Source organism: Giraffa tippelskirchi, chromosome 1 (genome assembly GCF_054371585.1).
Source record: "Giraffa tippelskirchi isolate mGirTip1 chromosome 1, T2T-mGirTip1v1.2.pri, whole genome shotgun sequence".
Lineage (NCBI taxonomy): Eukaryota > Metazoa > Chordata > Mammalia > Artiodactyla > Giraffidae > Giraffa > Giraffa tippelskirchi.
The window spans coordinates 144,835,688-145,092,072 of record NC_137275.1 but is presented as its reverse complement, the minus strand read 5'-3'; the positions used below and the strand labels follow the sequence as shown (position 1 = coordinate 145,092,072).

The 256,385-nt window shown below is 39.7% G+C and overlaps 4 protein-coding genes, 1 long non-coding RNA gene and 1 pseudogene across 43 annotated transcripts; 2 read left to right on the top strand and 4 right to left on the bottom strand.

Annotated features, from left to right (window-relative positions):
* Nucleotides 1–32,742: 32,742 nt before the first annotated feature.
* Nucleotides 32,743–60,932, bottom strand: LOC145509687 (uncharacterized). 4 transcript variants are annotated; one of them, XM_081498948.1, is made up of 3 exons: nucleotides 55,485–60,932; nucleotides 43,915–45,001; nucleotides 32,743–34,285 (listed from the first exon to the last, which is right to left on the bottom strand). In XM_081498948.1, exon 1 carries the CDS (start codon nucleotides 57,045–57,047, stop codon nucleotides 56,238–56,240), a length of 810 nt encoding a protein of 269 aa, XP_081355074.1. In that variant the 5' UTR covers nucleotides 57,048–60,932; the 3' UTR covers nucleotides 32,743–34,285; nucleotides 43,915–45,001; nucleotides 55,485–56,237. The 4 variants fall into 4 exon arrangements, with proteins under 4 accessions (XP_081355074.1, XP_081355093.1, XP_081355067.1 ...); XM_081498967.1 differs by having other exon boundaries at nucleotides 43,915–44,352; XM_081498941.1 differs by lacking the exon at nucleotides 43,915–45,001.
* DENND4C (DENN domain containing 4C) lies at nucleotides 56,134–166,683 on the top strand. 12 transcript variants are annotated; one of them, XM_081498712.1, is made up of 34 exons: nucleotides 56,134–56,535; nucleotides 85,119–85,440; nucleotides 86,581–86,833; nucleotides 87,766–87,835; nucleotides 89,753–89,922; nucleotides 92,762–93,000; nucleotides 93,904–93,970; nucleotides 95,031–95,089; nucleotides 95,979–96,123; nucleotides 98,972–99,147; nucleotides 106,447–106,547; nucleotides 107,127–107,345; nucleotides 112,446–112,591; nucleotides 114,314–114,349; nucleotides 114,439–114,569; nucleotides 116,454–116,586; nucleotides 118,906–119,112; nucleotides 123,115–123,243; nucleotides 123,424–123,568; nucleotides 123,845–123,991; nucleotides 128,325–128,435; nucleotides 129,524–129,670; nucleotides 134,083–135,236; nucleotides 140,562–140,739; nucleotides 141,570–141,679; nucleotides 142,003–142,178; nucleotides 148,187–148,369; nucleotides 149,457–149,652; nucleotides 151,926–152,171; nucleotides 153,599–153,716; nucleotides 160,244–160,394; nucleotides 161,843–161,907; nucleotides 163,404–163,500; nucleotides 166,398–166,683. In XM_081498712.1, exons 2-33 carry the CDS (start codon nucleotides 85,136–85,138, stop codon nucleotides 163,457–163,459), a joined length of 5,769 nt encoding a protein of 1,922 aa, XP_081354838.1. In that variant the 5' UTR covers nucleotides 56,134–56,535; nucleotides 85,119–85,135; the 3' UTR covers nucleotides 163,460–163,500; nucleotides 166,398–166,683. The 12 variants fall into 12 exon arrangements, 11 of the variants coding, with proteins under 11 accessions (XP_081354838.1, XP_081354849.1, XP_081354821.1 ...); XR_014056239.1 differs by lacking the exon at nucleotides 166,398–166,683 and having other exon boundaries at nucleotides 149,457–151,184; nucleotides 162,131–163,740; XM_081498723.1 differs by lacking the exon at nucleotides 166,398–166,683 and having other exon boundaries at nucleotides 160,274–160,394; nucleotides 163,404–165,339.
* LOC145509735 (cytochrome c oxidase subunit 6B1 pseudogene) lies at nucleotides 75,754–77,784 on the bottom strand (annotated as a pseudogene). Its single transcript, XR_014056352.1, has one exon. The product of XR_014056352.1 is annotated as a cytochrome c oxidase subunit 6B1 pseudogene (transcript).
* RPS6 (ribosomal protein S6) lies at nucleotides 160,199–182,474 on the bottom strand. Of its 7 annotated transcripts, none has more exons than XM_081499014.1 (8): nucleotides 182,061–182,474; nucleotides 181,518–181,674; nucleotides 180,786–181,067; nucleotides 169,248–169,379; nucleotides 168,494–168,704; nucleotides 168,191–168,337; nucleotides 165,843–166,000; nucleotides 160,199–165,754 (listed from the first exon to the last, which is right to left on the bottom strand). In XM_081499014.1, exons 4-8 carry the CDS (start codon nucleotides 169,290–169,292, stop codon nucleotides 165,659–165,661), a joined length of 657 nt encoding a protein of 218 aa, XP_081355140.1. In that variant the 5' UTR covers nucleotides 169,293–169,379; nucleotides 180,786–181,067; nucleotides 181,518–181,674; nucleotides 182,061–182,474; the 3' UTR covers nucleotides 160,199–165,658. The 7 variants fall into 7 exon arrangements, with proteins under 7 accessions (XP_081355140.1, XP_081355122.1, XP_081355149.1 ...); XM_081498996.1 differs by having other exon boundaries at nucleotides 180,786–180,923; XM_081499023.1 differs by having other exon boundaries at nucleotides 182,381–182,474.
* ACER2 (alkaline ceramidase 2) lies at nucleotides 182,468–254,000 on the top strand. Of its 18 annotated transcripts, none has more exons than XM_081498869.1 (11): nucleotides 182,563–182,689; nucleotides 182,931–183,185; nucleotides 188,694–188,803; nucleotides 202,353–202,467; nucleotides 203,196–203,337; nucleotides 211,074–211,211; nucleotides 215,173–215,310; nucleotides 220,194–220,365; nucleotides 234,102–234,188; nucleotides 239,753–239,822; nucleotides 241,293–241,543. In XM_081498869.1, the coding sequence occupies exons 4-10, from the start codon at nucleotides 202,392–202,394 to the stop codon at nucleotides 239,819–239,821; spliced, it is 822 nt and encodes a 273-aa protein (XP_081354995.1). In that variant the 5' UTR covers nucleotides 182,563–182,689; nucleotides 182,931–183,185; nucleotides 188,694–188,803; nucleotides 202,353–202,391; the 3' UTR covers nucleotide 239,822; nucleotides 241,293–241,543. The 18 variants fall into 18 exon arrangements, 11 of the variants coding, with proteins under 11 accessions (XP_081355051.1, XP_081354995.1, XP_081354973.1 ...); XR_014056262.1 differs by lacking the exons at nucleotides 182,563–182,689; nucleotides 182,931–183,185; nucleotides 188,694–188,803; nucleotides 241,293–241,543 and adding exons at nucleotides 191,927–192,209; nucleotides 223,927–224,085; nucleotides 233,223–233,891; nucleotides 240,655–241,229; XM_081498925.1 differs by lacking the exon at nucleotides 211,074–211,211 and having other exon boundaries at nucleotides 182,468–182,570.
* Nucleotides 190,557–192,546, bottom strand: LOC145509737 (uncharacterized). The gene is made up of 3 exons (XR_014056377.1): nucleotides 192,282–192,546; nucleotides 191,286–191,330; nucleotides 190,557–190,791 (listed from the first exon to the last, which is right to left on the bottom strand). It is a non-coding gene; the product is annotated as an uncharacterized LOC145509737 (long non-coding RNA).
* Nucleotides 254,001–256,385: the final 2,385 nt, after the last annotated feature.

The window sequence follows — 256,385 nt, the reverse complement described above, 5'->3', positions numbered from 1 at the left end:
GCCTGGAGAATCCCAGGGACGGCGGAGCCTGGTGGGCTGCCGTCTATGGGGTCATGCAGAGTCGGACACGACTGAAGCGACTTAGCAGCAGTAGCAGCAGCAGAGGCTTAAAAGGTTAGAAATCTACCCAAAGTTAAATGGTTGTACATTTGAAACATAAATGTATTCCTTTCCAAGGCCCGCTGCCCTCTTCCCACTTCATGACACTGTCTCTCAAAACCCCAGCAGATGTCTCAGCCCAGACCTTGCCCACCTGGGCCAGAGGTCTTAGGTTTGCCTGTCATCTGGGCTTCTGGACTTGTTTCCTTCTCTCAATCTGATTTTATGTCCTTTCACTGATAGTTTTTCTGGATCTTGTTCTCTCAGCTCCCAAGGATCAGTCAGGTCCTCTTATCTAAGAATGATGGGAGTGACCTGTGCGTTGTTAACTGTGGTCTTCCACAGACAATGGGGAAGGGAGAAGTGAGAGGATGGGAGGCCAGTGAAGAAGTGTTTGGGCAAGTAGAATGCACTCTGCCAGGGCATGCCCTATTTTAATCCAAATAAAGAGATCAAAAGGTTCCTACAGATGGCTGTGCCTGTGTGGGCTAGAAAGATCCCTAAAATGTGATTCCTGCCCTTAAGGAACATTCCAGCAGGGGAGCTGGGACCGGAACACAAAAGCCCCATGAAAAACATACATCAGGACATAGACAAGACTGCTTCTGGGTGTTGAAGTTACAGGTGGTTCCTCAGAGCAAGTAGCATTTGCAGATAACCCAGTGGGAGGGTGAGAGGGAGAGGGCATCCAGGCAAGGGGAGAACATGCAGAAGGACAGAAGGAAAAGCATCTTTGGGGAATGTCATACATAGAGTCCTGTGTGGCTAATCTAGAAGGTATATTTGAAGCTGGTAGTGGAGAGATTAAGGAGGTAGGTTGGGAACAGGAATCACTGAATTCTGAGAAGTGATTAGGTCTGAAGTGGGCACTTGTATTACTACTTTGCAAAGAAGATGGATCAGAGGAGACAGTGACTAGAGTGAGCGAGGTGACAGATTGATACTGAGAATGAACCTCAGAGAACATGGAGATGTGTGTGTGCTAAGTCGCTTCAGTCATACCTGACTCTGCAACTCTAAGGACTGTAGCCTGCCTGGCTCCTCTGTCCATCGGATTCTCCAGGCAAGAATACTGGAGTGGGTTGCTATGCCCTCCTCCAGGGGATCTTCCCAACCCAGGTCTCCCACACTGCAGGTGGATTCTTTACCAGCGAGCCACAAGGGAAGCCCCACATGTAGATAAGTGGCTTTCAAACATCTGACCATGAAACCCTTTGTGCAAATGAGATCTTACTCAACAATGTAAACAAAATGGATGAGAGTTAAACCTCTTCTGACTGGAGCAACTGGGAGGAGGGTACTCAGTTCCTCCCTCCCTCTCATCCCCTTCTTTCTCTCCAAGTGGACTGTGAAGGGGCTTCTTGCTTGAAAATCTGTAATTAACAAGGATCGGCAAACAATAACCAAATCCTGCCTGCCTCTTGTTTTTGAAAATAAAGCCCTGCCGGAACACAGCCATGCCTGTTCAGTTATGTGTTGTCCGTGGCTGCTTCCATGATGCGGTGACAGAGTTGAGTAACTGGGACAGAGACTATCTGGCACTTCACAGAAAAGGTTTGCCAGCCACTCGTCTAGAGCCTTGATACCACCTATGTTCCTTAGACCAGCTGCTTAGGCCTGCACACACTGTCCCATGTATGCAGGGAGCTCGGGTGGGGGAGGCTGACTCAGAAGTCATTCCTGTGGAGGGAATAATTGGAGTTTGTGTGATATGGCTGGGGGCTAAGGGAGAAAGACCATATGGAAAAGAAAGGAGGGTCTGAGAAAACTTTTGAGGAATACCAAGATTTAGGGAGCAGGCCAAGTCAAGAGAAATCACTGGGAAAAGTATCAGCTCTCGAGTTTGTGATGAAAAGCCTGAAATATTTTGTGCTGTGCTTAGTCACTCAGTCATGTCCAACTCTTTGTGACCCCATGGACTGTATCCCAGCTAGCTCCTCTGTCCATGGGGATTCTCCAGGCAAGAATACTGGAGTGGGTTGCCATGCCCTCCTCCAGGGGAATCTTCCCAACCCAGGGATCAAACCCAGCTCTCCAGCATTGCAGGCGGATTCTTCACCATCTGAGCCACCAGGGAAGCCCCTGAAGTATTCTACTCTCCTTCAAATGCTTTGAAAAGTTCACATCTTAGCAATCCAGGATGTATATTGTTTTGCTTCTCACTGTACACAGTGTCCCTGTAGAAACCCCTCTTTGCCTTCTTGCAAGCAGTTTTGAAGCCATTACTATTTATTCTTAAAATGCAGACTCCTCTCTAAGAAGAAATGTATGTGATGATGTGTTTATCAGATGTCTGGGAGCATATGGTCAATTCCTTCTCTCATTTAAAGGCATATCCTACTTTTCTGAGGGGGAGGGTAGGCATGCTGCATATTTTACAGGGTTGCAGGATCCCAGTTTCCCAACCAGGAATTGAACCTGGGCCCCCAGCAGTGGAAGCACAGAGTTCTAATCACTGGACCACCAGGAAGTCTCCATATCCTACTTTTTAACTTGACATACATGACAGGAAAATTTCCATCCAACTCAAGGAATAAGCACCCTTTTACGATCCTAGTTTTTATATGCCTATCTGCAGACAATCTCTTTCTTTTCTCCTTTAGACAGAAAGAGCTCAGAGTGAACTGGAAATCCAGAGGTGCCTGTGTTACTGGTTTATAAGAAATAATTTTGTCCAAGTGCACCTCTGGAATTGCTTTTTTGACTCATTTTACCTCTTGATTGAGAGATTTTTTTTTTTTGAAGATTCAAGATGATGAATTGAAATAAGAGCTGGCCTTTTGGTGGGACCAATTTTCTAAGATTAAAAATAAATAAATATGTATTTTATTTTGTATATCTTCATTTTTTTTTTTACCCTATATATTTTGGAAAAGGCCTAGGGAGATCTACTTTTAACAATTGTTGCTTTAAGATACAGCATTCTGATTCCTAAGGTCTTCCTCAAAGCAATTTTCTAACATGTTTTACTAAATGGTTCTTTCTTCTTTCTCTACTATCACTGAGTCACTGTCCAAATGTTAAACATTCCAAAGGTAAAGCATTAACAAATAGTCTTCAAGATGATATTATCAGTGTTATTCTAACATCTCACAAGAATAGCTTTTTTAACATATATATACATATATAAATATATACTATCTCCTGGAGTTTACTCAGACTCATGTCCATTGAGTCGGTGATGCCATCCAACTATCTTACCCTCTGCTGCCCTCTTCTCCTCCTGCCCTCAATGTTTCCCAATATCAGGGTCTTTTCCAGTGAGTCAGCTCTTCGCCAAAGTATTGGAGCCTCAGCTTCAGCATCAGTCCTTCTAATGAATATTCAGGGTTGATTTCCTTTAGGATTGACTGGTTTGATCTCCATGCTGTCCAAGGAACTCTCAAGAGTCTTCTTCAGCACAATAATTTGGCCACATGATTGGAAGAGCCAACTCACTGGAAAAGACCCTGATGCTGAGAAAGATTGAAGACAGGAGAAGGGGATGACAGAGGATGAGATGGTTGGATGGCATAACCAACTCAATTGAAATGAGTTTGAGTAAACTCCAGGAGATGGTGATGGACAGGGAAGCCTGGTGTGCTGCAGTCCATGGAGTCACAAAGAGTCAGACACAACTGAGCAACAACAACAAATTGAGAAAAAAGAACTTTTAGGTAAGCTCTTTCTTACAGAAATAAATTAGTTTCTCCAGATTTTGGTAATTGAAATTAAATGAAGTCAAATGAAGAGAATTCATTGACTATCTGGGTCATTTGAAGTAGGATAAAATAGTGGAACTTTAATTGCTAGATGGGTTTAAGTTAACCTACCCTTGTCTTCTTAGGAGAGGAAGGCTAAATCATAAGTTTCCAATCAGGAAATGCACAATTACTTGCTTCTTGGTTTTACCAGAGATTAAGGTTTTTAAGGATTAAAGTTATAATCAGTCATAACTCTAGTTATTGTAACCAAGTTTCTTTATCGACTGCATTGTAATCAGGTGCTTAACCGTGACTTTTAAAGTCTTTTGTCATTTATAGGCAATTTTTGTTGTCCTCTGATGCTTTTGCAAAAGTGCTTCATCTTCAAATTATCAGGGATAACATTTGGACAGTGACAGGTCCCTGATACATTTCAGATTATACTGCTGAACAGGGTAAAAAATAAAGGAATCCTAATGGAAAACCGTTGGGGATAGGGATGGGGAAACAATGGAAACAGTGAGAGACTTTATTTTTTAGGGTTCCAAAATCACTGCAGATGGTGACGGCAGCTATGAAATTAAAAGACGCTTGCTTCTTGAAAGAAAAGCTATGACCAACCTGGACAGCCTATTAGAAAGCAGAGACATTACTTTGCCAACAAAGGTCCATCTAGTCAAGGCTATGGTTTTTCCAGTAATCATGTATGGATGTGAGAGTTGGACTAAAAAGAAAGCTGAGCACCGAAGAATTGATGCTTTTGAACTGTGGTGTTGGAGAAGACTCTTGAGAGTCCCTCGGACTGCAAGGAGATCAAACCAGTCAATCCTAAAGGAAATCAGTACTGAATATTCATTGGAAGGACTGATGCTGAAGCTGAAACTCCAATCCTTTGGCCACCTGATGCAAAGAACTGACTCACTGGAAAAGACTCTTATGCTGAGAAAGATTGAAGGAGGGAGGAGAAGGGGATGGCAGAGGATGAGATGGTTGGATGGCATCACTGACTCAATGGACATGAGTCTGAGCAAGCTCTGGGAGTTGTTGATGGACAGGGAAGCCTGGTGTGCTGGAGTCCATGGGGTCACAAAGAGTCGGACACAACTGAGCAACTGAACTGAACTGAACGGAAAACCTGATAGTTTCATAAAAGGATAACAAAAGGATGGCTACTGAGTGAACTGGTGAATATAGCTATAATTTGCATGGTTTTTGTCTGGAATATTACTGGTTTTTATCTCTATTTTCCAGATAGAGGGAAGCCCTTCCCCTTAAGTTGGTTATGATTTTTTTTAAGTTGATATTGATTTATAACAATTTGGTAGTAAACTACACCTGTAGAACTAAAACATTTTTCTTTTCTTACTGACTGGTCCTTCCAGAAATTGAGGTCTCTTAGGTTCTGAGCATACTTTCAGATGAATGGGAAAGACTGTTTTCTGGCATGGGCCAGGATTTCAGTATCTAGGGGACTGAGAAATCCACTCAGGCAAAGCCTGATAGCAGGCCTTGGGCATGACTTTCCTGGCCCTGAGGAACCTGTTGGGAAATCAGTCTGGACTCCTGCAGAGTTTCCCCTCAGCCAGTTTGGAGGAACCTATACAGTCAACGGACAGAATTGTTTTGCAAACAAATGAGTCTTGATTTGGCTGTGTTTGAATCTAGTGAAATTGCCACAGAGTATACTCATGACGTGGGACTCTGCTTGCTTTAAGTCTGCTGTTAAAAACACATGTACAATGCTTGTGTGACAATTGGGTATAAGTGATAAAATGTATAATCTATAAAGTATTTTTCCATTGACATACCTCTGAGTCTGTTCATGAAATCTGGGTAATCTTTCCTCAACATGAATGACTAGGTGAATATAAAGGAGGCCTAGCATCAAGGGACATGATTTGAACCTGGGGTAGGAGTCAACACCCCAGCATGGATGCTTTGATCATCAGTGAAAAAGGAAATGGCAACCCACTCCACTGTTCTTGCCTGGGAAATCCCATGGACAGAGGAGCCTGGCAGGCTACAGTCCAGAGAGTTGCAAGAGTTGGATATGACTTAGCGACTAAACCATCAAAGGGCTGATAATAATACCTAGCATGTAGTAAGGGTTCAATAAGTATTATCATTATTACCACAGGATGAAAAAAATTGGCAAGGACCATTTTCTAAGGCTGAGATGGAAGAATGGTTTTAACCTTAAATGTATGTGTTACTATTTATGATGTATTTAGAGATCTCAAATATCAATATATTAAAAAGAATTATTAGGCTCACTGCAATACTAGTAATGATTTCAGGGAATCAGGTGTCTAGGTGAAAGTTCACAGAGGAATATGTTTTGTTGCAACACAAACTAGGCCAAAGTTTAGAGCTACAGTTGCAAAGCTTTTCATTCATCTTATCATACTATCAGTAAAACTTTTAGCACCACAAAGTAGACATAAAGTTCAACAGAAAATGACTCAAATCTAGAACAAAGTTCATCCCATGAACAATGAAAAGTTGTGCAAGGCAAAAAGGATGTGTGTTGAGTGTCACACAGGATATGATGATATACTGCTCAAGATACTCGTGTGCAATCAGTCTTGGCAAGAGTCAGATCATCCTCTCACTTTAGAAAAGCTTTTCCATTTGCCCTAGATACTTTTACTCTCTGAGCTACTTCCCCAAGTATGTTTACCTTTAACCAACAAGGAAAGGAAAAATGTTTCAAGTGCTGAGTTTATTATTCCCTTTTTCTAGAATCTGTCATCAGTGTCTAGCCTACTGTGTTCCCTCCTTGCCTGGCAAAGAAATAAAGCCATTCTTTCTTTCTCTTCCATAACTCTGCCTCTGTATTTCTGTCCTGCATCAGTGCACAGAGAGCCAAGATTTTGGCATCAGTTGGTGGTAATTAGAACTTTAAAGTATTTAAGGAAACCTACTTGTTTGTTTCCTCTGGATGTTCTTCACATTGATCAACATATACGAAAGACCAGCAGAAAGGAAAATGATGGGGAAGCCACACAAAAAAAATAGCAGGTCTTCCAAGGATAGAGTGTGATAACACGGAGAAAAATAATGGCAGCAGAGTAAATAATAGAGAAAAGGGGTGGGAGTCAGGCAAAATGTGGGCTATAGGAAGGAAAAACGGAGAAGGCAATGGCACCCCACTCCAGTACTCTTGCCTGGAAAATCCCATGGACCGAGGAGCCTGGTAGGCTACAGTCTATGGGGTTGCTAAGAGTCGGACACGACTGAGCGACTTCACTTTCACTTTTCCCTTTCATGCACTGGAGAAGGAAATGGCAACCCACTCCAGTATTCTTGCCTGGAGAATCCTAGGGACGGCGGAGCCTGGTGAGCTGCCGTCTATGGGGTCGCACAGAGTCGGACACGACTGAAGCAACTTAGCATAGCATAGGAAGGAAAAAGGCAGGAGGAATGGGAAGCCACTTAAAATGAAAGCTTAATGAGGCGATGTAGACTGCCTACAATAGTGCCTGGCACAAAGGATGCATAGTATCCAGATATATTTATTAACTAGAAAGCATGAGGAAAATTAAATGAGGGAATTCCCTGGAGGTCTATGCTACCACTGGAAGGGGCACAGATTCGATCTCTGGTGGTCAGGGAATAAAATCCTGAAAGCTGCCCAGGGTGGCCAAAAAAGAAAAGGGAAATTAAAGGAAAGGCCAGATATACAATGTTTCCTTTTTTTTTTTTTTCCAGTAACTATTTCTTAAATAAATATCTAGCTGCTCTGATGACATATAAAAAAATTGGTTGCAGGTATTCTGAGCTAAATTCACATTGCATTTTTTTCATAACTCTATTTTATTTTAGCCCGCTATTGTTCTAGGTCTATTGTTCTATGTCTAGCAGCAAGGAATTTCAGGATGTAATTGAGTTTCTCATTTTCTGGCAATGATCATATGAGAGGCAAATGAGAACCTTTTACTGAAGGGCTTTTTTAATGTGCAAAAATGAGAACAAATATTAAGAGGATTAACTAGTCCATAGTGGTTAAATAAAAATTGCAGCGTGGAAATTCATTCTTTATCTGATGAAAGCAAATTTCACTGTGAAACCAGGATTATACACAAGATTCTATACTGAATTGTGGCATTAGGCCAGAACGCTTACTTCATGGTTAAGTCTCAGACTGTGCCTCAGTTCTCCTGTGCTGGTTGTGAAATACACAACCAGTGAAAAGTGATTTTAAAGCACTTCTTGGGAATTCCCTGGTTGTCCAGTGGTTAGGACTTGGTGCTTTCGCTGCCAGGGCTGGGTTCAATCCCTGGTGGGGAAATAAGATCTTGACAAGCTTCATGGCGAAGCCAAAAAAAAAACTAAAGCATTTCTCAAGAAAGGTAGGAACTGGGGGTGGTGAATGCCAGGACTTTTTTTTCCCAAGGGGAAAAAGAAATGTGACAGAGGATGCCAATATAATGCTCAAGAAGTCACCTGCTGTGGGGATGGGAGGAACCACCCACGGGTCTCAGGCATGTAAGTGGGCCTTTGATCACCCACCTGCCCGCTGTCATACTCAGCACCACTCATCCTCTAAGGCCAATGTTCCCCTTCCCCTATTCAAGTCAGCCAAAAATGCATTATGCCACCGTTACTCCTCCTCATTCCAAATCTTAACAGTTTGTTAACTTATGACCTCTTAATCATTGATCGGGCAAGAACTTTTCTTCCCTTGGGTGTCTGGGTATTTGTCCTACTCTATCCCTAGTAAAGCTTGCAGTGGAGTTTTCTGGAAAGCCCATCTTTAGCTGTTGTATGTCAATAAAACAGAATTGTTAGTGATGAAGGTAAATCATTTCTGAAAGTGCTTTGTGTATAAATTGCTAACTTCTCAGAGTTATCAGCTCTTTTGTACTATGACATCACAAAGATGTGAAGAAGAGATATGATGGAGGGAGGAATGAAAATGTCAGGAACATAAAAATAAAATATATTTAAATAATTTTGTTGGCCACTCTCTTAGCAAGAAACAGATATAGCTGACAAATCTACAGTGTATTAAGGTGCTATAAGGCCAGAAAACATTTTGTATCATTATAAGACCCCGATGCTGGCTAAGACAGAAGGCAGGAGGAGAAGCGGGGGGACAACAGAGGAAGAGATGGTTGGATGGCATCACTGACTCAATGGACATATGTTTGAGAAAGCTCTGGGAGATGGTGAAGGACAGGGAAGCCTGGCATGCTGCAGTCCACGGGGTCACAAAGAGTCAGACACAACTGAGCGACTAAACAACAACCAGAAAATAAACTCACATAAAGATTATATCAGGTCATAGCTAATTTGTCAAGTAACATATACATATTATAGGTTTTTGGTAAAAACTATATGGTTTTTATTTTGGTTATGTCACACAGCTTGTAGGATCTCAGTTTCCCGAACAGGGATTGAACCTGGGCCACAGCAGTGAAAGCCTGGAATCCTAACCACTAGGCAACCAGGGAACTCCCTGAAACTATATGTTTTGTTTTTGCTAAATTAACCAGTCTCATATATTTAGAGAAAGAATTTTTAACACAATAAAATAATGTGTCAACTAGGAAACTGTGTTTTCCTGAGACCTGTATCAGAAGACACAATGTCCCCTTGTGAAATTCTTTTTAAAGTAACACTTGCTATTGTTAAAAAAAAAAAAAGGGTTTTGAGAGTGGTCCTTAATGCCAACTTCTCATTTGAATCACCTAGGAAGTTTTGAACACAATGTCAGCGCCAGGGCCCTTCTCTCAGTTTCTCACCTACTTGACGTTAAAATGGGCACAGGGAACAGTATTTTTAAGAGTTCTCCAGGCGATTCTAATATTCAACCAAGGCTGAGAACCACTTGTGTAGAATGGGAAAAAAAACAAAACAAAACCTCTCACTTTTCAAACGGAGCAGGATCCTATGGTCTTTGCCCCCTCCCCACCCCCCTCCAGAGTCCTCTGCCTGCCTTTCGTCTGTGCAAAACTTTAGTCAAAGAATAAGTTTAATCAGAGAAATGAGAATATAAAAAAAACAAAGGAAAACAGTCAAAGGAGACCAAATAATACTAATGTAATCATTAAGCATGGTCAAGGACCTTTAGTTCTTTCTCAAGGGCTATAGATAATATTCTCAGCCATATCCTGTGAGCAGTCTTATAGTTACTAAAACACCAGGGTGAAGAAGTTAACTCCATGATGACCAGACTGTACCCACGACATAAGCTGCCACAATTCTAAGAACTGGCTTCAAAGAAATGGAAACAAAAGGATCCTAGAACTAAAGATTAACTATACCTAAAATAATCAAGATGATGCTGGTCAGACTACCGATGATCAATTTGAAGATGATTGTCAGAGCCAACTGTGCTGTTTCTGCATGTAGCCCCCTCCTTCTGTCTGTAAAAGTTCTTGCCCCACTGGTTGCTGGGCCAGGAGTCGGCCTTTGGACAGATGTCCACCCTTCCCCCAGTTGCCAGCATCTGAAATAAAGCAAACCTTCCTTTCCACCAACCTGGCCTGTATGTTGGCTTTTGGGCAGTGAGCAGCTGGACCTCACGAACTCTTTTCGTAACACTTTCATCCTTTAAACCACTGGCCCTCAATTCTCCTGCCAGAGGCAGCCACTGCTGCCAGGCTGTTATGAAATCCATGTGGTGCCTATACACACCCTACCTTTAAGAAATATGGCACCTACATGTATATCGCAATGGCAACTCCCTCCAGTATTCTTGCAGGAGAATCCCATGGACAGAGGAGCCTGGAGGGCTACAGTCCATGGGGTTGCAAAGATTTGGACATGACTGAGCAACTGAGCACATTGGCACATTGGCCCATAAGCGGGGTATGGTGATTAAAAGCAAAGGCCATGAAATCCAGACTACTGGATTTACATATCAATTTTTCCAAGCATTAGATAAAATTTGGACAAATGATTTAACTTCTCTCAGCCTGTTTGCTCATCTATACCTTGGTGATAAGTACCTACCTCTGAGGGTTTTTATGAAGATGAAATGAGAAACTCCATTTTAAAGTGCTCAACAAATGTTAACCACTACAACTTCCTTCACTTTTCTGCACCTAGCAGTTTTCTAATAATTTATCTTCCAGATAATTTTGTACCAGTTCCTATAAACATACTCCTTTCTTTTAATAGCTGCTGTAATTCACTGTAAGATGTGAAAATTTAACCAGTGCCTGTTGATTGGCCTTTAGGTCACTTCTAGTCTTTTGCTACCACCAACAATTGTGCAGTGAGTATCTCCTTACACAGATATTTGTCCATGTGTGCAAGTACCCTGCTAGTTCAGTAGCTAAGTTCCACGTTTCCAATGCAGGGAGCCTAGGTTCAAGCCCTGGGTCAGGAAGATCCCCTGGAGAAGGGAATGGCTACCCACTTCAGTATTCTTGCCTGGAGAATTCCAGGGACAGAGGAGCCTGGCAGGCTACAGTCCATGGGGTTACAAAGAGTCGGACATGACTGAGCAACTAATATGAAAGCTGCAAGTATTATACATCTTCAGGAAAAATGTCTAGAAGAATAACTGCTGTGTTTAAAATTTGACAGATTGCCACACTGTCTTTCCAGAAAGTATAAACAAGTGTACACTTCCAATAAGAATGTATAAGAATGCCTACTACCCTGAACCTATTATCAAATTTGTGAATATCTGCTAATCTCCTACACAAAAATAGCTTTCTTTGTAGCTTTAGTGTGCATTTCTTTTATTAAGAAGATTCTGAATCTTTTCTAGAATTTAGGGAGACATTTGTAAACAAACACGATACAAAAGTATCGTGACAGAGATTTGCCTACAATGTTCCGGGTTAAGAAAGAAGGTCAGATAAGGCTCCACAGAGCAGGTGGCATTTGAAGGAGGCCTTGAAGGGTGAATGGGAATTCTGCCATTTGAGTGCTTTGATCCTGGTACATCATAAACAAAAGGCTCAACTACTGCATGTTGACTTAATTGGCAAAATTAGGACATTCACAGAATACATGTTTTGGATAGCTGAGATTTCTGACGACATATGGCAAGAGAACTGGCACACAAATATCAATACATGACTAAGCAAACCACAGATTCAGTCAGACGTGGCAGGCCCTGGAGTTCCAAACAGGAGCTTTATAATTCACAGCTAGTTTCTTATACTTCCTGCATGTTGAGCGACACCTAATGGCCAAATAGAAAAAAGTCTATTTTCGGTATTTTGTTTTCAAGAAAAAATCCCTTTTAGTAACATGAGCATAATGAAAAAACAAACAAAACACTTTACTTCCAGATTTATGGAAAGACAAAGTCTTATTTTTCCCTTTGAACAGAGGGGGAAGAGGGACAAAAATTAATTTGTTTGATATGGTGCACCGAATGATACTGGGTGTGGAGGGGAAGACATTAGAATTAGAAGACATCTTAGACCTGAATTCAAGGTTTTCATTTTATAAATGAGGAAATTTACTTCCAGAAAGAAATTATTTGCCCAAATCTATGCAGCTAGTGAGTTATTGGTGCTCTAATATAGTTATGATTTGGGTACAACAAAGTGAATAATAGTGACTATCTACCAATCCATTTGCAAAGCATAAGATGAAAAAGACAAACACTGTTCATTACACTAACACCTACTAATCCATAGCATGGGCATGTGTGGGGTTCAATGCTATCTGTAACACTTGAGATAATGAAGCAGTCAGTTATTGGTCATTAGAATGAGGTATTTGATTTTTCAGACCATTTTTTTAGATCAAAAATAGGCAAGTTCCTATGGATGCCAGACTATATTTCAGAAAATCCAAGTAAAAATTTGACCTCTAGGGACTTTCCTGGCAGTCCAGTGGTTAGAATTCCATGCTTCCAATGTAGGAGGTAAGGGTTCAATCCCTGGTTGGGGATCTAGGATCCCCCCATGCTGTGGGATGTAGCCAAAAAGGAAAAACAAAGAAACAAAAAAAAAACAGCATGAAGACAGGCAAAGGTGAGTGAGGAAATGAGGATCAATCCACAACATAAAATCAGTCAATCTCTAAACATTTATTGACCCCTTGTGTGAGGCCACCATCACAGAGATTTTGAGGAACACAACACTCTAGAGAGCAAAGAACAAGTCACAGCAAACTCACTTCTCCAACCTGTTGATCTGAGTTAAGTAAAAGGCAGCTTAAAGATGGTAAAACTTACAACAATATAACCACAACCCTGGGAAATTGATTTATTATTTATTGAATGAGTATTTATTATGTATCCACTATGTACTAGTGCTAAGGATACTGCAGGATACCCAAACTCTCATGGAGCTTGTAACGTGGTAATTATATGCTAACAACTATGACAAGTTCTACTAAGATAAAGTACAAGCACCATAATTACAAAATATTGATAATTTATTGAGTGCTTGCTGTGTACCATGCACTGCTCTTGGTATTTTACACCTTAAGTCCTTTAATACTCACAAGCAATCCTATAACACAAGTTCTTTATCCTCATTTTATGGATGAGAAAATTGAGAAACAGAGAAGCTTTTTGAATTTGCTCAAGGATACACAGATGGGCAAGTGTATCCTTGACTGTGTATTCTTGGACAAAAAGATAACATCATGAAGATTTAACCTAGTCACGAGAATTCAGGTGTATGTAAAGAAGAAGCGTAATTACTATCCATTGCAGATACGTCCACTTCAGAACTCTCTTCTGAGCTCCAGATCTATAAATGCCTACAGACCAACTCCATCTGGATGTCTAATAAATAGGCACCTCAAATCAATATATCCAACATTAAAGTCTTCCCCTCCATGTAGGCTATTCTTCCTATGTTTTCTATTTCAATAAATTCACTTAGTTACCTGGGCCATCAATTTTACCCAACATTGATTTTGGACAAGGGGAGCAAAAGTCAACACACGAAAAAGACAAATAAAATCTTTGTATTATTATAAAAACATTTCCAATCTTGCAAACCTCCTGAAAATTCTCAGAGACCCCATGGGTTCAGAGACTACACTTTGAAAACTGCTGTTCTAGCTATAAAATCTCCTGTTAGTTGTGGACGTTGCAAATGTCTTTCTTTTCCAGTCTATCTTTGCTCCAGGAAATTAAACAAGTGATATCTTAATGTGTCCCATGATAAATTTGCTTTAGAATGACTTAAGGTGCTTTAGTAAATGCAGCTTCCCAAACCCCAAACCATATTTACTTAATTAGAATGGGGAGAAGGGGAGATTTGCATTTTTAACAACTTTTGAGGAGGATTTTTAAACATTCTGGTCCATTGTTTTCCAAAATCAATCCTTTTAGAAATGTTTATTTTTAAGGCATTGATGAAATCATTTTTTCTTCTTTGTTTGGGCTAAGTAGCTTATTAGAGAACACCAGGATTACAAAGAACTTGAATTTGGCATTGGAGCCCTGCTTCTAGCCAAAGTGAAAGTGAAGGTGAAGTCCCTCAGTCGTGTCCGACTCTTTGCGACCCCATGGATTGTAGCCTCCATCCATGGGATTTTTCAGGAAAGAATACTGGAGTGGGTTGCCATTTCCTTCTCCAGGAGATCTTCCCAACCCAGGGATTGAATCGCATTGTAGACAGACGCTTTACCATCTGAGCCACTAGGGAAGTCCAAAGGCAGGACAATGTTGAGAAAGCACTGGATGTACTGCACTGGCCATCTAGATGAGCCTGCCTCCTTTTTCTTCCATTTGGCAACATTGGGAGTCTGACCTCTCACAGTCCCAGCACAGGCCAGGGAATTGTGGACAGAGAATGTTGCCTGGCATTGCAATGAACAAAGAATGTTGCCTACCATCCAGTTCTACAAGGATCAAGCCATTGGCCACTGTAGCCACCCACCAAGGACAGTGCACCCTGTGCAGAATTCAAGATACAGAAAAACAGGAAGTATTCTGTGATTTGGATCCTGGCCCTAGATAGTTAAGATGCATACCTAAGAAATAATTTCAATGAACTCAGATCCTTGTATCTTCTCATACATGTATACATAGAAAAGCACTAAAATGATTAACTTGAGATGTCTGTTGTGATTAGCAGTAATCTTTTGAGGTTCAACCACAATTTTTTTCCCAGAAAAAAAAACAAAAACAAAACCTTCTAAATATCCTGGCTCCTCCTTTACCTCTTGGGAGCAGTTCCTCAGAGTTATCCAAGAAGCTGTCTCCCAGGCTACAGTCCTTGGTAAGATCCAGGAATAAAACTTAACTTGCAGCTTTTAGATTATGAGGTTTTTATTCAGTCAACAGAATCATTCCCACACTAGCACAATCAAGAGAGAACATGGCTATTTTCTTAGCTCTTCTTTCCTCTCTTTCCTTCTATAATGACCATGCAATATTTTCAGAAGTGGCATTTCGGCAGGGATAGAAGGAAAAAGAGAGGTAAAAACAGGGCAGCATTAGCAAAAACCCTCTTCCCCAGGACTGTCTCCTTTGACGTTACCAACAAAGGCTTGTGAACTCCGACTTAGCTGAGTTAATTTCATGCATAAAGATGAGTTATAGGAGAAAAGGGAACCCTCTGGCACTCTTTGTGGGAATGTAAACTGGTACAGTCATTATGGAGAACAGTATGGAGGTTCCTTAAAAAAGACCACTAAAAAAACTACCATATGACCCAGCAATCCCACTCTTGGGCAAATATCTGGAGAAAACCGTAGTTCAAAAAGACAATTGTACCCCAATGTTCACTGCAGCACTATTTACAATAGCCGGGACATGGAAGCAACCTAAATGTCCATCAACAGATGAACAGATGAAGATACGGTACATCTGTATATATGTGATACATATATACAAAGGAATATTACTTAGGCATAAAAAGGAATGAAATTGGGTCATTTGTAGTGATGGGGTTGGACCTAGAGTCTGTCATACAGAATGAAGTAAGTCAGAAAGAGAAAAACAAATATTGTATATTAACGCGTATGTATGGAATCTGGAAAGATGGTTCAGATGAGCCTGTTTGCAGGGAGGAATAGAGACGCAGCAGTAGAGAATGGTCATGTGGACATGGGAGGGAAGAGGAAGATGAGACGAATTGGGAGAGTAGAATTGACATATAAACACTACTGTGTATAAAACAGATAGCTAGTGACAAGCTTCTGTATGGCACAGGTAGCATAGCTTGGTGCTCTGTGATGACCTAGACAAGTGGGGGGGGCGGGCGGTGGAAGGGACGTTTGAGAGAGAAGGGATATGTGTATACATGTGTAGCTGATCCACTTCGTCGTATAGCAGAAACTAACATAACACTGTAAACCAATTATACTCCAATAAAAATAAAAACGAGTTGTATGTATTGAAATGCTTGTTAAAAATCACAGACTACTGGATCCTTCTCTAACAATAATGATTCCTTAACCGTCATGATTCTACTGTAGGTGGCCCTCAGGCCACACTTTGGGAAATAATGGCTTAAACCTGGCCAAGATAAACCGCATGAAACTGTGAGGACATGTGGTCTCTTTTGAAATCTAGTGGTTGGTGACTGAATATTGATAGCTTTGTTTTCCCAATTAGTGGAAATTTTCCCTGCTGGAAGGAACTGATTCATTTTGGAAAGAGTGTGTTCAGTAATCTTTGAAGCACAGAAACATTTTTTCCATTCTTTGTGTGCAAACAGATTGTTGGCCTTCTTCAGGGACGCAGGCCCAGACAACATCTCGGCAGGCCCTTTCGGATGGCATTTTTTCACAGATGAAACTAGGTCAAGGAGAAAATTCAGAGCGGTTTGAAGCAGGAGAGAAAAAAAAAATCCAGAGATGCAACATAAAGCTGAGGGCCACCAGAGACATCCACCTGCCTTGTTTGCCCTGGAGAAGGCCAATGGTTTGTCACATGAATCTCAGGCCTTCCTGTTCTCTGCAGCTGCCTTCTGAGTCACTGCGGGTGACCAGGGAGGGTGCTGTAACCGTCAGGGAACATAAGACCAACCGACTGACCGTATGACTTTTAGGTGAGGCCATTGTGCCAGGCCAATTTTGAAACTGAAGAGCAACTGCATCATTGCCTATTCTCACTCAAGAATTTCTTTAGTCTAGATTTGCGTATGACTGCAAATCAGCAGAAGGCACAAAAAACAAGCTGGTAAGTGGAATTTGCATCTGGTAAGTGAGAACTGGTTCCAGTCCTATTAGTCACTAAGATCATTTAAGGGTGGAGTTCACTAGCAGGATAAACATTAAACCAAAAGCAACACTTCCTTATAACAGTTGGTATTTCCTAAGAAGTCTGTAAAATGAAAACCCAGATGCCTAGGTAGGCAATACTATAGTTAGAAAAGCCAACCTTTACTTTTCTCTTTCCTCTGGCCTCAGCTCTCGCAGAATAGTGTTGAGTATACTATGCGTGCTCAGTCACTCAGTTGTGTTCGACTCTTTGTGAACCCATGGCTTGTAATCTGCCAGGCTCCTCTGTCCATGGCATTTTTCAGGCAGGAATACTGGAGTGGGTTGCCATTTCCTCCTCCGGGGGATCTTTCCGACCCAGGGATCGAATTGGCTACCCCTGTGGCTCCTCCATTGGCAGATGGATTCTTTACCACTTGAGCCACCTGAGAAGCCCTGGGTATATTATACTCAGGAATCAAGATTTCTCTATTAATCACATTTACATTGTATGAAAGTCTCCCCCAAACTAACCAAGATATAATACATTCGAGCATGGAGTCCTGTCTCTATCCCTCAACCCAATGCCTGGATATAAGAGGTGCTTAATAAATCCCTGTCTGTGTGATCAACTTATTAGTTGTACAACAGAGTCATAATAATTGATCCACGTCTCTGAGCCTCCATTTTCATTTCTGTGATCAGGAAGGAAACCTTCTGCATTAAATATCTCTGAAACGCTAGATAAGAAACTGTGACTAGTGGTTATCTCTGGGTGACGGAACACAGAAACAGGGGTCAAGGCTAGGCAAAAGATTTTACTGTATATATAGTACTTTCCATTGCATAAAAACAGTGCATATGTACGAATGATTAGTATGAAATTTAGGCTTTAATAAAATCTTCATGAAAATCCAGAAGCATGCTATTTCATTTACACTCAGACCCATTGTTTTGACTGAAATGCCTTGCAACAGAGTCTGAGAATTAAAATTGCACAGTAGAAAGTTGCATATCTTTTAGAGTTACATTTTTCTTTCTTTTGTTTTTCAATTAAAGCATAGTTGCTTTACAATACTGTGTTAGTTTCAGATATATAGCAAAGTGATTCAGTTATACATATACATACATTTTTTTTCAGATTCTTTTTCATTATAGGTTATTATAAGATATTGAATACACACTCCTCATTTATCCACCCTCCTTTCCCCTTTGGTAACCATAAGTTTGTTTTCTGCATTTGTGGGTCTATTTCTGTTTTATACATAAATTCATTTGTATTATTTTTAAGATTCTACATTTTAGTGATATCATGTAATTGTCTTTTTCTGTCTGACTTATTTCACTAAGCCTAATACTCTCTAGGGCCATGTTCCTATAAATGGCAATATTTTACTCTTTTATGGGTGAGTAATATTCTATTGGGATATATATATTAATATATATATACCACATCTTCTTAAGCCAATAAGCTGCTGATGGGCACTTAGGTTGATGGGCACTTGACTATTGTAAATAGTGTTGCTATGAACATTGGGGTGGAGTTACATTTCTTATCTGATGAAAATCAATGCCCTTTAACTTTTTTAAACAATAGAACATTAGTTCAAAGACTCTTGAAAAAGCAAAATTGAAAGAACAGCGTGGAATTTATATACTGGAATCTGATACAGTCAGTACATATAAATCATTGGACTATAAAGAAAGCTGAGCACTGAAGAATTGATGCTTTTGAACTGTGGTATTGGAGAAGACTCTTGAAAGTCCCTTGGACTGCAAGGAGATCCAACCAGTCCATCCTAAAGGAAATCAGTCCTGAATGTTCATTGGAAGGACTGATGTTGAAGCTGAAACTCCAATACTTTGGCCATCGGAAAGAGCTGACTCATTTGAAAAGACCTTGATGCTGGGAAAGATTGAAGGTGGGAAGAGAAGGGGACGACAGAGGATGAGACGGTTGGATGGCATCATTGACTCAACGGAGTTTGAGTAAACTCCAGGAGTTGGTGATGGATAGGAAGGCCAGGCATGCTGCAGTCCATGGGGTTACAAAGAGTCAGACACGACTGAGTGACTGAACTGAACTGAAGCACTTTTTATCCTGAGAAAGTCTGAACGAAAACAAGACTACTGTAGTAACTTAATCCAATAGAAAACATATCATAAGCTTATTGTGTACCAACAAAATTTGCCTATTTAATATTTTGATATACTTACAACCTCTTTTTTGATTAGACCATTGAAATTGAGGTGAGATCTCCGAAAATTAGAACTATATCAGAGAACTGCATCTGAAATATACAAATCCTCACCTGGATATTTCAATAGTATGGCAATAATTACTCTCAGTTCAGTTCAGTCACTCAGTCATGTCCGACTCTTTACGACCCCATGAACCGCAGCACACCAGGCCTCCCTGTCCATCACCAACTCCCGGAGTCCACCTAAACCCATGTCCATTGAGTCGCTGATGCCATGCAACCATCTCATCCTCTGTCGTCCCCTTGTCCTCCTGCCCTCAATCTTTCCCAGCATCAGGGTCTTTTCAAATGAATCAGCCTTCGCATCAGGTGGCCAAAGTATTGGAGTTTCAGCTTCAACATCAGTCCTTCCAATGAACACCCAGGACTGATCTCCTTTAGGGTGGACTGGTTGGATCTCCTTGCAGTCCAAGGGACTCTCAAGAGTCTTCTCCAACACCATAGTTCAAAAGCATCAATTCTTTGGCGCTCAGCTTTCTTTATAGTCCAACTCTCACATCCATGCATGACCACTGGAAAAACCATAGCCTTGACTAGACGGACCTTTGTTGGCAAAGTAATGTCTCTGCTTTTTAATAAGCTGTCTAGGTTGGTCATAACTTTCCTTCCAAGGAGTAAGCGTCTTTTAATTTCATGGCTGCAGTCACCATCTGCAGTGATTTTGGAGCCCAGAAAAATAAAGTCAGCCACTGTTTCCACTCTTTTCCCATATATTTGCCATGAAGTGATGGGACTGGATGCCATGATCTTAGTTTTCTGAATGTTGAGCTTTAAGCCAACTTTTTCACTCTCCTCTTTCACTTTCATCAAGAGGCTCTTTAGTTCTTCTTCACTTTCTGCCATAAGGGTGGTGTCATCCGCATATCTGAGGTTATTGATATTTCTCCCGGCAATCTTGATTCCAGCTTGTGCTTCCTCCAGCCCAGCGTTTCTCATGATGTACTCTGCATATAAGTTAAATAAGCAGGGTGACAATAGACAGCCTTGACATACTCCTTTTCCTATCTGGAACCAGTCTGTTGTTCCATGTCCAGTTTTAACTGTTGCTTCCTGACCTGCATACAGGTTTCTCAAGAGACAGGTCAGGTGGTCTGGTATTCCCATCTCTTTCAGAATTTTCCACAGTTTATTGTGATCCACACAGTCAAAGGCTTTGGCATAGTCAATAAAGCAGAGGTAGATGTTTTTCTGGAACTCTCTTGCTTTTTTGATGATCCAGTGGATGCTGACAATTTGATCTCTGGTTCCTCTGCCTTTTCGAAAACCAGTTTGAACATCTGGAAGTTCATGGTTCATGTATTGCTGAAGCCTGGCTTGGAGAATCTTAAGCATTACTTTACTAGCATGTGATATGAGTGCAACTGTGCAGTAGTTTGAGCATTCTTTGGCATTGCCTTTCTTTGGGATTGGAATGAAAACTGACATTTTCCAGTTCTGTGGCCACTGCTGAGTTTTCCAGATTTGCTGGCATATTGAGTGCAGCATATAACTACTCTATAATCTTTTATATCTGAATAAAAGTGATGGTCAATATACAGTACTATATATAAAATAGATAACTAATAAGGAAACTAATAAGGACCTACTGTATAGTACAGGGAACTCTACTCAATACTCTGTAATGGCCTACATGGGAAAAGAATCTAAAAAAGAGTGGACATATGTTTATGTATAAGTGATTCACTTTGCTGTAGACCTGAACCTAACACAACATTTTAAATCAACTATATCCCACTTAAAAAGTCTCAAAAAAGAAGTGATGGTAAAAATCTCTCCTTAAATTTCTCTTTTCCAGTAAACTTTAATTCAGCACTTTGAATCTTTAGTTACCCAGAAAAGGATTGGGTAATAAATGTACCAATCACAGACTAGTCATCAGCATTGGTAAGGAGAATATGCACTCCTTAAACAACTACAGAGGAAACTAAGAAGGAAAAAGGCAGAATCTGTTTCCTCATAAGGAAGATACAAAAACATCCATAACCATTACTGACCCTTTATTATTTGAGTATCTCCTTCCCATTAACCTCAAAAGATTATCATGTCTCTTCCTTAAGGTCAGGAAACCTTAGGGTTCTGTCCTGGTTCTGTGCCTAAAGCTACAAGTTGATCTTATCCTCAAAATTTAAAAATCCTTGTCTTTATTTTGAAATAATAATAACAATAGGGGAACACAGTGTGTTTGTTGAAAAATCATAGAATCTTGAACTGAAAGAAGCTTAAAGATGATCTCAATAAGTAGTTATTAAATTTTTTTGGCAGAACTCTTTTACTCAAACAAAAATATAAGTAAGATGAAAGCTAAACAGCTTTGGTAGAAGGGAAGTAAGTGTTTGAATGCCTGCCTACTGGTCTCCTATCCTCTCCCTTGCAGTCCTTCAGGGAAGCACTAGGACTCACAGTGCAACTGGAACACTGACTGAATCTAACCCAATTTCACACATGGGGAAAACTCAGGAACTTTCTGAGTTCATTGCAAATTAATAGCAGATTCAAGGGTTTCCCTTGTATGTCAGTGGTAAGGAATCTGCCTGCCAAGGCAGGGGACACAGGTTCGATCCCTGATCCTGGAAGATCCAACATGCCACAGAGCAACTAAGCCCACGCGCCTCAAGTATTGAGCCTGTGCTCTAGAGCCCTGGAACCTCAACTATGAGCCCACATGCCACTACTATAGAAGCTCATATGACCTAAAGCCTGTGCTCTGCCACAAGAGAAGTCACTGCAATGAGAAGCCCGAGCACTGCAACTAGAGAGAGTAGCCCTCACTCAGTACAACTAGAGAAAAGCCTGAGCAGCACTGAAGACCCAGCACAGCCAAAAATAAATTAAATAAAATTAAAAAACAGCAGACTCAGGACCCCTTATTCATTGTTATATCTTTGTAATCATAACAACATTTATTGAGTGATATATTTGAGCTTAATACAGCTTTAAATTTTTCACTTGCATTATTTCATTTATTCCTTACAATAACAATCTGAGGTACTGCTAAGATTTATCTATTTTAACAGTGGCTGACTTTATTTTTCTGGGCTCCAAAATCACTGCAGATGGTGACTGCAGCCATGAAATTAAAAGATGCTTACTCCTTGGAAGGAAAGTTATGACCAACCTAGACAGCTTATTAAAAAGCAGAGACACTACTTTGCCAACAAAGGTCCACCTAGTCAAGGCTATGGTTTTTCCAGTGGTCATGCATGGATGTGAGAGTTGGACTATAAAGAAAGATGAGCACTGAAGAATTGATGCTTTTGAACTATGGTGTTGGAGAAGACTCTTGAGAGTCCCTTGGACTGCAAGGAGATCCAACCAGTCCATCCTAAAGGAGATCAGTCCTGGGTGTTCATTGGAAGGACTGATGTTGAAGCTGAAACTCCAATACTTTGGCCCACCTGATGCGAAAAGCTGATGCATTTGAAAAGACCCTGATGCTGGGAAGGATTGGGGGCAGGAGGAGAAGGGGACGACAGAGGATGAGATGGCTGGATGGCATCATCAACTCGATGGACATGGGTTTAGGTGGACTCAGGGAGTTGGTGATGGACAGGGAGGCCTGGTGTGCTGTGGTTCATAGGGTCGTAAAGAGTCGGACACAACTGAGCGACTGAACTGAACTGAACTGAATTGAAGTACAGTTGATTTACCATTTTTTCAGGTATATATATATATACACACACACACAATCTTCTTCAGATTCTTTTCCATTATAGGTTATTATAAGATATTGAATATAATCTCCTGTGCCATACAGTAAACCCTTGTTGTTTATCTGTGTTATGGATAGTAGTATGTATCTGTTAATTCCATACTTTTAATTTACCCTCCCCCCTCCCCCTCTGGTAACCATAAGTTTGTTTTCTATGTCTGTGAGTCTATTTCTATTTTGCAAATAAGTTTGTATCATTTTTTTAGATTCCATATATAAGTGATATCATATATTTGCCTTTGTCTGATTCACTTCACAATGATAATGTCTAGGTTCATCCATAGTGATATAAATGACATTATTTCATTCTTTTTATGGCTGAGTAATATTCCATTATGTGTTCCCATCTTCTCTATCCATTCATCTGTTGATGGACATTTAGGTTGCTTCCATGTCTTGGCTATTGTAAATTGTGCTGATAAGAACACTGGCATGCATATATCTTTCCAAATTAGAGCTTTCATCTTTTCCAGACAGATACCCAAGAGTGGGATTGCTGGATCATACGGAAACTCTATTTTTAGTTTTTTAAGGAACCTCCATGCTGTTCTCCATAGTAGCTGCACTAATTTATTTATTTTTTGCTGCACCAATTTATAATCCCACCAACAGTATAAGAGGGTTCCCTTTTCTCCACATCCTAAGGTCAATTTAATAGATAAGAAAAGTGAAGCAAGAGAAAATAAGTAAATTGCCCAAGGTCTCACAGATACTATGCTGTCTTCCTAGACTTCAGTTACTTCATCTGTAAGGAGCTGGATAATTTCTGAAATGCAGGCTGGTGTGTACCTCTAACGTTCCATTGTCTTAGGATTCCAAGTTGTGAGACAGGTTCTTCCACCATAAATTGTTCCTTGAGAAGGAATTACATTCTTCTGAGACTTAAATGTTTGATGTGTACAGAGGGAAATTAAAAAAAAAATTTATTGATTGATTTATTTTTGGCTGTTATAGGTTTTTGTTTCTGTGCATGGGCTTTCTCTGCTTGTGGCAAGTGGGAGCTGCTCTCTAGTTTTAGTGCTCGGGCCTCTCATTGTGGTGGCTTCTCTTGTTGCAGGGTGTGGTCTCTAGAGCACCGGCTCAGTAGTTGTGGTGTATGGGCTTAGTTGCCCGGAGGAAAGTGGAATCTTCCTGGAACAGGGATTGGACCAACGTCCCCTGCATTGGCAGGCAGATTCTTAACCACAGGACTGCCAGGGACAGAGGAACAGCTTTAGATGCAATTGTTTCAGTTCATCAGTCTAATAACCTTTCACCTGTGATCAAGTATGGTCATTGACCCAGGGTCTGTTGATGCAGTAAATGATATAGTGGTGGGTGGGTGCTTTGTAGTTAGAGAACAATGAGCTGGTAGGAAGAGGTGAGACAAAAACCTTTCTTTCAGAAGATTATTTAGTAGTAGTAAAAAGATGCTGATTGTGCCTGTTAAACTTCTGTGAGTATGAAAACAGGCAAGTGTTGAGATGGATGAAACTGGAGCCCATTATACAGAGTGAAGTAAGCCAGAAAGAAAAACACCAATACAGTATACTAATGCATATATATGGAATTTGAAAGATGGTAACGATAACCCTATATGCGAGACAGAATAAGAGACACAGATGCATAGAACAGTCTTATGGACTCTGAGGGAGAAGGTGAGGGTGGGACGTTCTGGGACAATAGCATTGAAACATGTATATTATCATATGTGAAACAGAACACCATTCCAGGTTCGACGCATGAGACAAATGCTCAGGGCTGGGGCAATGGGATGACCCAGAGGGATGGGATGGGGAGGGAGGTGGAAGGGGGGTTCAGGATGGGGAACACATGTAAACCCATGGCTGATTCATGTCAATGTATGGCAAAAACCACCACAATATTGTAAAGTCATTAGCCCCCAACTAAAATAAATTAATTTATAAAAAAAAAACAAAACAGGCAAGTGGCAGCAACAGCATAATCTGATTGAGTCAATATGGTAATGGCAAATCTGCAGCAATTTTTGCTATGCAAATGGCATAAATCTATTAAGACTATGCAAGGTTTTATTTTATGATCAACTTGGTTAAAAGCATAACTTTTTGCATCAGAAACAGAACATTAGCCAAATAACTCTGGACCCGTTGAGAAGACCTTGTCAACAGAAAAGCAGTATTTTTATAAAGATAATAGGTTCTTGAACTTTGACCATACATACATAGACCAATCATACATACATAGACCAACTCTGACCAATCATACATAGAGATAATTATATCTGACATCAAAGTACCATGACTCATTAATCTTCCTTATTTTACTGTTTCAAATAACATTTAAACTCAAGAATAGTTCACTACTTCCCTTGGCTTGAATCTCCTACACACAGGGTTAGATTTCTTACTTCTCTATGTATACATGTCAGTCTAAAGAACATGTTTCTCAGTCAAGCAGTAAAATTACTGTGATTTGTTTAAAATATGAATTATAATTTTGTTCTGCCTCTGAACTTACCCTGCCTTCCAGCCTCATCTTCTCCCCCATTTACAGTGTATCCTTTGCTCCAGTAATTTCCAGTTTCTTACAGTTCTCCAATATAAAACTTTTCACATCTCTATACTTCGGTACTTGCTTTTTCCTCTAACTGGAAAACCTTCTCTTTCTATTCTTTGCCCAAAAGGCCTGGTTAATTCATATTCACCTTTTACTATTCAACTTACATATCTCTTCCTCTTGGAATCTTTTACTAGTATAAAACTTCAATGAATATCCTTGTATATATCTTTTTTTTTTCTTGTACATATCTTTGCACGCATTTGTCATTTTGTCCTTAGTGGAAATTATTAGAGGTAGAGTTACTGCGACAGATTATTCACTTGAGAGTTGCCTGGTAGTCTAGTGGTTAGGATTCTGGGCTTTCACTGCTGTAGCCAGGGTTCAATCCCTGGTCAGGGAACTGAGATCCCACAAGCCACGTGGTGTGGCAAAAAAAGAAGAAAGGAAGGAAGATTATTCGCTTGTACATCTTTATATACATCAAAGCTTTTTCTCTTAAAATAGTCAGGTATGACAAAATGTTTATGAAGTCAATCAGTTCCTGACTTGCAAATGATAGCACAAACAACTGGCCCTTCTGCTTCACCCTTCCTGCCCCTGAGCTCCCCTGGTGGTGATATTGCTTCCTTTACATAAATGGCCTGGTTTCTGTGTCAGGGGGAGCCTGTAAAGATCTGGGCCACCTTCTTTCCTTGTGCTGGACACCTTCCCTTCTACCACTCTGGAGCCCTGGAACTGTCCACTTGCCCTACCATCTCCTACCACTCGTGCTCCAGGCTGTAGAATATGTTTGTGTGCGTGCACGCTAACTCACTTCAGTCATGTTTTACTCTTTGCGACCCTATGGACTGTAGCCCACTAGACTCTTCTGTCTATAGGATTCTCCAGGCAAGAATATTGGAGTGGGTTGTCATGCCCTCCTCCAGGGGATCTTCCCAATCCAGGGATCAAAACCTCATCTCTTATGTATCCTACACTGGCAGGCGGGTTCTTTACCACTAGCACCATCTGGGAAGCCCAGAATATAAGTTTAAGAGGAGCCAAACGGTCAGATTTCAGAGGTTTCAAGAGGCCCTGGCGCTATGATTTACTATATCAGTGGCTTTCAAGGTAATGCCCTAGGGTTTTCAGAGATGCTCTGAGGGCCTCTAAAGGGAGAGAGGGAAGGAGGAAAAGGCCAAAACCAAAGCTCCAAGTGCCCTGTCCTGCACATCGACCAGAGTCCACTTTGTCTGTTTTATATGCACTGTGCTCGGGTAAGTCTTCATTTAAAGAAAAAAAAAAAAATCAAAAAATTCCAATGCTTAAAAACAGTTTTAACATGATTTATGATCTTGCCAAGCTTTGGTGGACTGGCCTAGTAACCTCACCTCACCGTCAAGTTTCAACTTTGGTCTCTTGAAAAATGCATTCATTCATTTATTCCTAACGTAACCATTTGCCCTGGTTTATCTGAGACTTTCTAGGTTTTAGCACTGAAATTTCTATGTCCTGGGAACCTCATGATCCCAGGCAATGTTACCTTATTCCATTTATTCTTTCCATCCATTTATTAAAAAAAACCACTGAGCAGTTACTATCTGCTGGGCACTGTACTAAGCACTGTTACAGTCCTCTTAGCCCAAGTGTGAGATGCAGGAGTGAAGAAACTTATAGAAAATTCCAAGTCACCATATAACAGATCCTGAATGAGAACCATCCAGGGAGCTTAGTCATCCCCTCAAACTTTGGATGATGACAGTGCAGAGTTGTTTTAAGTTATCAAGTCTTAAGGTGGTTGGTAACACAACCGTAAGTGATTGGAATGATATTCACTTCACAGATGAGAAATGGAGAATGCTTAAGTAACTTGTCCAAATCAAAAAGAGCTAGGGGCTTCCCTGGTGGTCTAGTGGTAAGGAATCCACCTGTCAAATGCAGCAAACATGGGTTCTATCTTTGGTCCAGGAAGATACCACATGCCGCAGAGCAACTAAAGCTCATGTGTTGCCAACTACTTTGCCAGTACTCTGGAGCCTGCAAGCCACAATTACTGAAGCCCATGCACCCTAGAGCCTCTGAGCCACAACAGAGAAGTCACCGCAATGAGAAGTCCAAGCACCGCAACAGGAGTAGCCCCGCATTGCTGCAACTAAAGAAAGCCGGCAGGCAGCAATGAAGACCCAGCATAGCCAAGAATAAATGAATAAATAAATCTTAATAAATCTTTAGAAAAAGAAAAAAAAAAAAAAACAGCTAGAAAAGTAGCAGTATCAGGATTTAAGCCCAAGCAGTTTAGCTCTAGGATCTGTGTTCGTAACCACTGAACTGCTCTGCCTTTGCATTAAATTTACACATACACACACAAATTTTAAAATTTCCATTTTTTTCTTCCTGTATCTATCAGGGTTCACACTGCTCATTCCCCAGGCACTGTTATAGTTACAAAGAAGTAAGTAAGTCAGTGTGGACCATCAAGGGCAACACCATAGAGTAGGACATTTAAGCTAGATCTTGAAGGATGCCAGAGATTATTATGTAGAAATAGGCAGTAGAAGGGAAATACTGTGGGGTATAAAGAGAAAGGTGTCAGGAACTAATGCTGGGAAAGTGTGCTAGAAAAAGGTGGTGAACAGTCTTTACATCAAACAAAGGAGCGTGAATTTCATCTTACAACTACAGGGAGCAATTAAAGGCTTTTCAACAAAGATATAATATAATAGATAAATATAATTTTGGAGGCAGCATGGAGGTAACTACAGAGAAAAAATAGAGACCAAATAGATAAGTTGATACAGACCAGGTGCAGGAGGATGAATAACTTAAGAAGCAGGAAACGGAGGAGGTGGGCTTGAGAGATAGTTCTGAAGTGTGACTGACAGGACTGGGCGACCAATTAGACTGCAGAGATATGAGAGAGGCCATCCCTTAGATGAATTCAGTGTTTTGATAGTTTGGTTGACCGGTTAAAACCTCACCTGCAACTCAATAATGCTTCAAGAGTCAGTGTATCATCATTCTCTGAAGACAAACAGGTGTTCAAAGCAAAACTAGTACTGAGAACAGAGGTACAGATCAAAGGAGTCAGAGAACCAAATTGCTACAGAGTTTCTAAAAACACAGATACCAAAGCCACACCCTCCTTAATCAGAATTCCTTGGGATAGCACTTGGGAATTTGTACTTTCATAAAGTTCCCCAGATAACTCTGCTTGGCCAAGCTGAAGAACTACCACTCTGAGGGTTCTTCTTTGCCTCTTTGTTCACTGAAGGTTGATATTTCCCAAAAGGCCTATCCCCAGTTGTCTTCTCATCCTATGCTCCCTGTCTGGACCATCTCATTAATTTCAGGAACTTCAGCTATCATCTGAACACTAAGGATTTCCACAGAAACCCACATCTTTCTTTTGAGTTTTATCCTATATTTCTACCGTTAGCCTGAACATCTCTGTGGGATATGCATTGGCATTACAGAAATAGCTAAAACCCCAAATAACATCATACTTAAGGGTAAAAGACTGCTTTTGCCCTAACACCAGGAGTAAGATAAGGATTTGCACTTTAGCTACTGCTATTCTTTCGTACCGCTCGTCTCACAGGCTCTTAGTTTCTCAACTAGGGATTGAACCTAGGCCCTCAGCAATGAAAGCACCATTGGACTGCCAGGGAATTTCTTTGCCACTGCTATTCAACATTGCATTGGAGGTTCCAGCAAGGGCAATTAGGTAATAAAAAGAAAAAAAGTAACACAATTTCTGTTTGCTGATGACCTAATCTTGCATACAGAAAATCCTAAGAAATCCACTGCAAAACTATTAATATTAGAACTAATAAGTTCATCAAAGTTGTAGGGCTCAAGATCAATTTTAAAAATAATATGTCTACACACTAGTAGAGAACAATCCAAAAATGAAATTAAGCAAAAAAACTGCATTTACAATAGCATCAAAAAATAAAATCCTTGGGAATATATTTAACAAAAGAAATGCAAATCATGTACTCTGAAAACTACAAACATTGTTGAAATAAATGTTAAAAGACCCAAATAAATGGAAAGACACCCATGTTCATAGATTGGAAGACTTAATATTGTCAAGATGGCAATACTCCCCAAGCTGATCTACACATTCAACACAACTCCTATCAAATCCCCAAGCATCTTCTTCATAGAAATCAAAAAGTTGATCCTAAAAAAAATATGGAAATGCAAGGGATCCAGAATAGCCAAAACAACTTGGAAAAAGAAGAACATAGTTGGATGACTCATACATCCTGATTTCAAAACTTAGTACAAAACTAGAATAATCCAGACAGTGGGATACTGGCATAGGGATAAGCACATAAATCAATGGAATAAAATTTAGAGTTTAGAAACCCTGACATTTACAGTGAACTGATTTTTAACAAAGATGCCAGACAATTCAATAGAGAAAGAAGTCTCTTCAACAAGTGATGTTGGAACAAATAGATGTCACATGCAAAAGAATAAAGTTGGACCTTTACCTAACAATATATACAATAATTAACTCCAAATGGATCACCTAATCATAAGGGCTGAATAAAACTCTTATAAGAAAATACAGGTGTAAATTTTCAGGACCTTGGATTAGGCTATGTTTTTTTTAGATATGACACCAAAAGCACAACAACTTAAGAAAAAATGTATTAGATATTACAAAATGTATAACTTTTTTGCTTTGAAAGACAAATTCAAGAAAGTGAAAAAACAAAGATAAGCAATAAGGATTATAGTGTATAGCACAGGGAAGTACAGCCATTATCTTGTAAATAACCTATAATATAACCTGCAAAAATACTGAATCACCATGCTGTACATCTGAAACTAATATAATATTGTAAATTGATTATACTTCAATTTAAAAAAGAAAGTGAAAAGATGAACCATAGAAAGAGAAAATACTTGCAAATCTTATTAACTAATAAGGGCATTCTTTATACATTCTAGATATATGACAAGAATGGAGAAAAATTGGAATTCTTATACACAACAATTAGGAATGTAAAATGATGGAGCCACTGTGGAAAACAGTTTGGTAGTTCCTCTAAAAGTTAAACAGAGACTTATCATATGACCTAGCAATTCTGAAAGTGACGTGAAACGGAAAGTCGCTCAGTCGTGTCCGACTCCTTGCAACACCAAGGACTATACAGTCCACGGAATTCTCCAGGCCAGAATACTGGAGTGGGTAGCCTTTCCCTTCTCCAGGGGATCTTCCCAACCCAGAGATCAAACCCAGGTCTTCTGCATTGCAGGAGGACTCTTTACCAGCTGAGCCACGAGGGAAGCCCAAGAATCCTGGATGGGTAGATTATCCCTTCTCCAGGGGATCTTCCTGACCCAGGAATTGAATCAGGGTCTCCTGAATTGCAGGCAGATTTTTTTACCAATTGAGCTATCAGGGAAGCCCTACTCCTAGGTATATACCCAAAGAACTGAAAACTAGTACTTACACAAATACTTATATGACATCGTTCATAGCAGTAGTATTCAGATTAGCCAAAAGGTGGAAACAAATGTCCACCAACAGATGAACAGATAAAAGAAATTAGGTATATCCACACAATAGAATACAATTCAGCCACCAAAAGGAATGAAATATGGATAAATGCTACAACATAGATGAACCTTGAAAATGTGCTAAGTGAAAGAAGCAAGACACAAATGTTGCATATTGCACTTATATGAAATACCCAAAGGAGGCAATCCACAGAGACAGGAAGTAGATTAGTAGTTTCCAAGGGTTGGGGGAAAGGGGAACAGGGAGTAATTGGAATACAGTGTTTCTTTTTGGGGTGATGAAAATGTTCTTAAATTAGATAGTGATGATGGTTACACAACTCTGTGAATAAACTAAAAGTCATGAGTTGTGTACTCTGAATTGGTGAATTACATGGTACATTAATCAGGATTCTCCAGAGAAAAAGAATAGGATATATTCATAGATATACAAAGGAGGAAACTTATTATAGGAATTGGCTTATGTAGTTACAGGTTACAAGGGCTGAGAAGTCCCATATCTGCTATCTGCAAGCTGGAGAACCAGGAAAGCCAGTGGTATAATTCAGTCTGTCTGAAGGCCTCAGAATCAGGGGAATCGGTGGTGTAGGTCCTAGCGTGGACATCCCAGCTCAAGAGAAAGGGAAATCACCCTTTCCTCCTCTGTTTATATATATATATATATATATTTTTTTTTTTTTTTTGGTTGCCCTGGGTCTTCATTGCCACACTCAAGCTTTCTCTAGTTGAGGCAACTAAGGGCTATGTTCTAGTTGTGATGCACAGGCTTCTCACTGCAGTGGCTTTCCTGTTGCCAAACACAGGCTTTAGGATGTGCAGGCTCAGTAGTTGTGGCACAGAAGATTAGTTGCCCCGCAGTATGTGCAACCTTCCCTGACCAGAGATCGAACCCGTGTCCCCTGCATTGGCAGGCGGACTCTTTACCACTGGACCACCAGGGAAGTCCCTTTCCTCCTCTTTGTGTTCTATTCTGGATCTCAACCCTTTGGATGATGCCCACCCACACTACTAAGGGCAGATCTTCTTTTCTTAGTCTACTGAATCAAATGCTAATCTCTTTCAGAAATACCCTACAGACACACCCAGAAATGTTTTGCCAGCTATCTAGGCATCCTTTAGCCCAGTTATTGGTGCATAAAATTAACCATACGGTGAGTGAAATTTGGGCTTCCCTTGTGGCTCAGTGGTAAAGAATCCTGCCAATGTGGGAGACACAGATTCGAGTGCTGATCTGGGAAGATCCCACGTGCCATAGAGCAACTAAGTCCAGGAGCCACAACCGCAGAACCCACGTGCTGCAATTACTGAAGCTTGCTTGCCCTAGAACCCAAGCACTACAACAAGAGAAGCCAGTGCAGTGAGAACCCCAGGCACTGCAACAAGAGAGCAGCGCCTGCTTGCCTCAACTAGAGAAAAGGCCAAGCAGCAACGAAGACCCAGCATACACAGACAGACAGACACATATACACACAGCAACAAAGACCCAGCACAGCTAAAAATAAATAAATTTAAAAAATAATAAAAGCTGTTAAATTTAACAAGATTTGAGTGAACATCAGTCATTAGCTTTTAAGGTGGCGCTAGTGGTAAAGAACCCACCTACCAATAAAGTAGACACAAAAGACATGGGTTCAGTCCATAGGTCAGGAAGATCCCCTGGAGAAGGGAATGGCAACCCATTCTCACCTGGAGAACGCCATGGACAGAAGAGCCTGGTGGGCTACTGTCCATGGGGTCAGAGTCAGACATGACTGAGCAACTGAGAACAGACTGTCACAGACCGTCAATGGCTACATACAATTTCCAAGGTAAGAGTTGGAAAAGTATCAAGAAAATATCACAGAGATTGGATGAGAAGATGCATGTTCTATCTTTCTAAGTGTAAATTTTATATTTTCATAACATGAGTTGATGACTAACATAAAATCCCACTATTAAGGAGTACTTATTATATTCAAATGTCCTAAGTGAAACAGGAGAGCAGGGAGCAGGGCTCAACCTTTGAAAGAATGACATAGTCCGAGGATATGACATAAATTGGTGTGAACCAAGTAGGTCCAAGATGGCAGATAAGTCAACTTCCACTAGACCTTGAGTTTCAGAACATGCTCATTGTAACACATCAGCAAGCTAAATGACATGCCCACAGGCACCATGACAGTTCTAAGATCAACCATAGAGGTAAAAAAGTAGGTGGTGGCCCAATTGCTAGAAGTCTCCACCCCTTCCCACAAATAGCTGGAATACTCCTCCCACTCATTCAGTTCAGTTCAGTTCAGTTGCTCAGTCATGTCCAACTCTTTGCGACCCGATGGACTGCAGCACGCCAGGCCTCCCTGTCCATCACCAACTCCCAGAGATCGCTCAAATTCATGTCCATTGGTGATGCCATCCAACCATCTCATCCTCTGTCATCCCCTTCTCCTCCTGCCTTCAATCTTTCCCAGAATCAGGGTCTTTTCAAATGAGTCAGCTCTTTGTATCAGGAGGCCAAACTATTGGAGTTTCAGCTTCAGCATCAGTCCTTCCAATGAACACCCAGGACTGATCTCCTTCAGGATGGACTGGTTGGATCTCCTTGCAGTCCAAAGGCCTCTCAAGACTCTTCTCCAACACTATAGTTCAAAAGCATCAATTCTTCAGTGCTCAGCTTTCTTTATAGTCCAACTCTCACATCCATACATGACTACTGGAAAAACTATAGCCTTGACTAGACGGACCTTTGTTGGCAAAGTAATGTCTCTGCTTCTAAATATGCTGTCTAGGTTGGTCATAGCTTATCTTCCAAGGAGCAAGCGTCTTTTAATTTCATGGCTGCAGTCACCATCTGCAGTATTTTGGAGCCTCCAAAAATAAAGTCTGTCACTGTTTCCATTGTTTTCCCATCTATTTGCCATGAAGTGATGGGACCGGATGCCATGATCTTAGTTTTTTGAATGTTAAGTTTTAAGCCAACTTTCTCACTCTCCTCTTTTACTTTCATCAAGAGGCTCTTTAGTTCTTCTTCACTTTCTGCCATAAGGGTGGTGTCATCTGCATATCTGAGGTTATTGATATTTCTCCCGCCAATCTTGATTTCAGCTTGTGCTTCATCCAGTCCAGCATTTCTCATGATGTACTCTGCATATAAGTTAAATAAGCATGGTGACAATATACATCCTTGACGTACTCCTTTCCCAATTTGGAACCAGTCTGTTGTTCCATGTTCAGTTCTAACTGTTGTTTCTTGGCCTGCATACAGATTTCTCAGGAGGCAGGTCAGGTGGTCTGGTATTCCCATCTCTTTCAGAATTTTCCACAGTTTGTTGTGATCCACAAGTCAAACACTTTGGCATAGTCAATAAAGCAGAAGTAGATGTTTTTCTGGAACTCTCTTGCTTTTTTGATGATCCAATGGATATTGGCAATTCGATCTGTATAAACATAAGGGATTTGATTTAGGTCATACCTGAATGGTCCAGTGGTTTTCCCTATTTTCTTCAATTTAAGTCTGAATTTTGCAATAAGGAGTTCACGATCTGAGCCACAGTCAGCTCCCAGTCTTGTTTTTGCTGACTATAGCCTATGAAATTACCCACCTCTATAAAAACTGATGAGTCCATACCCTAGAGCTGCTCTTACCTTCTGAGATGCTCACACTCTGTCTGTGGAGTGTGTTTCTCTTCATACCTATCACTTTGCCTCTCACTGAATTCTTTCTGTGATGAGACATCAAGAACCTGCATCTTAGACTTCCCTGTGGTATGGTGGATAAGAATCTGCCTGCCAATGCAGGGGACACAGGTTCAATCCCTGGTCCAGGAAGATTCCACATGCTGTGGGCAACTAAAGCCCATGGCCAGAACTACTGAGCCCATGTGCCTAGAGCATGTGCTTTGCAACAGAAGACACCACAGTGAGAAGCCTGTGCACTGCAATGAAGAGTAGCCCCTGCTCACTGCAAACTAAAGAAAGCCTATGCAAAGCAATGAAGGCCCAGCACAACCAAAAAAAAAAAAAAAAAAAGAACCTGAGCTTCGTTAAGTCCTGAGAATCAGGCACGATCTCAGTTAAAAGACTGTGGGTTCAGTCTGGGTTTCGGCTGTGTTTGAGTCCCAATCTGAGTTGCACGGTTTTGTAAATGTCTGACTTCCTTTCCTTAGCTTTTTCACAGATGTAGAATTTTAGCTCTGGCTCAATTAAATGAAAATTTTAACTCTGGCTTCAATTAAATGAAAACAAAAATATGACTGTGAATTAAGATTAATTTGCAGGCAGCATGGTGAAATAGAATGATTTAAAATTTTTTGTGCATAATACAACTCATTCTTCAAATAAGATAGAAATTGGAAGCCTAACATGTGGAACAAATGCAGGTATTATAAATAGAGCTCCTTTGATAGAGGTATGGCGGGAAGAAAGCCTTTGCTTCCTCTCCTCCAAATAAAAGCAACTCAGCACAGCTTAAATGGTGTGGGGACTCCACATCCCAGTCTTTAGCAAGGTACAGAAACTCCATGGGCTTCTATTTCCTATCTGTCAGACGAAGGGGTTGCCCTGAAACTTGAAAGCCTCTTACTATTCTCAAAGTCTACAATTATGTGACCCTAAAACAACTAACACCAAGTCTAGTAGCTCTTGGTTTCTAAGATGTTTACCAGTCACCCAAGAGCTTACGGAATGAGATCAAAACAGGACTTGAGCTAAACAGACTTTTCCCAAACCTGTAAAATAAATAGCAACTCTGGATGAAAATGCTATTTTCATGAAAGGCTTATAACAAATGAAAAGGCTTATATCAAAGCCAGTGAAAAAGTCTGAACAAAGGGCAGCTGGTTTCCACTGATCTTTCTTATCTTTTAGATAAAAGTAGTTAATGGGCCATAAATACAAAGGATCTGCCTCTCCCAAGGAGGAAGGCAGTACAGACCTCCCTTCCAGGTGGCAGCATCTCATGGAAAAGCAGAACAATGAGCCTTCTACAAGACAAGGAACAGGCGGCTAGTCAGAACCACCATGAGACAGGCTAAGTACACCCTATGCAAACTCTTAGTTGCAGCATAGGGGATCTAGGCTCCTAACCAGGGATCAAACTCAGGCCTCCTGCATTAGGAGCACAGTTTTAGTCACTGGACCATTAGGGAAGTTCCTCAGTTAAGCATAGGTTAATCTGAATTAATCCTGGCATGTGATAGGTAAAGATGATATATGATTAACCAATGCTAAGAGTTCTCATCAAGGAAAAAATTCTCTTTTTCTTTGCTTTCTTCTTTTCTTGTATCTATATGCAATAGTAGATACTAACTAAATTCACTGTGGTTATCTGCTGTACACCTTAAACTTATGCAGTGATATATGTCAGTATCTCAATAAAACTGGGAGAAAAAAAGATTCAGTGTAAACGAAGAAGTGGAATTCTAGCATTCTTCAGTTCAGTTCAACTGCCCAGTCATGTCAGAATCTTTGCGACCCCATGGATGGCAGCACACCAGACTTCCTTGTCCATCACCAACTCCTGGAGCTTGCTCAAACTCACGTCCATCAAGTCAGTGATGCCATCCAACCATCTCATCTTCTGTCATTCCCTTCTCCTCCTGCCTTCAATCCTTCAAGTCTTACTATCTGGTAAATCTTACTTATAAGACTCTTGAGGGTTTGGTCTATATCTATTTTACTTATCTAATACACTGCAAATACACTGCAATACAAAGCAAAATGGCTGTCTGAGGAGGCCTTACAGATAGCTTGGAAGAGAAGAGAAGAGAAGCGAAAAGCAAAGGAGCAAAGGAAAGATATTCCCATCTGAATGCAGAGTTCCAAAGAATAGCAAGGAGAGATAAGAAAGCCTTCCTCAGCGATCAGTGCAAAGAAATAGAGGAAAACAACAGATTGGGAAAGACTAGAGATCTCTTCAAGAAAATTAGAGATACCAAAGGAACATTTCATGCAAAGATGGGCTTGATAAAGGACAGAAATGGTATGGACCTAACAGAAGCAGAAGATATTAAGAAGAGGTGGCAAGAATACACAGAACTGTACAAAAAAGATCTTCACGACCCAGATAATCACAATGGTGTGATCACTCACCTAGAGCCAGACATCCTGGAATGTGAAGTCAAGTGGGCCTTAGAAAGCATCACTATGAACAAAGCTAGTGGAGGTGATAGAATTCCAGTTGAGCTATTTCAAATCCTCAAAGGTGATGCTGTGAAAGTGCTGCACTCGATATGCCAGCAAATCTGGAAAACTCAGCAGTGGCCACAGGACTGGAAGAGGTCAGTCTTCGTTCCAATCCCAAAGAAAGGCAATGCCAAAGAATGCTCAAACTACCGCACAATTGCACTCATCTCACACGCTAGTAAAGTAATGCTCAAAATTCTCCAGGCCAGGCTTCAGCAATACGTGAATCGTGAACTTCCAGATGTTCAAACTGGTTTTAGAAAAGGCAGAGGAACCAGAGATCAAATTGCCAATATCCGCTGGATCATCAAAAAAGCAAGAGAGTTCCAGAAAAACATCTATTTCTGCTTTATTGACTATGCCAAAGCCTTTGACTGTGTGGATCACAATAAACTGTGGAAAATTCTGAAAGAGATGAGAATACCAGACCATCTGACTTGTCTCTTGAGAAACCTGTATGCAGGTCAGGAAGCAACAGTTAGAACTGGACATGGAACAACAGACTGGTTCCAAATAGGAAAAGGAGTACGTCAAGGCTGTCTATTGTCACCCTGCTTATTTAACCTCTATGCAGAGTACATCATGAGAAACGCTGGGCTGGAAGAAACACAAGCTGGAATCAAGATTGCCAGGAGAAATATCAATAACCTCAGATATGCGGATGACACCACCCTTATGGCAGAAAGTGAAGAAGAACTAAAGAGCCTCTTGATGAAGGTGAAAGAGGAGAGTGAAAAAGTTGGCTTAAAGCTCAACGTTCAGAAAACTAAGATCATGGCATCTGGTCCCATCACTTCATGGGAAATAGATGGGGAAACAGTGAAAACAGTGTCAGACTTTATATTTTGGGCTCCAAAATCACTGCAGATGGTGATTGCAGCCATGAAATTAAAAGACGCTTACTCCTTGGAAGGAAGGTTATGGCCAACCTAGATAGCATATTTAAAAGCAGAGACATTACTTTGCCAACAAAAGTCCGTCTAGTCAAGGCTATGGTTTTTCCAGTGGTCATGTATGGATGTGAGAGTTGGATGGTGAAGAAAGCTGAGCGCCGAAGAATTGATGCTTTTGAACTGTGGTGTTGGAGAAGACTCTTGAGAGTCCCTTGGACTGCAAGGAGATCCAATCAATCCATCCTAAAAGAGATCAATCCTGGGTGTTCATTGGAAGGTCTGATGTTGAAGCTGAAACTCCAATACTTTGGGCACCTCATGCGAAGGGTTGACTCATTGGAAAAGACCCTAATGCTGGGTAGGATCGGGGGCAGGAGGAGAAGAGGATGACAGAGGATGAGATGGTTGGATGGCATCACCGACTTGATGGACATGGGTTTGGGTAGACTCTGGGAGTTGGTGATGGACAGAGAGGCCTGGCGTGCTGCAATTCATGGGGTCACAAAGAGTCGGACACGACTGAGCGACTGAACTGAACTGAATACACTGCCTTACTGTAACTAGCACTAAATAAATAGTTGCAAAAGTGAATGAAGACACAATTAGTACTTTAAAGATAAATTTTATGAAATGTGAATTATACTTCAAAAAACCCCACCAAAAAACCTACAATATAATTTCTAAGGGTGACATGCCAGAAACACCAGACTTAAGTTCCATGAGGGCAGAGCCCATGTCTGGTTTATTCATCACAATATCCCTAGTAGCATATGTCTAGCACATTCCTCAGAAATACAGGAATAAACGAATGGTTGAGTACATGACTGGAAGGCAAATTTTCCAGGAATATACCTGAAAATGAAATAGACAATTAGCTACTCTTGGAGGAAACTACACCTTCTTTAATCCTTGGATTCTCATGAAATCAAAGATGAATTCACCTGACATTGAAAAGGAGCATTAATCTGATGTGAGTTAGTATGATATGATGCTTATCCTCACAACTCTGAGTTGAATTTAAACTTTACCATAAAATGGGGTGAAGTTTAGCCTAAAATGAGTCTGTCTTACACATTCTAAAGTTTTTTTTTAGAATGCAACATATATAGCAGCATTATCTATAAAGAATTCCTTCTACATGAATCCTGTCATGGCAGTCCTGGGCAATACTAGGAAAGTAAGGAGTTTATATTTGACCCTTTCAGAATTTTTTAAACTTTAAAAAGTATTTTAGTGTGACATTTCATACATACAAAAAATATGTTATAAGAATTTGTGTTCTTCTTAAAAACAAGAACATTATCAATATCAAGATTTACTTCCTTTGGGATCATACACTAATTTCTGAAGGAGTCTGCCTTCTAACTACCTAATGTTAATGTATAAGGTTTGAGAAATACATATTTAACTAGGTGCTACCTGATGAAAATAGTTTTAAGTTTTTACCATCCTTGGGCGCATAAACATTTTTATAGCATTTTTTCTGATAATAAAAGTATATGTATTCAATATAGAAATTTTGGGAAATAGGGAAACATACAAGGAAATAAAAATAGCCAATAGTAATCTGACTGTCTCCAGGTAATTGTTAACATTTTAAAAATATACAGGCTTGCACACACAAATACACACATTTTTTATTAGGCATCTTGAATTTCTTTCAAAGATTTAAAGAAATGAGCCCCTAAGTTGAATTTCATGCTTTGTGGCAGTCTAGTGGGAAACTTAAGGTTTTAAGGTTTCCTCAAATTGTACCAAAGAAAACATTTGCATTTCTAAAATGATACCATTATAGTGATACTCTCAGATATTCAGTTATTAAGTAACCCAAATAGCTCTAGGCCCATGATATGAAAGAAGTGAAAGTTGCTCAGTCCTGTCTGACTCTTTGCAACCCCATGGACTGTAGCCTACCAGGCTCCTCTGGGAGGAGTCCATGGAATTCTCCAGGCAAGAATACTGGAGTAGGTTGCCATTACCTTCTCCAGGGGATCTTTCCGACCTAGAGATCGAACATGAAGGCAGATTCTCTACTTTCTGAGCCACCAGAGAAGCCCGGCCCATGATATGGGTATTAATAATTTAATATTATAATTCAAACAAACTGGCCTCAAATTCATATACTCACAATAAGCTAAGAGTATTCAGCCAAATTCATGCCAAGTAATCATGTACCTGATGCCATGTACACATTCACAGATACAAATTTATCTGGACCGATGGGCAGAAGACTTTTAACAGTGAAATGATATCAGAATAGAACTAAGGTACAAGGTAAACTTAGCTCCTTCTAGTAAACCATGTACCAGACAAGCTGTGTAGGCAAATGTGTCTACTGGGAGAGTAAATGAGCAGATGAGTATTGAATGTAAGACAGACAGATAGGCTTTGAGTGTGTATCATAAATGTCTTTTCTAACAGAATGATGGCAACTAGTACAACAGGTTGTTCTTGTCCCCTTGGGGGAAAAGCCTGTACAAACAGATAATTCTTGCACAATGCTTTTTGAATTAACAAATTTTGGTTTTTATGTGAGGACCCTCCACCTAAGAGGAGATCATATCTAGAGACTAAGAAAGACGCTTTTCAAGCTGAGTTAACATTTCCCCTGTGGTTTCAGTCTCAGTTTAAGAGATGTGTGGGTGGAACTTGTGGAGGGTGTCCAGCTCAGGAATTTGAATTACAGCTCAGGAAGAAACAAAAGTGAAAAAATATGACAAAGGTAGGATCCAAAATATGAGGAGCCAAAAGAAACTAAAATCAGAATCTGAGGCTAAGGTCATAAATCACAGTGCCAAGGCTAAAAACACCAACAGTAAGATTCAGACTACAAAGAAATCACAGGAAGACTGGTATCAAATAGTAAGGTTTGTGTATTTTTCTAAAGAGGGTTAAAAATGTAAACAACTGCCCATGTGAGTGGATCTGGCAAGCTTAGAGGGAGATGAGGTCACTTCATCTCTTATGAAGTCAAAGGTTCATATCTGATAGTCAACCTTGATAACTGACTATGTTATGGATGTTACAGATTAAATCAACCAGTATAGGTATCCAGCAAACAGTGTTAAGCAAATAAATAAGTAGGGCTTACATTTGTTTATATTATTATATTGAGGAGGAAATCTCAAGAATTAATTTTCAGTTGTGATGTCTATAGATAGAAAAGACTGTATGATTCACTTGAAAGAGGTCTTCACTTCTAGATTTATCAGAGAATTACCATTTGTGTGCTATAAGCTACTGCCAAAAATCTAAACATAACAGCTCAACCTTGCAAAAGCCACTTGCCCACTAATCATGTATGTGCTTACTAGTTTTGCTGGGTTTGATGTTCCCACTATAGCTTTAGGTTTCAAATTCAGCATTCTGGTCATAGTTTGTTCCTTTGCTTCATGGCTATAAACTGATGTTTCATGTTATGTTGATTACATCAACGTAGTCGAAAAACTGGACTTCAGGAGCAGGGATGGTTAACCAAGAGGTAGAGCAACACATTTTTTACATCCCTCTTCTCTCTCATATGAAAGTATTTAACATATAGAGGGCTCCTGTTAAACACTAAGCTTAGTCTAAACAATATCCCGTATCAGGCAAGATTTTACTGAAAGCATACACATAAGCTAAATGTAATACTTTTACCACATTTCAAAATATATCACATTTTGGTTTTATGCCCGGACCAAGTGGGAAGGCTTCTTTCTAACTGACCCTGAGTATAAGTCTTATAAAAGGTCTCCTCCTGACAAGATGGTTTCCACACTTCAGACCAAACTAGTCTCAAAATTCCTCTGGTAACAAGAGCTCAGTGGGTTTTTCTCCAGTTTAATGAAGTCCATACTATTTTCTTGCTACACAAAACTACTCCAAGAGTTAATTGAGGTTTAGTTTTCTTAGCACCCCTTACCCTCCAAATCAGTTAAAGGTCCTTATCAGTTTCTTCCTACTGCTTTGTTCTCTTTTCATTTGGTTTGAGAATTAAGAATAAAAGAGATGATAGTCTCAAAGAGAATAAAGAGATGATAGTCTCAAATATACAACCTTATATGGCAGGGAGTCATTCACTGTCCTCTTAAAAAGAGAGCACACTTCCCTTACCAATAGCAATCCAGATGTTCTCTGTTTGCTTTTGTTTCCTTTACAGTCTAATTCTGATAGACTGTTTTATTTTTTAACATGTGCTTCATTTAACCATTTTATAGCTTTTGTCAGATGATGGTAATATCTGTTCATTGAAAATACAGTTAAGCAAATTGAAGAAAATAAATTCTCCATGACCTCACTGATCTCAGTGGCAGTGTTTTTCTATATATATATGTGTATGCATATGTATATTGACACTAAATTAAAAAGCAATCCTCTGTGCATTCTATTTTTTTGGCCTGCACTTTTCCATATAAAAATATATTTTCAACATCATTTTTAGTGTGATGCATAGGAGTCCATCTCATTGATGTTGTTCAGTGGTTGAATATTTATTATTTTAAATTATTTTTAAGCTATTGGATTTAAACAATCTCATAATTACCTCAAGTAAAAGTAAGCTGTAGCCTTATTTTGTTCATTAAAATTTCTGCAAATAGATTCATTGGATAAAAGTTACACATGGTTTGAAGCTATTTAATAAACACTGACAAATTACCCTGCTAAAAATACTATGAACGAATACTTCTCTTTTAGTTTATAAAAGTGCCTTTTCCCCTGAAACCGCCGCTTCCTCCTTTTTAAATTCTTTTTACCCCCTATTCTTTGCTGATATACTGGATGAAAGGGAATAGGTCACTCTTTTAATTTGTGTTTTCCCCTTTTACTAGGAAACACAAATATTTATTTGCCATATATTTGTATATATTGATTTGTCTTTTGTATTCCATCTGAATTGTCTTGCATTGCTTTTGTCCATTTTTCTCTATATAAATATATTTTACGTTATTTCTTATGTAAATTTGATGCTTATATTTTTTATTATTGATTTGAAAAAACTGATTATATTAAAATAGTTTACTTTCATATATTTATTAGAACTTTCTCTATAAGAAAGTTTCCCAGGTTAGAAAAATCCAAAATATACATTAGTAAGTGACTGATTAAATACTTTATCATTCATTCATATAATGGAATATATAAGGCAGATGTTAAAAACAGTAAGTAGCTCTATATGTGCTGATGAGGAAAGATGCCCAGATATAGTGCTCAGAGAGAAAGACTGGATACAAAATATAACTAAGAATGATTCTTGTTTTGAAAAACTTACATATTTAGGTGCTCACACTATATGTGTATATATGTATTGATGAAAGTCTGGAAATATATAACACACATTATTAAAAGTAGTTACCCATGAAGTGAGGGATTGAAGAAAAGGAGATACTAATTATTTTATACAACTCTGTATTGTTTGATGTTTTTACATTTTACAGTGAATTCTACTTTCACAATTGAAAAATGCTAAAGAAAAATGAAACACATTTTAAGTTTTGTGTAACCATATCTTTTCCTGTATGTTTTTTACCTTTGGCATCAGGCCTAAAAAGATCTTTCTTGTGCCATGATTATAAAATTATTTTTCATTTTACCATTTTTATGGCTTTACTTTTTGACATTTACACCTTTAATCAATTACAATTTATTTTGCTGTGGTATGAGTCACAAAACAACACTAACAAAAAGTCATCGGTTTTCAACTTTATCTTAATGTAAATTACTTTGTATCCTTAACAAAATCTTGAGTTAAATATTCTGCTTCACTGATTCTTCTTCCTGGTTGAACACTGATATCACGCTTGTTTTAGTCTTCATAACTTTAAACAGATTTTAATGTCTGACAGGTAAACAAAAATAATCTATGGTCTAAAGTAAAACTATTTACAACATATATAATGAAAAGCGGTAAAAATCCCTAACATGTCAAGAATTTCTTTAAGATGCTTTAGCTGCAAGTATCAGAAACTTATCTTAAAAGGCTTTAAGAAGAAGGAATTTTACTGACTCACACAAATGGAAGTCCAGAGGTAGACAGGGCTCTAGGTTCAGCTCAGTCACATGCTGGCTCCATTTGCCTGTGAATTTCTCTGCTTTTCCCCACGTAAGTCGGCTTTGTCTTCAGAGGTTGGCTTCTCTTATTATCACAAGATGGCTTCCAGCAAACACTAGGGCATGTTTTGCCCAAACCCTTCCCTTCAGTCCAGTCCACTGTGCCAATTTTGGCAATTTGCCAGCCGTGAGCCAAACCGGTGTCCAGGGTTAATACTCTATGATGATGATTTGAGCAGGAATTACTCCCTGGCCCTTTATCACCATCCCTAGTTATTTCCCTATAGAATTCTCATATCTTGGACACTTCAGACACAGCTCTTCTTTCATGTAGTACTTTTGTGAGAATTCTTTTCTCTGCAGAAATTATCTCTTCATGGCTTACTTGATTTGGAACTCTATAGAAAAGAATACAGCTCGGTTTCAGAGCTGCTTTATTTTACTGTGGTATTTTTGTAACACTTTTGTTTTTATGGCTAAATTTTAGTAATGTGATCTACTGACATCAAGAAAGCAGATATATTTATCGACAGTTTCCCTTTGTATACTGTGTGTGTTAAGTCTCAGTCCTGTCTGACTCTTTGTGACTCTGGAGACTATAGTCCACCAGGCTCCTCTGTCCATGGGATTTCCCAGGCAGGAATACTGGAGTAGGTTGCCATTTCCTTCATCAGGGGATCTTCCCGACCCAGGGATTGAACCTGGGTCTCCTGCATTGCAGGTTGATTCTTTACCAGCTAAGCCACTAGGGAAGCCCTTGTATACTGTAGTCAATGTTTAAAAACATATTTTTATTTAAAGGTCCAAGTTGAGGGAACATCAATTAATACTGGCCAACATACTACAGTTCTGAGCCATGAATGACTATCAAATGAAATCTATTCAGCATATCACTTGAAATTTAATTGGGGATAAGAAAAAAAACACTTCTTGGACTAACTGAAAATAACAGTGAAAAATTTTAACTGTAGAATACTTCATGCAATTTTTTGAATTTTTGTCTGTGTTCGGTAACCTGGAATTAATAAACTGCTATTTAATAATTACCTGCAAGAGAAAAGATAAGTATCTTTATATACTAAAATACTAAGTGATACATAAATCCAAATGAAATAAATTAGAATAGTGTTATCAAAAGTACTTTAGGCATAATACTCTTGGACAATATCATGAAGGCAAAAGCTATGTTACAATGAAGTTGAATTTTAGGTTTTTTTGACAGCAGTTTGCATATACTATTCAAATAGGCCTATAACAAATGATCTTCTGAGATGAGAAGGACATATTGAGAACTCTCTTGTGAACAAAAATACAATTGTTCAGGAATAATGAATATTCACTTGTTACATAAATTACAACTAATAATACTTTTAATTTAAGTAAAGCATGGCAGCTCCAGGTGTACAAACCTTGAGCTAGATGGGAGTCATCTGAGATAATTTCCTCAAGATCCTTGCTTTCACACAAAACAAACTATCCCCAAATCTCTTGTCAGTTTCTTCTGTCAGTGTTTAGCCACCTCAAATGAAAATGTTCTTTCCTAAGAAAGCAATGATGATAATGTGCCAGGGAGAGTCAGATAGACTTGAAATCAAATTTAGGCTCAAGGGCCATGCTCTAGAACCTGTGAGCCAGAACTACTGAGCCCCTGTGCCACAACTACTGAAGTTCATGTGCTTAGGGCCTGTGCTCCGCAGCAAGAGAAGCCACGGCAATGAGAAGCCTGAGCATAGCAACTAGAGTAGCTCCCACTCGCCACAACTAGAGAAAGTCCATGAGCGGCAACGAAGATCCAGTGCAACCAAAATAAAATGAATAAAGACTGCATTAAAAGTAAAAAAAAAAACAAAAAAAAAAACTTAGGCTCAAGTTATTTAATCTCTCTGAATTCCAGATTGCTGGTGGTTTAGTCCACAAGTCACATCCAACTCTTGCGACCCCATGGACTGTTGACCATCAGGCTCCTCTGTCAATGGGATTTCCCAGGCAAGAATACTGGAGTGGGTTGCCATTTGCTTCTCCAAGGGAATCTTCCCCAACCTAGGAATCGGGTCTCCTGCATTACAGGGCTTCCTTTGTAGCTCAGTTGGTAAAGAATCTGCCTGCAATGTGGGAGACACTGGGTTCAATCCCTGGGTTGGGAAGATCCCCTTGAGAAGTGAAAGACTACCCACTGTAGCATTCTGGCCTGGAGAATTCCATGGACTACACAGTTCATGGGGTTGCAAAGAGTTGGACATGACTTTCACTTTTCACTTTCTTTCTCCTGCATTGCAGGTAGATTCTTTACTGACTGAGCCACCAGGGAAGCCTGAATTCCAGATTCTCTGTCTCTAAAATGGAAGAAATAACAGTACCTACTTCAGGGGGTACTTATAAGCCTTAACTGGGTTAATGCATATAAGGCATTTATCAAACCACCTGGCACCTATTATAATTAATTATCATTATTTACCAAGATTTTATTCATGTGTAATGCCATCATCAAAAAAAAAAGTTGCCCTAAATTGATCTTAAATAAATATTCTAGTTTTCTAAAGCTATTCCAATTTTAATCAAAATTGATATTAACTTATGCAAATTAATCTTTTCTACATTTAAAAATCCACTTTGATGTAAATTATATATATATGCAAAGAGTTTGACACATGCTCCTACTGAAAAACATTCCTGGAGACCAAAGAGCCATGTAACTCTGTCATAATATCCATATTCTATTTATCATACACAAAACCCAGTTTAATAGTCTTAGCCACGAATATTTACTTCCTGAAAAAAAAAGGGAAGCTATATTTCATCTAGGTTTATGTAATTAATGACTTGCATTGATTGAAAAGAATAAGAATCACAGCACTTTAGAGATTCTCAGCTGAAGACCTAATTCCAGTTGCCTAGGTAGGTAGTGGCATATATAGTACCCAAAACCCAAAACTCTTGACTCATTTCTTTCCAGGACACAGTGCTACACCTCAAATGGAAAGAAATTCTAGGGTGGATTCAATGGTCAGTTTAACTGCAAAAGCAAAAATTATGGGAATTTTGCTTTTATATGGCTTCCATTTCTGGATCTCATCAGAATTTATATTTAAAAAAAATTCATCAGGCTCAAAATGTAAGCAAAAACAGTTCTAACACTTTCCCCCCTCTTTTCACTTTAATTAGGTAAATTAAAAGTAACTGGCAAGGGAGACATGGTAGTGGAGGTTAAGAAGACAGGGAAGGCAAGGGATGAAATAATGTTCTCACTATGCATAAGGTCTTAAGTAATCAGATAATTGGGCAAGCTACCACCAGTCCCAATTCCTGTCTCTTGGAACCTTCTTCAAACTTCCAGCTAAATGTCCTGTAATCCCCAAAGCATTTTCGAGAATAATTAGGGTGTTCAAAGCTGACTGAGCCCTTGTTAAGAACAGTAAACACCCAGTCCCCAACAGTCCCCTTTTCCATTTCCAGCATAATTTTTCTTCTTACATTTACAACTTCTATCATATTATGTGTTTTCCTATTTATCTTGTTTATTGTCTGTCTTCCCCTACTTGAATATAAGCTCCTCATATGCAGGAATTTTTGTGAGCTTTGTCTTGCTGTATCCTCAGTGCCCAGTACAGTGCAGGCATATAGATAGATATTCAATAAATACTGAGTGAGTGAACAGTTACAGGCCCATTGCCTTTCTTTTACTTACTATGAATGCTAAGTTAGATGGGTTTTCTGGCTGACTTACACACACAACTGTGAGTCTTTCTCTAAAAGTAAAATCTTTTTCTAACATTTCAGCTCAAAAACCTTATTTTCAGCGCACCAGAACATCATTACTAATAGTGCTGTGATTTTTTTAGGTGCCTTCTGAGTAAACCAGTCTGTAAGTCCAGTTCTAAAATTACTTTCATATGTTTAAAAAATTAAAGAACTGAAGAAAATCAGGATCAAAGTGAAAAAGAAAATAAGAATTAATTGAACTTCATCTAAGTAGGTAAAGTTAAAAACGCTTCTTAGTTTTGTCCCCAAATAGGATGGAATTTCAGAAGAGTTACCCTAAGATATCGACTCTATCAATGTTAAACTAGTTTGAACTCTGCTTAAAAATTCTGGAGATGCTGTGACTGGCAAAATGCAGTTTTAAAAAAGACTTATAAACATTGAATGATGAAAAACTTAGTAGAGATGAGAGTATATATTAATGAGTCAGAACTCCCCTGAAACAACACTGCAGGGGGTTCTTTGTTTATTTCTTATACTTTCCAGAAATCTCAATCCTTTTACATCACTTTTCCGAAATGAAAAAAAATATTTTGAAAGATGATGCTATCTAAAGAAAAAGCAAGAGCATATCAAAAAACAAGATTAAGAACTTCCGACAGTATGGTTTCACTTTCTTTTTAACCACAGAAATATTTCAAATTACCTTTCTATAATCTGGCATTCTGACTGCTGTAATTCCAATAGGTTAAAGAATGAAAACAACTTGATTGATAAACATTGCTGACTACCTATAGTTAGAGGATTGATGTTGTAAGGCCTGCTCACTCCTGGCCTACAAAGCTTATAGCTCAGACCATCATCTTCATCAGGCCACTGACTCTCCTCGCACCTGAGCTTCTACTCAAGCTAGAGCAAGCGCACAGTAAGAATCTTTTTGAAATTGTGAAGCCAGATGATTATGCCATGCTTATCATTCCTGCCATCACCTTCAATCACTGTTCAAAATCTAAGTCCTTTTTGTCATGGCTTTTTGTGCTGCCCACATTTTTGCTTCCTTTTCCCACTCCCAACCTCCCAATGGCGGAGAGCACCTGTGGGCGTTAGGGAGTAGCTTCAGATCTCCTAGAAGCTCCTTCAGTTATGCCCATTCTTTGGTATGGGTAAGTGATAGTTTTCTCAACCAGTGATACTCCTAGGTTCCTTCTGTTATAAACATTCTAGGGCCACCACTGCTCTTGCTCTTCCCTTATCAATCTTTCCACTCTGCCTCCTGAGATTTTCAATGGTAAACAGATTTCTGCTCTGCATCCTAATCTATTCACTGAGGACTTTCTACCTGGCTCTCTGCTGAGGAGTCTAATTCTTCCCTGAGCATGTTGCTTGCTACTTTTTATATAGGAGGCTCCTCACTCCGAAGTAGGCAATGTATCTGGAAGTCACAAATTAGGATCTCTGTTCACATCCATTTCTGCTATTCTTCCTTCTTCTTCTTCTTCTTTTTGTTTGGTAAAAATCTTGGCATCTTTGAAAACTAGTCATTCATGACCCACTCTCTAGCCTGCTTGTCTGCTTTATTTTTCTGGCCTCCTGTTTAGATAAAAAGTGTATCAGGGACTTCCCTGGTGGTCTAGTGGTTAAGACTCTGTGCTTCCAACGCAGGGGGCATGGGTTTGATCCCAGGGGAGCTAAGATCCCATATGCTGCACAGCAAGATCAAAAGAAAAAAAAAAGTACATCAAACTAACTTTAGTTGGTCTTGTAGCACAGGAGTTGGTGAATTTTTCTTTTCTGTAAAGGATCAGATAGCAAATATTTTTGTCTTTGTGGGCGATATGGCCTCTGTCACAACTCTTCAATTCTGCCATTATAGTGCAAAAGCAGCCACAGACAGGAGTAAACAAATGGGCATGCCTGTTCCAGTAAAACTTAATTCACAAAAACAGGCATCAGGCTGGATTTGGCCCAAGGATTGTAGTATCAACCCTTGTCCAAGTATATGTTAGTTACTATGACAGAGGCTTTACATATATTATATCATGAGAAACCACAATGACAATTCCCCTGTAAGGTTAGGGTATAGACAAGGAAAGTTAAGTGCTTAGCATACTGACTGGCCTATGGTAGATAACTGATAAATAGTTGTTATAAATAATAATTAATCTTATAGGACTTTGCAAGATGGATATTTCATGCATGGGGAAATAGGGCCATTAAATAACTTGCCCAGGGAAAAAGTGAAAATACTAGGAACTTATTTACAAAACAGAAATAGACTCACAGAGGGCCCAGAGGCATGTGTGGAACCTTAGTTCTGCCCACCAAGAGGCTCAAGTAGCTTCTGGGCAGAAAAGAGAGAGTGCTGGCAGAGATGACAGGGTCCCACCTCAGCAGAGAGGACCTGGGCCTGCCTGGGCAGGGTTGCGGTGACCCAGCTTACCATCAAAGCCCAGCCCATTCTCTCTGACCAGTCCCTCAAATTTATTCTTTCCACTTCAGGCAAAAAGGTTTTGGTTCTGCCTAGCTCTACCCTCACAAAGAGTGTGCCTCCCTGAACTGCCCACAAATGGGCCAGGGCAGACAGAGGCAGTAGCAGTTCTGGACAGAATGACTGCCCTGGGGTGAGTGGCAATGGGTGGGCAAGAAACCTCAAATGCCAGCCTCCCCTTTGCCACTAAGACAGCCCCAGAGGGGGAGGGATCCAGGCTGCTGTCACTGGGGGCAGTAATGACCCTTGTTAGGAGTTATTAGCACATCAAAATAGTATTAAAATAGCAAAAACCCTTATGGTTAAAGTAAACACAAATATAATTTTTCTTTTGATGTGCTCAGAATGCTCTAAGTATTACTAGAGCACTGCGCAGCTTGTAGGATCTTAGTTCCCTGACCAGAGATTGAACCTGGGACCACGGCAGTGGAAGCGCAGAGTCCTAACCACTATACCACCACAGAATTCATTCTAATAACTCTTGAAGGTAGCAGTCATCAGTAAATAAGCCATTTAGTTGAGAATTAACATGGCATTCAAGTCAGTTAAGACAGAATTTACTAACTTGCTCTTCACTTTTAGGCGTAAGTCAGTTAATAGTTATTGCTGTTAGAGAATTGTTTACAATCATATTGAATGCTCTGGACCCAACTCAAAGAACCTTCGTACATAAATTGTGCACAGTCAAGAAATATGGATAGTAGGAGTCCCAGAGATTTCAGACATGCTCAGGCATATTTACAGGATTGGAAAGGGGAGGCCAGCTGGTGTTTACTTGTGCTAGGGTTCCAGCAATTTGAAGGACAGAAAGACAACCAGAAACACAAAGGCTGAAAATTGATGGAGAGAACAGACTCCAAAAAGGGTTGCTTAATTATGTGAATGATTCAGCATCAAATATTTAAGGAACATTACCACTGCTCTAGGTAAAAAGATAATAAAATAAAAGTTTAATGAAGGAAAATAAAGTTCCTATCCTTAAGGAGCTTACATACTGGTAGGGAAGGTAGTAAACACATAGATAGATAGATAGTAAATGTTATTGACCAGAGTATGAAGAATATTTAAAACAGGGCAGGATGGTATAACAAGATGGTATAACCCTGTTCTAAATAGGGTAGGCAGAGAATACTGAATTAACAAACACAACCATTGTTCCTAGCGGAAATAACTCTTAGGTTTCTGAGAGCCTCTATTTGCAACATTTGTGTCAAATACTTGTGTTAGGTGTGTTTCTGCTTAAAAACACCATATGTAATATCATTGATTCATTAACACTGAATTCATGGTCAACAACACTGTAACTCCTGCTTATCTAACACAGCTTCTCTAACAAACGTTTTCTCTATAAAGTGGTGGCTTTATCTTCGCCTAGTCCCTCCCAAGTATTAGTGGTAAGCTTTTTCCTTCTGTACTACCACTCCTGAGGGTGTCAAGTCACCCTGGGCTGTATCCTGAAAAACTAAAAAGGGGTAGTTGTTTACATGGACAATGTGGTAAGGGGTTCAAGTCTCAGGACACAGGCTTATACTCCCTAACTCAAGAACCACAGTTACCAGCAGGCTGCTGTCAATGGAAGGACCATACCCTTCAACCACCAGCCACACAGCTAAGGTGACTACTTTACATGACGGCATGTTATGTACCCCTGAATGGCAATCAATGATCTGTAGACACTGGTCCTTCTGTGGCTCCCTGGCACTGTCCCTGAAAGTGCTGGACAGTTTCATAGTGCTGACCCCTGCCCCATTTCTCTTCTAGTGTGCCAAATGATGTCCTCCTTAACCTCCAGTTCAGCTGATTCACCTTTGAATCTGGTGATTAAGGAAGATATCATTTGGTAAGAGATGAGATGGTGGTATCATATAGCGAAATGAGGTAGCTTAAAAAGGAATAGTTCTGGGGTGGGAGGTGATGTAAGACAAAAAGGGAAATAAGAACTGTATCTTGAACATGTACCGTGTGAGATGCCCTTTGGACACTGGAGGTACTTTGATGGTTAAATCTGCAGCTTAGGGAAAACTGGAGCTAGAGCAGTAAATTTGGGAGTGAACAACACACAGATAATGCCATTGAGATGAATGAGATCATTTAAGATGAAGAAGAGCTTAAACTTAGAACAACAGAAAGGGGTTGAAATAATTATTTTCTATTGATCCTTTAAAGAGACGGCTTCTAGAATTTAGTTCATTTTCTCCTTTTCTGTGTGAAAGGAACTATAAAACTACAGGGAAATCTGAATTGGTATTAAAGGGTATCAGCATCAGACCCCCAGTTATTTTTTTTTTTTTTTGGTTAGGGCATGTCAAGCCTTACTTATTCTATTGCACTCAGATTAAATGTAAATCAGAGATGATCATTTTTGAGGTTTTTAGGCAGTCTCTGATTCGTAAGTATTACAGAGTTTTTGAACGGAATAATGAACCACCTTTGAGGGGAAAATCTGAAAGGAAAGAATCCCTACCCTATATTCTCCGAAGCACGGAGGGAGCTGGAAAAAAGTTGGGACTGGGAAGTAACATTCTAGTGCACCAATCAGAAAGGAGTATGGCAAACTCAAACCCTCTGGGCAGGAGTTGTATCCAAGGGAATAGATCCACAAGTAGGAAGGGGTGAGAGAAGGTGCAATATCAATATGGTAAGGTTCTTGGTCATTAAAAACATTAACAAAATATTTACTAAAATAAAATACCAATTAAAAAATATTTTTAGGGCTTCCCTGGTGATCCAGTGGTAAAGAATCCACCTCCCAATGCAGGGGATACAGCTTTGATCCCTGGTTGGGGAACTAAGATTCCACATGCCACGGGGCAACTAAGCCCATATGCTGCAACTACTATGCCCACACTCTAGAGCCTGTGCTCTGCAACAAGAGAAGCCACCACAATGAGAAGGCCATGTACCACAACTAGAGAGAAGCCTCTGCTTCCTGCAACTAGAGAAAGCCCATATATAGCAATGAAAACCAAGCGCAATCAAAAACGAAAAAAGACAGAAAAAGTTAAAAAAATTTTTTTTAACGGCAAAAATGGCCTTGTGGGTATGGTTTTTAAAAAGTCCTTATCTTTATCTTATCCACAAAAATGGCACTGTGGGTATGGTTTTTAAAAAGTCATTACAGTTATGCTGAAATACTTACAGGTGAAACGCAATGTTGAGTATTTGCTTCAAGATGCTCAGAAGAAAGGAGTCAGAGGGCATACATGATGCAAGATTAATTATGAGTTGAACCTGGCTGATGGGTACAGAGGCTTCATTATACTCCTATTTTTGTTCATATTTTATCGTTTTGTTTTCTATAATAAAATGCTTTTTAAAATTAATCTTTGAAATAAAGAATACATCTATTTTTTTGATCATTGGTCAGTACAATTTGCTATGATGTTAGGAATATCAGTCATGTTCGGGGAGAGTTGGATAAAGAATGTGCTGAGTAACTCCAAAAGACTCTAGATGAGCCTTTACTGATAAAGTTGAGACAGAGTCTCCAGCCAGATAAGATACTGGAGTGGAGAACAAAGAGAAGAGTATGCTGGGGCTCCCTGTGGAGAGGGGGACACACTGAGTCACTTAGGTATCATATGAATAAAGCAGATCTGGTGTTTGTTGATGTCATTCTTACCAAAAACTCTTTCTAAAACAATAAACTAAGAGTGCCTACAGGCACCAGGCCTTCAAATGCTATGTTTTTGAGAATTCATTATGAGGGGCTGGAATGAAATAATTTGTCTACAAGGTATGGATTATAGGAAATCTGGAGAAAGTTATTCTGTTTGGGAAAATAAAGAGCCATGAAGTTAGTACTGTTGACCCCCGAACAACAGGTGGGTTAGTGGTGCCAATCCCCTTGTGTGGTCCAAAATCTGCATATAACTTTACAGTTAGCCCTTCATATCTGCAACTCCACAACGGAGGATTCAACCAACTGCAGATCTTACAGTACTGTAGCAAGCACTTATTGGAAAAAAATCCCCATATTAGTAAATCTGCACAGTTCAAACCCACAGTTCAAACTGCAGTTGTTTGTCAACTGCAGTTCCTACTCAACTATGAAATCACCAAAAAACTGAGCTTGGGATACTTCTATTAATAAGTAAGTTAAGAAACTTTGCTAGGCCTTACTTTCCCCATCTATTAAATGAGTTAATTAGACTAGACAATCTCTATAGGGATTCCCTTTAGCTCTTTTCAGCTCTGAAATTCCATGAAATAATTAAAACAACTTTTTTTTATATAAAATTTCAAAAAGACATAAAATGTAGAGAACAACATAAGGAAACTTCAAGCACCAATCACTGCACTTCAACATAATGTCCAATTTTATTTTACCTCAACCCCTACTCACTTTCCTGCTCCCACTATTATTCTGAAGCAAATTCTAGACATCATATGAAATACATTTTAATGATTCTCTTGAAGCAAAGATAGTTTATAAACAACATATCACACAAGTTAGTCTCTCCACTTTTCCAAGATACCTTCTCTTACTGCAACTGTAAACACCGTCATTTAACTTGGCATTGCAGAATGCTAAGGATCACACGCTGAACCCATATACACTCAGTAAAGGAGGAGTTACCTTTTTTTTTCTTTTGCCCTGCAGGTGTATCTTATGGGATTTTAGCTCCCCCACCAGGGATTGAAGCCAGGCCCTTGGCAGTGAAAGCATGGATTTCCTAACCACAGATCCACCAGGTAGTCCCTAGTATGGAAGGACAAGAAGTTCACAAACTAATTCTGAAGTATTAGTTCCTTCGTAAACTTTTGACCAGATAGTCACTGTCAATGACTGGTTACCACTAGGCTCAAAATGACTCCAACCCAGTATTAAATAAGACATTTTTATTGCTGTGCATTTCTACTGAATCAACTCTTACTGCTAACATGGTCAGGGAAATAGTTTCTGAATCCCATATATGCAATAAACGTTGGAAATAAATTGTCAACAGGGCCCTCATGACCAAAGTTTAATCTCATACTTTTCAGCAAAAAAAAAAAGTCAAAAAACAGATTTAATAAGGAGAAAGTAATTTTCAGGAAAATGATCATTGTGTGTGTGAATACTTATTAGATATGCACAAATCTTGTCAATTCTAATTCTGACCTGCCACGGAATCTAAGAAGTCACCGGCCAATGTGTTTTTTTCGTCCAGAAGGTAAAAATGTTCTCCTAATTTGTTTTAAACTATTTGCTTTTTCCTGAATAACTAGCTGCTATTTTTTCATGTATATATAATTACATATATATAGTTATTTCAGGACGTAGTCTACAACATCTCATATAATTTGCAGTAAGCGAACGGATCATGCAGGCAGCCGTATACATAAGGAGGCTACACTTACTTAGGAGGCAGGAGCGGGCTGATTATCTAAACGAGAGATTTCCATGTTCCGAGCTCCCATCCCCAAATCTCAGCCGAGGCAGCGACACCAAGCGCTGTCTAAGACTCTCCAGGGGCGCTGCAGCCGGGAAGGGCTTCGGGAAGCCACAGTCGGTGGGGCTCTCTCCTGTCCGGGAGGCCCCCAGTCATACGTGGGAATTCCAACTCCCACCCTGAGAAGGAAGCTTCTCGTCCAGAGACCCGTATCTCTCTCGATAGTGTTCTCAGTGACTTTGAGCGACTCGGCGTCACTTTCCCCGCCTATGAAAAGCCCGAAAGGAGCAGCCGCCACCTGCCCGAGGCCAAGGCAATAAAGCCACACCAAACTGCGAGTCTGAGCCCCGCAGGAAGGGGTGCAAAGCGGTGCCTTGAGCCTCTTCTCCCTGACTAGTTTCTGCTCGGGATCCGCAGGACGGACACGGAGGAGGTGCTCTCTCAGGGTGGCGGCACTGGGGCCGGGCACCCCGCGGGGATCGCGGATGGGTGAAGGGGGGGAGGCGAGCAGTGGCCCTGCGGCCTCGGCCCTATCCGGAGGCGGGGCTCGGGCGCTGCCCCGCCCCCCGCGCCCTCCTTTTCCCCACCCCTCCCCCACGCCCTTTTCTACCGCCCCCGCAGTAGGAAAGGGAGCGGGAGTGGGGGGAAGGAAAGTGCTGTTCTATGGAAAGGGGCGGAAGGAGGCGGAGGAAAAAAGAAAAAGGGAGCAGAAACATGGCCGTCAGCTGTCGGGGCAGCAGTGCAGCGCGCAGCTCCTAGGCAACCCGTCCCCGCACGGCCGGTCTCTGGTGAGCCGAGGCGCCGGCGCGAGCTCGCGCTCCCGGCCGTTACCCCTCGCTGCAGGAGGCGCCCCTGGAGACCCAGCCCGGGAGCCGGCGCAGGCGCAGACCAGGCGGCGGTGGCCGCCGGAGCCAGTCCCCCGCCCTGCTCTGCCGAGACAGACCAGGCCCGAAGCCGGCGCTTTCATGCCCCAGGAAGGGGCTGTGCCCGGGTGGCGCTGAAGGAAGATCGGGCCGCAGGTGAGTGTGCAGGCAGAGGCCCTTTGGCGGAGGAACCCCGCGTCGCGCCTCGGCCGGCCCGAGCTTCCGGGCCGGGAGGGCGCTGGGCAGGTAGAGACTCGGAGGGCTGAGTTCCGACGGCCGGCCTGCAGGGGGTCGCCCGGGAGGCGGAGAGTGGCGGGGGCTGGCATTCCCGGCCTAATTTCTCTGCGGTTTGCGGGGGCGGGGAGTCCCCAGGAGCCTGCGGGGTATGATGCGAGGAGAGGCCCCCCCGGGAAGGGCCTCCCTGCGCCGCCGCCCGGGCTTCGGAGAGCCACTGCTGTGGAAGGAAGAGCGAGGAGTCTGGGCCCTGGGGACCGCCAAGGGCACCCCGCCTGGGTGGGGATGGGGGGAAGGGGCGGGAGCGAGGGTTCTCGAGGGCTTTGGGGCGGAGTGGGTGAAGAGCCGAGATCGGGGGTCTGGAGAGGGGTCTGGGGCCAGGGCACGGGTAGAACTCGTGACCTGGGCAGGTGTCGCAGGTGAATTGAGGACATCTCCTTCGCCTTACCGTGGCGGATCCTCAGGGCTTCTTTGTTGGCGATGACTTTTAGGAAAGTGACTAAACACAAATATAACCAACTAATGAGCCCCTAATGCTGACTCCTGTAAAGAGCTGTAACTTTTCTACATTGAAGATGCTATCATCTATCTGCCCTCCCATTCCCCCGGTTTTCAGCTTCATAGACTTTTCTTTCTGAAAGATGATGCCTCGTCAGGATAAATAAATGACCCAATTTTTAAACAATGCGCCCCCCCATTACCTGTTTAACACTGGAAAATTTAGGTCAGTTACCGAAGTTACTTGTGCAAATGTGAGGAAAAGAGTCATCTCCAGTAATAAGCCCTCAGCTGTCGGTGTGTTTTTGCTTCTGAGAAATTGTCAAGCCTTGTAGTTGGGTAATTGATTTACTGAACCAGCTTAATTGTGTGCGAACTCGCGTTAAGAAGTTCTCGCTAGACCCTAATTTAAGGTAGGAGTAGGTTTTCCCTTCCGGTCTCTTGGTTTAGAAGATGAAGGGTGTGGTAAGGAGAGAATGTTAGTGCTAAGGCGCTAAGTTTTCAATAAATGTTACATTTGAGGTGATCGTGTGTATTAAGCTTTCCGAAATTAAGAGAATTGTAGGATTTTTATGTGTACAAGTGACACGAGCAAAACTGAAGGAAGGAAAACTTCACCTCAGCACTGAAGGATACCTATTCTTTATCAGTATTACCATGACAAAAAAAACCCCCGCTTTTATTTTTTGCCCTGTATTACTGTTAAAAATTTGATAAACTGCTTCTTGGTGTGAGACTGGAACTCAAAAATGAACTTAGATTTGTATTCATAAGGTTAATCTGCTTCTCATTTAAACTTGCTTTGACTCGTTTTTCTAGTAATGTCAAACTCGATCCACATTTTCCGCTCATTGGTATCTCCTGTGGCCATTTTGCCAAATAGTTGATTAGGATTATATTATTTGCCGATAATATGGCAGTTCACTTTGGCCGTTAGAACCTCACTTACTGTACTACTGTTTAGACTTGCATGATGGAAAAGCTATGATGTTAGAAATTTTCAAGTTGTAAGGTTGGAGTCATTTACTCTTGTGTAATTTGTAAATGAATGCATTATGTTGTTGAGAGTAAATATAGTATTTTGTAGTTTAAACTTTAGCTTTCAGCTGGGGAAATTGGCAGTAGAGTTGGTGTGTGGAGACTGATTTTAAAACGCAAATGTTTTAAATTACAAGGGACTGCAGTGGTGTGTGTAAGCTGTAACAATTCATAGTGCCAGATTTGGAAGGTTATTTGGTTGAGGCAGCTCTGTAAGGAAACATGTTAAGTATCTGCAATAAAAGCTAGTTGATTTTGCATGGTAAGTAATAACCCAAGGAGGCACCTTTCCTCTGCCAATTGAGACCAAAACATTTCATGTTTTCATTGGAGTTTCCTGCTAAGACAGACTGATTTTGCATTCAATTTGCTGCTCAGTTTGAAAGTTAAGTTTCAGTCTTATTCTTGCAACTTAAGTACAGGTTGTAAAGTAAAAAAGAAAGTTGCTGAGTTAGGGGCGGGTTGTCTCATTTCGTCTTTTTGATTTGCAGAAGGAATTTGTTTTAATTTGTATTTCCAATATAATCTATCTTCTGAAACTTAGATAGTAAGGGTAAATAAGCTTTTATAGTACCTGAATTAAAATTTTGTCTTCTGTATGCTGGTACCACAAGTTGTACCTCCTCTTTAAAATTGTCAGTTTGACATACTTGCAGTAATAGGACACCTTGTTGAAACTGGAGAATCCTTTGAAAGAATTAAAACTTGGGGAATGAGTTTGTATAGTATAGCTGGTATAAAATGGTAAGTCTTTAGCATCAGATTGTAGGAAATTCCAAAATCCAGTAACTTTATATTTGAAATTTAAAACTTAAATTTTAATTAATAGGTTTATTTATTTAGTGTTATTTGTGGGGGGAAATTGGGTAGTTTTTAAATTTAAAAATTTTTTCTAAATTTATGTCAGTATGTAATACATATGAATAAGTAAATGTAATAGAATTCTCTTTGTGTGGTATTTGAAAACTGACATGGTGCTACATATTGCTATATTTTATGGGTTTGTATAGTAGTAGTCCAAAGTTTACTATCACAGTTTATTTAACCAGTATTCTGTCTTTTTAATATTTTAGTAATTCCACTTTTTCAGTCTTAAGATAATGCTATAATGAAATCTTTTTGCTAGTATGATGGTGCAACCCACATTAAACTTTTGAAAATGTATCATTCTTTGTACTAGTTCCTTTGCAGTGGATCATGACGTCTCTTACAATACGGTATTTGATTGAGGAATGAAAGCAAGGTGAAAACTGTAGATGTGCATCTGTGACTTGAATTCATTGGGTAGAGATCAAAATATAAATTTATAAGTCTCTGTTACTGATTTGCTGCAAGTTTCTGTAATAATTTTTTTTTTCAATATAATAACATTCTTATAAAATTCTTAACTCTCATAGTAATATTGTGGAGCATAAATATTTCTAACTGGACCTCATTTCATCCAAATTTAATATTTGCAAATACAGATTTATAATCATTTGACTTACAGAATAATCATTTTATGGTTTTTTTTTTTTAAATCTTTGAAATATTTTAAAGGATTCTTTAACTCTCATTCGTCATTGTGTATGTGTAGTTCCTTCATCTGTTACTTTAAGGATGCGTAAATTCTGAAAGCATAAATGTTAGGAGTCTCTGTTGTTTAATTGTAGAAACAAGTCTCTATTAAATAGGTACTATGCTATCTTTTAGGGATAAAAACATGAATAACATACAGTCTGCCTATTGAAGTTTTAGCAGCATAAACATCCTAGTCTTGTAGACAAGCATCCACGTCATGACAAATCTAGAATAGAGCAAATGATGCTGTTGTAGCAGAGAGAAATACCTAGGTGTTTTTGGTGTGGATTAAATATAGTTTATATAGAAGACATTTGACTTAAAACTCAAAGATGTGAAAGGCACAAAGTAATGAAAGAATGTGATGCGCTTTATTAAAATGCAAGTAATTTAGTGTTGGGGCACAGGTTATTTTGAAGGGAAGTGGGGAGTAAGCTAGAGGGGTAAGAAGGGACTATGTCATGAAGAATATTAAAAGTCAGATAGGAAATTAAGAGCATAGACACGGTAGGGAACAGGGAGTCATTTAATGATTTTAAGGTGTTCAGTATCTGGCTCAATAGTAAAGGATGTATTTGGGAAAGCAGCGGAGTGAGGCTGCATGTTCATCAGGTAGATGATCTTGTAGGCATCTACATGAGAATTGAGAACAGCAATGTTAGGGAAGGAAGAATGTGGGGAGAACTGAAAACTATGCAGACATTTTCCTCTGCTTGAAAAGCCCTACCTCTGTACTTGCCTACTGGGCACCTGTCACCCCAGCCTACTTTTAGATTCTTTCCCTCAGAGCCTTTGTATGTAAGATTCCATTTACCTGTTACTTTTCTGAGAGGTCTTTTCCATTTCTTTTCTTTTCTTTCTTTTTGGCCATGCAGCACGGCATGTGGGATCTGAGTTCCCTGACCAGGCGTTGAATCCAGGCTCACGGCAGTGAAAGCGCTCAGTCTTAACCACTGGACTGCCGGGGGCATTCTCCTGAGAGGTCTTTTCTGATTACACTGTCTAGTTAGATCAAGAGAGATCAGTTATTATCTTAGCACCTTGTTATTTTATTCTGTAGAGTTTAATTTTTCTTCCTTCTTTCCCTCCCTCTCTTGCTTCATATTAGTCCCTCTTACTAGTTTGGAGGTTATGTGCAGTCTGATTCCTTTCTATTTTCTTTTTTTAAACTGTGGGTCTGTTTCTGGTCTTTTGTGTTCCTTTGGTCTAAATGTCTATCTTTATACCAATACTGTATTGTCTTCATTGCCATTTCTTTATAGCAAATCTTGCAATCAGTTAGTATTTGTTTTTTACCATTTTTTTTTTATCAAAATTGTTTGGTTACTTAATATCCTTTGCATTTTCTTATAAGTTGTAGAATAAGCTTGTCACTTTCTACAAAAGGCCCTGATGGGGAGAGTTGACATCTCAATAATAGTCTACTGGTACTTTAATATGGCATAATTCTTCTTTATTTAAATATCTTTAGTTGTTTTTTTTTTCAGTGTTTATGATTTTCATTTTATAGGTCATGCTCATATTTTGTTCAGTTTATCCCCAGGTATTTCTTGTTTTTTGATACTATTGTCGATGATACTGTATTTTAAAATTTCTTTTTCCAGTTGTTTGATAGTATATAAAAATGCAATACAAAGTTAGCTTTGTAGTCTGTCTTACTAAATTAACTTAAAACCTTTTAAAATTTATTTTTGGCTATGCTAGGTCTTTGTTGCTTTGCGGGGGCTTTTCTCTTAATTGCTGTGAGTGGGGGCTACTCTTCATTGTGTTGTGTGGGCTTCTCACTGTGGTGGCTTCTCTTGTTGCAGAGTGTAGCACAAAGACTCAGTAGTTGTAGTTTGATGACCCTAGAGTGCTTAGGCTTCGGTAGCTATCACGCATGGGCTTAGTTGCTCTGAGGCTGGTGGAATCTTCCTGGATGAGGGATTGAACCCATGTCCCCTGCATTGGCAGGTGGATTCTCATCCACTGCACTACCAGGGAAGTCCGTAAATTAACTTTTTAGTTCTAGTAGCTTTTGTGTATATTCCTTAGAATTTTCTTTTCTTAAAATGATGTTATTTATTTAATTTTTGGCTGTGCTGGGTCTTCGTTGTTGCACCAGCTTTTCTCTAGTTGCAGAGAGTGGGGGCTACTCTTTGTTGCAGTGCGTGGGCTTCTCATTGTGGTGGCTTCTCTTGTTGTGGAGCATGGGCTCTAGGGCATGCGGGTTTCAGTGGTTTCAGTTCCCAGGCTCTAGAGCACAGGCTCAATAGTTATGGTGCACAGGCTTAGTTGCTCCATGGCATGTGGGATCTTCCTGGATCAGGGATCGAACCTGTGTCTCTGGCATTGGCAGGCAGATTCTTTACCACTGAGCCACCAGGGAAGCCCCCTTAGGATTTTCTTAGTACATAATCATAATGTCTGCAGAGAAAACCAGTTTTGCTTCTTCATTTCCAATCAGTATTCCTTTAGTTTTTTCTTGCCTTATTGCACTAGCTAGGTTAGTGATGTTCACTAGAAATAATGTAAGCCATGAGTGTAATTTTAAGTTTTCTAGTAGCTCCACACTAAGAAGTAACAAAAACTGCCATTAAATTTAATAACATTTTTTATTCCACTGTGTCCAGAATGTTAACATGTGTAGTAGTTTCCGTAGAGTAGCCATAACAAATAACCACAAACCATGTGATTTAATTAGCAGGTTTATACTTTCACAGTTTTGGAAAATCTTAAGTCTAAAATCAAGGTGTTGGCAGGGACATGCTCCCTCTCAAGACTCAAGAAAGAATCCTTCGTTGCCTTTTACTACTTTGGTGGTTGTTGGCAAGTCATAGATATCGGACTGTTTGGATTTTCTGTTTCTTACGTCAGTTTTGGTAATTTGTGCCTTTAAAAAATTGTCCTTTTCATCTATGTTGTTGAATTTATTGGCGTGAAAGTGTTTATAACTTTCTCTTGTTATTTTTTAAATGTCTAATGATGTGCTTTCTTTCATTGTAATGATCATTTCTCATTGGTAATTTCTGCTTCCTGATTTTTTCCTGGTTTAGAGGCATTGATATCTATTGCTTGTCCATTTTCAATTTTATTGATTTCTCCTCTTTTTATTTTTCCTCTACATACTTTTGATTTGATTTGCTTTTCTTTTTCTAGCATCCTAAGGTGGACACTTAGACTACTGATTGAAAAACTTTCCTCTTTTCTAATAGAGTTAGTAAAATAGAAGAATTTTCTTTTTTATTTTTAATTGAAATTTTTATTCATTTATTTACTTATCTTTTGCTCTGCTGGGTCTTTGTTGCTGTGCGTGGGTTTTCTCCTGCTTCGACGAGTGGGGGCTGGCCTGTACTTCGGTGCACAGGCTTCTCGTTGCTGTGGCTTCTCTTGTGGAGCTTGAGCTCTGGGGTTTGGGAGATTCAGTAGTGGCAGCTCACAAGCTCTAGAGTGCAGGCTCAGTCGTTGTGGCACACGGGGCTTAGTTGCCCTGTGACTTGTGAAATCTTCCCAGATCAGGGATGGAACCCATGTCCCCTACGTTGGCAGGTGGATTTTTAACCACTGGACCACCAGAGAAGTTCAAGAATTTCCTTTTAAACACTGTTTTAGCTGCATCTCACAAATTGATTTCTGTTGTTTTCATTTGGGCTTCCCAGGTGGCGCTAGTGGTAAAGAATCTGCCTGCCAGTTTAGGAGACACAAGAGATGTGGGTTCAATCCCTGGAATTGGAAGAGCTCCTGGAGTAGGAAATGGTACCCCATTCCAGTATTCTTGCCTGGAAAATAGCATAGGCAGATAGCCTGGCAGGCTACAGTCTATGCAGCTGCAAAGAGTCGAATACAGCTAAGGGACTGAACACACACACATTTTCATTTAGTTCAAAATACTTTCTAATTTCTCTTACAGTTTCTTTTTTGATTCATCAATTTATTGATGACGTAGAAGAGTGTTGTTTAGTTTTGAAATTTAATTCCATATTCTGTGTGTTTTGTATGGGCTTCCCCGGTGGCTCAGCGGCAAAGAATCTGCCCGCAATGCAGGAGATTTGGGCTCAATTCCTGGGTCAGGAAGACCCCTGGAGGAGGAAATGGCAACCCACCTCAGTAGTCTCACCTGGAAGTTTCATGGACAGAGGAGCTACAGTCCATTAGGTCACAAAGAGTTGGACATGATTGAGCAATGTCAGTGACTCTGTATGTTTTATAATATTTTCAGATTTATCCAGGCTTGTTTTATGGGCCAGCATATGGTTTATCTTAGTGAATGTTGTATATGTACTTGAAGCGATTTTGGATTTTGCTGTTGTTGGAGTATTCTATAAATACTAATTGTGTGAAGTTAGTTGATGGTGTTCTTCAAATTTAAGTATCCTTCTGATTTCCTATATACCTGTTGTATGAATTACTGAATGAGGAATATTGAATCCTCTTTAATCATGAATCTGTTTATTTCTTCTTTAACTTCTGTCAGTTTTTGCTCCATGTACTTTAATGCTCTCTTGTGAGACATGTACATGTTTAGGATTGTTCAGTTCAGCTCAGTTGCTCAGTCGTGTCCGACTCTTTGCGACCCCATGAACCGCAGCACGCCAGGCCTCTCTGTCCATCACTAACTCCCTAAGTCCACCCAAACCCATGTCCATTGAGTTGGTGATGCCATCCAGCCATCTTATCCTCTGTCGTCCCCTTCTCCTCCTGACCTCAGTCTTTCCAGCATCAGGGTCTTTTCCAATGAGTCAGCTCTTCACATCAGGTGGCCAAAGTATTGGAGTTTCAGCTTCAACATCAGTCCTTCCAATGAACACCCAGGATTGATCTCCTTTAGGATGGACTGGTTGGATCTCCTTGCAGTCTGAGGGACTCTCAAAAGTCTTCTTCAACACCACAGTTCAAAAGCATCAATTCTTTGGTGCTCAGCTTCCTTTATAGTCCAACTCTCACATCCATACATGACCACTGGAAAAATCATTACTTTGTTGGCAAAGTAATGTCTCTGCTTTTCAATATGCTATCTACGTTGGTCATAACTTTCCTTCCAAGGAGTAAGCGTCTTTTAATTTCATGGCTGCAGTCACCATCTGCAGTGATTTTGGAGCCCAGAAAAATAAAGTCAGCCACTGTTTCCACTCTTTCCCCATCTATTTGCCATGAAGTGATGGGACTGGATGCCATGATCTTAGTTTTCTGAATGTTGAGCTTTAAGCCAACTTTTTCACTCCCCTCTTTCACTTTCATCAAGAGGCTCTTTAGTTCTTCTTCACTTTCTGCCATAAGAGTGGTGTCATCTGCATATCTGAGGTTACTGATATTTCTCCCGGCAATCTTGATTCCAGCTTGTGCTTCCTCCAGCCCAGCGTTTCTCATGATGTACTCTGCATATACGTTAAATAAGCAGGGTGACAATAGACAGCCTTGACGTACTCCTTTTCCTATTTGGAACCAGTCTGTTGTTCCATGTCCAGTTCTAACTGTTGCTTCCTGACCTGCATACAGGTTTCTCAAGAGGCAGGTCAGGTGGTCTGGTATTTCCATCTCTTTCAGAATTTTCCAGTTTATTGTGATAACTTTTAGTGTTATTTTGAAATGTTTCTTTTTATCTTTGCTCCCAAGTCTGCCTGTTGTTAGTATAGCCACTCTGGCTTTCTTGTGATTAAAATGTACATGATATATATTTTTGCATCCTTTAAAAAATACTTTCTTTTTAGGAACAGTTTTACATTTACAGAGAGTTCTCTGTATCCCAGACCCAGTTTTTTAAATCTTATACTAGTATATTGTATTTGTTGCAATTAAATGAACCAGTATTGACACATTATTATTAGCTAAAGTCTCTAGTTTATTCAGATTTCCCCAGGTTTTAGCTAATGTCCTTTTTTCTGCTCCAGAATCCCACCCCAGTACAACTTTATTACTTTTAGTTGTGTCTCCAGACTGCTTTTGAGTGTACCAGTTTCTTAGATTTTCCTTGTTGTTGATGACTATGACACATTTGCCAAGTACTGGTCAAGCATTTTGTAGGATGTCCCTCTGTTGGAATTGTTCTGGTTATTTTTTTTCAAGGTTAGATTGAGGTTATATGTTTTTGTGAGGAAGGTTGCAGAGATAAAGCCCCATTACAACATCTCAAGAGTACATATTATCAACATGATTTCTTTCATTTTTTAGAGAGTTAACTTTTTTCTTTTTAAAAATATTTTTATTTATTTGTTTATTTGGCTGTGCTGGTCTTAATTGTAGCACACGGGACTTTGGTCTTCACTGCAGCATGCATGATCTTTTAGTTGTGGCACGCGAACTCTTAGTTGCTGCATGAGGAATCTCGTTTCCTGACCAGCGACTGAACCCGGGCCCCCTGCACTGGGATCATGCAGTCTCTCTCTCAGCCACTGGACCATCCGGGAAGCACCTTGACATGTGATTTTGATGTTGGTCATGACTACTTGGCTGATGTAGTGTTTGTCATGTTCTCCACTGTAAAGTTACTCTCTTCCCCACTTTCATTCTATACTCTTTGAAAAAGTCACTAAGCTCCTCCCACACGTAAGGAGTAGGGGATTACACACTCTTTGAGGACAGAGTATCTGCTTGAGTTATTTAGAATTTTTTGCATTGAGAGAGTGGTCTCTTTTTCTTCATTTATTTATTCATATCAATTTGTATCAGGATGGACTTACAGATATTTATTTTATACTTTGGGTTATAATGCAGTCTTACCTTATTTGCTCAAATTGTTCCAACCTTGGCAATTGGGAGCTCTCTTGGTTGACTTTAGTTGACTCCTGTGCTCCTTTGACACACACCATTAAGTCTGGGTTTGCTGTTGCTCTTGTCTGTTTGCATGTTTGTTAATTCTGGCGCTAAAAAAGGGCTACAGGTTCATTTTTTTTTCCACTTTGTTTTTAAAATTTTTTTCTCAAAAACGTTCAACTGAAATATAATTGATTTCTAGTGTTGTATTAGTTTTTGGTGTAGAGCAAAATGATTCAGTTGTATATACTGTATACATACATATATATATATTCTTTTTCAGATTCTTTTCTCTTATATAGGTTTTTACAAAATACTGATTATAGTTCCCTGTGCTATACAGTAGATCCTTGTTGGTTATCTATTTTATATATTGTTGTATATAAAGTCCTTTATTTTATATTGAGTAATGTGTATATGTTGGGGCTTCCCTCTTAGCTCAGATGGTAAGGAATCTGCCTGCAATGTGGGAGACTCGTGTTTGATCCCTGGGTCAGGAATAGCCCCTGGAGAAGGGAATGGCTACCCACTCCAGTATTCTTACCTAAAGAATTCCATGGACAGAGGAGCCTTGGTGAGCTCCAGTCCACGGGGTCGCAAAGAATTGGACACAACTGAATGACTAACACTTCATTTCACTTGAATTCAGTGTGTATATGCTAATCCCAAACTTCTAATGTATCCCTCCACCCCCTCTGCCACCTTTCATAACCATAAGTTTATTTTCTGTGTCTGTGCAGGCTCATTTTGTGTAAAGGTTTCCTCTGCTTAATGAAAGTAGAGTGTTCCTATGAAACCTTTCATAAACCAGTACGGTGTAAAGCAAACAAACAGTTACTTTAGGACGCATCTTGCTAACAGTTGTGCAAAATAAATTTAGATGAAGCACAGATGCTTTTAGACACAGTTCAAAGCTCTGTCAGCCTGATGCTGATAATGCTCAGTGTAGTTACTGGGGAGGGAGTTTGGTTAGGCTTTTCTCCCTCTTCTACTTGGGGTGCCTGCTGCCTTTAAAACTGCTTGCTGGAAAACAAATGCCATCCTATTTTTGCTTTTCACCTCTTCCAATAAAAGTGGGTTTTGTTTTTTTGCCAGATTTCTTTTGGATTAGCAAAAACCAGGTGCTTATATAGGTCTTTTGTAAAAGTGAAGTGGCCTAAAGCAAACTTTTGAAAAGCAAGGGCTACCTGTATTTCCTGTTCCAATCCTATAATCAGTCATTTCTTTAAGAAGCCTTGGCTCCTTCTATTGGAAAATAGTGTTAGAAATCGAGATCTAGGTGCTAGGTGTGCTGATTGCTACTGGGGTGTCCTTACTTCTAGGTCTTAATTGATTGAGCAAGGAAATATACTTGTATATATTAACCTATTATATACCTATGTCTGTAACTCTACCTATATGTCACATTCTGTATTTATATTAAACTAAATGAGTTCATAGTGAGGTCCAACTTTAATCCATTATTACATGGATACTCCTCCTCTTTTCTCTCTGTAAATTCCTACTTAGTGAAAAAACGTGGCTCCCACAATCTGTCATCCATTTATGTAATTGTTCAGTACCAGTATACATGTATAACAGTGTCAGAACCATTAACTCATAGCCCTGTGTGAAACCGTTCTATCAGCTAGAGTGCCTGTTTGCAGTTCCTGTTGCTTTTAGTTTTAAAGACAGTACTCATTTCTAAAGTTACTTTGGCTAGCATCTTGCCCTCCACACCCCCCAACCCTAACCCCTTCAGTGAAATTGTTTCATACATTTGTAATGTTCTCATGACCTACTCCATATTCCTTCAGGGTATCCCATGACATCCTCACTGGATTTAATAATTTTGCATACATTAAAATTCACTCTCTGTGCTGTAAAGTTCTGTGAATTTTGACAAATGCTTAATGTCAGTATCTACTGTTACGGTATCACATTGAATAGTTTTACATCTGTAAGAATCCCACACTTCAACTCTTCAACCCTCTGCCAAAACCCCACAGCCCTGGAAACCGCTGATCTCTTTACTCTTTCTGTAGGTTTGCCTTTTCCAGAAAGTCATGTAAAAAGGATCATATAAAAAACAGCCTTTTCAGACTGGCTTCTTTCCCTTTGCAATATGTATTTAAGGTTCCTCCAAGTCTTTTTGTGGCTTGATAGCTCATTTATCACTGAATGTATCAGGTTTTTGTTTGTTTTGTTTTTTAATCTATTCACCTATTGAAGGACTTTTTCTTTGCTTCCAGGTTTTTGGTGATTATGACTAAAGCTGCTGTCAACATTGTATGTAGGTTTTATATGGATGTGTGTTTCCAAATCAGTTGCTTAAGTACCTAGGAGTGTGATTGCTGGATCATACAGTAAGCTTATGTCTAGCTTTGTAAGAAACTGTTAAACTGTCTTTCAGAGTGGCTGTTCCATTTTAGTGTCCCATGAGCAATGATTGGAAGTTTCTGTTTGACATCCTTTTCAGCATTCGGTATTGTCAATTTTAAAAAAATTGTTAGCCATTTTAATGAAATGAAAATGAAAGTGAAAGTCGCTCAGTCATGTCCGACTCTTTGCGACTCCATGGACTGTAGCCTGCCAGGCTCCTTTGTCCATGAAATTATTCAGGCAAGAATCCTTTAGTGGGTAGCCTTTCCCTTCTCCTAGGGATCTTCCCAACCCAAGTCTCTCTCATTGCAGGCGGTTTCTTTACTGTCTGAGCCACCAGGGAAGCCCATTTTAATAGGTCTGTATTATTGCATCTCATTATTTCAGCTTGCATTTCTCTAATGACTAAATATGTTGAGCATTTTTTCATATGTATATTTGCCATGTGTATGTATTCTCTGATAACGTGTATGTGCTGATCTTTCACCCATTTCCTAATTGGATTGTCTGTTTTCTTACTGTTTAGTTCTCTGTGTTTTTGCTGTATTTTGGATAGCAGCTCTTTATCAGATACGGCTTTTGCAAATATTTTATCTCACTCTGTGGCTTGTCTTTTTATTCTCTTGTCTTTAGCTGAGCACAGGTTTTTAGTAAAGTCTGCCTTGTCTGTTGTTTTTCTTGGATTGTGCTTTTGGTGTTGTATCTAAAATTTCATTGCCAAACCTGAGATCACATAGAGATTTTCACCTATATTTTCTTCTACAAGTTTTATAGTATTGCATTTTATATTTGGTCTGTGATTCATTTCGAATTATTCTTATAGAAAGTATAAGGTCTCAGTCTTGTTACATATGGAAATCTGACTTTTCCACGTGTACTTGTTGAGGCTGTCTTTTCTCTATTGAATTGTCTTTGCTCCTTTGTCCAGTCAGTCATTTTTTTAATGGTACTTTTAATGCATTTGTGTCTTTGTATTTAAAGCATATTTCCTGTAGATGGCTTAGAATTGAGTCTTACATTTTTATATCCAGTCTAATAATTTCTGCCTTTATTTAGGGGTGTTTAGACCACTTGATAATTTGCTTTTCAAAATAGGCTTTATTGAGATATAACTTATGCACCATAAAATTCACCTATTTAAAAGGTTCAATTCAGTTGTTCTTAGAATATTTAGAGTTTTACAGCCATCGGCATAATCTTATTTAGAGCATTTTTATCACGTTAGAAAGAAATCTTTGTCCATTCATGGTCACTATCCAGCCCTTCTCTCTCCCACCCCAGCCCTAGGCAACCATAATCTATTTTTTTGTCTCTGTAGATTTGCCTATTCTGAACATTTCATATAAATAAAGTCATATAGTATGTGATTTTTTATGACTGGCTTCATTACAAGATAATATTTTTGAGGTTCATGTCGTTATATATATCGGTATTTCCTTTAAAAAAAACTGTGGTGAGACTTCCCTGGTCATCCAGGGGCTGAGACTCCAAGCTCCCAGTACAGAAGGCTCAGGTTTGATCCCTGGTCAGGGAACTAGATCCCATATGCCACAACTGAAGAAAAAGATCCTGGTCCCCACAACTAAAGATTCTGCATGCCACAGGGAAGAGCAGAGATACTGAGTGCCACAACCAAGACTTGATGCAGCCAAATAAGTAAATAAATAAGTAAAAATATTTTCTTAGAAATTATTTAAAAATTGTGTCATAACTCCCATAATGTAAAATTCATCATATTAACAACTTAAAAATCTATTAATACGATGCAGTGGCATTTACTACATTCTCAATGATATGCAACTGTTATCACTATACAGTTCCAGAATTTTTTTTATCACTCTGAAAGGAAACCCTTTTCCCTTTAATCAGTCACTTCCCATTCCCTTTCCCCCTCCCTCCTCTTCCTGACAACCACTAGTCTTGCTTTCTCTGTAGATTTGCTTTTTCTGGATATTTATTGTAAATGGAATAGTACAATGCCTGACTTCTGTGTCTGGGCTTCTTTCACTTAGCATAATGCCTTCTAGATTAATCCATGTCACAGCATGAATCAGTAGTACTTCATTCCTTGTATGGCTGAATAGTACTCCATTGCATGGAAATTCCACATCATGGCTTGATGGACATTTGGGTTGTTTCTACATTTTGGCTATTTTGAGTAGTGTTGCTATGAATATTTGTATCCAAGTTTTTATATGGACTTTTTTTTCAGATTTATTTGTATATTTTGAAATTGAGGTATAGATGATGTCTGAGTTACAGGTGTACAACGTAGTGATTCACAATTTTTAAAAGTTATCCTCCATTTATAGTTATAAAATAATGGCTATGTTCCCTCGGCTGTGTAGTATATCCTTGTAGCGTATTTATTTTATACACAGTAGCTTGTACCATTTAATCACCAGCCGGTGTCTTGTCCCTCCCCTCTTCTCTCTTCCTGTTGGTCACCACTAGTTCTCTCCATCTGTGAGTCTGTTTCTTTTTTGTTATATTCACTAGTTTGTTTTATTTTTTAGATTTAACATGTAATACCATACAGATCTCTATCTAACTTGTTTCAATAAACCTAATATCCTCAAGTCTATCCACATTGTTGCAAATGGCAAAATTTCATTCTTCTTACATAGTTAAGTAGTATTCCATTTTGTGTATGTATACATGTATCATCCGTTGATGGACATTTAGGTTGCTTCCATATCTTGGCTATCAAAAATAATACTGCTGAAAACATTGGGGTGCATATATCTTTTCAAATTAGTGTTTTCCTTTCTTCCCCCCAAGTATTTGCCCGGCAGTGGAATTGCTGGGTTGTATGGTAGTTCTATTTTAGTTTTTTGAGGAACTGTCATACTGTTTTCCACAGTGGAGGCACCAATTTACACTGCCACCAACAGTGCAATTCCCTTTTTTCCGCATCCTTACCAGCACTTGTTATCTGTGTTCTTTTTGAAGCTAGCCATTCTGACAGGTGCGAGGTCATATCTTATTGTGGTTTTGATTTGCATTTCTCTGATGACGAGCAGTGTTGAGCATCCTTTCAAGTATGGACATACATTTTCATTTGTCTTGGTGTAGACTGCTTAGATTTAGTGAAATTATTGATATGGTTGGGTTTGCATGTATTATCTTGCTATCTGTTTTTAATGTCTTGTTATTTGTTATTTTGGATTGAGTATTTTAGTATTCCATTTAGCACCACATTGATTTATTAACTGTACATCTTTTTTTTTTAAGTAGTTGGCTTAGAATCTGTAACATGCATCTTTAGCTTTCAATAGTTTACCTTCAAATAGTATTATACTACTTCATAGTCGCTTACTCCTTGGAAGGAAGGTTATGGCCAACCTAGATAGCATGTTTAAAAGCAGAGACATTACTTTGCCAACAAAAGTCCGTCTAGTCAAGGCTATGGTTTTTCCAGTGGTCATGTATGGATGTGAGAGTTGGACGGTGAAGAAAGCTGAGCGAAGAATTAATGCTTTTGAACTGTGGTGTTGGAGAAGACTCTTGAGAATCCCTTGGACTGCAAGGAGATCCAATCAATCCATCCTAAAAGAGATCAATCCTGGGTGTTCATTGGAAGGTCTGATGTTGAAGCTGAAGCTCCAATACTTTGGCCACCTCATGCGAAGGGTTGACTCATTGGAAAAGACCCTAATGCTGGGTAGGATTGGGGGCAGGAGGAGAAGGGGACGACAGAGGATGAGATGGTTGGATGGCATCACCGACTCGATGAACATGGGTTTGGGTAGACTCCGGGAGTTGGTGATGGACAGAGGGGCCTGGCGTGCTGCAATTCATGGGGTCGCAGAGAGTCGGACACTTCTGAGCGACTGAACTGAACTGAACTTCATGTACAACCTAGGACTTTTAATTTTGTATATTTCATTCTGTTCCATTCTTCTTCATCAAAAGAGGATAATACTAGTTACACCTTGTTGGGTTTTAGGAGTATGAAATGAAATAATGCATGTAAAATATTTAGAGTATAGCTCATGCTTTTACTTACTTTGAGAACAACAGAAGATGACTGACTTCATTTGAAGTTCTTGAAGCTGCAGATTGCAAGTTTCTTTTCTGATTTGCCTCAACTACCCATTTCCATGATCACACCCAAGATTATTGCTTCTTGGTTCTGACTGTATATTACGGTTAACTGGGCATCTTAAAAATTTTTGATGGGCGTGTGCCACCCTCAGAAATTCTTATTTCCTTGGTCTGATTTTTTTTTTAAAGTATTCTAGCAGACTCCATTGTATAGTTAGCATAGAGAACAATTGCCCTAGACTTTATCATCATGATGTATAACTTAAAATATTTTCAGCATGTAATTCTGACTTCTGGCTCTCCTTTGCTAGCTTGTATACTTTAATACCCTGTTTTGATATTTCTTTGGAGAGGGAAATGGCAACCCACTCCAGTATTCTTGCCTGGAGAATCCCTTGGATGGAGGAGCCTAGCGGACTACAGTCCATGGGGTCGCAAAGAGTCGGACGTGACTAAGTGACTTCACTTTGATGTTTCTTGGATTCTATCCAGACCACCAGGCCATTGTTCACACCACTTTTTCACTGTCCCTCATCCCCCTAATACAGTAACTTCTTTCCTTACCCAATTACATTAATTCATTGAAAAAAAAAAGTTAATGCCTACTAATGTTCTGTACTATTTTGTGAGGTCAAGTTACCATCTCTTGTTTCTTGCTTCTTTCACTGTAATTAGGGTAAAACTTCAGCACCGATAAAACACAATTCTTTGTAAACTTTGTATTCCCTTAAACCTGAGCAGCAGAGTGTGACTAGAGAAAACCAACAGTGCTGACTGTCTCTCTTTAGATTTACGGCCACAAATGCCATCAGCGTTACGTAGTCATTTACGCTTCTGCTTTTATTACCAAACAGAGTACTTAATCTCTTTTCTTCCTTTACTTTTCTCTCTCTCTCTCTCTCTACTGCATCCTCCATCCATGCTGCATCTCTTCACCTATTTAAGGATTTAGCTTCTGCTGTTATCTTTTGTCTCCCCTGCATCATCCTTCTTTCCTTCTGAATCATATTTGCAAGCATATAAACCTGCTGTAACATCTCAAATCTCTCTCTGTCACATATACATACACCCCTTTTTGTTTCATTTATAGCAAAATTTGTTGAAAAGACTTGCTCGTATTGTCTCTTACTTTCTTTCTTTGCATTTTTCTCTGCAACTTGCTTGAGGCTAACTCTTCTCCATCTTTACCAACTAAACTCACTCGAGTCAGTGTTCTCAGTCTTAAAGCTACTCTACCTCTCATCAACATTTGACACAATTGATCAGTCCCTATTTTTGGAATAATCTCACTTGGTTTTCTGGATGCCATACCATCCTGATTCTCTTCTGATTTATGGTAGTTCCTTCTCAGTCAGTTGTGTTTTCTAGCTTCTCTTCCCTTACCTCAAAAGTTGGAATGCCCTAGGCTTAGGCCTTATACCTTTTCTACATCAGTATCTTAATATTGTGATTGTTAGTATCATCAGTTCGCTGCTGACTGTAGCCTTGATATTTTTATCAAACTCCACACTGTGTTGGACTGCCTTCTCTATTTGTATGTTTTAGTAGGCATCTGAAACTTAACTTGTCTGATACAGAATTTGGGTTTATTTACTCAAACTTACTCTTTTTTCAGACTCTCAGTTTATGGCATCAACCATTCAGGCACTCAGGCCACAAAGTGGTTGTCCTTAGTTTCTGTTTTGCCTCTTACTTCCAATTCATCAGTAGCAGTTTTACCTTTAAACTGTATCTCAAATCCTGCCATCTCTTATCCCTTCTTTGCATAATATAAGTCATTATTGTCTCTTTCTGGACTGCTGAAGTTACCTTCTAACTGCTTTCCCTGCTTCTGCTCTTTTCTCCCTCTGTGTACAGCAGCTGCTGTGATTTTTTAAAAAGACATAAATAATAGCACATCACCCTCATCTGGAGGCTGCTAGTCGCTTCCCAGCACACTTAGAGTTAAATCTAAAGACCTTACCTAACTTGAAAGGTGCTGTATGATTTCCCCCTTCACTGACCTCATCTTTCAGTATTCCCTAAGTTCCAGAGCCATCTCCTTCTTGCTGTTCCTCAAAGATCAAGGTATTGACCTGCCCTTGGGCTTTTATTTTTTGTTTATTTTTCCTTGCAGTGTTTTCTATCATCATATGATTTACTCTTAACTATTACTTCAACCTCTGCTTAAGTTTTACTTCCTTACTTCTTCAAAGAGATCTTCTTTGATTGTACTATAAAAAGCACTTCAATATAAGCACTTCATATAAGCACTTCAATATAATTTTCTTACTCTATTTTGCTTTATTTTTTATTCATAGCATGTTTGCTTTGAAATTATTTATAAGTCTATACTTGTTTACTGAATATTTCCCAACTGTAATGTAAGTGCCATAAAGATGTGGCCTTTTGTATTTTCATTGCTTTAATTCCCCTCATTTAGAACAAGGTCTGAAACTCAGTCATAGGTTGTTAATGTACCAGCAGTGATTGTTTGGCAAACATAAAAGCTCCTTCCCGTTAGCCACAAAACTAAAATAATTATGAATAATCTTAACAAACAATCTGGAGGACATGGATGGAGAAAATCATGAGACTTTACTTATAGGCTTAACAGCAACAAAAAAAGACCTGAATAAAAAGGAAAGCCATACCATACTCACTTGACTGGAGAACTTAATGTAGGATGCTTGTTTTCCTTAAATCTGAGTTTTAGGCCTGTTCCTAACAAAGATCTCAACTTTCTTCCTCCCAAAACTTGAGAAGCTTGGATGAATAAACCTGGATTTTTTTTTTTTTTTTCGCTTTTCCAACGAGCATTTATTCTTAGTTAAGTCATGATTCAGGATCCCAGGGTGGGGATCACCCTGGGTGCCCCTTCACTGCCCTGAGAAGGATGGAGGACAGAAGAGGTGAGGAGGAGCCAGTTCAGATCTTCCCAGGAAACATGCCTTCTGCCTGGCGATCGTCCCAGGCTGATAGCCAGGATATAGAGTGGAGGGACTTGTACACACGCTGGTATCATTCGCACATGGGGACATCACCCCCTTTAGCGGGCATTGCCTTCTCACAGCTGTGGAAGTCCAGTTCTGCCAGCAGTTCCTGGTCTGGTTCTGGTTGGAGAAGCAGCTGTTAAAAGGAGCAGGCTGGTAGTTTTTGATTTTGATTTTGATGTTTTCTGCCATAGTGCTGGCTCCTAAAGATACCCCTGAAGCCACTTTGTGATCCTCACCAAAGACGCTAGTCAAGTTTTTAAAATGGAAAAGTTTTTAAATAAAGGTGAAGAGGGAGTTTATCTACCAGATCAAAAAACATGCAGAACTGTTACAATTAACTGTGGGTGGTACTAGCTTGGAAGTTGGCTAATGAAACAAAAGTTAGATATTTTTTTTTTTGATTATATGGAATTTTAGTATATATGATTTTAGTATTTAGTATATAGATAAAAGTAAGAAAAGAATGTAAGTTAACCTTTCCATTATAAGTAGATTCCTACTAGCCTTGTAAGTGGTTGATTTACTACCTTTACTTTATATTTGCCTTTTATCAATGAGATTTTTCCTTTTGTAACATTTATTTTTCTAGTTGTAACCTTTTATTTTCCACATTAGAGAAGTCTCTTTTAACACTTCTTCTAAAAATACTGGGTCTTGAGCCCTTGGTGAAAGTAGCTGGGTCCTGAGCCCTTGGTGAAAGTAGCTGGGTCCTGAGGCAGATGGGGTGGGTGTCTTAAGCCGGCTGGGCTACAGATTGGTAGGGCCTGGGTAGCCGCACGGCTTGAGGTGTCCCAGTACTGGCGCTGACAGACTGGTGAGCTGGGACAGGTCCCAGTGCTAATAAGTTAGAAGATTCCAAAATGACATTTGCCAGCCCCAGTGTTCATGGTGTGTGAGCTCCCAAAATGGTTGCTGCCAGTATCTGTGTCCACAGGGTAAGCTCCAGTTGCCTCCTGCTATTCCAGAGATTCTCCAAGATTAGCAGGTGGGTCTAACCCAGGTTTCTTTCAAATTACTGCTTATGCTCTGGTTCTCAGTGTGTGAGATTTTGAGTGTGTCCTCTTAAGAGTTGAATCTTTATTTCCTAGAGTCCTCTGACTCTCCTGAAAGTAAGCCCCACTGTTCCTCACAGCCAAACATTGTAGGAGCTCATCTTCCTGGTTGCAGTCTCTGAGCTAGGGAGCCTGATGTGGGGCACCCTGGGGAGTTACTTGTGCATTTGTAGTTACCCTGTTTGTGGTTCCCACCTGGAGGTGTGGTTCTCTACCATATCCTGTCTCTACCCCTCTTATTTGTTTCATTGTTACTTTGTATTTTCATTTGTAGAACATCTCTTCCACTAGTTTTCAGGTCTTACCAGTGTTACTCTAAATAGTTGTAATTTTGGTGTGCCCTTGAGAGGAGGTGGGCTCCCCTGGTGGCTCAGCTGGTAAAGAATACGCCTGCAATGTGGGAGACCAGGGTTTGATCCCTGGGTTGGCAAGATCCCTTGGAGAAGGGAACCGCTACCCACTCCAGTATTCTGGCCTGGGAAATTCCATGTACTGTATATCCGTGGGGTCGTAAAGAGTCGGACATGACTCTGCAACTTTCACTTTAACTTCACTTGGGAGGAGGTAAGCTCAAGGTCTTTCTGTTCTGCCATCTTGACCACTTTTTTATCCAGTCGTTTTAGCATCCATTTGGTGATTCTTACTTGAATCTGAATACTGTGATGCTTGTAAAATGGCTTTTAATCATTTCTTATGTGTTTATTACTTTGTATTCTGTTTTGAAGAGTCTTCCTTTGCTTCTTTCAGTTTTATTCATTTATTTTATAATATCAGCAATGTGGACTCAAGGCCTAAAAAAAAAGTCAGTGTTTTATTAGTCCATCACTGTCACTCATTTTGATGCTAAATTTGTTCCCAGATTGGCCAATGGGAGACTCTTCAAGCAGTTTCAGTCTGCTTTTGATAGAACCCCCCCATTAGTCTTTGAGCAGTGCTTTTTTTCCCCCCTTGTATAAAATGTTCTGTGTTTTTGTTTTTTTTTTTTTTAAATAACAATTTTAAAAAATTGTTTTATTTTTAAAATAACAGTTCCTGCCTTGGAATTGGCCATTTCTCCAAGGAGCTCTAGTATCTCTTGACTGGAAATGTCTTAAAGAAACAAAAGATTTAGGTGCTGGGCTTGTTTGTTGCTGGTGGAGTGACACAGCTTATGGTTTTTTTTTTGTTTTTTTTTTTAATAGCAGAGAGTAGGAGATACACTGACTCACACATATGTATTTTACAGTTTTATTGAGCTGTAATTTATACACCACACAGTTCATCTGTTTAAAATATATAATTTACTGACTTTTAGTGTAGTCACAGATTGCTCAACTATCACCACAAACGATTTTAGAACATTCTTATTCCCTCAAAGAAACCCTTACCCCTTGTCAGTCATTCCCTATTTCCCCTCACCCTCAGGCCTAAGCAGCCAACCACTTTTTCTATGGATTTGCCTGTGCTGCACATTTCATATCAGTGGAATCATACTATCAGTCTTTTGTGACTGACTTCTCCCACTTAACGTGTTTTCAGGGATCATCCATGTTGTGGCATGTATTAGTGCTTAATTTCTTTTTATTGCTGAACAGTAGTTCATTGTATGAATATACTACATTTTATTTACCTCTTTTATTAGTTGATGGACGTTTGGACTGTTACCATTTTTTGTAATCAATAGTGTTCACACACATGTATAGAAACATTTTTATTTTTGAATTATTTTAGGTTTACAGAAAGGTTGAAAAAATAGCACAGAGAATTCCTGTATTTTTCTATGGCTGACATTTTATATTACCATGGTACCTTTTTCAAAACTAAGACATCAATATTGTTACATTGTTGTTAACTGAAATCCAAATTTTATTTTAATTTGACTCATTTTTACATTAATGAAACATTTCTGTGATCCAATTCAAGGTGCACATGCCTTCAGTGTATATATATTTTAAAATTGTGAGTTCATACTGATACCTCTTAATTCCATTCTCAAATAGAGATTCTTACTTGTCTTTTCCCATCGCTTAGTTATATCTCCCTTTTCTCATTGCAAAAACTCTGGGTTCCAACAATTATGCAATCGTAGAGTACATATTGAATAATTTCAGAATTGCTACAAACATACCAGTGTTAAAAAAATAAGCCTTCTAAGTAAAGGTTAAGATTTATTTTCAGTTTTTCATGTTAAAGTAAATTGTCCAATGTTTACTTGGATTAGTTTTCCTTTTTCATTCTCTTCTATGTGATTACATTATCAGTTTGATATACAGTTAGGTTCATTGGCTCACATAAATTTCATGATGAAGTTGGGTATTTAACCAGGTCAGTATTTTAAAATGAAATTTAGAAATTGTTCTTTTATAGATATTTAATCTTTAGAGTGAATATAGCCTGCTTATGTGTTTTATTTGAACTTACTGGTATTTAAGGATTTTTAATTAGTGGCTGATATGTTAAAACTTGGTGATTTAAATAAAAATTTGTATTATTCCAGTGCTCAACGCTGTGCAGTCAGGGTAAAGTTGGAAAGGAACTATCTGGGCTCTCTACAGCCCAGGCAGTCACACTTGGCCTGGGAGGTAGATTTGGTCACAAGAGCTCTGCCCTGGAATATTGGAGGTGTGTGGCCGGGGAAGAGGGGAAGAATCTGGATTATTTCTGCTTTCTCTTGAAAAGACAAGGAAGTTCTGGTTTTACCAAGTCCATTTGGCAGTAGTTGAGTGAATTTGACCAGTAGTGGCTGCCTGTGTTCTCTCTCTAGTTCTGACAGCTTATATGTTCTATGACTCCTTTAAAGCATTTGTGTTTTCAGCCTTTCTTTATATCCCTTCTTCCTTACAAAACTGTCAGTTGTAGGTGCAACAGTGGGGAATTACACTGCTTTGTTTTCTTAACAAGAAGCAGACTTTATCTGAAATGAGTTACTTTCTTGAGTTTGTAATTCCATGATTCAGCCAGCATAACTGATGTTGATAATACTTTTTATATGGAATCACTAAGGCCTTAATTGTAGCAGATAACTTTGATAATACTTTAGTTTCATTGTGGTTTAAACAATGTTTGTTTTTCATTCTCTATGATTTGGAATACCAGGGAACACAGATATTTTTGAACCTTTAAAAAATCTTATTTCAGTGACAGGAATTTTGTAAACTACATTTGCCTTTAAATTGAAGTTAATGATATTTTGTTGATATTAAGAGTATTTATTTATTAAAATGTATGCCATTCTAAATAGTAAGGTGAAATGAAATTGATTCTGAAAGGGTATCTTGGTGATAGTTGGAAAGTGAAGTCTAATTATTTAACTGTATATCTAAGTTTTAATAAATATTTTAATACTTTTCAAAAGTTTTTGTTAATACAGACTAATTTTTACCAGAGATAAAGTAGATCATTTCATAATGATAAAGAGGTCAGTTCATCAAAAGGACATAGTAATTCTAGATAGTTATTTCTGTAGAGTTTTAAATTACATGAAGCAAAAACTGATAGAACTAAAAGGAGAGACATCGACAAATGTATAATTATAGTCAGAAATTTCAATAACACTCTGTTAATAATTAAACAAGTGGGCAGAAAATTAGCAAGGATATATAGATGTTAGTAACACTAATAACCTTGGCCTCTCTCCAGCAAAAATAGAACATACATTCCACTAGAATGTACGTTATATGTTTATCAAAGAGACTATATTCTTAGCTGTAAAACTACTCTCAATGAAGGTAAAAGACTGCAAGTCATATGTAGTATTTCCTTCAAGCATAGTGTATTTAAGTTAAAAGTCAGTAACCAAAAGATTCTTGGAAAATTTCCAGGTACAAAATTTGGAAACTGAAAAACATACTGTATATAGCCCATTGGTCAAAGAAAATACTTTAAGAAAGAGAAATTTTAAAATATGTTGAACTGAATAAGAAGAAAACATAACTGAGTTCGTGAGATGCCACAAAAACAGTATTCAGTTCAGTTCAGTCGCTCAGTCATGTCTGACTCTTTGTGACCACATGAATCTCAGCATGCCAGGCCTCCCTGTCCATCACCAACTCCCGGAGTTTACCCAAACTCATGTCCATCAGTCGGTGATGCCATCCAGCCATCTCATCCTCTGTCGTCCCCTTCTCCTCCTGCCCCCAATCCTTCCCAGCAGGATTTTTCAGGGTCTTTTCCAATGAGTCAACTCTTTGCATGAGGTGGCCAAAGTACTGGAGTTTCAGCTTCAACATCAGTCTTTCCAAAGACAGTGTTGGAGAGGAACGTTTTAGCTCTGAATTCATACATTAGAAAAGAAAGATCTCAGTGACCTCAGCTCTGACCTTGCTGCTGCTAAGTCACTTCAGTCGTGTCCGACTCTGTGCGACCCCACAGACGGCAGCCCACCAGGCTCTGCCGTCCCTAGGATTCTCCAGGCAAGAACACTGGAGTGGGTTGCCATTTCCTTCTCCAGTGCATGAAAGGGAAAAGTGAAAGTGAAGTCGCTCAGTCGTGTCTGACTCCTAGCGACCTCATGGACTGTAGCCTACCAGGCTCCTCTGTCCATGGGATTTTCCAGGCAAGAGTACTGGCGTGGGGTGCCATTGCCTTCTCCGAGCTCTGACCTTAAGAAACTAGAAATAGAGCAAATTAAAGTCTACATAAACAGAAGAAAGAAAGTTGTAAAGTTCAAAATAGAAATCATTGAAATAGGCAAGGAAGAAAGGGAAAAACCAGTGAAACTGAAAGCCGGTTCTTAGAGAAGATCAATAAAATTGACAGTTTTCTAGCCAGGCTGATCAGGATAAAAAGAAGGCACAGACTTTATTGATATCATAAATGAGAAATGTGACTATCATAAATGAGAAATGTGACATCACTACATATTCTACAGATACTAAAAGAATAAGGGGATATTATGAAAAACTTTATACAAGTAAATTACACAACTTAGATGAAATGGACAAGTTCCTGGCCATATGCCGTCTCCTAATTCTTCATTTATTCATTTATTTATTTTAATTTTTGGCTGCATTGGGTCTTGCTTGCAGCCTGATGGTTTCGTTGCTCCGCTGTCCTGCGGCTTGTGGGATCTTAGTTCCCGGACCAGGAATTGAACCCAAGTCCCCTGCATTGGAAGGCAAATTCTTAACCACTGGACCGCTGGGAAGTCCCCCCAATTCTTATGTTAAAATGTAACCCCCAATGTGATGGTATATGGAAGTAGGGCTTTGGGAGGTGTTTTGGTCATGTGGATGCAACCCTCATCAGTGGTTTTAGTGTCTTTCTCAAAGAGACTCCAGGAAGACCCTTTGCTCCTTTCCATCCTGAGAGGTTACAGCAAAAAGACAGCCTTCTGTGACCTAGGAAGCCAGCCATTACTAGACACTGAATCTGCCAGTGCCTTGATCTTGAATTTCCCAGCTTCAAGAAATAAATTTTTTGTTGTTTATAAGTCACTCAACCTATGGTATTCTGGTGTAGCAGCCTGAATGGACTAAGACTGATACAAACTATGAAACTACAAACTATGAAAGTTTACTCAAGAAGAAATAGGTAACCTGAATTGCCCTACATGTTAAAAGAAATGAATTTATAGTTGACGATACACTCTCAAAGTAAACTCTAGACCTGGATGATGGAAAAAATGAACAATTCTATACAAATTCTTGAAAACTGAAGGAGAAAGTTTTCCCAAGTCATTCTGTGAGACTGTCACATTCAGTTCAGTTCAGTTCAATCGCTCAGTCATGTCCGGCTCTTTGTGACCCCATGGACTTCAGCACGCCAGGCCTCCCTGTCCATCACCAGCTCCGGGAGTTTACCCAGACTCATGTCCATTGAGTCGGTGATGCCATCCAACCATCTCATCCTCTGTCGTCCCCTTCTCCTCCTGCCTTCAGTCTTTCCCAGCATCAGGGTCTTTTCAAATGAGTCAGCTCTTTGCATCAGGTGGCCAAAGTATTGGAGTTTCAGCTTCAGCATCAGTACTGTCACATCACCTTGATATCAAAATCAGTTAAAGAGAGTATAAAGGGGGAAAAAAAAAAGAACTATAGACTGGCATCCCTTATTAACATATGTAAAATTTCAAACAAAATTTTAGTGAGTAGAATCCAATAATACATGAAAAGGATAATATATGGCTGGAGAATAAGCACATGAAAATGTGGTCAACATCACTAGTTATTAGAAAGATGCAAATTACATCTATAGGTAAGTATCACTATAGGCATAATAGAATGTAGTCTAAATTAAAAAGACTGACCTTCTAGAGTGTTGGAAAGGATGTGGAATGACTGGAACTCTCAAATACTGATGATAGGAATATAAAATGGTACAGTCATTCTAGAAGACTGTTTGGCACTTTTTTAGAATTGCATATACCTACCAGGTGATCCATTCATTCCATCTTAGAGTTTGACTAAGATAAATGAAAACTTATGTCCGTTAGGCTTGTAGATGGATATTCACATTAGCTTTCTTTATATAAATAATAGCTCCAAGCTGAAAATAGCCCATATGTTTATAAATGTAGGTGAATGGATAAATATCTTGTGGTATATTCAGACGTGGGATTGTTGTTAATTGTTTTAGTTGGTAAGTCATGTCCGACTCTTTTCGACCCCACAGACTGTAGCCTGCCAGGGGAATACTGCTCAGCAGTAAAAAGGAATGAACTATTGATGTAAACAGTAATGTGGATGAATCTCAGAATAATTACATAAATGAGTGAAACAAGCCAGACAAAAAAAGAATACACTGTGTGGTTTGATGTATATCAATTCTAGAAACTAATCTATAATGACACAAAGTAGGTTACTCATTGCCTGGGGAGGGAGGAATGATGAAGGGGTACAAGAGTATTTTGGATGTTGATGAATGTATTCTCTATCTTGATTGTGATATGGTTTCATGGGTGTATACATTTGTGGAAACTTACCAAATTGTACACTTTAACTATGTACCTTATATGTAAATTATACCTTAATAAAGTTTTTTTAAGCACATAAAATCCATAGAAATATTTAAGATCTCAGAAGCTTAACTTTATTTTTAGCGTTGCTGAGTTTAAAAATATTAGAAATCTTGACTCAGCATTCATATTCTCTAGATTTCTACCATGTATCAGGGTCTTTTAATATGTATTTTATATAATTTTGTCTTCTTTGGTTGTTTTTTTTATGCTGCATCTGGTATTTATATATGAAATAGTTAATGACCCCTAAACATGATGTGAAGAGCTGACTCATTTGAAAAGACCCTGATTCTGGGAAAGATTGAGGGCAGGAGGAGAAGGGGATGACAGAGGATGAGATGGTTGGATGGCATCACCAACTCAATGGACATGGGTTTGGGTGGACTCCAGGAATTGGTGATGGACAGGGAGGCCTGGCATGCTGTGGTTCATGGGGTTGCAAAGAGTCTGACATGACTGAGCAACTGAACTGAACTGAAACATACTTAGTTTTGACCCTTAAACACTCTTAGTTTACCCGATGTTTACTCAAAGTTTTTTAACTGTAGGGGCATATTCCTGATTGAATTAAAAGACTGGTTTAATTATTTTTATTGCTTTTTGTTGTTGTTGTTTAGTTGCTAAGTCCTGTCCAACTCTTTGTGACCTCATGGCTCTTCTGTCCATGAGATTTCCCAAGCAAAAACACTGGAGTGGGTTGCCATTTCCTTTTCCAGGGAATCTTCCCCACACAGGGATTGAACCTGTGTCTCTTGCATTGCAGGTGGATTCTTTACCACTGAGCCACCAGGGAAGCCCAATTATATTTATTACTAGTATCTTTATTTTTTCTGTTAGACCTTGAATAATTCGTGATGAACTCAATTCATTTGTTTAAATGTAAAGTTTAGCTCTAAGAATTCTGTAACTTAGAATGATTTTTTCCCAAAATAGTATGCATTTTGTTCGTGTGTGTGTGTGTGTGTGTGTGTGTGTGTGTGTGTGTGTGTGTGCATTTTGCTGAAAGGAAAGCACCATGGCCCACCTCCAATAGTTTGACTATCCTTAACAGGGCCTTAGGCATATGATAGAATCATAGTTGTCTTACAAATGAATTCGTGCTGTAAACGTCTACTTTGTAGGAGGTAAAAACTGATTAAATGCTATCGTAACAAGCTTCTTCTACAGAATGACAACAGTTTGACTGTAAATCCAACTGGGGAGTGTGCTGGTTAATTATTGTTAACTCAGGAGTATTTTAATTAAGTGAGTTAGGGTAAGGCATTTCATTTAATCGATGTATTTTTTTCTCTTTCTCTCTCTCTCTCCCAGGAAATTTAGTAGCAGCCATGATAGAAAACAAAGGGCCAAGAGTGGTGGACTACTTTGTTGTGGCAGGTCTCACTGATACATCTACTCTTCTGGATCAAGAAATAAATCGTTTAGATACTAAGTCAACTGGACCTAAAGCTCCAATTACAGACATTGCAGTTATTAACAAATCAGCTGGGGAAACAGTACCTGAAGGTTACACCTGTGTTGAAGCCACTCCATCAGGTCTCCAGGCAAACTTGAACTATGGCAGTCTGAAAAGCCCAGAACTGTTTCTCTGTTACAAGAGAGGGAGAGAGAAACCACCCCTTACTGACATTGGGTATGGTGACTTTCTTTTGCTGTAGTGAAGGGAATAAAATTTATTTAAGGTGCACAGGAACAGAAATTTTAAAATCTTTGATGGTTCTATTATTATTTGTTACTTCAAGATCAAGTGTAGTAAGATATTATGTACCTCTGTCCATCCTCACTGAATTTCTCTGCATTCTACTGAGTCATTAGATTATTTCCTTTCAAAAGAATATTGAAATGAAGGATTAGAGCCTGAAATGTGATTTCATTTCTGTTTGTACTTATCAGGTAAGTTTATTAAACATAAAAGAACAAAAAGCTATAGTGAAAGTATATTTTTAAGGAGCTGGTTAGGTTATGTGATGAGGGTTTGCAAAGCCCTGAACTCATTTAACAAAAGCAGGCAGCAGCAGCTAGGATTTAGATCATAATTGTGTTGACCCTGTAGATATGTTTGCAGAAAGTTGATATCTAACCAATACTAAGTCATCTTATCCATGACCATGAGATGACGTTTTATTTATTATTGTTGTTGATTATCGCTGAGTCATGTCCGATTCTTTGTGAACCCATGGACGGTATCCTGCTAGGCTTCTCTGTCCCCGATATTTCCCAGGTATACTAGAGTGGATTGCCATTTCTTACTCCAGGGATCATCCCAACCCAGGAACCTGCGCTTCCTGAATTACAGGCTCTGTACCGCTGAGCCATCAGGGAAAGCCCTTTTTATTTATTAGCTCATCTGTAATTTCTTTAAACAGTATTTTATAGTTTCAGTTGAGGAATTTTTAAAGGGAAAATTTTGAGGAGAATTATGAAAGTAAATTTTGTGAAAACATCTGAATATTAGATAAAACTTCTAAGAATTGACCTGAGGATGGTTGGAGGAGTACCTCTCTTTTGTTTTATGTTTCTTATAATAAGCAATAAAAAAAAAAAAATTGTTTGATCCTATTTACACTTCTGAAATTGTGTTCTAACTGTTAAAAAATAGTAGTTAAGAGATTTATAATTTCCAAAGTAATAATTTTAGTTTTGGTTTTTAATTAAGTTTTGGGAAACAACAGGGGAGACCCAAAAAAAAAATGTATTTTGTTATCAAGGAGAAAAAACTAGTGTTAACCTGACATAAGTTTACTTGTCAATTTTTTTTTTCCCTCCCATACAGAGTTTTATATGATGGGAAAGAAAGGCTTATTCCAGGATGTGAAGTGATCCAAGCCACACCCTATGGTCGTTGTGCCAATGTCAACAATAGTTCAACTACTTCACAAAGAATCTTTATCACTTATCGAAGGGCTCCTTTAATTCGGCCCCAGAATTCTTTGGCTGTAACTGACATCTGTGTTATTGTAACCAGTAAGGGAGAAACCCCTCCCCATACTTTCTGCAAAGTTGATAAAAACTTAAATTGCGGAATGGTAAGAATAAAGTTTCATTTCCAAAATTTCATATGAAAATTAAGAAAAATTTTTTGAATTCCTCTTCATCATTTGGCTTATTATTTACTCTCAGTTTATATTTTCATGATTAAAAAAACAATTTAGCCTTCTAACTTTCATGGTTCATTGTAACTTAAAAAATCCTTAATTATTTGATGTTTTAGAATAATTTCATCCAGAAAATAGATACTTAAAGTAAGGGGTTTTTTTTTTCTTGGTATGTGCTAATGCATCGCACTAATGTACAGATTTTAACTAGCTTTTGGGTTTCAGTGTTGTCTTCAAGGACAACTTCAGGGAGACTAGGTTGAGATACTGCTTATATTTATTTAATTATCTTAGATATTATAGTTTTCATGCTTATTTTAAAAGGGTTGTAGTGAAAAAGAAAAATACAACATATGCATTGGATTTACAGTTTTTTATGACCCTAAAGTTTACTGTTGAGTTATGTTTATTTTGAAAAATATTTTAAATCAAACTGAAAGCCTAAATGATAGTCAGAGCTGACCGATGCACCCAAGGCTGTTAGTCAAGACCAGTTTGACTCTGGAGATAATGACTTCATAGCATCTAGTGGCCCCAGTCTTCCCTAGTTTGGGCTCAGCATCCACTCCATTTTGTGCTATTTCTTTCAAATAGAGGCAGCCTCTGTGTGATTACAGAGTTCTAAACTTTTTGAAACAACCTCACATCAGTTTAATTTTTGTGGCAATGTTTTTTTTATTACTCCTTTTCTTCTAGTGTTTTCAGTTTCATGCTTTGTTATATTGTATACTATACAGTCTGTTTGATAAGCATGTTCTAAATAGACTTCCCAGAAGAAATAATCAAAATCTTAAGAAGACATTCAACAAAATCAATTGATTTTCACTCTTTTGTCTTTTTAAAACCTAATTTATATTTTACAGTGGGGTTCCAGTGTGTTTCTGTGTTACAAGAAGTCTGTGCCTGCTTCTAATGCTATAGCATATAAAGCTGGTAAGTAAATTTGAAAAAAAAAAAGGTTTCTATTACTATAGGAATTGTTACACACTAACATTTGGTTAGAAGAGACAGTGTTTGCTCCCTTATACAGTTTGTGGAATTGATCTATTCATAAATTGAGTTAATTATAACTTTAGCATGTAAAGACATAAGTTTTCTTAAATTCATACTACAGGATATATTAATATTACCCCTTACCAACAAAAATACACTGTTAATTGAACAGAAAATTTTATTCCAAACAAGCATTTGTGGAATAAACATTCAAACTGTTAGTCTACATTAATAGATTTAATAGTTCAGTGGAAAATGCTTACTCTCTGACCTTTTTATATTTTGACAATCAGAAAGGTGTCAAACTGCATCTTTACTTCTTATATATCTCCTTCTCTTATCTCTGTGTGTCTGATTTGAAACCACATGTTACTTGCCATGAGAGGTGGACTTGCTTCCTTTTTCCCTTGTTGCAAAGAATCAGCTATATGGAAGAGAGGAGGGCCTGAGAACCTTTTCTGCCATGAAGTGTTTGAGAAATCTATCGTCACATTCTTACTGCACAGTAAAGTGTCAAGGGCTGTAAAGATTTAAGTGTGACCTCTTCATCCCACCGGTATGGTGGGATAAAAACTGAAAATACAGGTATGCTCCAGCTGTAAATAGAAGAGATACTGGAATACTTCTTGGTGAAAAGAAGCAGTGTCATTACTTTTTGTCATGCACAATTTTTGGAGTAGGGTTTTACTTTAGGGAAGTCAGGCAGATCCATATATGAGAAATCTTAATTGTCCTCATAAAGACATCCATATTAATGAATCAAACCATTTAATTTATAATATGAAAATAAAGCAACAACTGACAGTTATAAATTTTAGTATCACTTTAAAATGTAATACTGTTAATATTGCTGTAGTGTGTCGATTATATGTGATTTCTTTAAATTTTTTTTGAGGTGTAAGTGTCACTTAAACTTACAAAATTAACTTATAGAAACAAATTTTGTGAAACTGTTCGGCATTTGATATAAGACATACATATTAGAATAAAGACTTTTGGAGACTGAATTTGGACTTAAAATTCAACTGCTGATTTTCAAATGTTTAACCTAGAAGTGTCTGTGTATTAGAGATATTAGAGACTAATGTACTGATGCCGTGTAGCTATTTTATTCTGAGGAGGCTTTGTTAGGCTTCTCAGAGTGCCCCCCTCCTCCTGCTTCCTTTATCTCTCATACTTTGTACTTAGTCACAAGAGTCTCTATCTCATTTACTTTTCATCTTGCGTTCATTTTACACTGCTGCTCTCTCAAAATAAGTTTAGGGGCTAAGATAATTTCTAGTGCCTTGGCAATACTGTCCCTTCCCCGAGTTTATTATTATTATTTTTTTTATAGGAGGCTAACTGAAATAGTTGGTAAATTTCCCTGAATGTTTCTTGCATTCTCTAAGATGTTGGCAGTATGCAGGAAAGATAAATTAATGGTTCTGTTAAATAGAGTTTTAACTAAATGTATACTGAATACATTTTAGTGTTATAGTGAACTCTAAGTCCATGAGTAAAAATAAATGTTAAATTTGTTATTCTCATTTCTGATATGGCAAGAGAAAAGTTGATCTTGAAATTTCACACATAAATATTTCACATATAAAAGTTGCTATTAAAATATCCTATTAGTATGTTTTACATATTAATAACTATTTAAAAGTAACTCTTGAAAAAAAATTGTTGCGTTGCCTAGTAGTCCAGTGGTTAGGACTCTGCACTTGTACTGCTGTGGTCCTGAGTTCATTCCCTGATCCAGGAACTAAGACCCCACAAGTTATGCAGTGCAGCCAAAGAATGAAAAATAAAAAGAATAAATAAAATAAGGAATCAATGGATAAATAAATTATCATTATCTTCTTTCTCCAAAAGGTTTAATTTTTAGATATCCAGAAGAGGACTATGAGTCATTTCCACTCTCAGAATGTGTCCCTCTCTTCTGCCTTCCGATGGGAGCTACTATTGAATGTTGGGATCCCCAAAGCAAATACCCACTTCCAGTTTTCTCAACTTTTGTTCTCACAGCTTCTTCTGCTGAAAAGGTATATGTTTTCCTTTTATTAAACAAATTTTGCCCATGTTTTTAATCCACAAACTGTTTAATATGAGCTGTCTTATTTGAATGTTAGGATCCTATTTGGACACAATACATTTTTTATTTAAATTTTGTACTGTAATGCCCAAAGTGAGAACTCAACGTGAAAATCGGAATCAGGATACTGATACCACTGGAGTGTTCTTAGAATCAAATATAAAGTCTCTGGAGAGATACTGCCAAAACCCAGGACTCAAGATGAGATTCTAGTAAAAGATAGAAGACATAGGTACCATAGGAAGAATCAATAAGACACAGACCTGGAATATACCTTTAAGGTATTGAAATGATAGAATGATAATATCAAAGATATTATAAATTGAATATATAGTTGAAATATTCAAGACCTAAGAGAGAAGCTCAACACGTCAAAGAACAGGATATTTTGAAAAATGAATAGACAGGTTGGAAAAAGAAATGTCTAGAAATGAAAAATACGATCCTTAAAACTAAAAATTTAATCAGTGGCTTAAACAGCAGGTAAGTAATGCATGAAGGAAGAATTAATGAAGTGGAAAATAAGTTACCTTGAATGTGGCACAGGAAAACATAAAAGGAGTTTAAAAATGTAGAGAATAGAATCAAAAAGGCCAATAGATACTTAATAATCCAGAAGGAGAGATTAGAAAGAGGAGAGGCAGCATTTTAAGAACTAATGGTTGATTGAGAGTTTTCCAGGGTTGATGAAAAATTGAGTTTTCAGGTTAAAGGTGTACTCTGAATCTTAAGGAGAAAAAATATATATAACCACTTATTTTCATGTTATAGTAAAACCATGGAATACCAAAGACAAAAAACATCCAGAAAGGAAAGAGATATTTATTTTGAAAGGAATCACTATTAATTGCTGATTAATTTCCCAACAATAGCAGTGAGGGTCAGAAGACAAATAATAGATTAAAATTGAGGGAATAAACGAAGGTGGTTTAAACAGAATGCAGAAAGCGTTAGCCATGAAAGAAAAGGTGAATAATAGGACCTCATTGAATTGAAGGACACCTGTTCATTCAAAGGTACCGTTAAGAAGGTGAAAAAGGAAAAAAAAAAGGTGGAAAAGGAGAAAGTAACGTGATACAGTATGTGTTTCACAAGGGTCTTGTTTTCAGAAAATTTAAAGAACTTCTACGTTGTCAACAGGATAAGAGATAACTCTGTGGCCCGACAGTTATATACCTGAGCATATCCCAGGAGAAATGAATGTATATATTCTCCAAAGTACATGTATATTTGTAGGTTCCAAAAACTCAAAACATGTATAAACAGTAATAATGACAAAGAATAATCATTTAAAATAAAAAAGAAATGGCAAAAAAAAAATATTAGGAAATAAAAAGTAAATAAAACTACAGATCTAGTGGAAATTTAAAAATTGGAACCTCTCATAGGATATTTGATAGAATACTCAATTTTATTGAAAAGTGTAACTGACAGAGGCTGACTTTTGTGAAGCAAACAAAAATGCATCTGTGTCCATGAGCAGCCTTCATGTTTTCAACCACCGTAAGATGATAACTAAGGTTAAGTGTCCAGCAGAGTGTCTGGAACATAGTAAAATACTCAGTGAATGAAGGCCAATACTGTATTGACTGGATTGCTTACAAGTAAGCTAACTCTTTAGCTTAATAATCATTTATAGTTTCTCACTTTGAAAGCAATAAATATAAATGAATTTTTAAAGATCTTAAAACACTTGAGTTACCAAATATACCTTGACTAGTAGAAAACAACAGAGCCTCTTTGAGATGCTTTTGTCATATTGCTTGTTATAAACCTTTGAGATGACTTTGAAATAATTGTATCCGAGAATGTTGTTTGTAAATTCAAGGGTAAATATATAATTCACACAGACATATATATGACATACATACACATGTATATACATACACACATATATATATATAAATAATGTTAGAAGATTTATAAAAGTGTCATTTATCTATTTTCAGTTACAAGACTTATAAAAGTATCACTTATCCATTTTCAGAACTTTTTCATCACTTGAAACAGAAGCTTCTTCTAATCCTACCGTATGTCCCTCTTTTCTACTATCTGTCTCTACCAGTTTGTCTATTCTAGGTAGCGTATATAAATGGAATCATATAATATTTTTCTTCCTGTGTCTGGCTTGTTTCACTTAGCATAATGTTGTCAAGGTTTGTCTATGTTGCAATATTTTTCAGAATTTGATTCCTTGTTAGGGATGAATAATACATATGAGTATGTGACTGTATATGAATGTATATACAGTCAGCCCACTGTATCTATGTATGCCAAACCTGTGGATCTGGAGGGCTGATTGTACTACTCATACATTTTGTATAAGGAACTTGAGCATTCATGGATCTTGTTATCCGCTGGGGGCTCTGGAATCAACCACCCTTGAATACTGAAGGACGACTGTACTACATTTTGTATATCTTTTTGTATATTTTTTGTATATTCATCTGTTGGTGGACGTTTGGGTTGTTTCCATTATTTTGGTTATTGTGAATAACGCTGCTATGAACACTGGTATACAAATATTTGTTTGAGTCCCTGCTTTCGATTGTTTTGGGTATATACATAGATGAATCATATGGTAATTATTTAACTTTTGGAGGAGCTGCCAACTGTTTTCTACCATAGCTGCAACCATTTTATATTCCCATCAGCAGTGCTTGAGTTTTTTTTTTTTTTTTTTCATTTATCTGTCATATGTACTCTAAGCAAATATTTGTTTTGGAATAGAGAGAGAAATTAAGTTTTAAAAAACACTCAAGTTTTATCATGAAATTCTTTTACTCTAGGTATATGGAGCTGCAATCCAGTTTTATGAGCCCTACTCTCGAGAACTTCTAACAGAAAAACAGCTTATGCAGCTGGGCCTGTTGACACCTGTGGAGAGAAAAATGGTCTCTAAATCCATCAATTCAAACAAATGCATTTGTTTACTCTCGCACTGGCCTTTTTTTGAAGCTTTTAGAAAATTTCTCATGTTTATCTACAAACTTTCTGTGTCTGGACCACATCCTCTTCCCATTGAGAAGTATGTATGATGATTTGAAGGGTGTCTGATGGAAAAATTGGTTGTATATATATGTACATTTCATTGTTTACCTAACTTTAAGCGTAAAGAGTTGAAAGTGAAGGAGAATCACAGTCATCCTACTTTTTACTTGCTCGCTTCTTCACGGAATCCCTGACTTCAAATTTAAAACTGAGGAGTGGTGGTGAGAATGATCACATAAAAATGTGAGAATTCTTTTGAGAATTCAGCTAAGAAACACACACGTTGCACTGTGTGTGTTCTTCCTGCTCATTCCCAAATAACCAAGAGAAAAATAGCTGTTCATGCACACATACCCCAACCAATCCAAATGACCATTTAAGGTTAAAACATCTCTAAACTGATGTAGAAATTAAAGGTGCGGTAATTGAGACTTCCCTGGTGGCTCAGACGGTAAACACGTCTGCCTACAATGTGAGACTCAGGTTTGATCCCTGGGTCGGGAAGATCCCCTGGAGAAGGAAATGGCAGCCCACTCCAGTACTCTTGCCTGGAAAATCCCATGGACAGAGGAGTCTGGTAGGCTACAATCCATGGGGTCACAAAGAGTCAGACACGACTGAGTGACTTCACTTTCACTTTCTTTAATTGATACTAAAGGAAGGTTTTGGTTTTAGTGCTGATTGACCTCTATATGTTTTCCCTTCAATTTGTAATTCTCTTTGTCATGGAAATGTTTTGTGAGCCAGAAAAGTAGATGTGGCATCACTGTCTTTTTAAAATCACATCTTTTTTGACTTCTAATGGCACATTGACTTTTGTTATTAAGTTTTAGGTAAGTGGCTTTGTCAAATCCGGGATAATAAATTATATTTAAGATCTGTTAAAATCCATGAAGTATTTTAGAAAAGTAATTGTCATTATTTCAAAATTTTTTTCTAGGCACATTTCACATTTTATGCAAAACATCCCTTTTCCTTCACCTCAAAGACCAAGAATCCTGGTACAGGTAATCAAAAAAGAGTATGTTTGAGGGGAGCACTGTATATGTGTCCATTCCAATCATTGCAGTGTGGACTCTATGGCCCTTTGGGTTTGAGGTAGAGCAAGATGCTTCCATTAAGTCCTTGAATTCTTATATTTTGTATCTTTAACGAATACTCTTTTGTACTTTTTTTTTTTTAATTTAGGGTATACAGAATTGGAATAATTATAATACTTGTTCATGACATCATCATTGGTCCATTTGTGGCCTAAATTTATGTAGCTGATTTTAATAACATAATACCCAGAATTATGTTGAGGGCAAGTTTTTAATATCAAAGTGACTTATTAAATGTGAACTCAGTTATGGTTGGAGGGCATAAGTAAAGTTGTCTGTAATAGTGCTCTTCAAACTGTCTTTGTTAAAGGACCAGTTTCTTTTTTATTTCCAGTCAATGGCAGACCTATATAAGCATATAGCTTGTGACATAAGCAGTCAGTATAGACATGAACAGGTCTAGACCCTGTCCAAAGACATGAGTTCACTGATAATGTAATTGGATATGAGAGCAATGTCGAATTGCCATAATAGTTTCTAAATCACTTTCTCTGTATATACTATTTCTTCCTAAACCGATAACATTTTATAGACTGGCACTTTGAGTAGCTCTGATCTATAAAGGCAAGCTATTTAAACTTTTTTTCTAAGATGGTTACCAACCTTGTATAGGATAGTCAAGTATTGTTCATCTTGAATGTATTTTAGTTCAGCAAGTATTAATACATATTAAGTAACTGCCAAATATAGAGTAAATACATATAAGGCTTTTAAAAAGCAGTTACTTTTTTTTAAACAAGTGTATTTTAATTGACTAACAATCAAAATTCATTTGATTTAATCAGTTAATCATAAAGAACTATATACTTCTAAGTAAATATAGCTGTTGTTTTATATTTTAGTACATGGTTCCAAAACTGTATCAGTCTGCATATTAGACAGTTTTCCATGTTACCCTTGATATAAATATTTAGATTTCAAAATTGGCTTCGTTAATTTATCTTTTTTTTTTCTCTCTTTTTTTAAGCTATCAGTCCACGATGCATTAATATTATCACAACCAGTTTCTACACCTTTACCACTAAGGTAATTAATGGTATATAAAATAATACATTTATTCACTTGGATCAGAATGCTTTAAAATATTTTAAGAGTTAGTATAATAGAGCTGTGCTATTTTTACAAACTAAGAATAGCCTTAATGTTTCTAAGTTTGATAGCTGGTTGGATGGCAGGGATCATTCACCATTTTAAAAATGGAACACTTAAAGAGAGTTGCAAGATCGGATGTGGGGAGTATCTCCCTCTTGCTCTCATCTCCCCTCCCCATATCCAGTTTATTACTAAATATTTCAGGTGAACTGACTTTACCTCCTAAAATGTCTTGAATCTATTAGCTTCTCTTCATCTGCATTGCTAGTCCAGGCTTAGCATGGCCTTTTACCTGAACTATTTCATTATGAACCTCTTAATTGGCACTCTTTGCTCTTGTTTTTCAGTTTTTTATTCACACTGCAGTGTGTCTTTTTGAGAATGCTAATATAAAGTTGTTGGAGAATGCAAATATTTTTATTTGGGGCATAATCTCTTACTGTATTCACCCCTTCCTTTCCTATGCTTTAGTCACAATATGTTTATTTCAATTCCTTGAACATGGCAGGTGGTTTTTCTTGCCTCGGGAACTTGGCAAATGTTGTCTCCCCACCAACCCCTACCTTCTTTCTTTTGTGCTCCGGCTCAAACAGCTGTTCTTTAGGAAGATCTTTCCTGATAAATGCCCCTTTGTTTTTGAAGGATGAGTTTGAATCATTCTGTCATACCATCTCATTAAGTTTGCTAGTTTTCAGTGATGACTAAATCAGGACTTGAGGTTAATATTATATTCTCAATTTATTAATATTCAGAGAATAATTTAATAAGCAAATCTTAATACCTTTTGGTGAAATAGTTCATAATCTTTTCTCTTCTTTCCTAGTGGAGCTAACTTTAGCACCTTGTTAATGAATCTGGGTCCTGAGAATTGTGCAACACTGCTGCTCTTTGTTTTACTTGAGAGTAAGATTTTGCTGCATTCTCTGAGGCCAGCTGTGTTGACTGGAGTAGCTGAAGCTGTTGTAGCTGTAAGTATAGAATTTTCTTTTTAGTACAGAATTCTTGAGAGAATTTTTACTCTGAAGGGAAATTTCCTTCAATGAAAGCAACTTTGAAATTACCACTAAATGTTTAACATAAATGTTATAGAGTGGCAAAGAGATAATATAAAGAAAAAAATAATTTGTATTGAGAGAAAATTTCAGTTTCTAATTTTTCATATCTTGGAGTTCTTCAAAGAAACTATGATTACATAAAAATAGAACTTGTGATTGAAGCTTACTCTATTAAATGAGAAGCTCTAGTCAATTTCAGCTGCCCTAAAATTGTGGGCATGACTAATTTCTCCCAATTTGAACCTTTAATCACTGTGGGCCAGTAACATACAGGAAAACCTAGGTGATTGTTAAATAATGTACAAATGCTTTACTGTTGTGAAAAGCATAAATAAAAATTCAAGTCCTCTCCTGTTGTAAAACCTCTTGATGGCGTCCCATTGCAATTAGAAAGAGGTCTGATCATTAGGGCTTTATAGGTCCATAGTGTTGAATTTTGGATGTTCCATTTCTCTGTCTTCCATTATTTGTTTAATTTAAAATGGTTGACTCTCCTCTCTTCCCTTCCCCATTTTACTGTCATGGAGGTAAAGATCTAGGTCTCTTTTTCACTCCTATGTCCTCAATACTTATTACAGTTAAATAGCATGGAGTAAACACTCAGTAAATACTTGTTGAATTGACAAATGGGGTATGTCTCCAAGATCTTAATCTGGTCAAAGAAATGCTGCTAGGACTGAAAATACTACTAACTATTTGAGATGGTTCATGGGGGACAAAGATCCTAGTTACATACTTATTATTCCAAACCTCCCCAGTTGCATGTAAAAGCAAAAGTAGTTATAACATGAAAATATTTGTTAATGAACTGACTAATTTTAGAAAGTTCCCACTCAAATATTCCTTCCTATAAAACTTTAGGGATTATCTACTGCCCTCTGTCTGAATCTTTGTAGTTTAGTCTCTTGCAATGTGAACTTGGAAATCCTATTAAAATGCAAGATTGCTTGAAATTTATGTAACTGATATTGCTTGCAAGACTGTTGATAAATGAGGATTTGATAGTAAGGCAACTTACCATTTAAAGAGAAGAAAATTGAAAAGAATGGTGACAGGATAAATTCTGCAAAAGGAGAATGATTTTAATATCAAAGAATATTGAAGAGTTGGAGCCTTATAGCAAGAATTGGTGGAACCAGTGAGTGTTTTTGTGAAATTGACTGTATTTTTGATTGTGCTGCAAAAGTCAAAGATGAAGATAAAGATGTTGTATTTTGTTGTTCAGTAGTTTTATTCTGAAATTTCTTACATGGTTGGAGGTGTAACGTACCTTTTGTTGAATGGAAGATAGTCAGTTTGCACTGGAGGAAATCTGGAGTCCTTGCAAGGTCCTTTGCAAGCAGTTCTGTCCCTCTGCTCTCTGATCTCATTTTCAACTTCTCTCCCTTTTGCTCACTCTGCTCCAGCTGCGCCGGCCTGTGCTACCCTTGGAGCATATTAGGCAGTCTTCACACCATACGGTCTTTGCCCTCACTGTTCCTTTTCTTCAAAGTGCTCTTCTCCTAGATATCCCCTTGACTAAATCCCTTACCACCGTCAAGTTTCAGCCCAGTGTCTCTTTCTTAATAAGGCCTACCTGGTTTGGCCTGTTAAATAATATAGCCTACTTTCCCTCTTTCCTCTCTACTGTTCTAAACTCTTAATGCCTTTACTTGGCTTTACTGTTTTTTTTTCCTCATAGCACTTATCACTCTCTCACATGGCATATCATCTATTTATTATGTCTTCTTTTTGTTTTCTCTCTTCCTGCTAGACCAGGTGTTGGTGAACTATAGTCTTTGAGTCAAATCCTAGCTGCTGCTTGTTTTTTGTAAATACGTTTTACTGGAACATAGGCCATTTATTTATTTATTTCATCTGCTTTCATACATGGAGGCAGAGTTATTTGTGACAGAGGCATTATGGTGTGCAAGCCATAAAATATTGCATGACTCTTATCCATGAGGGCATGGATCTTTGTTTTATACACTGGTATAGCCCCATCATGTAGAATAGTTTTTGGTACATGTTAAGTGCTCAATTGCCAGAAAGCAGGTAAATGATTGAAGACAGAATTCCAATTTTATATAATCATCTGGAATAACTGGCAGAGGTAGTAAATGCTATAGGTAATTATATGGGGTGAGTAATGATGGATAAGGTGACAATTGAACTAGACCTTGAAAGATAGCAAAGATTTTTATAATAGAGGAAAGATTTTGTCATCAGTGATTAAAATTTTAATATTAGTTGAAGTGGATCATTTTATGTTTATTTGGGCAGTTAGGAAAATTTTTTGTTGAAATTTTTAATTGACTGTTACTCTTCACAAAATAATCATTTAAGTTTTTTGTTTTGTTTAGCTCTTGGTGTTCTTAGTTGAATTTTAATCAGAGATTATCTTGAAATTTAACAGATGGATGAAATGCATCAGTTAAAAATCATGAATTTGTTTTATAAAATTTCCATCAAGTTTTTCGCTTCTCTCACTTTCTCCATAAAATAGGAATGTGGATTTTCTGTAGACAGTAGAATTAACGTTCAAAGAGCTGTTAGCATTTTAATTGTGCTTATGATCATTGTCATGCCTAAAGGTTTTAATCACATTGGTTCATAGGATTAACCTGTAATGTTTTATAGTCATTTATATTTTGGAATGAAGTTTAAAGTGAAAACTAGACTTCAACTGCCTTTTAACGGTCCCTTTCAATAATATTAGTTAATTGCATACTTCTCATTGCAAATTTAAAAGTTGGTTAATTTTTTAAAACTTTTTTCCCAGATGATCTTTCCATTTCAGTGGCAATGCCCATATATTCCCCTTTGTCCTCTTTCACTGGCGGCAGTGCTCAGTGCACCTTTACCATTTATAGTTGGAGTTGACTCAAGGTATTTTGATCTTCATGACCCACCACAAGATGTTGTTTGCATTGACTTGGATACAAACATGTTATATCTGTAAGTTGATTCTTTTTATATTATCTCCCTTTGTATTTTTCTCCACATATAATTGTAGCTCATTGAAAGCATATACAAATTGCTACTTTTAAAAGTTGTTAATAAGTCTGCATCTTCAATTCAGTGATTCTCAATCAGGACAGGTATCAGAATCCTGAAATGTTATGTGGTTTGAAAAAGAATGTGTTCAGTATTATAATAGTTTATATTGGATAATAATGTTAACAGTAGGCAGGAGATGTTTATGTTTATCAGAAGATAATGTGGATTCTTAAAAAGGGGAAACCCTACTTTCAGAGCTCAAGAGATATGCTGCTGCTGCTGCTGCTAAGTCACTTCAGTCGTGTCCGACTCTGTGCAACCCCATAGACGGCAGCCCACCAGGCTCCCCCGTCCCTGGGATTCTCCAGGCAAGAACACTGGAGTGGGTTGCCATTTCCTTTTCCAACAAGAGATATACTATCTAGGTTTAATTCAGAATCTGTGTGTGAGTCACAGTATAGTGACCTTAGTCACAATATAGGGTAATATTATGCTGTTTCCTTAGTTCAAGATTTGAATTTTACAGGGATTGTAGAGAAATTGATACTAAAAATCAATCAAGGTTTGTGTTTACGGAGGTGATAAATTTGTATGGCAGTGGTGTCACTGAGGGTTCAGAGAGTAGAATATCATGCTCGTAAAAGCAGCTTCATCCATCCAGTTCTAGATGGATGTTTAGGCGCTCCCTCCACACCCCATCCCTCAACAACAACAGCAACAAAGTGGGAAAGAGCAGTAAACAGTGGAAGTTCCCTAGTGTAAGTGTCAATTCCAGATCCTGGAGTGCTTTTATTCTTTCCTGTTTGATATTGGTAGAAAATGAATAGAGGAAGAATTTGGGATGAGACTTCAGTGGTTACAGCAGTAGAATTGGTTTGGGAAAATAGGCTTGCATGAACCTGAAGAATAACTTAAGGAAGGAAGAAAACATTTGATGTACCTTAAAAAATAATTTTGAAGTGAATCTACCATTGTATTTTGAAAACTGTAATTGTGGTATTGTTGTAGCTCCATACTATGTTTGTTTGTTTATTTGAGCTTTCAGTACTTTTTAAGAATTGAAGTATAGTTGATTTACAATATTACACTATTTTCAGGTGTAGAGCATAGTAATATAGTATTTTTATAGGTTATATTCCAATAAAAGTTACTAAAGCTAATGGCTATAATTCCTTGTGCTGTACAGCAGTGGTCCCCAACCTGGTCCCCGCTGGTACCAGGGACCAGTTTCTTGGAAGATAATTTTTCCATGGACTGGGGGTGGGTGGAATGGTTTGGGGATGATGTGAGCAACATTACATTTATTGTACACTCTATTTCTAACCTAATGCTGCCATTAAAGTATCGGTCTATGGCCCAGAGGTTGAGGACCCCTGCTATACAGTATATCCTTGTTGCTTATTTATTTTGTATATAGTAGTTTGTGTCTTTTAATCCTATACCCTTATTTTCCCCCTTCCCCTTTCTTCTCTCTACTGGTAACCGTTAGTTTGTTTTCTATAAATGTGAGTGTGTTTTGCTGTGTTCATTTTTTTTGTTTTGTGTTTTAGAGTCTACATATAAATGATACCACATAATATTTATCTTTGTCTGACTCATTTTACTAGGCATAATATTCTCTAGACCATCCATGATGCTGCAAATGGCAGAATTTCACTCTTTTTTTATCAGTCAGTTCAGTTCAGTCACTCAGTTGTGTCCGACTCTGTGACCCCATGAACCCCTCGCAGTACGGGAGGCTTTCCTATCCATCATCAACTCCCAGAGCTTGCTCAAACTCATTGTCCATTGAGTCTATGATGCCGTCCAATTGTCTCATCTTCTGTCATCCCCTTCTCCTCCCGCCTTCAATCTTCCCCAGCATCAGGGTCTTTTCCAATGAGTCAGTTCTTTGCATCAAGCAGCCAAAGTATTGGAGCTTCAGCTTCAGCATCAGTCCTTCCAATGAGTATCAGGACTGATTTCCTTTAGGATGGACTGATTTGGATCTCCTTGCTGTCCAAGGGACTCTCAAGAGTCTTCTCCAACACCACAGCTCAAAAGCATCAATTCTTCGGCGCTCAGCTTTCTTTATAGTCCATCTCTCACATCCATACATGACTACTGGAAAAACCATAGCTTTGACTATACAGACCTTTGTTGGTAAAGTAATGTCTCTGCTTTTTAATACGCTGTCTAGGTTGATTATAACTTTTCTTCCAAGGAGCAAGCATCTTTTAATTTCATGGCTGCAGTTAGCATCTGCAGTGATTTTGGAGCCCCCCCAAAATAAAGTCTCTCACGTTTCTATTGTTTCCCCATCTATTCGCCATGAAGTTATGGGACCATATGCCATGATCTTAGTTTTCTGAATGTTGAGTTTTAAGCCAACTTTGTCACTGTCCTCTTCCACTTTCATCAAGAGGCTCTTTAGTTCTTTGCTTTCTGCCATAAGAGTGGTGTCATCTGCATATCTGAGGTTACTGATATTTCTCCTGGCAATCTTGATTCCAGCTTGTGCTTCATCCAGCCCAGCATTTCTCATGATATACTCTGCATATAAGTTAAATAAGCAGGGTGACAATATACAGCCTTGATGTACTCCTTTCCCTATTTGGAACCAGTCTGTTAATAATTTTTATTCATTTATCTGTTGATGGACACGGGTTGCTTCCATGTTTTGGCAGTTGTAAGTAGTGCTGCTATGAATAATGGGGTGCATATATCTTTTCAAACTAGTGTTTTCTTTTTTTCTGGATATATACCCAGGAGTGGAATTGCTGGGTCATATGGTAATTCTATTTTTAGTTTTTTGAGGAACCTCCATACTTTGCACAGTGCCACTACCAATTTACATTTCCACCAACAGTGTACGAGTGTTCTCTTTTCTCCACATCATTGCCAACATTTGTTATTTGTCTTCTTTTTGATGATAGCCATTCTGACAGTTGTGACATCTCAAAATTGTTTTGACTTTCATTTCTGTAGTAATTAGTGATATTGAGCATCTTTTCATGTGCCTGTTAGCCATCTGCATGTTTTTGGAAAGATGTTTCTTGCGTTCTTTCTGTGCATTTTTTTCATTGCATTGTTTGCTTTTGTGGTAATAAGTTGCATGAGCTGATAATGAGTTGTATTGTTTGCTTTTTTGATACTGCATTGTATGAGGTGTTTGGGGTGTTAATTCCTAGTTGGTCGCATCATTTGCAGGTATTTTCTTCTATTCCATTGGCTATCATTTTGATTTGTTGATAGTTTCCTTTGCTGTTCAAAAGCTTTAAAGTTTAATTAGTTCTCATTTATTTATTTTTGCTTTTATTTATTTTGCCTTAGGGGAGAGGTCCAAAAAATACTGCTATGACTTATGTCAAAGGGTGTCCTGCCTTTGTTCTCTTTTTCTTAGAGTCTTATGGTTTCAGGTCATATATTTAGGTCTTTAATCTATTTTGAAGTTTTTGGATATTTGGTGTGAGGTAATGTTCTAATGTCATTTGTTTTACCTGTAGCCCTCCAGTTTTCCCAGCACCAATTGTTGAAAAAACTGACTTTTCTTCATTGTAAATCTTGCCTCCTTTATCATAGATTAATAGATTGTAGGTGCATGGGTTTATTTCTGGGCTTTCTGTGTAGTTCAGTTGATCTATTTGTCTGGTGTTTTGCCAGACATAAAACATGCTGTTGCATGCTGTTGCTGGTGGGTTTTTTTTTTTTTTTTTTGCTGTTGCTGTTTTGATCACTGTAACTTTGTAATACAGTGGAAATCTGGGATGTGATGCTTTCAGCTTTGTTCTTTCTCCTCAGGATTGCTTTGGTAATTTGAGGTCTTTTGTGGTTGTTCATGAATTTTAGGATTACTTGTTCTATTTCTGTGAAAAATGTAATGATTATTTAGATGGGGGTTGTATTGAATCTGTAGATTACTTTGAGTAATATGACCATTTTAGTAATATTAATTCTTCCAGTTCAAGAAGAGCAAGGGATATCTTTCCATTTCTTTGTATCATCTCCACTTTCCTTCCATGAGTTTTCAGACTGTAGGTCTTTCACGTTCTTGGTTAAGTTTATTTCTGGATATTTTATTCTTTTTGATACAGCTTTAAATGGGATTTATTAAAAAACTTTCTGATAATTCATTATTACTGTATAGAAAAGCAACAGATTTCTGTCTATTAATCTTGTATCCTGCAAGCTTGCTGAATTCATTTATTAGTTCTAATAGTTTTTGTGTGGAGACTTTAGGATTTTCTTCAAAGGTTTTTTTTAATTGAAGTATAGTTGATTTACAATGTTGTGCCAGTTTCTGCTGTACAGTATAGTGACTCAGTGATACACATACATACATTCTTTTTTAATATTCTTTTCCACTATGGTATATCACAGGATATTGAATATAGTTCTCTCTGCTGTACATTAGGGTTTGTTTATCCATTCTGAATGTAATAGTTTGCATCTTCCATCCCCCAACTTCCAGTCCACCTGTCTCCCTCTCCTGTTCCCCTTTGTCAACCACCAGTCTGTTCTCTGTGTCTGTGAATCTCTTTCTGTTTTATAGTTAAGTTCCTCTGTGTTGTACTTCTAGGGTTTTCTATATAAAGTATCATGTTGGACACGACAGAGCGACTTCACTTTCACTTTTCACTTTCATGCACTGGAAAAGGAAATGGCAACCCACTCCAGTGTTCTTGCCTGGAGAATCCCAGGGACAGGGGAGCCTGGTGGGCTGCCATCTTTGAGGGTGCACAGAGTCGGACACGACTGAAGCGACTTAGCAGCTTAGCATCTACAAAGAGTAACAATTTGACATCTTCCCTTCCAATTTGGATGCTTAATTTAACAGGAAGGATGTCAGCTTTTCACCATTGAATATGATGTTAGCTGTGAATTGTCGTATATGGCGTTTATTATGTTGAGATTTGTTCCCTCTGTAGCCACTTAATTATTGAGAGTTTTTATGATGAATGGTGGTTGAATTTTGTCACTTGCTTTTACAGTGTCTGTTGAGATAATCACGTGGTTTTTCTCTTTCCTTTTGTTAATGTGGTGTGTCACGTTGATTGATTTTTTAATATTTAACCATCCTTGTGTTGCTGGAGTAAGTCCAACTTGATTGTGGTGTATGATCCTTTTTCTATATTGTTGGATTTGATTTGCTAATATTTTGATGAGAATTTTTGCATCTATATTCAAAGATATTGACCTGTAATTGTCTTTTTTGTAGTGCCTTTGTCTGGTTTTGATAACAGGCTATTGGTGGCCTTGTGATGAATTTGGGAGTGTTTCATCCTCTTTAATAATTTGGAATACTGTTAGAAAGAGAAGTTTGGGAGAATTTCCCCGAGGAACTGCCTGGTCCTGGACTTTGTTTTCTGGGAATTTTTTAAATTACAAATTCAATTTTAGTACTAGTGATTGGTCTGTTCAAAGTGTCTGTTTTTCTTTTGCTGCCTTTAGAATTTGCTGTTTCCCTTTAACTTCTGCCATTTTAAGTATGGTATCTCTTGATGTGGGTCTGTTTGGATTCATCTTGTTTGGGATCCTCTGTGCTTCCTTTACTTGGATATCTGTTTCTTTTCTTAGGTTTGGGGAGATTTTAGCTATAATCTCCTAAAATACATTTTTGATCCCCTTTTCTGTTTTCTGGTACCCCTCCCTATAAGGTGAATATTGGTGCATTTAACGTTATTTTTGAGAGCTCTCAAACTGTTTCCATTTTGAAAAATTTGTCTTTCTTTTACCTCTTGTTAGTCCCAGCAGTTCTCCAAACAGGCTTGTCTCCCCTGCATAGGATTCCTAGACTGGGGTGCCCTGCATTTGGCTCTTATTGCTCCCTCCCCTGGTTGGGTGTCTGCCTTATCATCTTCTTTTTCCTCTGAGTCCCCTCCATGGACACAGGTCCCAACTCAAATCACTTTTCTTTCCTTCCATGTGTATCTGTCTTATTGCCTTCATGGTACAGTAGTTCACCTGCCAGTTTTCAGTTAGTTTTTCATGAGAATTTAGTTTTCCATGTGTCGATGTATTTTCTGATGTGTTAATGGGTGGAAGTGAGCTCCATATCCTCTTAGTCCACCTACTTGATCAATCTTTACTGTGGACATTTGGGTTTACTTATCTCCTGGAAACAATGAACTACTTTGCAAGCACTAAATATTTCTTGTAGTACACATTTTGTTATTTTTTAGTAACTATCCCTGAAAAAGTTATTTCAAGGTTGCATATATTGTGGTGCTTTGGAAATTATTTTGAAATTTTAACTCAAAGATTTACCCCATTTTATTTGCTATTCTGAATAAAATAATACAGATTGTTAATTTTGCCCAGGCTTAAATAACTTCTATATAATTTCTATAGATCAAAACACTATTTCTAAAATAGTTCTTAATGTTTAATTATACAATCATGAAATGTTCTAGATACCAAAGAATTATAGAGAATAATGTAAATAATTCGCATGAATCTTCCACTAAGAGTCCAGATTCAACCAATACCCATTATATTTATACTAGTATAAATGACATTTTGTTTTGCATGCTTTAAAAGTTTTTACGTTTGTATAGTTTTCTGATTTGCTGTTTTACTTAGCATTTTCTATGAGGTTCACTTATGTTGGTACATGTAGCTCTACTTTGTTTTCAGTATTCACCAGTGTTGATGGCTATTTAGATTGCAGTTAAATTTTAAAGTATGGACATACTCCCTGATCATTATTATGCATATTTCTTTGAGTATATGGTTAATATACTCAAAAATATCCCTGAAATATATACCTAAGAATTGAAGATTCTAGCATGGATGTTCCTAAGTGATATTGGCTTGATATATAGCATTAGCTCCCAGTCATGGCTGGCACATAGTGCTTTCATCTTTGTAGAGTTTGTTACTATTTGTAACATATGTTACTGACTCTGATGTTTGTTGAGATTTGCTTCTAATAGGTACTTTGAAGTCTCAAGTCAGTTAAGTTTAACACTTAAAATATTATAATTCTAAAATGTAACTTGGAAACAAAACTTGTGTTGTATTGTAACTGTAGTTAATGAAAGTCTGTGTTGGAGGGTTAGAATGAGATGACAAAATTTGGCTGAGGTTGATTGAAATGAAAAGAGAACTTCTTGGAAATCACTTAAGAATTTAAATGATCATTTAAGAATGCAGATTCTTAAATTGTAATGTCAGTATAAATACCCTTTCCATTTTCTTTTTTAGTTTGACATAAGAATTTTGTTTAAGTAAAGACAGATTATAACAGACTTTATTAATTATGTTGTTATTTAATAGATCAGATGAAAAGAAGAACATGAACTGGAAGCAGCTTCCCAAAAAGCCATGCAAAAATCTGATTAGCACCTTGAAGAAATTGTATCCCCAGCTATTCTCAGGTAAATGTGAGGAAAAAAGAAGGGATTTTTTTTCTTTTTTTAACTTTTCGTTAGAGTATGGCTGATTAACAATATTATAACAGTTTCAGGTGAACAGCAGAGGGACTCATCTGTACATATACATGTATCATTCTCCCCCAAATTCTCCTCCCATCCAGGCTGCCACATAACTTTGAGCGTATTTCCCTGTGGTATACAATAGGTCCTTGTTTGTTATCCATTTTAAATATAACAGTGTGTAAATGTAGATCCCAAACTCCCTAAGAAGGGATATTTTTAATGAAAGAATGTATATAAAAAAATTCTTGTTAAATTTAAACATAATTTTGCTGTGTTTAATGGGAGTCTCCTTACAAAACAAATTCCAGTAGTAAGAAATTACTATTGTGGTTCATGGTGTTTTGAACATGTTTTCTGTGCCTCCCTGTTAGCCTCTGCCAATGATCCCTTCACATTAATGAGGAGAGGATTTTCAAGAAGTCATGGGCTTTATTTTGACAATTCCCTTAATTGTTGCATTATTATATATGTATAACATTATGTATTAATGTCATTTATTTCTCTTTCTTCACTTGTCAGTTCACCGAAAAACTCAAGAAGGTTCAGCGATTGAGATGACTCCAATTGAAGCAGATTTCTCTTGGCAAAAGAAGATGACACAACTTGAGATGGAAATTCAAGAGGCATTTTTGCGCTTTATGGCATCGATTTTAAAGGGCTACAGAACATATCTCAGACCAATCACAGAGGCTCCTTCAAATAAAGCTACAGCTGCTGATTCATTGTTTGACCGACAGGGTGAGTAGCATTGAAAATATAAATACTTTTCATTGAAATGAAAAAATTTTCTATTTGGTAGTACCACCAAGAAATATTTACTATATAAGTTATTAGAAATTTATATTAAAATATGGTGATCTCCTGTGTATTTGTAATCTAGTTCTGTGAATAGAATTTCTTTTAACTTTTATATGTTATTTTTTTCCTGAGAAATTTGAAATTGAAGGGGTTTAATTATGAAATGTCAAAGATGTTGCTTATATTTATAGTATTCTATGATCAGTTATCTCAGTGGAATGAAGCTGGTCATTTGCTTTTAGGTGTTTTCTCAACTTTGTATAATTTTTGACCTTATACATTCTTGGCTTTACAGTATTCTCTAACAAATAGTTTTTGGAATAAAGCCACCAGTTTTTAAAATTTTTTGAAAAATACAGCCTTGTTCCAGGGAAAAATACCATACTCATTCTCTTTAGTATTTGTAATTTTAGGAAATTACAAAGATTTGTGTTGGTATTCAGCAGCTCTTATATATATAGTGGCAAATTTACAGATACATCAGTATTCATAACGATAATTATTTTACATATCTATAGTTTGGCCCTGCAGTTATTATTATTTTTTTTAATCTGTATTTTCCCAATAATCCTTTTATCTTTTCTCATTTCTGATTTAGGACGACTTATCTCTCAAACATTTAGTTACCATTTACTAAGTCCAGTTAGTTATTATTTAGGGATATAGAGGAGTATAAAATCTAGCTCCTTGGGATACACAATGGAAAATAATTTAACATGTTTTAAGAAATAGAACAAATACTCAAGAAAGAGATTTTACATAATCATTCAGTGAGAGGGCATAAACATTCGGAAAAAGGAAACATTCTTAAAGATGAGTATTTTGAGAGACTTCGTGAAAGGAAGAGCATGACTTTAAAGAATGGATATAATTGCTATGATCAACCTAGACAGCATATTAAAAAGCAGAGACATTACTTTACCAGCAAAGGTCCGTCTAGTCAAAGTTATGGTTTTTCTAGTAGTCATGTATGGATGTAAGAGTTGGACTATAAAGAAAGCTGAGTGCTGAAGAACTGATGCTTTTGAACTATGGTGTTGGAGAAGACTCTTGAGAGTCTCTTGGACTGCAAGGAGATCCAACCGTCCATCCTAAAGGAAATCAGTCCTGATATTCATTGGAAGGACTGATGCTGCAGCTGAAACTCCAATACTTTGGCCACCTGATGTGAAAAACTGACTCATTGGAAAAGACCCTGATGCTGGGAAAGATTGAAGGTGGGAAGAGAAGGGGATGACAGAAGATGAGATGGTTGGATGGCCTCACCAATTCAATGGACATGAGTTTGAGTAAGCTCAGGGAGTTGGTGATGCACAGGGAGGCCTGGCATGCTGCAGTCCATGGAGTTGTAAAGAGTTGGACATGACTGAGCGACTGAACTGAACTTAACAATTATATTCAGATTCCGTTTTCTTGGCAAGTGGTGCTCACATGAGGCTCACTACTTCTATTGCAAATCTGCATGTGTACCATTTTTAGTACTCCTAACATTGACCCATGGGTTCAGGTGTTATCAGACTCATTCATTCATTATAATTTCCCCACCAGCCTTTCATTTAATTATATTAGTAGCCTTTGCTGATCATTGCCTAGATCCATTAGAAGAAAAGACTTCTTGTTACTGCTTGTCAAGAATAATTTATTTCTGTTTTATTGGAGCCTTTCTCAACTAAGTAATATATTTCAAGGTGCTCTAGTAAGGACAACAGCATGTGGAATTCCCTGAAGCATAACAGAAAGGCTGGAGGAAAAACTGACCTTAAAAACCATGCTTGAAATGGTGGATGCAAGCCAGATCATGTTGGCTCTTTTAGAAACAATGAAGGATTTCAGTGTTTATTCCAAGAGTAATCGCAAGTCAGTGAGGGATATTTAAGTAGATAATAGGATCAGGTTTGCGTTTGTAAAACAAACAAAAAAACCTCTTTGACTTCTCTGCAGAGATTCAATTGGAGGCACCCAAAGTATGGATGTACTTATTAGTTGATTAGTGCATTGGTTCAAATGAAGTGACCTGGATTATTTGATAGCATGAATGGAAAAGTGATTTTTAGGATGTAAATTGAATAGAGCTTGGCAATTGAATATGGGATGTAAGAGGGAGATGTCAAGAATGACTTGGAGCTTCATGTCTTTAACAACCAAGTGGATGGTTTATTGTTTATTTAAGTGCCCTTTATTGAGAAGAGAAATGGCAGAAAGGGGAAGGATCTAATTATTTAAGGTTAAGGAAATGTTTTTAATTTTATTTATTTTATTGAAGTATAATTGATGTGCAATATTTATATGTTACAGGTGTACAACACAGCATAGTAATTCACAATATTTGCAGGCTATACTCCATTTATGGGGGCTTCCCAGGTGGTGCTTGTGGTAAAGAACCCACCTAATAGTGCAGGAGATGTTAGAGATGCAGGTTCAGTCCCTGGGTTGGGAAGATTCCCCGGAGGAGAGGATAGCAACCCACTCCAGCTTCTTGCTTAGAGAATCCCATGGACAAAGGAGCTTGGCGCAGGCTACAATTTGTAGAGTAGCACAGAGTCAGACACGATTGAAGCAACTTAGCGCGCGCACACACACACATACACACACACGCCCTCCATTTGTAGTTATTATAAAATACTATATTCCCTGTGCTGTGTGTCCTCATAGCTTATTTATCTTATGCATGATAGTTTGTACTTCTTAATCCCCTACCCTTATCTAACCCCTCCCTGCTTCCCTCTCCCCACTGGTAGCCACTAGTTTGTTTTCTATATCTGTGAATCTGTTCTTTTTTTATTATATTTACTAACTTGTTTTATTTTTTAGATTCCATATATAAATGATAATATAGAGTATTTGTCTGTGTTTGACTTGTTTCACTAAGCATTAAACTCATCTATGTTGTTGGAAATGGCAGAATTTCATTCTTTAGGAATGAGTGCTAAGTCGCTTCAGTCGTGTCCGACTCTGTGCGACCCCATAGACGGCAGCTCACCAGGCTCCGCCGTCCCTAGGATTCTCCAGGCAAGAATACTGGAGTGGGTTGCCATTTCCTTCTCCAGTGCATGAAAGGGAAAAGTGAAAGTGAAGTTGCTCAGTCGTGTCCGACTCGTAGCGACCCCATGGACTGTAGCCTACCAGGCTCCTCCATCCATGGGATTTTCTAGGCAAGAGTACTGGAGTGGGGTGCCATTGCCTTAGGAATGAGTAATAGTCCATTATGTGTATGCATGTATGTGTGTATGTGTGTGAGTGTGTATCACAACTTCTTTATCCATCCATCTGTTGACTAGTTAGGTTACTTCCTTGTCTTGACTATTATAAATAGTGCAACTATGAATATTGGGGTGCATATATCTTTTTGAATTAGTGGTTTTTTTTCTTCTGGATATATATCCTGGAGTGTGGAATTGCTGGATCATATGGTAATTCTGTTTTTAGTTTTCTGAGGAACCTCCATACTGTTTTCCACAGTGGTGCCATCAATTTACATTTCTACCAACAGTGTATGAAGGTTTGCTTTTCTCCACCTCCTTGCTAACGTTTGTTATTTTTGTCCTTTTTGATGATAGCCATTCTGAAAGGTGTGAGATGATGGCTCATTGTGGTTTTGATTTGAATTTCTCTAATGATTAATGATATAGAGCATCTTTTTATGTTCTTATTGGCCCTCTGAATGTCCTCTTTGGAAAAATATTTGAGGAAAGATTTTTAAAATAAGAGACGTGAGTATACTGGTTACTAGCTAATAAAATTTTCCAGAGAACACTGAAAGAGCTGTATCCCAGATTCATGGTGGGCTTGGCCTTAGACAGGAGGAGGGTCATACTCACTGTAAAACATGGTAAGGAATAAATGATAGCAGAAAAAGTCATAGATTTTATAATGAGATAATGTAGTTCTCACTTAATATTTTTCATTTTCTCTGCAATGTAAAGTATTACCATTCAGGGATGAGGGAGAGAATGTGGAGGGAGACCATTTAAACACTGAAAATAACTGTGAAAACATGAGTAAAGGAAAGTTCAAACTCCAGAAATGTAGTGTGATTACTGGTCAGGGATAAAGGTATAAGTTAAGTGGTTTTGATTTGCCTAGTTATGTAACTCCACCCCCCACCCCCCCAACTTGCACTCAGCCACACTGGTGCAGATCCAGAGAAAGCAAACAGTGTATTGCGCCAGAGCTAGGTTATACTAGATGAGTTTGACAAAAAAGACAAAAGGGCATAAAAATTGAGAGTGTTGACAAGAAAATAATTTAAATGGACATGGAATCAATGTTAGATAAAGATGTGAAGATAGGAGGGTGCATGTAGAATGTAAAAGGGTGAATGGATTGCAGATTACCTCTCACAAAAGGCTTGGTAGGAAGAACTTAAGCATACCAGATAGACAGGAGTAACTGTCAGAGAGTAATTTGTAAATTAGAGATTTGGGAGGCAAAGCTGTTTATAGTGCTACCAAGAAAAGTCCAGGTAGTATGAAACTATATATAGAAGTTGGTGATTGAGGTGGAGTAGACCATAAATTATTGAAAGTTAAGGAATTAAAAACTCTCTGAAATGTTGGATAGTTCGTGTTTATGGGTGTCAAAGAATGATGATGGGAGGAGTTGGAGAGAAGACCTTGAATTAGGTGCCCTGCTCTTCAGTGGATGAAGGAAAGAGTTTCTAAAGTCAACAACTGTCTACAGTTAGTCGAGGAATGGATAAGATAATAGCCAGAAGAGCAGAAGTTTTTATAAGATGATACAGAAGCAATTGTCTGGTAGCATTGCAGAGGAAAGATTTGACCCTTCCTGCATGAGAGTATGTAGAGTATCAGAAATTTTCTACTTGAGATCTACAGGGCTAGAGACTCCTTATAGGAGATTCAGATTTCAGTGAAAAGGTTAATGGTATAAGTTAAGAGTTTTCATGGTTGATTTAGGCAGAAGGGACTATGGTCCCTTTGTATATGTATGTATATAAAGATAATATATATACAAGTTTAAAAATAATACATCTAGTTCTGCTTTGAAATCTGAATTTAATTCTAATTTTATTTTCTTCAGGATTTTTAAAAAGTCGAGATCGTGCCTATACAAAATTCTACACCCTTTTATCCAAAACACAGATTTTTATTCGTTTCATTGAAGAATGTAGTTTTGTAAGTGATAAAGATACTGGATTGGCTTTTTTTGATGACTGCATAGAAAAGGTAAAAGTTTGTCCTGTAAATCAGTATTGAAGAAAAGCTTTAATGATTTGTTTATCTTTATAATCATTATCGTTTTATTAGCCCAAATGACCTGAGGAAAGCATTGAAGTTCTGGTGTTTCTGTGTGTGTGTTTGTGCACACGAGTACACATGCAAATGTTCAGCGCTACACTTGATATAAGAATTGTTTTCCTCTGTGGCATCTAATACTACCAAACATAGCTGATTTTTCTCTTTGAATCTCACCTTCGTTTTGTATTAAGTACTAAGAACATCACTGAAACTCCTGAATCTTTTTTTTTTTTTTACATGACTAAGATAAGATTTAGTAGTTCATTAAAAAAAGTTTAGTTTTGGGAATTCCCTGGTGGTCCAGTGATTAGGACACCTCGCTTTCACTGCCAAGGGCCCAGGTTCGGTCACTGTTCAGGGAACTAAGATTCCACAAGCCACACAGGGCAGCTATGAAGAAACCTCCAAAAAACAAACCAAAAAAAAGGTTAGTTTTGTGGGTAATGGAAATCCTGTGGGTTTTTTGTTTGGTTGGTTGTTTTAGTGTCTTTCCAGATACTTTTGCTGATATATTTCTTTTGTCCTGATGGAAGCTGTTTCGAAATATGTTAAGGCTTTACTCACTCATAAAAAGTTTTAAGTTGACTTTTAAAAATTTATATATTTTTGGCTGTGATGAAGGGCAGCATGAGGCATTCATGCTGCATGCAGGCTTTTTCTGGTTGCTGAGCGCAGGGGCCACTCTGTAGTTGTGGTGCGAGGGCTTCTCTTTGCAGTGGCTTCTTGTGTTGTGGAGTATGGACTCTAGGGTGAGAGGGGTTCAGTACTTATAGTACTCAGGCTCAGTAGTTGGGGCATATGGGCTTAGTTGCCCCACAGCATGTGGAACCTTCCCAGACCAGGGATCAAACCCGTGTTCTGTGCATTGACAGGCAGATTCTTAACCACTGGATCACCATGGTAGTCCTAAGTTGATTTCTGACAGTGATAACTCACATATTTTTTCTCATTTTTCATAGAGCTCTTATTTTTGCCAGGTGGGTTGTAGGGCTTATTGTTTATGCAAACTAAATTTATAAAATTAGTGATTGTATCAGAAAAAGGTAGAATATTATGACATTGTAATTTTATAGTCTCCTAATGATTTGTGTATCTTAGAAGACTTGCATAATTTTCTCCCATTACATCAGTGTGATCTGAAACTCTAGGAATATGATTTAAACTTTTCAACATTTTTGTTTACTTAAATATTGATAGTCCAGTATCATTCAGTTAGAAAAGCTTGGATATTGTCAATCACCACTCCAATATGCTTGTCTGGAAAATTCCATGGACTGAAGAGTCTGTGGACTACAGTCCATGAGGTCACAAAGAGCTGGACGTGACTGAGCAACTAAGCACAGATATTATCAATCAGTAATGCAGGAGTTTGTTAATAATGAAATTTTTGGTTTGAGAAACCAGGTTCTTGTGATTGCCTATCTTTTCCTTCTGAAGAGGGATATATGAACAAACTAGTCAAAATGAATTGTTTTCTATCCTAATAGTCAAAAGAGAAATATTATACAAGTATGGGGTCTACCAAATACATTGTGAAGTGTTTCATACCTGCCTGGTGTTAAAAAAGAATAGTTTTTTAAATTAGAATTTAAGATAATCTCTATTAAATTCACAGTAGACATTTTCACTGAGAATTCTTTTTTTTCCTAGTTGTTTCCTGATAAAGGCGCAGAGAAAACAGATAAGGTATATTTTTTTCTTAAGTACAAGTTTCAACATTTTAGAATCAGGTCTTGATTATATGCAAATTAATTGAAGAAAATAATTATTTTTAGGTTGACTTTGATTCAGCAGAAGATACCAAATTGATAGAGCTAGATGATTCACAGAAAAGTGAGCACACTGTATTCATAATGCCTCCCGAGCCACCTCCTGATGACGGAAAGGATCTGTCACCAAAGTACAGGTACCAGGAATGGTTCTGAAGTTGTTTGGGTACAATTTTACTAGTTTGCTCTTTTGCAACTATTAGTAGATATGTATATTGATCATTTGTAAAGGTCGTTTTCAAAATGTATTCTGTGAACTGGTGGAGATGAATATTCTATGGAGATACCACCAGGGGTTGTAATTTAAGAACCAGACAGCCCTGTTTGAAGGGAAGCCAGATGCTGATCACTATTAACCTAAACATATACTGCATTTTAATCTTTAAAATTTTCATTTCTGAAGAAGAAAAATATTTGTGAGGATCCCCTCCTTTTGGGGTGTTTTGTTGTCAGTGAAAAACTGTAAAATTCTTACGCATTAGTATACTAGCTATCACTTAAGAGTAGAGGGCCAGGAATCACTCTTTATTAAAATAAACTTAGAGAATTTAGATGGGAATCTTTTAAGAAATTAAAAAGTTTGTTTATTATTATGATCATGGTAATACTTTAATACATTCAGAAAACCACACAAAAATAATTAGCACATCATTTTAGCACTAGTACTTAATGTCTGTTAACAATCGTATGTATATCTTTTTGTCTTTTTTGTACATATATTTGAATTTACTTAAAACAAATATTCATTTTGCACATATTTGTTGTGATGTGTGTTTACCTTTAATGGTCTGAATATTTTTCCATGCCAATAAATACTTTTGTGCCATATCATTTTGAATAACTACATTGCATGCATTTAAACTAGTTTCCTGTGGAATTTATTTGTAGTTCTCTGCTATCTATATCTTTATGTGTACACACAGTTATTTTCTTAGGCTGTATTCATAAAAGAATTTCTAGGGCAATGGGAATATAAAAGAACTGTTGTCTAAAAATAAAATTAATATATAATCTCACTAGGAATGAAGAATGTATACCTGAGATTGATTTAATTAAGTACTCTTGATTGTGTGTCAATTATAGAAAGAGAGCTCTTTTTTTATTTTGGCTTTAATCACTATACATTGGAATGCAGGTATTGACAAATAAGTAAATCAGGTATTGACAGATAAGTAAATCAAATAGGAAAAGGTAATATATTTCAGAAGAAAATTGGCCAAAGGAAATAAGTAGACAGTTTCTGAGAAGAAATCCCAATAGTCAATAATATGAAAGTATGTTAAGCTTTTCTAGTATTTAAAGAAATGCAGATCAAATGATGAGTAGAAGCATTTTTATTCTATCAGCTTGAGGATAGGCTATCCTACTAGTTGGAGTGTATTTTGGAGAGTAAATGAGTATAACCTCTCTGGAAATAATTTGACAGTGATTATAATAATTTTTATTTTCTTGATAGACATTTACCATAGAAAACTTTTATAGGATCTTATTCTAAGAAATTAAGCAAAATATTCACAAAGATAAATGTACACAGATACCTAATTGCAAAAGTTGAGAAATATCTTACAAATGTCCAACAGTAAAGAATTTGTTAAATTATGAGACATCCCTAATATGAAAATATTATGGCATTTTTCCTTTTATATGAATACAAGGTACTTTTGTAAAGAAAAAATTACAAAGTATGTATACTAAATGTTTTAATATAAATTATCATTGAATACTTGTGTTCTGTTGAAAGAGTTATTAATTCTTCAGTCAAAATATCAGGGCTTTCTGTGTTCTAGGGATTGGTTGAAAATAACGTACAGGATGAGGAGGAGCCAAAGTTTCCATGTAGATAGTCTACTTATCTTATAATTAGATCATTTTACATATTTGGAAAAGAAATGTGTATACAAGGATTTTGGAGAATAATGTTGGTTACATTTGAGGCTTAGAAACATTCACCTAAATTCTGAAATAATATGAAGAGTTAATGTATTTTAAATCAGCAGTTCTATTTTTGCTTTTTATTTTAGTTACAAATACTTTCCAAGACTGGACCTTAAGCTTTTTGACAGACCACAGGAGTTGAAACTTTGTTTTAGTAGACACCCTACTGGGAGTAGCATTACAGACAGTCCAGCTCTCATGGCTAAGAGAACTAAACAGGTCAGATATTCTTTATCTAATTAAAAATGTAAACTATGTATATGTGATATGTAGCTCATAGTTTAGACTTATCACCCACAGGAATTATTTGAAGATCCACTATGGTTGTTAATGAATTAAAATTGATTTCTTGCAACCGTACTTATAATTTGAGGGTGAAGGTTTTGAATGCTTATGTTTATCTTAGAAGCTTGGGAACTAAATACAGTTTTAGAAAACTTTATTGAAATATAATTCACATGCCATACAATTCACTCATTTAAGTATACTCGCTGGCTTTTAGTACATTCACAGGGCTGTGCAGCTACCACCACAGCCAATTATAGAACATTTTCATCACCCTAAAAAGAAAGCCCACACCCCTAAGCCGTTAACCCCCCTAGTTCCTCCATCTTCCATAGCCCCAGGCAATCATTAATCTCTTTCCTATCTCTATAGTTTTGCCTATTCTGGGCATTTCATAAAAATGGAATTGTAAAGTTTGTGGTCTTTTGTGACTGGCTTCTTTCACTTAGCAAAATGTTTTTAAGGTTCATCAGTGTTGCAGAATGTATCAGTATTTCACATATTTTTATTGCTGAATAATATTTCATTATGTGGAATATTTTATTTATCCATTCATGTACATGTGGTTGGTTCTTACTTTTTGGCTATTATGCATAGTAGTCCTGTAAACATTTGTGTACAAATGTTTGTGTGGTTATGTTTTCATTTCTTTGGGTATATGCCTAAGTAGAATTGCTGTGTCATATAGTTACACTGTGTTTAACCTTCTGAGAAATTGTCAGACTGTTTTCCAAAGTGGGCATACCATTTAAAATTCCCACCAGCAGTGGGAATTTCACCACATTCTTGTTATCGTCTGTCTTTTTGGGTTTAGCCATCTAGTACATATGAAGTGGTATCCCATTGTGATTTTAATTTTTCCTCATGGTTAGTATAAATATATTTTATACTGAATATTACATTATAAAGGGAGTTAACTTAGGACAACCTAGACATCTTGCTTTAATACTGTATTTGATTTAGGTATAAAGAGTTAAACTATGGTTGCTGCTAAGTCACTTCAGTCGTGTCCGACTCTGTGCGACCCCAAAGATGGCAGCCCACCAGGCTCCGCCGTCCCTGGGATTCTCCAGGCAAGAATACTGGAGTGGGTTGCCATTTCCTTCTCCAGTGCATGAAAGGGAAAAGTGAAAGTGAAGTCTCTCAGTCGTGTCCGAGTTAAAATCAAACATCCTTTATATATACACACGTGTGTATACTGATATTTGGGGGGGTCTCCAAAACATGGAAAATTTCAGAATGAATTCTTAGTTCAGGTTTTACCAGTTCGAGTACAGTCCCTCAAATCCTAGAGGTAACTTGAGGTGGTCTTTAATCTCATATAGTACACGGTTCTCTCAGTGTGTCTGAGGGGAATTTTCTTTAATATATATACTGTTATCAGCTTAATAAAAGGCAAGTTTTTTAAAATGGGAGAATTTTGCTACTAAGTCTCTAGATCTCATTTGCCCCAGAATTGTCTTTCCAGGCACATCTCTTGGAAATAGAATTCATAACAGTATGTTTATTTAGAACACATCCAGCAGAGGGGTCTGTAGTGCAAGGCTGACTGTCAGTCTGATGTGTGGAGGGCTCTATAGTTTCTGAATGTCTGTAGAGTTTGATAAAGCTCAGCAGATCTGATGCCTTTTCTCTCTTCCACCTAAATCAGAATGAAAATCAGAAGTAGGAAATATACCTATCATACTATTAGATAGGGATGTCTGTGATCTTTCTCAGAATATGTTGCCTGCAAAGGAATAGGTGATTTGAAAGAATCTGTGAAGGAATTAACACAGAAGGTAGAATACAAACCTTGGGGGATAACTCAGAGCACTCAGAGCATCTTAAACTTTTTAGTTGGGAGAAGAGGGAGAAGGCTCTGACTTTTCAAGAATGATATTATAGAACTCATAAGCTATGAATGGCTAAATCCCTTTCATTCATCAAACATTTGAGTGCCATATATGTGAAGGGCACTTAATTACCCATTATATTATAATAACATGAACAATATCCACTTTTAAGGAATTTCTAGTCTCTTAGGAGACACATGCTTGCCAAAAAAATAGTTAAAACACAGTATAAAGTGCTCCTATAAAAAGAACCATGTGGCACTAAGTAGGAAGCCATTCACAAAAGCAAAAATACGAAATGCTTGATTTCAGAGTCAAATTTTACATTAAATTCTTCTCTCCCTTTTACTTTTCACTTTTCCTATAATCCTAATAAATTGTAGTGAATGTCATAATTTTTTATTTATTCTCTTTCTAGGAGATAAAAACAGCTCATAAGTTGGCGAAGAGATGTTACACAAATCCACCACAATGGGCCAAGTGTCTCTTCAGTCATTGTTACAGTTTATGGTTTATTTGTCTCCCAGCCTATGTTAGAGTTTCTCATCCTAAGGTCAGAGCACTTCAACAGGCATATGATGTGCTTATTAAGATGAGGAAAACAGATGTGGATCCTCTAGATGAGGCAAGTATAACACTGAGTTGTTGTTACTAAGATAAATTCTGTTTGTATTTTTAAGAAAATTTAGGTCTCAGTTGCTTTCAGTAACCTCCGGTATTGTCATTAAACTGTTACCCTGTTTCATAGAGCTAATACCTATTGTTTATTTTTAAATACATTTATTTAAAAGTTATTGCTTTGAAATTCAGCGAGGATTGACTTACTTGGACCAGATTATTTACCCTTGATAAATAGAAAAAATATTGATTTAATTTTATTCTTGAGATAACTTTACTAAGAAGCAAATAGGCTTTTAGTAAGTGGCTTTCCACTTAGGACCTGTGTTGTAGGTGGATTACATAACGTATCTGTGATTCAGATATTATGTTTCTGAAGCTGGAGGTCTGAGTTGCTCAGCCTTGGCACTGTTGACATTTTGGCCCACATAATTATTTATTGTGAGGTCCTTTCCTATACATCTAGAATGTTTAGCAGTATCCTTGCCTCCACCCACTAGATGCCAGTAGCTCCATGTAATCAGAAGTGTCTGCAGTATAATGATATTTAGTTCCTTTCCTCAAATGGTTAATTTGATGGTTAAATCTGTTAATGTACATGTGTCTAGACGAGTACCTGATAGTAAGTGCTCAGTGAACAATGTGCTGAATCTCTTCAGGCTCAGAACCATCCTCAGAGATAGGCGATGGTATTATCCAACTGACAGCTGAAGAAACTGAGTTACTGATTTAGTTCTCCTCTTTGCAGTTTTTCCCTTTAAAAATTATTTTTGTGTTAAAATAACTGTAAATGATATTAGAACCAGATTAGAATTTAAAATATAAGTTCAGAGTAATGGGTATTTGGGAAGAAGGAGACAGCACAAGATTTGAAGAGAAATATAATTGAAGAGGGGCACAAGATAGGCTAATTTTTATGTTTAACTAATTTTTTCCTCTTTTAAAATAAAAAAGATCTGAAACTAGTAAAGCATGTACCTTATTAAGATTTAATAATGCTTGTTACCACACTAAACTTGTTTTTCTCGAACTATTACCTGTATGTTATAGAAAACTTTTCAAATACGAAGATAGAGTTACAGAACAAATACTAATATATCCATTCTCACATTTGATTACATATTCTCTCATTTGATGTTTATAAAACTGTTTGGAAATTAAAAGTGTTTGATCAGTTTTAGTGTTTTGTACCTCATACGTTTTAATGTTTTACAAATTTATTCTGATAGTTTTTGCATCTAAGATATATTTTAGGATATATTTCAACTTTGTGAAAGCATATCATATTTTTAAAGTGTTTTAGAATATGCTCCATGAGAGAGCTAGTATGAATTGTTACTGCACTGTAAAGTCAAAGCACATTACTTGGTTAAGTTTCTTTGGTAAGTTCGTAAGACAAATTTTCTGAAAAGTTGTTTCCTCTATATGTATGTATTAAGGTTCTACTGTTGTTACAAGTAATTACATTTTCTTGTTTTCTAACATGCGGCAGATACAACTAGTAAGCTAAAAAATGTTTTTAGGTTATTTTCCCAATAAACATTCTGATAGGAGGCTTAAAATTTGGAGGTTAATTTGTTGTATTCCTACTTCTAACAAGTTGTATTGACAGATTTGTAGTCCCCTGAAATAATTACATCTCTACAACTGGAGGAAAGAAGTGTTTATTTTAAAACTTTAAGGATATATATTTGCTTGGCATATTTGATGCATTTTATTTATTGATTACACATAGGATTGCACATTAAAATTTTCACAGTATTTTTGTATAATTATTTCCTTTGTTATTCCCAGCAACTCTTTGAGGCAGTTATATATTATAATGTTACATTTTACAAAGAAAGAAAATTTGAAACTTAGATGAATGACATACATATAAGGCCACCTAGGAAGTAAGTGGTTTTGATTTTTAGGTTGATACTCCATTAGAAACCACTGTCTCATTCATATGCTTAATGTTTGTTTTAATTTGACAGCTTTGTAATCTACGTGTTATGTTTGTAACGAAGATTTTTCAATAAAACTCGTAGAGACCCAGAAATAGCATATGCCACGTAGGCTCAATTAAAGTTAAAATGCATAACGTGTTTTGCTTTTAATACCATTTATTGAATTTTTAATGGAAATGAAATGTTTGTGTCAAGCTCATTCTTACATGCTGGTCTGATTTGGAATGTCCAAGACAGCTTAACTCAAATACCAGCCTAGGTACCTTGGCAAGGTTATCTGGAAAACCAGGCTCAGATGGACCCCTCCATGTGATACTTGGGCTTTTCCTATGATAGCTTAGCACTCCAAGAGCATGTGTTTCAAGAGAGAGAAGTAGAAACTGACCTTTCTTAAGGCTTAAACCAGGAAACTGGTACAGTTGTCACTTCAGGCAAATCCTATTGGTCATGCAATCTCAGAGGCTTTCCCCTTCAATTCAAGGAGAAGGGACAGAGCCCTCTCAATGGGAGGAGTAGTAAAGAGTTTGTGGCCATCTTTTATCTACCATAAATATCCAAAAGGTATCATGTTGTAGGCAACAACATACTGCAATTAGGAAATTATATCCCTGACATTTTTATTGTTTCTTTAGTTAGGTGTCTGCCTCTTATACAAGTAAGCCTGGAAGTTTGAAGGAATACTTTGTCAATTTCAGAATAAATTGTTGAGAATGGTTTTGGAAAATCCAGATTAATCCCAATTTGACACAGAAAGTGATTTATTTCTTCATGACTCATAGAATCTTAGAGTCGAATAGAACTTGAAGGTATTTTAGTAAAACTTCAACGTAAAACCTGAGATGTTGGAAGTCTGTAACATATGGGACCTTGTCTGTGCTTGAGCTGGCTCTATTAGAAAGTGTTTTATGCTGAGTTCAGTTCCACCTCCTTATGGCTTTTTTGGCATTGCAGAAGTTGTCAGTGAAGTGACAACACTTCAGATATTTGAAGAACTCTCTTGTGCCACGTTCTTCTTAATCATGGCATACATCTTTTATATAGTAAGAGTTTTCTTTAACCTAGTCATTTGTGAAGTTGCTCTGATAATTTCTGAACTCTTCTGCTTCTGAATCAAACTCTTCATTTCTAGCTATGTGTGTGTGTGTGTGTGTGTGTGTGTATATATACACTCATGTTTATGATCCTCTGCTGCTTCACATCTCTTTCCCTCCTTCATCTCTTGAGTTAAATATCCTTTCTCAATTCTTTTTTCTCTTCCCTTTTAAAAGGCCACAACTTGGCTTATGGTACTGTTCACAGTTGTTAAACAACTCTGTTATAAATAGAGACATTTTACAAATCCCAAGAAGAGTAGCTTTTTCTTTATATTTTCTTATTCTCAAATTAAGCTATAGTAGTTTTTCGCTGCTGTGTTCACTCCTCTTGTAAGCTGGCTAGCCTCTTTGCCAGGGATCCGTAAAATTACTGTCTCATTCTTCATGGTTTCTACTGTTATCTTCCAAATGTGAGATTATAAACTTTTAGGAGTTGCCAGTTGGATTGTCCTTTTATGATCAATTCTGCCCCTCTCCACTAAACGCATATTCTCAGAAAAGCCATTGCTAATAATATTACAGTGTTTTTAACTTTCTTCTTTTTTTAAGAAATGGGTTTATAGAATTCTTTTTGTTATGTAGGGATCCTAGAGATGCTGCTTTTAATTCCTTTAGCATAAAATATAAAACATGATTTGGGAGAGAGCCATTTTAATCACGTGTAATTTTAAAAATGAATTCCTTCTCAAATTATGGAAAATAATAGTTGGTCTCTTTGTGTAAATTTAGTTACTGAAACCAATGGTATGTGTGCCCATAGGTCTTATATAGAAAAATTAATAGTGCTGGTACTTCCATTAATGAATAGGTTTTTAGAATAGTTTACCAAGACTCTCAAACCAGAACAAAGGACAAAAGAGTAATAACTATTGCTTGATAACTTTGACAGGAATTGAGTGAAGTCATTTTAAAAGCTTTACAAGTCACAGACTGATATGCTAATGCTCTGATGTTATTTTTTGTTAGGTGTGCTATCGAGTAGTGATGCAACTTTGTGGACTTTGGGGTCATCCTGTTTTAGCAGTGAGAGTTTTATTTGAAATGAAAACTGCTAAAATAAAGCCAAATGCTATTACTTATGGCTATTATAATAAGGTAAGTAGGATTGACATTAGGCAATATATGCTGTTTAAGACTGACAAATTTCTATACATTTTATTATTTAGAAGATGTAGAGGTTTGGGAGTAGAATTCTTTTTGTGTATATCGTATGCGTGTGCATTTAAGAATTGAAATATCCTAATAACCATACTTTAACCGTTATTTTGCCTCTAGGTAGTTCTGGAGAGCCCATGGCCTAGCAGCACTCGCAGTGGTATCTTCTTGTGGACGAAGGTACGGAATGTGGTGCGCGGCTTGGCACAGTTTAGGCAGCCGCTTAAAAATACCGTGCAAAAGTCACAGGTCTCCTCAATATCAGGTAATACATGTGATTGGAAAGATAACTTTCTTGCCAAACCATAAGTTTTATACGCATATGAATTTTTAATTATATGAGTCAGAAAACAGAGGTGAAATTCTAGTTGATATTTTCATATACTACTAAAGATAGAGGTTGCCTTAGCCCCAAATTATTTTCTTCCCTCACAAATTTAGAAAGTATTCTGCAACTTTAAAAGAACTGTGAGTCACTCATGTTTAGTTTCAGAGATTACCAGTGAATGAGTTATTGAATTGCTGTTGTGCTTATCTTCAGCGCCCCAGAATGCCACAGGTGGAAGTGATGGGGACACGGTGAGCCACGGTAGCGTGGATAGTTCTAATGATGCTAACAGTGGGGAGCACACAGTCTTCGTCAGAGATTTAATCAGGCTTGATTCCACTGACAATCACTCTAGCACAGGTACTAAAATCTGAATTCACTAACCCTTCACTTAACTCTCACGTTAAGTCTTCCATTTTTTAAAAAAGCTTTTACCTTCCTCTTTCAAGTTTGTGCAGTATGAGTACCTTAAAAATACCATGTATAAATAAGGGGAGAGGGTACACCTCTGACTGCAGATCAAGTCTCTTTATTTCCTGTAGTATAAAATTAACTTCGGAGTGCTGTACCAAAGGCTCTCAATGGTACTTTGTGTCTGTTCATCATTAATTTGTGCAAGTATATGATATAATTGTTAGGAATTATATAATAGGCCTTTTGTTTTAAGTATTGTGAGCTGAGAAGGTTGACTGCTAGTAATATAAATTGCAAGACTTTTTTTCATTAAGTGGATAATAGTTATTAAATATTTGAATTATAAATATTAAAAAGGAATGAAAAGAAGTCACACACCATGAGAAAAAAGTATTCTTTGCTTGGTCATTACCTTAAATGACACTTTTTAAAATCTGCAAAACTGCTGAAGTTTTGTAGTTTTACATACAAAGCCATGGGCGTTCAAAGCTCTATCCTCTGAAGTTAGAAATAAGCTTAATTAAAGTAGCATATTTTACATGTGTGTTGCACATCCTTCTTGTGTTTTTTCTTTTTGTTGTTAATTGTTAGTATCTCAAGCTTTTCTTTATGAAGAACTCTGAGTCTTAATTCCTGTGCTTCATCTGATGAACTTGTCTCGATGACTGAAGTTTCCTTTTCTCTGCTCTTTGTTGCTCTGCTTTATGCTCTGTGCTGTTTCTGGGTGCTGCATTTGTCCTTGGCTGTTATGGTGTGGGGTGCAGACAGACTTGTATGACGTGAAGCTATGGATACACGTGTGCATTAATTCTACCCTTGAATGTTAACCACTTCAGGTAATTTCCCATTTATTAGGTTAAACTTTGCTGACATGCATGGGTGGGGGAGAGGCCTTTTGTTTTAAGTACCTTTATAAGTAGAAAGCAATTTTAGTTTTCTTAGCTTTTTCTCCTGTATAATCATATATGTGCTACTGAAATGCCCAAGTAACTTTATGATTAATTTGCAAAGCATATTTGTTATCTTATTTGAAAATATGCTATGCCTGTCTACAGTTCTTATTTTGAGGGTGATTTGTAGCATCATTGTGTCAAATAGTTCTATGGGCATTAAAGATTTCAGTATTTTAGCTGTTGAGGTAGGTTTTGGTTGCTAAAATTGATCTGCTGATTCTTGTGCTAGAAACTACCCCATGATTACAGAAGCAGGTATAAGTTGGTGAAAGTCAACATAAAACCATAAGTTACAATCCTGTTTGTAAATTAAATTTCTTTCAACATGTAGGAATTTTCATGAGACTTTAATTTGAAAACCACCGTATTTTACTTCCTCGTATATTTTTTTCCTCGTATTTACAGAATAAACTGATTTCATTTATGAAAAACCAAGAAAATAATTTGTGGTATGAAACCATTTCACCACTTACAATAATAATTATTATTATAGTAAGCACTCTCCTTCTCTCTCTAGATTTTTAAGTTGGTCTCCTTTAAGGGAAAAAAAAAAGATCTAGTAATACTGGGAAACTGCATGAAGATTCTGTATGCCTCAGTTGGGGAAGAAATTTCAGATCCCTTTTTCATATATTTCTCTTCAGTTACATTTCAAATGACTGAAGCTCTAGTATTGAATTTACTGTGATTATGTCTCTGTAGAATTGCTGGTGATGTCATTTGATACTTTTGGAAACCTCCAGCCCAGATGCTTAAGTTACTCTTTTCATGAAGGATTATCTCATAGAATCTTTCCATTTGGTACCTGATACTGAGTCAGTTAGCTTATTGAAGGCATATCTGAGTTTACTCAGTTTACTCAGTTCCCAGTCCACTGTCCATTTCGTGGCACCATAATGTTTTACCAGACTTTCTGAGGAGCCAATAAAAAAATGACTGAACGTAGTCATTCTTAATAGCAGTATTTTTATAAAATTTTTTTTAAAAATTGAAGTACAGTAGACTCACAATATTGTGTTAATTTCAGATGTACAGTTATTTAGTTATATATATATATATATTCTTTTTCAGATTATTTTCCCTTATAAGTTATTAAAAAATATTTAGTTCCCTGTGCTATACAGTGGGTCCTTGTTGGTGATCCAAATAGCAAGTTTTTTAAGTTTCATTCTTTTGTTATTGGCAAAACCATAGTTTCGATGGTACTTTAAAGAGCGACAGAAAGTGAAAAAAATAAAAAGTGGTAGACAGTGGAAGTCACTATATTTTTTGTTTTATGTGTTTTTCATTGACATCCTTGATGTTTCCCTAGTAACTTGCCTTTATTTCCTTAAATTTATTTTATTTCCTTAAAATGACGGAACATTAAAGCCAAAGTAGACTTTTAAAGAACTATTTTGAAATCACTTTAAACTTATTAAATGTTTCAAGAGTAGTACAGAGAACTTTTGAATAACTTTTATCTAGCTTCATTCACTTCTAGGTTAACACATTTATCATTTTCTTTCTGTATGCATACACACATTTTTCCCCTCAAATTATGTGAGAGCAGTTTGCATACATCTTTCCCTCTTACCTCTTGATACTACAGTAGTGTTTGATCTTACATGACTGCAGTATAGTTTACAAATTCAGGGAAACATTTATATACCACTTGAATGTATAGTTGTTATCCCAGTGTTGTCAGTTGTAATGTCCTTTATGGTACTTAACTCCTTCTCCTTAGTCACCTTTAACCAGCATAGTTCCTCACGTTTTCTTTGTCTTTCATGATCTCGACCTTTTTGAAGAGTAAGTCAAGTTATTTTGTGAAATGCTGCCAAATTTGAGTTTGTCTGATGTTTTCCTGTGATTAAATTAGATTATGCATCCATGGCTCTTCTGCAGAAATGCTGTTATAGGCTTCTGAGATGGTCACATCTCAGAGGCCACAATTCTGTCTGTTCCTCATTGGTGGTGTTGGTTTTGGTCACTTGGTATCAGTGTTTGGTTTCTGTTAGTTACTATTAGCCCTCCTGCAGATAATAAGCCACTTGTGAAGAGATACTCTGAGACCAAGCAATAATATCTGCTTTTTCATCACACTTCCCCTTTTAAGTTTAGCATCCATTGATAATTCTTGCCTGAACCAGTCTTTACTACTGTGATGGTTATAAGGTGGTGAATGTCCTTTAGAAATGTCCTCTCGTGTGTTTGAGCACTTGCTTTCTTACATAACAGTGTTCCTGGCTCATGCTTGTACCTTCCCTGCCTGAGCTCTGGAATCAGCCAGTTCTTCAAGGATCTCAGCTTCCTTTTAATGGGCAATAGATTTTAGAAACCAAGATCTGGACCCTAGATATGCTTACTCCCTCCAGGATGGTGGTGTTCTAGACTTTGTCAGCAGAGCTAGAAAAAATTTTTATGTTATTTTAGAAATACTTCTAATTGCAACTCAGTTACACAAGTTCTTCTTTGCCTTTCTGCATGTCATTTTTTTTCTTTTGTAAAAAATCTCTCTTCTTCCACAGTAAGAATCTTGGTTCCCAACATCATCACATTTACTCAATTGCTCAGTCTTCCAGTACACATAATATAGTTTCAGCATTGCTACACACATTTCCCTGTGACGAACAAATGGAAGGAGTTCAGAATTTGACTCCTATCCCTCAGGCTTAGGGTGTATACTCAAAATAATGTATTAAAAGTTACTTGGATTAGTCCTCTCCCATCCTTTAAGTGTGGTTATGTTACTCATAAACAATAGATTTCTTTTGTTTCTGTGTACATTCAGTTTTAGTTACACCCCCACCCTCAGTTTTGCTGATTCTATTTTTGAATATGTAGAAATTACTACGTTTCCAAAAATAAAAAAGCAATATGATAACTGTAGTTAGAGAAGTTTCCATTCTAGCCCTTCCATCCTATTTTCCCCCACCTTTTGTTGGTGACCAGTTTTATTGTTTTATGGTTTATTATTCTTGCATTTCTTTTTGCAGAAGTAAGCAGGTGTATGTTTTATTTCCACTTCTGTCTTACACAAAAGGTAGCATTTTATAAATACACTCCAAAAGAAACTTTCAAAGCATCCAAATCTACTAATTTATACATGAGGAAATTAAGATTCATTGCTTTCAAGTGTGTAATAGTTTTTAGTTTTGAAATTCCTTTCTACTGTTCCTTGCTTCTTATCTTTGTTGTAAAATGTTTTGTGTGCTTTGTGAGCTTTCGTCTCTTCTTTCTTTTTAGAAGTTGAATTGCGTAAGTTGGTGGAATTTCCTTTTAACATTTTATAGCTGTACTGTAAATATATGAAAACATATGTTAGCCTTTATTCTTTTTAACAGGTGGTCAGTCTGACCAAGGCTATGGGTCTAAGGATGAACTTTTAAAGGATGATGCAGAAATTCATGTGCCTGAAGAACAAATGTCAGGAGACTTAATAACTAAAACAGAAGGTTAAGTACTGCTATTTACTTAGCTTTGCTTAGTGAGTTACGTCTATTATTTAAAAGTCTTATTTGATAATGTCCAGAAATGTAAAGTCTGAGCTTATAAGATATTATGTACTATCATCTGTGGGTTTCCCAGGTGGCACTAGTGGTAAAGAACCTGCCTGCCAATGCAGGGGACAAGAGAAGCACATTCAATCCCTGGGTCAGGAAGATCACCTGGGAGGAAGGCATGGCAACCCACTCCAATATTCTTGCCTGGAGAATTGCATGGACAGAGGACCCTGGCGGGCTACAGTCCATAGTATTGCACTGAGTTGGACACAACTGAAATGACTTAGCACCAACTCTGTCATATATGATAGATTTTTGATAGTCTCTGAATTTTAGAATTTAAGAGATTTTTAGAGACTCTGTTGGTCAGCCCTCAGTTTTGTAGAAAAGTGCAACACATCATGGTATTCACTTGCCAATGTAAAGTAACTATTTCATGACAGAACCAGGACTAAACTTTGAGTCATCAAACTTGTATTCCAGTGTACCTTTTATTTTAAAATGCTCTTTCAGTAGAAGTCCTTTAGATATCTAAGTTGACATTTTTCATTTGTAAGTTCCAATATAGTCTGTGTAGTTTTTCTTCTTTTAGGGTACTCACTGAAATAGAAATGTTTTCTAGTAATCACGTTAAGAAAATATGGAGGAATATTTGGCTTTATGATAACACGAAGTTCTTCTTGTCCTCTTACACAAAAGTTCCCTTTCTTTAATGATGTCATTTATTTTATGCTCCAGAATTATACAGAAGCAAGCCCCTCTCCTACTTGAGAAGTGATGAGGAATGTGACGAAAGGGCAGTCTTAATTGATTCACTCGGGAATGCTCAAGTTAGAATTATGAATGTTAAAATAAAGCATTTATTTCAGTCAATACTGGCAACATTTATGGCATAAAGTAAATCAGATAAATCAGTAATAAAATAATCATGTATTCATCTCCACATAGGAAAAAAAAGTCCATAAGATATATTTAAAAGTACTGTTTCTGTTCAGTACTGGTGAAAATAGGAATGATAACATCCAAATATTTTTTCCCAGAGGTGTGCAGTGTCTCTGCTGTTGTGGCCAAACATTCTCAACCTAGTGCAGAGCCCCAGAGTTCCGCTGAACCTCCTGCGTGGGGTGGCAGTATTGTGAAAGTTCCATCTGGTATATTTGATGTCAACGGCAGAAAGAGTAGCACTGGTAAGTCTTTACATTTAAGTTATTAAATATTTTTCTTCTAATTGATTTATTATTTTTTGGCTGCACTGGGTCTTTGTTGCTGCATGCAGACTTTCTCTAGTTGTGGCAAGCTGGACACTACTCTCTAGTTGTGCACAGGCTTCTTACTGTTGTAGCTTCTCTTGTTGCTAAGAACAGGCTCTAGGATGCAGGCCTCAGTAGTTGCAGCACGTGGGCTCAGTAGTTGCACCTCCTGGGCTCTAAAATGTGGGCTCAATAGTTGCAGTGCATGGACTTAGCTGCCCCTCGGCACGTGGGATCTTCCTGGACCAGGTATCGAACCTGTGTCTCCTGCACTGCAAGGCAGATTCTTAACCACTGGACCACCAGGGAAGTCCGACACTTTTGTTATTAAGTGTTTAAAAAACATACTTCTGTAGGTCCATGTGTGTCTTTAGTGACATTATAAATTGCTCACTTAATTGTAATGAACATGCTGAAGAGTCAAAAGTAATAAACTGAATCCTGTAAATGGGCTAAAGAGGAAATTAGTTATTTAAAAATACTTCATTTTTAAAAGGAAGAGTATTAGGTATGTTTAGACGTTGTTTGGAAAACATTTTTTAAAAAATAAGACTGCATTCATGTATTCTGTAATATTTTTAATTTTTGTTCATTTATGGCTGCACTGGGTCTTCATTGCTGTGTGCAGCCTTTCTCTAGTTGCGGTGAGCCAAAGCTACTCTCCACTTGTGATGTGTGGGCATCTTCTTGTAGTGGCTTCTCTTGTTGCAGAGCACAGACTCTAGGGCTCGTAGGCTTTCAAACACGGGCTCAGTAGTGGTGCATGAATTTGGTTGCTCTGCAGCATGTGGGATCTTCTCGGACCAGAGATCAAACCTGTCTCTCCTGCTTTGGCAGGTGGATCCTTAACCCTGGACTACCAGGGAAGTCCTGGAATACTTTTCTTATTGTCGTGCCTGTTCTGAGTTCTGTCCTCCTTTCTTATGGTTGATAATGAGAGAGGAACTGTAGGATGGGCCTCGTACTCATCCTGAACAGAGAGGCAATTATGTGGTCAAATTCCAAAGGGCTTGTGCGTAGCAGGGTAATTCCTATACCTGAAAGGAAATGGAAGAAAAAAATTCATATCACTTAGGTTCTACACAAAAATACCAGCAGGTCTTTAATTTTTGCCCAATTATTATAGGTATCCTGAGCAACTTCTTATTTATGATTAAGTCATACAGTCACAGTGTTAGTTGCTTAGTTATATCCGACTCTTTGCAATCGCATGGACTGTAGCCCACCAGGCTCCTCTGTCCCTGGAATTCTCTAGGCAAGAGTACTGGAGTTGGTTGCCACTCCCTTCTCCAAGGGATCAGTATTTGTAATGAATAACTCTATTGGGTGTAACTCCCATAAATTTGAGTTTACTACTTTCAATTATGTTGCAGCCCTCCCAAATACCCTTAAGGCAAACATTTAAGTGAATGATTTTAAAAGACAATGAGATTGGCCTGCGTTATTGCGTTTTGTTCGTAGTAGCTACAGTTCACTTCCCTAAAGTCAATTGTCTTATCTGTAAGTGTATCTGTTTATGACGTCATAGAAGTTAATTTGCTTAGCTTTTTAATGTGGAAATACTTCTCATTCCTCAAGTTGTTTTTTTTTTTTTTTAATCATGATACCAATTTTCATTATTTTGCAGGGGGTGAGGGGTTTTGTTCAAGGGGTGCAGCTAAATGTTTTTTTGAAAAAGTAATTGATATATATATTCTTAATCCTATTTTCCTAACGTATTGATAGCAGATTAAAAAGAAAAAAGGAGGGCAGAGTTTTCTTCATCAAATGTTTAGAATCTTCTCAGAATACTGAAATGGACATAGTTTGGGGACTGGTGTGTTTTTTTCTCTTTTTATTGATCTTATTTCCATGTTACATTTTGATGTAGAAAGAGTTATTCTATTAAGAAAGGAGGAAATGGAATGAGGCTTTTGCCAATATGTCAAACATTTTATTTTACATATGTCAAACATATTTTAACATATTTTAAGTCAAAGTCAACTTAAAATTGAACAAAATGTGCCACTAAACTCCTAGAAATAAGAACCAGTAAATTTGCAACGATCTTTTCTAAAATATTGGTATAATTTTTTTGAAGCAGATACAAACTTCGGAGCTACAAAACAGGCTAATTTAATTCCCCTGAAAGCTTTAAAAAATATCTCTAAATGCTTATTATTAGTTCTCTTTAGTTGGTTGATTATGATTATTAGATACCAATTTGGAATATTAAAAAGAATCTTGAAATCAATTTTAAAGATTAAAAAAAGACTTTATCAAAAGACAACTTTTGCCCCAAACTCTAAGGTTATTACACTTTTTAAAAAACCAATGAGAATCCTAAATATGAATTCTTAGACTTAAGTTCTGCTAATCCCAGTGAGTCAGTGGTAAAGAATCCACCTGCAATGCAGGAGATCCTGGTTTGATCCCTGGGTCAGGAAGATCCCCTGGAGGAGGGCATGCTGACTAGAGAATCCCATGGACAGAGGAGCCTGGCGGGGCTACAGTTCATAGGGTCACACATGACTGAAGCGACTCAGCATGCATGCAGTGATGCAACTAGAGATAGTTTTTGGTCTTGGCATGGAAAAAACTGCATGGTAGCAAGGAGTTAATGACTGCCTGCATCTCCTAAAGCTGGGAGAGGTTCCTATAGACACTTGATGAAACATGATTGATCTCTGTGAAGGCTGGGATTATGTCTGTTTTACTCTCCATTGTATTAGCACTTCATGTAGTGGGTGCTAGTAGGCATTCAGATACTTGTTGAAGGAATAAACTTAACAGAAAAAATTGTGGCTATTCAGATTTTATTAGGCTTCTTATCATTTGCTGATTCTAAGCACTCCATTCTAGATCCTTTTATTCAGTACTTTGGAGAAGTAAGACTTTGGCTATAGCAAATATGTAATTTATAACTATGAGTTTGCTTTGTGCAGAGTAGATTTCTGGTATATACTTGTTGAATTAGGTATATGAAATCTAGAATAGAAGAGATTATTTCCTTTTCTGTCTGTTTAGCTGCTAAGTCGTATCTAACTCTGCGACCCCATTGACTGTGGTGCGCCAGGCTTCTCTGTCCTTCACTATCTCCTGGAATTTACTCAGACTCAAGTCCATTGAGTCGGTGATGCCATCTAATCATCTCATCCTCTATCACCCCCTCCTTCTCCTGCCCTCAGTCTCTCCTAGCATCAGGATCTTTTCCAGTGAGTCAGCTCTTCTCATCAGGTAGCCAAAATATTGGAGCTTCAGCTTCAGCCTCAGTCCTTCCAATGAATATTCAGGGTTGATTTCTTTAGGATTGATGGTTTGGTCTCCTTGCTGTCCAAGGGATTCTCAAGAGTCTTCTCCAGCACCACAATTAGAAAGCATTAATTCCTTGGCATTCAGCCTTCTTTATGGTTCAACTCTCATATCTGTACATGACTACTGGAAATAGTTTGCTTTGACTATATGGATCTTTGTTGGCAAAGTGATGTCTCTGCTTTTTAATATGCTGTCTAGGTTTGTCATAGCTTTTCTTCCAAAGAGCAAGCGTTTTTTAATTTTGTGGCTGCAGTCACCATCCACAGTGATTTTGGAGCCCAAGAAAATAAAGTCTGTCACTGTTTCCATTGTTTCTCCATCTATTTGCCATGAAATGATGGGACCAGATGCCATGATCTTTGTTTTTTGAATGTTGAGTTTTAAGCCAGCTTTTTCACTCTCCTCTTTCATCCTCATTAAGAGGCTCTTTAGTTCCTCTTCACTTTCTGCCATTCAAGTGGTATCATCTTCATATCTGAAGTTGTTGGTATTTCTCCTGGCAGTCTTGATTCCAGCTTGTGATTCATCCATCCTAGCATTTCACATGTAAGTTAGATAAGCAGGGTGACAATATACAGCCTTGACATACTCCTTTCCCAATTTTGAACCATTCCTTTGTTCCATGTCTGGTTCTAACTGTTGATTCTTGACCTGCATACAGCTCTGCTGTTTCTTTTTAGGTCTGCTGTTTAACGCAGAATATATTTCTTAAGTTGAATATAAAACTCTTAAAATATAAAACATGTTTATAGATTATATTTATTAATAGATGTGATATCTGTCAGTGAACAATACAGGTTTATACAGTATATTGCATGATCTTTCTTAAAATGTATATGTATATGCATAGAGGATTAAAGGCATATTAGACATTAAAATGTTGTTAAGACACAGGGTGAAGCAGTGTTTTTGGACTTTTTCTGTATACCATCTAACCTTTCTGAATCTTTTACTCTGAGTATGTCTCACTTTCAAAAATTAGAAAAAAATGTTTGTTTAATAAAAGTTACATCAAAAAATAGATGTATTTTTAATATTGTACTTTCTCTTTTTAGGTAGTACATCAAATGTATTATTTTCTAGTCAAGATCCAGTTGAAGATGCTGTCTTTGGTGAAGTTATTAATCTCAAGAAGAATGGTGACAGAGGAGAAAAAAGACAAAAGCATTTTCCAGAGAGAAGCTGTAGTTTTAGCTCTGAAAGTCGAGCAGGAATGTTACTTAAGAAAAGCAGTTTGGATTTGAATTCAAGTGAAGTGGCTATTATGATGGGAGCAGATGCCAAGATTCTCACAGCACTGACAAGTCCTAAGACTTCTCCACTTCATAATGCAAGAACCCATAGCTTTGAGAGTATTAGCTGTCATCCAGCTGACACTAGGACTCGTGTGTCTGAAAGCACTTGGGATTTGGAGCACCGATCATCGGTGTTAGAGATGCTTGAAGAAAGCCAAGAGTTGATCGAACCTGTGGTTGATGAAAATGTAGCTAAAGCTACTATGACAAAGGAGACATGTGACAGTCTACAAAATGATAGTAATCAGTCCAGAGACTCGAAAGCAGGATCCAGAGAGCTAGCAAATAAGAGAAATAGTTTATATGGTGTTGCTAAAGCTGTTGAGAGGGAAGATGTTGAAACTGGACTAGATCCTTTGTCACTTTTAGCTACTGAAGGTATAGGAGAAGAAACTGATTCAGAAGAGAAGTTGTTTTCTCCAGTTATTGCACGTAATCTGGCTGATGAAATCGAAAGCTATATGAATCTAAAGAGTCCCTTAGGTAGCAAGTCTTCTAGTATGGAACTACATGGAGAGGGAAACAGAGAGTCTGGTGCTACCAGTGCATTTATTCACTCTTTAGAGAGGAGATCAAGCCTACCTTTAGATCATGGTCCGCCAGCACAGGAGAGTCCTGAAAGTGAAAAGGGCTCCCCTGCAGTGTCTAGGTCTAAAACTTTCACGGGGCGTCTCAAGCAACAGACTCCCTCCCGAAGTCCTAAGGAACGTTCAACTTCTTTATCAGCACTGGTCCGTTCTTCACCACACGGCTCATTGGGTTCTGTGGTAAATTCTTTGTCAGGGCTAAAGCTGGACAATATCCTCTCAGGACCCAAGATGGATGTGCTAAAATCTGGTATGAAACAAGCAGCAACAGTAGCCAGTAAGATGTGGGTAGCTGTAGCATCTGCCTACAACTACTCAGATGATGAGGTGAGAGTGTTTTATGTGTGTCATCTATCTGATGTTGGAATGTTTGGAGTATTTTTTTAATATATGAATTATTATTTAGATTTTTCTGGTAATTTTGTTTATTCTATCTTAAAACATGAATATCCTACTTCTTTCTTGAAATGACTTAAGTATACATGTAAGTATACATGTAATGAAGAAATAGAATATCAGGACTACTTTATAATTCCACAGCTCAGTCTAAACTAACACATTGTCTATTTAGTTGAAAGAATTAATGACTAATGTTTGATCTAATAATAATGCCATGTTGTATTTGCATATCACTTCACTTTTTTAAGTGGAGGATAATTGCTTTATAATGTGGTGGTGGTCTCTGCCGTACATCATTGTGAGTCATTGTATTTTTTTATATATATTTGGGCTTCCCTGATAGCTCAGTTGGTAAAGAATCTGCCTGCAATGCAGGAGAGTCCAGTTCGATTGCTGGGTCGGGAAGATCCGCTGGGGAAGGGATAGGCTACCCACTCCAGTATTCTTGGGCTTCCTTTATGGCTCAGCTGGTAAAGAATCCGCCTGCAATGCAGAAGACCTGGGTTTGATCCCTGGGTTGGGAAGATCCCCTGAAGAAGGGAAAGGCTACCCACTCCAGTATTCTGGCCTGGAGAATTCCGTGGACTACATACACGGAATTGACAATATAAAGAGTGTAAAGAGTCGGACACGACTGAGTGACTTTCTCTTCACATATATATGTGTATGTATATATATATAACTAGCAAGAAGCTGCTAGATGACACGGGGAGCCCAGCCTGCCACTCTAGGACAACCTAGAAGTATGGAGGGGAGTGGGGGAAGGGTCAAGATGGGGGGATATATATATATATATAGTTACATCTAATATATATATGTTATATATGTATAATTATATAATTTATGTAAAATATGTATGTTATATATTTCTATATAAATTTTATGTATTTATATATTATATATATATCTCCCTTCCATCTTGAGCCTCCCCCTGCTCCCCACCACACCTCTGGGTTTTCACGGAGTTCCAGGCCGGCTCCCTATGTCACTTAGCAGCTTCCTGCTAGTTACATTTTATACATGATAGTATATATATGTCAGTGCTAATTTCTCAATTTGTCCTACCCTCTCCTTCCCCCACTGTGTCCACCAGTTTGTTCTACATATGTCACTTCACTTTTTAAATAACTTTCACCTCTGTTACTTCTTTAAGATACATAAATCACTCTACAACTCAATTGATAGATTTCATACTGCATAAGTAAAGCTGCTAACTTTTCATTGAAGTTAAGTTGATTTTACAATACTGTATTAGTTGATTTTATAATACTGTATTAGTTTTAGGTGTACAGCATAGTACACATTATATTCTATTATCGGTTATTACAAGATATTGGGTATAATTCCCTGTTATAGACAGTAAATTCTTTTTGTTGTTTTTCTTTTAATTTTTGCATACTCTGTAGGCTATTACATTTTTTTAGTTGTGAAGGTATCATAACACATTTACGGGAGACTTGGAAAATACAAAACAAAGTTATATATAGTTATACATAGTTCCACTGTATATTCAGTTATTTTTAGGTAGATAAATTAAGATTTTTATATGGAGTTTCAGTATCAAACTCTCAAAAATTAATAGAATGAAAAGAAAAGTAGAAGGGAAGAGTAAACCTGAAAAGCACTATGAACCAATCGAAGATAATTAAGATTTCTACAGTTTTCACACAACAGCAGGCTACAAATGCTGTTCACGTTCCCATAGACTATAAACCAGGAGACTCTGGAACATATCCAGCGACATAAAACAAGGTGCAAAAATTTCATGGTCTAATGCTATTGAAGCCATAGAGAGTCTCTTCTCTTTCAGTTCAGTCGCTCAGTCGTGTCCGACTCTGCGAGCCCATGAACCGCAGCATGCCAGGCCTCCCTATCCATCACCAACTGCTGGAGTCTACCCAAACCCATGTCCATTGAGTCAGTGATGCCATCCAACCATCTCATCCTCTGTTGTCCCCTTCTCTTCCTGCCCTCAGTCTTTCCCAGCATCAGGGTCTTTTCCAATGAATCAGCTCTTCACATCAGGTGGCCAAAGTATTGGAATTTCAGCTTCAACATCAGTCCTTCCAATGAACACTCAGGACTGATCTCCTTTAGGATGGACTGGTTGGATCTTCTTGCAGTCCAAGGGACTCTCAGGAGTCTTCTCCAACACCACAGTTCAAAAGCATCAGTTCTTCTGCGCTCAGCCTTCTTTACAGTCCAACTCTCACATCCATACATGACCACTGGAAAAACCATAGCCTTGACTAGACGGACCTTTATTGACAAAGTAATGTCTCTGCTTTTTAATATGCTGTCTAGGTTGGTCATAACTTTCCTTCCAAGGAGTAAGTGTCTTTTAATTTCATGGCTACAGTCACCATCTGCAGTGATTTTGGAGCCCAAAAAAATAGTCAGCCACTGTTTCCACTGTTTCCCCATCTATTTGCCATGAAGTGATGGGACCAGATGCCATGATCTTAGTTTTCTGAATGTTGAGCTTTAAGCCAAATTTTTCACTCTCCTCTTTCACTTTCATCAAGAGGCTTTTTAGTTCTTCACTTTCTGCCATAAGGGTAGTGTCATCTGCATATCTGAGGTTATTGATATTTCTCCCAGCAGTCTTGATTCCAGCTTGTGCTTCCTCCAGCCCAGCGTTTCTCATGATGTACTCTGCATATAAGTTAAATAAGCAGGGTAACAATATACAGCCTTGACGTACTCCTTTTCCTATTGGGAACCAGTATGTTGTTCCATGTCCAGTTCTAACTGTTGCTTCCTGACCTGCATACAGGTTTCTCAAGAGGCAGGTCAGGTGGTCTGGTATTCCCATATCCTTCAGAATTTTCCACAGTTTATTGTGATCCACACAGTCAAAGGCTTTGGCGTAGTCAATAAAGCAGAAATAAATGTTTTTCTGAAACTCTTGCTTTTTCGATGACCCAGTGGATGTTGGCAATTTGATCTCTGGTTCCTCTGCCTTTTCTAAAACCAGCTTGAACATCTGGAAGTTCACAGTTCATGTATTGGTGAAGTCTGGCTTGGAGAATTTTGAGCATTACTTTACTAGCGTATGAGATGAGTACAATTGTGCAGTAGTTTGAGCATTCTTTGGCATTGCCTTTCTTTGGGATTGGAGTGAAAACTGACCTTTTCCAGTCTTGTGGCCACTGCTGAGTTTTCCAAATTTGCTAACATATTGAGTGCAGCACTTTCATAGCATCATCTTTTAGCATTTGAAATAGCTCAACTGGAATTCCATCACCTCGACTAGCTTTGTTCATAGTGATACTTCCTAAGGCCCACTTGACTTCACATTCTAGGATGTCTGGCTCTAGGTGAGTGTGAGTGATCACACCATTGTGATTATCTGGGTCGTGAAGATCTTTTTTGTACAGTTCTTCTGTGTATTCTTGCCACCTCTTCTTAATATGTTCTGCTTCTGTTAGGTCCATACCATTTCTGTCCTTTATTGAGCCATCTTTGCATGAAATGTTCCCTTGGTATCTCTAAGTTTCTTGAAGAGATCTCTATCTAGTCTTTGCCATTCTATTGTTTTCCTCTATTTCTTTGCATTGATCGCTGAGGAAGGCTTTCTTATCTTTCCTTGCTGTTCTCTTACCATCTGTTCTCTTACCATTATGGAATTATGTTAGAAATCAATATCAAAAGATATTTGAAAATACCCTACATATTTTCAAGTGCAGTGTGACATTTACCAAGAGAGATCTTTGACTTAGCCATTGAAAGCCTCAATAAAGTTAAAAGACTGAAAAAATACAGAGTGATTGCAGAGAAAAAACATTTAAATCAGAATATTAGTATCAAAATGAGAAATATCAAAGATACTTTAAAAACCTATGTAATTGGAAATTAAATGTCCGTTTTTAAATGATGGGTGTATGAAAGAAGCCATAACAAGGAAAATTAGAAAATATTTGTAACATAATAAAAAATAAAAGATATATACCAAAAGATAAATTTGTTGCATGCAGCTGAAGCTGTTCAGTGCAACTAAATACAATGTGGAATCTTGAATAAGATGTGAAAACAAATAATAGACACTAGCATAAAAGTTTGTGAAATTTGAACAAAACCTGTACTTTTGTTAATACTGTATCACATGTTAATTCCCTGAGTTTTTTTTAAAACACATACTGTTTCTTAGACAGTAAATTCTTGTTGCTTATCTATTTTACATAAAGTAGTTTGTATCTGTTAAATCCATAACCCTGATTTGTCCCTCTCCCCTTACTCTTTGGTAACGGCAAGTTTGTTTTCTGTTTCTGTAAGTCTGTTTCTGTTTTGTGTATACGTTCATGTGTGTTACTTTATAGATTCCACATATGAATGATATCATACAGTATTGATCTTTCTCTGTCTTACTTATTTCACTAGCCGTAATACTAAGTCCATCCACGTTGCTGCAGATGGCAATTTTTCATTTAGTTTAAATGGCTGAGTAACATTTCACTGTGTGTGTGTTTTTGCACTTTGGTTGCTTCCACATCTTGGCTATTTTACATACTACTGCTATGAGCATTGTGGTGCACGTCTTCTTTTTGAATTAGTGTTTCTGTTTTTTCTGGATGTATACCCAGAAGTAGTTTTGTAATACGACATATAAGTCTTCTTTAAAGCAAAAATTAAAAAGGAAGCTGCTTAGTGAAATGTTTTCTGTCTTAAAGCATCAACAGTCACTTAAAGCATTACAATCACTGTAATCAACAATTAGTGTTAACAACTTTATTCATGTTTTACTCCTCTAATGTTGGTTGTTTTCCAAATAATCATATTGCCAGCAGAAATTCTCACAATTATCTGATTTTAATGTACTCATATTATCCACATTTTTCAGATTACATAATTAAAAGGGAAATTAATTAATTTCTGTAGGATCACAGTATGTAATGGGTCTGGCTCTCTTAACTCTTAAGCCCCTCCTCTGTTTGTACTGGGGTCTCTGATTACATTGGATGCAGTGAGCTCCTAGAGTTCTTTCATTTATAGTTTGAATATTGGAATAAACCCCACAGTCCTAATATACACTAGGGGCACAGCATGATCTTAAAGCATAGGTCATTGCTTGAATGTCTTAAGAGTATGGAAGAGAAATTCCAAATAATAGAAAGAGGTCAAGGTTTCGGAACATATGGTGATGATGATTTAAGAATTATAGATTAATTTAATTCTGACAAGAATAGAGTGAATATATTCTCATTGGAGAAGATCTTATGTATGTATGTGGGATTTTATTTTTTCCAATTAAAGGAGGAAACAAATAGAGATTACAGTTTCCCAGCTGGCCTTGAAGACCATATTTTGGGAGAGAATATATCACCTAATATGAGTATCTCAGGGTTGGTCCCCAGTGAACTTACCCAGAGCAACACAAGCCTCGGCAGTAGTAGCAGCAGTGGAGATGTAGGAAAACTGCATTACTCACCAGGTAAGGGGGAGGATTGTCCTCTCTTCTGATATATATGCCCATAATTCTTATCCCTGTATGACACACATGGTAAGCCCCATTTGTCGAGATGATCGGATAGATTTGTATATAGCCACACCATATTACCACTGTTATTCTATAAGATTCTAAAGTACTGTGTGGAATCAGACTGTGGCTTCCCTGGTGGCTGAGTGGTAAAGAATCTGCCTGCAGTGCCAGAGATGTAGGTTCAATTCCTGGGTTGGGAAGATCCCTTGGAGAAGGAAATGGCAACCCACTCCAGTATTCTTGCCCGGGAAATCCACTAAGTTTATTTTTATTTGTGTATACTTGTGGATTGTATCATTAGTTCTCAAACTTTTAGTGTGTCTCAAAATCACCTGGGGTATTTGTTTATAAGTATATACAAATATCCAAGCCCTAGGCTAAAACTTTTGAGACTTAATCTGTGGAATGGGACTTTAAGAATATATATTTTTGACCAGCTTTCCAGGCGAATCAGGTATTTACTAGAGTTTGAGAATTTCTTTGCTATATTACTGAAATCTGATTCTGTGTTATCTTTTTAATTGTAATTTTATTCATTTTCTCCAACTTTTTATTATGAAAAATTTCCAATACCTTAAAAAGTTGAAAGAATCATATAGTGAACAATCATATATTCTCCACCTAGATTTAATTAACTATTGTTAAATGTACGTAAGTACATTTTGATACTAAACCGTTTGAAAATAAATTGTAGACTTCATGGTATTTCCCCCTAAATATGCATTTCCAAAGAATAAGGACATTTTCATACATAATGTGTTATGATGTTTACTTCTCTCTAGGTGAACTTCCATTTCCAAGAGTCATAAAAGGGCAGGAATTTGAAAAGTCAGATCATGGTTCTTCTCAAAACACCAGCATGTCCAGCATCTATCAGAATTGTGCAATGGAGGTAAAAGTTCTATATTCAGCCCATAACAAAGTGGCAGTAAACATATTTTTATTTCAGAGTGGCATTTTAACAGAATTCTATGATACCTTTATGGACAGAATAATAAAATAAGTCATTTTGTTGAATTTCCTTGGTGTCTTATGTAAACAAGGCAATAAGCTAGTAGTTTTACCTGTAAAGTAATTGTTCTATTATTAATTTCAAATGTGATCCACAGACTAAATACAATTCTATGTTTGTCTCAAGAGGATGGACTATTAAGACCTATTAAAGACCACTATTCACTGTAGTGGTTTTCAGTATGTGCATTTTTCTGCTCTTAGGTTTTGATGTCAAGTTGTTCACAGTGCAGAGTTTGTGGAGCTTTAGTTTATGATGAAGAAATTATGGCTGGATGGACAGCAGATGATTCAAATTTGAATACAGCCTGTCCCTTCTGTAAAAGCAACTTCTTGCCTCTTCTCAATATAGAATTTAAAGACTTAAGAGGCTCTGCAAGGTTAGTATTGTAAAAGCTCCCTTAGAGAGGTAAGTACCCTCTAAAAGGCATGACTTCTGGCGGAAGAGTTAAGTAGTCGTGGTGTGCTCCAGATGTTCCTTTCCTTGCCCTCCTTCATTTTCAGTATTTGAGAGAAAGTACTAATATTGTAGGAGGCTGTTCTTCCATGTTGTTTAACAAATTATTATTATTAATAGTTAATTTTTGGAACTAAACTTTATAGGTTATTTAAGTATATCAGTTATTATAAATTCAAAATTCTAACATTAGTTATTATTTTAATATTCCTGCCTTAATGACCTTGATTACGTGCTCTGGAACCTCCCCCTCCCAAAGAAAAAAAAAAAAAGGTGAAAGGGACTTGAACGCTTCTCTTAACTTGTTGCCCCTTTATGGTGGTGCTCTGTAATGTGAAATGACTGAATTCTCGACATTAGAAAAGGGATTAACTGATCTATAATCAGTCATTAAGTAATTGAGAGTTGGGTAACTGTTTGCTGACTTAAGTACTTACAATTTTTTTTTTCTTCTTGTGGTGATTGTAAATGGGATTGTTTTCTCAATTCCCCTTTCTGCTGGCTCATTAGTATATAGAAATGCAACAGATTTGTATTGGTTTTGTACCCTGCAACTTCACTAAATTCATTTATTACTACTAATAGTTTTCTGGTGGATTCTTTAGGGTTTTCTAGATATAAAATCATGTCACCTGCAAACAGTGAGTTTTACTTATTCCTTTCTAAATTGGATGCCTTTTTTTTTCTCTTTTTTGCCTAATTTCTATGGCTAGGACTTCTGTGTTATGTTTCAGATTTTCACCTTTGATAATGATGTTAGCTGGGGACTTGTCATATATAACCTTTTTTATGTTGAGGTATATTCCTTCTATATCCACTTTGTGGAGAGTTTTTATTATAATGGATGATTGGTCTTGTCAACCGCTTTTTCTGCACCTGTTGAGATGATCATATTTTTATCCTTCATTTTGTTAATGTATGTATCACATTGATTGATTTGCAGATGTTGAACCATCCTTGCATCCCATGGACAAATCCCACTTGATCACGGTATATGATCCTTTTAATGTATTGTTGCATTTGGTTTGCTGGTATTTGGTTGAGGATTTTTGCATCTTTGTACATCAGAGATACCAACCTATGGTTTTCTTACTTTGTGTGGTCTTTATCTGGTTTTGGCATCTGGGTGATGTTGGTCTTGTAAAATGAGTTAGGAAGTATTCCCTCCTCTTGAACTGTTCAGTATAGTTTGAGAACGATAGGGATTAAATCTATAGATGTTTGGTAGAATTTACTTGTGACACTGCCTGGTCCTGGCCATTTGTTTTTAGAGGCTTTTTGATTACTGCTTCAGACTGTACTAACAATGAATCAGTACAAATCTCTTCATGATTCAGTCTTGGAAGGTTGTACAAGTCCAAGAATTTGTACATTTCTTCTGGGTTGTCCTGTTTGTTGGTATATAGCTGGTTTTTGAAATATTCTTATAATCCTTTGTATTCCTCTGGTGCCCTTTGTTATTTTCTTTTTGTTTCTGATTGTATTTATCAGAGCCTTCTCTCTTAGTCTAGCTGAAGATTTGTCTATTGTGTGTTTATCTTTCTAAGAACCAGCTTTTAGTTCCACTGATCTTTTCTGTTGTCATTTTAGTCTCATTCATTTATTTCCACTCTGACCTTTATTATTTATTTCTTTCCTTCTACTGACTTTGGGGTTTGTTTGTTCTTCTTCTTACATTATTTTTGGCTATGCCTTGTGACTTGTGGAATCTTAGTTCCCTGACTAGGCATCCAACTTGGGGCCCTGGCAGTGAAAGCATGGAGTCCTGATCGTTCGACCACCAGGGAACTCCCTGTTCTTTTTCTGGTTCCTTTATGTGTAAGGTTAAGTTGTTTATTTCAGATTTTTCTTGTTTCTGGAAGTAGGCCTGTATTGCTCTAAACTTCCCTCTTAGTACTGTTTTTGCAGCATCCCATAGATTTTGGTATGTCATATTTTCATTTGTCTTCAGGTAATTTTTTGTTTCTCTTTTGATTTCTTCATTGAACCAGTGTTTCAGTAGCATATTGTTCATTAGCCACATATTTGTGATTTTTTTCAGCTTTCTTATAGTTGATTTCCAGTTCCATACCACTGTGATTAGAAAAGATAACTTTATATGATTTCAGTCTTCTTTTATTTATTAAGCTTTATTTACTTATTGAGCATTGTTTTCTGTCTCAGCATATGGTGCATCCTTGAGAAAGTACCATGTATACTTGAGAAGAATGTGTATTCTGATGCATTTGGATAGAATGTTCTATATAAATTTATCAAATTCGTCTGATCTTAGGTTTCATTTAAGGCTGCTTTCCTTTCTGTCTGGGTGATCTATCCATTAATGTAAATGGGGTATTAAAAAGTCTCTTACTATGTTAGTCAATTTCTCTCTTTAGCTCTGTTATTTTTTTAATATATTTTGGTGTTTCTATATTAGGTGCATATATATTAATAATATGTCTTCTTGATGAATATTATTTATCATTATTTACTGTCCATTTTTGTCCTTTATTGCCTTTTTTGGTTTGAAGTCTGTTTTGTCTGATAGGGGTAGGGCTGTACCCACTTTCTTTTGGCAGCAGTTTTGGAGTATCATATTCTTTTCCTTCACATGTAGTTTACATTTGTCCTTGGAGCTGAGCTGAGTCTTCTGGAGACAGCAAGTCATTGGGTGTTGTTTTATGTGGGAGTTTTGCTTTTATTTTTTTTTATTATTTATACAATTTTATTTTCCATTTACAGTTACTACAGAATATTAGCTGTATTCCTCATGTTGCACAATACATCCTTGAGCCTATTTTATACCCAGTCATCCCAGATTCTCTGTTTTATAGAGTATTCTCTCTGTTTAGTAATTGCACTTCTGCGATTGACCTGCCTGAGTTTCCTTTTAGCTTACTGAGTTTCTTTATGATAGCTATTTTGCATTATCTTAATCAGTTAGATTGCAGTATTTATAGCTTTAAGTTTGGGTTCTGGGGGAGTATAATTTTATTTTGTGGGGAGGATACACGTTACTGTGGTGCTTCATGATGCTTGATGAGTTTTTCCCCTTGCCAACATATTTGAAGTACTGAACACCTTTCGGCTTGATTCTGACAATTCAACTGGTCAAAAAATAGAGGCGTCTTGTTTTCCAGAAGGTGGTGATATGTTAATAGCAAAAGTCTTTGGTTCCTCTTACTTGAGCTGCCTCTATTATATTTGAGTTTGCACTTTCCACTCTACACTGCTTCTGTCAGAGGTGTGGCCTTGTGACCTCATTATTGCTTTTTGGGCCTTGGGGTCATTGGTGCTTTGCTGCTGCCACTGTTGCTGGGGTCTTACGACCTGGTGTGCTGGGATGGTGGGCTCTTCCCTCTTGTCTGGAATCCCCTGGGTTGCAGGCTCTGCCACTGCTGGTAGTGGTCATCTGATTTTCTAAGGTTCGTGGGCTCCACCGGCGTGGGAAGGTGGGGCAGGGGGCCAGAGTTGTGGGTTCCTCAGTGGCCAGAGGGATGAGGTCCCAAGCCCCTTTGCTACTCAGTTACCTGTCGTGACAGGTGCTGCTGCTTCTGGGAAGCTGGAGTTGTGTGCACTTGCCTCCGCTGCTGCTAGGTTTTCTGAGGCTGCAGACTCAGCTTGCCAGAGCAGAAAGCCAAGACTGGAGGCTGTACTTGTGCTATTCCTTCAGTTTCGCCTCCTCTGTGTGTTCTAGTCCATCCACCTTTAGATGTACCGGTGTGTGGGAATCTCCGGTGTATTAGGCAGAGGTACCTTTGTTGCACTGTGAATGTTTTACTGCTTGTAAATTGAAGGGGCAAGATAAAGGTAGCTTTCCACTGTGCCATTTTGCAGATGTCACTCGCCTTTACTCATTTTTGTGTTTAGTTTTCTTTTTCTTGTTGATCTGTCTTGACTATTCTTTTTTTTTTTCTTGGCTGCACCATGCCACTTGTGGGATCTTAGTCCCCTGACCAGGGATGGAACCCAGGCCCTAGGCAGTGAGAGTAGAGTCCTAACTACTAGACTGGCAGGGAATTCCTGTCTTGAATATTCTTGATATTAATTCCTTGAAGAGAAATGACCAGTTTTGATGTTATCATGCATTAATTTTCCACCTTATGATTTGTGCATTTGAAATCTTCTTTTTAAACAAGATTCCAAAGATTCTCATCTGTAGTACATGAAAATCTTTTCCTAATGTTCTTCTGTTACCTTTATATTTTCCCTGTGGTATTTAGGTTTTAAATACATCTGTAGTCTACCTTTGTGTATGATCATAGAGATCCAGGTTTATTTTTCTCCATATAATGAGCCAGTTTTACATCCTTCCTTCATTAATATTATATGTAGTATCACCTTTATCATATATCAAGCTCCTATGTATACCTCACTCTGGTTCTGTGTTCTGTCAATACTGTATTATTTTTATTATTATATTTATGTTATGTCTGATTGGTAGGGTAAGTTCCCCCTTTGGAAATTTCTTATAGTTATTTGGTTATGTATATAAAACTTTAGAGTAACTTTGAGTCCTCCCCCACAGAAAGAGTCCACCTTAAGTTTTCATGGGATTCAAATAGATTTGTAGGTTAATTTGGGGGAAATGGACATCTTTAGTAGTATTCTCCTATGAGCATGGTATATATTTCCGTTTTAAATCTTCTTTTAATAGAGTTTTAAATTATTCTCCATAAATTTTGTACTTTTTTGTTAATTGTGTTTCTTAAGCTTTTGTGGTATCTTATTTTATATTTTCTAATTGAACATAAACCAGCATTATTAATCTTCCTCCCTAGTATGTCATTATGGAAAATTTCCTACTTATGGCCAAGTTTAATTAAAGATTTTTTTTTTTTTACAGTACACCCTAATATCCACCCCTATATTCTTCAGTTAAGGTTACATTGCTTGCTTTATCACCTGTCTATTCTTCCATCCCGGAGAAGGCAATGGCAACCCACTCCAGTACTCTTGCCTGGAAAATCCTATTTACAGAGGAGCCTGGTAGGCTGCAGTCCATGGGGTCGCTAAGAGTCGGACACGACTGAAGCGACTTAGCAGCAGCAGCAGCATTCTTCCATCCATCCACCAATCCATCTTATATTTTTATTTGTTTAAAATAAGATGTAGATGGAGGTGGAATTCCCTGGCAGTCCAGTGGTTAGGGCTCTGTGCTTTGCAGGAGACACAGGTTCAACCCTGGTCAGGGAACTAAAATCCTGCATTCTTCGCAGTGTGGCCTATTAGTAATAATAATACATAGTAATAATATTACTACTAATATGTAGTAATATTATATTAATAATAATAAAAATACCTTTCCTCTAAAGACTTGAGCGTTTGTATCATTAACTAGAGTTCAGTATTTATTTACAGGTTTTTTTTTCATTTAAGGTAAATTTGATTTCTACAAATCAAGATACAGAACATTATTATGACTTCAGAAAGCACTCTTTATATCCCTTGCAAGGCAAAGCTCTCACCCCATCCCCACCCAGAAGGAGAAAGAGAGAGAAGATGAAAATAAATTACTGAATTAATAGAGGGGAGAAAGAATGACTAAAGACAAAAATGGAGATTCTTAAGTGGGGGGAAGGGTATTATAAATAGTTATAGGTTAATACATGTTAAAATGCTATTCTTTATTTTTTTTAACTAAGAAAATTAATGAAATATTTTGCTTTCCAACTTCCTTCATAGCTTTCTTTAGTGTCTCTTAAAAACTGAAGGAGTCTTGTATTGAACTATAATGACTTTTCATTTGAAAAGTTTCAGACAAGAGAAGAAGAGAGAATGAGAGCAAGAGTGTGTGTGTGTTTGAAATAGGCAGCATTTCTATGGATTTGTATAATTTATTGATGAGTATTTTACTATACAGTGATTGTAAATATGATGACATTTGGAGGATTCTAGGATTTTTATAGACTTTTTTATACTTCCTTTTTTGGGGGACGGATCCATATTTAGCTTTTTCTTGAGACCAAGTACCTCTGGTGACAGTTTACAAAGTGGCAGCATTCCATTGGCAAGTGAACCTTCGGAGCACAAACCCATATCCAGTTCAGCAGAACCTGACCTGATCAACTTTATGGATTTGCCAAAACATAACCAGACCATTACTGAAGAAACAAGCTCTGCAGTTGAATCAAGGTACCATAGAATTCAGAGAACTCTTCATAAAAAATTGGGTGTCCCTGTAAAAATTTCATCTTTAAATACAACCTGCCTGACATAGACAATTAGTTCTGGCATTTTAAGAATGTAACTTTAAAGGCTACCCACTCCCGTATTCTGGCCTGGAGAATTCCATGGACTATGTAGTCCATGGATTGCAAAGAGTCAGACGTGACTGAGCGATTTTCACGTTGTTTAAATATCTAATGAATGAATCTGATGATAAACCATTTTTAATACCGTTTAATGTTTTACAGTGGTCTTTTCCAAAAATGAACTTCCCAACAGTAAACAGTATTTTCCCATTCAGTGTAGTCATTGCCAGTTTCTAGATACATACTCTCTTTACAGTGAAGTATACCTTTAACTCTTAAATATTGACTCAAACATTTATTGAGAGCCTATTGTATGCTCAGCATTATGCTAAACACTAAAAAAAGTAAATAAAATCTGACCTCTGTTCTTAGGTGGGTCATGGCCTGAAAGTGAATGTCACTCAGTCTTGTCCGACTCTGCGACCCCATGAACTATACAGTCCATGGAATTCTCCAGGCCAGAATCCTGGGAATGGGTAGCCTTTCCCTTCTCCAGGGGGTCTTCCTAACCCAGGGATCAAATGAGGTCTTCCTCATTGCAGGCAGATTCTTTACCAGCTGAGCCACAAGGGAAACCCGGGTCATGGCCTAGTAGAGATTAAATACTTGACAGTGAATCTATATTACTTACTTGGATACATTATACATACTTCCAGGTGATTTTGTTTAATAAAGGTAAAATACTGTTTGAATAGAGCACATGAATGGGTACTCAATCTTTTAAAAATAATACCATAATACTTACCATATACCCTCTTCCTACCCTTCATCAGATCATCCACTCCATCCTGTTTTTCTGACTGATTTTACAAAAATACCTGAAGAAAAGTTAATTCCTATAAGGCAGTACTGACTCTTCTCAGATATATTCAGTACATTCAAAATTTATTGTAGAAAATACTCTAGCTCTACAGATTTAGATTGTTTAAACCAATCTAACCACAGCATTTCTTCTTCATTTTTTTAAGTGATGAAATAATGAAAGCCAGCGGAGATGTCCAAACTATGAAAATTTCACCTGTGCCTAATAGTTTATCAAAACGAAATGTGTCTTTGACTAGGAGTCACAGTGTTGGAGGTCCCTTGCAAAATATGGACTTTTCCCAGCGACCGTTTCATGGCATTTCAACAGTTAGTCTTCCAAACAGTCTGCAGGAAGTTGTGGTATGTAACATTATAATTATACTGTGTGTTCATGTAAGTATTTATTAAAATAGCATCTTCTTCTGTAAGAGGTTTTTTTAATCACATGAAAAGTGATACATTTTCATAAGCAGGCTAAGAACTTTCAAATTTGAAAAATGTATACAAATAGAAGAGTATAATGAGTCCTTTTGTGGCACCATCCAGCTTCAGTAATTTTCAGCTTACAACTTTTTTCTGTCAGGTATACCCTCATTCAGTTCTTTTGTAGATCCATTTGAAGCAAATTTAAAGCATATACTCCATTTGTCAATATTTCAATATTTATCTCTAAGAGATAAGGACTCTTAAAAATGTAATGCTGTTGGTTCAGTCGTTAAAATTCCACACTCCCAACGCAAGGGGTGCAGGTCGGTCCCTGGTCAGGTAATTAGTATCTCACTTGCCACACGGTGCGGCCAAAAGTCAAACAAAAAAGTGCCATTATCAGACCCAGGGAATAACAAACGATATCAGGGTCATTCAATCTTAGTTCGAATTTCTAGTGGTTTCAAAAATGTCAAGTATGTATGTTTTGCAGTTTGGGGAATCAGGATCAAATAATGCTTTGTAATTGATGATCTGTTTTCTAGTCTTTTTAAATCTATAGACTCTTTTTTTCCCTTGTAATTTATTTGTTGAATACAACCCCGTAAGTAATTGCAACTCAAAGCTTCATCAGATTCGGGTTTTTTGTTCTGTTTTGTTCACTTGTTTATTTTTACAAGACAACTTCATCAGTAGTGGTATGTCTCGAGGGACATGAACTATCTCTGTGGGGTTGGCAGCTGTTAACCCCTTAATGCCTAGATAAGTTATCCATTTGGAGCTATAAAATGACAATAGTCTAATTCTGTCATGTTCTTCATGAAATATATTTTTAAAGAGAAACTTATCCCATGGCTTTTGTCTGATTTTCTCCAAAGATGCAGTTTATGTTGGAAAAGCAAGATAAACGTTTGATTTTCTTTTTTCCTTTTATTTATCAAACTTCACAGTGACAAGTTGGGTTCCTAGCATTCTCCAAGGTGATCCATTATCTGGGGGCATAGGGTATAATTATGAACTCATGGGTTTAAACATTTATGTTTATATCCATTGCTGTTGTTACCCTTATTGATGCTTATTTTATTCCTTCTTTGGTCAGCTAGATGCCTCTACATGTTGGTGCCTTATTCCTTTTGACACAACTCTAGTAGCTTTTGTGGGGCTTTCCTGATCACTCAGTTGGTAAAGAATCCGCCTGCGATGCAGGAGACCCCGGTTTGATTTCTGGGTTGGGAAGACCAACTGGAGAAGGGATAGGCTACCCACTCCAGTATTCTTGGGCTTCCCTGGGGGCTCAGCTGGTAAAGAATGTGCCTGCCATGCAGGAGATCTGGGTTCAATCCCTGGGTTGAGAAGATCCCCTGGAGAAGGGAAAGGCTACTCACTCCAGTATTCTGGCCTAGCGAATTCCATGAACTAGTCCATGGTTGCAGAGTCAGACACAACTGAGCAACTTTCACTTTTGTGTAAGTTTTTTAAAATTTTTCTTGCTTTCTTGTATTACAAGATGTTTGATGCTCAAGTGTTACATATTTCCTTCTTCAGACCTCTAATCAGTCATTTCATTAAGAAACATTGCTTTTAGAGAAAAACAGTATTTGGAGATCTCAATCTGGGCACCATGGGTGCTTGTTAATATTGGTCATAAACACTTTATTCTAATTGTGCACAACTTACAAAGTCTAAGTTGGGTTTCTTTTTTCATTCCTTATGTCATTTCATTTATAAAATTGCTCTTTAGTTTTTATTGCAGTCAAATGTATAAACAAGTTAGATATATTTTAAAGCCACATCAAGAAATATTAACACAAAAAATGGCCTCATCTGTTAAGAGTTTTACGTGGAAGATAAAGTCAGATTTTTTTGGTATCATTATGAAACATCAGAAATGCAAATATTTCTTGTAAAAAGTTGAAAAGGAAAAATCAGTCATACATAGGGCATTGCTCTTAATGTGATAAGAGAAACTCATGTTTAAAACAGGGCCTAGTATATAGATTAATAATTTTTGTTCATAATCATTTAACTTAAGGGTATTTATGATTAAGTACTTTTTCTTCTTTTATGTTTTCTTTAGGGTGTTCTACTACATGTAGTAATGGCCCTGAAATAAGTTTGAAAGGACAGAAAAGTGTGCTCTCATTGAGACATACTCTGAAACATACATAATAAAATTTATCATATTCACATCTTTTTATGTTTTTAAGGATCCTTTAGGAAAAAGACCCAACCCTCCCCCTGTTTCTGTGCCTTACTTGAGTCCTCTAGTGCTTCGCAAAGAACTTGAATCTTTGCTAGAAAATGAAGGCGATCAGGTGATTCACACATCCTCATTCATCAATCAACATCCAATCATTTTCTGGAACCTCGTTTGGTATTTCAGGCGTTTGGATCTTCCTAGTAACTTGCCAGGACTTATCCTCACTTCTGAACATTGTAATGGAGGCGTACAGGTAGGGAACCAACTTCTATACTTACACTATATTCATGTTGGTTAGGATGAGGCTTAACTTCAGGTGTTAGGAAGTATACAATAGTAGTGTTAAATCATAGGTTATTTCTCTCTCATTTAAAATTTTAGATAGGTGGTCCAGGGATGGTATAATGCTAGAGACTTGAGAGCCTTCTATCTTTTTTGCTTGCAGTGTGGCCTCCATTTCCAAGTTTTACACCTGGTCTAGGATAGCTGTACTCTACTTCCAAGCTGCCACATCCATATTCCAGCCAGCAGTAAGAAGAAAAATGGATGGAGAATATATTCTTTCTTTAGGGATAGTTCCTAGATTTGCATATAATCTTTTCATATGTATTTGTTTGGCCTAAACTTGGTTATATGATCATTTCTAGTGGCAGGGGTAGCTAGAAAAGTAGTTTTTATTCCAAAATATAATATTCCCATCTGTGAGGGGTGTTTGGGGGAGAATGGATACCTGTATATGTATGGTTGAGTCACTTTGCTGTCCACATGAAACTGTCACATTGTTAATCAACTATACTCCAATATAAAATAAAAAATTTAAAAAAAAAAGATATTCCCAGCTGAAATTCTCACAACTTTATTTTAAAGGATTTGTATTAGCCATATTTTTCAGATATAATTAAAAACTAGTGAAGTTAATTTGCTAGGTCACATACTGAATAAGCGATGGGGGGCTAAGACCACAGTCTGGCTGACTCTGCTTGAGCTGGCATCCTTGACTCCCAGGGAGACAGTAAGCTTATGATACTAAATATCGAGAGATACCCCCCACCCCAAACATACATCGGAGGCACAATAAACTTTTAGAGTCTTGTAAACTCTTTTAACTCATTTATGTACTAGTCAGTACAAGATAGTAATAACTTGTACTTTCTCGTACCTTAAAATTCGTTGTGATGGAGGTTAATCATTCACGTGACTGCCGTGCCAGTTACCAAGTTGTCACTCAGTCCTTGAAAGTCAGAATGAGAATCATGCACCTCAGAAAATAATAACATTTGTACTTAGATATAAAAAAAATTAAAATTTTTCTTCAGAGTTTTAGGTCTAGAATTTTATTCTTTTTTACAAACCCTTATGTCAAGGGCTGGCTTGCAGTAGATCACAGCGAGGGAGCTGCTCTGCTGTGTACTAAATCTCGACCCAAAAGCAAGTCATCTACGAATGGTTTAGCACCAGATTCCCCAGGAACGTGCAGTGTGTGACGGGCGAGGGTGTGGCTGCCTTTCCAGCTGCACCGTGTCCCAGGAGGAAGGGTTCATGCCACGTTTCAGGTCTAGAATTTTTAAAAGGACTCATCTGTTTTATATAATCAAGCTTTGCTAGGTCCACTGGTAATTACTATTATGCTTAGTTATTACTATGCTTAGGGTACTAATACTTTCTATTGATCTTTTTTAGCTTCCCCTGTCATCTCTGTCCCAGGATAGCAAACTTGTTTATATTCAGCTGTTATGGGATAATATCAATCTTCATCAGGAACCAGGAGAACCTCTGTATGTTGCATGGAGAAATTTTAGTAAGTAAAATAAAGACATAAAAGATTCAAACTGGAAATAACCAAATATCCATCCACAAGTGAATGCATAAGCAAATTACTGTACAGTCCATCCACACAGTAGAATACTGTTTAGCAGTAAATAAAAATGGATGCCTGAGGGAAACATAGAATTTAAGATGAGATTATTTTGCTTTGTTTTTAAATCTTTCATTCACTTTTAGTATCTCCTCAGGCTTTTTTCCATTTTATTTTGAATTTATTTGTTGTACCAACCTGTTTATCAGATGTCCAGTTGAGCTGAAGAGTGGGTTTTTTGTGTGATTCTTATGGTTTATCTGTCAAATATTAATTTGGTAAGGTATTTGGAGAGTAAATTCTGTATAGCAAATGTGTTTGTGTAGATCATAATTTCAGTTATATGGGTAAAAGCCTCAAAGATTTTGGCTTTATTTGCAGTTTTTTATATATAGAACATATTTTTACAAGGGATTTAAAAGGTTATCCAGTATTCAGAAGCATTGTGAGTCCGTAAGAAACCACAGACAATCCAATGGTATCAGTAGGCAGTTCAGTAGGCAGGAAGAAACATTAAAATGCTCTGTTCTGTAGATATACAGTGTACAAAGCTGTCGGTACAACGATGCTTCCCAAAAGATTATAATAATGAAAAACTTAATACCTAACAAGAGAGTTGTGATAAATCCATATTATGAAATGTTGGCAAACAAGAAAAGGAAGGAGTTATTTCTATATAGGTTCCTGAAAGGATGGATGCCCATTATATTAAGTGGAAAAAAGGCAAGTTGTAGAACAGTATATGATCTTTTTTTGTAGGAAAACAAAACCAAAATATTTTATTAATATTTCTTTATTTTTGGCTGTGCTGGGTCTTTGTTGCTGCACGGGCTTTTCTCTGATTGTGGTGAGCGGCAGGCTGCTCTCTAGTTGTGGTGCAGGGGCTTCTCATTCAGTGGCTTCCCTTGTTGCGGAGCACAGGCGCTAGGGCACGCGGGCTTCAGGAGTTGTGGCTCCCAGGCTCTAGAGCACAGGCTCAATAGTTGTGGCACATGGGCTTAGTTGCTCTGCAGCATGTGGGATCCTCCCAGATCAGGGATCGAACCCACGTCTCCTGCATTGGCAGGCGGATTCTTCACCACTGAGCCACCAGGGAAGCCCCTGTATGTTTTTAATGTATGCATAGAAAAGTCTACAACTATATATATCCCAAGCTGTTAGCAGTACCTGCTCAGAAAAGGGATTGTATTTTTTCCTACAGTCTTTTACTATTTAACATTTTACTTAAGCTAGAAGAGAAGAATCTGACATTTTCCCTTGAAATATGTCAATCACCAAATTATGACTAAATATATTATAAACTATTTTTGTCTTTTTGTTGTTTTTCCAGTTATGATATTTGAACACTTTTTAAGCAGGAGCAGAATAACCTTGAAATTTATGCTAGAAAAAAATAGAATTATAACTGCAATTTCTTTAGTTGTTTCCCCTCATATCTTGAAATAGATAAGTGTTTTTAAATGTTCTATAATTTGTGGTAGGAGCAAAATTTAGATTTCCCAAAAATAGCTTTGTTTCTTTACCTGGTTTCTTTAAATGAAGAATTGGCACATAAATAGGATTATAAGACATAATAGAATTGAGTGGTGACTTTTGGAAAGGCAGATGGGCAGCTGCACAGTCCCTCTTCCCGGCAAAACAACATAATTGGTGAAAGTTATTAAAGACAAAAAAATGTATCTGTGTGTCTATGACTATAGAAAATGAAGAAACATTTGTTCAAGAAAATATATAGTATATTGCAGTAAAAACAGTGATTTCTGTAGCACTTGGGCCACAACTTGCTGCTCCCCACTAGCCCCCAGTCAAGGGCTAGAGCATCTCCCTGGGAAAGACAGGTTGTCAGGAGTTCTCATCCTCCCAGCTCTATAGCACAGAGGCTTGGTTCCAGGATACGGGGAGGCCCACTTCTCCACTCAGCCCCCATTCATTGCCTGTTTCAGCAACCCTTGAATACTGGGGCTCTGATTGTTCTCACAGCATCTTGCTCATAAGGGAGAGGTTTTATGCCATTTGAGGCAAGCTAAAGAATCAGAGGCAACTGCATCCCTCCAGTGCCCCACTCACAAAGTAAGGGAATCATTCTAAGAAAAAGGCCACAGTTCCCAGCCCCAGCTCCAGAGCAGTGACCAAGAGACAGGCCATAAGAACAGAGAGCTCAAAAATTCTCCCCAAAGGAAATGATCTTATTTGGAACAGACTGGAGAAGTTCAAGCCTAAAAGCACTCGTGGAAAAAGTGGAGATTTTGGTGAGAGGGCCAGTATTACCCTGATACAAAAACCAAAGACATAACAGGAAACAAAAATGAAAAATCTGTATCACTTATGAATATAGACATAAGGATCCTCAGCAAAATACTATAAACCAAATCCAGCAATTTATAAAGAGGACTGTACGTCATGACCAGTGCTGTTACCCCAGACATGCTGTGTTGATTTGAAAATCACTTACTATAATATGCCGTATCAGTCAGAATAAAGGACAAAATCCACATGATCATCTGAATGGGCACAACTGAAGCATTTCAGAAAATCTGTTGTCCTTTGTTAAAAACACTCAACAAGCTAGGAATAGAAAGAAACCTCCTCAGCCTGATTATGAATATCTGAAAACCCACAATTGATCTCATACTTAGTGGAGAAGGACTGAATACTTTTCCTCTAAGCACAGGAATAAGACAAAGATGTCTGTTTTCATTATTTCTTTTCAACATTGTACTGGAGGTTCTTGTTAGAGCAATTAGATGGGGAAATAAAAGGCATCTAAATTAGAAACGAAAAACTATCCCTATTTGCAGGTTCTGTGATCTTATATATGGAAAATCTTAAATTAGAAAATCCTAAAGAATACACACACACACACACACACACATACACAGAAAAAGACATATGGAACTTAAAATAAGTTCAGCAGAGTTACAGGATATATGATCAATATATAGAAATCAACTGTATTTCTATATACTTTCAATTAATCATCCAAAAATTAAGAAAATAACTCCATTTATAATACCATTAAAAATAATAAAATACTTAGGAATAAATTCAATAAAAGAAGAAAGTAAAAACCACCTAAATAAATGGAAAGAAATCCTATGTTCATGGACTAGAAAAGTTAATATTGTTAAGATGGCAGTACTCCCCAGATTGATCTAAAGATTCAGTACAATCTATCAAAATTCTAGGTGGCTTTTAATAGAAATTGACAAGCATATCCTAAAATTCATATGGGTTTTCAAGGGACCTAGAATAGTCAAAATAAGTCGTAGGACTCATACTTCTTGATTTGAAAACTTACTGCAAAGCTACAGTAATCAAAAAAGTGGAAAACTGGCATAGGATAGATATGTAGGTCAATGGAATAAAGTTGAGTTTCCAGAAATAAACTCACACATGTATAGTTAATTGCCTTTCAACAAGAGTGTCAAGGACCATTCGGTGGGGAATGAATAGTCACAACTGGAACAACATGCAGAAAAGATCAAGTTGGATTTCTTCCTCACATCATACATGAAAATGAACTCAAAATGGATCATACATCTCAATGTAAGAGCTAAAACTATAAAACTCATTAAAGAAAACATTGGAGTATATATTTTCATTACCTTTTATAGGACCAGGCCTTCTTAAATACAACCCCACAGAGGTGACAAAAGAAAAAGTAGATAAATCGGACCTAAAAACATCTGTGCTGAAAAATCAACCATTAAAAAGTGAAATTTCAACTCACAGAGTGGGGGGAGATATTTGCAAAACATAAAACATATCTTAAAAAGGATTCGTATTCAGAATATATAAAGAAGTCTCAAAACTCATCACAAAGACAACTCACCTAAAAATTGGGCAGAAGATGTGTATTAGTTTGGGCTTCTGTAACAAAATAGCACAGACTAAGTAGCTTACTAAAAAGTGTACTTACTTTCACTTTATTAGCTTATAAAAATTTTTATTTCTCACAGTTCTGGAGGCTGGAAGTCCAACGCCAGGTTGCTGGCATGGTCAGTGAGGGCCCTCTTCTGGATGGCAGACTTATTAATGCCTTCAGGCAGTACAAGGGATGAGGGATCTCGCTGGTGCCCCCTTTTTAAGGGGTGCTAAACTAATCCATTCATGAGGACTCTGCCCCCATGATCTTACCGTCCACCAATGGTCTCACCTCCCAATACCATTTAGTAAGCATTCCTTTTCAATATATGAATTTTGGGGTGACACAGACATTTAGATCCTAGCAGGATCGTGAATTGACAGATCTCTAAAAAAGACATGCAAATGGCCAGAAACAAATGAAAGGATGCTTGTTATCACTAGACATCAAGGACATGTAAGTCAAAACCACAAAGAGATACCACTTCACAGTCACTAGATTGGCTTTAACCAAAAGGGCAGATATTAAGTTGTGGTGATGATATAGAGAAATTGGAACCCCAGTTCACTGCTAATTGGGATAAAAAATAGTTCTGTTGCTTTGGTATAGTTTCACAGTTCCTCAAAATGGTAAACACTTACCGTATGACACAGCAGTTGCACTCTTAGGTATACACCCAAGAGAAATAAAGGCACACATCCACATTAAAACTTGTACACTGTTTTCAGCAATATTTTTCTTAATATGCAAATAATGGAAGCAATTTAAATGTTCATATTAACTGATAAGTGGATAAAATATGGTATATCCATACAATGGAATATTATGTGGCAATAAAAAGTAGTGAATACTGATATATTACAAAATGAATGAATTTTAAGATATTACAGAAGCCCGACACAAGAGTATGACTGCATTTCTATGAAACAATCAGAATAAGCAAATCTATAGAGACAAAATTAGATTAGTGATAGCCTAGGGCTGAGGGGCGGAGAAGGCAATGGCAACACACTCCAGTACTCTTGCCTGGAAAATCCCATGGACGGAGGAGCCTAGTAGGCTGCAGTCCATGGGGTCACAAAGAGTCGGACAGGACTGAGCGACTTCACTTTCACGCATTGGAGAAGGAAATGGCAACCCACTCCAGTATTCTTGCCTGGAGAATCCCAGGGACGGCGGACCTGGTGGGCTGCCGTCTATGGCGTCGCACAGAGTCGGACACGACTGAAGCGACTTAGCAGCAGCAGCAGCAGGGCTGAGGAGATGGGAAGATAGAGAAGTAACTGCTAATAGGCAGATTTCTTTTGGAAGTGATAAAAATGTTCTAAAATTGGAGATGGTTGCACAACTCCATGAATTAAGGAGCAATAGTGAAGCTGCATATTCTCTTTGAGTTGAATGCCCTAAAATCATAGCATACAATGAAAATCAAATCTGTTTAGCAGTAGAAAAACTAGGATTAAAACCCATAGAGGGCTTCCCTTGGTGGCTCACTGGTAGAGAATCTGCCTGCCAATGCAGGAGACACAGGTTCAATCCTTGGTCTGGGAAGATACCACATGCCACGGAACGACGAAGCCTGTGTGCCACAAATACTGAGCCTGTGCTCTAGAGCCCGGGAACAAAAACTACTGAGCCCATGTGCTGCAACTGCTGAAGCCCGCGCACTCAAGAGCCTGTGCTCTGTGACAAGAGAAGCCTGCGCACCATGACTGCAGCGTAGCAGCCACCCCCCCCCCAAAACTGGAAGAACGCCCGAGCAGCAGCAGAGACCCAGTGCAGCCCAAAATAAGAAATTTTTAAAAACATAAACCCATAGCAGCCAGCGTTCCTCTTGTAACAGAGAATTTTGCTTTTCTTTGGTTCAACACAAAGGAAATATTACTAGTTACCTTTATTAAGGGGCTGGGCTGTATGCAAATTAAATAGCTTGCTTTATGACAGATGCTCAGGAGGCCGACTGGGCAACTTTTGGATACACAGTTCGATCTCAGCTGATGTGGGTATAATAAAACTGTATGGCTGCTGGGGTTACCTCCAGTATTAAAGTTTACCCTTTTTCTGGGCCAAGCTTACATTGTTGATTTGGTATATTTTTAATGTTAACTGTGATTCAGTTCAAATATGCCACTGAAGCACTTTCATAATATATGAAATTGGTGTAAGTATTTTTTCCTAATAATTCAGGAATTACTCATATCAGTTAGGATTATACTCTACTGTATTTAATAGAAAATGACAGAATCTTAAACATGTAAAGATTATTTTCTCACATGAAGAATTTATGTAGACACTCCAGGACTGGTAGGCAACTCCTCTGTCATCAAGGGCCTAGACTCCTTATGCTTTGTCTGCTTTTCCATCTGTAAAGATTCGTGGTCACAGGATGGCTGCTGGAGTACAAGCTATCACATCCCAGCCTCAAGCACAAAGCCCTTAAGTTCAGGAAAAGGAAAAAGGGACAGGCCTATCCTATCTGAAAGAAGCAAGAAAAATATTCCTTAGCTGGTTACATTGCTGCATGCATAATTGTGAAGGTGAAAAGAAATAAGTTGTTTAATAGATTGAATAAGTGTATTCTTTATTACTGTGTTCATATCGTTAGATTCTGAAAAGAAATTGTCTCTCCTGTCAGAGGAACAACAAGCAACAAGCACTTTAGTAGAAACCATCAGGCAGAGTATTCAGCATAATGATGTTCTTAAACCCATCAACCTACTTTCACAACAAATGAAGGGAGATGTGAAAAGACAAAGGTAATAATTCAGTATTTTTTACTTGATGTCACTGGAAATAATTTCATGATTTTTAAAAAATTACTTTCAAAACTATCTCCAGTTGCAAAAGAAACACATACTCATTGTGGAACATCTGATTCTTTTTTAAAGTCCTATCCAAATGTATACATTTATACTTCACAATAAAAATGTCTGAGGAATAGATTAAATTTTAGGTGATGCATTCATGTGTAAAATATACTCAGTCTTTGGGAAACATTACTTCTATTCACTGGAAACCTATAAATATGTTTAACATCGATGTTAAACATATCTACTGCTTGTTCAGGCCATGTCACTCAGTTTATCTTGTGGGATGTAAAAAAAATATATATGGGTTTAGGAGTAGAAACAACTTAAAATGATAGAAGCAGTGAATCACAAAGGATAAGGAGCTATCCTGATCCTCTTATTATTATCTGCTAACATATTTGGATCAGTATTCACCCTAGTCTCAGCCTAAGTGAATTTTGTGATATAAGCTTCAGAAAAGGGGACATAGTATCTTCTATCAAACAGTGTCTCCAGGTGCTCTTCAAGTTTGTCGTCATGGCATCTTTGAAGACAGTCTCAGAAGTAATAGGACAAGAATTCATGATGAAAATCGATAGATCCTTTTATAATTTTAGCAGTTGATGCAGAGATTATCTCCTTCACAGGCTCAAGAGCAGCCAGTTACAAGCATCTGATTTAAGGGCAGGGAAGGAATAGGAGAAATGATACAGCTTCTGAAGCTTTTAAAGAAAGCTGCATGGAGCATCATCAGAATCAGCATTAAAATTTTTTTTTTCTGTGTAAATAAATACTCAGAAGTCAGTTCCTAAATTCCCCCCTCTTTTTTAACAACTGAGCCATGAATTTGATTTTTAAGGTTTCATTTGTCTCGCTTTTATGTTCACAAATCAGATAAAGGTGATTTATCCTTTACTGTTGGGTTAAATTACTAAAGAGACCACACTGTTTGTGTCTATGGGTTTAGACCCCTAACTTACTTAGAAATTAACTTCTTTGTCATGTAGCAAAAAATTGCTTTTGTAAGTATGAATTAGAAATTAGAATTGAAAGTTATCTATTGCATTACTAAATATCAATAATTTTAAGTTAAAATAAGCCATTTTTGTTTTGAACATGAAGCTTTATGCCCATTAACTTTAAACTTTTTAATTTGAAATAGAAGTTTGCAGGAAATTGCAAAGAAAGTATCTGTGGACCCTCTACCCAGCTTCTCCCAAAGGTGACACCTTGCAACTGTAGTGCAGTCAAAACAGACACTGACATGAATGAATACACAGAACCTAATTTTTTTTTAAAGTATAGTTGACTTACAGTGCTGTTAGTTTCAGGTGTTTTTTTTCACCATTTAAAAAATCTTTCTTAGCATATTTTTATGCTCTTTGCCCATTAACTTTAAAGTATTTGTTTTATAGGAGTTTATACAGAGAAATCCTCTTCTTATCATTAGTATCTCTTGGAAGAGAGAATATTGATATCGGTAAGTTGGTCAAATGGGGATTACTAAAGGTGGTTTAGTCTTATTCTCATAAGTAATTTTAAAAATTCTAACTGGTATGGGTAAATACTCCATTTGCCTCTTAAAAGATTTCTATCTTTAAATGTGCAATTTATGTATAGAAAATGATTTGACTACCATTTTTAAATGCATAGCTTTCGTCTTATTAACAGATTCCAACTACATTTTTGAAAATATCTTTCAGAGGCTTTTGACAATGAGTATGGACTTGCATACAACAGTCTGTCTCCAGAGATTCTTGAAAAGTTGCAGAAAATTGATGCTCCACCAAGTATCAGTGTGGAATGGTGCAGGAAGTGTTTTGGAGCGCCTCTTATTTAAATAACAGATTCACTCGATTTTTGATACAGTGCTGGGGGAATAGATTTAATCTGGAGACATTCAAGGTGTTTCACATTACAAATTGGCAAAAACTGAAATGAAGTTACTCTTGGGACAGTATTTATGATGAAATCATACTGAATCATCTCAGTGTAAAAAATGCCATTAAAATGCCCCAAGGTTCACTGAAGATTTACAATTTCTGAGCTGTTTATATCTGCTGAAAATTGGTGTCGCATTTCTCAGTATTTCTGGTAGTTTATGATAATGGAAAACCATATTCACTCTTGGCATTTTATGTTTGAAGCTATTGAGTTTGGGGAACGGCAAATTAACGTAAACTTGCCTAAACCCCAAACAAATGAAATCTCAATTATAAGAGCAACTATATGTGTATTGTGTATATGTGTGTGGCTGTGTAGGTGTCTATTCAGCCACATTATATTTATTAAAATTCTTAAATTGCATGTTGCAATAGTTTTTTGAAAGGGGTTTCCAACTATTAAAATGACTACTACTAAACTCATATGTAGTCATTTAGGTTCACAATCACCTGAAAGTCTGATGAAAACTGCCATGCCTTTGACTCAAAATTAATATATTATTTTTACCCTTCATGCTATATATTAGCTCCCTTAATGGATTATATTGCAAATATCCAGTTCCTTCCTCCTCTTCCCAGCACCATGTTAATTTGCAACAGCTTTAAAATGGAATAAATGAGCCAAATAGTTTAAGTGAAATTAGATCAGCTTCATAATTTACAAAATTAAAATCCTTGTGGTTTTGTCTTGGGGTCTGAAATTGTTCAGGCACATAAATTGTTGCTGTTGTTCACTTTTAAATACCTGTGGAATAACTTGCACTGCACAGAATTCTATTCTTGTATAATATTTAGATTTGTATGCTTATTTGTGCATTTGTAAATATGGTTTTTTAGGATAAATCAATTAAGTCTTAAAACATTAAAGCTTATTAAGTTTGTTGCTGGTAGGTTTAAGAAAATCATGACCTCACATGCCTCACTGACATTCATGCCTTTCATTAAACCATCCCTTAAGGATAGTAAATTTGTCTTCCTTACCTCTGCATGCATGGTTTGAAAAACCAATAATTGCGTGTGCTTCCTTTTATAGTAATTATGCAGATGACTAAATCACAGTTGATAACGATTTCCAGATGGTACCGTTAACACCACACACTGTTACTTTACCAATCTTCCAAGATTTCAAGGTTAGTAAGACCTATGCAGAATCCTTGTTTCAATTTATGGTTAAAGTGCTGAGTGAAAGAACTTTAGAATTCTCATTGCCTTAAAAATGGATCCTTTGCACTGTCTCAAGAGTATATATTTTTGCAACTGAAGACTTGATACTAGTCTTAATACTTTTAAAACTTACTGCCCCAACAGAAAGTTTGGAATTACCTTGCATATAAAAAAAATTGAGGTTGAATAAAGTGAAAACTTCACAAGTTTGCTGTTCTTGTCTCTTACATTTTTAAGGCTCCTGTGGTCTTCAGAATTCCAGTATTGTCTGTTTTCCCACTTTTCTGTGGTTTTCAATAATTTGAATTAAATTACTTAACAAAGCACTTCCCACTAAAAAATACTGATGTATTCCTAAATCTTACACATTTAGGAATATATGAATTTTACAGTAACTTTTAATATTAATCTAAAAAACAACCATCATAAAGCTTAGCCTATTTAGAATTAAGAATGATTTGTATTAAAGTTGCTTAAAGTCCTTTTCTAGCACCTGCCACTGGGCAGTAGAAATTTATAGCAAAAGAGAAAACATCAAATCACTGACTTAAATCTATCTAACTTCTGAAAGCCATCTTTCAAAATATGCCAGGTTAGCATTTCCTTACTCTGGTTTTAGATTAACTGCATCAGCTGCATTTTATACACTGATTATAGCAACCTGCATTTTGCAGTGTTAAAAGTTTTAAATCTAGCCGATTTCATGAGCTAGAATGGTCAAGGCTCACCTTATTTATCCATATTAGGGACTGTACTCCTTGAAATCAGGGTGCTTCTCATGTTTTATGCATTAGCATCAACCAGCTACTGGGTTAGAATTCTGGATTTATACCAAACCTGCCTGCCTTTTGGCCTGTTACCCTTTAGGACTCAACTGTAGTATGTCTGGTCCTTTGCTACCTTTTTAAAAAATGCTCAAAGTTAACTTCTCTGTCAATTGCCAATTGAAGTCTTTTAAGAGTTTTGTAACTCTTAAGAGCTATTGGTCCTACACAGCAGAAAGTAACAACACTGTAAATCACCTGCACTCCAATTTAAAAAAGACCTGTGGGGATCCCCTCTATGAATCTTGCTTCTCATAGTGCAAAGTGCCCCAAACTACCCAATCCTCCTCCACTTTTTAGCCAGGTCCTTGAAATCATCCTTTGGTGATCCTTCTGCACTCTTAACTGAAGCACTTCTTCAGTCTCTACATGCCAAAGCCACTTGAAAATTTTACTCACCTGTGTTACTTAATACATACCCCAGAAAAGGAGCACCTTTAAAGCCGAACGTACCTTTTTTTCAAGACCCTCTCGTCTGTTAATGGTTTGAATAAAGGTTCTAACTGCAGTTAACTATAGAAAGCAGACATGGTACATACAGGAAAAAAAAAAATACACCTTTGGGAATTCCCTGGTGGCCCAGTGGTCCTGGGGTTAGGAGTGTGCTCTGACTGCCACGAGTCCAGGTTCAATCCCTAATCAGGGAGCTAAGATCCTACATCCCGTAAACCACACAGCACAAGGCGTACTTTCTGTGCACATCCTTCATAGATGCAAGAGTGTCTAAAAACAGGTACAGTCAAGTCCCTTGCAGAGTGTGAAATATAATAAAAATGTAAATTCACTTGAAAAGGTTTCTGTTAATGTATTAAATCTGCACTGTTTTTAAAAGCTTTGTAAAACTATTCTAAAATGATATCCATCAACTGTGTTTTTCACAAGTTATTCTTTTTACGTATGACAATGTCCATCTTCACAAGGGCACTTTTCATATATCGTGTAGAAACTGTATTCCTTAAAATAAAGTCTGTCAAAGATTAACAGTCCTAAGTCATTATTTTCCCCATCTTGTCCCATGCCTTGCTGAAAAGTCAATCAATCAATGAAAGAATTCTGAGACACCCACCAAAAGAAACTGTTCTGGCCATTTCTTCCATTATCACATATAGTCTGTTTCTGAATTTGAAGGACTGTCACTTTCAAGTATCTCTTGCAGACCTAATCCACTGCTAGATTATACAGTACCTCCTTTTCCATGATAGGAGTTTGTGGACCTTCATTTATCTATCTGATCATCAATTAAAAGTCCAGAAGGGAGATCTGATGTCTGATCTTATTTATTTGTTACTCTTAGAACATCTCATTTTTGACTGGACTCAGACTTAGAAGTAGAAGCTCTCAGAGAGGACAGCCTCCGTCTCTTGGCAATCTGTTCCTGCCGTTTTTCTTTGGCCTCCTAAACAAAACAAAAAACAAAGTGCAGTTCAAGCTTATCTGGATTAAAAAATGCAAATCCCATAACTCCTATTTCCCCTAAGATTTACCTTCATTCTCTTGGCCAAAAGTTTAGCATATTCTGCAGCCTCTTCTTTATTTTTCTTAGTACGCTGTTTCTTCAGAGCAATACGCCGGCGTTTGTGTTGCAGAACTCGTGGAGTCACAAGACGCTGAATCTTGGGTGCTTTAGTCCTAGGTTTCTTACCTAAAAATTCAGATGACTCAATCACTTCAATACCCTTGCTCAACAGGACCCACACTTACATTTTTAAAACAGAGATTCAAACTTAGTAGCACACTTAATCCTAACAGTTCACTAAACCATACCAATATTTGGATAGCAAGTTCAAGGTCACACATAAATTTATGTTACTCAGCTGAACAGATGGAAGTCCTATCTTAATTTTTACTACTCACTTTGATATCCCTTCCATAATTACATTGTCTTGGTAGGATATTATGTATCTATACCATAAGACGTGAGCATTATTTTAAAACAGTATTTAATTTGTCATGAAAACTAAGTAAAGCATTAACTGCATCACTATCCCACCCACCATGCTTTGAAGTCCCAATTGATTCTCAAATTTCTATTTTCCAAGACAGGACCTGCTTATCTGCTTATGAGGAGTAAAACCATCAACATTCATTAATTTTTTTTCACAATGCTGTGCTGCTTGTATGAGCTTCATTCCCCAACCAGGATTTGAACCTGGGCCACCACAGTAAAAGCAGAGTCCTAACCACTGGACTACCAGCAAATTCCTAAGAGTATCTTCATTGAGCCTGTGTGGATTATAAATCTGCCTCAGAGCAGGAGTCTTTTCAGATGTAATGGTTTTAGTTTGTGGACCCCTGTGAGAGCAATAAACACTCCATATAAATATAGTCTAAGACTAAATGCTCAATTGTCCAGGTTCTGCTAAACGATAAAGGAGTTATAAAGAAACAAGAACTAGCTTATAAATACTCTGAACTAGCACTTACTAATGTTATTTCCAGGGGTGTGACTACAATTACTTTTTAAAGTGTATGATCTTCATGAGGATAAGAATTGTGTATTTATACCATATCTTCAGCACTTAATAGAACCTGGCACAGAGGTTTCCAAATATTTGGAATGAGTGACCAATACCTGGCACCACATGGCAGGTATTAATTAGCTTATTTAAGCCCATAGTCCTGGAAACCAATACCCCAATTTTTTCCGATTTGTCAGGAAAACTCAACCTGAAACTAACATATTATTTATGAAGATATGTTATGTCGACTAATGAACAAGATACCTGCTTAAAATATAAAACACCAAGTTTTCTTGAAAAAACTAAAAACTTGAGTTCCCATATGATCCAACAATCTCACTCCAAGGCACATATCAGACACAGCTGTAACTCAGAAAGATCTATGCACCCCTATGTCCATAGCAGCACTATTCACAACAGCCAAGAGGAAAACAACCTCAATGTCCACCAACAGATGAATGGATGTCATACGTATATACAATGGAATACTAAGCTACAAAAAATGACAGTGTCATTTGCAGCAACATGGATGAACCTAGAGATGATCACACTGAGTAAAGCCACAGTTAAGACAAACACCATATCACGTACATGTGGATTCTAAAATACAACACAAACTTTACAAAACAGACTCACCGACACATAGAACAGACTTGTGGTTGCCAAGGGGTTGTGGAGGGATGGATTTGGAGTGAGGGATTCTCATATGCAAATTATTACACATGGAATAAATTCCTACTTATACCATAGTACAGGGAACTACATTCAATAACCGGAGATAAATCATGTCGGAAAAGATTTTACATATAACTGAATCACTTCGCTGTACAACAAAATAAAACATTTTTACAGCAAGTCAACTATACTTCAACATAATAGTTATATATATATAAAATGTTCCCTGGTATTTTGAATGGTTTTCTAATTCACAAAACTATCGCTATCCCCATTCAGAAGTTCAAGCAACTTACGTTAATGAAAGCATCAACTTAACTTTCTCAACTTTGGTCAACAAAAAATCAGAACCACTGATATGTTAAGAAAGCAAGTGTGTGGGCATGAGAGCCTATTCAATCACAATCCCAGACTTTTCTCCTAACCCCAAAGCAATTAACTTAAAATATCTAAGAAGTTATCTTTGAATGAACTCATACAATGACTCAAAAGCAAATTTCCAAGAAAAACTCTAACACTATAGGGCACTGGTTATAACGATGATTAGTTCCAATTGCATATCTTGACCCTTTTCCACACTAATTTCCTAAAAACGCATATTCTAGGTAAATAGTAGGCAGAGATTGGCTTCCAACATGCATACAGAATGGTACAACCAATGAAATTAAGAAAGCCCTATATTGCATAATCCCTCATACCGTCTTTGTTTAGGGGCTTTCGCACAACATACTGGCGGACATCATCTTCTTTAGAGAGATTGAAAAGTTTGCGGATTCTGCTAGCTCTTTTGGGACCAAGGCGACGAGGCACTGTAGTATCAGTGAGTCCAGGAATATCCTTCTCCCCTAAAGAAAAAAGTGAACAGATGTTTTTAATTCAACAACTTCCTTACAGACAAGAACCCTAAACTGTTCAGGCATTGCCAAAGCCAAGTCCACTTTCAAAGACAATCAACTTTAAGTCAGTGTTGACAAAAATAAACTCCAGGATAAAAGGCTCACCTTTTTTCACGATGACCAAATTGAGAACACTCAGATTGGCATCCACAATGCAACCCCGTACAGATTTGCGTTTTCTCTCTCCAGTCCTCCTTGGTCTGTAACAGGAATGTCCCTTACTCAGTAGCAGGCGAACTCGGCCATGGGTCAAGACACCCTGCTTCATGGGGAAACCCTGTTTATCGTTCCCGCCACTGATTCGAACCACATAACCCTGCAAGAGAACGCGATGACACATTAGAAACATTAGAAGGATTGTGGCCTCCAAGAAGTACACCCTTAATTCTACTTAGTACCGTTCATTAAGACCAATGTGACACTTTCAATAGTTTCCTCTGGTCACTAAATTTTGTCTATACTTCCAGTTTCCCAAGTTAGATTAGCAAAATCCTTTCAATCAAGTCATATTTCTAGCCTATACTTTACCAGAGTTAACAACTCTTGGGGTAAAAAGAGTATGTTATGAAACCAAATTATCAAGGAATCACAAATCAGAAACAACCCTTCTTGGCACTTTTGAACAAGATTCCCTTTGGAGACCTTTAGCTTGCAGGTCAAGAACGATATAGTTTTCATTTGATCTACATAAACATAACCCTGCCAAGTGATAGCGCCACCTTATAAAGTGACATTTGGAACTAACCTAAGGTTGGGAACACAACCCGAGTGTGAACCCCATTACATTTACCAATTACCAACAGCGGTTACGCCCTCTCTTAAATAGAGCTAACAATTCAACGCGGCAGTCAACTTTTACCTTCCATTCTTCACCCAGAGCGTCAGCAGCAACTTCTGTGGCCATACGCTTCTCGTAGAAGGTTCGAAGTTTTCGTTCATCGTCCACTTCAATGAGCTTCTGGCAGCCAGTAGCCGGGAAAGAGATGTTCAGCTAAAAATTATAAACGAGAGGGAAAAGAACTTCATGAAAATCGCAGAACCACTAAAAAGGTTATTCCATAGCAAAAAGCCTTTCCTGTCACCCGCACACAACAGAAAATTTGATTATATTCACTAAATGACACGTGCAAGCCGCCACAAACACCTCACTAAAAATAGGACCCATCTTGCAAGGCTTGCGGAATGCCGCCACGGAGAATTACGGTCCACAGCCGTTCACTCTCTCAGATCAAGGAGCCTGACCTACGTGCAGTCAGCCCGGCCGCCTCTATCCTGCCTGGAGGTCAAGACGCCACCATGGCGCTCCCCGACCGGCGTAGCTCCAGCTGCAATCGCTCGCCATCCGCTTTCCCATTGAGCTCAGGCCCCAGAAGAGCGATCCTTCTCCTGCCTCAGACCCTTCTCTATCCAGGGCCAGGATTTTGGAGCGCAATGCCACGTCGTGGGGCTTGATCCATGTTCCACAAGCCTACCCGAACAACCGCCACCAATTCCTACCTTCATTCTGAAGCAGCCGACAGCCTCCGCGGCGCCACGAAAAAGAGACCCAACTTCCGCTTAGCCCAGGTCACATAGGCTCTTCCAGTTCTCGCGAGATGTGCAGACGCCTGGTATAGTGGAAGTGAGTGCTAGTAGGCAGTACTTCCGGGGTGGGGCTAATCAGCGGTTGGGAGGTAGGAGTCGGTGGGCGGTGCGTTGCGAGGCAGCACAGGTTTAGTACGAAAGATTAGTCTTTCTACTGCTTGTACTTTCTCGTATGATTCTGGGTTAGGGCGCAGTTCTGCTCGGTCCCGGACACTGCTTCTGATGATACCAAGGAAGGAGGCGGGATCGGAGTTCGACTGTCCTGCGCTCTCTTGTATCTCAAGCTCCATCCGAAGATTTCCAGTTTAGGAGCGTGCCCTGCCCTGGTTCCGGTCTTGAAAAATTGTGCTTTGTCTTTTCTTAAATACTTGATCATCCACTTGTCCTTTAACCGCTTTGCAGTCACCGTTCTGTCACGTGCGTGCGTGCTAAGTCCCTTGGGTCGTGTCCGACTCTTGCGACCGCATGGAATGAAGCCCTCCAGGCTCCTCTGTCCATGTGATTCTCCAGGCAAGAATATTGCAGTGGGTTGCCATGCCCTCCCCCAGGTGATCTTCCCGACCCAGGGATGGAACCCGCGTTACTTCTGTCTCCTGCGTTGGCAGGCGGGTTCTTTACCACTAGCGCCACCTGCAGTTCTATCACAGAATGATGCATTCAGCCAGCCTGTCTTGCAAGCCAGTTAACCATAGTTAGATAAGTCCTGGTGCCTCCTAAAGAGCCTCTCTGCTTTCTGCCTTTACCCTGGGATGTTTTTAAAACGCAAAGTTCTGTCACTCCCTTGATGGAGATGCACAATTTATTTCCCACTGCAATTAAATACTTTCCAAACTTCTTAACCTACTTTCGTATGTTTTCCACAGTCCAAAACTCAGCTATTGCCATTTGTTAATGCCATGCAAGTCTTTCAGCTTACATGTCCTTCCTAAGAGAAGCCTTTCCTGACCACACAACCAGAAATTGTAGTCCTCTCCTCTAGTGTAGCACTATTTTCCTTTATAGTATTATTTAATCATGATACATAAATAGTTTGCTTATGGTCTATCTCCATACTAGATGGTAAATTAGGCTAGGTCTCATAATTTCATTATAGTATACCCAGGAAACAGTAAAATGCATGGCAGTTAATGAGTAAGGCTCAGTAAATATTATGTGATCATAACCCTAGTTTTGATATGTATTAGTCTTTCAGAGTGTGGTAGTATGGAGCCAGCCAGCAGAGGAAGAATGAGTTGAGTGTATTACAGTAAATCTTGAATCAGCACTAATTCAGCTCTTAATAGAACAGAAACATGTGGGGAAAATATGGCACATTTGATAGTCCTCCAGAACATTGTTGGGAGAATGATAATCCAGATGATCTAACTTTGAAACCCACAGTACCATGAAGAATGGAACATTTACTATCTATTACGTATTTACTCCATATTCTTTCCTCAAGAAAAAAACCCCTGCGTTTAAAATAAATTTTTACTTCCCAAGATTATCACATCCACCTTCTGCTTCAGTATCACAAAATTTTGAGTTTAGGCCTGCTTCACATTCAAAGTTGAAAGATTCTACTAAACCCTGTTTATGTGATAAGTCGCTTCAGTTGTGTCCGACTCTTTGTGACCTTGTGGACTGTAGCCCACCGGCTCCTCTGTCCATGGGATTCTCCAGGCAGAAATACTGGAGTGGATTGTCATGTCCTCCTCCAGGAGATCTTCCTGACCCACGGATTGAACCCGCGACTCTCATGTCTCCTGCATTGGCAGTTAGGTTCTTTACCACTAGCGCCACCTGGGAGGCCCAAATCCTGTTTGATCATCTGATATTAATGTAAAAAGTGTGGCCAAATGATGCATTTAAATTCAGTATATGTAATTTTTATTATTAAGGTAAAATTGACATAGCATAAAACCATTTTTTTATGTGAAAAATTCAGTGGCATTTAGCACTCACAGTGTTGTATAGTCAGCACCTCTATCTAGTGCCAAGACAGTTTCATCACCCCAAAAGGTAACCTTGTATCCATTAAGCAATTGCTCCCCATTCCCCTCTTCCACCAGCCCCTGGTAGCCACAATCTGTGCACTGTCTATATGGATTTACTTAATCTATATATTTCATATAAATGAAATTATACAGTATGTGATCTGTGTCTGCCTTCTAATATTTTTTTACATTCATCCACATTGTAGTGTGTATCTGTTTTTTAATTCCTTTTAATGATTGAATAATATCACTTTGTACGTGTAGGTCACAATTCGTTTATCCCACAGCATATGAAATTTTCCTGGACCAGGTATCAAACCCATGTCCCCTGTGTTGGCAGACAGATTCGTAACCACTGGACCACCAGGGAAGAGGTGGTGATTGCACAACACTGTGAGTGCTAAATGCCACTGAATTGTTCACGTAAAAATGAATGATTTTATGCTATGTCAATTTCACCTTAACAACAAAAATTACACCCATTGAATTTAAATGCATCATTTGGGCACACTTTTTACATTAATATCGGATGATCAAACAGGATTTCCGTCTCCCAGGTGGCGCTAGAAGTCCTGTTTCCCACCAGAAGTCCTGTCTCCAACTTCTGACTATTGTAAATAATGCTGGTATATGAGTACCTATTTTTAGTCCTTTGGGGTATATAGGAGGAATTTCTGGGTCATATGGTAATTCTGTGCCTCCTAGGAGAACTGCTAAACTGTTCAGTTTCATTTTTCATTCTCCTCAGAAATATATGCGTTTGTTATTTTGTTACTTTATCTCTCCTTTAAATTATAGTCATCCTAGTGGATGTAAAGTGGTACCTCAGTGTGGTCTTGATTTTCATTTCCCTAATAACTAATTATGTTGAGCATCTTGGTCATTTGTATATTTTCTGTAGAGAAATGTTTATTCAAACCCTTTCCCTTTTTTTTTTTTAAGCTCTATTTTTATTCAGGTAGTAGTAGTGAGTTAATATGAGGCAAATAGTAAAATCCAGGACTATTCCTCAGGATTTTTTCTTTTCTAATGCATTTTTTATTGTGGTGAAAGACATGAAATTTACTGTATTAATTTTTAAGTATGCAGTTCAGTAGTGTTAAATATATTCACGTTGTTGTAAAACTATCTCCAGAACTATTTCCTCTTGCAAAACTGGAACTCTGGACTCATAAAACAACTCCCTTTTCCCCTCTCCTCATCCCTGGTAACCACCAGTCTTACGTATCTATGAATTTGACTACTTTAGGTAACTGATACAATTGGAATCATACAGTACATGTCTTCTTGTGGCTGGTTTATTTCACTAAACATAATGTCCTCAAGGTTCATCCATGTTGTAGCATGTGACAGGATTTCCTTCTTTTTTAAGACTGAAAAATATTTCATTGTATTTATATACCACATTTCATTTATCCATTTGTCTGTTGGTGAACATTTGGGTTGCTTCCACTTCTTAGCTGTTGTGAATTCTGGTATTAACATAGACATGCATATCTCTCTTGGAGACCCTGTTTTCAATTCTTTTGGATATATATATATCTAGAAGTGAGATTGCTGGATCATATGGTAATTCAGTTTTTAATTTTTTACCTTCTATTGTTTTCCATAGAAGTTGCACCATTTCATAATCCCACAAGGGCTCTTTTCGTATATTTGAATTGGCTTGTTTTCTTATTGAATTGTAAAATTTCTTTATATATTCTGAATGCTATACCCTTATTAGATATATAATGTCCAAATATTTTTTCCATTTTATAGGTATATTTCCACTTTCTTGATAAAGTACATTGATGTACAATGGTTTTAAATTTTGATATAGTCCAGTTATCTAATTTGTCTAATTTGTCCGTTGTTGATTGTGCTTACATTCTCATGTCTGAGACAAATCCATTGCCAAATCCAAAATCCCTGTATTCTTCCCCAATAATTTTATGGTTTGAGTTCTCGTATTTAGGTGTTGATCCATTTTGAGTTATTTTGTTAATGTGGTTTGCAGTTGGGAGCACAACTCCATTCTTTTGCACATGGACATCCAGTTGTCCTACCACCATTTGTTGAAGAGGATATCCTTTCCCTCACTGAATGATCTTGGTACTTCTGTTGAAAATCAGTTGGCCATAGATGTACAAGTTTATTTCTGGCCTCTCAAGTCTGTTCCATTGATTTATATATATATCTATCTTTATGCCAGTACCACACTGTTTTGATGTGTAGCTTTACAGTAGGTTTCAAAATCAGGAACTGGAGTCCTTGACTTTTTTGAGGTTTTTTTTTTTTTAGTTCTTTGGGATCCCATATGAATTTTATACTCCTATATGCAATGTATGCTCTTGGAATTTTGATAGGGATTGCATTTAACTCATAGATTGATTTAGGGAGTATTGCCATTTTTATGATATTGTCTTTCACCTCATGAACATAATCTGTCTCTCTGTGTATTTAGGTCATCTTTAATTTTTTTCAGTACTGTTTTGTGGTTTTCAGTATGTAAGTCTTTTACCTGCTTGATTAAGTTTATTCCTAGGTATTTTGTTCTTATGGATAACATATGATACATATTATATATATATATATATATATGCACGCATATACTGTTTTTTCTAAGCCGTTTGAAATTCAGAAGTATTTCATTTCTGAATACTTCAGGACATATGCTAAGAACAGGGCTATTTTACTACATAGCTTCAATATTGTTATGCCATCTAAAACTTATTATTTACATAATACATTCTACTCTGCAGCCCATATTTAAATTTTACTGATTATCCACAAATCTCTTTCATTTTTCCCTCAAACCTATTAGCTTGAGGGCCTGGCCCCACCCATCAGCAGGTAGGTACCAGCCCCAGGATTCCCTGGGCCATGTAACCAGCAGACACTGCATGAGATAGGGCCTAGTAGCTAATCAGACTGTTGGCCAGCCCCACCTACCGACATATCCAAACAAAGGAACAAGACAAAACTCCAGAAGAAGAACTAAGCAAAGTGGTAATAAGCAATTTGCCTGATAGAGAGTCCAAGGTAATGACCATAAAGATACTTAACGAACTTGGGAGAAGACTGGATGAACACAGTGAGAAATTTAACAGAGCAAAAATATACAAAGAAGAACCAAGCAGAGCCAAAGAATACAATAATGGAAATAAAAAATACATTAGAAAGGATCAATAAATCAATTCATACTACACAAGGCAATCTACAGATTTAATGCAGTTCCTATCAAAATGCCAAAGTCAGGGAATTCCACTGGTTAGAACTCCATGCTCCCACTGCCTGGGGCCTACGTTCAATCCCTGATCAGGAAACTAGATCCCACAATTTGGCACTGCAACCCAATTTCTTTTAAAAAGTCATTTTTCACAGAACTAAAACATAATTCTAAAATTTGTATGAAAACATAAAAGACTCCAAATGGTCAAAACAGTCATGAGAAAGAAGAACAAAACTAGAGGCATCATGCTCCCTGATTTTAAAATATTAAGAAGTTACAGTAATCAAAACAGTATGCTACTGGCATAGAAACAGACATATGGATCAATGGAACAGAATAGAGAGCCCAGAAACCCACACTTACATGGTCAATCTATGACAAAAGAGGCAAGAATATGAAATGGGAAAAATAGTGTTGGGGAAACAGGACAGCTACGTGCAAAAGAAACTGGACTGCTTTCTCACACCATAGACAAAAACAAACTCAAAATGAATTAAAACAACACAATATTGTAATTAGCCTCCAATTAAAATAAATAAATTAAAAAAAAAGATCCTACATTCTGCAATTAAGATCTGGCACAGACAAAATGAAAAACAAAACAAAACAATACAATAGAAGTCATTCTTAGCAGACTAGAGTAGTTTGTCTCTTGTAACTGAACCCTGACTAAATATAAACATTTTAGCCCTTCAGTCTTTCAAGTTGTCATCTTTCAAAGCAAGTAAAGTACCCAAAGTTAAAGGCTTCAAGCTAATTCATAAGGTCCACAATCTGGTAAAATTCTAGGTAAGGCAAATAACTTTATGCTGTTTCCTTTAATTTCCTGGTCAATTAATTAAGAAGGATATGGTTTTATCTACTCTTCTTATTAAATTTATATACCATTAAAAAAAAAAACTTCAGTTCAGTCACTCAGTCATGTCCGACTCTTTGCAACCCCATGAATCGCAGCACGCCAGGCCTCCCTGTCCATCACCAACTCCTGGAATTTACCCGAACCCACGTCCACTGAGTCACTGATGCCATCCAACCATCTCATCCTCTGTCGTCCCCTTCTTCTCCTGCCCCCAATTCTTCCCAGCATTAGGGTCTTTTCCAATGAGTCAACTCTTCGCATCAGGTGGCCAAAGTATTGGAGTTTCAGCTTCAACATCAGTCCTTCCAATGAACACCCAGGACTGATCTCCTTTAGGATGGACTGGTTGGATTTTCTTGCAGTCCAAGGGACTCTCAAGAGTCTTCTCCAACACCGCAGTTCAAAAGTATCAATTCTTCAGCACTCAGCTTTCTTCACTATCCAACTCTCACATCCATACATGACCACTGGAAAAACCATAGCCTTGACCAGACGGACCTTTGTTGGCAAAGTAATGTCTCTGCTTTTAAATATGCTATCTAGGTTGGTCATAACCTTCCTTCCAAGGAGTAAGCGTCCTTTAATTTCATGGCTGCAATCACCATCAGCAGTGATTTTGGAGCCCCCAAAAATAAAGTCTGACACTGTTTCCACTGTTTGCCCGTCTATTTTCCATGAAGTGATGGGACCAGATGCCATGATCTTAGTTTTCTGAACGTTGAGCTTTAAGCCAACTTTTTCATTCTCCTCTTTTTTATCTACTCTTATTAAATTTATATACCTTCTTATATATATATATACCTTCTTTTATATATATATATACCTTCTTATATATATAAATTTTTATCTGCTCTTTTTATATTTGTATACCTTCATATATATATATGTATATATATATACATATATATACACCTTCTTATATATATAAATTTTTATCTGCTCTTCTTATTAAATTTATATACCTTCTTATTAAATTTATATACCATTAAAAAAAAAACTTAAGTACAAGATCTGGAACCATAGACCTCTTAGAAAAGAAAAAACAAAGGCAGTACACTCTTTGATATTGGTCTTAGCAATATTTTTTTTGATGTGTCTACTCAGGCGAGGGAAACAAAAGTAAAAATAAATATTGCACCAAACTAAAAAAACTTTTGCGCAGTGAAGGAAGGTATCAACAAAATGGAAAGTCTGCTTATGAATGGGAGAAGATATTTGCAAACAATATATCCCATAATAGGTTAATATCCAAAATATATAAAGAAATTGTTTACTCAAAAATAATAAAAGGATGAAAAATGGCCAGAGGACATGAATAGACATTTTTCCAGAGAAGTCATATAAGTGGTCAACAGGCAAACGAAAAGATACTCAGCATCACTAATCAAGGAAATGCAAATTCCAAGCATGATGAGATATATCATTCTTCATAAAAGGAATATTCAAAATAACATCAGCAAGATGGCTGAATACTTTCTTGCTCCTACCCCTCTCATCAAAGACAATAATTCAGCATCCATCAGGGAGAAAAGTGCCTTTGTGGCAGCTTTGGGACCCAAGTAGATCGTGAAACCTTAGTCCAGTCCCAGGCCAGGGAGAGCTATTTTGTGAAGGCAGTCCTGAATCCACGGTGCTGACTTCACTGGTCACAGCCTTGAAACAGCTCCGTATCTGAGGACTTGGCTACAGCACCATTTGGCTTTGGTTCTGTCACCAGCACTGTTCACTAAGGGACCCAGAAGGTGTCATGCCTACCCACGCATTTGACAACAAACATGCACTCAGACCTCAGTCTTGCTGTAGATTCTGAAGTGGCTTATGAACAGGGTCTAGCCAGTCTTGCCTGGGATCTGGGAATCCTTGCATATATCCCTCCTAACTCAGTCAAATTGTAGACTTTATTTTATTTTTATTTATTTATTTATTTATTATTTATTTTAGTTGGGGGCTAATTACTTTACAATATTGTAGTAGTTTTTGCCATACATTGACATGAATCAGCCAAATTGTAGATTTTAAAATAACCTTTAACTGGGATTCAGTCCATCCTAGTCACAGTTAGCAAATGGCTCTGCTGATGGAAGGACCCAGCAGCAGATGCTCTAAACCCTAAAATGGCCCTATACTTGGTTCCAGCCCCTCTGATCATGGCTGTGAAGCAGTCCAGCCCACCCAGGGACCTGGTGGGAGACCCTCCAATCCACGCCTCCAGACCCACGTCTGCAGACCTTACTCTTGTCTGTGAAACCTGAAATAACCATGGGCCTCGGTTTCACCCCTTCTCAGCCACAGTCCAGAATCAGTCCTGCCTGTCTAGGGATTCATCCTATTACCAGGTCCTCCCAGGGACCTGGTGGGAACTACCTCCATGTACCTGCTAATAGGCTGCTGCCTGAGGACCCAGCTGTGGCAACTGAAGCAGATCCTTCTCCCAACACAAGAATATTGAACAAAGTACTAGAAGTAGTCCCATACCAGACATACCAGATCGGACAGAATCTACACCTGCCTAAACCTCTGGTAACATCTCTGCCAGCTAGGGAGTCCACCCACCCCCACAGACCCAGCAACATCACATAACTGGATCTCATTCAGCAAGACTGCAATTCTGAAAGTAACCCATCATCCCAGGGAACTGACAGGACCTCTCAGAGATATCTGCACCACTATGTTCATTGCAGCATTATTCACAATAGGCAAGACATGAAAACAACCTAAGTGTCCACTGACAGATGAATGAATAAAGAAAATATGGGGAATTCCCTGATGGGTCCAGGTCTTAGGACTTGGCACTCTCACTGCAGGGTCCCTGGGTTCAATCCCTGCTAGGGGAACTAATATCCTACAAAAAGAAAAAAGAAAAAGAAAATTTGGTATCTATCTATCTGTAATGGAATAGTATTCATCCATTTTCTAAAAACTGCTATTGGCAACAACAGGGACAGCTCTTGAGGGCATTATGTGAGGGAAATAAATCAGATAGAAGACAAAATACTGTATGGCCTCACTGATTTGTGGAATCTAAAAAGAGCGGAACTCATAGAAATAGGATTAGAGTGGTGGTTGTCAGGGGCTGAGAGGTGATAGAAATGGGGACACACTGAGTGTTAATCGTCAGTGGGATAAACAAGCAGAGATATCCAGGTACTGTTAGGTACATAGGTTTGAAGGCTGAGTGTTTGACTCAAGTGAAAAAGGTGGGTTTGGAGTGGGGGCCCGTATGAACATGCTGGGGATGCCATAACAAAATACCACAAACGAGGTGACTAAAGAACAGAAAAAAATTTTCTCACAATTCTGGATGGAGCTAGAAGTCTGAGGCCAAGGACTGGTTTCTTTTGAGGCCTCTCCTTGGCTTGTAGCTGACTATGTTCTCTCTCATATCCACATGGCCTTTCCTCTGTGTGTGTCTGGGTCTCAATCTCCTCTTCCTCTAAGGGTACCAGTCATATTGAATTAGAGCCCTGCCCAATAATGTCATTTTAACTGAATTATCTGTTTAAAGACCCCATCTTCAAAATACAGTTATATTCTGAAATACTGGGGATTAGGACTTATACATGAGAATTTGTGGGGGACACAATCCAACTCCTAACAGGGCCCAAAGGTCAAGTCTCTCGACTATGAAGAGCCTGACTAAATGGAACACATTTTGTATTCAATAGCACTGAGTTAAAGTACTCCTCAAAACACTCAGTAAAGATATTGTGTTGGTCAAAGAGTTTGCTTGGGTTTTCCCATAACATCTTAAGAGAAAAACCCAAGGGAACTTTTTGGCCAACCCAATAAAATTTCCCCTAACTCACTGAGCAAATGAGTTTTTCAAGTGTGTTTAGGGAAAGAGACATTTTCTAAAAGGAGGTGTAAACACAGAAAGGAAGAGAAGTAGTAAGGAAGGAAATGGAACCTGAGCATTTCAGTAAGCTGTCTCATATTTGGCTCAAGTCAAGAAAACAGGAAAGAAAGATCATTTAGGCAGAAAAAAACTAAATTTCAAGGGCAATTTCTACTTGTAGGAAGAAACTAATTTTAAAACATGCCATGCTGTGTTTGGAAAAGGAAGCTAAATCAAAGAAATGAAGTTAGGAAAACTTCTTGCCAGTATTTCTCTAAGTATATGCAGAAGCAAGAATTACAATGGATTTCTCACCCCTTGGGTCAGGGGCTAAGGGATGTTTTCGCAGGTTTGTGGAAAACAAGCTCTGGTATATGTTGATGAAATATTTGGTGGTGGGCAGGAAGGAAAGGGGATGACAAGAAAAATACTAGAATAAATCTTTTTTTATCAGATTAAGTCACTATATCAGGGCAATCTTTTTGTTCCACCTATTTTCATTCTTTAATGGCTATGTGGCCTTGGACGACTTATTCATTTCATTCTCTCCATTCCTTAATTTCGCCATCTGTAAAATGGTGGTAATACCTTCTTTATAGAGTTTGTGTCTGGGATAAATGAACTTACACTTGAAAAAAGTTAAACAGTTCTGGGAGTGAGTATGGTAGACCCTCAGTGAGTGTTGGCTGTCCTCACCCTCCCCACCACCACATTATCCCCTGTCATCATCTTCATCCCTCTAACTCTGCTCCTGTCACTCTCATTTCCAGAAATGTTTGCTTTCCCCTCCCCCCAAGCTGTGGTTCTGAGGGTTCCAGCCTAGGCTGATCTTGCTACGAAGAGGAGATGGAAGGCTGAACTTGGTGCTGAGATGTTGTGGATTAGCTCAGTTGGTGGACAGCCTTGAGGAGGCATTACTGAGAACATACCTTCTGGACTCAACAAATTCACATGGCAATTTCATCAAAAATTGGCACTGCGGTTCCAGCAGTTTCTTCCATGGGTGGAAGTTGGGAGTGGGATTTAATCTAGTCGAGGTCGTCATCCAGTAGGAAACCACACAGACCCTAAAAGCACCAGAGAGAGAGGGCAGGGAGAGCTGTGGCTCAGACACAGCCTGGGTCCCATCGCATCCACTTCCTGTTCCTCACTGATTGGCCCAAAAGATTGCCATGATGAGAATTCATGAGTTGTTTGCAGTTAGTTGGTATCTGCAAGGAGATACCCGAATTATTCTCTGAAATTATCACTATAAATCCTGTCAAAGGTTTCTTCAAAATGCACACCCTAAAATACATTAGTAATGTCTTCATATGGAGAGAAATCCCAGCCCTTGTGGTGGGTCCACTCACTTTGGGAATTGTCAAATATTTCTAGGATTAAATTTCTTTATATTTTCATACTTCAGAGGAGGGTCAAGTGTCCTCTATCTTCCCTTTTGTTCCCCAGGCTGCACAGCTAATGAGAAAGAAGAAAAACCTGTGGCTCTTCTTGGTGTCTAGTTTGTAACCTTCCTGGTAGTGACTGTCTCTACCTACAGTAGATACTAAATTTTACATTCTTGCCTCCAACTATTATAATGGTTAGAGAATTTAGTTAAAAAAAAAATGATGATCTTCTAGGCCCCAATCTTCTTCACTTTAAAGCCCCTGACCTCTTACCTGGACCTCTCTTTTTCAGTAGACAATGTTTCTTCCCATTTCTTGCAGAGGTATGAATTGCTTTGGGGCTTCCCAGGTGGCTCAGTGGTAAAGAATCCACCTGCGAATGCAGGAGCTATAGGAGACACTGGTTTGATCCCCGGGTGAGGACGATCACCTGGAGAAGGAAATGGCAAATCGCTCCAGTATTCTTGTCTGGGAAATCCCATGAACAGAGGAGGAGCCTGGGAGGCTACCATCCATGGGGTTGCAAAGACTGGACAGGACTGAGCACACAGCCCATATATACTAGTCATGTAAAATTGGAAATTGAAATTAAAAAACCCTCAGTTGGTAAAGAATCCACTTGCAATGCAGGAGACCACCGGTTCAATCCCTGAGTTGGGAAGATCCCTGGAGAAGGAAATGGCAATCCACTCCAGTATTCTTGCCTGGGAAATCCCATGGACAGAGGAGCCTGGCGGGCTACAGTCTATGGGGTCACAGAGAGTTGGACACGACTTAGTGATTAAACAGCAATGAATTGCTTCAATTTTCTCTCACCCTCCAAATGTGTCCAGGTGTTTATATATATCCTCCATATTCCCCTCTTTCTTTGTATAGAGTTCTGTTAGAACACTTGGTTTTAAGTCACAGAAATCCTATCCAAACTAGCTGAAGCAAAAATGTGACTCTACTACGAGGGTTCCAGTTTATCTTCGGAACATTTCTATGTGGCTAGATCTCTGAGCAGAGCTCAAACCAGGGACTTCTTTTCCACCAGGACTGTCTCTTGTCTATACAGCTCTCTTTGGAACTGCTTCATTGTTCTCTTATGCTGAGTACCAGTTCTGTCTATGTCTCCATCCATTGGAACAAGTTACCAATAGTGCCTCAGTTCAAATCTCCATTCCATTAGACAGCTAGATGGAACTGGAAGAGCTCAGTTCTGCTTCCAGATTCCCATGGGTGCATTCTGATTAGTCAGCCTGAGCCAAGCCAATGAACTCTAGCCATGGAGTTGGGTCACAGTGTGTTACCACGGCTGTTCCCATGGTAGCCATCTGAATGGAGGTGGGGGCAGGGGAAGGTGGGAGGTGGGCAGGAGAAGAAAAGGTGGGCAGGTCCCAGAAAAGAAGAGGATTCTGGGACAAAACAATACGTGTCTACTCCATGGTGTCCCTTCTCTCCAGGCAAATTATATTTCACTTCTTTCCATCTCCTTCATTTCTTTTACATTTTCAATCTATTTTTCTATCTGGGCATTAAAATTTGCTCAAGGCCCTCCTCTACTAGAAGACCATCCCATAACTCTTCTTCAAGCTCCTGCCCAATCGTGTACCTTTTTTTTTTTCTTTCCACCGAATAAATTTCATCTGCCCTTTGCTCACATTTTACCCCAACCTGATCTCCTCCCGCCTCCATTTCCTCAAGGTGTTTCTTGGTGTTCGAAACGCTGAAGACAAAGCAGAGGGAAGGCAGCGTGAAATGTATAGGCCACGGTGAGCAGGTGTGATGTTTCTTACGTGCCAGAGACCCCTCCCGACCCATCTCAGTAGCCACAGAGCCCAGCCCCAAGGGCCCCTGGAATGTGAGGTGTGATACTGACCAGTCCCTGACCTTACAAGCTTCCTGGTTCCAAGGAGTCTTTGGCCACAGCTCCACCTGGACCCCACCCGGCTGCTGATAGTAAGTTTGTTTATCAAAGCCTGCTTTGGTGAAAGGATCCTCTCACACAGAGGCCTGGAGGTGGGGAGGTGCCCTTCAGGCACCATTCACTTCCTCAGATGAGAATAACTTCCCTGCCCGGCCTGTGACCTTTAGAAGGAGAAGGTAACAACCACGAGTTGGACCGGAACTGCTACTTTCAGGGTACCTCCCAGTGAAGATGGAGCCCCGAGAACTTGCTCCCCAACCTGCCTTTCTGGTGCTCTGGGATATATGGGCGCTTATGGGGACATCTTATTTAATGGAGCCCTTTGCTGCTTTGTTTTTTTTTAAACACATCGGAAGTAGAGAGACTAGTTTTACGGGTCTACCACCCAGGCTCAACCAGTCAGGTTCAACAGTAAGCCATTTAAGGCCAATGTTGTTCCACCTATATGACCAAACCAACACCCTTCCCCCAAATCTCAAAGCAAATCTCAGAAACGTTTCATCTGTAAAGATTTCAGTAAGTATCTCTAAACGATCATGTCCCTTTTGGGGGGTTTGTTTTTTATTTTGGCCTGGTTTATTAAGGTGTAACTTATTAATACATGCAGTAAAATTTTCCTTTCTTAGGTACAGTTCTGAGGTTTTAGAAACTCAGTCAGATAACCACACACCTAGGAAACACAATAGTTCCATCCCTCCTCAAAATTTCCCTGTGCCTTTCTGAAGCCAACTCCACCTCTCATCCTCAAGTAACCACGAGTGTGTGCTAAGTCGCTTCAGTCATGTCCGACTTTGTGCGACCCTATAGACTGCAGCCCCCGAGGCTCCTCTGTCCATGGGATTCTCCAGGCAAGAATACTAGAGTGGGTTGCCATGCCCTCCCCCAGGGGATCTTCCCAACACATGGCTCAAACCTAAGTCTTTTATGTCACCTGCATTGGCAGGCAGGTTCTTTACCACTAGCACCATTTAATACCTTAGTTTTGCCTTTTCCATAATGTCATAAAAATGGAATCATAAAGGATGTACCCTTTTGAAGAGTCACCTTTTAAAATGTAATCATTGTCACTACATCTCTCCAGTCAGCAATAATTCCCCCATACCAAATATCCAGTGTTCACACTTCTACAATTGCTCTAAAAAACATTTGCTTATACTCTGATTAAGGATCTAAACAAAGAATTGCTATTGGTTGTTACATCTCTAGAGAAAATCTATCAATTTCCTCCTCATTTTTTGTTTTAAGAAATGAGGTTGTCATGAAGGGTTTCCCTTAATCTGGATTTATTTTATTTTTTAATATTTATTTTTATTTATTTATTTGGCTGTGCTGGGTCTTAGTTGCAGCATGCAGAGTTGTGGCATGTGGTATCTAGTTTCCTGACTAGGGATCGAACCCAGGTCCCCTACATCAGTCATGTGGCATCTTAGCCACTAGGTCACCAGGGAGTCCCAATCTGGAATTTATTGACTGCATCTGCATGTTGTCATTTCTTCCATTCCCAGAGCCCTGCTTCTAAAATCTGGCGAATAGACCAGCAGCATTGGCATAACCCCACCTGGGTTTCCCAGGTGGCACTAGTGATAAAGAATCTGCCTGCCAATGCAGGCGATACAAGAGACCTAGGTCCTCTTTCTGGGTCGGGAAGATTCCCTGCAGTAGGAAATGGCAACTCACTCCAGTATTCTTTCCTGGAAAATTCCATGGGCAGAGGAGCCAGGCTGGCTATATAGTCCAGGGGCCACACAGAGTCAGAAACGACTGAGCACGCACACACACAAGAACTATAGAATCAGAATTTGCATTTTTAACATTTTAAACAAGATCTCTAGGTGATTCACCTACTGTGAATGGTAGTGAGCTATGGTTTTGATCTGGTTTAGGTTCACTGTTTTGGGAGAGCAAGGCTGCTTTATAGGTGATGTTGCATCCTTGATTTTTTCTCAACCCAACACACCTGCTTCTAGTCTGTCAGGACTTGTGCCTCCTTGTCACTCAGGCCTCTGAAAAAGGCAGCCATGCCCAAGGAGCTGCCCTCTGCCTGCCTCCATTCTCTTTCTCTCCTGAGACCCAGTGAGCTCACTTACCCACAGTGAGCTCATTTACCCCAGGGCTCAGGTGTCACCTTTAAAGTCACGATCCACAAATCTTTCTGATCCTGACCTGTCCTTGGTCTCCTAATTTACCTTTCTGGTTACTGAAAGAACGTGTCTTCCCAAATATTCAGCCTGCCTTTTAATTCAATACAAACCCTAAATCACTATCTTCCATATTATCTTTCTTTTCAAGTTAGTAACCTAGTCACTTTCTTCTAATTGCTCAGGCTACACTGTTTGAAGTTCTGGTCCATTTTCTTCCCCCACTCTTTTATGTTGTACCTCTAATCAGCAGTTAAGCTTTATTTTCCTTCTGTATTTGTCAGCCACCATTAGGTTATGCTGGGGTAAGAAACAATTCCCCCCAGTTTCCATGGTTGACAGCACAAAGTTACATTTTTTTGCTCAAGTTATGAGTGGATTGTGGACCGACTCCCACTCTTTGCTCTCTATTTGTCTTCTTCATTCTGGGATCCAGGCTGAAGACGCTGTTCCAAAACATGGTTTGGCAAAGGGAAATGAGGAATAGCAGAACTAGAAATCACTTTCAAATCCCCTGCTCAGTCATGGATAAATCAATTCCATGCACATTTCATTTGCCACAGCCATTGGCAAACTCAAGTCCCTCATCCATGGGTTGGGAATGTGTGTCGAGTATCTGCAATCAATAGTGCAACCTATCACAACTCCTATTTTCTATCTCTGCTGCATTCCTTATTTCAATTCCTTTTCACCCCTGCTTCAACCTTCACTTCTTGCAGCTTAGAATTCACTTCCTCAGGGAAGCCTTTTCCCTGGTACTCTCAGACAAGATCACATTACCTGCTCTTTGCAGTCATCGGACTTATACTCTCTCATAGCATGCAGCACAACTGTAATGAATTATTTATGCAATATTTAATCTCTGGCTTTCCTCCTAGACTGCAAGCTCCATGAAGGCAGACACAACATCTGCTTTGCTCACCATTTGATCCTTGGCCTCTGGAAACTGTCTAGGGCACATAGCATCTTCAATTATCCTGTAAATGATGCAAAAGAATGAATGCATGTCTTAGTCGTGCCCATATCATCCTGCACCTGGATTATTGGCAGACATTATCAATAGTTTCTGATGTCTATTTTATTCTTCATCCACCAAGTTTCCTTCCTAAAGACCTACTCTTTTCACATCGTCTATCAGTCTTTTAATTCAGTCTCCTCTTCTGTGACTTTTCCTGCTGGAACTGTATTGAAGTTTCCTGAATTATTATGCTGTCTTGGACCCTCATCCTTTTGCACATATTATGTCTTCTAAAGAATTCCCTCTCCTCAGTGCTCTGCCTGGTAAAATACTGTACACCTTGTACATCTTAGTTTGGAGGCTGCCTCCTCTGCTGTGCCTCCTTGGTCTCAGCGCAGACTTGGGCCTCTCTGCATCCACATTCTGTGTCTGCATCTCCGTTACAGCAACTGTCCTGTTGTGTTCTAATGGTTTGTGTGCTTCTACTAGACTAAGCTCGATGAAGCTAAGAGTGATATTTTCATCTTGTATTACTGAACACTTACTATAGAGACTGGCATGAAATAGGTGTTCAAAATTGCTGCTCTCCTGTTGCAAGCTATAGTTATTTAACAAAGGAACAGCTTCTCTATCCGGAAAGCAGTGGTCAAAACACATGTTAGCAACTTCCATGCACTTCAGGCATGACCAAAGCCTCAGATTTTCAATTAGAATCAATTTACTTTTATTATACACCCAGTCCTAACATTGTTTGTGTTTTTCCAGGGCAGATTAGAGAAGAGAGGCCTAGTGACAACTGCAGGAAGTGCCCTCTGATGACTGTCAGTAAATAATCCAAGAGCACCCATGGCAGCAAAGGTAGCCACTTTCTTGGAGTGGTTGCTCCAGTGTTTCCCTGGTGAGGTCTTGCTCTCTGCAGCCCTCCCCCATGGCCTTCTGAGCCTAGAGACTGTCTTAGATGAAAAAGGAAAACAAAAACTTGGTGACTTTTTTGTTTCTCTCCTGGCTGGAGAAGGGACCAGACTCTGAGCCCTAGTTTCCTGCTGATGAGCCTGATGAAAGAATGACTTCCTTCACTGGGTTCTTTTTTCTTCCTCTTTTTCTTGGTAGCAGCAGCAGTAGCTGCAGTCTTGGCTTGGATTTGTTTTTTCTTTTTTTTTTTCAGGAAAGCTAAGTATATAGTCCAGAGTGAATTTTTTACCACTACCACGAGTACATTGACTAAAACGGTGATTCTCAAACTTGAGAGTGGGTCAAAATCACCTGGAGAGCTTGTTAAGCTGTAGGTTGTTGGACTCCATCCTCAGAGTTTCTGATTCAATAGATCTGGGCTATGGACCTAGAAATTTGCATTTCTAACAAATTCCTAGGTGGTGCTGATGCTGCTGGTCCCATACCTTGAGAATCACTGGTCTAAACAACAAGCCTCAAGCATGACCAATGATGAAAAACTGGCCAAACAGCAAAATGCAGAAAATTTCATCTTTGATCATGTATTTCTTGCTCCATTTACATAAGTGTTTGCTCTTTTTTTTTCCCCCAAGGCAGACTTTGTTACTTGATGATTTATTTCCACTCGTGGGACCAGCTGAACTGGATGTTTATCATCAGATATTTACTTAGACCAAAAATAAATAGTTATAAATTCTGTAAAAATAGACGCTGGCATCCTGATTTCCCTGCAAGGGTGGTTCTCCAAAACCTGCTCTCTGCTAGATCTCTATCACTGACTCTTATTTAAACCAAAAGTACCAGAAGCAAACTTAACATCAGAATTCAGCCGTGCCCTGTTCTCTGCTGTCACACGCTGCATTCCCCACCTTACTCCTACTCTCCCCAAGCTCTTTTTACTTCAGATATCAGATTTTGTATTAAACTGTTAATGGCAATTTCTAAGGCAACATTCTATTAATATGTCTGCTTCAAAATTAATTACCTAATGACAGGTCATGGTGTTAAGTGACTAAGGTTATATTCATTGAAAAAATGTTAGCAATGGAGAGAATGGATGAAAACATCAGAAAAACGTTAAAACACTTCCAAGAAGGCCAACAGAGGCATATTTGGAATAATGTAACTTGCATCCTTCATGCTGGTCACCAACGGCTTTTGGCTTGAGCACCATCTCTCTGTGCAGTTGTCATTAGGCAGAACCCAAGGGGTCAGCTTTGATTTTGAAACAGAACTGTCATCCACAATAAGACTTCCTGTGTAGGAAGAAAATTCCCCATCATTCTCTTAGCAGGACTTGGAGAGAAGAATGAATAATATCCAGCAAATTCCAAATTTCACTGATACTAAAACATTGTTTTGCATTGTAATATTGCTGAATTTTAGGTACATCTTACAATGAGTAGCATTTTATAATCATGGTTGGCCAGGTGACAGAAGAGATGGTTTGTCACTGCCTGAACACACACAAACTCAGTGGTTTTTCCTGGTAGGATGACTTGGTGACTGTAATCTCCATGTTTCCGTCAACAAATGGTACAAGGACCATCTGGAAAAGAAACATGCTTCCTGTTGTCTGAAAACCTTCTATTGACACCTTCAGGTAAGATCAAGAATATGCCAGCATTCAAAGGTGTATACGAGATATTCATGGCTGGAAAGCAAACAACAGTGAAGTACTCTTAAAATTGCTGCATCACCAGGACTTGGCAACTAAGGACACTGGCAGTTTTGAGTCAAAAAATGATTCAGAGGAATAGAGATTCTGTGTGTGAAGAAACTACAGGAATTCCTTAGTGAATTTCTTTTGCTTTTATTTTTCTTTTTATTGTGGGCTCAAGAATGATATATAATGATATATGTCTAAGTCTAAAAGCTCTCATTCAATAAATATTTCAAACTAAATGATAAAAAAATCTTTTACAAATTATTTAATTGGGGATATCTTTCTTTTTAATAACAGCTCTTAACCTTTTTGATCTGAGGACTCCTGTAATACTAAATAATTAAGGAATATAAAGAATTTTTGTTTATGTAATACTATCTACCAATATTTACCATATTAGAAATTTACAGAGTCTTATTTTTTATTGAAGTATAGTTGATTTACATGTTGTTTAGTTTTGGGTGTATAGCAAAGTTATTCAGATATATATATACACATATATATATTCTTTTTCAGATTCTTTTTCCTTATAGATTATTATAAAATATTGAGTTTAGTCCCCTGTGCTATACAGTAGGTCTTTGTTAGTAATTTGTTTTGTATATAGTAGTGTGTATATGTTAATCTCAAACTCCTAATTTATCCCTCTCCCTACTTCCCCGTTTGGCAAACATAGGTTTATTTTCTATGTCTGTAAGTCTATTCCTGTTTTGTAAATAAATTTACTTGTATCATTTTTCTTAGATTCCACATGTAAATGACGTCATATGACATTTGTTTTTCCCTATTTGGTTTACTTCACTTACTATGATAATCTCTAGGTCTGTCCATGTTGCTACAAATAGGAGTATTTAATTCTTTTTATGCCAGATTAATATTCCATTGTTTATGTATATACACCCCACACCTTCTTTAGTCATTCATCTGGCAATGGATATTTAGTTTGCTTCCATGTCTTGCTGCTATGGACATTAGGGTACATGTACCTTTTATAGTTTTCTCTGGATATATGCCCAGGAATGGGATTATTGGGTTATATGGTAGTTTTATTTTTTGGGACACAGTGGAACTGGCTGTCTAGGAAGAGGACAGGATAGGAGTTGGGACAAAGTTGAAAAGAGAAGTGTGGTCTGGCTCCCAGGGGTGAAAGCTGGGTTTCCTGGAGTATAGGAGTTGGGGCTTGCAGTTTCTACCAGTGATGGAGGTCTGGAAAGATAAACAAATTGCTGTGCAGGAACCTGTGGGAGATGGACACTGGGGGCATAAGGCCCTGGAACACTAGCCAGGGTCCAAGCAGAGAGTCAAGTCAGAGAGAGGTCAGGCCCTGGGGAGGTGCTGGCCTTCAGGGTACCATGTAGGCTGGAGCAAGGAGATCCTAGTGACAGTCACCTGACCAGGGCCTCTTTTGCCACTGCTATCTTGAGCTGAATTTCTAAAGCTGACCAAGGAAGAAGGATGAGAGCCATGACCAACCAAAACAATTGGCTTTTTCTTTCTCCAGGAATCAGTGGGTCTAGATTAGCTTTGCAGAGGCTTGAAGCAGGATTTCTGCTTCTGGCCAGAGATTGAAGTCAGGGCTTGACAGTGAGAGTGCTGAATCCTAGCCACTAGACCACCAGGGACCGGTGGTCAGTGACAAGGCCCTGGCCCGTCAGCTGTGTAGAAATGAATTTCCACATAGACACAGAAAGAAGCGAAACAAGTAAAGTGTTTTATTAGGAGGAAAAGGGCACACAGATAGACACACAGGCAGGTTCAGAGAGAGAGAGAGTCACATCCTTGCAGTAGCTTGAGTCACTTTTATGGGGCATTTCTTTTGGGTTTCCTTTAGCCAATCATCTTGCTTTGCCAGGTTCAGCGTCTGTATCTGGTGTATCTCAGGGTTCTCCCATGTGTGTGCACGTATCTCTTGGCCAAGATGGATTCTAGCAAAGAAGACCATGGATATCAACATCATTTACTATGGGGTGGCAGCCCCTCCCTTTTTTTACCTCCAGGGAACCTTTCTGAGCAAGTCTAGTCAGAAAGATCCTCTTGACTTTTCGAATGAGGGATATGTAATCTTTTATCTTTTATCTGGGTAGGGCTCATCTCTTTCACTCCTGCTATTTTGGAGTATCTGTCCACAGGGGATGAACCAGCCGTTCACCCTGGGGCCCACCTAGCTTTTACCTCATGTAGAACAGTTACAGCAACAAAAGCAAAATAGTTATGAGCACAGTTGAGATCATCCTGAATTTGATTTCTAGCTTGGCCACTTACTAGCTAGAATGGCATTGCCAGTAGAACCCACTTCTTAGGATCCCCTCTGGGAGCACTAAGTGACACATGGAAACTCTTCAACAAGTGCCTGGTACATGGTAAGTGCAATATATGCGTTATCATCTCTTGTACCTGGGGTGTTCTGGAGGTGCCATACCTGTCACACTGCATCCTTTGGGGGTTCAAATAGCTGAAGTTTGACCTGCTGGGTAATAGAAGACTTTATTCTAGCATTGGAGTCCAAGGGACGGAGGGCAGGAAAGTATTCAAAATTGCAGCAGCACTCCACCAGGGTTTGGGTGACAGAGGCTGCGCGGGAGAGTCCTTGGTCCCTCACTCCAGTCCCTCAGGTCTTCTTGCCCCAGCCCACCACACCAAGCAATCCCTTACTGACTTCGGAGGGACTGAGGGCTTTTCTCCGCCGTGAGAGTGGGTGTCCCAGGCATCATACAGGCAAGTCTGAGCAAACTTCCCCAAGATTCCGTAAGGGTCCTGTCCTGGATTTCCTCCTTAATTTTAAGTTTTGCCAGAGCGAGCTCTGTCACAACTCGCTTAACGAGGGTAGGGGGCGCCTGCAAGTCTGAGCCGGAAGGTGGGCGGGGGCAGGCCTGTCAAAGCCTTTGCCACCTGCTGGGAACAGGAGTATTTAGAGGCGGGTGCAGGGGGCCGGTCCCGCCTCCCCTCCTGCCCCCCGCCCCCGCACATCCCTCCTCTGGGGAGGGCGTGGCCGGCCCTGGGTCCCGCAGGCTCCCCCAGGGGGCGGAGCCTAGGGAGGGGTCCGCGAGCCAGTCACGTCCTACAGGACAGGAGCGGAGCCCCGAGAGGCCGGCCCAGGAGGCGCCACATCCGGCGGCTGTCCCGTGGTACATAAAGCCGCGGCCGCCGCTGCCACCACCACCACCGTTGGTTTCCAGCAGCAGCTCTGGCCTCCTCTCGGCTGCGGGAGCCTCTGCTCCAATGCCCCAGAGCGGCCATGAGCGCCCCGCACTGGTGGGACCAGCTGCGGGCTGGCAGCTCGGAGGTGGACTGGTGCGAGGACAACTACACCATCGTGCCTGCCATCGCCGAGTTCTACAACACGGTGCGGGGCACGGGAGCGGGGATGGCAGCCGGGCTGGCGGGAGGGGGCTGTCCCCCAGCGCAGCCGCCGCACCTGGAGCCCGGACCCTGGTCGACGTGTGTATCTGGGGCGTTTTCACTCCGCGGCCAGAGTCGACCCACGCCCCCTCCCCTGCGCGCCTTCCAGTTTTCCATCTGTCCTCCTCTTCAGTCTCTGTCCCCGACATCTGGGCCATCCTCCTTCTCTGGTCATTTCTTTCTGATGGCTCTATTGTCCTGTTTGGTCCCCACCCGTCCTGGAGCTGGTGCTCCGTGTCAGCCCATTCTTCCAGTTTGGGTCAGTTGGGAGCGGTGAAACCGCGGGGACTACTCCCTTCCTCCCTTAGGATCTCTGTGGTGTGACGCACTTGGGCTGCATTGTGCGGTTTTTGCCCCCAAGTACCTGCTCTAGGAGTCGGGGAAAGGGGGTGACCTCCAGGCAGGTCTGTGGGGCGGGGCCCACTCCGAAGGTTGGCGCTGCCCCCACCTCCCACGTACATCAATAATAGGTCGAGTTACATGGGGCCAGAATCAAGTTAATTACTACGAGTTCTTGCCTTTAGTACCGAGCCTCACACTAGCCCCTAGATCAATTTCCCTAGGCCTGTGCTCTGTGCAGTTATTAAGCCAGAGAAGTGAAAGGGAAATTTGGGAGTGATCTCTGTGTGTGTGTGTGTATGCTTTCTGGACTTGTCTGGGTCTGTAGCTGTTGTCAAGAGGAAACTGCCCCATTGCAGAATCTTGTGTGCTTTTAGATTTTGTGGGAGGGAAAACCTGAAATTGTGTGTGTGTGTGTGTGTGTGCTCGGTCCTGTCCGACTTTCTGTGACCCCATGAACTGTAGCCCGCCAGGCTCCTCTGTCCATGGAATTTTCCCGGCAAGAATACTGGAGTGGGTTGTCATTTCCCTGATCCAGGGATTGAAACTGTGTTTCTTGCGTCTCCTACACTGGCAGATGGATTCTTTACCACTGTGCCACCTGGGAAGCCCAAGCCTGCAGTTGGGAAGGAAATGTCTATTATTTTTGCTAAGTCCAAATGTGGTTCCAATTGTGAGACTTTGTGTGGTCATTTCTGCAGCTTATCTTTTCACTGCTGTAATATGGAAAACAGCAACTCCTGGTATGAGAGTCACTGTGAATTTTGACTTTCTTCTTTAGGATTTTCCCCTTTGATTTGCTGGAGAGAAGGTCCTGAGCTCGAGTCAATGCTTATTGCCTGGAGGGATCTCCATGAGCTTGTCCGCATCCTTCTATTCACTGTTGAGGAAACTGCCTCTGGAGAGGGGAGTTGCCCTGCGGTCATTTCTGGCAGAGCTGGGACCATGATCCAGGGCCTGCACTCTCCCTCCCTTCAGTGCTGAATTCCTGGGCTGCCCTCCCAGCAAACATTCCTTTTTTTTTTTTTTTTTAAATGACTGGGTTAATTCTGCAAGGAAACCTGGTCCTCTGCTGCCCCTAGAAGCTGTGACACATGCAGTCATCAGAGGTGGCCACCCTCCCCCTATTGTACAGCCTGTTTCAGAGCGTGCTGTCGGGTGTGGACAGATGCCCGCAGAGGATGGACCGGAGCAGGGCTGGGGGCTTTCAAAGGCAGTAAGTCAGTTTTTCCATTTGTAAGTGGAGAGTACTACTAAGGATTTCACCAGTTAGAGAAGAAATGACAGCCTGGGGACAGATTCTCACATACCCAGCAAGGTAATTATCTGTGGTGTCTGAGGCCAGTAGAGTCAGGTCTAGTTATTCGGCGGAAAAAGTTAGTGTATAGCTGCTCCAAGTCTCCCCCAGGGTGCTGGATGAGAAGAGCTTATTTTTGTCTTTACTTTTAATCTGGTCCCATTGGAGCTGTGAGTGCTAAAGTCTTTTTTAGAAATGAGCTGTTGATCTTCAGCTGCAGCATCTGTGGCTGATTAGCTCTGTTGGTCCCCCTGACAAACCTTGTTCTTTGGCATACTTGTAAACCACAGAATTTGCTTTAGCAAAGTGCGGAGACTGAGGATCTCAGAGAAGAAGTCAGTCATCAGACTTTATAGAGTGTAGCTCCAAAGAATTTAGCAAAAAGCATTTCCTCCTCTCCTTCCCATGTCTTAGTTATCTTCTGATCCTTGTCACAGAAGAAACCCATGCTTATCTTACTCCTGTATTAGGGAAGACAGTGAGCTACTTGGTGATAAAGTGAAAGTGAAGTCGCTCAGTCGTGTTCGACTCTTTGGAACCCCATGGACTGTAGCCTACCAGGCTCCTCCGTCCATGGGATTTTCCAGGCAAGAGTACTGGCGTGGGTTGCCATTTCCTTCATCTCATTAAATTCTCAGAGTAAGGCAGCAGGCCTAATTATCTATTTTACAAGAAAATAATAATCATTACTGATTGAGAAAAAATTGAAAATGTAAAACCAGGAGAAGACTCACGGGTGATTTAGAACCTTCTTAATGGATCTTGGTGGTAGGCTGTCACTACTACAACTGCAGTCACTCCTGGCTACCACTAGTTGTTTGCTGTGTTGAAGCTCCCCAGGGTCCTTTACAGTCACCCTCAGCAGTGGGTGCTGTTTATTACATCCAGTTGATACAGGAGAAAACTGAGGCCTAGATAGATTTTGAAACTCGCTAAGGTCAAGAAAATGGCAGATCTAGAGTTAGAACTTGGATGGTCCATTTGACCCTACTAAGATACTGCCCTTGAAGATGCAAATGCCATTGTAGCTACTTTAAATTTATTTAGCACAGTATAGGTATTTATTAGTCATTCTTTAACTTAAAACTCCTGCATTGGGACCATTTGATCTTTAGGCTAGTCATGGTAGTGGATATGGGACAAAAAGTTTTGGAATTTTTTCTTGGCTGAACCTTGCAGCATGCGGGATCTTAGTTCCCAGACCAAGGATTGATGGAATTTAGGCCCCCTGCAGTGGAAGTGCAGTTTTAACTACTGGACCTCCAGGGAAGTCGTTTAAAGTAGTTTTTTGCCATTGTTGTTGTTTATTATAAAAGTAACAACATGATCATGGTTAAAAAAAATATGCAAGTTATAAAGTGAAAAATACCCTTTCTTCTATATCTTTTCAGACATTTTATAAGCATGTAAAAAACACATGTGTTTGTGTAAACATAGAAAATACATGTGCAACATGTATATACACACTGTTAGTCACTCAGTCGTGTCTGACTCTCTGCGATCCCATGGACTATAGCCTGCCAGGTTTCTCTGTCCATGGAATTCTCCAGGCAAGGATACTGGAGTGGGTAGCCATTTCTTTCTCCAAGGATTCTTCCTGACCCAGGGATCAAACCCAGGTCTCCTGCACGGCAGGCCAGTTTCTTTACTGTCTGAACCACCAGGGAGGCCTGTGTATATACACACCGCAACCAAATTTTTTTCCAGCCCTTGGTGTTTTCACTTGATTTGTCTTGCAGGTAATCCCATATTGGATTGTGTAGAATTATTTTCCTCTTTGCAGTGTCTATATAGTATTCCCTTTAATGGATTGACCAGTCAATTTATTATATTGATGGACATTTAGGGCAGTTCCTGTTTATTGTTTTCTTTTGGTTTCTGAACAGTTATGCAATGAATGTCCTCAAATAGGCATCTGGATGTACTTCTCGAAGTACTAGTTCTAGATAGGAAATTGCTGTGTCGAGGGCAATATTTACTTTGAAGACTAGTGATTGTTGTTTAATGGTCCACCAGAGAAAGTACTCTGATTTGTGTTCTCACTGGCAATGTTTGGGAGTATAGAGCATTTTGCTTTTGGTGCCCACACATCTCCATTGCCTTAAATCCTTTGCATCAGCCAAGCCCAAATATCTCTTCCAAGAACATATCATGCCCTTCCACAGCCTTTTGCCTGTGCACGTTTTGTACTGTTTCTTCTACATACAAGTTTTATTGAATTAAGTTCCTTTTTATGTTTTAAGTTTTAAGGCCTGGTCACAGTCAGAGAAAGATCCAAGACCTAGCAGCTTTGGAGGAAAGTGGGGTCTGTGTTTTAATCACTTAGCTTGGCCTTTGGGAATTCTGTTGGGGACCAAGGGGAACAGAAGGAAATGAACTGGTGCTGAAAAAGAGTCGCAAAGAAAAATACATGCCTAAAATCAGCCCACGGTCTGTCACCTCCCGTATTCAGCTCTGCCCCCATCATCAAGATAAGTGGAGTTCCCTTTATATGCCAAAGCTCACAGCCCACTCTCTTTAGGGCAGAATTATCTATCAGTCAATCTATCAGTCTCTCTATCTATCCATCTAGCCACCCACTTGCTGGGCAACTGTGTGCCTATCACAGGTACCAGACCCGCAAATAGTCACCTGGGTGGTAAGGACCATAGTAGAGGTATATACATACAAGTGGCTAAGGTGTTGTTTGTGGGATTCCCTCATAGCTCAGCTGGTAAAGAATCTGCCTGCACTGCAAGAGACCCCAGTTCGAGGTGTTGTTAGTCCTCTGCTTGGGTGGTGTACTGTGGGAGGTGAGTGGATTTTGCAGGAAGGCCTCTGAGCTGGGTGACCAACTTGTTCTGGTTTGCCTGGGACTTTTCCATTTTTCAAACTGAAAGTCCCATATCCTGGGAAGCCCTCTTCAGTGCCAGGCATGCTAGGACAGTTGGTCATCCCAGAGGCAGGAAGGGAACAATGGAATGGATCATTAGGAACCCGTGTTCGATTAAGATACATAGTCTCCTCAGCCAGGGTAATGTCTGTTAGCTATTAATGAACTTGTTGCTCAGAAGAATTTACAGCCGGTTGCTTTGTCAGTGTTTGCCCTCTGTCTGGGAAAATGCACGATCGCATGCGTCAGGATGAGATTGCAGTGTGTTCCTGAGATTATTTTGGTGCAAATGTCACAGAATGAGGAACTCTCTCAGGAAATAATAAATTTTTAAATTGTGGTTTCCTTTTAATTAGAACAAAATCTGTTAGGCAGGCACTAAACAAACCAATTCTCCAAAGGATAATCCAACAATGGGCTTTAAAAAATACCACTTGGCTGAACTATTCAACTTCAGTGAGCTACATAACTTTGAGGGGAAGTTTCGTTTTCTCAGTAGAGATGGAGCCATTGAATCTTTTTTAACCACGACTCATTTGCTTTCCCACATTTCTTTCGGAGTTCCTTCCTCTTTTTGTCTTGAGGAGCATCTCCCTCTAATTTGGGCTTTTCCTTTTCATAGATTGATGACTTTTTTCTTTTAATTTTTCCTGTGCAACATGCAGGATCTTAGTTCCCTGACCAGGATAGAACCTATGTCCCCTGCAAGGGAAGGGTGAAGTCTTAACCACTGGACTGCTAAGGAAGTCCCCATAGATTTATGTCTTAAAAAGGCATGGTGGAGGCCAGCAAGTATTGGTAGATGGGTTGTACAGAAGCAATAATGAGATTTCAGGGGTATTTGGAACTATCTGTTAAATAGTGTTTCTAAGTTGAACTCTTTCTAATATGGGCATTAAAAATACTTGAGGTATCATAATTTCACTGGAGGCGTATTAAACTATCTCATGTTTTTGTGAATCGTGTGTAAATTTAAAAGTCATTACTGTGTACAATGCTAGTGCTAACATAGATTGAAAAAGCCTTTTAAGGGACAGCTTGGCCATAGATGGTTGTACATGGCTGAAGCAAAGGAGACTGAGAGGATTTGAGGCAATAAACATATACAGTCGGCTCTCCATGTCCATAGGTCTGTATCTGTGGATTCAACCCAGTGTGCGTTGAAAATATTTGGAAAAGAAAATTCCAGAGAGTTCCAGAAAGCAAAACTTGAATTGCTGTATGCTTGTGTGTTAGTTGCTCAGGCATGTCCAACTCTTTTCGATCCCATGGACTTTAGCCCACCAGGCTCCCCCGTCCATGGAATTCTCCAGGCAAGAATACTGGAGTAGGTTGCCATTCCCTTCTCCAGGGGATCTTCCCGACCCAGGGATCGAACCCAGGTCTCTTGCATTGTAGGAAGATACTTTACTGTCTGAGCCACCAGGGAAGCTTGAATTGCTGTATACCTGTAACTATTTACATAGCATTTACATTGTATTAGGTATTATAAGTAATCTAGACATGATTTGAAACAGGGGTTCCCAATCCTGGGCCGCAGACCAGTACGTATTAGGAACTGGGCAGCAGAAGGTGAGCAGTGGGCAAGTAAGCGAAGCTGCATCTGTATTTACAGCCGCTACCCTTTGGTATGCTTGAATCATCCCGAACCACCCCTCCCCCTATCTGTGGAAAAATTGTTTTCCCATTGTAAAGTGTAAATTTATACTTTACAATCAGTGTAAAGTATACAGGAGGATGTGTGTATGTTATATGCATACTGCATATATAATGCTATTTTATATAAGAGATTTGAGCATCCAACAAAGTCTGGTATCCAAGGGGCTCCTGAAACCAATCCCCCATGGATATAGAGGAATGACTGTACTGGGGTAAAAAGCTGTGTTATATTCCCCAGCGTTGTTAGGTGGGGCTATAAATCAGTGGTGCTTCCCACCATTAGTGGAGTGGCTCAATAAAGTATTGCCTTCTGCAGTACCCTCAGCAAGTGTGATAAATCTCTGTGACTTAAGATAAAAAGGTTAGCAGGGCGTATTGCTGAATGAGAAAAGGAAGTTTCCAAAATACAATATTGTAATATGTGATATATATGTATTTACATAAGTGCAAAGAAATTGAGGATTATGAATCTGAGAAGAGTGGATATCTCCAGGGTGGAGGATAGCAAGGCAGACTTTACCTTTGTTATGTATTCTTTTTCTTACACGGAGAACATACTCATGTACATGAGAGGAGAAAGTTACCTATAGTATCACAGTCCCATTTTTCTCCTCCTTCCCCTTTCACCTTTAATTCCTTCTACCTCTATGTTTAACAAAACAGAGAGCAATGTTTAAATCACCTAAAGGTCATAGGTGCACAGTGTGTGATGCAGTTCAGAATTTTCAAATGCCAATCGAAGCATGAAGCCAAGGTGGTCAGAATGTGGATGCATGGATTGGAGGTGAAAAAAGTCAGCTTTGGGCAGTGGAAAGAGTGGTTGGATGCTGGCCCCACCTCTGTGGGTAACTGCCTCTCTGAACTTGGCTAGCCTGGGAGCCTTTCCAGGCCATTACTTAACATCCCCTTATAAAACATTTAACATCTCTCACGTGCATGCGTGCTTAGTAGCTCAATTGTGTCCAACTGTTAACGTCTCTCATTTTAACTCTTAAAGATCTGAGTTTTTTTCTTTCCTTTTTTTTTTTTTTTTTTAAAGATCTTGGGTTCTTTAAATGACTCCATGGAAAGTTAAAGGCTGTGATATTACACAGAGCCTTGTCCTGAATCCCTCCTTATCTGCTTTTTAGTAAATAAATGAGAGTTGGCTATATTCCCAAGTGTGGACACTGCATACCGCCTGGGACTGCTGTGGTTGTTTATCCAGACTCTCACCCAGGGTTGCCAGTAGCTCCAAGGGGGGAAGGAGAAAAAGGTCCCCATCAGAATGGGCCAACTGGAGCAAGGCACCCCCTTTTCCGGAAGGATGCAGCCCTATGAGGGATTTGTCTTGAACTTTAACCAAAGGCAGCAGCCTTGTTCCTATCCCACCCCGACAAAAGATCTTGTTCTTTCTCTCTCTCTACACTATCCTTCTCTCCTTTCTAAAGACTGTCATTCCCATCCCCTCTTGTTCCCAGATGGTGACAGAGGCGTCCATTGGTTACCGATGTTGCCAGTGTCTACCCGCACTACGCCTCCAGTTCTGGGGTTTGCTGATGCATTTTGTTTAGCTGTGCCTCAGTGTGACTTTCCAGGTCTGGGAAAGCCCTTCTACCCTGGCTCCTTTCATTCAGTTTGGGCACCCACCCTCTTGGTTCCTTTGAGACCCGCTCTTTGTTGTCTAATATGGGTGACCAGTCTTTCCTTTCAAAAGCCCCCATGCTCTTGGCTTTCCAGACTTCATCTACTCCATCTTCCTATCTCTGAAAGGTTTTAGTCTTTTTTGGCCCCTCCCTCACTCTTCCTCATTGGTGTTATGCATTTAGACACAGCTGTTGTTTAAACATTCTGCACATCTCCTCTCCTCTGCATGCCCAGTCCTTCCCACGGAGCTCCTTACTCTTCAATTAGAGGTGAAACTTTAAAAGAAGCTGACTATCCCTACCACTTCATACCTTCTGGGATGGCCTTATTAAACCAGTAAAGCAAATAAAAACCTCAGAAAATAACATGTGTTGGCAAGGATGTGGAAAAATAAGAACCCTTGGACCTTGCTGGTAGCAGTGTAAAATGGTTCAGCCATTGTGGAGAGTTGTCTTGTGGTTTCTAAGTTAAACATACAATTACCATATGATCCAGCAATGTTAGCTTGTGCGGGATATAACTCAGAGAATGGAAAACAAATACTGAAAACCTTGGACATGAATATTCATAGCAGCATTGTTCACTGTTAGTGTAAGGACATTGGATAAACAAAATGTGGTATCCATACAATGAAATATTACTCATAAGAAGAAAGTATTGATACGTGCTACAATGCAGGTGAACCTCCAAAACAGTATGCTGAGTGAAAGAAGTCGGACACAAAAGGTCACTTATTGCATGATTACACTTTTATGAAATATCCAGAATAAGTACATTTGTGGAGACAGAAAACAGATTAGTAGTTGCCAGGGACTGAGGAAAGGGAGAAGGGGAAGCGGCAGCTTCATGGATATGAGGTTTCTTTTTGGAGTGATGGAAACATTTTAGAAGTGGATAGAGGTGATGATTGCATGTTACAATTGTATTAACTGCTCTGAACTATACACTCCTAAAATGGTTAATTTTGTTGTGTGAATTTTACCTCAGTTTTTAAAAATCTGGGAGAAAAAAGAATTGGCTATGACTCCCTCTAGTTAAAAAAAGATAGACAAAAAGGAATTAAAAAAAATTAGAGGTGAGATTCTAGAGTTAGGTTGTACAGTCTGGTTTTTTAAAAAAGCCTGGTGACTTACGAAGAGATAATAGACTCAAATCCAGTCTGAAAGATAAAATGGTGCCATTTTAAAGCTACAAATTTGATCTTTACCTAAAAGTAGGTTTGGCTTGGGGTGAGAAAACTGACAAGAGGGAAATGAGGAAGGCACTCCCTGCCCTCACATGGGCCCAGGACCTGGCTGGCAGAAAATTATGGGGGGCGACTTAGCAGCAGCAGCAGCAGCAGAACAAGTCTGATCCTTCGCATTCTTTGTGAAACTATTCTTTTAAAAAATTTTACCATTATTTAGTGCAGGCCTTATCTTTAAAAATGATTATTCAGGTAAATTAGGATGCTTCATAATGGGGCAGAAAAAGAGTTGTTGATTCTTCACATCAAGAGAGGACCCTGGGCAGCTTTCAGATGGCAGTGTTTTTGTGTGTGTGTGTGTGTGTGTGTGTACGTACATGCTCAGTTGTGTCTGACTCTTTGCGACCCCATGGACTGTGGCCTGCCAGGTTCCTCTGTCCATAGGACTTCCCAAACAAGAATACTGGAGTGGGTTGCCATGCCCTCCTCCAGAGCACCTTCCCGATCCAGGGATCAAACCCAAGTCTCTTACATCTCTTGCACTGGCGGGCATTGGCAGGCAGGTTCTTTACCACTAGCGCCACCTGGGAAGCCCCAGTCTTTTCATAGCTGCTCCTATGATCACAGAGGCAGGATGTATCCCCCTAAAATGGTTACTAACGAAGTTGTAAGTTTCCCTGCTGCTGCTAAGTCGCTTCAGTCGTGTCCGACTCTGTGTGACCCCATAGACGGAAGCCCACCAGGCTCCCCCGTCCCAGGGATTCTCCAGGCAAGAACACTGGAGTGGGTTGCCATTTCCTTCTCCAGTGCATGAAAGTGAAAAGTGAAAGTGAAGTCCCTCAGTCGAGTCCGACTCTTAGCGACCCCATGGACTGCAGCCCACTAGGCTCCTCCGTCCATGGGATTTTCCAGGCAAGAGTACTGGAGTGGGGTGCCATTGCCTTCTCCTGTAAGTTTCCCTAGTTGTGCGTTTTTTTCTTGTTAAAAAAAAGATGTGTGGCCGCATTCATCTGCGTTTACCAGGGACATGCTGGGAACAAGCTGCTTTACTTTTTGCCCTTTTACTTACTATTCATCTTTTCGTTTTTCATCCCCCCTCTCCCCCCAGATCAGCAACGTCTTGTTTTTCATTTTACCGCCCATCTGCATGTGCTTATTTCGTCAGTATGCGACGTGCTTCAACAGTGGCATCTACTTAATATGGACTCTCTTAGTTGTAGTGGGTAAGTGGATTCGTCTGCGAGAATGGGCTGAAAGGGAGGAAGTGGAACTTTGCGCACTCCCTGACCCCTTTGTAAACCAAAGTCACTCTGACCTCTTAGCAAACTTTTATGTTGTTTCCTAGACGCCAGAAGGAGGACCCTTTTGAATATGGGCTTGATAACAAGGTTGACCATAATTAGCACTTAATTGCACCTGCGAGTTCATTTATATAATAGTCACTGGTGTTGTGCCAATGCAGTTTTATGTGAACTTCTGAGAAAAGTCTTGTGAAACAATTGTATTCGGATGAAACCGTGGTTTCTAAAGGACTAAAAAAAAAAAACACAAACAAATTCTAGATGTTTGATCCTTCGTAATTCTGGGAAATATTTGTATAATTTTTATTTCCTTCCACAGGCCGATTAGGAATTCTTAACTGTGAGAGAATGTTGACTTTTGATTGACTGTGTGTTCCCATGAAGGCTCAGTGGGTGAAGACACACTGTACGTGTGCAGTTATTAAAGTTCTGATGTGCTGGTGTTTGGGCCCTGCTTCACGTCCTCTTTCTAGACGTGAAGTCTGTATGCCTTGATGGTGTAGGTTCTTCCTTCAACTTCTTTTCTCAGAGACAGAGTGATTTGGTCATTTCGGTAGTCGTTTATGAAAAGGCTGTCCTTAATCGGTGTGTTGAATTTGTGAGTCTGTTCTTCTCTGTGCTCCTTTTTTATTGGCTGTAATTGATTCTAGGAATTGGATCCGTCTACTTCCATGCAACCCTTAGTTTCCTGGGTCAGATGCTAGATGAACTTGCAATCCTTTGGGTTCTGATGTGTGCTTTGGCCATGTGGTTCCCCAGAAGGTATCTACCGAAGATCTTTCGCAATGACAGGTAAGCTTGTACTAAATGTTTGCATTTACTACTAGGTGCAGTACCCCATATGACAATGTATATATTAACAAATATCATACCCTACTGAGTCTAACCTAGTGATGAGCGTTAGCATATATTTAATATCCACTGATTACACTGTCAGAGGAAAAATTCTGCCAGATTTAAGAGGTAATTTTAATATACTCAGGGAAATAATTTATCTAATGTTCATTAAGAACACAAAGTCAAATATCTCCCTTATTGGTACTGGCAAAATAGAAGGTTCAGTGGGGGAGAAAAGACTGAATGGTTGTTCAAAGACCTTTGATTTCCTGCTAGAACATCTTCTTGGGGGCGACCCAGCTCCACTACTTTTATATGTTTACAGTAGAATGCCCACTGAGGGACTGGTTCTTGGAGCCCTAGATACTATAGTATTCAAATTGTGTCAGTTTGCTTCTGATGAGATCTATATAGCAACACACACACATATACATACACATTCAAGCTGAAAACCCAGAATTTTAGGAAGAGATGCCTTTTAATATCCATTGTGTTATGCTTATATGGTTATTTATCCAGTAAATAGTTTACGGACACTTACAATGAAGTTTTCTAGGCACTAGGATATAACAGTAAACAAAACGCAAGGTCTCCACCCTAAGTGAGCTTATATTGAAGTTGGAGAGATTATGAATCAATAAACAAATAATATAATGTTAGGGTGTGAAAGTGCTATGATGAAAAATGAAGCCGGTAAGGGAGTCATGGTGACTTGGAGTGCTGACTTTGAGTTTGGTCAGGGAAGGACCTTTCTGAGGCACTCTTGTTAATATCTGAAGTAACAGAAGACATCAACAGCATAAAGATGAGAAATGCTCCTAGAAACATATGACCCATACATTTCTCTGTACACACTGTTTTGTTAAAATATATATAGATAAATGGGCTTCCCAGTTGGTGCTAGTGGTAAAGAATCCACCTGCCATCGTTGGCAGGAGACACAGAAGATGCAGGTTTGATCTCTGGGTCAGGAAGATCCTTTGGAGGAGGAAATGGTAACCCACTCCAGTATCCTTGCCTGGAGAATACCGTGGACAGAAGAGGCTGATGGGCTACAGTCCACGGGGTTGCAAAGAGTCAGACACAACTGAGTGTGCATGCACGCTATATGGATAAATAATCTAAAAATATGGATTCAATCAAGTAAGCTGTGTGTTCCCATGGAGGAACTATACTGGAAAAATAAAAGAGTTCATTGTAGTTTTCCTGGTACCCTGAATGGGACTAGGAGTGAGGCAGCCATTAGAGATGCAGGCTGTTCTCTATGGATGGAGGTGGAAGAACATCCATGAAACATGCTGGCTTCGAAAAGCACATTGTAGAACTGTATGTGTGACACCCTCATTTTAGAATGAATGAAGCCTCTTTTTGACTGTATGTCTTCAGATATGCACAAACGTGTCTAGAGGGTAAGGAGCTACTACCACTGGGCTATTCTTAGAAATGGGAGTAGAGAGAGAACTTTCACTTTTACCTTTAATCTGTACTGTTTTACAATTTTTTTTTTTACAAAGTGCACGTTAGTTTTTAATACTAAAAAATACATTATTAAATGAGGTAAGAAGAAAACACACTTTATTCATTCATTCTTCATTCATTGGCTGCACTGTGTGGTTTGCGGGATCTTAGTTCCCCGACCAGGGGTTGAACCTGCGACCTGGCAGTGAAACTGCTGAGTCCTATCCACCGGACCATCAGAACATTCCCAAGAAAACATACTTTAAATGGATTAGCTGTACAATCTTCACCCTGGGCAGCAGGATTTGAATTAAATAGTATTATCTTTAAACACCATTGAGCGAAAAGGAGTATCTTCAAGTGGAAAGGAAGCTGTTCCTGGTCTTAGATGAAATATGGTCTCCCTGGTGCGGAAACCTTCTCCCGAATGCAGGACGTGTAGTTTAGAAATCAGAGATAGGCTAGGCCAACCTGCTGTGTTTCAGTTGTGTTTTTTGTTTCCTTATTCAGCTTCAGGAGAGATTGGGGTGATCAGAAAGCTGCCGGAGGAGGGGAAGCGTGGAGGTGGATGCAGCTCGGCAGGGGCGCGAGGTGGCTTGACCAGAGGGGATGTTTTGCCTCCGCCTGAGCAACACACCCCTGACCTTTTGGCTTTTCCTGTTGTCTCCAAAGATGCCCACCAGTTACTTACTTCCATGCTTTCTGGGAGCATACTTTCATTATATTGAGAGTTAAGGAACCACTTTGCTCTTAGATCTGAGTGTTCAAGCCCTGGGATCAGAGTGAGAAGCTGACAAAATGGGAATAAGGGGGTTTTTTTGTTTCTGGTGCTCTGGAGACCTGGGTTTGAAATTCCACTGGACAGTGTTTATTGAGTTCATAATAGAGAATCTTGTTCTTTTCTTGTTTCTTGGTGGGAGCAAGAGAGAAGAAAACGGGGCAATGCTGTGGTAACAGAAACTTAACAACTTTAGTAATGAAACACATTGTGAGGCAGGACGGTCTGACCACTGGGGACTTTTCCATCGCCTGCACTCAGCAGCCTCTCTCAGGGGAAGAGGTGGACCCCCTGTCTTCAGTTTGGGGAGGGTCCATGGAGGCTCTGAGAACCCTCTGTGTCTATATCCCTGGCTTTGCAGATCACCTGGGTTTGATTCCTAGATTCCCTGTTTTAAAAAAAAAAAAACCGTATAACTTGTTTTGACTCTTGAGGTTTCTGTTCGCTCATCTGTAAAACTGAGTGACTAATAGTGTTCACTGCAGGATTCTTGTTAGATGATCCTGCAAACAGAAGCTCATAGAGCACTGAGAACATGGTGAACACTCAGTCAGCTTTCATTCATAACAACGGCACATGGAGATTGCTGCCCAGGATTTGAGGTGTGTGTGCTAATTGAAGGATAAAAATGAACATTGATCGTTTTCATGAGCAAAGGAAGAAAAGGTGAATGTCATAGGAGAGGTAGCTCACTGTAAATAAGGATTTCAGCTGTGTCCGTGGACCTTCAATTTGCCAGTGGTGTGGACAGCAAGAAGGAAAGAAGGCCAGACCATTCAGCATGGACTTCACCTCGTGATGTGGAAACAGGCAGCATCTCTGGTGTGGAATGGCATGCCAGACCAGAGATCTCGGGGCAACACCAGGAATTCTGCAGGCTGGGGATTGAGTAGTTAGCTGCCTGAACTTATGTGATAGTAACCATTTATCTCTCCCCAACCACCCCACCTTTTTTTTTTTTCCTGATCTAGACTTTGCTGGAATATTTCTAAAAACCTCTAAGGGGACTTCCTTGGTGGTCCAGTGGTTAAGACTCCACACTCCCAATGCAGGGGGCACAGGTTCAATCCCTGGTTAGGGAACTAGATCCCACATGCTACATGGTGTGACCAAAAAAAATAAAAAATAAAAAAAGCTTATTAATAGTGGTTCCAGTGTGAAATTTCTGGAGAAAAGAGGGGATTGTGTGTTGGTTAAGTGACTTTGGATCAGACAGATCTAGATTTGAGTAACAATCCACTTTTTCTTCTGTACTCTGGTGCCTCATTTTGCTTATCTATAAAGAAGAGATAGTAAAAGTATCTGACTCAGGGGTTAGAAACATATGTGAAAATCATATAAAGCATATAGCATAGTGTCTGTGACAGAGTAAACACTCACTAAGTGCTAGCAATTATTATAAATGGCTAATACAGATAAGTATTAGTATTAATGAAGTATTAGTATTCTAATGAAGATAAAGAATATGCAGAACATCAGGGGAATGTAAATAAGAATTGTTGTTGTTATTCAGTCACCAAGTCATGTCTGACTCTGCAACCCCATGGACTGCAGCATGGCAGTCCTCCCTGTTCTTCACCATCTCCTGGAGTTTGCCCAAGTTCATGTCCATTGAATCGGTGATGCCATCCAACCATCTTATCCTCTGTCACCTTCTTCTCCTTCTGCCCTCAATCTTTTCCAGCATCAGGATCTTTTCCAATGAGCTGATGCTCCACATCAGGTGGCCAAAGTATTGGAGGTTCAGCTTCAGCTGAGTAGGAATAGAAATAGTAAATAGGAATAATTGGTGGGATTTTCTAAAAAGAGCTATCTTTCATCTTGCCTAGGATGTCTGGAGAATTGTTGGGATATGCACTCACCTGTTGCTGGTTATTAATAATTTGACATTTCTGATTTTTTCTAATTTGAAATTTCTGTTTTGAGAAAAAAGCAAACTGTTGTAGGTGAATTGTATCCATTTTCTAAAGAAGTTATCCTGCTGTGGTCCTTAAGATGTTTTGTCCACAAAATCTAGGGATAGCCCTCACCTTACGATCCAGTTTATTTTTTGAATCCTGAATAGCAAGGTTGCAGGCTGGGATCTGCTTATCCTGCTCTCTCTGCTGGGTAACTTGAGTGGTCATCTCAGACTCTCTGGGCCATATCAACTCCGTACTTAGGAAATGACAGGGGTGGAGCTTCCAGGACCAAATGCTGGAATCCTGTGAACATCAGAGGCTTGTTCCAAACAGGTTACGTTTTAGTTGTTGTTTAATCGCTAAATTGTGTCCAACTCTTTTGTGATGCGCATAGACTGTAGCCCTCCAGGCTCCTCTGTCCAAGGGATTTCCCAGGTGAGAATACTGGAGTAGGTTGCCATTTCCTTCTCTAGAGGATCTTCTTGACCCAAGAATTGAACCCAGGTCTGTTACACAGGAAGGTGGATTCTTTACTGCTGAGCTGCCAGGGAAGCCCATTTTAGCCTTAAAGGGGAGTTTAAAGCAGTGAATCTTCTCCAGGGATATATCTATCCCATGCCGGCCATCTGGGGAGTTTGTGGACATGTTTTTGGTGGTCACAGTCATGGAAAGTTTTATCATCCATAAATTCCATTTCACTTCAGAAGAGAGAAAATGGGCATTACCAAGTGTTTGATATGAAAAAAGGGGCTAAGGGCCTGACAGGGTTAAAAACCATCTCTTTAAAGGGAAGCTAATAATAACAATTACTTTGGCCACCTCATGTGAAGAGTTGACTCGTTGGAAAAGACCCTGATGCTGGGAAGGATTCAGGGCAGGAGGAGAAGGGGACGACAGAGGATGAGATGGCTGGATGGTATCACCGACTCGAAGGACATGAGTTTGGGTAAACTCCGGGAGTTGGTGATGGACAGGGAGGCCTGGCATGCTGTGATTCATGGGGTTGCAAAGAGTCGAACACGACTGAGCTACTGAACTGAACTGAATGATAACAATAGTAAGAGCTTTATTATAATAATATGGTGATGATGGTATTGGGTTGCTAGAAATGGGTTTGGGGAATACAGGAAGAAGGTGTAGTTCGCCAACCTTGTGTTCGGTTTGAGCTGATCATGGGCTGCAAAGTTGAAAACAGGACCAGAGGCGACAGTTGGGGATGTTTAGAGAACACCTTGTGGGGGCCCCTTGCCTCCTGGGTTTTCCCAGCTCTCTCTGTCCTCGGGACCTCTGGGGACTTCTGTTGGCTTCTGCCAGTTGCAGAACCATGCATTCACATGGTGTCTTCGTTGGCTGAGCCGCCTTCCAGAAGCGCATTCCTGCACACCCTCTGGGGAGCGGGAGGGAGGTGTCTGCCCATGTTCCTCTTAGAGAAAGCATGTTTCATCAAGCCCTCTGCCTTTGAAACCTTTGGCAGGACTACAGAGAGCTTTTCTGATTGCAGCATCAGCTCAGTCGGCTTTTCCTTGAGTATGACATTTTCAACAATAATATTATTTAAAATAACATTTATTCTCAAATCATGGTCATAAAAACAGAAAGAATGGATTTTATTAGCACACACCATTGTATCAGGCACTGTGTTGAGTGCCTTAATGTTTGTAAGAACACTACAGGGCAGGTGTCTTGATTTTCATATGGAAAACCTGAGGCTTGGGGAGTTTTAGTGACTTGCCAAAAATCCCATAGGCTGCTAAGTGATGGAGGCAGAACGTGAACATACGTGGGTCTCACTGGACACGTGTGTTCTGACTCACTCTGTTGTTCTGTATCTGGGTCCTAAACCATCGGACACGGAGGTGGTACAGTTTGAAAATATCTGATTATGTGTTTGCTGTGGTTGTTATTTAGTCACTCAGTTGTGTCCGACTCTTTGTGACCCCATGGGCTGTAGCCCTCCGGGCTCCTTAATCCATGGGATTTCCCAGGCAAGAATACCAGAGTGGGTACCGTTTCCTTCACCAGGGGATCTTCCTGACCCAGGAATCCAAGTGGTCTCCTGCCTTGCAGGCAGATTCTTTACCGCTGAGCCCCCAGGGAAGCTCATAATTATGTGTTTATCTAATCCAAATGACCAGAAAGCCTTGACATATCATGGAACCTCAAATCCAGTGGTAGAGTTACTGGGGGGTCCCCAGGGGCCAGGCATATGGTGGGGACCTGGGGCTGTGTGACACTACTGTACTCAGGCCAAGCTGCAGACTTCTCTAGTAGCTGAAGGATGCCGGGGCCAAGACCAGGAGAAAAACACAATTCTCCCGAGGATTTGCTGCCTGGATCCTTTCCCACGTACATATATTTTCCCACTGGTCAAAGTTCAGGGCTACAATTCCTGTTCATTCCAGTCAGAAAGTTGGCAGCTTGATCAATGATTTCCTGAGCCTTGATGATAAATGGTTTTCCTCTTTACAAGATACACTTGTATTTTGAAGGTTTCCGTGCACTTTGGTTTCTTTCTAATGGAATTTCATTCAAATTAGTTTCCTAACGGTGATGCTTTCCAGGGCTCCTGGCCAAAGTAAATGGTGCTAATGAGGAATAACAGAAACTTCAGGAAAGTCATGTGCCCCTAAGTTTCAGTCATGGATGTGGGCCTTTGAGATCCTGTAGTCCAGACTAGATAGGAAATTTATAGATAAGGAAGCAGAGTCCCAGGGAGAGGGAAAGCAACGTGTCCAGGGTCACGTCTCCACTTCTAGCTCTTTCTACTGAAAGCAGCTTCACTGAAGGGCTGTTATCAGTTATTTTTGATTCCAAAGGATGGTATCGATTATTTTTCTAACATTTCTCATGTCTGAAACTTAACACAAAATTCCAGTGCATAAGAGGCTGTAGATTGTCAGTCAATGCAGATACCAGGATTTTAGACTTGTGTGCTAGACACATGGGCATTTTTTTTCTTTTAATCTAGGATGCTTTTTGGTTTGTAAATGATCTGTTTTTCTTATAGAAGTCATACATGTTCACCTTGTAGAAGAGGGGTGGGCAGACTACATCTTTGGCCACATAGGTGGCTTGTGTGTTTTTTGCAGATTAAGTGTTACTGTTGCACAGTCATGCCCATTGACTTACTTATTGTCTACAGTGGCAGGGTTGAGTAGCAAAGGCAGAGAACCTATGACCCACAAAACCTAAATTATTCACTGTCTGACCCTTTGTTGTAAGAGTTTGCCCAAACATGCTGTAAAACACCTGAAAAAAAAATACAGGAAAGTACTGCTAAAAATAATCAAGTATTCACATCTTATCCTTAAAGGCTCAGGTTGATTATAATTTAACCGTTTTCAAGCCTAAATATTTTGAAAATTTCTGATTGTTTCCTAAGGATGAATTCCTAGAATAACTGAGCTGGGAGAATGGTTTGCAGGCTCCTGGTACTTTGTGTGGAATGTCTTTTGAGCTTGCCCTCTCAGCATCAGTGCCTGTACTCTGCCAACATCTAACAAACAAACACGACCCCCTTTGTTAATGGATTTAGTTTGCTTTCACCCACATAGGGGCAGGTTCAAGGTGGTGGTCTGCGTCCTGTCTGCAGTTACGACGTGCCTGGCATTTGTCAAGCCCGCCATCAACAACATCTCTCTGATGACCCTGGGGCTTCCCTGCACGGTGCTACTCATTGCTGAGCTAAGGAGGTGGGTGCCAGTCTTCCTCCCTGGCCCACAGGCTGACCTTGGGATCGGAACAAACCAACTCTTGGTTCTTTTACTGCCTTTGAAGAGGAGTTACTCCTTGCAAAGAGTCATCCCTGACTTGTGGATTAGGATCAAGCTGGATGATTTGGTTCAAAATATTAATCTCGTTTTCAGAAAGAAGGGAGGAGTATAAGCAATGTATTCTAATGATCCAAAAACTAGCTTAGGAGGAACATCTCAGGACCTGGTGAGTGCCTAGACCAAGCTGCCTAGAGTCAATTCTGCAGAATGGAGAATGTTGTTGTTGTGTGGTTTAGTCACTAAGTCAACCCCAAGGACTATAGCCCGCCCCACTCCTCCGTCCATGGGATTTCCCCGGCAAGAATACCGGAGTGGGTTGCCATTTCCTTCTCCAGGGGCATCTTCCTAATCCAGGGATCGAACCCGTGTTTCCTGCATTGTGAGTGGATTCTTTACCACTGAGCCACCAGGGAAGCCCAAAAAGGAGAATAGATGTGTTCATATGACAAGAGTAAGAAGAAAAGCAAAGTCCTAAAGAGGCTATTGCGTTTATACACAGAAGGAAAAAGAAATGAACACCTGTATATAAAGCAGCATTGCTACTTTCCCTGAGGCTTAGTTTCTTTCTTACAACCTATCAAGTAAAGCCTTTTACTGTTTGCATAAACATTTTCTTGTGTCAAGTTGTATGCGCAGAGTTCAGGTTGATACCCAGACACATTATTGGATTGGCCAAAGAGTTCCTTTGGGTTTTTCTGAAAAGTAGTTTAGCTCTTGTGTGTGTTTATGACTGTCTTATTCAGCCCCAACTAAAACACATCTAAATCACTACCCATATCGTAATACTCTTTGAAAATGCTTTTTCTCTGTACCCCTTTTAGAAATCCACTCTATTTCATGGCTTATTGTCATGGACACAGATGGTCTTAATTGAAGTCTTGTATTTATCCCCCTTTGTGAGAGTTTCTCTGTGTAGTGTATAATCAGCTTTCTCTCACTCTTTGTTTTGAGTGGAGACATGTATATGTTTTCTACCATTGCTTTGCCTCTGGGGGTTGTTTTGATTATCAGCAATACCAGGCAAGGTCAGAGGTGGTTGTTGAAGGGGGATATAAACTTGCTGGCCGGCAGTGGAAGGACTGTCCTGTCTTGTCTTGCTGGCTTTGAGTACCCTTTGTGGACCTGGGAAGGAAGAGACCCATTTCAGAACACTAACAGAGCTTAAAGCTCTTTGGAAAACCATCAGATTGCTGATGAAGATATCTGAATGGATTTGTGATAGCCCAGTGATGCTGGCTGATATTAGCCCTCAAGTCAATAGAATGTTCTCCACTTAGCTATGTTTCTTGAGAATTCACTGCAATCTAGTTTTCATTTTAACTCCTGAGTTTCATATGTTTTAATCTATAATTTTGTTCAAAACCGGCCAAAGGAAGGGAAACGTTTAAACTCACATTAGCTAAACAAGAGCGAATGAAGGGGCAGATTTTATAGAGTAAATAAATTCTGCTTCACAATTGTGATCTTTAAGCTGGGAAACATTTTCCTTTAATACTCTAATCTTTTTAAGTAATTACAAAGGAAATAATTTCTATTCTATACTTGAAATTTTTTACCCCTGCAAAGCCAGTCGTCATTACAGCTAATTAGTCTTCATCATGACCTCAAAAACGTGCAGCATCGTGGAAGTATTCCTCCGTCTATCTCTAGGGTCCGTCCTTCTACTTCCTGATTATCCCCTCCATTCTCCTTTTCCTATTTTACTCCTGTAAATTGTCTACCGAGTCATCCCTCTGTCTCCAAAGGATCCTTCCCATTAGCCTGTTGAGTCTCTCCCATTGTCTCTTAACACCCAGCCTAGCCTCTATTACATCTGTCTCCAGCCATCACCCTTTATCTCTCATCTGTCACAGCCACGCTTATTTAAAAGGTGTCTCCATCTGTTTCCTCTCATTTAAGCTACTCTAACCTGGCTTCTGTGCCCACTTTAATACCCAAATCCCTCTTGGTTGTACATCCACTGATCACTTTTTAGTCCTCCTGAATCTTACTTGTTTTCCCAGCTCTCTGCACAATTCACCCCCTCAACCTTGGAACATTCTTTGCTATGATTCCTAGGACACCACATTCTCCTTTTTTTTTCCAACCAGTTCTGCGGCAGCTCCTCTTCAGCCCCTCATGAGAGAGCCTTCTTTTCTATGCACCTGTCCATGCAGGGAACCCATAATGTACACCCTCACCTCTGCTTTTCTCTCCCTACACTTTCCCCTAAAACCTCTCATCTACTCCATGCCTTTAATTCCTGTTCATATGCTGAAGAGAAAGGGAAAATGGAAATTGTTCATCTCTGTTTTAGTCACTAAACCGGAAAGCAGTCACTAATGTCATGGGGCTCTATAAATTTTTTCAGAAATCTTTTCAAGGGGTACATGTAACCCTCCTACTGACAGTTTTTCAGGTTGTTTTTTTGAGCAGGTCTTTCTGAGCCTGCTGTCCATCCCATATTCACTGATGCTTTTGCCCATGTTTCCATCAGACAGCTGGGAAAGGTACCAGGAAGTCAGACTTTAGACACCATTAACTTGCTCAGCAAATATGAACAGATAACATCTGCACCCAAGAAGGGGTCATATTTATGTTAGACACTGATCCCTGCGAGTGAGCAACTGAACTGACTGGGGTGGGGGCCTTTGAGGGACAGAGACCCCAAAGGAGGGGTGGAAGGACCCTCAGCCACCAACTGCCTCTGGGCATTTCTTCCCAGGAAAAGAAGTCCCCTCTTTGTGAGCAATTTGGTAATAAGGAAGGAAAACGGCTGCTGAAGTTCGCCTCCAGCTGTTGGGATTTGTTCAGAAACCCTTTGCCCCAGGGTGTGGAAGAGCTCATTGTTTCTTTCAGGAGTCCCAAGAGCCTCCCTGAGCCTGACACCATCCCAGGTGGGGGAGACAGGCTGGAGATATATAAATGAAGCCCAGAGAGTATCGGCAGGGCTGTCATTGCTACAGAGAGAATTAGAGGGAAGAAGGTGATGGGGGCTTGGGGGTCACTTAGGAGGTGGAGACAAGTGGTGCGATTGTTAGGAACAGTGCTCAGCCAAGGGCTCACTGAGGGACATTTGAACAAAAACTGGGAGGTGGCGAGCCGCATGGATATCTGGGAATAGCATTCCAGGAGACAGAACAGCCAGTGCTAAGGCTTGGAGCAGCGTGCCTGGGGTTTTGGAGGAATGGCAAAGATTGCTGGGGGGTTTGATGAGCAGAGCCAATGTGGGGCAGGTAGGGAGGAGTGGGTGGAGCACAGAGGGAAGCCAGCACACTGGGCCTCGTGGCACTGTGAGCACTTTGTCTTTCCGTCTGGGAAAGGGGAAGATGTGGGAGGCTTTTGGGCAGGGCGTTGAGAGGTGACTATAGAAACAGGGGCAGATGGAAGTGGTTGTCATAACTCAGGGAGTTTGGACCCAGGCGGTGGTGATGGAAAGAGATTGGATTTGAAATATATGATGAATTAGATGTAGGGTATGTGAGAAAGAGAACAATGACTCCAGAATTCTTGGCCTGAGGTCCTGAAAGCACCCTCCCCAAGAGGGCCGGGAGGAGAACGGATATTGAACAGAAAAAAGGATCAGGAGTTCTTTGTAGACATGTTGAAATTTAGATCAACACTGGCCATCAGGTGGACATGTCGTAATGTGATGTGTGGTTTGCAAGTCTGGAGTTAAGAAGAGGCCTGGGTGAGGAGTGTGGCTTTATGAACCATTGGGGTATATATAGTGTTTATATCCTTGGGCCTGTGTGAATGGGGCATTGGGTGGGAACCCTGGTGCCAAGGGGCCAGGGAGGGTTAGGGTTAGGGGCTGGGGAGGTGTGAGGAGGCAGAGAAGTGACCAGTGAGTTAGAAGGAGACCGGGACTGACGCGAGCTGTTCTCTGCGTCTCTGGCAGGTGTGACAACGTGCGTGTTTTTAAGCTGGGCCTCTTCTCCGGCCTCTGGTGGACCCTCGCCCTCTTCTGCTGGATCACTGACCGGGCCTTCTGTGAGCTGCTGTCGTCTGTCCACTTTCCCTATCTGCACTGTGTGTGGTGAGCCGCGTCGTGGGGGCAGGGGGCGGCGAGGCAGGCTCTACACTCAGTCATCACTCTGTTCTCCTGCAGGATGCACGAGTGTGCGCAGGAGATGGAGCGGAGCCTGGGGGCCCCCTCCTCACGTAGACTATCGGACGTTTCAGGGAGCAGGCTTAGCCAGAACAGACAGACCTAATTGTCTGTGCTTCATGTCTGTGCTGTCTCTTACCTCTAGCTCCATTATCAAATCAGAAAGGAGCTTGGAAATCGAAGCTGTAACCTGAGCTCTAGCTAGATCTGCAGGTAGGGGAATGTGCGGAAGGCTGGGGACAGATGTGATGTGGGGACAGGACAGTCTCAAATCGGAACCAAGCACACCTGAGCCTGAGTGACCAGCCTGGGCCTCACAGGTCACCTGGGGACAGTCTCACCCATTCATTTGACAGGTGGAGACACAAGTCCAGAGAAATAAAAGTGAATTGTTAAGGATTGCCCAGCTGGTTACATAAAACCAGCCCAGGAGCTTAATCATGGGGAACACGATCAAGCATCTATAGTTTAGAAGGCTCAGGATGCACTGTTAGGTTAAGAAAAAAGTTACAAAACAGCATGCAGAATCCTGTCCTCAGAAAGCAGAGGAGGAAATGGAGTGATTTTCTTCCTGGGAACTGCTTCAACTCCAAACCTAGCATCATCTTTCCCTCTCTGTCCTCCAGGACTTCTGATCGTCAGATATCAAGGGACAAGAGAAATCTTTAGAGTGCTCCTTGTAAGTTGAGAGTACCCAGGGAGGAATTCTAGCGGTAAGGAGTAGTTAAAACTTGTTAGATCCAGATTTGGAAGAAGGCTGACCCTATCAGGAGATGCCTAAGATTATTCGATTTGAAAGAATTCTCTTGAATTCCCTGGGATGTTTGAACTTGTGTATTATCTACCATGAGACCTAAGCTGCTCTCAGGTTAAGACTTGGGGACTTCCAGATTTGTTCGCTGAAGGCAAAGCAAAGCAGCTTATGCGGGGGATTCCAGTCTTAGGATCCATTGTCTGATATTTCTTAGGTTCAACCTCGACTTGCATTAGTGAATTTATATACGCTTTGTACACCTGAATTATAACTTACAGATTATTAAATGCACAGATTTTGTGTAGTCTGGTAAGTTTTGATAAATGTATCCACCTGTGTAAAGAGGATCTCATTCAAAATATAGTACTTTCTGTAAAAAATTTTTATTTTGTCTTTTGGCTGCTCCACATGCAGCATGTGAGACCTTAGTTCCCTGTCTAGGGATTGAACCTGTGTCCCCTGCAGTGGAAGCTTGGTCTTAACCCGTGGACCACCAGGGAAGCCCCTGGTGTGTTTTTAATTGATCCAAGTTGCTTTATCACAGAGTGATTTTAAGTAAAATTAAAAAAGTAGAGTATAGTAACTTTGGTTCAAACTTAATTTGTTTCTAAATTTGGTGAACTTTGTGGTTTTTTTCTCTCCAAAGTTGAACAATTTTCTGGGATTTCCCTGATGGTCCAGTGGTTAAGATTTCCATTGCAGGGGGTGCAGCTTCGATCCCTATTTGGGGAACTAAGAACTCAAATGCTGTGTAGTGTGGCCAAAAAACAAACCAAAGTTGAAATTTTTTTTTTTTTTTGGTTCCAGTTATAGTGATATTTATTCCAACAAATTTAGACAACAGGGAAGTATAGAAAGAAAGGCTTTTACAATTCTGATTCTGTCCAAAGAGAGAGAACAATTGTTAACAACCTAAAGTATATCCTTTCAGATGTTTAGTTCTCTAATTCTACCTTTAAAAACAAAAATAGCTTCATTCTATACATGATGCAAGCTGGTTCTTCTTTTGCTGTTTAAATCATGGACGACTTTCCTTACCAATGTATTTATATTATTTTCATCAGTTTGTGTGTCCAGTTAATACCTCACAATATGGGTAATGCTATGTAATTCATTTAACCAACTTCTCTGTTAATGGATATTAAGGTTATTTCTAACTTTTCACTTTTACAAACAATTTGGTAATGAATATCTGTATTTGTTCATATGCCTGAATGTTCCCTTAGGTTATAATATGTTGCCAAACCCAGAGATACCAACTGACACAATTTTACTAAAATCTGTAAGATAATAAACGTGTATCTGTAAGATATACTTTCACATATACTGGATGTTAGTAACTTTAAAAAGTATTTGTTAACCTGATTGAAAAGAATTTATTTTCATATCTTTTAAAAAGTTAGTATTTTGTTGGACATCTTCCAAATGTCAATTTACTATATCTTTCCTCTTTTGAAATGTGCCTTTTAAGTTTCTTTACCATCTCTGTGGAGTGTTCGTATTTAAAAATTTATATCCAGCCCCTACTTCCCGACACGTAGTACAGAGTCTCTACTGTTAAATACCTATGTGCCATTTATTATGCACATTTGCAACATTTTCAGAAATATAGAGAATACTACATGGAGCCCCCAGGGAGGCAACAGTTAGCTTCAGTATTATCTATAAGAGGCCAATCTCATCCTTGCCACCCTCACCCACTACCCACCCCACCCAGATTATTATAAAGCAAATCCCAGACACCCTATGAAATGATTGGTTTTTAGGGCTCTTTGTAAGATAGGGATTTTAATTCTTTGTCATATGGTACAACTATTCCCTGCCCCCTCCCTGCACTTTCCCATTTATCTTTTAGTATGTTACTGATATCTTGCGCCATACTGTTTTATTTTATTTTATTTTTCTGAAAAAGAAACAACTTTATTGAGGTATAATTTAGGTTCCATATTTAAATTGTACAGTTCAATGACCTTTTAAGAAAAGTTTATTTTTAAATGCACAACAGGCTCCAAGACAACACTTCATTCTAGATATGGGTGGCAATAGATGTTATAGCAAGGAACCCAGATGCTTAAACAGGAATGGAATTGAGGATCACTTCAATGACCTTCATTAAACTTACCTAGTTGTGCAATCATCACCACAGTCAAGTTTTGTAACATTTTTATCTCCCCAATAAGATTCCTCTTACTAATTAACTGTTAGTGATGATTTCCATTCTTACCCCTATGGTCAGTAGCTCAGTCATATCCTATTTGTGACCACATGGATTCCTCTGTCTATGGAATTTTCTAGGCAAGAATACTGGAGTAGGTTGTCATTTCCTTCCCCACGCCATACTGTTTTAAACTTTCATCTTCTCACCTCTGTCAGTCTTTTCCTTTAGTTTTTTTTTTTTCCCTTCTCCCTTCTATATGCATTACAGTGTGGCTGTGACATCCCTTAAATGACCCTGTTCTCAACTAAGCAAGCTGGTAGTACTCTTACAACCATCTTTATTCCAGGAGTGTGTGTTTAATGTTTATGTGTTGGGCTGTGTTGGGTCTTAGTGGCAGTGCGTGGACTCTTCCTTGTGGGGCATGGGCGTCTCGCTAGTTGCTGTGCGTGGCTTCCGGAGCGTGGGCTCAGTAGTTGCTGTGCTCGGGCTTAGTTGCCCCGTGGCATGTGAGATGTTAGTTCCCCGACCAGGGATTGAACCTGTGTCCCCTGCTCTGGATGGTGGATTCTTAACCACTGGACCACCAGGGAAGTCCCTATTCCGTGTGTTTTTAATTAATTTTTTTTTTGAATTGAATTTTTTATTAGAAAAAATGCCATATTTTATAGATCACCGTTTATGAGAATCCTACCAAAACACTACAACAAAGTGGCCTTGAAGAGAAATAGCACAATGACAGAAAACTCAAAATACTATACCTTTGAGGAGCCTGCAACCAGGCTAATTGAAAATCAACACACAACTTCCATGTGTTTTTAAATGTAGAGATGTCCATTACATGTGGCTGTCACAGTCATTTCCTTTAGGGTTTCAGAACTTTGTGTCATTTTAAGAAAAACCTCTTCCAAGGTTTATAAAAATATTCTTTTATTTTTAAAAGAATATTATAAAAGAATATTTAAAAGAATATTTATAAAAAATTCTTTAAATACGTTTTTAAAATATATTTTAAATCTTTAATTTACTTGGAGTTTTAAGTTTCAGTATAAGGTGCAAAAGTTACATGCCTTTAAATGGTCCCCAGGATAAAGATCAATATGAAAACTTTCTACCAGCACAGTGAAGGTAACAGTTTCCTTACTAAAGTGTAAAAGCTGATGAATCACTATAAAATTATTTCTAATGAAGAGTGTTAGATATGTACAGTCCATTATTAAAGTGAGAAGTGGGGAATCAGTCCCATGTGCTGTTATTTCCATCCTCTTGGTGCCTCTGTTTTATTTTTTATTTTAATTAAATTTGTTTATTTATTTACATGTCAATCTCAAACTCCCAATCTATCCTTCTTCCCCACCCTCCCACCCCTCACCATAAATTCATTCTCTGAGCTTGTGAATCAGTTTCTATTTTGTGAATAAGTTCATTTGTATCCTTTTTCTCTCTTTTTTTTTTTTTTTTTGGGCCATGCACTGTGGCATGTGGGATCTTAGTTCCCCAACCAGGAATCGCACCCTCGTCCCCTGCAGTGGAAGAGCAGAGCCTTAACCACTGGTGCGCCGGGGAAGTCCCTATATCCTTTTCTTTCTTCTAGATTTTGCATATAAGCGATATCATATTAGTGCTTCTGTCTTAAACCCTTGTTTTCTGTGGAGCCCCAAAGGCATTGGCAAGTTTTTCCTGTTATCAGGCTGGAATATTTTAGGACATTTCAAGAGAGGCTTTGTTAGCTCAGAATTTATCACTCCTGTGCTATTCCGGGGATGTGGGGCCTTCTTAACTAGAGGAGGTCCCTTCCAGTCTTTGCATCTGGGAAAGGTGGGTTAGCCTGGAGGGAGGTGGGGTGGAAGTCCAGCCCAGTCTCCCTGCCTCGGGCCCTTACGCGTCTGTCTCCCTCGCCAGGCACATCCTCATTTGCCTTGCTGCCTACCTGGGCTGCGTGTGCTTCGCCTACTTCGATGCTGCGTCCGAGATCCCCGAGCAAGGCCCCGTCATCAAGTTCTGGCCCAGCGAGCGATGGGCCTTCATCGGTGTCCCCTACGTGTCCCTTCTGTGCGCCAACAAGAAATCCTCGGTGAAGATCACATGATGGCAAGGCAGTGACTGTCCTCTCTGCCCCCTAACCTTCACCTGCCCGCAAAGACAGCCAGGGTGGGGGTTTCGCAGAGTTGGGAGTGGGGTCTGTCTTTTTAAAATTCTATTCCCTTGGGATCTAACTAGTGTGTCTGTGGACCGCCAGGACTCCACAGTGCCTGGAGGAGAAATGCTTGTCCAGAGATGGGAAGCAGATGGCCAAGGGGCTCTGGGTGTGTATTCTGTGTCACCTGCAGCTGCAATGCTCGTTGGGCTGCGTCCTTTGTGGTGATGGCAGAGCTGTCCAGTGGGCGACCCCTTCTTGCTGCACAAGCCTTGCTTCCGGGTCCAGCCGTCCCCATGTGTTCCAGGAGCCGACCCTCCTGTGACAGACACATCCTGCATCAGACGAGACCCTCTGTCCAATGGAAGAGGCCAGAGCTTTTCATCTAGGGCAACTGTCCTAAATCAGAAGCAGACAAATGGAGCACACACAGGACTTGTCCCTAGGAGGCTGGTTTCCCCTTTCAGTGCTCTGTAACCCGAGGTTTACATACACGTGTGAAGCCTTTTCCTGCTACCTCTGCTGAGAGATGGAGACTTGACTACAGATCCAGATCCGGGTGAAGCTAACATGCAAAACCCTCTATGCCAAAAAACGACTTTAAGCCATTCTGGAAGATGAGCACAACCTTTAAACGCTGACATGGTTTGCCTCCCCAACCCCACCCCAGCCCAGTATCCTCAAATACAAAGAAGAATAGCTATGGTGTGAGTGTTCCATACACAGACTCCTCCCCTCTTACTACTTGACCTCTGTGACATTCCCAAAGGCCCGTGACAATCGCGGTAGGGATCCTGGTTCAAAATTTGGAGCAAATGTGAAGTTTGAGAAGTTGTTCTCATTGGAAGCCTCTTGTCTGCTGTCCTGTTCTGGAAATTACTCTCAAGAATCTTGCCTCTTCTTTCTTTGATATCTACTGTGGGAATTACTCTCAGTATTCTCACAGAATGAGGTGCTTCCTGCAGCTTCTCCAATCATTTGACCACTTGCTTTTCTTAAGTGCTGGCTGTAACTATTCGCTGGCTGCTTTGGGTGCAGCAGGGCAAACCTCTTGCCCTCTGAGTTCTTCTCACCTAAAGTCACACTGGCTGCAACTCATCTCCTCTTCACTAGGCTGAATGGAAGACCCCACATGTGTCTTCAAGGTGCGAGGTGGGGATTCACGACCTCAGGGATATTCTGTTAACTCAGGCATCTCTTGCTTTGCAACATTCCGTCATGGGAGCGGGCAGGACAGATGTGTCCTTCTTGTGTGGGTGGGAAGTATGTCAGTGTCCTCCGTATTTAAGAATGGGGCAGTAGCAATTTTGGCTTGTCTGGGCACTCAGACTCTAGTTAGAACTTGCACAGGATCAAAAGGTGAAAAGTCCAAGGAGCAACTGAATTTAGAAATGAATGACTTTATTCTACTGTGGTTTTCAAATGATTTTAGCAGAAGAACCCTGTTGGCCGTAAGGTATCTTTATGGAGACCTAATGTGTGAAATAAGTTGTATTTTATTAGCTTAATTTTATTTTGAGGTTAAGCTTGCAGCATTTCCTGAATAATATGAAAGGCAGTGAAATGCAAAGTAACAAATTGATGGTTTCCAAGGTAGAAAAATTTGGTATGGAATGAGTGTCCATGTTGCTTTATTATAGTTTAAAAATCAGTATTTGAGTTAAATACTCATGGAAATGTTAACATATGAATGTGAGACCTAGGTGGCTTGTGGAACAGTATTGGAAAACTGCTCTTTAAGTCCTTTGGGTTTCAAGACTAGAGTTTTCTTTAAAGGGAGCTGTCAGACTATCCTCTTTTCAGACTGACCCACCAGGCATGGATTCTGTTCTCATCCATGCTGAAGTAGAAAAATGCTCTTAGGAGGGAGTTGGTTGTATTTTAAGTCCAGCTCTTTTAGTAGGAAAAAGTAAAGAGAAGCAGAGTGTAGGTAATGTTTTGTGTGTGTGAAGTTTAGTTTCTGTCTTGAAAGTTCCTTGGTGATGGGAGCATTGTCCCAACCATCAAGGAGGGACCATTTCTCCTGATGAAATGAAGGGCATGCTCCTTGGGAACCACCATCTCCAGCCCCAAAGGCTTTCACCTGGCCCACCTGGAAGGTTCTGAATGACCTTGGAAATGGGGATGAAATGCGACTCTGCTAGAAGTAAAGAAGTAAGTGCCCTAATTTACAGGGCTATTTCTCTCCTTCTGCAAGACAAATGACTAAGTTTCAGAAAGAATGCTTTTGTTATGAAAAACAAAATGCCTTTCTAGCACATGCGTGAGTGCTCAGTCCAGTCATGTCTGACTCTTTGCGACCCTATGGACTGTGGCCCGCCAGGCTCCTTTGTTCATGGGATTCTCCAGGTGAGAATACTGGAATGGGTTGCCATGCCCTCCTCCACTGGATCTTCCTGACCCAGGGATCAAACCTGAGTCTCTTATGTCTCCTGCATTGGTAGGGGGGTTCTTTACCACTAGTCCCCTTCTAGAGGTTGATTTTAATGGGATGAGGCTGAGAAAAAGTGTGGAATAGGGTGTATTTGAAGAAGACAAGTCTTCACTCTACGTCTGAACAGAAATCACTATGTTTACCAGTGTGGAATGGTAAATCAAGAGAGTGGGAATATACCAATCTTACTTTGTTTGGATTATAGCATCATTCATATTTATATTGACATTTATATTCATAGCGCTCTTATAGCACTACATGCTTTTTAAGGAAAATGGGGATATCACAGAAAAGTTGAATGAGAATAAAAGAAAAGTAATCTATTTCTATGACTCAAGGACAACCATTGTTAATATAGTTCAGCATATTTCCTTCTCATCTTTTTTTCCCTAATACAGTTGTAAATAGATGTCTTTTAGAGCTGACAGTTGATTTTGTACCTTGAATGGAATATAAATGCCAGTCATATTTTTCCTGAAGAGCAGGTTTTGGGATATCAGAGTTAGCTATATTCTTGAGTTTCATCACTGGATTGTAAGACTTACTACTGAGTCTTCCCTTTTTAATTTAAGGGCCTAACATCAATGGGCCCTAAGAAATAGTGAATTCTACTTTTTGATATGCTTCTGCACTTAGACAGACGAGTCATAGAAAATAGCTGTTAAATATATAGTTCTACAGGTTTTGATGTAAAAAGTTAATAGCTTATTTAATTCCTTGATGTGCAATCAAGAATCTTTTTCTCTCCCCTGGTAATTCAGGGAGGTGGAGATTTAACAGTTAGGAGTTAGGTCATGCCAGTTACTCAGCATGGCTATTAGATATTTCTTCTGGTGAGGATTTGCCTAATATTGACACCCAGCAGGAACTGGATTTGGAATATTAAAAAAAACAAAAAAAACATTAATGTAACCAAGTGATCATTTAAGTTAATGATTCTTATTTTATAGTGTCTAGTTTTTAGAAAATAGTTCCTCCTTTTATTATTTTAATGTAAAACCAGCACTTCAGTGACTATATTGCAGGTGTCTGGGGATAAGATGCCTGCATCTGTTTGGTAATAGGCTATATTTGGGGGGTGCTCTGTGCCTGTCCCTCCGAAGAATGCCTAGAAGACATTCCTTGTGGATCAGAGATGTTCTTTTGGGAGACTAAGCATGATGGTCATCAAGCACAGGATCTGTTAAAGTACCATCACCTATGCTATTTATTGGATTTCTCAGGTATGTAATCAAAACTCCCTCATTCATTATGCTTACGCAAGCTGGTGCGATTCTGGAGGCTTCAGAACTGAGGGGTGAGCCTCACCTGGCTCTTCATCCCTCGGGGCTGATGCAGAACCATCTCTGGGGGACAGGTGAGGGCTGAAGCTCGCCTGAACACAGCCTCTCATAGCTCCTTGTTCCCAATGAACCTGGAACCCCTACTAGTCATCTCTTTGCTTGGTTGCTGCTGATCCAGCTCGTCAAAGAGAAGTCTTGGTCTAGGTTGTGATTCTCAATGGATTTTGTAGACATCATTTTCCTACAGATTTTTTAATAGCCCCTACTTTAAAGAACTCATTGTCTGAATTGTAGCTTTCCCTATTTGTTAAACCAGTTCTGAGAGGATTTTGTAACCACAATATGTAATCAGAGCAAATAGATACATATTTCCAGGTATATACCTTGTTCTGTGCTTTATATAGGGTGTGCTGTATAAGGGTAGTGGGCCCACTGGCTGTGGTAGCATTTAATCACTGTTACGTTGGGACTAACTGAAGGCCTTTTGAAATGGAGCTTTTGCACTTTATGCTCTTTTTGTGAACTGACTGTGATGGCTATGTTTGATATTAAAGCCCTAAGGGGCATTTTCTGTGAATGAATAGGTATATGTTTGTTTATTTCCGAAATGAGTTCTGCAACAGCTGCCATGAGAAATACATTTAAGGGATTGTAAGGTACATTTGCTCAAACTCATTTATTAATGAATTTGAGTATCATTCTTATTAAGCATACTTAAAAATGTGTATATCTAATACTAACTAAACATGCTAGTTAATTGTTGGTTTCTTCTTAGAGCTGTGAAATTAATACACCTACATATTTCCAGTATAAAAGTACCTAGAGGCGGTTTACTGAAAGGTCTGTAATTATGTCGGTGGATATAAAATCTCAAATGCAGAAAACATTTCATCTAAGCTGCAGTGCATCCAGTCACTGGAAGGAAGATCATATAACAATATAAAATAGTAAATGAATTTAGCAGGAAAATTCTGTATACCCATTTTTCTTAATTTCCTGTGACCATTGTTTTTAAATTAAGGTATTCATAGGGAATCCTATTTATAAGAATAATGTGATTATGAGAGGAGAAAGATTGAGTGATCAGCAGTATCAGTAGTGTTGCAGTGGTCTTAGACATTTTTTTTCTGGCCAGGACGAGGGGATGAGGGGTGGCCACTGAGGTCTTTGATAATGTGCTATAAGCAATGGGTCTTCTCCCTAGAAAAATGGCCATACAGAGAATTACTTGGGTATTCAAATGTCCTGAGAAGCCACCCAGGTAAAGAACTGTGTGACACGACATGGAGCCAGGATTCACCTTTCTGGTGGTGAAATTGAGGTCTCCGCTGCTCAGCATTCCTGACTGCCCTCCAAGGCCAACCCCAGCCCCCTTCTCCTGTGAGGACTTTCCATCATGAGGAACCAAAAACTTACACCTCAGGAGCTGAACAAATTTGGAATTTACGTTTCCTCAAGCCTCTGTCCTGGTTTATGCTTCCAGACTCTCTTTAAGATGCTGTCTGGGTCTGCCATATTTTTACACTGTGGAAATTTTCCCAGAATAGAAAACTGTTTTAAATATGGTATTTGGGTTTTCCTCCTCTGCTTTCTCTGGAGCAGGGCTCAGCCTCATCCTCTGGCCCCACCTTAAAGGGGCTGGCAGCCCCTTTCCCCAGTTTACAGAGTTACCTTTTTTTAAAAAATAAGTTTTAATTGGAGGATAATTGCTTTATCTCAAGTGGGCACTTCTGGCTCTGGTCACCTCCAGGCCTGGTGACCCTCTGAGTATTAACTCAGAAAAAGAATCAACCACACCTGGGTTTTTGTTGGCTTATTGGCTTGTTTATTTCTTGTTAAAACATTTGATTCAGCTGCTTTACAATTGAGCACAGAGACCATAACGTCATCTTTCAGAATGTAACAGTAGTCAGTAGTAGTAGCAGTAGTCAGTAGAGCTTCCTTTTATATTAGGACAGATGGTGGGAAAGTGGCTGACTAGGGGGCTAGGGGCGTGGGGTGACAGAAAATGCACGGGCATCTTTGGTGACACTGGCTAGAGAAGGATGTTCGTGAACAAAGAAAGCTGTAGCCACCAGGGTGGGAGGGACCTGGAGAGATTCCTGGAGTAATATTGCCATCTAGTGGCCTTTCAGAGGAGAAGGCGATGGCACCCCACTCCAGTATTCTTGCCTGGAAAACCCCATGGACGGAGGAGCCTGGTAGGCTACAGTCCATAGAGTATCGAAGAGTTGGACACGACTGAGCGACTTCACTTTCACTTTTCACTTTCATGCATTGGAAAAGGAAATGGCAACCCACTCCAGTGTTCTTGCCTGGAGAATCCCAGGGACGGGGGAGCCTGGTGGGCTGCCGTCTATGGGGTCGCACAGAGTGGAACATGACTGAACCAACTTAGCAGCAGCAGCAGCAGTGGCCTTTCAGGGTATTGCTATCAGCGGCACGTGTGAGGCCTTTCCCAATTGCTTATCATCCCAGGAGACCCAAGAGACTAGGGTTCCATCCCTGGGTGGAGACGATGCCCTGGGGGAGGAAATGGTGACCCACTCCAGTATTCTTGCCTGGAAAATCCCATGGACAGAGGAGCCTGGAGGACTACAGTCCATGAAAGTGAAAGTGAAGAAGCTCAGTCCTGTCAGACTCTTCGTGACCCCATGGGCTGTACCTGCAAGGCTCCTCCATCCATGGGATTTTCCAGGCAAGATTACTGGAATGGGTTGCCATTTCCTTCTCCAGGGGATCTTCCCAGTCCAGGGATCGAACCCGGGTCTCCTGCATTGCTGGCAGATTCTTTACTGTCTGATCCACAAGGGGTCTACAGTCCTTGGGGTTGCAAAAAAGTCTGACATGACTGAGCACCTGAGCACACACAGACCAGGACTCACTGTAATTGTCTCAAAGCTTCCCCAAGTCATGCAACTTCTTTTGGGGCCCGAGTATGTTTCCCTGGATTTTTTTTCAAGCTTCTCTCTGCCTTCATTTCCCTTTCTTCTATTCCCCCAGCAAGTCATTCTTCACTCACTAGGTGTTTGATCTTACCTGATTAAAAAAAAAAAATCAACCAAATACCTTAAACCAAATATTTCCCTATCCACAAAACCTACTTTAGTAGCTGTGATCTGGAGGAAGTTTTTTAATCCACTGGAGTTAAATTTAACTTTTGGTATCAATAGTTTCATTTACACAAGTCAAACATTGGTACAACCCCCCAGATTTAAAGACTGAATCCAGTTTGAACCAACACTTTGCAAATATCTGCTATGCTAATACAGAAGTGAGCAGGGGTGAGGTGGGTGTGGGGAGTGTTGAAGAGGAAGGAGACCATTAACTCTGCTGAAATCCCTAGGTAAGAGAGGAATTCACGGTGCTGGGGGGGCTGGTGGGAGACAGCAGTGAGGTTTGACCAGGAAGGAGTTGAGGTTTGAGAATTCTAAGTGTTAACTGATGGCCCATGAGCCACATTTAATAATATATAATCTCAGTCTGATTAAAGTATCCTTAGGGAGTAATTCTACCTAGGAGTAGTAGTATTGTCTTAAAGCCATCTTATTTGAGAGCCCATCACATAAATTTTTTCAGGTAAGTTGTCTTCTCACAATTATTTGGTGAGGCTATTGTTATTCCTATTTTGAATACCATAAAACAGGCTCAGAAATGTATCTTGAACACAGCTGTTTAGTGGCAGAATCAGGTTTTGAACCCAAGACTTTTGACTCCAGTTCTGTTTCCGTAAGTATTTAATCTTATTTTCAAAATGGCAAAAGGTAAAAGGTTTTTATATAGATAGGTGAACACCAAGTTGGGATTACTGGCTTCAAAAGTATCCTTTTAAAATGCATGATTAGACAATACAGAGTAGCAGTTGGCATGTAGTGAATCAAGCTGTTGTTTAGTCATTAAGTTGTGTCTGACTCTTTGTGACCCCATGGACTGTAGCCTCCACTGTCTGTGGGATTTCCCAGGCAAGAATACTGGAGTGGGTTTCCATTTGCTTCTCCAGGGGCTCTTCCCCACTCAGGGATTGAACCCGTGTCCTCTGCATTGGCAGGTGTATTCTTTACCATTGAGCCACCAGGGAAGCCTCAGTAATCAGGAGTCCCCCACCATCAAGCAGTCCTGGGTGATATTGCCATCTTGTGGCCACAGTCAGGAACCACACTCCACCCTCACACCTTCCCAGGAATGGATGATGTGTGCACATGGGGACTCCTTCCTGTCTGGCTCCAAGCCATCTCTTGCTCTTCGCAGTAGATCTGCAAATCCAATTCATTCCTGGCCCTCTCTGCTTGGATATCCAATAGACACTCATACATTCGTCTTACCCCTAACTTGCAACTTGTTCACCTTCTCAGTAAGTCAGGCCACTCCATTCAGTTGCCAGAAGTCCCCACTTTCCTCATTTGTCTATATCTTACCTAAGAGTAGGTAAATCCTCTCCATCCCACTTCCCCACTGTCTCAAATCCATCCATTTCTCTCCATCCTAGAGAGTGCTCCACTGTCTCTTGTCAATTCATCCTCCATACAAAATACCACAGAGGGGCTGGCCTGAGCAATAGACATTTACTTCTCACACTTTTGGACACTGGAAAGTCCAAGACCAAGGTACCAGCAGATTTGGTTCCTGGTGAGGACCAGCTTCCTGGCTTGCAGGTGGCCACCTCCTCATGTGGGCAGGGAGAGCGTGCTCCAGCATCTCTTCTCCATGTTATGAGGGCACCAATCCCATCATGACCTCCCCCTCGTGACCTCACCTTAACCTGCATGTATACATGCTCAGTCACTCAGTCATATCTGACTCTATGCAACGCTATGGACTGCAGCCCGCCAGGCTCCTCTCTCCATGGGATTCTTCAGGCAAGAATACTGGAGTGGGTTGCCATGCCCTCCTCCAGGGAGTCTTCCTGATCCAGGGATCACATCCATGTATCCTGCCTTGCAGGTGGATGCTTTACCCACTGAGCCTCTGGGGAAGCCCCCATCTTAACCTGATCACCTTCTAAAGGTTCCGCCTCCAAATACGATCACACTGCGGGAGAAGCAGGTGTGGGGGGAAGGTGTTTAGGGCTTCAACATATGGATTTTGGGGGATGGAAATTTTCAGGTCACTGCAGACTGTATGAGGGAGATTTTTCTTATCTTCATTTTCTCGGTGAAGTCCTGAGGCCTGGGGTCGGGAATGCATATCTGGTCCAAGACCACAGAGCCAGTAAGTGGCTCAGCTCTCTCTCACTCCAAACCTGGGCTCCTTTCCTTCTTCGTTCCGAAGCAGAGAAGGAGGGACAGTGTCCACTGTGCTGAGTGGGGAGAGCTAAGAGAGAAATATGGCTAATATGTTCTGAGCAGCTTCATCGGGCACCAGGCCCTCATGTGGATACGGGTGATGGATCCCAGGGCACTGGAGACTAGTCTGTGATATGGAAAGACTGGGGCTCAGAAGCTGAGTCACTTGCCTGAGGACGTGAAGCTGGTGACTGATGGAGGTGTCACAGCATCAGCTGCCAGGTCACTGTGTGTGTTCTTGGGTTTGCTCACCCCTTTCAGATTAGGTTGGGGTTTCCTGTGGCGGTGATAACAGATGACTGTAAGCTCCATGGCTCAAAGCAACAGAAATGTATTCTCTCACAGTTCGGGAGACCAGAGTCTGCTTCTAGATGTCAGCAGGGGGACTTCCCAGTGGTCCAGTAGTTAACACTCGGTGCTTCCACTGCAGGGGGCATGGGTTCAATCCCTGGCTGGGGAACTAAGATCCCACTTGCCATGCTGGGTGCCTCCCCTAAAAAAAGTTCAAGATAAAGATGTCAGTGGGGCTGGCTCCTTCTGTAGCTCCGGGGGAGAGTCTGCTTCTGCTTCTCTCCTAGTTTCTGGTGGTTGCCAACAATCCTGTTACCTCCACCTGCAGACCCATCAGTCCAGTCTCTGCCTCCGCTGTCTGGTGGCTTCTGCCTTTCTCAGAACCTCCCTCTCCCTCCCTCTCCGATCTCTTATAAAGACAGCAGCCTAATTCAGTTCAACCTTGATTAACTAATTACATCTGCAAAGACCCTCTTTCCAAATAAGGTCATGGTGTGGGATCCCCGGTGTATGCCAATTTTGGGGGGACAGCATTCAACCTACTGCCCTGTCCCACAAGCTGCTTCCCGCATCTGCCCAGAATATGGGATCCCCTCCCCTCGTGTTTAGCCAGAGGCCCCGGAAGAGTGTTACAGAGTAGCTGGAGTCCTCAGTGTGCACACGAGTGCACAGAAACACACCTATCGCAGGCTTCCGCTTTCTCCTCCATGGCCCCTGTTGGGGTTTCCTCTAATACCTTTCTCACCCCCTATCCGAGCTGCCCCACCCTGCCAGCCACTGTTGAAAAATACTTTGAGAAACAGTGAGTGGTGGTAGGAGACGACAGAACGGGTCTCAGGGAGCTTGGCTGCGGTTTCATTTGGCAGAATTTCCCCCTGTGTCCCAGAAGTTTAGGGTGTCTGGCAGTGGAAAGCCAGCCACCTGTCACCCCAGGCACCCCATGGCCTCCTCATCTTTGTATGGCTGGAAACAAGCCCAAGGCTGACCTGGCAATCAGTGTTGGAGAGATTGAATTCAGACATTTATTAATCAATCCATCAGTCAATTCACAGAGCTAGAGAAGTGCAGGTGTAGTGGAACACCTTGCCGGGTCCAGGAAGTTCTCTTTGATTGGAAGGCAACGTCCATACAGATGAGAAGGGTTGAAGGGTTGAGATGCGCGGGCCAGTGCTCAGCAGAGAGCTCCGCGCTCTTTGTCCACAGCACTGGGATTGGTCGATTGGTCTGTCCAGAGTACGAGACAGAGAGAGAAAGAGAGTGTGTGTGAGAGAGCGGGAGACTCAAGGTGATTGTGCCGCTAGTCCGAGAGATCCCCTCACCAACTGGTACCAAGAGTAGGGATACACTTGTGCGCGAGTGCCCGGCTGGTGATGGGGAGATGGGGGCGGGAGCCGGATAAATAATGCGCCTTGGTCTTGCGAGGGGGAGAAGGGGGAGCGCTGCCCAGAGTGTCCGCCAGGGGGCAGTGCAGCCCCGCACACAGCGCAGGGCCCAGGGTGGCCGTGAAGCCAGCCTCCCGTGTAGGCAGCAGAGGGTTCTCCCAGGCGTGCTGCTCTCTGCCCGTTGGGTTATTTCAGTCAAACTGCCAAGACTGACCGTGGGCTGCAGACATTCCGGCCCCTGGGTTAAGGTCTGCACTCTGTGAGGGCCCCTCAAACCCAGATTGCAGAGAATGGATTTACCCCAAAGCTGGTGACACCTCCTGTTCTGGGCCCCTCACCTGCAGGAGTCCACCCTGAGCCCTTGTTCCTTTTTAAAATTGTTAGCTAATTAGGACCTACTCTATAGCACAGAGAATTCTACTCACTACTCTATAATGCCATATATAGGAAAATCTAAAAAAGTGGAAGTATGTTGGTGTAAAACCCATTTACTTCGCTGGATTTGTGAAACTAGTACAACATTGTAAATCGGTTATACTCCAATACATTAAAAAAAAATTAATAAATGTTTCTTTCTTTTTTGTTTTTTTGAGACATATACCACGAACTATGAGTGACTGCATAACAAATTACCCCAACACTAAATTATAACAGGGCTTCTCAGGTGGAGCTACTGGTAAAGAACCTACCTCCTAATGCAGGAGATGTAAGAGATGCGGGTTCAATCCCTGGGTCAGGAAGATTCCCTGGAGAAGGAAATGGCAACCCACTCCAGTATTCTGGCGTGGAGAATTCCATGGACAGAGGAACCTGGTGAGCTACAGTAGTCTAGGGGGTCACAAAGAGTCAGACACGACTGAGTGACTAACACACACGCTCTAGAAGGAGCAGTAATCTGGGGTAAGGGAGATATCAAGCCTTCATTGTCTTGGGTTTCCTGAGGCCTCCAGCTCTAAGTGTGCTGAGGACAGAGCCTGTAGCTTCATCTTACAGTAAGAGAAGCAGAGGACTTCATCACCTTATCTCAGGAGTCTTTTTCCCTTAGTGGTTTTAGGCTGAGTATCACATTGCATTTGCCAGAAGTCAACATGAAGCCACACAACTCAGACTGGAACTTGAACTCACTCTTTTTTTTTTTTAGTTATTTATTTTTAATTGATCGCTGTCTTTCAATTGAAATTGTGCACCTGGTCTCAGGACTTAGTGAAGCTTGAGTTCTTTATGTCTTGTCAAAGAATTCAATGAGAAACAAATTGATAAGTAAGAAGTGGATTTACTCAGACAGTTGCACATTCCATAGATAGAATGCAATCTGTCTCAAAAGGCGGGAGTGGCCCTAGGGCACGGGGTTGTCTTGAAAAGTGAGAATGGCTGAGGCAGAAATACTCCACAGATAGAATGTGGATCCACTCAGAAGGTGAGAAGTCCTGGGGGTAGTTAGTTTTTATAGAGGTGAATAAATTTTTTAAATTTATTTTTTAGTTGGAGAATTGCTTTACAATGTTGTATTGATTTCTGCTGTACAAGACACAAATCAGCCATAATTATACATATATCACACTCCTTTCTAGCCTCCCAGGTGTGAGTAATTTCATAGGTTAATGAGTGGAAGGATTATTACAATTATTTTGAAGAAGGGGCTGGGATTTGCACTGTTTGGGCCATGGCCCACTTTTTGGTCTTTTATGGTCGGCCCTGAACTATCCTGGTGCCTATAGGTGTTGATGTTTTACAATGAGCGTATAATGAGGCTCAAGGTCCCCTCCAAGGCAAATCTTTCTCCATTTTGTGCCAAATTGGTTCTAACCAGTTTTTGTGTTATCCTCAATGGCTATGTAGGGATTCCCCGGTGGTACAATGGTAAAGAATCTGCCTGCCAATACAGGAGATGCAGGAGATTCGGGTTTGATCCCTGGGTTGGAAAGATCCGCTGGTGAAGGAAATGGCAACCCACTCCAGTATTCTTGCCTGAAAAAATCCCACGGACAGAGGAGCCTGGCAGGCTACAATCTGTGGGGTTGCAAAGAGTCAGTTGGACATGACTGAGCACGCACCCATGCACAATGGTTATGTCGTTCTTTTAAAGATTGTGCCCTGCCCTCTTCCCTCCTGTGTCAGGTAGACATCAGAAACAAAGACCATGTGAAATTTTATTTTGCTGGTGCTGCAGAATTGGAAATGGCGGCTCCTCTGGCCACCTAAGCCACAGATGATGGAGTTATGCCATGGATCAATAAAATGAGGACAAAGACGTAAATCCTATATTTAAAGTTGTGTGTTACAGACTGTACTATAAAATAAAAACCTTGCTCTAAACTACAAGCACCTTGAGCTCATTGTCATGGTTGGACCATAAAGAAGGCTGAATGCCGAAGAATTGATGCTTTTGAGCCATGGTGTTGGAAAAGACTCTTGAGACTCCCTTGGACTGCAAGGAGATCAAACCAGTCAGTTCTAAAGGAAATCAATTCTGAATATTCATTAGAAGGACTGATGCTGAAGCTGAAGCTCCAATACTTTGGCCACCTGATTCGAAGAGCCAGCTCGTTAGAAAAGACCCCTATGCTGGGGTAGGAGGAGAAGGGGACAACAGAATGAGATGCTTGGATGGCATCACTGACTCAATGGACATGAGTTTGAGCAAACTCTGGGAGATGGATACAGGGAAGCCTGGCGTGCTGCCATCCATGGGGTCACAAAGAGTCTGACACTACTGAGCGACTGAATGACAACTGTTCATTGTTAAGGTCAATAACTGTGTACTTGACCACATCGTCTAAGGACGGATAAGGTAATCCACAGACACTCAGTGAACATGTCATCGACTCATTGTTTCTTCTTTAATGGTCAACTGTTGGGCTTTTGTGTTTTTCTTATTGAGTTAAGAAAGCTTTTAGTAAGGAAGTGAGCCCTCTGAATTTGCTGTTTACTGCTATTGTTATTTAACATGCAAATGTTTGGAAGTGGTCATGTTTGTACATCTTTTCCTTAAAAACTACAGACTTTTCTGTGTGTGCCAGGCATCCAGGCATGGCTGTCTGGAGTCCTTTTCAAGCATCAGTCCATTGAATTCTCACAACAACAAGAGGTAGGTATTGCTATCATGCCCATTTAACAATTAAGACAGTGGTTCTCAGCCTAATTCCCACCTAGCATGCCCATGGGAAGCCCTGTGCCTACAAGTTCTAGAGGCCCATAGATGGCTAGTTTTGTTAACAGGTGGGGTAGTGGGTTCCCAGAGAAAGAAAACCAGACATGACTTTCTTGACATAAGAGAAGCCATTTTTGGCCTAAGTCATTTTGTGATGTAAGTCTGATCACATTGCTTGCCCTTGAACAGGTCTCCATAATAACGGTCTTAAGGGGACAAAACTGCTTTGGGCAAGAGGAGTAACATAGCAAAGATAATAGATGGTGGTACAGACTCTCAGCTCTGCATCAGTGGTAAAGACTAGCCTGAAGCATTGTCTTGAGCTGATTTGCAGAATTTAATCCCCCTCAGGCACTCAGTCACCAGAACTGGAACCTAAGGGATGATAATGTTCACCTTTTCTGATCCAACTGATTTCAGTCCACTGAAGTTTGGACTCTATGGCCCAAGCTTCTTCATGAATATGCATCTACCCTTTAGCTTAAAACTTCCCCAGTTTTGCTGTTTGGGGAGATACTGCATTGGGAGAGATCCCAGGTATTCTCTTTACTTGCTGCAAGTAATAAATCCTGCCTTCTCTTGCTCCTTGGCTTGGTTGTGTCTCTTGGTTCGACACCTGCCAAGTGAACCCAGTTTTTTTTCGTTTATTTTTAATTGAAGGAAAAAAACAATAGAATGGGAAAGGCTAGAGATATCTTCAAGGAAATTAGAGATACCAAGGGGACATTTCATGCAAATATGGACACGATAAAAGGCAGAAATGATATGGACCTAACAGAAGCAGAAGATATTAAGAAGAGGTGGCAAGAATACACTAAAGAACTATACAAAAAAGATCTTCATGACCAAATAACCATGATGGTGTGATCACTCACCTAGAGCCAGACATCCTGGAATGCGAAGTCAAGTGGGCCTTAAGAAGCATCACTATGATCAAAGCTAGTGGAGGTGATGGAATTCCAGTTGAGCTATTTCAAATCATAAAAGATGATGCTGTTAAAGTGCTGCACTCAATGTGCCAGCAAATTTGGAAAACTCAGCAGTGGCCACAGGACTGGAAAAGTTCAGCTTTCATTCCAATCCCAAAGAAAGGCAATGCCAAAGAATGTTCAAACTACTGCACAATTGCACTCATCTCGCCTGCTAGCAAAATAATGCTCAAAATTCTCCAAGCCAGGCTTCAACAGTCGGTGAACCATGAACTTCCAGATGTTCAAACTAGATTTAGAAAAGGCAGAGAAACCAGAGATCAAATTGCTAACATCCGCTGGATCATCGAAAAAGCAAGAGAATTCCAGAAAAACATATACCTGTGCTTTATTGACTACGCCAAAGCCTTTGACTGTGTCGATCACAACAAACTGTGGAAAATTCTGAAAAAGATGGGAATACCAGACCACCTGATCTGCCTCTTGAGAAATCTGTATGCAGGTCAGGAAGCAACAGTTACAACTGGAGATGGAACAACAGAATGGTTCCAAATGGGGAAAGGAATATGTCAAGGCTGTATATTGTCACCCTGCTTATTTAACTTATATGCAGAGTACATCATGAGAAATGCTGGGCTGGAAGAAACACAAGCTGGAATCAAGATTGCCAGGAGAAATATCAATAACCTCAGATATGTGGATGACACCACCCTTATGGCAGAAAGTGAAGAAGAACTAAAGAGCTTCCTGATGAAAATGAAAGAGGAGACTGAAAAGTTGGCTTAAAACTCAACATTCAGATAACTAAGATCATGGCATCCAGTCCCATCACTTTATGGCAAATAGATGGGGAAACAATGGAAACAGTGACAGACTTTATTTTTTTCAGCTCCAAAATCACTGCAGATGGTGACTTCAGCCTTGAAATTAAAAGACACTTGCTCCTCAGAAGAAAAGCTATGACCAATCTAGACAGCATATTAAAAAGCAGAGACATTACTTTGCCAACAAAGGTCTGTCTATTCAAAGCTATGGTTTTTCCAGTAGTCGTGTGTGGATATGAGAGTTGGACTATAAAGAAAGCTGAGCGTCGAACTGATGCTTTTGAACTGTGGTGTTGGAGAAGACTCTTGAGAGTCCCTTGGACTGCAAGGAGATCCAACCAGTCCATCCTAAAGGAAATCAGTCCTGGGTGTTCATTGGAAGGACTGATGTGGAAGCTGAAACTCCAATCCTTTGGCCACTTGATGTGAAGAACTGACTCATTGGAAAAGATCCTGATGCTGAGAAAGATTGAAGGCGGGAGGAGAAAGGGACGACAGAGGATGAGATGATTGGATGGCATCACTGACCCTATGGACATGAGTTTGAGTAATCTCTGGGAGTTGGTGATGGACAGGGAAGCCTAGCGTGCTGTGATCCACGGGGTCGCAAAGAGTCAGACACGACTGAGTGACTGAACTGAACTGAACTACTTTACAATATTGTGTTGGTATCTGCCGTACATCAATATGAATCAGCCACAGGTATACTTATGTCTCCTCCCCCCCACCTCCCATCCCTCTAGGTTGTCACAGAGCACTGGTTTGAGCTCCCTGAGTCATAGAGCAAATTCCCGCTGGCTATGTGTTTTACATGTGGTAGTGTATATGTTTCCATGCTACTCTCTCCATTCATCCCACCCTCTCCTTCCCTCAGCCATGTCCACAAGTCCATTCTCTATGTCTGCATCTCCACTGCTGCCCTGCAAATAGTTTCATCAGTACCATCTTTCTAGATTCCACATATATGCATTAATATACGATTTTTCTCTTTCTGATTTACTTCCCTTTGTGTAATAGGTTCTAGGTTTGTCCACCTGATTAGAACTGACTCAAATGCATTCCTTTTTATAGCTGAGTAATGTTCCATTGTATATATGTATCACATCTTCTTATTGGGTTCATCTGTCAATGGACATCTAGGTTGCTTCCATGTCCTGCTATTGTAATCAGTGTTGCAATGAACATTGGGGTACATGTGTCTTTTTCAACTTCAATTATGGTTTCCTCAGGACATATGCCCAGTAGTGGGATTGCTGAGTCGTATGGTAGTTTTATTCCTAGTTTTTTAAGGAATCTCCATACTATTCTCCATAGTGGCTGTATCAATTTGCATTCCCACCAAAAGAAGGTGAACCCAGTTTTTCAGGTAACAATTTTCTCTAAGGATGGAAGCATGACTACATATCTCTCCCAAGAACATGAGCCATGTAGACATGTGTGTATCAGGCTCTGTCACTGGAGGTTAAGATAAGGCATTCCTGGAACTTCCCTGGTGACTCACTGGCTAAGACTCTGTGCTCCCTATGTGGGGGCCCAGGTTCAATCCCTGGTCAGGGAACTAGATCCTGCATGCTGCAACTAAAAAAAATATCGATGCTGCTATTGCAACTAAAGATCCCGCATGCACAACTAAGACCTGTGCAGCCACATAAATAAATATTGAAAAAAATCCAAAATATTCCCAGAAAACTATCAGTTGGGAACTTTGGGTCTTTTGAGCATGAGCTGCCTGTTCTTTCTTGTTTCTTGCAATATATTTTTCTCTGTTCCCAACTCTGTTTCTACTTGTTTGTCCTTTCTGTGTGTTGGACACATGAATGAGTTCAACAACAAATGGATGACACTAAGCTGGTGACAAGCGACCTTGCTGATGTAAATGCTGAGAGACATTTTTGAATACTCTTGCAGCTCAGATGGTAAAGAATCTGCCTGCAATGCAGGAGACTCAGGTTTGATCCCTGGGTTGGGAAGATCTCCTGGAGGAGGGAATGGCTCCTCACTCCAGTATTCTTGCCTGGAGAACTCCATGGACAGAGGAGCCCGGTGGGCTACAGTCCAGGAGGTCACAAAGAGTCAGACACCACTAAGCGACTAACTTTCTTTTCATATTTGCAGCACTCTGACCAGATCCCTCCAAGTCAACTGAACACACCTCCACATTTAAGAACTCCATCACCTGGCCCCTTTCTAGGCTCCCTTCTCTCCTTCCAAAATGCACACCACCCACACTGAACACCCTCCCAGTAGTCAAGTATAGATGTGAGAGTTGGACCATAAAGAAGGCTGAGCACTGGGGAATTGATGCTTTCAAATTGTGGTGCTAGAGACTACTCGAGTCCCTTGGACAGCAAGAAACTCAAATCAGTCAATCCTAAAGAAAATCAAAGCTGAATATTCATTGGAAGGACTCATGCTGAAGCTCCAATACTTTGGCCACCTGATGTGAAGAGCCGACTCATTGGAAAAGCCTCTGATGCTGGAAAGCTTGAATGCAGAAGGGGAAGAGGATGACAGAGGATGAGATGGTTGGATGGCATCACCAACTCAATGGACATGAGTTTGAACAAACTACGGGAGATAGTGAAGGACAGGGAAGCCTGGGGTGGCAGTCGGACAGGACTTTTGTTGTTCAGTCGGACACTGAAAAACAACACTCTGTGACCAGTGGCGACACCTTGTGGCCAAAGCAGCGGCAACAGCCAAAGAACCAGGATTCCTGGTTTTCTCTCCTGGTGCGTATGTGTGTGCTCAGTCTCTTTGTGACTCCATGTACTGTAGCCCGCCAGGCTCCTGTGTCCATTGGATTTCCCAGGCAAGAATACTGGAGTGGCTTGCCATTGCCTCCTCCAGGGGGATCTTGACCCTTGGACAAAGGAAACCCTCAAGGAGACTATGAGATTTCCCAGAAGGGAGGACCCCTGTGCAAGAGAAGAAAGAGAGGTGAGATAAGGGCTCAGAGTCAAGTGGTTTGACTATTAAAAGGAATGTGACTTCATTTGCTGCCCTAAGCTAGGTACAGGCATTAAGGATTGATGGCTGCTTTCATCATAAAAAAGGATGGAAGGAGACCAGACGTTTTCTGCCTCCTGTGGTTTTGCCAAGAGAATCAAACCTCAGTCAAGCTACCAATCAAGCTACCAATTTGAAGGCACTTTGTGATGTATTCATGAATATGCAGTCAGCACATCTAGACTGTGGGAACCTGTACAGATCAAATGGACCAGGTTCTTCCACAGATAGATTTAAAGAAAAATAGGGAAGCTTCCAGATTATAAGATACAAGATTGGAAGAGACTTAAAAGGCATATCAAAGCTTTTAAAATATTCCAACTAAACCACAGTGTCTATAGATACACATTTGGCTGAAAAAACACCTAATGGGGTGGGATTTTGCTGATCTGTTGGGGGAGAAAGGGGGGGAACTGTGGTTGGGAATGAGGGACCTAGGTGGGCTTCTGGGGTGGCTGCAGTGGTCTGTGTCATGACCTAAAGGCAATTGCCTTGGAATAATTCATCAAGTCACACATTTATATTGTTACCTGTGTTTTATTTAAAATATATATATTTTTTCAATGAAAGAAGAGTGATGCTGGTGAGTTGTAACCCTGAAAGGAGAGCACCTCTACCCTTGGTGAGGACAACAGTGGTATTCTGGGGATAAGAAAGTAGTGACCTGTAAATGGGTGGATGAAAATTCACTGAGGTTTGCAAAATGGTGATATCCTATCACTTCTTTTTCATTTAATAGCTGGAGTACTTCATAAAGAGAAAATTCCCCATATATACTATTGGTTACCCAGTGATAAAGACCATATAAGGTAGGCAGGATCAATCTTTGATTCTTTCCCTTTACTGCTCTTCAAGATTAAAAACTTGGTTCCTTACCATCCTTCAGAAAGGACTGGATGTATGTAATTATGAACTCATGGATTTAAACATATTTGATGGGCTTCAAAGCCAGCACAGTTGTTATCACTTATACTCAATTTGTTCCATCTTGGGCCAGTGAAAGCCTCAAGTTGATTCTTGAATTTTTCTGATAGGATCCTAGTAATTGGCCATTTTCTTGTTACCAGTAGGACAGTGTATTGTCCTTCTGTCTGTTTCCTACCCAGACTCACACTCAGCCGTTACTCAAAGAAACGCTGTTTACCTGTTTTTATTTTAGTGAGGTGTATTTCAAAGCCTAATCTAGGTTCTAGGAATGATCACTGCTAGTGGTTTGGTTATCACTGTTAGCCCTTTTCAGTGGACAGAGCTACTGCACATTTTAAAGTCATGAGAAGGTTGAGAGTTGCTCTCTGTATATGGTCCATAATAAAGCTTTTTTTTTTTTTTTTTTTTTTAGCCCTCACTGACCTTAAGTTTCCTGGAATCATTCTTTATAAGTGGGGGTATCAGCTTTGCCATGAGCCAAATTCTGGTCTTAGAGATGGTGTTCTACTGACACAAACTCTTCTATTGAGTGTTGGTTAAAAATAGTACTACTACCTTACTCCTTGTTCTCAGTTGGCACATGGTTGCCACACAGAGACTTGTGTGGAGGCTGTCCCCTCCACAGTGAGGAAGTCGTCACTCTAGATGAGTGTCCCAGAGTTTTTTATTTAAACAGTTTTTATTTTATTTAAAGTTTTTTTTTTTTTTTTTAAGCTGTGCTGGCTCTTCGTGGTGGCATGTGGGATCTTAGTTCCTAGACCAGGATTCGAACCTGCATCCCCTGCATTGGAAAGTGGATTTTTAACCACTGGAACACCAGGGAAGTCCCCTCAGGTCTCTTTATCACCTGATTGTCTGCTACCCAATGTTGCCTCCCACTGGCCCCTGCTCCTTCCTGATCTGTTGCCCTGTTCCTATGACCCCTCAATGCTTCCCCAGCTATTCTCCAGGACCCGCAGCCTTCAAGACCCACTTTGGGTCCCATGAAGCCTTCTTGGACTACTTAAGCCTCCACGTACTTCAGCTTTCACACCTGTGAAGTGGAGAAAATTGAACCCACTTCACCAGGTTGTGAAATGTAAATGAGTTGCTAGTGGTAAAGAATCCGCCTGCCACTGCAGGAGATAAGAGACCCAGGTTCGATCCCTGGGTCAGGAAGATCCTCTGGAGAAGGAAATGGCAACCCACTCCAGTATTCTTGCCTGGGAAATCCCATGGACAGAGGAGACTGGCGGGCTACAGTCCACAGTGTCGCAAAGAGTTGAACACGACTGAACGCTCACACACACACATAATTAGGCTTAGCACAGCATATTCAATACATTTCAGCTTTTTTTTTGTTCTCACTTTAGGCCCATAGTTCTCAACCTTGTTGCATGTTAGAAACATCTGAGGAGGCTTTTAAGAGAAAACAGTGATGTTTTGTCACCAGTCCTGGAGATTCTGACTCAGTGGGTCAGGACAACTGGCATTTTAAGTATTCAAGGTGATTCTGGAGCAGGAGCTGGCAACTTACACTGGCAAACCACCACCTCCATTACTGCCTCCCAGGTCCTGTGAGGTGAGACCCTCCTGTGGCATTTCAATAAATTTTTGCTGACTCTACCTCAAGCCAGGCTCTGTTACTTAAAACCAAGGGAGGCCTGTGAATGCAGAAGGAATCGAAGAAAAATGATTGGATTGAACTAGATCTCAGGCAACTCTGGAACTGAAGAAGCTTCCCTTTCCTCGACCCCCTATTCCTTGGTGGATGACCTCCGAGTTGTTCCCTTGAAGGTGTCAACACAAATTGTCACTTGCGAAGAGCATTTGCCAGCGACTGAGCAACAACAAGGGCATTTGCCATCTGCCTCTGTGGAGACTGAACCCTGTGCAGCTGCCCACCTTCAGCACCCCCTGAGGGAGTTCAGGGTGGTGACTGAGGCACCCTGTGCTCCAGGGAAGCTGGTGGAACAGATCTTTAGGTAGTTAGACATTTTTAGGAACTGATTTCATGATCCCAATCCTAGCATCTCCTCATATCTAGAAAATCACTAAATCTCTTCTTGATGACATCAGCTCCTTGTGACTAGCAGAAAACCTTTTATAAAGTAAGCACTTGACTGCACTGAACTCCCCCTTCACCAAAATCTTATATATTAACCTTCCCCCACTACCTCTTTGGTGCAGTCTCTTAGAGCTGAAGTGCTGTCTCCTGGGTTGCAGTCCTCATTTTGCCCCAACTAAAACTTGACTAGCAACTCATGTTGTGCATCTTTTTAGTCAACAGAGGCCATGTCTGTTGTGGTGACTGGGTGTGCTGTTTAACGCTGTCCCCATCTCAGAGAGACCCAGCTGCTGCTTGAGTAAAATTTTAGTAACATATATTCTTATGACATTGGCTCAACAAATTTGAGAAAAAAAAAATACCTAAAAGTGTCTTTCATACTTTCCCTCTTGCCTTTGAAACCAACTACTGCAGCTGTTAACAGAGGCATCTGTCTGTATGTAGAATATATTTTGTTCTGGAGAACACAGAGAATTATTAAAAGGGCGGCAGGAGATGGGAAGTGTTTGTCAGCATTCAGTTTTGTTTTTAAATATTTATTTGTCTGTGCCAGGTCTTAGTTGCAGACATGGGATCTTTAGTTGCAGCATGTGGAATCTAGTTCCCTGACCAGGGGATCGAACCCATGCCCTCTGCGTTGAAAGCTCAGAGTCTTAACCTCTGGACCACCAGGGAAATCCCCAGCATTCCCTCTGTTCTCCTTCCTCAGCTGAATCACCTAGTCTTCCTCTTTTTCTATTCTTCTTTTGCTCACCATGCCCTTGTGCTTCTACCCTGGGAAGACAGAACAGCCCCATCCTTCATGGTCTGGGTTAAACCCACATGAGTCTCCATCCCAAGACGCTGAGCAAACCTGACAGCTGGTAAACTCCACCTTGACTTCTTTCTTTTACAAATGAGCAGCAGATCACCACACTGTTCTAACAGGGAAATTTGCACAACAGTTTTGCACCATGGGGAAAATGACATAGTCTATCTCCTGAGGATGATTAGATGAGATAGGACCATGGGTCCTAATGGCTGTGCATTAGAATCACTGGAAGAGTTTCAAAAATAGAGTGCTGAGCACCACCCAGATGTGTTCAATCAAAACTTCTGGCTTTGGGAGCTATCCATCAAAACTTAAAAAGTCTCTTGGGATTTCCCTGGTGGTCCAAGGGCTAAGACTCCACATTCCCAGTACCAGGGAGCTGGATTCTGTCCCTGGTCAGGGAACTAGTTCCCACAAGCCGCAACTAAAAGACCTCACATGCCTCAGTGAAGACTGAAGATCCCGTTTGCTGCAACTAAGACTTGGGGCAGCCAAATAAATTAAAATAAATGTTAAAAAATGACACCTCCTCTCAGGAAATGTTCTGGGGCAGGTAATTGAAAAATATTAAAAAAAAATTAAAAACATCTCTCTAGCTAATTCCAACATGCAGCTACATTTCAGAGCCCGTGAGATAGTACTTGTTTATAAGTACTCAGTAGCTGCATTTATTAAGGGCTTCCCAAGTAGCTCAGTGGTAAAGAATCTGCCTGCAATGCAGGAGACACAGGTTTGATCCCTGGGTCAGAAAGACCCCCTGGAGAAGGAAATGGCAACCCACTCCAGTATTCTTGCCTGGAGAATCCCATGGACAGAGGAGCTTGGCGGGCTACAGTCCATGGGGTTGCAGAGTCAGACACGACTGAAGCGACTGGGCACAGGACACATGAGCATCACATCTTTCTCCGAGAAGTTCATCTAAGGGAGCAGAGTAGCTCAGAGTCCCTGACTCAGAGTGTCCGGAGACGTGGAGGTTGGATCTTCTGTGGCTACTGCATGATATTCCATGGGGTTGTCAGACTTTGGGGGAAAAAGGGCTGGTGTGTCTGCAATGCAGGCATCTAACATGATGAGTGAGGGGCTGGAGCTGTGACTGCTGCCGCAGAGGCTGATTAGGGATCTTGTAACCCTTTCCTTGCCTCGAGCTGACCTCCAGGGTGATCCTGCTTAGAAAGGTCCCGGTGCTTTCTCTCCACTTCTGGGTCTGTTGGGAGGTGGTCTAAGGGCATAGCCTTGCCGGTCCTGTCACTGGGCTGACAGAACTCTTTCTATAGGAACCAACCAGGAAGACTTTACTCAGTGTTCCAAGTCTGTCCACACACCCACACACACACCCCCCTTGATTATGGCTCTTTCAGCCCAGGTCTGTGCCTGGGTGCTACCTCCTTCCTGTTCCATCCTTCAAGATTCATATTCTAGGATTGGGCAGAGGAAGGGGAAAATTTGAGTATGTTCTATACCCAAGGGCTTCCCAGGTAGGTGCTAGTGATTAAGAACTTGCCTGCCAAAGCAGGAGACATTAAGAGACACATGTTCAATCCCTGGGTCGGGAAGATCCCCTGGAGGAGGGCATGGCAACCCACTGCAGTATTCTTGCCTGGAGAATCCCATGGACAGAGGAACCTGGTGGGCTACAGTCCATAGCATGCTCTAAACCTAATCACACCAAAACTTTTGCAAAAACCTTATGTAGTTTGTGTAGTTCTTCCCATTTCACAGAAGAGGAAACACATTCTTCCCAAGGTCACATGGTGGGCATACCAGTTAGCTTGTAGTTTGTTACAAACCATCCCCCAAATCGGTGGCTAAGAATAACCATTTGTTTAGCTCACAGTCCTAGAGACTGGCCGTCAGCTGGGGTGTTGGGAGTAGGACACAACCCATCACATGACCTCTTCCATCCTCCAGTAGGACAGCTAAGCTGGTTTACATGGCAGCTTGGCAGGATTCCTCTTGGAAGTCTGGATGGATGCGAGGCCTCTTGATACCTCCGCTAGGAACTAGTACTGTCACTTCTGTCATAACCTCAGTTAAAGCAGGGCATGAGGACTGCCTAGATTCAAGGGATGGTGAGCAGCTTACTGTTGGGAGCAGCTGCACAGTTATAGTGCAAAGGGGCAGGAATACGGGGAGGGGTTGGCGTGGAGGGTCATGTCCACCCTGCAGTCATTAGGTGACAGAAGTAGGATTCTATTTTTCGATTACAAAGATAGCATGCACACATGAGAACAATTGGAACAGTAAACAAAAGGGGAAATGAGAAAGAGAAATTCTCATTCTTAGTCCTGGGCTAGGAAAAAACGTTCTAACCTAGTCCTACTTTCTGCATGTAAGCATGATCGAGAGTTCCTTGTTTATCTTGACACAATTTTCCCTGCATATGCATGGATGGGAGCACGCACAATTTTCCTGCACTTTATTCTTTTCTCTTAACAATGCGACTAAGTTCTTTCCACAGCAGCACAACTAGAAATGCTCCATTCCTTTTAAGGTCTACATAGTAATCCCACTGAATAAATGTGCCGTTTATTCAACTACATATCCTACTGTTGGACACTTAGGTTTTCTGGTTTTTATTGTTAAAAATGCCACTGCAGTAACTCTCCATGAATATCCTTTGTGTGCTTGCAGACTAGATTCCTCCAAGAGGAATTTCTGTGTTGAACAGCAGAGTTGAACCTTGGTCTGTTCCCAAAGCACCTGCACTTTTCAAGATGGGTCTTCAGTTTTCTGGGGCTTTCCTGATGGTTCAGCGGTAAAGAATCCTTCTGCCAACCCAGGAGACGAGGGTTCGATCCCTGGGTTGGGAAGATCCCCTGGAGAAACAAACGGCAACCCACTCCAGTATTCTCACCTGGGAAATCCCATGGACAGAGGAGCCTGGTTGGCTATAGTCCAAGGGGTCACAAAGAGTCGGACATGACTGAGCATGAGTGCTTCAGTTGCCCACTGTTCCTCCAGGCCTTTCTGTGACTAGAAGCTATTTTAAGAGGCATGGCCCCCTGTGCAAATATGCATATATTGGACTTCTCCACACTCTTCCTTCCTAAGCGAGCTCAGGAGGTCCCGAGCTATGCATTATTAAGTTCTTCCAAGAAGATCCAGATTAGTTATCTTTTCTGTGTCTTCCTTCATGATTTTTCTGGGAGACATGTACTACTTTGTTAGAGGCCAGTGATACAAGAAACCTAATAACCAGTGTTAACCTACAAATGGTAGATTCCATCCAAATGAAGGCCTAAGATATAAATGAAGATTTCATGAATACTGGAAATACAGTTCAGTCAGTTTCAGTTCAGTCGCTCAGTCGTGTCCGACTCTTTGTGACCCCATGAATCGTAGCACGCCAGGCCTCCCTGTCCATCACCAACTCCCGGAGTCGACCCAGACTCATGTTCATCGAGTCGTGATGCCATCCAGTCATCTCATCCTCTGTCGTCCCCTTCTCCTCCTGCCCCCAATCCTTCCCAGCATCAGGGTCTTTTCCAATGAGTCAGCTCTTTGCATGAGGTGGCCAAAGTATTGGAGTTTCAGTCTCAACATCAGTCCTTCCAATGAACACCCAGGACTGATCTCCTTTAGGATGGACTGGTTGGATCTCCTTGCAGTCCAAGGGACTCTCGAGAGTCTTCTCCAACACCACACTTCAAAAGCATCAATTCTTCGGTGCTCAGCTTTCTTTATAGTCCAACTCTCACATCTATACATGACTACTGGAAAAACCATAGCCTTGACTAGACGGACCTTTGTTGGCAAAGTAATGTCTATGCTTTATAATATGCTATCTAGGTTGGTCATAACTTTCCTTCCAAGGAGTAAGCATCTTTAAATTTCATGGCTGCAATCACCATCTGCAGTGATTTTGGAGCCCCCAAAAATAAAGTCTGACACTGTTTCCACTGTTTCCCCATCTATTTGCCATTAAGTGATGGGACCAGATGCCATGATCTTAGTTTTCTGAATGTTGAGCTTTAAGCCAACTTTTTCACTCTCCTCTTTCACTTTCATCAAGAGGCTTTTTAGTTCCTTTCACTTTCTACCAGAAGGGTGGTGTCATCTGCATATCTGAGGTTATTGATATTTCTCCCAGCAATCTTGATTCCAGCTTGTGCTTCATCCAGCCCAGTGTTTCTCATGATGTACTCTGCATATAAGTTAAATAAGCAGGGTGACAATATACAGCCTTGACGTACTCCTTTTCCTATTTGGAACCAGTCTGTTGTTCCATGTCCAGTTCTAACTGTTGCTTCCTAACCTGCATACAGGTTTCTCAAGAGGATGGAAATACAAGTAAGTAGTAAAAGAAGTCAAGTAATTACACAGTAATAATAGTAGAGCCCTATCTTGAACAGTCAGGATTACATGAATTCCATCCTTGTTCTTGGCAACATTAACAGTTCATGAATATTAAGTACAGAAACAAATGTGCAGTGAAGCTATTGCTTAAGATCTTATTTTTTCATTCCTTGATATTCTTTTTTTTTTTTTCATGGATCTTGATACCCACATGCCACCTGCCTGGTTGGAGCCTTGAATTCTGACCAAGTCTGTATGGACTTAACTCTTTTATGAACAGCAGGATGGTGACTGTCAGAATCTGGAGGTGGTAGGTAAGCATGCTCAGACACCTCACCCCATTTCTCACAGCCTCTGATTATGTTCCTGAGTAGATGTAGCCAGTAATTCTGCAAAAGGGAACACACCACAGGGAGCTCATTTCTGGGATGTGGGGACAGTCTGCCTTGCAGGGTTGCTCGTGGATAGGTTAAAGAAGTGGATTTCCAGAGAAGGCAGTTTCAAAAAGTAATTACTTAATGGTTGGGTTCTTTAGAGAATTAAAAGCGTGTGCCTCAGACTTCAGAGCAGGAGGTATCCAGTTCCCAGTCTGTTATTTAATAACAGAGATATTGCTGCTGTCAAAAAGGCAGTGTTCTGCAATGTTCTTATTTTTATAGCTCAAAGAAAAATGTTTTATTCCACAGAATGTGGAGCATCCAAGCATTTAAAGGCTAATTAATCTCTGCATTTCTTCATTCATACGTTCATCATTTGAGTGCCAAGCACCATGCTGGGTGGAGATAAAGTTAAATAAAACACATATACAACCTTCCCATGTATCAGTTAGCTTTGGCTGTATAACAAACACCCCCAAAACATAGTGGCTTAAGACAAAAACTAAATGTTTAGTTTACAAGACTCTGGGTGAACAATTTGGGTGGGGTTCAGCTGACCAGTTCTTCCGGCCTTGGCTGAGTCTACTCAGGGTTTGTGGTCAGCTGTGGGGTCAGTCAAGGCTGGCTGGCCTGAGGGCCTAAGCTAGGATGGCATCTCTGGCTCCATACCCCTCAGCCTCTGGCAGTGTGGCCTGGACTTACATAGCATCTAGGAAGATTCCAAGAGAATGAGGGGAAGGCTGTCAAGTCTCAAGGCTTAGGCATGAAACTGACATAAATAGTCATTCTATTGGTCAAATCAGAATAAATCAAGTTACAAGTCCAGGCCAGATCCTGGGGAAAGAGGGAATACCTCCTCACTGTCATGGCCAAGAGACTTGGCAACAAGCAGGGGAATGATGGTGGCAAATTTTGCAAACAGTCTGTCTCACTGCCTTTCATAGCTCATAATCTGGTCTGAGAGACAGGAAATTGTGATAAGTGCAGTTAAGACATTGTTTCCTTCTCTTCGTCTCTTTTCCTTCTGCTAAGTAACACTTTTATGTTCTATATCATGGAAATTTAGCCACTCCAGGTAAAGCACTTCAACAAGTCAAAACCTAGGGCAGTGCTGCGTCTTTGACATTTCTGCTTTTTCACGTCTAAAGGCAGTTGGAGTGATCCATGGACCTCACGACCATCAAGCTGCTGGTCATATCGCATGCTTGATTTTATGACAGCATGCCCTGCCTTTGAAATACATCAACATTCAAACTGTGCCTGGGTTTTGTTGAAACACATTGTATAGCTGCACACACACACACACATCTATTTCTTCAACCAGAGGTAGAAAATCATCTTATTAAAATGCCTGGTGTGAAACCAATGAAAATAAAGCCATAGCTAAAGCCATAGCCATAAAATAGGATCTCTTAAGTGAGGACTTTTTTTTTATTTCAGCAAGAAACACCCATCAAAGTATGCAACCTCAGTGGCAACACCAGATGCATCTAATTAAATCAATTTCCAGCATTTGCTGTCTGGGAACAGCTGTGTGTGAAGCACATTTCCCCGCCCCTTCCCACCACGTGAATCACTGACAAGAGAAACCCCGAGGTGAGTGGGTCTCAGACTTCTGTGTGCATGAGAATCACATGGATGGGGGTGGGGTGGGGCATAATTCTGTTTAAAATGGTGTTGTTTACCCTACCCTTCCATAGGGATTTGCACACAGGTGGTCAGGATTGCTCTTTAAGCATCACTGCCTTCATCCTAGAGCAGTTTTCCTCCCAGAAATGTTAAAAAAAAAAAAAAAAAAGAATTAGGGCCTTCACACTTCTTCTTTCTTGGTCAGGCAGAAAGTACTAAGTGCCTGCCAGCCTAGTTCTCTGACATGGCCTAAACTTCCCAGAGAACCTGAAATATGAACAGCAGTAACTCACTAACCAGGGACCAAAATGCCTTCCAAAAAACCCAGTTTGCTCCAAAGGGGAGCAAGTGCATCTATAATTTGTGAATGTGCACCACTGCTATTGTTTGAATTTCTTCTGAGACTGGACTCATAGGTTGTATATCTACAAAGGGAATTTGGGGCCACCTAGTTAAACTCCATGTTAGGGATAAAGAAACTGAAGTCAAGGGTCTTCTCTAAAAGTGGCAGAGATGGGACAAAAACCCAGGTCTTCCCATTCTTTAGATTTCTTAAAAAATGTGGAGTCTGCCATGCTCAGCCTACTGAGTGTCCTTTGGGTGCAGGGTCTCTTGTCAAGCAGCCGGTCTAGTTTGTCCAAAAATGGACAAACTAATGTCCTTGACTTTCTTTCCTGGTGTGGTGCTCAACTAAACAAGCTAACTCAGCACTCCTTTCTGACAAAGCAGGAGTCAGGTGGCCTCGGGCCTATTCCCCAGCCCACGACCAGGAAGCAGCAGTGCGGGGGTGCGGGTGGCGGGGTGGGGTGACTGTATGCTGAGAGTGCTCTGAGGAGCTGTGGAGTTTCCCCTGCCACGGCTCCCAGCCTCCCTCTGCCCTGTGTTAAGAGAGGGGACCTAACAGGCTTCCCTGTGAGAGCTTCACACCTGCTTAGAGTCCGCCCCGAGCTAGTTACGCTGCCCCTTTCCCCGCCTCCCCCACTACAGACAGCACTAATCCAGTATGACAGTTCTTCCAGCAGAGCCAAAACCTGGTTTCAGCATCTTCCTCAAATTAGCTCCACAGGCAGCCACTTCAGATCATCCAGTCAGCGGGAGAGAGGGGACTAGTTTGCAATCCTGCTTCTGAGTGATTTTGTCTAAAAGACAATTCTAAAGTCGGCATCCAGGGAATGGGGGTAATAAGAACTTGCGGGCAGGTGGGAGCGGGGAGAGCAGAGTCAGAGGGATGGGACAGTGTGGCTCAGGGCTGGGTTCCCCCGCAGCAGCCCAGGTGTTATCTGCTGACCTTCCGATAGGTATTCCTTCCCACTGAATCTCCTCTGGTCCAGAAGGGGTGTGTGTGTACGTGAGACAAAGACCCAAGATAACCAGTTGGACCTGCGGGTTCAGTTTGCAGCCATAGAACACAGTGATCCCACTGATGGGGTCAAATAGATGTCCTTGACTTTCCTGGTGTGATTCTCAACCAAACAAGCTCACTTGTGACTGACAAGAGAATAAAGATTTGTTACTCAAAATATGGGCTTCCCTGGTGGCTCAGCAGTAAAGAATCCACCTGCTAATGCAGGTTCCATCTCTGGGTCAGGAGGATCCCCTGAAGGAGGGCACAGCAACCCACTCTAGTATTCTTGCCTGGAGAATCTCATGGACAGAGGAGCCTGGAGGGCTACAGTTCATAGGGTTGCAAAGAGTTGGACATGCCTGAAGTGACTTAGCATGCATGCAGGCACAGGTAATGTATATGCTTGAGAGTTTGAGAGGCCCTGGCTTAGAAAGTTGCCAGGACTTCACACTGACTAGTATTTGAAGTGTGCTGGACTTTGGCAGATGTCACCAAGACAGGCCCTGTCATTAGAGTTGGCTCAGTGCATGCAAAGGCACCAGGCAGAGACCATGGTCTGGATTTGTGACCAATGTTGTTTGAGAAAGAAAACTGTGTTCTTGTTTTGCATAGCCCTTTTTATTTCTTCCCCCATCTGCTGTTCATTCATCCTTTCTTGTTGCTTCACCCTGCATAGGCCCTAATATCCAATTTTCAGAATTTCTTCCAGTCTTGTTGGTCATTCCTGGGTTGTCTCAGCCCCTTCACTCCCTGTTTTCATTATCTGCTTCTCCACCATCTCCCTGCAGGCTCAGGGTTTTAACTGAGGCCCTAGTTTTGCAGAAAATACTGCTATGGCTTGTCTTCACTGTAATTGTAGCTGATTTGTTTACTGCATTCAAAAAGGTCCATTCAATTCAAAAGGCAAATAATGAGGTTTGGAGTAGAAGTGCAGAGTGGGTCCTGTTTGCTGGCAAGAGGAGACAGTCTTATTCAACTGGTCCGTTAATTGGGGGTCTTTCACCTGTTTAAAAGTTATTAAACATCCCCGTGGGCTGGGATTCCCATCTCGGTGGGCACTGGATGGCCAAATGTCAGATGCCAATGCTGCTAACCAGGTGACATGCCTTTTCTCTGCATACGGCTTGCTACTCTAGCCTGACATCTTGGAAGACCACTTTGCCCAGCACTGAGTGATGGCTAGATCAGTGTTATTCCCGCTAAATCCACTGCTGGGGTCAGACTCCATGGAGTAACCACTTGACTATGTCCTCTCAGTGCTTAGAAGAACAGTTGATTAGAAGCAAAACAGGGAGTCTCTAAAGTCTGTTGAGAAGAAAAGATTAACTGTGGAAATGGCTCCATTTGGCTTCACTGTCCTCATTCAGTCCATTAGCTGGTGGACTTAGAGCTGCCGTGCCTGGCTTCTGCTGGTTGCCAACATTTAGAGAAGGCAGACCTCTTTAAATCTGAGTCACTGATTAATTGTATTTCCTTAACTCAGACACCGTTAAGAAGAATCTGTCACCATCTCCGTTAAGATTAATGAGTAATATGATTAATTGCTAGTTGTACCCATGCTCTTGTGCTTTTCTCCCTGAGGATTATTTTGGGTGAAGCTTTCCACGATGGAATTTTTACACCAAACTGTATGATAGATCCTCCCCTGTGCAACAGATGAGTCACTAATCTTACGAGGCTATTGACATTAACATTGAAAAAATCAAAGGTTTACTTCTTAGCTGCATCATCCACACTTCAAACGCTCATGAGCCACATGTTGTTCCTAGTAGCTATGGATAAAGGACATTTTCATCATCATGGAAAGTTCTTTTAGACAGTGCTGATAAAGACTCAGTAGAACTTAGAAAAAAAGAACCTGGGTTTCTGAGTCTTATGGGCCTGGCTTCTGCACACAGATTGCACTTCTGTGTTCTCAACCATTGCCTCCCATGATGCGCATGTCATTCAGGTAAATAAGACACCGGCATTTCAAAGGATTGACTATGCCTTATAGCTCGGTGGTTCTCAAATCTCAGTGAGCATCAGGATCACCTGGAGAACCTGCTAGAACACAGTTTGCTAGGTCTCATCACCAGTTCTGAGAACATGCCTTTAGATTCCCAGGTGCTGCCCCTCAAGTCTTATGGAGCTGCCCTTGAATTGGGGAAACCAGAACACCTTGGTGGGCAAAGATTAAATCATCTGAATCCTTGATTTACACCAAGGAGGTCCACAGGCATATGCTTGAGGGTGTGAACATTCATTATTAACATTGTAACAACTGTGATTTCACTCAAAATAAAAAGAGCAATGAACACCTATTCCGGGTCATCAATGACCATCTCAAAACCAACAACAGCATGCAATCTTAGTGCCTGCGTTTGCATTTGTACTTACAATCACAGGGTCAAACAATTTCCAGATCTGGTAACATTTAACTTTCAAAGTAGTGTTTCCTAAACTGGGTTCTATCGAGTTCACTGAATATATAGGTAGGAGCCCCAGAGTCCCTGTGTTTGAGAAACAGTGATCTGGCGGAGGGGGTGGAGGTGGACCCAGCAAGGGCAAGGGAGTGTTTTTCAGGGGGAGAGCATGTGGCATTTGGATTATGAAAGATTTACTGTTCAGGACCTCCCCTCAATTTGCAGGCCATTTAGCATTGCTGGGCTTTGACCATTAAATGACAGGCAGTGCTCCAGGGTCACAGGACAAGCCCAAACCATTTGCACACGTTGAAAAATCCCCCTGCGTGGGGCACCAGTACGGCTTGCCTTTAGGTGAGAAAGCCCATAGGCCATCACACTTGCTTAAGGCAGCTGGACCTCTGCTCTTTCCAGCCATCTTACAGCTGCAGCTGGGCCCAGGGGCCTCGCCTACCTGTTTCTCTTCCGTTATCCCCAGGCTTCCCGGTTAGATAGACCCCATCTTCAGGACACTGTGGTGGGGCCGCCTTCAGTCTACCGTTTGGCCTGTAGAGGGCAGCAGCACCGAGAACTTCCCGCTTGCTTTTTAACATGGGAAGCCTTGCCACACTGTTTCCTCCATCCCTCTTCATCCCTTGCCCTTCTTTTTGGCAGTCTCCTCTAGAAAAGAGCTTCTCAACGTTCCCCCATTGCCCTGGCAGCAGCAAAGGTGTTGTTTGGACCACACGCTCGTTATCCAGGATGATGAAATGGGCTAGGGCAGTCCCGGGGGTGCGTGGACTACTTTGGTCTGCAGGGACTCCAGGGAAGCATTAGCGTCAAAACCAGGGGCCTGGGCCTTAAGAGCACAGAGAGCTGATTGCTAAAATCTGTGTCAGGGCTTCTCTGGTGGTCTAGTGGTTAAGAATCTGCCTTGCAATGCAGGGGGCTGAAGTTACGCATGCCAGCAGAGCAACTAAGCCCGTGGGGCAAAACTACGGAACCTGCGCTCTAGAGCCTATGAGCCACAACAAGAGAAACCGCTGTAGTGAGAAGCCCGTGGACCTCAACAAAGAGTAGCCCCCGCTCTCTGCAATCAGAGAAAGCCCGTGTGCAACAATGAAGACCCAGGGCAGGCATAAATAAATACATAAATTAATTAAAAAACAAATCTGTGTCAGGCATAATATCCAGGTAAGGTTGCGGGAAGCGGGCAGGAGGAGATGGAGGCTGACTGACGTCGGGCAGCCCAGCCTTTTCCCTGCTTCATTTTGTCTTCTTGTCTCTTCATACCTCAGCTCCCCCTTATTCTTTTTTTATGATGGTCAAGACTTCCCCCCTTTCACACCGAGACATGTGACTAATGAGAGCAGAGAGTCACGGTGCCTAAGAGCTTTCTCCCAGTCACCCTTTCAAGATAACCGTTTATAGCAGAAGATTGCAAAGACATAGAAACGATGGTATCCTGAACCCCTATTTAGCCATCACCCAGCCTCAACAGCTATCAACTGATTGCCAGTCTGTGTTCTTTATCCCCCAGACCCCTCAATCCCAGCATCAATGTTCACAAATCCAAGACATCGTTTCTTTTCAGTATGTACAGAGGGCTTTCTTCAGCCCAATCAACCATGCCACATGCTGGTGAAGAAGCTTTGGTGGCATGAGGTCCCGGCTGCTTGGTGTGTTAGACAAGGCCTCCTGCAACCTGCTACCACTCACCTTCTCAGCTTCTGTTTCTCCATCCCCCGGCACTCTCTACCCTTCCAGCCATACTGAACATTGTTCACTCAGAAGTCACATTTTTCCCACCCGTCACTTGGTACAAGATTTTCCTTGTTAGACTTCTCATCCCCCACCTGCAGTCAGGGGTTGTGTTTTTGTTTTTTTTCCTCAGCCCCTGGATGGATTTAAACTCTCCTGTGGCCTCCAATGGCATCAAGACACTTATTTATTATGCTGGTTTATCAAAGGGGGCATATTTCTTACTATGATAGGCACTGCTTTAGGGGTATTCAAAAAATTAGCTGATTCAACCCACGTAAAACAATTCTCATGAGGTGATAGATGGAATAAGTGAGGCACACAGAGGTTTAGTCATGTAGCTGGTAAGTGTCAGAAAGTGAAGTGTTAGTCGGTCTGTCATGTCTGGCTCTTTGCGATCCCATGGATAGTAGCCCGCCAGGCTCCTCTCTCCATGAAATTTCACAGACAAGAATACTGGAGTGGGTTGCCATTCCCTTCTCTTGGGGATCTTTCTGACCCAGGGATTGAACCTAGGTCTCCCGCATTGCAGGAAGATTCTTTACTGTCTGAGCCACCAGATAAGTGACACAGCTCAGATTCAAACCCGGGCTCTCCTGCTTCTTAACCACCCTCGAGGCTGCTTATTCCGGCACAAGCCCTGTGGTTGTCACGTGTTCATCTTCCTCTGTGGACCAGGAAGTCTGAGAGGAGGCGCTGGGCCTCACTTTCCTCTGGGCCCCCATTACTAACGCCTATATCTGGCATATTGAGGCTCCTGACCACCCAGGGTGGAACCAGGAATAAACATAAGGCACTCCCTCTAGTCATTTGTGGGAACTTCCAGGTGTGGACTCTTCCTAGAGCCAGTTACAATTTCCTCAGCCATCAGGGCCTCTGGCTAAGCAGAATTCCCCATCTTTTCCCCACACAGCACTGCTGCTGCGTATGGAGAGCTCGCTGCAGCTCTTGCCTGGGAGCGCACAGGTCAGCCAGGGCAAGTTGGAGGGGGCACCTGGAGGTGGGGCTGAGTTTTCTGTTTATAGTTTAAAAAAGCCCCCAGGTGTTTCTGATGTGCCCTTTGGGTGCAGCCTCTTTGTTGAGAATCCCTGAACTGGAGAGATAAGGCACTAAGATGAAATTCTAGGCAATAGTCCAGGGATGGAGGGGGAATTTGAGGATGTTGGGGACAGGGTCTTCCCTTCACCTCCCAGACTCTCCTAAAGGCCATTCCTGAATCATGCCAGTGAGAATGAATAACATTATGTTCCTTGTTGAAAACACTTTTTCTTTCCCCTGAAGTTCACTGGGACTGCTATGGGGGTGGATTGCGCATTTGAGCAAGCTCCTGAGAGGAGACAGGGAAAGCTTGAGTGTTTACACACTTCCCTGACCTGATTCCATTTCAAGGACATGGGTCATTAGCTGCTGGCAGCAGTCAGAGCTGTATGCATACCTTCCAACAGCTTTGTGACCAAATTTGGGCATAACTTTATTTCTTTTTTGTCCCTGAGGTGATTTTTATTTTTTAACGGAAATTTCATTATTAAATCTCAGCAGTGAAAGCCTTTGTTTTCTTCCTACACAATTCTCATTAATTAGAAGTTGCTATTACCTACTATCTGGCTATAACCTAATTAGTGACCTAACTTAAGCCTTTCATTTAATTTTTTTGGCCGTGCTGTGCGGCATGCAGGATCTTAGTTCCCTGACCAGGAATTGAACCCATACCCTCTGCACTGCGAATACAGTCTTAATCATTGGATCACCAGGGAAACCCCAAGCCTTTTATTTATTTATTGTTATTATTTTTCAT

Coding starts and splice junctions, on each gene's coding strand:
- ACER2 (XM_081498847.1), top strand. CDS start 192,102: ATGAGCGCCCCGCACTGGTGGGACCAGCTGCGGGCTGGCAGCTCGGAG. Junction 203,338..211,073: donor AAGATCTTTCGCAATGACAG/GTAAGCTTGTAC, acceptor TCACCCACATAG/GGGCAGGTTCAAGGTGGTGG. Junction 215,311..220,193: donor CCCTATCTGCACTGTGTGTG/GTGAGCCGCGTC, acceptor CTCCCTCGCCAG/GCACATCCTCATTTGCCTTG.
- DENND4C (XM_081498749.1), top strand. CDS start 85,136: ATGATAGAAAACAAAGGGCCAAGAGTGGTGGACTACTTTGTTGTGGCA. Junction 142,179..148,186: donor GACTTAAGAGGCTCTGCAAG/GTTAGTATTGTA, acceptor ATCCATATTTAG/CTTTTTCTTGAGACCAAGTA. Junction 153,717..160,243: donor TGTTGCATGGAGAAATTTTA/GTAAGTAAAATA, acceptor TCATATCGTTAG/ATTCTGAAAAGAAATTGTCT.
- RPS6 (XM_081498981.1), bottom strand. Junction 168,705..169,247: donor CTCTGGGTGAAGAATGGAAG/GTAAAAGTTGAC, acceptor GTTCTCTTGCAG/GGTTATGTGGTTCGAATCAG. Junction 165,755..165,842: donor TTTTGGCCAAGAGAATGAAG/GTAAATCTTAGG, acceptor TGTTTTGTTTAG/GAGGCCAAAGAAAAACGGCA.
- LOC145509687 (XM_081498948.1), bottom strand. CDS start 57,047: ATGTCCTCAATTCACCTGCGACACCTGCCCAGGTCACGAGTTCTACCC.